General features: G+C 37.1%; 2 protein-coding genes, 1 non-coding gene and 1 pseudogene across 3 annotated transcripts; all 4 read right to left on the minus strand.

The window, feature by feature from the left end:
• Positions 1–28,696: 28,696 nt before the first annotated feature.
• Positions 28,697–165,582, minus strand: PIK3C3 (phosphatidylinositol 3-kinase catalytic subunit type 3). Its single transcript, NM_001287160.1, has 25 exons — positions 165,477–165,582; positions 161,359–161,547; positions 157,644–157,787; positions 150,168–150,297; positions 125,228–125,314; positions 123,212–123,307; positions 120,388–120,459; positions 118,195–118,299; positions 117,432–117,524; positions 108,681–108,866; positions 102,057–102,211; positions 100,337–100,427; positions 94,147–94,214; positions 87,006–87,111; positions 84,380–84,496; positions 79,638–79,769; positions 77,257–77,385; positions 76,519–76,588; positions 74,664–74,728; positions 69,212–69,296; positions 64,314–64,388; positions 51,015–51,183; positions 43,874–43,964; positions 38,307–38,432; positions 28,697–29,044 (listed from the first exon to the last, which is right to left on the minus strand). The coding sequence occupies exons 1-25, from the start codon at positions 165,542–165,544 to the stop codon at positions 29,030–29,032; spliced, it is 2,664 nt and encodes an 887-aa protein (NP_001274089.1). The 5' UTR covers positions 165,545–165,582; the 3' UTR covers positions 28,697–29,029.
• Positions 45,672–45,835, minus strand: LOC119872746. Its single transcript, XR_005362776.1, has one exon. It is a non-coding gene; the product is annotated as a U1 spliceosomal RNA (small nuclear RNA).
• Positions 165,583–245,980: 80,398 nt separating the features above from the next.
• LOC100683727 (ribosome biogenesis protein NSA2 homolog) lies at positions 245,981–246,906 on the minus strand (the record flags this gene model as incomplete). Its single annotated transcript, XM_038541810.1, has 2 exons — positions 245,981–246,179; positions 246,391–246,906. Coding segments are annotated over 2 exons (570 nt in total), but the record flags the coding sequence as incomplete, so codon positions are not given.
• A 21,588-nt stretch (positions 246,907–268,494) lies between these two features.
• Positions 268,495–269,270, minus strand: LOC100683803 (annotated as a pseudogene).
• Between the last annotated feature and the right edge of the window lie 19,088 nt (positions 269,271–288,358).

Raw genomic sequence — 288,358 nt, forward strand, 5'->3', positions numbered from 1 at the left:
CCCAAAATGAGTCTTCCAAATGGGCATCTAAGATAGGCAGGCAAGTGAGAGAACTCAGTGAGACTCTATCTCCACTTAAAAACCAGTTTGGAAAACCCAAACGTGACTGCCTCAACTAGCTATTTCATAACGGAAAAGTAATTCCTTATCTAAATTAAACAAGTGTTCTGTGTGTGGACACTTGTATATTTACCCTGAAATATTCTCGTGTGAGTCTTCCCCATCCCCCCAAAAGAGGAAAGTAAGTGTGAGGTATTTATAATCAGAAATATCAAGTCTCATGTATTCACTCTAAGTCAGGGACATTAGAGGCACATCTCAAATTCTCACAGTCTTCAGGGTCTTTCCATTTTACAGAATGTCATACTGGGGTTCAGAGATGTTCAGTACTTTGTAACGAGCACACAGAGAGCAAGTTGCAGAGCTGGATTAGGAACGGCTTTCTGCCCGACTCCATGTAGGTTCTGTTCTACCAAATTATCCATTGGATTGAGGCAGAAGAGAGGACCATCCTCAAGAGTATGAGTAGGCTTCTCTATCCAAAAACTCTCTCTTCCTCTTCCATCCTATCACCTGAAACTTCATTATTAGAGAAGACAGGCAGTGCTGTGTCATTGGAAAAAGTACTTGTGAGATTCAATGAATTCTCTTATCTTCAGGCTAAGGCTTACTGTGACTTTAAATCTCTTACCTCTCTAAATATCAGTTTTAGCATCTGTGAAATATACATAATAAAATCTGTCCTTCCTATTGAATAGGGCTTCTGTAATTTAGAAAGAAAAAGCAGAATAAGATATATGCAAAAACACTCTTTCAACTAGATTTGCTTTCATTGTTGAAATTCTTAAAGCATTCTGTTTTTTTTATCTTAGATACTTTGGTTCTTCAAGAATGCCCATTTAAAACGCAATAGAAGGAAAGTGTTTTAAATGATAACTAGTGAACATCAGAGCTCAGAAGAGACCTTTCAGAATTAAGACACACTACAGGCCTGTAGGTAGGTGGTAACAAAAGACAAGGCAGTGGGAGAGGGCCTTATGCACTAATTTGCCCTACACCCAGCATTAACCCCAAAAGGTCAAACATCCCAAGTGCACAAAGTACCTAAGACTGACAGTGAGTCAGATCCCCTGAGCTTTTCATCTTCATTTCAAATATTAATTCATTTTCCAAAGAGAAACTGGAACACTAAATCAGCTAAGAGCATCCATCTGATAAAAGATATGCAAATATCTTTATAAATATACAGTATCATCTATAATGTTGACAGGTCAGATAAAGGCACCAACTTTCCCTTAAAACTTTAAATTCCAAATTCGGGATGGAAATATGGAGATTTTATACATACACACACATACACACACAGTCTATTTTATGTGCAGTTCTACAGATGGTTACGAACTGCATATATTATTCATACACTTCCCAATCCCAACCCACCTTCACATACAAACCAGATTCAAAAGTTGGAGGAACCTCCAATGCCAAGACTTGAATTTTTAAAAAACCAACAGATTATCAGAATTGTCAAGAAACGTTCTGGAAATCAGGGAACATATCATTTCTGGATGTGTTCAGTAACAACAACCAAAAACATTTGAACAAAATAAATCTGGTTGAACATTCACCAAGCATAGCCTATTCCTACGGCTGGAACCATGGGTTCCAGCAACCATTCCTCTGTGTCTCCTTGACAAGTAACTGGGCCGTGAAACCCCCCAAAGGCAGTGTGAGGGCCCTCCTGGGGAAGGCAGGGTGACTGCACAGAGGTGGCCCTAGGAAGGGTCTGACAAGTGACTGCCTCACAGCTCTCACTTGGTTCAAGCTGGCCCTGAGCCAGGAGTCCTGGAAGATGACGGATGGTTCCTCACAGTTTCCTAACCAAAGTGTCTGTGAAGAGAGGCCCCAATTTGCAGTTCTTTTGTTCTTGTGTTTTTGTGAGCACCGACCTCCTCCTCCCTCCTCCTTGACTCCTTCCTCCCCTCCTCCCCCTGGCTCTCCTTGTCCACATACTTCTATAATGCTAAGAGAAAATCAGAACAAAAAGAAAGAATAATCAGGGTCGAAAGACCAGAGGGCCCATCTCTGATCTGTCCTGTGTGGTTGACAAGGCCACAGGCTCCAGAATATCTGACAAGACATCGATGAAATCAATGTGGCTAAATTAAAACATGCAGAACATCCTGTGTCTTACATGCAGCTCTGGGGAGAGAGGAGACACAGCCAGCAGGATCCGCAGGTACATGTAATGGTTGAACTGGTCAACACGGCTCCTGAAACTGGCAGACCGGGAGGCCAGGAGGAGCCGATGAGAACCTAAGCGTGCAAATACGCAGAAAGTACAATCAAAGCAGGTGGATGTTGATCACAGTGCTTATTAGTTCAGGTTAGAGAGACCTTTTAGGAAACTGTAAAGAAATGTGTTGATTTTACAAAATCTGGAAAACCCCTAAAGGGCCCCTAAAACAAGGTAGGGCATGTCGAATGGATGAATGGACCCAGGTAGCCCAGTGAATGGTCAACATCCAAGCACATTTACTGAGCTCTCACTACCAGAACTTACCTGTGTTTGGTACGCATGCTTTGCACCTCTCAATAACCTAAGAACACAGAAGATGCTAGCAACTCAATGCCTAAAATGGACAATAACTGCTGACAGGAAGATAGTGACTGACCAGGGGCTAATGAGTTGGTATCTTGATTGTTATTGGGCTTCAGAGTCCCTCCGAAATCTTAGCCGAAGCATTCAGATGCTGTTTGAAGAATAACTGGGATTTAAATGTTTACCTAGGTCACTGAGTGACAAATTAATTATTGTATATATTTAACAAGGCAGTATGTCCTGTCAAGTGTTTTTCCAATCCAGCCACATGCAAAGTTTTAATATCTCACTGTTTGGTTATTCAGCATTTTCTCTTCATGAAGCCTAGCTCAAAGAAATTTCAATAATACTGTTTTTAATTAGCTACTTCCTACCCAGTAAATAAACCTCATGTGCGTAGGTCCTCTCCTCCTAGTTCCACATCTCCTGTTCAAGACTAATCCTCTTGCTTTTCCCACCCCTACCTGCACCCCTCTGCCACAAGCCCACAGAATGAGAGGGAAGAACCAGACGGTTCATCCACATGGCATTGTAATTATGATAATAGCTGATACTTACATGGCAATTACTATGTGCCAGGATCTGTTGTAAGTGCTTTATACACATTAACTCATTTAACCTTCACACAACCTATGATGTAGGAACTATTATTATCCTCATTTTACACAGCAAGAGGGCCTCTAGAGTTGCCCTGCTCACAGAGGGAACCGTAGGCTAAGGAAAAGAGAAGAAACTCTCAGTTCAAGGACATTTACTCAGGACTGAAAGGAAGAAGAGATGCAGACCCTAGCCATATTTTGCACTCAGCTCCTCCAGTGGTTCAGCTTCTCCTATGGTCCAGCTTCTCTTGTAGTCCAGAATCTCCTGTGGTCCAGCTTCTCCTGTGGTCCAGCTTCTCCTGTGGTCCAGCTTCTCCTCTGGTCCAACTTCTCCTCTGGTCCAGCTTCTCCTGTGGTTCAGTTTCTCCTGTGGTCCAGCTTCTCCTGTGGTCCAGCCCTGTAACTAAGTGTTAAAAAGGAGACTACAAGTGAAAACTCTGTGAGTCCCCTGCAGTAAGGAATAGGACACAGTGGACTGGTGGCCAACTCTAGTCTAGGGAATACAGAAGACAAGAGATGGCTGGTGCCCAGCTTTGGAGGGAAAGGAAAAGAGAGTCACTGCTTTGTTGGGCCAAAATTGCCTAAGAGTTTCTCATGGACCAGATGTGATCCAAACAGGAGAGGGACCTGGCCAGCAGCCATGACAAGTCCCACACAAGAAAACTGCCAGGAAGGATGACGGGTTCCAGCAGACAGCGTATCTTTGAAACAAATTGCCAAAAAAAGAAAGGCTGAGAGCGGAGCAGCCAGCTGGAAGAAGTTACTGGCAGTGTGGTCCCTCAAGGAGCCTCTGAGAAGCCCACTAAAGCACACACCTGAGAAAGAGATGCTGACAACACCTCCTGGACCCAAACACTGCAAAGCTAGCTCAGGCCAGTACCACTCAAGGAATAACTTTCCAGGCCCCCTGCTCACCTCCTTCCCCATCTCCCTCCCCTTAGTCAGAACCCTACCTGAGCGATTTGGGATAGCTCAGGAATCGAGAGAAGATGGATGATGATCCCCCTAAGCAGCCCCTTCACTGGAAGAGGGCTCTTGCCTGCATCAGGCTACCATGGGATGCCTATTACAGCCAAGCTAACACAGCCGCAGAACATCTGCATTAGGGAGAAGGGGAGGGAAGGATCTAGAGGGAATGGGGGGATGAAGGAAAGGAGGAGGGGAGAACTATGCTACATCCCACCACCACAGCCAGCACTCTGCCAAGCACCGCGGAAGGAACAAACCCTTCCGAGAAGTGAACTGAGAGAATCAGCGCCTCAGGGCTGCTTCTAGCAAGGGTAAGAGTCCCTAAGGCAACAAGCAGGCTCCTAAAAGCATCATGGGCTGCAAAGGGAAACATCTAAACACAACCAAAACCCTTCCATCAGCCACTCCTGTTGAGGGTTTTCACCCCTTCCCTGAAGCTCTCCTTATAATTTCTTACATATCAACTATGTACCCGCAGAAAGGAAGGTGCAGACAGGCCACTCTGCAGAGTGCAGGTGCAGGTGTCCCCAAAACATCTCCTGGCCAAACTAGAGAGTGTCTCTAGGATTATTACACAGGGAGAGCCAGTTTGGTCCCCACCAAACCAGCAGATTTAAGGTTCTCTGTGACATTCTTACAGTATCATGCTGGGTGTTACAGACTGGTTCCAGTAGGTGCAGGTGCAAACAGCCAGGTGGGAGGGGTCAATCTTGCACCCCGGGAAGTAGACAGGTGAAGCCCTGACTCCACAATTTTGTCTTTGAGATGTGACAGGCAGATAAGAGGTGGAGAAAGGAACAGGTGCTTTTCTACCCCAGCAAGGACTCCAGAAGGCAACCTGACCTAGGTCATGGGAAGCTCCTGATTTACTTCAGAGAGAACAGGAAGTGCTGCTACTGAGCATTAACCGTCCCCTGGCAGCCAGCAAACAACAGCAGCCTGATGGGGCAAGTATTCAGAGCGTGACAACGGATGTCACAGCAAGAGCACTCTTGTCAGCTGTGTGCAGGTCTCCTGTTGTAGAGGAAGAATGAGGGCCAAGGTCTGGGCAGCCAGCAGGGAACCTCATCTGCTCGCTGGGCTGCAATGAGTGGGACCCTGACTACAGGTGTCCCTTGATGGAAACAGCAGCCCTGACAACAATGTCTGAAGAGGGCAAATGAGTAGGACATACACTGTCCCCCAGCCAGGGGTACAAAGATGAGCAGCTGGACTCAAACTGGAGGCATAGAAAATGAAGGGGTGGGAAAGCACCCAGAAGACAGAGGGTGGGGGCTCTGGGGTCCCATCAGAGAGCTGCATTGATTCCAACCTCATTAACTCACTAACTTAGCCTTCTCATGACCATGTTAAGACAAAGAAATGGGATCTCTTCTCACTTAGTAGTCTGATGTCATAAACACTTCACTTAAAACTTCTGAACCTCAAATTTCGTCTTCTCTTCCCCTAAGGAGTACCCACTAGGGGTACTCTTACTGTACCTCTAACCCAGGATTAGAGAGATGACCCCAAAGGAAACCCTCTATGAAACTTGGCCCGTGGAATAATCTGCAGATTTTAGAACAAGGTTCACACAATCACCAGTTCTAAAGGAAATTCGTTCAAAGGCTGTTCCAATGTTTTAAGCTTTTAGTTTTCTTGTTTTTTTTTAATCTTCCCCAGAGAACTTCATTGCCAAGACTTCAATTCTCCCCGTCACTGTTAGCTTGTTCTGATTCAGTCTATAGAAAGTTGTCGCTGCTAATTTGTCTTTTTTGTGTATTTGAACATTCTAAGAAGCAAGCTCAAAATATCTATCTACGGTTTTTTTTTTTCTGTATTCAGCAACATTAAGCAGCTTATTTAGATTCACAAACCTCTGCTAACTCTTGCTTTTTGATTCTTTCCATCAGTCATATTCAAAGAGAAATGCTTCTTCTCCAGTCACCCAACTAATTTTTCACATTCCTGGAGACATGGCAATTGATATCTCTTGTCCTAATGAATCCCTGGCAGTTCCTCCTCCTCTTTCATTGCTGCTTCTGGTTTTCACACTCTCGTTCCAAGTGATTTGTTTCATATTGTCACTGTTTTGAATTTCTCTCAAAGTCAACAGCAAAGGGACAAAGGCAGTGGCCTCCATCCAAGAGGTAACATCCACTTCAGCCTATGAGCTCTTCTTGTAAACTGAATGAAGTCATGGGATCTTCCCTGCCCATGTGTGCTAACCCATCATCAACATATTTGAGGTCCAAAATAACCAGAGATGTTGAAACAGACTTTAAAAGTCATACATATATATGATATATATCTGATATTTATATATATATATATTTTTTTTTTAATTTGGCTTTCCGATATTTTTCCTTTCTAAGCCCAAGGCAGGGCTTTTTTTACTGACATCTCCTTATTTACAATTTCCTTTCAAAACAAAATTCACCTTGCTAAATTCTGATGACACAAAGCAGGTACAACAGAAAAAGCCCTCCTCGTTCCATTCCCTTTCTCCTAAACCCCCAGGACAAGATGCCATCCCCCCATTCCCACAACTCTGCTTGTGCCATTTCCACTTCCATCAAGATGTCCATTTCCCTTCCATTAACCCAGGCCTTCCCACTTGCTGTGTGTTGGTTATGTTCAGGTTTCTTAGATTCTTATATTTTTAATGCTTAAGTTTCTCTTATTATTTTCTTATTAGAAAAATTATGCATGCTTACTACAGAAATATCAGAGAGGAAAAATAATATGAGGAATATTCATGATACTCTCTACCCAGAGTCACCTGCTGGTAATACACTGGTATATATCCTATAAATCTTTATATCTGTCTACATAGATATATAGATATAGATATCGTTATAAACCTTTCAATATGCACATGTTTTATTTTATTCAAAAGTAGGACAATATCATCCATTATGTTTCACAACCTACTTTATTTAACAAATGCATCAGTGGTTGGGCCATTAGTACACCAGATTTCTCCATTACAAATAGCATGAAATAAGAAAGACTCATTTAAAAGCAAAAACAAAGAAAAAAGCTACACAAATCCCAAGCAGAAAGAAATGCTTAAAAAGTTATTAAATTACTCCATGGTGCACCACAGTTACCAATACTAGAAAATCCTTGCTAAAGAGATATTCTTCTTCCCACCCCCAACCAAATCTTCATTTTGGCCACGTTGTTTCCAGCTCTAATTGTTTGGAACCTCAGTGTCCCGGGGACCTTCCCCAGATTTTCCAGCTATTTTGACTCTCCACTTCTACAAATCATGAGTCTTAAGGTTGGTGTGTTGACCTTATCATGTTCTGACTTGCTCCCTAGCTTCATTTTTTACCTGTCCTCAGTTTTCCTTCCCCTATTACCTGTCCTCAGTTTCCCTTCCCCTAGGGGTGCTTTGCATATGGAAAATGCTCAGTTAATGAACATAACTAAGGATCATGTCCAGTATTACCTACTATCCTTGGGATTTATTTTGAAGCTTTTTCTTGACCCAGTTTCAATTCTCCTATTGGGTAAAGGTAATTGTATTAGTCAGGAGTCTTTCATCTAAAGGATAGAAAACCAGGGAATCCCTGGGTGGCGCAGCGGTTTGGCGCCTGCCTTCGGCCCAGGGCGCGATCCTGGAGACCCGGGATCGAATCCCACATCAGGCTCCCGGTGCATGGAGCCTGCTTCTCCCTCTGCCTGTTGTGTCTCTGCCCTCTCTCTCTCTCTCTCTCTGTATGACTATCATAAATAAAAAAAAAAAAATGTTTTAAAAAAAAAAAGGATAGAAAACCAATTCAAATTAGCTTAAGCAAAAAAAAAAAAAAAAGAGTAATTTCTTGCTTCACATAATTGGAAGGAGCAAGAAGACACTGTGGACAGAGATAAGGCCAGGATTCAAATGAGTGCCCCTGCCCCTTCCCTGTCCTCAACGGCCCTTTCTCTCTTCTGTCAAATTTCCTTTATATTAGGGGGTTGGGAGCTAGGGTCGGGGTTGGGGCTACAGACCCACAGGGAGCTCCAGGCTTACGTCATCCCAGCTGGTAACCCCACAGCAAAGACTTCTTAACCGTCTCTCCCAGTGACAGCACCTAAAATCCCATTTGGATATAACACGACACATGAGTACTGTGATTGGGGCAGGCAGGAGTCACACAGCCACCTCTCTTGCTGGGGATGCATAACTGAAAGAACTACACAGAATGATACAAAAATGTAAAGCACTTTTGTATTATTATTTCAAAGAAAAAAACAACTGAAATTTGCGATGGTGTCAAAAGCCCCATTTAGCACCTTCTTCTCCGGCCATTCACATTCCTTCTTATCTAAACTCAGAGACCAGGATCATTTTGTTTTCTAGCCAGGTGAATCCTAGAGTTTTAATTCAATGCCTACCTTTGATAGATGAGAAAATGGGATCTCATCCATCTTCATTGAACCAACCAGCATACGGAAGGTCATACAGGTACTTCACCACAGGAAAGAGGAGCTAGTTTGGGAGCTAGGAAATCAACCTCCAGTCTTAGCCCCGCATGCATTCACCTGTGACTCAGAGCACTTACCTTCTCAGGCCTCAGGTGCTTCCATAAAATAAGGAGTTTAAAATCTGATTTCTAAGCATTTTATGATTTTAGGCATTGCCATTATGAGTTATAAAGATTCATTTTTTTTTGCTGTTTCCAATTATTGCCATCTTATCAAATCTTATAAAAAGAAAATTGTACTTTTTATATATTTCCCAAAACAATGAACATTCTACCCTGCATTCCATGGAAAATGGTGGAAACCTCCATTCACGTGTAAAGTTGAAGATTCATAGTTATAAGCAACATGAGCAAAACTGTTTGCCCTGGTATTTGCATTATTCTCAAGAGCCAAGGTACTTGTGATTTTTAAAAATGTAAAATCCCACAATTGCTATATATAAAAATCTATATGGAAATGCTTTCATAACATGATACATTTCAACGGCAACGTTCATTTTTAGTTCACCGCTAAGTATTCTCAACTAAGCAGAAACATGTAGAAGTGGGAATTCCATGTCGGGTAACTTTAGGAAGACTGTGAGAATGGGGAGGGTGAGCAGGCTGTCCTTTCTATCATCAGATCCCCAACAAAGCACATATGAACTTTTATTCTGAAGTCCAAAGGGAAATTAGGATGTAGGAACAGGAGTACCATGTATGCAAACCACATTTACAGCTCCTTTCTTTTTCACAAGAATGGGTAGGAGCGCGGTTGCAAAATGAGGTCATTAGAGAAGGTGAATAAAGAACAAGTTGGCATTTCCTTGCTAAGCTCAATTCTGTATGTGCCAAGAAAATGCCGTGGCTGAGACCTTAAGCAGAACTGCTTTGTGATTGGGCTGAAATGTTGAAGAGGGCCGACTACCCTAGTTGAACATCTGAACTACCGAGGGTAGTAAAATTAACAATGTTTGAAAAAGAAGAAGGAATGCTTGATCATCAGAGGTAGCCTTCAGATTGTCCCACATGCCACACAGAAAGAACCTGTGTCTCTTCTAAGCAGCCTGCATCCCCCCAGAGGAGAGTTTGGGAATTTGCTCAAGGGCCTTGATTTGGATTCAGGGAACGTAGGCTTCAAGCAACAATCTCCTGACCCCAGAATTCAGAAATCCTTCAATCCTGAAGACTTCAATGACACATATCCTAAAACAAAGCTACCAAGAGTTTTCACTCCAAGACATTCTTGGTTCATTATCTTCCAGGAAAATGTTAAAGTCTGGAAGGCAAAGAAGTCAAACAAATCTAACCAATGATAAGAAAAAGAACTACAAAATTAATACATATAATGAATCTGGGCAGGTGTGGTGATGTCAACACTACAGAAAAATTTAACCTTACCTTCAGTTCCTAATGGTGAGTCATAAAGCATTTGTTGATGTACAACCCACAAACTTAACAAACACAAGAGAATTGTGCATATGATATATATTAAGTCACCATATAGTGTATATTACTACTCTACAGTTTGTTATAGCTGGAGCTCTGTGAGGGCCAGAACTATAGCTTGTGCACCAGACCTTGCAGTGCCAGCACATTCCTGATACAAAGTATGCAAGGACTAAGAATTTGTCAAAGAAATAAATGAATAAATTGGAATAATACAGAACTAAAGAGGATGAAAGAACAACAAAGTGTCCTTTCTTAAATATGGATTAATAAAACTGTCCCACGAAGAAAACCTTCAAGATTTCTCTTTAGACAGATGTCGCAACTTGCTCTCCATTCAAGTCACACTGAGGTGTCACCATAAAGAAGATTTTGAGAGAACGGGCCCACTACAGCCATAAGTAGTTTAGAAGACCACCATTTTCACCCTCCTTTATATGCACACAGACAGTCCATACAATGCCCAGGCCTCTCAACTAAATACATTTTACCTTTTTTCTCAACTCTTTCTCAGCTATACATTCACACTGCCTCATTCTGCATATACCATGTCAACATCAGAAATTCCATTATCTACAAAATTTCAGCTTCAACTGTTCCACTTGGTGACTATCACCACCTACCTTTCTATCTTACCTGATCACTCATGCCCACTACATTTTCAATCTCCTAGAGACCTCCAATGAATGCACTGACTCCACCACTTTCACAATCTACTCCCTCTCCCATTTTCACATCCTTTTTTGAGGAGAATGGGTGACATGCTTCATCAATGCAAGAATTCTCTAAAAAAGCCCTGAATTCTCTTTCTCTGCTGTATTTTCTTCACCTTTCTGGGGCCAAACCCAAGCTCTGGATACCTCCAATAACTTGGCTTTTCCATGCTTGCAACTGAAGATTGTAGGAAAGAGAAATTACCCAACTCTCTTCATTTCATTTCATCATCACAACCTTGAAATGGACCAACAGCACTGTCAATTACTTACTGGGGTAACCAGGTAACCTCCTAGCCAGAGCATCGAACAAGAAAAATAAATTAAAAGTTCTGAAGTAGAAAGAAAGAAGCAAAACTGTCTCTGTTTACAGATGACATGATCTTATATATAAAGAATCCTAAAGTCTCCACCAAAGAACCGTTAGAGCTAATAGGCAAATTCAGTGAAGCTGCAAGATACAAATTCAGCATACAGAAATCAGTTGTATTTCTAAATACTAATAACAAATTATCTGAAAAAGAAATAAAACAATATAATTTACAATAGCATCAAAAACAACAAAATACTTAAAAATAAATTTAACCAAAGAAGTAAAAGATCTGTATACTGAGAACTATAAAACATTCATAAGAAAAATTGAAGAAGGGCACCTGAGGGCTCAGGCAATTAAGCTCAGTCTGCCTTCAGCTCAGGTCATCGTCCCAGGGTCCTGGGATCAAGTCCTGTATTGGGATCCCTGCTCAGTGGGGAATCTGCTTCTCCCTTCTCCCACTGCCACCCACCCCCAACTTGTGCTCTCTCTCTCTCACTCTCTCTCTTAAATAATTCTTTTAAAAGAAAACTTGAAGAAGACACAAATAAATAGACAACCTGTTTTCAAGAATTAGAAGAGTTCATATTTAAACTACCCATGCTATCCAAAGCCATCTACAGATTCAGTGTCATCCCTATCAAAAATCCAACAACATTTTTCTCAGGAATAGAAAAAAAAAATCCTAAAATTCATATCAAGCCACAAAAGATCAATAGCTAAAGAAATCTTGAGGAAGAATGTAACTGGTGGCATCACACTTCCTGACTTCAAACTATAGTACAAAACTATGATAATTAAAATACCATGGTACTGGCATAAAAACACATAAACCAATGGAACAAAATCAGGAGCCCAGAAATAAACCGATGCATATATGCTCAACAAATATTTGACAAGAGAGTCAAGAATACTCAATGGAGAAAAGGCAATCTGTACAGTAAATGATGCTGGGGAAACTGGATATTCGCATGCAAAAGAATGAAACTGGACCCCCATCTGTATCACTCATAAAAATTAGAATGGATTAAAGATTAAATGTAAAACCTGAAGCCATAAAACTCCTAGAAGAAAATATAGGGAAAAAACTCCTTGACATTGGTCTTGGCACTGATTTTTTGGATTGGACCCAAAGTGTAAGCAACACAAGCAAAAATAAATAAGTGGGGCTACATATAATAAACTGAAAACCTTCACAGAAAAAGATATGATCAAAAAATTAAAAAGGCAACCTACAAAGTGGGAGAAATACTTGCAAATCACAATCTGATTAATAAAACTAATTAATGAAATATTTAATGGCTAAATTTATTAATTATGTTAGGTAAATAATACGGATGGAAATTAATTTAATTAAGGCATTAATAGGCAAAACATATTGAGAACTCATATAATAGCAAAACAACAAATACTCTCATTTTACAGAGGAAAAAAGACCTGAACAGACATTTTCCCAAAGATCTCCAGATGGCCAATGGACACATGAAAAGATGCTCAACATCACTCATCATCAGGGAAATGTAAATCAAAGTCACAATGAGATATCTCCTCACAGCTGTTACAAAGGCTGTTATCCAAAAGACAAGAGACAGTCCTGGCAGGGATGTGGAGAAAAGGAAACTCTTGTGCACACAGAAACCCTTGTGCTGAGAATGTAAATTGATGCAGCTACCACGGAAAACAGTAAGGACATTCCTCAAAAAATTAAAACTAGAACTAGAACTAATAACACAATCCAGCAATTCCACTTCTGAGTATATATCCAAATCAAGTGAAATCACTTTCTTTCTTTTTTTTTATTGGAGTTCAATTTGCCAACATATAGCATAAAACCCAGTGCTCATCTCATCAAGTGCCCCCACCAGTGCCTGTCACCCAGTCACCCCCACCCCCTGCCCACCTCCCTTCCCACCGCCCCTTGTTCATTTCCCAGAGTTAGGAGTCTCTCATGTTCTGTCACCCTCTCTGATATTTCCCACTCATTTTCTCTCCTTTCCCCTTTATTCCCTTTCACTATCTTTTATATTCCCCAAATGAATGAGACCATATAATGTTTGTCCTTCTCCGATTGACTTACTTCACTCAGCATAATACCCTCCAGTTCCATCCACGTTGAAGCAAATGGTGGGTATTTGTCGTTTCTAATAGCTGAGTAATATTCCATTGTATACATAGACCACATCTTCTTTATCCATTCATCTTTGGATGGACACCGAGGCTCCTTCCACAGTTTGGCTATTGTGGCCATTGCTGCTATAAATATCGGGGTGCAGGTGTCCCGGCATTTCATTGCATCTGTATCTTTGGGGTAAATCCCCAACAGTGCAATTGCTGGGTCGTAGGGCAGGTCTATTTTTAACTCTTTGAGGAACCTCCACACAGTTTTCCAGAGTGGCTGCACCAGTGCACATTCCCACCAAAGTGCAGGAGGGTTCCCTTTCTCCACATCCTCTCCAACATTTGTTTCCTGCCTTGTTAATTTTCCCCATTCTCACTGGTGTGAGGTGGGATCTCATTGTGGTTTTGATATTTATTTCCCTGATGGCAAGTGATGTGGAGCATTTTCTCATGTGCATGTTGGCCATGTCTATGTCTTCCTCTGTGAGATTTCTCTTCATGTCTTTTGCCCATTGCATGATTGGATTGTTTGTTTCTTTGGTGTTGAGTTTAAGAAGTTCTTTATAGATCTTGGATACCAGACCTTTATCTGATAGGTCATTTGCAAATATCTTCTCCCATTCTGTAGGTTGTCTTTTAGTTTTGTTAACTGTTTCTTTTGCTGTGCAAAAGCTTCTTATCTTGATGAAGTCCCAATAGTTCATCTTTGCTTTTGTTCCTTTTGCCTTCGTGGATGGATCTTGCAAGAAGTTATTGTGGCTGAGTTCAAAAAGGATGTTGCCTGTGTTCTCCTCTAGGATTTTGATGGAATCTTGTCTCACATTTAGATCTTTCATCCATTTTGAGTTTATCTCTGTGTATGGTGAAAGAGAGTGGTCTAGTTTCATTCTTCCGCATGTGGATGTCCAATTTTCCCAGCAACATTTATTGAAGAGACTGTCTTTTTTTCCAGTGGATAGTCTTTCCTGCTATGTCGAATGTTAGTTGACCATAGAGTTGAGGGTCCACTTCTGGATTCTCTATTCTGTTCCATTGATCTTTGTGTCTGTTTTTGTGCCAGTATCACACTGTCTTGATGACCACAGCTTTGTAGTACAACCTGAAATCTGGCATTGTGATGCCCCAGATATGGTTTTCTTTTTTAATATTCCCCTGGCTATTCGGGGTCTTTTCTGATTCCACACAAATCGTTTTTTTTTTTTTATTTTTTTATTTATTTATGATAGTCACAGAGAGAGAAAGAGAGAGAGGCAGAGACATAGGCAGAGGGAGAAGCAGGCTCCATGCACCGGGAGCCCGACGTGGGATTTGATCCCGGGTCTCCAGGATCACGCCCTGGGCCAAAGGCAGGCGCCAAACCGCTGCGCCACCCAGGGATCCCTCCACACAAATCTTAAGATGATTTGTTCCAACTCTCCGAAGAAAGTCCATGGTATTTTGATAGGGATTGCATTAAATGTGTACATTTCCCTGGGTAGCATTGACATTTTCACAATATTAATTCTTCCAATCCACAAGCATGGAATATTTTTCCATCTCTTTGTGTCTTCCTCAATTTCTTTCAGAAATGTTCTATAGTTTTTAGGGTATAGATCCTTTACCTCTTTGGTGAGGTTTATTCCTAGGTATCTTATGCTTTTGGGTGCAATTGTAAATGGGATTGACTCCTTAATTTCTCTTTCTTCAGTCTCATTGTTAGTGTATAGAAATGCCACTGACTTCTGGCATTGATTTTGTATCCTGCCACACTGCCGAATTGCTGTATGAGTTCTAGCAATCTTGGGGTGGAGTCTTTTGGGTTTTCTAGGTAGAGTATCATGTCATCTGCAAAGAGGGAGAGTTTGACTTCTTTGCGAATTTGAATGCCTTTATTTCTTTTTGTTGCCTGATTGCTGAGGCTAGGACTTCCAGTACTATGCTGAATAGCAGTGGTGAGAGTGGACATCCCTGTCTTGTTCCTGATCTTAGGGAAAAGGCTCCCAGTGCTTCCCCATTGAGAATGATATTTGCTGTGGGCTTTAAGTAGATGGCTTTTAAGATGTTGAGGAATGTTCCCTCTATCCCTACACTCTGAAGAGTTTTGATCAGGAATGGATGCTGTATTTTGTCAAATGCTTTCTCTGCATCTATTGAGAGGATCATATGGTTCTTGTTTTTTCTCTTGTTGATATGATCAATCACATTGATTGCTTTATAAGTGTTGAAACAGCCTTGCATCCTGGGGATAAATCCCACTTGGTCATGGTGGATAATCTTCTTAATGTATTGTTGGATCCTATTGGCTAGTATCTTGTTGAGAATTTTTGCATCCATGTTCATCAGGGATATTGGTCTGTAATTCTCCTTTTTGGTGGGGTCTTTGTCTGGCTTTGGAATTAAGGTGATGCTTGCCTCATAAAACGAATTTGGAAGTACTCCATCTCTATCTTTCCGAACAGCTTTAGGAGAATAGGTATGATTTCTTCTTTAAACGTTTGATAGAATTCCCCTGGGAAGCCATCTGGCCCTGGACTTTTGTGTCTTGGGAGGTTTTTGATGACTGCTTCAATTTCCTCCCTGGTTATTGGCCTGTTCAGGTTTTCTATTTCTTCCAGTTCCAGTTTGGTAGTTCATGGTTTTCCAGAAATGTGTCCATTTCTTCTAGATTGCCTAATTTATTGGTGTAAAGCTGCTCATAATAAGTTTTTAAGATCGTTTGTATTTCCTTGGTATTGGTGATGATCTCTCTTTTCTCATTCATGATTTTATTAATTTGAGTCTTTTCTCTCTTCTTTTTAATAAGGCTGGCTAATGGTTTATCTATCTTATTAATTCTTTCAAAGAACCAACTCCTGGTTCTGTTGATCTGTTCCACAGTTCTTCTGGTCTCGATTTCATTGAGTTCTGCTTGAATCTTTATTAACTCTCATCTTCTGCTGGGTGTAGGATCTATTTGCTGTTTTTTCTCCATCCCCTTTAGGTGCAAGGTTAGCTTTTGTATTTGAGTTCTTTCCAGTTTTTGGATGGATTCTTGTATCGCGATGTATTTTCCCCTCAGAACTGCTTTTGCTGTATCCCAAAGATTTTGAACAATTGTATCTTCATTCTCATTAATTTCCATGAATCTTTTTAATTCTTCTCTAATTTCCTGGTTGACTCTTTCATCTTTTAGCAGGATGGTCCTTAACTTCCACCTGTTTGAAATCCTCCCAAACTTCTTCTTGTGATTTAGTTCTAATTTCAAAGCGTTATGGTCTGAGAACATGCAGGGGACGATCCCAATCTTTTGGTATCGGTTAAGACCTGATTTGTGACCCAGTACGTGGTCTATTCTGGAGAAAGTTCCATGTGCACTTGAGAAGATGAAATCACTTTCTTATAGAGAGATCTTTACCCGCATGTTCCCTGCAGCATTATTTACAACATGGGACCAATGTACCATGGATGGATAAATGTATAAAGAAAATGACACACACACACACACACACACACACACACACACTTACACTGGAATATTATTCAGCCGTAAAAAGAATGAAATATTACCATTTGCAACAACATGGATGGACCTTGAAGGGCATCATGCTAAGTGAAATAAGTCAGAAAAAAGACAACTACTGTATGATCTCACTTACATGTGGAATCTAAAAAAACAAAACATAACAAAAAACAACAACAACAAAAAATCCCCAAACTCCTAGAAACAGGGAATAGATGTGTGGTTGCTAGAGGTGAGGGAGCCCATGAAGTTAATCAACAGATACAAACTCCAGGTTATAAGATGACTAAGTTCTAGGAATGCAACATAGTGACTATAGTTAACAATACTGAATACTTGAAAGTTGCTAAGAGAGTAGATGTTACAAGTTCTCAACACACACATACAAACCTGTGATTGTGCAAGGTGATGAATATGTTAAGAAACCTTATTGTAGTATTCATTTCTCAATATAATCTCTCCCATCGAGCCTCCTACTTTCCTCTTAGATTGCTCTCACCTAATAACTTTTCCTATTGCATTATATAGCTGAAAATTCAAATGAAAACTCTCTCATATGTATTAACCTTCTTGTATCTCCCCAGCCCCGGCCACTGCCTCCTGCCCCCTACGGTGAGAAAATCGTTTTCTCTGCCATCTAAAACCAATTTCTCCATTTGCCTGTGGGATGACGTCCCTCTTCACTTTCCCGGGAACTTTACTCTTTCATTTACAGCCTCCTTTTCGCTATCAGCTTTCCTTCCTTGGATTCATCACCATCTTCTTATGGCTCTATTAATCTAGTTCTGTGTGTTTTTCTGAGAAAAATCAGCCCTTTGCCCAATATCCTCTTCCATCTGCCCCCTCACCTACCTGCTCCATCAATACTCCAAAAGAATTGTCTACAATTTTTGCTTTTGGTCCTTCAACTGCCATTCACTCTGCAACCCACTCCAGTGGGCTCTGTCTATGCTGCCCCATACAAACTGATAGTCTTATCAACCTGCCTTCAAGGGAATGATGGTCTAATAGGAGATAAACACAGTGCTTCTTTACCAAGTATGGTGGCCATTTCCTCATATTCAACTTGGTAGCCTCAGTAATATTTCCGTCCACCGCTGCTTTGTTGCTAAGACACTCTTCTAATTGGCCTGTGCCACCCCATACATGTATTTCTCTTCTTCTTGGGCCATTCCATCTCAGCCTCCTTGGCCTCCTCCCCTCTCCAATCTCTGAACATGGAAGTTCCCCACCAGTCAGTCTGTGTACTTTTATTATCTTTTTTCCCCCAACACTTTCTCCCTAGGTAATTTCAACAATTTTTATACCTGTTTTATTGAAATATAACTCACATACCACAATACAGAGTTGTACAATCATGACCACTACCTAACTTTGAAGTATTTTCATCATTCACAAAAGAAATCCCATACCAGCTGGCACTCACTCCCCATTCCCTCCTCCTCCCATCCCTGGGCAACCAGTAATCTGTTTTCTGTTTCTAGATTTGCCTCCTCTGAATATTTCATAGAAATGGAACCATACATACAGTATGTGGTTTTGTGGCTGGCTTCTTTCATCTAGCATGTTCTCAAGGTTTATCCCTGTTGTAGCATGTATCAGAATGTCATTCTTTTTTATGGAGAGATAATTCCCACTGAACTATATACCTCAATGATTTATCCATTCATCAGTTCGTGGGTATTTGAATTGTTTTCACTTTTGGGCTGTCATCCATAATACTGTTATGAACATTTGTGTACAATTTCTGTGTGGACGTATGTTTTCATTTATCTTGGATATATCTAGGAATAGAATTGCTAGGTCATACGGTAACTCTGTGCAACATTTTGAGGAACTGCTAAACTTTTCCAAAGCTGCCTGAACTATTTTACAATCTTACCACCAATGTATGAGGGCTCCAGTCTTTCTACATCCTCATCTACAATTGTTATTGTCTATATGTATTCTTATAGCTATCCTAGCAGCTTTGAAGTGGCATCTCCTCAATGACTAATAATGTTGACCATCTTTTCATGTGCTCATTGGCCATTTTCCTATATTCTTTGGGGGAAATGTCTCTTCAGATCCTTTCCCATTTTTCAATTATTTGCCTTTTTATTGCTCAATTGTTAAGTGTTCTTTGTATTTATTTACACTTTAGATATAAGGCAATCATCAAATATATGATCTGCAAATATTTTCTACCATTAAGTGGATTACATTTTCATTTTTCAGTGGAATATTTATAAGCACAAAAGTTTTTCATTTTTATTTAGTCCAATTTATTTTTTCTTTTGTTGTTTATGGTTTTGGTGTCATAGCTAAAAAGCCATTGCCTAACTCATGGTTACAAAGATCTCCTCCTACATTTTTTTTCTAAGCATTTTAAATAGGTTTAGCTTAGCATTAAGATCTATGATCCATTTTGAGTTAATTTTTGTGTATAATGTAAGGGACAGCTACAACTTCATTGTTTTGCATAGGCTATCTAATTGTCACAGCAGCATCTATTGAAAAGACTATTCTCCTCAGCCCCCATCACCAATTGGATTTTCTTGTCAAAAATCAATTGACCATAAATTAATGATTAATCTCTGTATCTTCAATTATATTCCATTGATCCCTATGTCTATCATTATGCCAATACCATATTGTCTTGATTAGTATAACTTTGTGGTAAGTTTTGAAACCAGGAAGCTTGATTCTTCTAATTTGTTCTTTTTCAAGATTGTTCTGGGCATTTTTGGTCACTTGCACTTCATTAATTCTTATCCTCTAATTACCTCTTACTAACAGAAAGCTCATGAGATTAAATCTCCCAAATCCTTTTCCGCAGCTGTGACTCCTATTGAAACTTGCCTTTAATTGGCAGTCCTAGTTTACTATCTCATAGCTATCTCAAAGTGTCCAAACTAAACTGAAAATTCATCCTCATAACTCCCCCCAAAATCCTATTTCTTCTTCTGTCTCTTATGCTTAATCATGGCAACTGTTCCCACTCCATTGCTCATGCCAGAAACCTGGAGCCAGTCTTTATCCCCAGCCCCTCTTCCCTCCCAGGAACACTATCATTAAGTCCCATCCATTCTTCCTACAAATCAAACTTCAAATTCATTCACTTGTCTCTATATTCACTTTCAAAACCTTAATCCAAACCACAATAATTATCTCCTAGATGACTAATTGCTCTCCCTGATTTTACCCTAAAGGTCCATTTTTTTTTATACCAGAAACAAAGTAATAATTTAATAACTTAAAGCAGATCATTTTGGTCCCCTTCTTAAAAGTGTTAACTTATGGTCTTTACACTTAAAATGAAATCTCAAATCTTCTCCATGGCTTATAATGTACTGAAGGATTTGATTTCACTTGCTTCTCCTGCCCTATCTTTTGAGGTTCTAGACATACCAGCTTTCAGGTTCTTGCACAAAGCAACCTTTTCTCCTGGTTTGAAGTCTTTGCACATGCTGTTCCTTCTGACTATAATGTCCCTCCTGCCCTGTTAATGTCATACTCTTCTATGCATAGCTCCTTTGATCCACCTTTTCTTGGCTTAAGCATCATCTCAGAGAACTCTTCTTTGGTGACTATATCTAAATTAGGCCTCTCTCCTGTATCCTCTTTCACTGCACACAGTGGGTTTTTTCCAAATATGTATTCAATTTTATAGTTATTAATTTAATTAATAAATTAAAATAAGTTATATGCTTGCTTATTGTCTGTCTCTAAGATCCATGCAGGTAGGAACTATGTTCTGTTCAGTGGCCGATCTTCAGTGCTAGGTATACAATAAATACTGGTTAAATCATCACTTAAATATCTCTTTTTTAGCCATTTTGGAAAAATTAATAATAGAGAATAGTTTCATAATGCTTAGTATAGACCAGGCACTGCACACAACCTTTACATAGAATAATTTTATTAACTCTCACATTTAAATCTCACAACTTTATGAGGAAATTCCATTCTATTATTTTAGAGCAAGAGAGGGGTACAAGGAGGAGAAGGGAGAGAATCTTAAGCAGGCTCCACGCTCAGCCTGAAGCCTGATGTGGGGCTTGATCTCACAGACCAAGTCAGATCATGACCTGAGCTGAAGTCAAGAGTTGGATGCTTAACCAACTAAGCCACCCAAGCACCCAACGGTAATTCTATCTCTTTTTTTGTTTGTTTGTTTTTTGTTTTATTTTGTTTTTTAGAAAAGGCAAGAGTGGCACAGAGAAGATAAGCAACTTCCTCAATGTCACCCAAGAAGATAAAAGCAACCCTGGAATTAGAATCCAGGCACTCCTGGCTCTAGCACCTATGTTCATAACCACCATGCTATACTCAAGAAGGCATGAGTCTTCTGGAAAAGGAGGGAGTGGGCTTTTGGTTTGACTTAGGGAAGGAAGTGAGTTAACATCTTCCCCCTGACTGCAGACTTTGGGAGACAGGATAGAACTACCTGCATGACAATCTCAAAAGACTGTGAGGTAGAAGAAAAACACCTTGTGGCAACTCTGAAATTCTAGGTTCTAGGACTCAGGGAGTATTATGGGATGGAAATAGGTGCCTCCCAAGAGCCCCACGATGACAGGGAAGTAGCAAGCACCTCAGAGTAAAATAGGCCTGAGGAAATCTAAAGTATAGGCTGGTGATCTAGGATCACTGCACAACACAGGACAGGTGGCTGAAACTGTAAGCTTTTTCAGGCAAAGTTGTTGGTCTTAGTGAAAAGCAATTAAGCCCAGGAGTATGTGAAATTAAGAGTTGCAGGTGAATCGAAACCACAATTAAGTACTACCTCACACCTGCTGGATGGCTTTTATCAAAAAGACACAAGATAACAAATGTTGGTGAGCATGTGGGAAAAGGGGAACCATGGAATGGGAAGGTAAATTGGTACAGCCATTATGGAAAGTATGACAGTTCCTCAAACACTTAAAAATTGAACTACCATATGATCCAATAATCCCATTTCTGGGTATTTATCCAAAGGAACTGAAATGAATATCTTGAAGGGATATCTGCACATCCATGTTCGTGCAGCCAAGATATAGACAAGATCTGGACACACATTATTCACAACAGCCCAGGTAGGGAAACAACCTAAGTGTCTGACAACTGATGAATAGATAAAGAAAACATGCTGTGTGTGTGTGTGTGTGTGTGTATATATATATATATATATATATATATATATACACACACAATGGAACACTATTCAGCCTTAAAAGGAAGGAAATAGGGATCCCTGGGTGGCACAGCGGTTTGGCGCCTGCCTTTGGCCCACGGCACGATCCTGGAGACCCGGGATCGAATCCCACGTCGGGCTCCCAGTGCATGGAGCCTGCTTCTCCCTCTGCCTGTGTCTCTGCTCCCCCCCACCCCGTCTCTCTCTCTCTGTGTGACTATCATAAATAAATAAAAAAAAAAAAGGAAGGAAATATGGTCATTTACAACAACATGGATCCACCTGGAGGGTATTATGCTAAGATAAGTCAAATGAAGGAGTAATATTATATAATATCATTTTTTGGTGGAATGTATAAAAAGGGGGGGGATTGATAAAAATGGGTTAGAATGGTGATTGCCAGAGGCTTGGGTGTGGGGCATTTGGGAAGATAGTGCTTAAGGGTATAAACTGATAACTGTTAGACAAGTTAAGTTGGGAAGGGAGAGAAAATCTTCACCTGAAGTGAGAAAAGAGTTACAGTAGTCCCCAAATACCAATTTGGATTTCTCCTCTCATTACTTAAGAAGCATAGATTTACAGGGGTGCCTGGGTGGCTCAGTCTGTGAAGCCTCTGACTCCTGGTTGGCTCAGGTCCTGATCTCAAGGTGGTGAGATGGAGCGCCCCCACCAGGCTGTACTCTCAGCGGGGAGTCTGCTTGAGATTCTCTCCCTCTCCCTCTGCCCCTCCTCTCTCTCTCTCTCTCTTTCTCACTCTCAATAAATAAATAAATCTTAAAAAAAAAAAAAAAAGGAAAAAGCAATTTGCAGAACTGGGGCTACCACTACCACGCTCGTTGTATATAAAAGTACTAAAGGGGTTACCTTTTTGAATGGAGCGCGGGGCGCAAAGAGAGGTCATCCTCCTCCCTGGGCCCAAGGAGGTGGTGCTTCCTTGCTCCAGGCCCCCACGGAACTGCCCGGACGTTCGCAGGTGTCCAAACTTCTGCTCCGATTCTCCAGTCTCCAGCATTTTCTGAATTGCAGACTCCAGCTCTCAAAGAGTGTATAGACTTAGGTGAAGCACCATGGTGTCTTTCGGGGTCTAAGTCTTCATAGCAAACGGAATTTGTCGCGGTGCGTGGGGCTGGGCCAATGTGCAGGGACGTGGCGACCGTCCTCAACCGCCCCCCTCGGCGGGGCCTCCCTTAGCAGCCTCCACGCTGGAAAAGCTGGAAGCGCATCGCGCGGGTTTCCGTGACTGTGACTCGGAAAGAGGTGGCGTGGCCAGGCTCGCGCACGCTCGGGCCCCGCAGGCGCAGCGGGGGTGAAGGGAGACCCAGGCGAGGCGGCCAGGGGCGGCGTGGACGCGGCGGCCCGGGGAGGGGCGGGGGCGCAGGTGCGCAGGTGCACAGGTGCACAGGTGCGCAGGCCACCAGGCCTCCGGGGCCTGCCTGCGTCCCCCGCCCCATCTGCCTTCCTGGGAGCCCGCGAGCCTGCGTCTCCTTGCCTCAGACCTTGAGCTGCTTCGGATCTCTTTTCCTGCCACCGGCTTTCCTGAGATACAACGTACAGAACAACATGGTTGTGCAGCCATCACCGAAATCGGGTTGGAAGTTTCTATTGCACGGCCTCTGCCTCAGGGTCCCCGGGTCTGCACCCCCAGGGCCTGGAAACCTCTGATCTGCTTTCTGCCTCTGAAGATTTGCTGTTTCTGGAAATGGGAAACTCATGCCATGTGGTGTTTTGTGGCTGGTTTCTTTCATTTAACGTAACACTTCGGAGGGTCGTCGGGATTGTTGCAGCGTTAAGTGGAGTCTTTGTTGCTTAATAGTATATTCTCTTGTATGATTGTATCACATTCTGTTTAGACATTCACCAGCTGAGGGCATTTGAATGGTTGCACTTTGGGGGTCATGATAGTCATGCTAGGAACATGGTACGAGTCTTTGGGTGCACATGTTCTCAATTCTCCTGTAGGTATCTAAGGGGGATTGCAGTTTTGTAAGCTAAATTTATGTCCAGGTTTTTTTTTTTTTTTAAATGCCAAATACAGATTTCTTTGTATTAGGCTTAAAAGAGATTGTTAGATCAAGAATCCAACTTAATGAAATTAAAGTTAGGGATGGAAGTTCTAATTATTATCCTGAGAATCAACTGAGAATTATTTTACCCACTTTTGAAACACTGAGCTAGATCTAGACAGACACTCTACTAACCACTCAGTATTCAGTACAGTTAACTAAACATGACTTTTCTTTGATGACTGGTAATCTCAGAAGGGATCATGATTATGAGCCTAAGTCATTGTTCAGTGCTGTGTAAAAAGAATGAAGCTGAAGGTGTAGAGGCATTAGGAGAGATTTTTTTTTTTAGTTGACTTTTTACTAAATTCCTGAAACCAATTTGGTTTACTGTTTTTCTTCTAAAAGAGAAAAAAATATATATGAGCAGTACCTAGTTATATAGCACAGAAGGTAAACTTTGATGCTCATAGATTTATTGTTGATGGCCCAAGGAAGTTGAGGTTTGGGAAATGGGGGTTGTACAAAGCTGTATGGAAATGAAAGACTTGGGTGGAAGGAATGACTTAGGTCTGAGTCTCTTGTGGTGACTAACATAAACAGACATAAAGGGCATAATAATAAGACTACGCCTTATTATTGGTTTCAAGGCAGATCATGGTGGTAATGATCTAAAGCTGAGAACTGAACATACAGCTAAACTTAAGTTAAATTCTATGGCTTATTCACTTATGGATTACTCTATTTTGAGCTTATTTATATCCATATCCCCCTGTTCAGACTCCAGAGCTTTAGAATGGTGATACTGGAATGCTAAATTAACTTCTATTTTAGAAAAATCAGATACTTTATTTGGGGAGTTATCTGCTAAAATCAGACCAGGAAAGAACCAAGACTCCTTGGAGAAATGGCTGACTCCAGGGCTGAGGCAGAGAAAGTCGATGATGAGCTTGGAACATCTTGTACAAAAAGTAAAAAGGGGCTCAAAGAATACTAGGGTATGTCAGCAGACACAGGCACCAGCTTGAAGACAAGTCAGTTCTGGGGTAACTTTACCATCAAAATAAATGATAATAGGATGTAGTGTATAATAAAGTAAAAATCCATATTAATATAAGCAAATGAAAAATTATTTGGCTTCCACCATAGTAATAATTGATTCAGGCAAGAATCCTCAATCCATGCTAAAATTGGGGTGTAAAAGTGTGGTAAAGAATAGGATATTTACACAGTTTCAAAGTGTCTCCTCATAAAACTTATGAATTACTTAGTGTAAGTATCAAATATGAATTAACTTCAGAATGGAGAAAGCTGGAAACCAGCTTATTCAAGTAATAAAAGTTAACCACCACCAGGAATAAGACATCTTGTGCCTGCTGGGAAGATGCCTTGAGAACACCACAGCATTATTTAAGTATTCTTACAAAAAATGAATCAACCTTGAGGAAACTTAATACAAACCAAAAGTATCTAACTGCTTTGTACTTTTAAAAATGTCAAGGTCAAAAATGACAGGAGAGGGTGGAGGACTAACTTCAGGTGGAAGATTGCCTTCTGAGGCAGTTCAGCTTCTCTAAGTGCTCACCCAGGTGGGACATGCACTACCCTCTGAGGTTACTCATTCTTTTTTTTTTTTTTTTTTTAAACTATGACTTTAGAGTCCTTTAGTTTTTAGCTAATGTCCTTTTTTCTTTTCCAGGATCCCATCCAGGTAGTATGTATTCTGTATGGTTAATAGATCAAGTTATTCATTTTGGTATTCCAGTATATTTTCTGTATTTAATTATAGATACTCCATGTTGTTTCTGCAATTTTTTTTAAATCCTTCTAAGTCTCAATCTGATTTTTTTTTTTTAATAACAACATTAGGTCTATGTGCAAAGATACAAAGTACATGATTAGCAGGTTAACAGTTACATGGATAAGATTTATTTTAACCTGTATGTTTTTACTGAATGATTTATGTCAACGCAAATATGAATATGTGGTATGATGATACAACTCCAATTCTTACAGATCTGAAGTTTAATTTGCTTTCATAGGGATTTTTAATTTACTTTATTGATTACTGCCCAAACCTTTGGTAATCCTGCTCATGAGAATCAACAAATCAATAAATGCATGAACAAATAAATGCAATTTTGTTTTGGGGGGGAATCCAAGTTTAATGGACCACATACACACACATGCACATTCCTAGAGGACAGGACTATCACGACTGGCTTAGTGAGAAATGATGGCCAGGAAAATCTGATGGCCAAGACTGTGGTCACTGGATCTGAATAGTTCAACTTCAGATCCCAACTCTGCTCTCACTTGCAACCTAACTTTGGGTAGATGGTTCAAATGCCTTAAAATTCTGGAAAATGAGGACACAATTTTACCTCTTAGGACCATTATACAGAATAATGAGATAAAGCATATGAAGTAATTAGCAGGGTCCTAATATATAACAGTAAGCCCTTATAAGTAACGGAGACTGCTGTTATGATAATACATACCCAACTGAGAACTCTATAATACATAGAGCTGGGGATTATCTAACCCTAGTGTATAGAGATTAGCAAAAATCTGGTTGTATTAACACTTTATTTAGGAATATGAATCACACTCTACTTCTTTCCTCACTTTGGCAGCCCTACTCTCAGTGGCTGCCATCAAACATTTTCTCTCCCTCATTCAGAAATCTCACTCTAATACTTGCAGTACATGATCATTGTACCTGCACTTTTTAATGAAGCACTGTGTCCTCACAAACACATTTCTCAAATTCAGAACAAACACTGATAGAATATGAAAGGCAATGGCAATAAAGAAACATACAAATCACACCTGCAAAGAAAGATCTCTGAACAACGAAAACAATGGAGTTTGGGGGACAGAGGAGCAAAGAGGTTGCTCTGAGCAATAGAAATTGAGAATGATAAATCAGTTTTCTTTCTCATGTAGGCTCACCACCTACCGCCAAAACACTCTCAGCAAAACCATGGCTACTGTCTATCTTTGAAGATGCTCTTTCCTCACCCAGCACCCATATTTCTTCTTAGAAAGCTTTGTCTCCCTTATAATTCTTACCAAGTTTCCACTGGATGCAAGGTTATTCATGATTAACTCAACGGTTGTCAATGTTGGCCCTTAGAGAATTTCATATTAGACCAAGATAATTCATAGAGACCTACTATAAACATACTACTATCTATGCAAAGTGTAGTGTTCATAAAGATGAGTAAGATGACAGTTTTTACCTTACACTTAGTTCAAATGGGTCAACAGATTAAGGCCTGAGAGTCAAATCTGGCCAAGCCCATTTGCTTACTGGTCTCTGGCTGCTTTTGTTCCTCGAACAGTAGAGTTGTCATTGTTGTGATGAAGATATATGTTTTCCAAAAAGTTTACATATTCACTATCTTGTCCCTTTACAGAAGAATCTTGCCAAACCTCTGAAATGGGAGCTGAGGTATAACAAAACTGCCCACCTTTACTAAATGTCAATTAAAAAACTATAAATAAAGAATTATAAGAGGGGCACCTGGGTGGCACAGTCAGTTGGGCATTGGTTTTGGCTTAGGTTGTGATCTCAGAGTACTGAAATCGAGCCCCACTTCAGGCTCCATGCTCAGCACAGAGTCTACTTGGGACTCTCTCTCCCTCTGAAAGCTACCTGCTCACACGCATGAGTGCGCTCTTTCTCTCTCAAATAAAAATAAAGAAATCTTTAAAAAATAATTATAAGAGTTCAGAAGGATCATTTCAAGAAAATTTTTTGAAGTCAATAGAAATGGGACTCAAAGAATGAGAATGCAAACAAGTTCAGAACTTCTTGGTAACAGAAAGTAGTATCAACATGTCAAGTACAGAAAAAGCAAGACAGAGGACTGAGCTTCCAGCTCATTTGGGCATCAACTCTCTTATGATTTGCACAAGTCCTTTCATCTTTTCTGGTTTTCAAACAACATGTATGTTTTACACAAACCACACTCCATGTGCGTCTGGGTCATCTCCAAATTAACTGCTTGCTATCCGGCGGATAACACCACTCTACAGGGGCAAACTCACAGATACAAGGATAGGGTGACAAACACTGTAATTAATGGCATTCTCTGAAACTGTGCCACAAATGTAACCTTCTAATCCTTTCTGTCATTTGATATTTAAAATTTATTCAGGACCAAGAGAATGTGATACTGTTTTTCTTCCAAAACAATGGCACATGACAGTGTAACACGTTAATTTGTAAAGATTATTATTGTGTTGCTCTTCTATTTTCGTATGTGCCCTTTTCCCAAAGTTCCATGAAGCAAAAAAGCTAGATGGATGGGCAGGACTTTGTCTTAAAAGACAAAAAATTATTTTGCTTAAATCAGAAAGGATGTATTACATTAACAGATCTGGTAGAGATATTTCAAAAACATTTTGAAAAGTAAGTTTGCATCAAAAATGTATTTATTGCAGAAAGACAATTTATGCTTACATGTATATGTAAAAATATCTGGGGCTAACACTAAAAGCTGCTGTTATTCTGATCTTTCGGCCAGTAATTCAGATTGGTACATTTGCATATCCTGCTTTATTGACTACAAGCTAGGAGAACTGTGGACTAACCACAGTTTTCAAATAAGGTATTCTTTAAAAGTGAGAAAAAATGACTGTGTTATTGAAGACAATTACTGAACTGTAAAAGAATGAGTCACAATTTGAAAAACTTTAAGTATTTATAGCTTAGGCAAAAACAAACATGATTGGGGGAAGAAAGAGAGAGGAGGGGAGGGAGAGACAAAACAAAAAAGCCTTCTTGACTGAGACAATCCAAATTCATAACTACTATACTGATGTGAAGAGATGATAAAAAAATAAAAGGACATTTCAAACTCGACTAAAATGTTTTACTTTTCCAACATAAAATTCTTCCAAAACTCTGATAATATGTACATGATCCTGGAATACATTTTTCACTTCTTAGTTTATTAACAATGTATACATTTGAAAATAAATATTTACAATATTTCAAAACAAACCCTTCAAGACCGTATTTAAGCAATGACATCCAAAGAAAATGAATTCAGGCACCATGTAACATTTATGATATATAGTATCTTGAAGGTTCTCTTGTTACTCTGAAGTCTTCCTTATACAGAGGTTGCTTCTAAAGTAGTTTTCTTACAAAGCCAAACATCCTGATGTGCCCAATCCAGTTTCATTTTCTCCAGTACTACAAAAATTAAAAACAAGCAGAAAGTAATTAACTTCAATTTCACAAGGAAATTTCAACAAACAACAGAGTCCACAGTTTTAAAACATGTTTAGTTGCTGACATGACATTTTGATAGTGAAAAGCTGTAGCTTCATCCAGAGTGTACCCACTTCATTCCAGAACTGGTCTGGAATCAAATCAAAGAAGTCCTGAAAGAACAAGGAAGCCCAGTCAAGAGTTGTGTGTGGGCCAACACATTCACGGTGTTTGATATTAAAATCTCAAGTAGAAATAAAAGAAACCAACACTTTTAGTACCTATTTTGTGCGAGGCACCATCACATTTATCTCAGGTATAGCTTATGAAGAGATCTGTGTCTGCACCTCTTCATCATCTCCCCAAATTAGCACTCAGTGAAACTGAGAGAATGCTACTCAGTACTTCTGAGAACTAGCTAATACGAAAATAATCTGCAACCGTTATTGGCTGTCTTTAAAGATGTACAGATGCCACCTGTCACCACTTTCTCAGTACGGACAACTCTGATTGTTTGGGTGAACATACAATGAGTCATCCATAACTCATGTGCCATCTTGTTCAACAAAATATATGCTGGCAATATCTTAAGAGGAAATAACAATGTTGTAGGTGGGTAAAATAATTTTGTTTCTGTGAAATTCACCTCATTATTATTCTGAGAAAAAAATATGAAGGGGGGAACCTCACTGACAAATATTTGTGGATGTGTGTGTACTTTCATGGATATGGGTAAAAATGTGGAAGATGCTCACTGATTTTAATCTGATACAATTTAAAGTGGCAATTCTAGGAAGAATATGGTAAGATTCAGGTTTAATACTTTTAAGAGGAATGTAATTTCTGATTTAAGCTGTTTAGGGGCCCTAGAGTGGCTCAGCGGTTGAGCGTCTGCCTTTGGCTGAGGTTGTGATCCCAGGGTTCTGGGATCGAGTCCTGTAGCAGGCTCCCTGTGGGGAGCCTGCTCCTCCCTCTGCCTATGTGTCTGCCTCGCTCTCTGTGTCTCATGGAGAAACAAGTAAAATCTTAAAAAAAAAAAAAAAAAAAAAAAAGCTGTTTAAATATTTTCTAGAAGACAATATCAGAGAAAATAAAAATAAACTTCTCAAATGGTCTTCGGCACTTATATAAAATCACATAAATTTATTTGGTGCCTGCTCTGTGGATGGCTCAGGTTCTGTGGGAGTCCCCAAGTTACTCAAGATAAAAAAAAGCCTAAAGACAAAATGCTTATATACAGAGTCCCCATTCACACACACACACACACACACACACACACACACACACACAAACACACCCAAAAGATAGGCAATGGGTAGGGAACTCATTCCAGGCAAAGAGCAAAGGATGAGTAGGTAGGGGGGCTTGTGGGGGAAATACTGGGTTGGAGACATTGCCATGGGGGTAAATCAGCAGATCTACACAGAAGGCTCTTTCTGAAGGTTGGTTGAAGATGATTAAAGTTGAAAGTGTGGATTAGAAAGAAACTGCGGAGGGTCCTCACAGACATGCGAGGAAGTCTAAATATCCTGGAAACGATGAAAACCCACACATGTGGATATATATGTCTGTATGTGTGGGAGAAACACTGCTACTGAACAGACAGACCATCTAAGTACTACAGAGCATCTCTGTCTGTGGGGAAATAAATCAGTAATACTACATAGCAGACTCAGTCCCAAAATGTTCAACTCCACATACAGTTGAGGAATTTATGTAAAACGGCTTGATGTAACAAAGGGGCAGGAAAACAAGAGTATGACAACTGACCTTCCAAAAAGCAGTTAATGAAGCAGAGAGAGAAACACTACTACGAATTACACTCAAGTGTTTGAAACCTTGCCCCGCAGAAGACAAGGAAAATAAATTTCTACAGATGGAAAAATAAACTGCAGGGCATTTTAGCTGAAAATTATGGGGCCTTCTGCTGACATTGCTATCAGTAATTACTCTTAAGACTTTAAAACTTTTGTAATGTCCCAAGTGCCTACATTATATTTTTAAACATCGTGGGTTCTAACAGCTGCTGGTGCAGCAGTGCTGACCGCAGAGCAACCTGAGAACACGTGGGGGTCAATACAATGCAAGACTGCTTTGTGGCCAATGTGCAAAACAAATGCTAGCCCACATTTATCATATTTATCTAGGATTAACTGTTCCCAATGACTCCCTTTTTTAAATCACACTCTATTGGCTGTTTGCACAGCTGATTATGTTTTCTTTTGAGGAGAAGATGAAACATTAAGGAGAGAAAAGTTAAAAGATCATTTACAAGAATTTTTTTTAAAACTCACTACTCACAACAAAATCCATTCATTTCTAATAAATTGAAGCTTAAATGTATATATCAAGAAAAACATGATTTAGAAAATACTGTCTACTTCTACAACCTAGGGTTTGGGTTTAAATCTGGCCTTTTGTTCCCTATTAGCCCTGAGACCATGACTTATTTAATCTCAGACTTGGTTTTCTCTTCTGTAAAACATGCCTGGTGATACACCCATTTCACAGGTGTGAGGATTAAATAAGGTGATGCCAAGAAAGCTCTTTATGTAATTTCTGGCACATCTAAGTGTTCAATAGGCTGTAATTATTACTATTACTATTCTTTCTTTGTTGTTGCCAATTTTTATTCCTCTTAGATCTGAGAATTCAGGTAAATTAGGAAGAGATCTGGGACATAAAATGATACAAAATAGTTTTGTATGATATACTGGTATTATGATACTTATTTAAGCCACTGGCCTGGGAATCATCTAAATCTTTAGAAAATTATTTGCTAAAAAAGAAAAAAAAAAGCTTGGTTTTTGAGAAAAATTTCTCTTTGGCTAAAGAACTGAATATTTTTTTGTTTTGTTCAATTAAATATTTTACATTGCTGTTCTTTACTCCTAATGGTAAAATAAGGACCATAAAAAATAAACTCAGAAATAAGGCTCTATTCTCTTCTCCTAGTGCATTTTTTGCATCTATGTGCTCTCAAAGTAGATCAGAGCAGAGAAGTCACAGTGCAAACATCCCATGCTGGGTTTAGGTGCTAGGGTCAGCACATAATGGTAAAACAGGAACATAAATAAAATTACTCGAGAAAGTCCTCAGAAGGCAACATATTACATATAACCATCTCTCCAAAATCTCAGGACAGGGGTTTTTCCCTTAATACCTAGGCAAAAAAACTTGGTTTTTCTTAGCAGCAGACGGGGCAAATGGATGGCCTGCACCTAGAAGCCCTGCTGTACAAAAGACCCAAGAACCTTCAATACTGGAATCACATTCAGCATGGCATGACGTCATATCATGGAAGACACTGGGATCTGAAGCATCCCTGAAGGAGCTCCTCTCACATTTATTAGGACACAGACTGTTCAGGAAAAGTATCAGAATAACCATATTGTTTTTCTTTCATTGTTTTTTTTTTTTTTCTTTCTTAAATCACCACAAGTATATATAGTTGAGTTCTCTTCAGTTAAAGGCATATAATATACAGCCACACATTCATGTGCCCTTCTGTTTGGACCTGTGCTTTTCCCCCTGCTTGAACACCACAGGGAATAATCAAAGATTCTTGCCAAATGTTAATAGTAATGTGTTCTCAGTATCTTGATCTGGAATGTAGGTAAACTTTCTGAATGCAATCTGTTCTGTTTTACTCCCAGTCAACAAAAAATACATCTCCAACCCTGGTTTATCTGCCAAGATTCAGTTAATTACATTAATACACATTAAGATGAATGGAAACCACACCTCACCCTCTAGCCTTCTATCATCAATCAGTGAGTGAAGAGACTGACAGAAGAAGAAAGCAGAAACAGCAAAGAAATGGGCTACTGTGTGAGAGATTACCATCCAAAGGCCTACTTTTCGAGCAGAGTGACCCAAACTAGGTGACCTCTACCCTTCTGTGCAGACAAGACTAGAAAGCCCTTTAAAGATCATTTCAGTGGAGACAAGAGTTCTGATGATGCAATTTCAAAAACAATGATCTAAATAAATGTTTTTCAGTGGAAAATTTGTATCACTAACAGGTGGGTGTTGCTAGGCAACAAATATTGCAGTGTTTAATCTCTACCCTTCCTAGGGAATGGTATGATGGAAGAAAATAAGCCTTTTCAGCATTGCAACATAATAGTTGTATGTGGCAATTCTGTAGTCTTCTTTTAGACCATAATTTCTTTTATGCTGAAATAACTATAATTTTTGTTAACATGTATCAATCAGTTTACCTCCAGTTTTAGAAAACTGTTTTACAATCCAGTGATTAATAAGAATGCACTAAAACTGGCCTAAATCAATTAGCAGTATATATCCTTATAATAAATGCTATGAGTGACCAAAAAAACAGATGTAGGTCATCTGGAATTGCACCTGCATGTCATTTCTTCAAGTAACACTACTTAGAAAATATACAGCATTTAGAAGTGTGAGTTTCAAAGAGAAAATAAACTCCAGAGATTAGTTAAGAAATAGCTACGCTTCAGGGTACCTGGATGGCTCAGTGGTTAATGACTCAACTCTTGATTTTTGCTCAGGTCATGATTTCAAGGCCCTGGAATCGAGCCCTGCGTTGGGCTCTATGCTTAGCATGGAATCGACGTGTCCCTCTCCCTCTGCCCCTCCCCCTATGCTTGCTTGCTATCTCTAAAATAAAATAATAAAATCTTAAAAGAAATAGCTATTTTCTGTAATTTTGTAATTTGAAAAGACTTATGAGCAGTTAGAACCTTATTTATTATCTCTTGTATGCTTTAATGCCCAAACAAATGCCAATGAAATTGGTTACTTAGGTAATTCTTTGATACTGTCTTAGCTGCACAAGAATATAGGCTCAGGTGATGAGTATAGTCAGAGGTGACATGTTTAAGGAAACCTAAGATAGCATGAGCATTTTCAAGTTCATTTCTTAGGATGTAGAATATGGGATATTCTAAAAAAAAAAAAAAAAGAATATGGGATATTCTGGTAAAGACCTGAATTTGATTAGCTAGGTAACAACTTTTTATGTGGCTCAGCCCTTTCTTTTTTTTTTTTTTTTTTTTTTGGCTCAGCCCTTTCATCTATAAAAGGGGAGAATGTTAAAACTCACTTTTGTGGTTATAGTAAAGATTATATAATGTTAAAAAATAGTGAAGCACTGTATGAAATACAAAGTTCAAGTAAGTAATATTATTGTTGTCCCAAACACTTACCTCTCATTATAAAGTGGGAATGCTGAGATACCTAAAAAATTTTGTCTACATAGATATTCATGCTGTACTAAGCCATCCTAGACTTTTACCTGTCTAGGATGACACTGGTGATCTTTACATTGCTGGGATCATCCAGATATTTACTGTTAATTCATATTCATGTTGCTATGGCCTTGCTTTTAGATAATAATACTATTCTGTTATCAAGTATCTACCTTAGTCCAAGAGAGTTTGTAAAACAAAGGCCAAAGTAACTTAAAATAACTAGGATTTTTACATCTTATCTTCCATTTTACTAAAGAACTAAGAAACAGAAACCTAAGACCTAATATTTCTTTCCAAGAAATATAATCCTATCAGTTCATGCTTATAAAATTATCTTTCTCTATATCTAAATTAAGAGAACACCCACCTCTACTACCAATTTATTGGCCATATTCATATTTTCTCTCTGAATAGAAAAAGTATGTGCATTAACTCTTGATTTTGAACAACTTTTGTAATTTAACCATTGGTGTGTTGAGGGTTTCTTTTAGTCTTTGCAATAGTCAATATAAACTTTATATATGGAAAGCAATTAACCTTTATGTATCTCTAACAATAGATTTAATTTATATTAGTTTTTATCTCAATAGCAATCACTTTACAGATGTGGAAACCGAGTCCCCAGAGACACTGGTAAACGAAGGTCCCTCTGTTACTACTTCCCCCAAATAATAGTGTGGTCCCTTCTTTATCTAGCCTTTTCTCTCCTCTATTTTTAATACAGAGAGAAAGAAAAACGGTGCTTCTAGGGTGCCTGGGTTGCTCGGTCGGTTAAGTGGTTGGTCTGACTTTGTTTCAGCTCAGATCATGGTCTCGAGGTCTTGAGATCAAGCCCCATGTTGGGCTCCCTGCTGAGGAGCAGGGATCTCAAGGAAGGAATCTGCTTGAGATTCTCTCTCTCCCTCTCCCTCCACCAGCCCCATGCACTCTCTCTCTCTGTAAAATAAATATATAAAATCTTAAAAAAAAAAAAAAAAAGAACCATAGTTCCTTCTATTCTTAGATTCAGTGAGCAATGCAAAAAGCATGTTATATAAACTGACTACACAATTTCAAACCAAAGTATACCACTAGTTCAGGGGCACCTGGGTGGCTCAGTCGGTTAAGCATCTGCCTTCAGCTCAGGTCATGATTTCAGGGTTCTGGGATCCAACCCCATGCTGGGTTCCTGGCTCAGTGGCGAGTGTGTTTCGCTTTCTCCCCACCCCACCCCACTCATGCTCTCTCTCTCTCTCACTCATTCTCTCTAGCAATAAAAACTTTAAAACTAAATAAATAAAGTATACCAAAGTTCATTTATACCACAAGTTCATTTACAAAACTTGAAGGCTCCAACTTTAAGTTCGACTGTATTAGATGAGTGGCAGTTAAGTCTTGAAAGATGCCAAATTCAATCCCTCTCTTGCAGAGTATACACTGTCTCCTGTCCCTGAGAAGCAGGGCTGGCTGGCTGACTTGCTCTAAGAGGCCTGCTGCTTTGGCTTTCGCATTCCTTTGGGGCAGCCACTGCCATGTAGGAGAACAGCAGCCCTGACGAGAGAGCTGAACAAAGCTGCATGAATGAACCCACCTGACATAACAGAAAACAAAACAGCCATGTGGCTGGGCTCTCGCTGAAATTCTGACTGGAAAACTGTAAGTAGTAGTAAATCATTGTTTTTTAAGCTAGTGAGTTCAGGGTTGTCATACAACTACAGATAATCTGAAATGAGGTGTAAGGCAGCAGCATTAATTTTAACTGTGGGGTTTCAGCTCTATTACATACGGTGAAAATAAAGGAGAAAAATAAGGAAATTCAAGTATGCAAGAAGGAAAACTCATGAAGGAGAAAAATTTGTAAAGTTGTAGATAAGAATAGAGCAGAATAGGGACGCCTGGGTGGCTCAGCGATTGAGCGTCTACCTTTGGCTCAGGGTGTGATCCTGGGTCTGGGTATCAAGTCCGACATTGGGCTCCCCAAGGGAAGCCTGCTTCTCCCTCTGCCTAGGTCTCTGCCTCTCTCGGTGTCTCGAATGAATGAATGAATGAATGAATAAATAAATAAATAAATCTTTAAAAAAAAAGATAGAGCAGAATGAAATATAAATAACCAACTCGGATGGAAATGCAGACACAGAAGTTAAAAGTTTCTAACTTCAAGCATGTTACAACTATTTGAGATTTAAAATAGAAAAAAAAGTGTATATACAAAAAAGGAGAGAGAAAAATAACTGGATTGTGAGGGCTATGCCAGAGAAAGTTTCAGTAACTCATGACATAGTGATAAGTAAGACACTGGCAAGAGAATGAGTTTCAAAAATACTGGATATGAGAGTTAAAAAATTGGGGTTCAAGTCTTGGTTCTGTCTCTTGTTAGTCACACTAAGTTAACTAAGTTATTGTCCCATTCTGGGCTTCTATCCCCTATTGCTCTAAAATGCCCTCTTATGCTTTATGTAGACTCAGATCTACCATTAGCTAGACAAATCACTTACATACCATCTGAAACACAGTTTTTTCTCTTGAGAAGTGACTGGTTAGGATTAATAACCTATGAGCAGAACTTGAGTTGGCCCTTCTAATAAAATAAGATTCAAATTCGTGTTCTTGGAGAAGAAACTCCTTTATGTTCCTTAGATATTTTTTAAGTAGATAAGGTAGTGTGCCTATAATAGGTGAGTAAGAGATAGAGCCCCACTACCTTCAAGATGTTTGTATTTTAGGAATTATAAGTACCCAAGTATCTGTAACAGAAAGCAAAATAGAAGTGCAACTCGTAATAAAGGTAGAAGTACTGTAAATATCCAGAGGAAAATCAATCAAAGTGGCATTAAGATTAGATCTTAGAGGACAGCTTGGATTTGGTAAGTTTACCAAAGATTCATTGTTAAGAAGATGGATGTTCTATGCTAAAAAAAAAATGGTAGCTGCAATGTAATCACAGTGACAGAAAGGTACAAAATATTCAGAGAAAGAGTATCAGGGAAACACCTTGGAAAGTAGCCTGGCATACAATATTCTGGAAGGCTGTGAGCTACCAAAGATTGGATTTCACTGTTAGGCAATGGGGAAATATTGTACACACTGAAATTAAAAAAAAAAAAAAAGGACAAAATAAAACATTATTTTGTGAAAATATATCTGACTGGGATATTTAGAAGGATAAAAAATGCTTAGAGAAAAAAAATAAAAGAATTGTTAAAGGTTTTAACTATACAATGTATCGTAACGTAAAGAACAAAAAATGGATTAGTAGTCAGAAAATGATAGAAAAGGATAAAGAAATGTTAAACTAAAAAGAATAAAGAAAAAATAGTTAAACAAGGCTTGGGGACAGTGGTACTGGGTGAAGGAGAAGGCAAAGCATACAGGCTTTGAGCTTGAGTGATTAGTAAAATTATTAATATGCAAAGTCAGGAAGGAGTGTGCAAGGAGAAGACTGTGAGTGTGTGGGAGGGAAAGAGGCCTAATTTTTCTGTTTGCTCACCATTTTCATAATCATCATTATGAAATTCATTATTAAACCAGATTTTAAACTGAGGTTTACCATCACAGGCTAGTGTGAAAAGGTTTCCCTCGGGTATTTGCATGCAAGATTCTACTAACAGTAAGTCTACAGATAGACCTTTTCAGTGTGTGGTATGCACCGTTTTTATCAGCTTCTAAACTCTTTCTTAGCACTTCACTATTTGTCAAAACCCAACAAGTATTCAAGTCTCACATGCCAACGGCCCGCATTAGACCCAATATTGTTCTCAAGAAAGATTTATCATCACCACTGACTACAAAGGACAAATATACCTATGTTGATACTCCACAATTTAGTTAACAACTAAGAAAATTTAAGTGGCATATTTTAGAATGAATAATATATGCAACATATTTGCATCAGCTGGCTGATAAAATGGCAAAAAACTCGACAAAGAAAACAGCAGAAAAGACATCATTAGCAGGAGAAAAGCGTGACTCTCTGAGGACTCCAGGGTAGTATGCAGAGAGGCTGAGATAAATTGCACTGCCTTTGGAGCACTTACCTGGGCAAACTTGTGAATCTGCTCTACCACTGCAGCAAAGAGAGCATGAACACTTTCGTCAATCAGACTCTGCATGTAATGCACCGCCTCTTCATCAGACAGGTCTAGTCGGAATTTATCCTGAACCTACAAGGTCACACAGTAGGTTAGTCTTTTGAATGAAAAATTAAAAAAAAAAAAGAACTCACTTTGAAGAGACCGATCAAATTGATAGAGATGTTGTTACAATACATTATGACCTATTTCTATGACAAAGAAGTGATTCATAACTTACAAGAAGTTTTGAATATTATTCTCTTGAATGAAGCTTATTGTTTTTGCTATATGTTCTTTATCACTCTTTTCTTGTTGGTTGTTAGGTGTTTTTTAAGAAAAAATAAACAGGGGCACCTGGGTGGCTCAGTGGTTTGAGTGTCTGCCTTTGGATCAGGTTATGTTCCTGGGGGTCCCAGGATCAAGTCCTGCATCAGGCTCCTCAGAAACAGGAAACTGTTTCTGTCTCTGCCTCTCTCTGAGTGTCTCTCATGAATAAATAAATAAAATCTTTAAAAAAAAGAAAAAAGAAAAAAAGAAATAAACATGATTCTGTTAGATATTGCAAATATAAAAAATTAAAACATAAATTGTTCCTTTTAACTCAAAAGTGCACTTTGGTTTTTTTGCCTTTCTTTTTTTCTAAAGTTTTATTTATTTAAGTAATCTCCATACTCCACATGGGACTTGAACCCAGGACCCTGAGATCAAGAGTCACTCGCTCTTCTGACTGACCCAGCCAGCCACCCCTATTTTTCTGCATTTCGAAGCTAGAACTACTATATAAAATTTATTTTAAAATGTGGCATATTTATTAATAATCTCCTTCACTTTATCCCTGCTATTTATTATTATTAAATGGATATGCCAAGTTGAGATTATAATAATATTCTCCCACATTGTCTCAATGCCTGTAAAGAACAGGAACCATGCCAATAACTGGCAAAATTACATCTTTCAAAATGTCTCCTTTCCTATAGTGATTCCTCATACTTCTGCAAAGAACTACTTCAATTGGTCTGTAATTTTCAGAGGGGAATTTTTCTTTACTTCATATTTAAAGTTACAGTTGATTCCCAATAACAATAAGGTTTAGAAAAATTAGTAGAGATATTCATGAGAATGGTTCCTAAAAACTAAAAGCCAATATTATTGAATGACTACTCTGTGCAAAACACTTTATATGCAGTATTTCACCTGACTCTGAGATTAGCACTGAGGTAAACAGTATCTCTACCTCTACATATAGACACTGAGGCAAAGAGAATTTATGAAGCCAATCAACCCAGAGATCCTTAACTCATGCTTCCAGACAATCTCATGCCACTGCACACAACCTTTATAACTCTACTCCTTTCTCCCCTTGTAAGTGACCCAAATATACTTCTGGGGAAGCAGGCAAGAAAATGTTTCCAATTAAATAAAAAAGTGGTCACATTTAGTATTTCCTTTTAAGCATAGAAAACCAAGAAGGAAGAGTACAACAAGCCATGGCCCTGGATCCGCACTAATCTCTTCACTAGATTGGAGGTATACCCAATGATCCAACAGCTCTGCAGCTTCAGGATGGGGAGGTATAAGAGAGGAGGATATAAAAAGTGAAGGACAGTTCTGTGGAGAGACATCTGAAGGAATATCTTGAATGAACTAGCTCTCTCATTTCTGAATCCCAATTAATGGCAGATCTGTTCCTTGAGTTTAATCCTTTATTTTCTCTGACTTAAAAAGATGTCTGACAGGTTTGGAACTATTTTTAAGGACATCAAAAAACTATAGGGCAGGAGAATAAAAACTTTAGCTAAATTTATCAAAACTTACATGCTTGTATAAGTGTTGAAACACAAAATATATGTATTTGGCATATAAATGTTATTTAACAACTATGAAAAAAAAATCATCCTTAACTGCATATAAATGGCTGATCTGGCATCATATATACTGAGCAGGCTACTTGTTATTGTTCTGTAGGTCCTCAAGCTTCTAATCCTTTTTCTACAAGCTGCATTCTCTCTGCTCTTCAGGTTATAGATGTAAGCTCTAATCACGTGTGCGTGCGTGCACACACACACATTCTCTAATATTCCAATTAGTTCTAAATATTAAGTTTTGTCTTTAATCACATTTCGATGTACACTCTTCTTGCATCCACATTCTCAGGTGTGTAGAACTATTCCCCACACAAAACCCTGTAACACATTTCTAGACTAAACTACACTGTCTTCCTTAAGGAGCACAGTGACTTCATTTATACCTTATCTTTACCCTTTTCTTTCAAAGCTCAAAATACATCATTACAAGACTAATTAATATTCATTAATAAGGAAGACTTCTACTTAAAATAATTTAGTGTTTAGCATCTCTGAAATAAGAGTAACTTTTATTAAAATAATAAAAGCAGACATTCCCTATTAAATATTTTTAATCTAAATTATTAGAGCTTAAAAAAAGTTTTTCCTTGTACTCATTTCCTAAGAATTTAATCACAGAAGTGATTACAACAAAGGAAAATTTTTCACTCATCAGAGTGAAAGGAAGAGTTTTAATGTAAACAGTATTTCCTTGCTGAGTTCATTTGATTATCTGAGCTGCATTAGAATAAAAAAAAAATTCCCTTACTTGAATAAAAACCAAAATTTAAAATAAAGAGTAATTAAAAAGTAAAGTGATAAAAACTGAGCCCTCATCCAAATAACTGCTAAAAGAGAATCAATGCTATAATTGTTTGTAATAAGACACAGGATTACTAGAGAAAAATAAAACCTACATTACCAAAATTCAATTCAATCAGAGTGGATGTTATGGCTTGTATGTTTTAATAAACCCTATAGGCACCAAAGGTAATTTAATTATACAGGTCATTTGAAATAGATCTTCAGACAATTTGTAGCTTCTTATAATATATAGATACATATATTTCATTTTCTTAAAGATTTATTTATTTTTAGAAAGAGAGAGAGCAAGCATGGGGAGGGGCACAGGGAAAGACTCTTAAGTAGACTCCCCACTGAGTGCCGAGCCTGACATGGGCTCGATCTCAAGACCCTGAGATCATGACCTGAACTGAAATCAAGAGTCAGATGCTCAACTGACTGAAGCACACAGGCTTCAGCACACACACACATACACACACACACACACATTTGTATACTAAAAGACAATGCCACTAAGGTAGCTGTAACAAACGGGCACTGTCCTTAAACAATAAAATCAGTGATTTTCTAAAAAAGAAACAGAAACAGAACAAAATATCTAGTAAGAGCAAGAATGACATAATTAGCAGAAGAAACTGGAAGACTCAGTTTAACAAATACCATTAAGAGAACTTTTATAATTAACTTCTGAACAGGAGTGAAATCAGGAAAAAGTGCCTATATGACCAGAGGTAAACAGATTGAAAGTACACAAGTTCTGAATATATCATTACAAAAAAAAAAAAAAAAAAGAAGAAGAAAGAAGAAGAAGAGAAAGAAGAAGAAAAGAAAAGAAAAGAAAAGAAAAGAAAAGAAAAGAAAAGAAAAGAAAAGAAAAGAAAAGAAGGCAACAATGTTTAGTATCTAGTGCACCCATCAATTACATTACAGCCAAGGAAATTTTCATCAATCAATTACATTGTTTGATGAATGAGCTTTAGTCAATAAATTAAAAAATAAATGACAAAAAATAAGTCATGCCAAAAACCAGTGTGGTAACTAGTCTATTTCCTATGGAGAGAAGGGAGTTTACTGAAACAATGCTTGCTGGATAAAATAATAAACGAAGTCTTAATAAGACTAATTTTCTTAAATGGTTAAACAATAAAGTATTTACATTAAAAACCTCTCGTTATTTGTGATAGACTCAAAACTAGGTAGAAGAGATTCTTATTTATGTTTGCAATGGTATGGATATTTGTGCCCCTCTCTTCCTAAAATCTATGTTGAAATACCAATGCCCAGGGAATCCCTGGGTGGCTCAGCGGTTTAGCATCTGCCTTTGGCCCAGGGCGTGATCCTGGAGTCCCGGGATTGAGTCCCGCATTGGGCTCCCTGGATGGGGCCTGCCTCTCCCTCTGCCTTTATCTCTGCCTCTCTCTCTCTGTCTCATGAATAAATACATAAAATCTTAAAAAAAAAAAAAAAAGAAAGAAAGAAATACCAATGCCCAAAAGTGAAAGATACTAGGGTAGTGCCTTTGGGAGGTGCTTAGGTCAGGAGAGTGGAACCCTCATGAATGGCATTAGTGCTCTTATAGAAGAGATCCCACAGAACTCCCTAGCTCTTCCACCAGATGAAGATATAAGAAGTCTTCAACTCAAAGAGGGCACTCACCTGACCAAACTGGCACCCTGATCTTGGACTTCCAGACTCCAAAACTATGAGAAATAAATTTGTTGTTTATAAGACATCCATTCTCTGGTACTTTGTCATAGAAGGCCAAATGAATGAGACAATGTTCAATCCAGAGGAATCTTTCTTTTTGTTTTTTTTTTTTCTTAAAGATTTTATTTATTTGGTCATGAGAATACACAGAGAGGAGAGAGAGAGAGAGGCAGAGACACAGGCAGAGGGAGAAGCAGGCTCCATGCAGGGAGCCCAATGCGGGACTCGATCCTGGGTCTCCAGGATCACACTTTGGACTGAAGGCGGTGCTAAACCGCTGAGCCACCCAGGCTGTCCAAAGGAATCTTTCTAATAATGTTCAGAATCAGTTATGTCAAACCTTGCAGCTTTTGGGTTCCAATTATTATTTTCATCCCTCACAGAGTCTCCATCTCTAAGACGGCTACTGTCCATTAGTAATTATATACTTCCGCAAGGCAAAAAGCTATGCTAGCCTTCAAGTTCAATACTGATAATCACCTTGATATTGAAAATCATCTTATCTTTGGATTTTTTTAAAAAGTGCTTTCTATATACCACCTCCAACTCCCGCCCCTGCCAAATCAGAGAATCAGACCGTAATTCAGACAAAAATCTTCAAATCCGCTACCCTTTCTCCCATCTCTTGTTAGAATTCATGGTATGACAACTCTGAATCACTGTTCACCTACATGAAGACTATCCTTTTTTCTTTTCCTTGCAGGCTGAGTTGAAAGGCAGGTCTCTACTCTGCTGACACAGTAAGAAACCCCTGTAACTAAGGATATGGATGGGAAGGATTAAGAATGGCTCTTTTCTCCCAGTTAGGATTATAATAGTTTGCCTCTGATCTTTAGCATGCATAGCCTGGAAGTGCCAGGAACCAGATATTCTATCAGGAATATTAAAGAAGAGCTAAAAAATCTAGAAAAAAGAGCAAGGGTAATAGTAGTAAGCTTTCTCTCTAGATACAATGACCTAGTCACGTGACTGTGGGTATTATCAGAACTGGCTACAGGGACTGGAGAGGCTATTGCATTCTGAAAGGTGAAAAAATTATACAAAAGGTCTCTTTCTTAATTTATGTTACTTAAGACTCTAAAATCAGGAACATCAAGGGGAAATGGATAATTAAAACCTTAACATCCTTTATATATGAAAAGTAGACTATAATACCTGACAATGTATAAAAATTACCTTTTTCACAGTTTTATCTGGTTCAAGAGCAATATCTGGAATGTTTGCATCCACCATCAGGGAAAATAAATTCAAAATCAGGTTAGAATACCTAAAGGAGAGTGGAAAAGAAAAAAAATAGCAACATGTTAGAATTTTGCAATTCTTTCTCCTGTCAAGAATACTCCTAGAAGTAGTCATACTTGGATCTTTATTATTACTTCTACAAAAAATAGATTGTGCATAGAATGTGCCATTACCAGCTGTCTCAATGAAAAAGTAAGTTTGAATAATGATCTTATTCTGAGGTCTTGATAAAAGGCCCTTTCTAAGTCCCACACTATGGGATAAACTTTTGGAGTAGCCATCCAATGACATTCTTTTCATTCTTACAGTGAGGATAATTTCTCTAGAAGAAATCTAAGGAGAATCCATTTTATACCTAATTAGCATTTACTAAACACTGCTAGATGATGTCCAAGAATCTGCTACCTTAAGACTACCTCAATGTGTCAGAGATAAAGGAATGAAAAAGAGATGCTGTCATCCTACTGATCATTCAGGAACATCCCCTCAGGGATATAAATCACCATTTTAGGAACTATAGCAACTTGTCTGGATATAAGCAATCCTAAATGAAGGAGAAAACAGGTAATACTCTACTATATTAAGGATAGGCTAGATATATAAATAATATCATCTTTGGACTATGCTGGCCCCTATAGGAACTAAAGGTTTATTTTCACCAAACCTCAAACTCTCCTCTTCCTCTCCCTCTAGAAAGAATGGTACTATTCCAAATGTGCATTTTCAGAAGTGGAGCCTTGTGGGGAAAGGTATAAGTATATACTGGGTTTCTGCTCCAGAACACTCTCTCCTTGGGCAGTTATAATTTTTCTGGAGGGCTCCTTTTTAGCACTGCAGTAATAAAAGAAGTTCAAGTTTGACTCTGGGGGATGGATAAGAATAAAGGACGCTTTGGTTTTAGGCAATAAAGGCTTTTTAACTGATCTCAGTAATGTATCAACAAGTACCTTGCATGTTTTCTCTGAAGGTCAGACATTAGGTGATGCAGAATCTTTATTCCAGCCATCTACTTATCCATAATATAAAAAAGCACAACTTGTTACCTAAAAACTGGCTATTATTGAACTATCATGATAATGGAACTTGTAGACAAAAATGACTGTTCATATAAACCTCAAATTACCTATTTTATCATTTTTGAATTTTTATATTGTCCATGAAAATCAAGAGGGACCATAATTGGAAAAAAAAAAAAAAGGGACTACAATGAAAACTTATACCTTGAAGTCATCTAATCAAATTAGGCCCTAACTCACTTATATAGTAACAGCTAATCAGCTGTAACCTAGCTTTAAGTTACTAATTTTCTTGAGAGAATGGATTTTTCAAAAAAGTATCACAGATGTTATTCCATTTCTACTCATATAGTAATTGTATTTATTCAACCAACAAATACTCTATACATTGTTCTAGGCACAAGGACTACAGTGGTGAATTGAGCAAACAGGGTCCCTACATTCATGAAGTGGACATTCTGCAAGGGAATGGGGCAAGGGGATGGGAACTCACAAAATACAATGATAACATAATTTCAAACCTGGCTGACTGATAGAAAGATTTAAGAAAAAGAAAAACAAAAAATAGGGAAATGGGTCAGAGATTGATGGGGTAGGGAAAGGAACCATCAACCATCTTAGGCAGGTCTGATTTTATTCTAACTGTGCTGGGAAGCAGCAATTGAGTTTAAAGTGTGGAGCAACACACTCGGATATACATTTTTGTTTTACCCTTTTCAAGGGAAGTGCGAACACAGTCCCTCGCTAGCACAAATTATGCAGTTGAGTTTTCCACATTTGGGGAAATTGCAGGGTTAGGCACCTTTGGAGTACAATGAAGAAGGCTCACCCTTGGAAAACTACCTTCATGATCACGGTATCTCCCCTACCAGGTGAGTAGGAGATACACACATTTCAAAAGGAATGGAGTCAGGGAAACTATCTGACTGATGTCTAGGTAGGAAAGAAACAATAAAGATGTTCTCAGGCTGTAGTTTAGAGATGGAGGGGCAGACAGTGCTGATGGGTTTCAACGAAGTAGGGGGGAGAAGGCAGAGGAACTGAATGTCAAGGATTGAGCCTAAGCAATGGGAAACTATGGTTGTTCACCACAATAAGAAACAGAATGAGCAAAGAGCAGGACTTGGGACAGGGAAGCAGTAATGTTCTGTTTTAGACACACTGAATTTAAATGCCTACCAGATTCTTAGTCAAGATGTCAAGCAGACAGAGAACTCAGAGGGGATATCTGGGCTGATGGCATCAGTTCAAAACATCAGCATTTGGATCCTAATTAAAGTCACAGGTCTGGATGAAAATGCAGGGGAGGGGAGGGGACAATCCAGAACTAAATGCTTTATACTGACAATGAAACTTCTAGACAGTTCAGTACGTAAAGGTCAGACAGCAGAGTGAAGAAATCAGCAAAGCAGCAAAAGTAGCCAGCAAGGCAAAAAGGAAACAGAGGAGTGGGTTACACCAAATCTTAAGAAAGGTTTTCAGGGACAAAGGAGTGCTCAACTGTGTCAAAGATGCTAGGAATCCATGAGATTTCATATAGGTAACTGTTTATCTTGATAAAATTAGTTTTAATAGCAGAGTAGGGCTGGAAGACTTACTGGAGAAGGTTGAAGGCAGAAGAAGAAGCAAGTTAGTGGAGACAGTGAGAACAGACCTTTTTAAAAGGAGATGGGCTATGAAAGAGAATAAAGAACTAGGGCAAGAATGCAGTATCTTACTAGACTTCTACTTACTAGACTTCTTCCCACTAGAGGTCAGTGGCACTCACCTCATTGTGACAACAAAACTGTCTCTGGACATTGCAAAACGTGCTCTGGGGGAAAGAAGAGTGCAAAATAGCTCCAATGGTGAGAACACCATGGCTGTTGGCTTTACTTCAGTAACATACAGTTGCTGCACTGTACACATGAAATAGGAAGGCACACTGTTCTGATGAGAAATGAAGTAGCAGAAGGTAAGGTTATAGGATTGGATAAAAATGTGTAAGAAAGTTTAGAGAGAAAAGCAATGATAGTTTGAAGCCATAAAATTCAGTGGAGAAAAGAGAAAAGTAGGAATATCACGTAGATTTTATATGGTGGAATGCTGACAAGACTGGATATATCAATGAGGTTACAGACTTCTAAGGAATGAGTATAATGCAAAAATAAGCTGTAAGGATAGAAAACGCTGGTCAGAGAATGAAAAGCCTGAAACTGAGATTTTGGAGGGCTAAATTAATGGTACTGATGAAAGGGAGTGGACAAGGCTGGCTCTACATTGAGAAGGTGGCACTCAGATATCGGTTGTGGTTGGAGCATTCAACACATGAATGCTGAGGGCACAGCAGCAGTTGTGAAGAAGGCAACACAAGTTTTCAAAGAACAGAGCATGATGGTAGCAATGGGGAGGATATCTATTGGTGTGATCCCATGATGTCTGTGCCTCTGCTTCTCTTCTTTAAGCAAGCAAGGAAACGCAATAGGGAGCAACGAGGGCACCAAGCTTTGAGCTATGTAGGATATGGAAACAAAGAAGATCCACTTGAGAGGGCTGTAAGACCATGGTCTTAGCAGAGTACAGCCAGCTGCTAGGTCATTAAAAAAACATGCTCTTTCAATGAACCCTCAATTATTCACACTCTGCTCTGTTGACTAGACACTTTTTCCCAATCTTGCCATAAGGGAATATCAGAATATATCACAGGGTAGATTCCCAGAGTAACACAGGGAGGGAAATGCAAGGCTCAATTTTGAAAGGGCTATTTCAGAGGTTCTCAAAGCTGCCCATTAGATTCACCTGGGAGCTTCTTAAAAATATTAACGCCTGAGCCCAAGCCCAGACCAAGTAAATCTGACTGGCCCCCAAACTATTTTTCTCCCTAAAGTTCCCCCAGGTAATTCTAATGGACAGCCAGGATCTATGTTAAAATGTTTGCCTTCATGGAAGCATATGTGTGCTTCTCTTTTAAAAGGAAAATATTAATGTTTTCTGGAACATCTGTTGTTTTTAATTTAGCCACCCATGCTTCTATTATTGTAGCAAAAGAAAACAAAATGTAAATAAATATAAAATAGGATATTCTATAAGTTTAAACACCCAACTACATTATAGAAAATCTATCACTACATTAACTGTATTAATCTTTTACCTCTGTTGCTATGAACCTGCATTTTTCCATTTAAGATAGGGCATGTGACCCTAACAGAAAGTATATATTAAACAGACTAGTCATTCAATATCCTACCCAAAAAAAATAGATTTAAAGATTACTGGACATCTTTAAAAACATTACCAAAATAAAATAAAAAGTCACGTCTAAATTGTTCAGTGAAAACCTTCAACATTAGAAATAGAAATGCATTTAACTGTATCATGTGAGGTTTCCTACAGTGTTCCAGAGGTCTATTTCCCCTACAGTATATTCACTTTGCATCCAACAAATATCAAAAAAGAATCCTATTTTTTTAAAAAAAGATTTATTTAATAAGTATACTACTTGAAGGAGGGAGAACAGTGAAGCTAATGATGAAAGGAAGTATGATCAATATAACATCATGGCCATTTGGTAATTATGCAAACATTCTCAATGTAAAAACTTTCGAATGCATTCCCAATTTCAGAATTTTTACTGAAAAATTTAGGCCATCTCTGTATCCTAAGTGTCTATTAATGTTTGGCATAGACATGGGTTAAGAGAAAGAGTTATGTTTCCCTTGGACATTTAAAATATTTTAGCATTACTCTTACCATGAGACAGCATTCAAAAACCAAATTTACCAACTAATTACTGGTGTAGTGGATACTGATTCATCATGTATTTTGTTACAAGAAAATCATAACGACACCATAACATGTGTTCTGTCATCTACACAACTGCAATCATTCATTACTTAGTTCAAAAAGGACTGCTGTGTTTACACAGTCCAATGTTAGTGAATGGTTTCTTGCTGCAGAAAACGATCAGCCATTAACAAAAACCATGAAAGAAGGTGGTCTGTCATTACTACAAACCCTAATTTTAAAAAGTGCCAAATAATCTTAGCTCTAAACACAACTTCTAAGTATCAGGTTCATTCTTATGTCATAAAGCCAATTTTTTTTACTAACAAAACCATATTCTAAAATATAACAAAATATAAATATTGGGGGAACCTGGCAAATCAGTTGGTTAAGCATCTCATTCTTAGGTTCCACTCAGGTCACGGTGTCAGGGTCATGAGGCTGAGCCCTGCCATCAGCTCTCTGTGTTCAGCACAGAGTCTGCTTGAGACTCTCTCCCTCTCCATCTGCCCCTCCCCACTATACTCTCTCTCTCTTCAAAATAAATAAGTAAAATCTTTAAAAATATTAAAAATTAAAAAAAGAAATGCTGATCAAAAGATTAGGGTCCAACTTAACTATAGTGAAATTTTAAAAAACAAAAAATAAAGTTTTCATGAAGACTTAACATAAACTTACTTAGATTCATCTTAGTGATTTTTCTTAGTAGTGATAAAAGTTAACTTTGGCTCCACATTAATAACCTGCCTGTTTTCTCATTCTACTGAATTGCTACTAATCCATTATCAATGACAGTTTATAAAGCACATTGTTTTCCTTCTGCTTTCAGTAAGATAGAGCACCTGTGACATTTCTCTAGTTATCATTTCATATCATTCCATCCGCCTCGTCACTGAGATGCCATGGTTCCATCTAGTTTTTGGTAGGCTTTGACTATTTTAAATTAAAAATCCCAGATATTAAAGTGGAACTCTCATCTCATCTCTCTGAAAGTGCTTCTGTATCACCAGACAAATCAAAGAGCACTGATCTTCTCATTATTCTTCTAGCATTATTCTTTTAGCATTTCTGGTCAGTAAAACTGAGTCACTCTGCCACCTAAAGGATAGTGTGGCTATTTGTAAAATGTACGGCATAGTTTGTGACACATGGTACAGACTGAGTTAACAATGAAGGCCTAATGAGTCACTGCAAAGATGAAATCTGATTAACAGAGTACAGCCATTCTCCTAGGACCAGCAGCATCGACATCACCCAGGAACATGGTCTCATCTCAGATACGAAGCAGAAGTTCTGGAGGTTCTCATATAGATACCAAAGGTTCTCATTTAATAAACATACAGAATGTCTATGTTCTAACCACTGTATGAGTAGCCGAGGTTACAAAGACAAGACAGAGCCCACATGCATAGGCAACTTATTATGTGTCGGTTATATTTTCACTGGGAAAAGGTGAAAGAAGGTACGTCTCCTGGGCTAGGGGTTTCTGCAAAGTTAAGCTAGGTCAAATGATCCTGTCATTTTTTACTAACCATCACAACAAACATTATTTTTTTTCCCTGATGATATATGATGTTAAGTCCTAAGTAAACTAGGATGAAGAAAGCGGAAATAGAATGGTATTGGAGAAAGAAGAAGGGATAGAGAAAAATCAACTGTCTTATAGCAGGATAACTGATGAGGTGCTAAAAAGAGACAAAATTATATGTAACATTTATTCTTCCATCATTTAACAAACTTCTCAGAGCTCCTGAAGAGCCACCAAAACTAAGGCTGATAATGTTGCTACAGAATAAAAATGAATGGATTAGTATCACTTTAAACCAGCTAAATGCTTCATTCTTTGATAAAGAAGAAGGAAATGAGCTTGGGAGACGGAAAAGAACTTAATATCGTGATTATAATCCTTCAAGACTGGCTTCAGGGAGATGTGAATGGTTACGAAGCTGCTTAATCTTTTCTCTCTCCCAGCACTGGCAAAGCACACAGAACATATTTTATTAAAATGATTTTAACCCACTGATTTTGAAACCTCCATGTTCACCTAATCTTATATAATGCCAGCTTCCTATTTGGTGGGATTTAGTAATCATATAATTAGTGGGAAAGCAAGAAATTCTTTTTTCTTTTGCTATCAGACTGTTCATCAAAATAAACATTAAATGTGCATTAAGAAATACTGTTCCCTGTGTCATTCTGGAAAAGAGTGATGCTAAAGAATGTATACATTTAAACAACTCTTCTTGCTCTACAAAATGAAATTATCAAAATTCTTTACATCAAGCAAATTAACTTACCTTCGAAGGTGAAGAAAAGCTGTGTAACACTGTTTGCGGAACTCTTGGTACTGCTCACTCTGGGTGCCCCCCATTCCTTCTACCATTTCTTTATTCAGCTTCATTGGAGGAGGAAGAGGCTTTGGATCGCGACCCAAAATATATCCGAAGTCTATGTGGAAAAGTTTGCCTGGATGTTGATGAGAAACTCATTTGTTTCCAGAATTATCTTTAAAAACTAAGACGGGGATAGGTCATATAATTGGCATAAGCAGTCTCCATAAAAAATAGTAATTCATGATGAAGTCTATTAAATTGTTTAATCATCTAACTCAGGCTTGGGAGTGATCTTCAGAGTATACTACAGTTCATTTTAACTTACATTTATTCAGATGAAACTGCAGTTAAAATAATCTCAGAGTAATATTAATTTATATTCCACTTTCAGATCTCCAGAATCAAAGACAGCTGGAGGCTAGATAACTTTTTAAGGTATTAGCAGAAATTAGTATCTTATAGCAAATTTCTCATGCTAAAAGTTTACACAAACTCCATTCAAAAGCAGAAGATCTTGTCTTTTAAGTATTCCTGAGATGAATCCTTTAACTTATCACTATTCCCCTTGCCAAAACAAAATCCCCCAAATTTCAAATTACATTCTTAGCTTCATCTGAACCACTTTCAACTAATCCATGTTACTCAGTAGCTTCAGAGTAGGAAGTCACAATATTTATGTCTGTCGAGAGCTGAAGACAGCTGCAGTGCTATGACAACAAACCCTAGGACAGTTACCTAAACTCATAGACAAGATAGGTAAGAATGTGACTGATCATTCACTTTAGAGAATGATTCACCATTGAATTCATAAAGCATCTTCTGACTTACAAGTAGTATAAAAAAGTCATACATTTTAACAAAAAAAGTAGCCGCCAGGATCCCACAACCCAAGTTCCCCCCAAAGAAGACATTTATGCTCATTTTATGTACTGCTGTATCCCCAGCCTCAGAATAGTTTCTGGCAGTCAGTAAGCACTCACTATCAAATGAAGAAATTAATTCATTTAAAAAGCTATCCAAAAATCTCCCTAGTGCAATCTGCCCACTCTTGTTTGTCTTAGAATATATAACCTGTTTTATGTGAAAACCTATCCTTCACCATTGTATTTGGGAAGCTTAGGTACCCCAACCCATCATCCCCTTCAAGGGCAGCAGCCAAAAACTTTCCTTCTTCAAGTACATGTATTGACTTTGGATATACTTTTGCCATCTTGTAAAATATTTTTATACATCAATTCTATCCACTAACACATTAACTAAAACCTCTACTCTTTCTCTGAGCATTATTACTGTTACTTGTAAATGTTATCCTCCAACATTTAGTCACTGTTGGAAATATAAAACAATGATGGGCACAGAACTGACTCTAGATGTGGCCCTGGAGTCCCAAGTGAACAGTAATGTATGGCGGGCCCTCTGAGTCAGCAGTGTAACTGCTCTTGAGTACAACTGACACCTTGTTTCACTTGATCAGGTATCAGGAAACAGTCTAAATGTCTACTGTTACGGCAATTATTTCCAACTAAGCTATAGAGGAGTGTGTCAAGCAAAATAACTAAAAAACTTCGTTTAAGTCAAGAATAGTTACATCCATAGCCTTGTCCCATTTTAGAAGCTATGTCCCTAAGAGGAAAAAATCATTTTAGTCTGAATGCAAAACCAAATCAAGCTATTTAATATCTAATGACCAGATCTCTTAAAGATACTTACAAATGTTTAACTTCAATACTTCAATCACCATTTTTTAAAAAAATTAAAATGCTGAACTCTGTTCAAAAATAAACATTAATAACTACCATTTTAAAGATGTTTAAAATATACTGAACTGGTATTTACGTCTCTTATATCTGAGATCACAAGTGCGAGGAATTAAAGGGATAAGCAGTCTTATTATTTGCCACTCCTCCCAGGCATTGTTCTTACAATGAAAAACTAAATAATACAGTAAGTTGGAAATCCTATACAACTGTGAAAATGAGAAAGAACTTCAGATTGTCAAGGCCAGATAATTTTAAAAGTCCAAATTTAAGGAAAATTTAAGGCAATAATGATATTAAATTTAAGTAAAATTCAAAGTAGATACTGGTACTGTTTTCAAACAACAGCAAAGAAAACTACACTGAAAATTGTCTGGAGTAGACAGTGGACATTGTACTACATCTATGATATAAAGTTCATATGTAAAGAGAAACAACAGCTTACACATGAATGAGTATCCAAAGGTTTAAACACTATCATCATCTAGTTATAGAATAAGTGGCCATTATCAATGTAACCACTCTACTGAAAACCAGTTTTCCATTTATCCACATCATCTCCTTGTCTTTTTTTTTTTTTAAAGCTTATACCAGGATTAAAATGTTCTGTTCAAATTGGAAAACTGATGGAAGTCTCTAAAGAACTTTTTAAACGAATGTGTATATCAAGTAGAGTAAATGACAGCTGGGGGAGGTGAGGGATAAAGAATTATAATTAGATATAGAGAGCAAGGAACCAGAAGAGAATTGAAAAAGGGCTTTGTCAACCCCCAACCTCAAACCCTCCTCCACCCCAGCCTTGCTCTCAAAATAAAAAGTAACAGCTTAGTGAAATGGTTTCTCTAGCTCACACCAGGGCAACCTACATCAGCATCCATCTGGTAAAGAGTTACTAGTGAGGCTCCTACCCCACCTATTCATATCAAAACACTTCAGCCAAGTGTGTAATGAAACTATTTCTTCATTTAGCTTTCTCCCCCAGGTTAAACTCTTCCTGAACCATTTAGTCTTATAATCAAGAATCTTGCTTTATTTTTGTATAGTACTGAAACCTAGGATAAGGCCTAGCATTCAGAAGCACTTAGTTGGACTATTTTGCACTATTCTGATAACCACTGTTATCTCAAATTCACATTTACAGCTTAGACTTTAAAAACATTAATACAAGAAATTTCCTTCTAGAAAACAGTTCTTATGGGAAGTTGTTTTGTTTTAAAATTTTTGTATGTTTATTTCCATGAAGATCTATAATAAAATTACCAGATGCTGAGTCTGGATCACCTAGATCCTTATTACTTAGTACTACCTTGTGATTTCAGTGTTTTGGACTGGGTTAGTATTAAACAACAAGGCTACTTCAATTACTTCAGGCTAACACTAACAGAAGCACAATTGGTTATACCTTGAAATTACATGACAACATCCTGAACAAATGAAGGTTATAAAGTAGTTCAAGTAGAGAAAAGTAGTTTAAGAATATTCACATGGGATATATTAATTAACAGCACTCTGAACCCATACTATACTATCTATACCATACTCATACTACAAATGACAATTTCGTGTCAATATTATTTCATCTGTCACGTTAATGTTGTTGGATTACATTTTGCTAATCTGTAACATGATTTAATTCATAAACCTGTTTTTACTTTATAGTTATAGAAGAGTAGATGCATAAGAAGTCAACATCAGGTTTTATATTATATATACTTAAGATTATAAAATGTAACGTCAATACAATGGATCTCACTTCTATTTAAAACAATTCTGTGTATTACTCATGATTGAAAAACACCATTTCAGAATTCCAAAATGGGCTTCACAGGTCCCTAGCCACAATAAAATTGATTTTGGGGGGAAATCCATAGACTCCACCAAATTCCCCAGGGAAAGTCCATGATTCCAAAAAAGATGAGAAACAATTTTTAGAATAAGGAGTTTGATAACTGTAGTGCTTACAAGGGAAGCATTGTCTCCTAATTCTTTAAAAGTTCAAGGGAGTATAAAATCACTGAATTTTCCATGAGTTGGTAAAAAGTCCCTAATCAAATTCTGTTAAGGATTTCACTGACTTCAACAATACATGTATTCTCTGTTCAGCTAAGCTAAGCACTTCATTTTGTGCTTTACTCTCACTCTAAGGTCCCACTTGTTAGACGAATACCATTCTACTCTTCAAGAGGAAAAGAGATGAGAAGCTTACAATATTATAGGTAGAGGTAAACTTTCCTTGGTTTTGTTTAATTCTTTAAATAATTTTTTGTTTTGGGGCACCTGGGTGGCTCGGTCAGTTAAGCATCTGACTCTTGGTTTTGGCTCAGGCCATGATCTCAGGGTCATGGGATCCAGCTCCATGTTGGGCTTTGTGCTCAGTGGGGAGTCTGCTTGACAATTCTCTCCCCCTGTCCCTCCCCCAACTCGTACAAGCCCTCTCTCTGTGAAATAAATGAATCTTCAAAACAAAATGTTTTGTTTCATTACCAATATATGTTTCTAATGATACATAGCACTTGAGCAGATAACCTATCTGACCCATCTTTGATTCAAAACTGATTTTTAAAAATAAATCATACTATCCTACTATCAAACTGTATCAGCCATCATACATGCCTTACTTAATGGGCTCCATCCTTTAATAGGAAACTTAGCTCCACTTTTCTCCATTTCACTACACCCATTACTGGAATTCCAATGTCAGCTCTGCATCATTGCTTGCAAATGGAGAGTATATTTCTAACCTTCTTGTAAGAAAACTCTCAAAGAACAGGATTACTCCTTAATTCTAAGGCATAAAAGATTCAATATCTAACAATGAAACCATTATTATGTTTTGCAAGTTCAAAGAGTCATGTATTCTGAAAAGAGGCTATTAATGTTTTAAGAAAATTCATCCGCGTTGATACCAAACGGAATGGTTCTTTAAAAGTTAATGTCTAAAATGAAACTTGTAATGATTTAAAACATGCACTTCATGAAATAAAAAAATGCTTAATCAAGATATTCAGGAGGTATGGGCTTATTCAAATCTATTAACAAATCTATTAACAGTCAAGAGTTAAAGTGTACATAAAACAAACTGAATGCTGGTTGTAATTGCCTTTTGTCCCTGACTTGCAGTACAAAGGGAATAAGAGGTGCTAATTAAATTTTCTTGTCATTTGAGTAAGTGACATTAACTTATCTCTAAAATTGTAGTCCAGAGTGTAGTTCTTGGGTTAAAGAGAATAGACACTGCTGAAGTAAATAGTATTTCATAGTAGAGGTTATTTTTTTTAATTTCCCTTTGTCTATCTAATAATTATATATGACCAACCTCAAAGCTGTACTTACTACATTTTTTTACACCTAAGCTTAATTCTTCTCTTTGACTCTCTTTTCTCCATAATACACTCTATTTTTTGGAAAATCCCACACAATCCAAAATTCAAATATTCTTCCCTGCCACTCTACTCTATTAACTTAAGTTTCCCACTCTTCAGTTTCTTTGCAAACAACCTGACATTTTACTATTTTTCCACAAAATGCCTGTGTTACATAAATGTTGTATTTTTCTTATGTTTTCTTATGTGGATATTGAAGTTGTCTTACCATGAAACCTAGAAACAGAGAAGATGGGGAACAACTACTTATTGATACAATGGAACCTCTATTTTTGGAATTAAAAATACTCCCTAAGATACACTCCCAATGCTCCCAATACTTATTAGTTAGTTAAGCCTTAGAATATACTTGGTTAAAGCTATTTTCACTTATAGCTAAAAGCACAGTAACAAAATGTTTTTCAGTAATAATTTTTGAGTAATGAAGAACAGTAAGACATACCTAATTATAGACTAGTATAGACATTCCAATTATCTGCTAAATATTTCATATAATTTTTTTCACATTCAACTGTTAAGATCTTAGGTTTCTTAAGAATAGGCACAAAAGAAAGCTAACTAATGAAAAGGAGGCAAACCACATTTTAGTATATGCGATTCTATGGTCCATTTCTATTCTAGAAAAACACATTTTTAAATCTTCTATGTTTTCATTTTTCCTACAATCATTAAAGCCAATGTAGGTTTTGTTCCTTTAAGTATTCTTTTCTTCTGGAGAACTATTTTAATGTCTAAAGCAGAACAGAAACCCTTTGAAGATAAACAACAACAAAAAAAATGGCCTTTGATAATGAATTCTCAAACTTTTTGTCTCAGGGACCTTTTATACTCTTAAAAACCAGTAAAGATCCAACATAAGCCTTAGTTGGGCTACCTCTATTGATATTTACTGCATTTAAAATGAAAACTGAGACCTTTTAGAGATATGAATCTAAAAATAATAAATCAACAAAATTAAAACATTTTTTTCCTGATTAATAACTATTTTCTTTTTTTTTTTTAATAACTATTTTCTAATACAAAAAAAAAGAACTGGTGAGATGAGTGGCACTCCTTAGATTTTTCAAATCTCTTTAATGTCTGGCTTAATAGACAGCTGGATTCTCATATTTGCTCTATTTATTATGATATATTGTTTTAAGTAAGAGAATCTTGCCTCCAAATAGATAAGGACTTTTAAGAAGGAAGGACAATTTTAATAATCTTTTCAAGTAATTATGGGTAGTTTTCTTTGCTACAGAAATAAATTCTCAAACCCTATCATATGTACTGAATCAGAAATTGAGCCTGAGGCCCAGCAATCTGTATTAACTTGCTCTCTAGATGATACTGATATAAGCCAAAGCTTGAGGACTTCTCACAGACTTTTTTACTGACAAACAGAACTCTCAACTGCAGTTAGGTCACTGCAGGGGGGGCAGGGCGGGGGGGGGGGGGGGAACGGGGGACGGACACTGGCAAAGTGAATCATCTCAATGAATTAAAACTCATATTCAATACTAATAGTTACAGTTTCCCTGTGTTGTACAACCTCATTACTTTAAAATTTGACACATTTTTTGTTCAAAGGGTCACTATAAAAATGTAGTAATTTTTTACTAATCTAATTTATGGTTGCTAGTCCATGGTGGAACTTGAATGCTTTAAAGTATATCAAAATCTAATTCCTTCCAAAATTATTTATTGCAAAAGAAAACAAATACAGTGTCTACTCAGCTTTAAGAAATAGGTCACCTGATAAGAAAACTTAAAAAAAAAAAAAGTAGTATCCAATCTAGTTTTACTACAATAATTGAATTAAGCTTTGCCATATAAAAGGTGATACAAAAGGACGTAAACTGATTTGTCTCTACAATGTGACCTTAAACTAATCCAACCAACCTATATATTACTTGCAAAGGCACTGTTTATTTCAGCTTCTGAGTATTTTTACCAGAATGTGTGCTTTTTTTCCACTTGTCTGAAACCCATAGAAACCCATACATTCTTCATGACTCAAACTAAGTTACTTTCTCCATGAAGTAAGTAATTTCCAGCTCCTTAGGCACAAAGAGTAGATAGCACTTTATCATTTTTTCATTACTTCTAATGAAAATAAATAATGTTTTTTAAAACAAACTTAAAAAAAAAAAAAAAGAAAACCTGAACCCTTTATAGAAACTATTAACATTTTCTTTATGGTAGGTTTCAGTAAACATAAGAAGACTGACTTTCTGATACTGAATATTCAAGAAACTTTCAAAAGCTCAGATTTTAAATAATGTCTAAAAAAAAAACCTATTCACATGAAGGTAAGTCCTTCTCATTACCTAAGCATCTACAGTAATGATTAATAAAGACTAAAAAAGTATTTATGGATTAAAAGGGGTGGTCTTATGTGCCTGGTTCTCTTTTGCATACATCAATTGAGAAAAACCAATCAAACTGGCAAATAATACTAACATTCACGGTCTATAGGAAAAATAAATTTAGGTAGGAAACATTTTTCTAGAAAAGCTAAAGATGGGTGAAAATAACATGAAAAACTTAGTTCATTTATTCCTTTTAAAAGATTTACTGGGTGCCTAATAATTGCATAAAACTTTTTATGCTCCCTTTTCTCAAGTTCCAGGGAATAAATAAATACAGAAAGTTAATCTATAAGTTATATTTTAGAGTATATTTTACCTACCAAACTAATTAACTTAAATACAGATAGCTTAGGAAGCATCACCATTTGAATAGTAAATAAATTCTATTTTAGATTTTGAACTACTGTGCTTCCCCGAGGAAAAAAGAAACATGTTTCTTTTCAAAATATCAAGTTTAGGGATCCCTGGGTGGCGCAGCGGTTTGGCGCCTGCCTTTGGCCCAGGGCGCGATCCTGGAGACCCAGGATCGAATCCCACATCAGGCTCCCGGTGCATGGAGCCTGCTTCTCCCTCTGCCTATGTCTCTGCCTCTCTCTCTGTATGACTATCATAAATAAAATAAAAATTAAAAAAAATATATCAAGTTTACTTTAAAATACAGTAAGAATAAGATGAAATCAATAATCAAATTGACTGTGTCTCTTTTATAAGCTTTCTTATACTGGGGGATCTGGGGCACTCGGTAGGTTAAGCATCCAACTCTTGATTTCAGCTCAGGTCATGATCTCAGGGTGATGAGATTAAGCCTTACGTCAGGGTTCCACACTAGGCCTGGAGCCTACTTAAGATTCTGTTTCCCTCTCTCTTTCCCTCTGCCTGACCCCACCTCAAAAATAAATTAATTAATAAATTAATTAATAAACCTTCTTATACTACTAAAATAAAGAGCCACTTGAGACAAAAGGGAATTTCTGAAATGTGTTATTTTTTATGTCTAAAACCATGATTTCAAAAAAAACCTACATAAGCCAAAAAAGGAAAGCATTCTTAGTTTCTGGTAGTAAAACAAAACAACCATAACAGTTAGCCAGCCTTAAGGAATGTTTACTATATGCTCAGTACATACAAAAACTCTACCATATTATCTCATTCAACCTTCACACTATCACAAGAGAGGTTCGGTTATTATCTGCACAGTCAGAAAAGAGACTGAGTCACAGATATAAACAACTTACCCAAAATTACCCAATGGTGGAGGGGAAACTTAAACCCAAAAATTTTTACTTTAGAGCCTGAATATTAACTCCTATATGAGGCTGTTCCTCAGAACTAAACAAGGAAGTGAATTTCACATAAAATTAAAGAATGATACAGAAAAGTGCCCAATTATGATAACAATGACTTTCTCAACTTCAAGCTTTCTGACAAAAGGTTCAAACAGTATTTATTACTCTAAAGTGCTATAAGACAGATAAAAAGCCACCACTCGGGGTCCCTGGGTGGTGCAGCAGTTTGGCGCCTGCCTTTGGCCCAGGGCGCGATCCTGGAGACCCGGGATCGAATCCTACGTCGGGCTCCCTGCATGGAGCCTGCTTCTCCCTCTGCCTGTGTCTCTGTCTCTCTCTCTCTGTGACTATCATGAATAAATAAATAAAATCTTTAAAAAAAAAAAAAAGCCACCACTCTTCTAACTACAAAAAATGGACAACTCCATATTTGTAAGAACCATCCTTAGGACCTATACAGAACTTTCCCATTACTAGAGACACCTAGCTTCTTGTTTTCATGTGTGAATGTTTTTAAGTTACTTATAAACTAATATTAAATGTTCACCCTATTGTAAAGTCTGTATATCATAAACAATAGTTTTTCACTTATACTGGTCCTTTTTTTTCCTGAAATTTTAAAAAATAGAAACAAAAACAAAAAACTTCCCCTAGAACTGAGATAAACTCAAATCATGTTCCATTTGAGCCCTTCCACAATTGAATTACCCTGGATAAACTTGTAAAAGTCTCCTCAACAAAATAAAAGTAAGTAAGTAAGTAAGTAAATAAATAAATAAATGCAAACTTCCTCAAAGGACACCAACTCTGAAAAAAAAATTGCATGTTTTCCAATCCCATTCTAGAGCTTAAATTTTTAATGTCTTGCCCAGAAAATGCTATATCACTACATTAATAAGTGAAACACCATTCACTCCAAATCTGCTTCAGGAAAACAATGTTATAAGTGATCACATGGCAATACACTGACAAAGGAATTTCCTGACTTTCACATTTATGGTGGATACACATTGCCCTCTGGTGGACAAGCTGAGGATACTTCCACCAAGCTGAAGTATCTACAGCTCAATAAATACTGGCAAAAGTTTCTGGGAAATCTGGAATCGAGACTTCTATTTTGCACTTTTTCACACTATTGTTGTATACATTTTACAATTCTTTCTATGCAGTGAAACATTTTCCTTCACACACTCCTCAAATTATCAATCTAATTCTTTTGTGTCCCACCTAAATTTATAGGTAGAAGAATGTGTTGTGGGCAAATCCCCAAGAGATCCTCAATAAAATGAAATTTAGGTATCTTCTTCCTCTCTGTTCCATCTCACATACCTAGGAACTGGACATACAGGGAATGAGTGGAACTCTGATTACCATTCTAAACCACTTTCATCCCAAAGCAGAGTCATAAACACTAAATCTACTCAAACTGGCAAAACAGAAGACCAAAGGTATTTTACTTTGAAAAATGGGAGAAATGTTATTTATTATTAAGAAAATTGCTCCACTAAGACTGAGATTGGAATGTTATATAAACCAGTCTAAAATTTTAACATGTTATCGTCTGGGTTGAAGGCATAACAGATCCAAAATATACAACGGAAGGGCTTCATGATATTTGAGGCATTTTTAACTACAAATACTGAAGTGTATTTCCTGCAATGAACCTCATTCAAAAATCACTTTAAATATATAACAGTTGTCTATACTATACAAAGTCTAATTACACTGTACATAATATAACTTAAAACCTCTTTAAATATACTTTCATTTAAAAATAACTATAAACAAAAAATTAAAAAATAAATCATTATAAATTTTTAGAAGTTAAGGAATGCATTATACTTGTTTGTCTTCACATAATTGGTGTTTCCTTACATAATCTAATTTCATTCAAACTGAACTTGAAAATTAAAAACATTTATCCTAGTAAGACTTAAAATTATAACTGTATGACATAAATGGATGAAATAACTAAATAACTAGTTAAGAAAAAATAACTAAAAGGAATGTTTCAAAAGAAAGAGAATATATCTCTCACCTAGCAGTTTTAGATTTTTAAAAAGAATTTTGGAGCACCCTCTAGTGGAAAACTGGTGACAAGACACTTAAAACTTCCTGTTTCTGAAATTTTATATTTCCATTTCCATTTAGCCTGGACCACAGAAGTATATTAAATAGACTCCACTTTCCAAATCTTATTCTTAAAATATCCCTGGTCAACACACACATACACACATACGACAAAGCAATTTTCAAAGTCCAAAAGAAAAAGGTCTGTTACTTATCAATTTCAAAAGGAAAGACAAAATATGTGAAAATCACATTATAAATGTAATGCCACTCTATACAACGAACAATTCCATTGTAATTATAAAATGATTACAACACAAAAACAAATGGAATCACTTTGGTACTTTGATTCTTGTGGTTAAAAATTTAACTGAAGATGAAGAGTTAAGGAAGAATACGGGAAAACTTTTCCCAATTTACATTCTCTCTCCAAACACACTGTAATGTTTTATAAATATCCTTTGCTAAATTGGCAAATTTGGCAAGAAGCTCCATGGCATTCCTTGGTTCTCGTTACCAAAGGGACTGCCTGGCCTTGACACAGACAGACATGTTCCCACATGCAATTTCTACCACAGATAATTTTTCACACTAATTAAAACTGAATATATTAAATTCCAGATGATGTGAATTATTAGGGTTAAGTATATATTAATAATTAGACACATCTGATGTATTGTTACATTTGATGTGTTAAATTCTTGGTATCATAACCTGCAAGAATATTAACAAAACAAAAATGTTCTTACCTGAGAGACCATTTTAAGAGTAATTTCAAATCTATTTTCTGTGGAAGGCTAAAGAAATTTGAATTATTTAGCCCAGAGAAGAAAAGACTACACAGAGAGCAGAAATATTTACTCATTCATTAAGTTAATAGTGATTTACGAATCACTTTAGCTAGGTGTTGTTCAAGGCTCTGGAGGCATGGTAACAACCTGGATGGACAAGGCCTGTGCTCTCATGGAACCTGCATCCCGAATGGGAGGAGGTGATGATGATTAGAAGTCAACAAGCTTCACAGGGACCTAGATTTGTATCTGTTCTGTTCTTTTTAGTATTCCCTAAACCTAGAACAATACCTGACACATAGTAGGTGCTCAATAAATATTTGTTAAATTTTAAATTATCTGAAAAAGAGAGCTTTGGCTAGTAAAGAAAACAAAATAACAGAGTAATGGAGAAGGGTGGTATGGCAAGCATACCATTTCAGACCAGAGTTAGAAAAGGCTATTCTAAGGATATGTCACTTGAATTTAGATTGAATAACAAAGTTGGACATGCAACGATCTGAGATAAGAGCTTTCCAGAGAGAAAAACAAGGACATTTGCCTGAGGCAAGAGTGGTCTGACATTCACACATTCAAACTGGTCAGTGTGGGCAAGCCATAACTTTATCACAGTAAAGAGTTTGGATTTTATTCAAATAGTTGGGCAAAAGATGTTGATGGCTTCAAATGGGGTCAAAGCAGTGGAAATGAAGAGAGTTGAGTAACTTCAGAATCCATTTTGGAGAAGAGTAGACCAGATTCTGCTCATAGATTTGATATGTGAGATGACACCAAAAGTAGAATTAAAACTGACTCCTTGGTGGGGCTCCCTGGGTGGCTCAGTGATTTAGTGCCTGCCTTTGGCCCAGGGCGTGATCCTGGAGTCCTGGGATTGAGTCCAACATCAGGTTCCCTGCATGGAGCCTGCTTCTCCCTCGGCCTGTCTCTGCCTCTCTCTCTCTCTCTCTCTCATGAATAAATAAAATCTTAAAAAAAAAAAAAAAAAAAAGACTCCTGAGCCTGGGGCTTGAACAACTGGATGGATGATGCTGCAATTTACTGAGATGGAAAAAATGAAGTGAGCAGCAGGTATTATTACACAGGTAGTGGAAGAAGGGAACAATTTTTATAACTGGCCACATAATTGGGATACCAAGTAAGTGGTAAGAAATGGACTGAAGTACACAGAGCTGTAAGTTTGGAAGTTGTTTGCTTAGAGATAGTGTTAAAGCCAAGGGGCTCAACAGTTAACAGGAAGAGGGGGATGAGAACGATTATTCCATGAAACTCCAAGGGGAAAAACAAATAAAGACGGGGTTAATGTGAGTTAAGTACGGTTTGGTAAGAGAAAGAACATTCTAATGCTCTAGCTGTACAGTAAGAGACTCGACTCCTTGCATACATTATGGGCTTTACATGAAAGGAGGCATTTTCAGAAGTAAGGACGAGATGACCATCTGTAGTTACTACTAAAGTGATTCTTGTAAGGGATGGGAGTATCCTTCAAAGATACCATATAAAGGGACTTTTAAGACCTATACAATTTATCTTCACTTATGCAACTTGTTTTGTTACTAAACAGATTCCAGAGTAAACATCATTGGCATATAAAATGTATATACCTGCTAATAGCCATTATTTGTTACCTGTTTTTGTTAGCAAAAGGTTATCCAGGTGTCTGTCTCCAACTCCAAGTATGTATGTAATCACACAATATCCAGCTGCAAATAACAGTTCAGAAAAAGTAGTGAAAAACACATGCAAACCATATACAAATGAATATAAAAGAAGTCTGTGTTACTTTAATTTCAATTTGACTACTTTTTGGTTTCTCACTTAAATTCTCAAATGTGTTATCTTCTTTGAGTCAATGAAGAGTTTACCACTTAAAATTCAATATAAATTGCTATTTGCATGAGAAATAATAACCTGTAGAATTTTGTCAAATTATAAAAATCACTTATATCAAAAGTTAATTCAGGCTTCAGAAACCTTAACTATAACATGATTCTCCCACTTCTCATTTCAAATTGGACACTTGTTACAGATGACAGCAAATAAAAAGAAGTATCTACAAAAATACACATAATGAAGCAAACTATCCCACAACCCTATTATCTATAAGATAACAAAAGTAAATGCAGGGTTTAAAAGAAAAATCTTTAGATAGAGAAACAATCATGAAGTACCAGCAGACAGAAAAACAACTGAATTCACGTTGAGTGGTAATAGCACTTAAGAAGTTCACAGCACAATCTTCTAAAGTATTAAGAAAAATTACATGAGCAGGGCTAGGGGCAGAGTCACTGGCTCTAGCTTTATTCTTTTATCTTTCTCTCCTAAAAAGTCTAGAAACCTGCCATGTGTTAAAAATGATCAAACAAAATTTAGCAAATGACACCTTTTTGAAGAGTACTTTTTTCCATTCTATTGCTCCTGTTAGTAACCTGACAAGAAATAATTTGCAAACTTACAATGACTACATCAGTATTTACAAAAACATGTTTATTTCAGTTACGATACAGACGAAAGACTGAACCACCTATTAATGACCACATTAATTTCACTGGGTTAATCTTTAATTATTAATCACAGTAACAACTTATTGAAGGTTACTTAGCTTGGCACATTGCATTCATCATCTCTAACCTTTGTAATAATGCTAGTTAAGTATTATAACTACCCTTCAAATGAAAACACCTCAGGCTCCATAAGTTAACAAGATTGTCCAAGGTCACTGAACTTGGATGTGAAACTAACTATGATCCTAAAGTCCTTGTTCATGCCACTTATGTACTGTATATAGGCCCTGTTCCCCAAAGTGGCTGTTTAGATAGAAGTAACACTCAACAAAATATTTAAGCTCAAATATATTTGTTTAGAAGAACTAATCATATTCTAATTGTAGATAAAATTCTATATTATATATATTTCAAAATATATCCATATATACAGATTATAGGAAAGCATACTATCATTCCAAAAAATGCTTCTACTAACAATTTCACTTAACTGTAACAAATCAGTTACTCTCAAAATACCTGTAGTGTGACAGAACTTGTCATTTACCTATATACTGTCCTATCTGCTTCCTTAAAACAAAACCAGGATGTGGGGAGTGAGACTGTGCCTAGGAAAGAGAAGGTGCTTCCCAGCCTCGTCTGCACTTAGGCTTGGCCAGGGAACTATAGGCAAATGTAGTTTTGTAATCATTTTGAAAGATGGGGCAGACTGAGCTGGGGAGTGAGCCCTTTAGGTTATTTCCCCCAGGCTGGCTAGACTGCAAACATGAGGACTGCAAATTTGAGGACTCCATTGGCAACAGTCATTAACGACCACAGGGAAAAGGCCAAGAGAATCACAAAGATCTTGGCTGGCTCTAACCCCTGTAAGCATTTGAAATGACTGCAGTGGCATTGACACTGAGGAACTAGAGGTCATTGAAATAAATGATGAGCAAATACAGCTTGATGACCAAAACTGGGTATGTTCAATGGTCACTTCAATTGATGTTTTTTGAAGTCAAGCGAGATAGCATATGATCCTCTCTCTTTCACATTTATATAAATGGTGGAGATGTGAATTCAGGGTTAATCCTCAGAAGTTTTTAGGACACAGATAATAGATTTAGAACAGTCTGAGATGGCATAGAGTAGATCAGGGGATTTTTAGAGGAACCAAAGCTATTTGACTTCAGCAGAAATACTATACCTGTCAAAAGGATTCTGTCCATTAGTATTCTGACCCCATGTGAAATATAGAATATCGTCAAATTGGTTTTATAATGCAACTTTGATTTAAAGTAAAATACAGAGAAATATTAGACAACTAAACGACTTTCCCTTTACTTAGTAAAGATATGCGTGTAAGAATAATTAGTGTCCTCACATTTACTTGCATGATATAGACTTGACACCTTGCATAATCTGGAAAAAAATGTCACCATAACTATTATCACTTTCTTCTTACACTCTACCCAAAACTTAAAACTTTACTTTCTAAAACAAAAGTTACACATACATCTATATGATAATGTCCGACAATCAGATTCTAGGGCAAAGTGGCTAGCAGCTTATTAATCACTAACTCCTCTAATGAAAAATTCAATTGGCTTTCAACCTTCAATATAATGCTAGCCATTTTATATATAACCAATATAACAAACTCACTGAAATACAAGTGATTTTGTAACACAGCCTATTATAGACGGAAACAAAGGGCTATTCAAAATAAGATGAAGAGAAGGCCTGCCATCAAATCAATTATCAGGGATTTTATCAGGGAATAAATGTGTAATATTGGGGAACAAGAGAGGAACAAGATCCAATTTGAATTTAAGTGTCCAAGAGGTATAATTTAAATGGCTATTTTTTTACATGAAAAATCCAGTCACATTTTCATTAGGTCTTGGAAAAAAATGGAACATTATATAAAAAGTGATTTTATTAAAATTTTCAAATTGTAGTCAATATTCATAAATGATTTATGTGTGTACATATTTCAACTAGAAAAAGTTAGCATTCCTTTATTAAATAGACTTACAATGTAAAAAAGTTTACAGTAACTAAAAGTTCAGTGAAAGACACAAAATAATTAATTGTTGGAGGGCATTTGAAATATTTCATATAACAAGATATTGTGAACTAGGATAAAGATAAAAACCACAAACATCCTTTAACACCCTTTTTTATTCAAGGTGGGAACTAAAGTCCCTCCCTTTGGATCCAGGCAGGGAGGATCTGCTTTGACCAAAAGAGTATGATAGAAATGACAAATGAACAGCTTTCCAGTCCAGGCCTTCAGAAACCAATAATTTCTATTTCCGTCTCTTAGAATATTGGAACCCAGCTCTGAGATGCCCAAGCCACAGAAAGGCCATATACAGGAGACCTGGTTGACAAGCTTTGTTATAAAAGACAGTATGAGGTGTCATGTGAGCGATCTTAGATGTCCATCTTTAGATGATATGTAATTTTTTCAGAATGTAGAAAACAGTTGAAGGTCTGAAAAAACATGAAAGGAGAAAAAGGGTAAAAGGAAAGAAGAAAAGAATGAAAATAAGGCAGGGAGGAGAGAAAGACAAGAAAAATACAGAGTGTGAGAGCAAGGGGAAGTAAAAGAAAGTACATTTTCTCCGGAATGTTTCAATCAATTTTTTTTTTTTAGTTCTTAAATCTACACTGTATGTGGTCATTTTTATGGATAAACATAGTTACATGTAATACATGTTATATTCTTTCAGTAAAAAATAAGGTAAAAACTCTAAAGGATTTTAATATACACATACATATTTTATTTTCATAATTTTAAAGTTCTCAGGAATATTACATTTTCTTTACACTTTCAGCAAAAAGTGCATCATCAAGTATAAATTTGGTAAGAAACTATGTTGTCTAAAATAATCTGGAATACAACCTCACAGGAACATTGTGAAAAATTTTTTAATGTCATGTATAAGAAGCAGTTTATAAGACATAAAATGATATGAAAGTTTAAATACAATTGTTCTATGTCTATAAAGCCCCTTATTTGCTTCTCCCTAACTTAAGTAATACATACAAATGGGAACAGAAGCATAAAACTTACATAAATAAGAATAACTTATTACATACTATATCCCATCCAGGGCTCAATTCTAGTGTTAACTCCTTTATTAACCCTCCCTTAAACAATATAGTTATTAAAAACAAACAAAGCAAAAACAAAAAACAAAAATAGAACCTCTTAAAATTTAAAAATAATCCTCTAGAATACAAACTTCATGAGGATAGGTAGGCATTAAGTAGTCAAAACATATGAATTCCTATGGCATTCTACCACTCACTTATTTCCAAGAAGGGATCATAAAATAAAATACCATAAGAGGCATCCTCCTAACACAGTTCTTAAGATTTATCTAAAGCATAATTATTGGCAGACTTTTCCCAGAGTCTACTTAATTGTACTTACTCAAACATAAGGAAAATCTAGGGGAAAATTAACAGCTTCCAAGAAGAGATAACTTGTAATTATAACACAGTTAAGTGATTACAAAGATACACTCATTAAAGACTAAATAGAATTTATACCTGTTACCACTCTTATGTCAAAACATTAGTGACTTCTTTTATCAGGATTTTATATCTTTTAATCATCTTCTTATAGAGCATATAAATCTGCTATGATCTGAATATCTGTCCTCCCAAAATTCACATGTTGAAATCCTACCACCCAATGTGATGATATTAGGTGCTTACATCATGAGGGTAGACGCTTCATGAATGGGCTTAGTGCTCTAAAAAATGAGAGTCCATGGAGCTTCCTAGCCCATTTGGACAGATGAAAATACAACAAAAAAAAGGGCCCTTACCTGACCATGTTGGTACCTTATCTTGGACTTGCAGTCTATAAGTCACCCTCTGGTATTTTGTTAGAGCAGCCCAAAAGGACTAAGATAAAATCCTACAATGTGCTAACTGTAAATCTGTATGAATATGGCAACATTGGGATAGCCTATTTCCTTCAGTCCAATGTGTCAGTGGAAAGTACAGCTTGAAAAACTTACCACAGCTTTTAACATATGTGTCCATAACTTCAGCACTGATCCCATTTGGCCCATTCTCACTTGGTGCATATTTTCTAAAGAAGTTCTGAAAAGATATAATTTACATGTTTACAAATTCAATACAATCCTTAAACAAATCAGACATTTTGAAATCATAAGAAATGACCAAGTGTCTAAAGTTTAGTCAATAATTATAAAATGTGGACTTTAAAAAGCATAGTCCGAGAATCAGTCAGTCTTATTACTATGCTTACAGTTAAGATAAAAAAAAAAAAGTATACTACTTTTATACTTTAGGGAAAACATTACATAAAATAAAATAAATTTACTGCTATTTCTCTATGCTCAATCTATCACTTTTTTACCTTTCTTCTGAATGTAAACAATGAGGGATTTGTTTTGGATCATTCTCCTTAAAGTGAACATGATTTATTAAAATTATCTTTTAAGTATAGTTACTGTTACCATTAACAAACCTCCAGTTATAAAACAAATGAGTCAAGGGGATGGAAAGTACAGCACAGGAAATAGAGTCAATAATATTCTTAATAACTTTGTATGGTAACAGACAGTAACTAGATTTATGATGATTATTTTGTAATGTATATAATTGTCAAACACCTCAAAGTAAGTTAATATTGTATGTCAACTATACATCAATAAAAAAAAGCTCAATTAAATTGCATCCAAATTTATAAATTAATTGTAATACAAGTGCTAATAATTCTTAGGGGAAATTAATGGAAAGATAAATATAAGAGAGATGTGAACTGAACAAAAGAATTACAGGGGAAAAATGAGTGCACTAGAGTATCCAAAGAGTCTGGAAACAGTGGGGAAAACAGTGTTTTCTTTTGTTTTTGACTACCAACTGGAACTATTACCTTACATATTAGATTTAGTTAAAGAAAAACAGTATATCTTATTTGAAAATACAAGTTACATGCTGTTAAAAAAAAAAAGTTCATCATGTTTCATCTTTTCTAAACATCCTGTAAGTTTGACAAGGAATCTATGCCTAGAATGTATAAAGAATTCCTATAAATCAATAAAAACCCAAAAGGAAAATGAACAAAAGCTGTAAAGAAGCACATCACAGAAGTAAATAGCCTATACATATATTTTTAAATTCTCAACCTTACGGGTAATTAGGGAAATGCAAACTAAACCACAACAAAATACCAAAATATAAAAAGTCTGATAATACAAAAAAAAATTTTAAAGTCTGACAATACCAAAATTATGCAAAGATGTATAGCGATGAGAAACAGTTTTTTCCAAAAACAATTATTTTGGAAAGCATTTTTTAATTATCTACTGAAGTTGAACATGAGAATAACCTATGACTCAGCAAAACTATTTACAGAGATCATACATGAAAACCAAATATCAGTATACAAACTGCCACTATACTTATTTTACCAAATCATAATTGCACAGAGCAACATAATAATTGACAACTCCATTACACAATTACTTTAGTTAGAAACTATGTTAAAACTCTACATACACTTTACATCATCTTCAGAACAATCCTAGAGGTAGGTATTATTATCCAGATTTTACAGATGCAGAAACTGAGACCTGAAGGGTATGTTAGTGGGTCAAGGCCTCCTACAAGTTTGATGTGTTAGATGGAATTACAGAATCAACATACGGTTGTACCACAGCTGACCCTTATTGAAGCAAAAGTATACACAGGAGGTTCAGCGTAGGAAAAATACACGGGCAAAGTCTGGAGAAACCCATGTGTAAGCCTTCTGGCTCTCTTTTCTAAGAAGATACACTAAGCCTATTTGCTATTTTTCACCAATAATTTAAAATAAAAAAGGCAGTAATGTGGGTGCAATGTTTCTGTCCAGGGAGGCCTTTGTTAGACACTCATCACTCAAAGTTTTACTGGAAGCTGGTCATATAGACGCCCTCTAGCAACTGCCAAAATTCTAGAGGGAAAGCAAGTTGTTTGCTATAAATTACACATCACAAACTATCTAGGCACATTGAACCATCTTTATGTAGGTTAGGGGACAGAGGATCAACACACTGAAGGCCAAGTTCCCAGGTATCAGTCAAAGGCTAACCTAGCAAGCAGGGCTTTCTAAAAGAAAGAGCTTCAAGTCAGCTATGTTAACTCTACCTTGCACAAAGGGTTAATAAGCTATTCAAGGTTTACAGTTGAAAAGCTATTTGAAAAAATTCAACCCCAGGCAGTTCAATGTTCTGAGCACAAGCTATTTTCTTTTCTTTTTCTTTTATTTTGCCATCTCCCTTCCCACCCACCTTCCCTCTGGTAACCATCTGTTTGTTTTCTATAGGTAAAGTCTGTTTTTTTTTTTAATTTGTTTCTTTTCCTTTGTTCACTTGTTTTGTTTCTTAAATTCTACATATGAATGAAATCATATGGTGTTTGTCCTTCTCTGACTGGCTTATTTTACTTATCATTGTATTTCTCTAGATCCATCCATGTTGTTGCAAACGGCAAGATTTCGTTCTTTTTTACAGTTAATTGGTTGAGTAATATTCCATTGCGCATGGTGTGTGTGTGTGTGTGTGTGTGTGTGTGTGTGTATCCCACCTCTTCTTTATCTATTATTCATCTATTGATAGACACTTGGGCTGCTTCCATAATTTAGCTATTGTAAATAATACTCCAATAAACAAAGGGGTGCATATATCCCTTCAATTTAGTGTTTTCGTATTATTTGGTTAAATACACAGTAGTGTAATTATTGGATCATAGGGTAGTTTTAATTTTCTGAGGAACCTCCATACTGTCTTCCACAGTGGCTGCACCAGTTTGCATTCTCACCAACAGTGTTTGAGGGCTCCGTTTTCTCTAATTCCTCGCCAATACTTGAGTCTCTTTATTTTAGACATTTTGACAGGTGTGAAGTGATAACTCACTGTGGTTTGGTTTGCATTTCCCTGATGATGACTGATGTTGAGCATCTTTTCATGTGTCTGTTGGCCATATGGATGTTTTCTTTGGATAAATGTCTGTTCATTCATGTCTTATGCCCATTTTTTAACTGGATTATTTGGTTTTAGGGTGTTGGATTGTATAGTTCTTTATATATTCTGGATACTAACCCTTTATCAGATGTCATTTGCGAACATCATCTCCCATTCAGTACACTGTCTTTTAGTTTTGTTGCTTGTTTCCTTTGCTATGAAGAAGCTTTTTATTTTGATATAGTCCCAATAGTTTATTTTTGCTTTTGTTTCCCTTGTCTCAGGAGACCTCTCTAAAAGGATGTTGCTACAGCTGGTATCAGAGAAATTACTGCCTGTGTTCTATTGTAGGATTTTTATGTTTTTAGGTCTCACATTTAGGTCCTTAATCCATTTTGAGTTTCTTTTTCTGTATGGTGTAAGAAAGTGGTCCACTTTCATTCTTTTGCATGCAGCCGTCCAGTTTCCCCAACTCCATTTGTTGAAAAGACTTTTTCCCATTGCATATTCTTGCCTCTTTTGTCAAAGATTAATTGACCATGTAACTGTGGGTTTATTTATGGGCTTTCTATTCTGTTCCATTGACCTGTGTGTCTATTTTTGTACCAGTACAAAATTGATTATTACATTTGTAATATAGTCTAAGGTCTGGAATTATGATACCTCTAGTTTTGTTTTTCTTCTTCAAGATTGCTTTGGTTATTTGAGGTCTTTTGTGGTTCCATACAAATTTGAGGAGTGTACTTATTCTGTGAAAAATGCTGTTGGTATTTTGATAGGGATTGCACTAAATGTGTTTATTGCTTTGGGTAGTATAGACATTTTAACAATATTTGTTCTTTTAATCCACGAACATGGAGTGTCTTTCCATTTCTTTGTGTCGTCTTCAACTTCTTTCATCAGTGTGTTATAGCTTCCAGAGTACAGGTCTTTCACCTCTCTTATCCCTGGGTTTATTATTTTATTATTTTTGGTGCAATTGTAAATAGGACTGTTTTCCTAACTTCTCTTCCTGCTGCTTCATTATTAGCGTATAGGAATGCAACAGATCTTTACACTGATTTTCTGTCCTATAACTTTACTGAATTCATTTGTCAATTCTAGGAGCTCAGTATCTCTCATTAACATGGATGCAAAAATCCTTAAAAAAATAATAGTAAATTGAATCCAAGAATACATTAGAAAAATCATTCACCACAATCAAGTGTGATTTATTACTGGGATGCAAGGGTGGTTGAATACTTGAAAATCAATGTGATATGTCATATCAATAACAGAAAGGATGAGGATCATTAAGAAATAAAAGATCATTTCAATAGATGCACAAAAAGCATTCGACAAAGTACAACATCCATTCATGATTAAAAACAAAACAAAACAAAACAACCCTCAACAATATAGGTTTAGAAGGAACATACCTCAACATAATAAAGACCATTTGTGACAAACCCACAGCTCACATCATACTCAATGGGGAAAACTGAGAGCCTTTTCCCTAAGGCCAGAAATAAGACCACCCTTATTCAATACAATAGAAGTCCTAGCCACAGCAGTTATACAACAAAAAGAAATAAAAGGCATCTGAATTGGTAAGGAAGAAGTAAAACTTTCACCTATTTGCAGATGACATACTATATGTATATAGAAAACCCTAAGACTCCAGTAAGCCTGAGCTTTTAACCATTGCATGTGACTATTCCCTAAACCAAAAAACAGAATAACCACTTGCTTTCCCAAGAAATCAGAATAATGCTTTTCTGCAAATCTAAACTCCATACTGAATTACTGCAACATGTTAGACTGGGAAAGACAAAAAACACACTGTAGCACATATTCTCTGTCAAGTCCTTCTCTGTATTATCTTTCATCTCAGGTAAACAGGTTTTCTCTGTAAATTATATATATTTTTCTTACATAGGAAAAAAGAAAAATCATATTTAAAAAATAACAAAAGTAAACTATTAAGATGCAATAAGAACTAATCCATGTGTTTAAAGTGTAAAAAATTACAAAGATACACATGGTATAATCCTAGGCATGCTTGCCTTTTCTTATATTAAAGCAGAGTGACAAGTTTGGAGAGGAAGACAGGGGTCTTAAAAACAAAGGTACGTATGAGCAAGAGTATGTAGCACTGTTCTGAATAACAACAAAAATTGGAAATAATCAAATGTTCATTTAGGGTTAAACAAATTACAGAATTTCCATAATTTGGAGTATTATATAACTATAAACTAACAAATTTTTAATTTAATTAATTCCTGCTTCCCTATTATATGCCAGGCACTGTTTCAGGAGTTAAGCATCCGTATGCACTAACATGGAAGAATTTCCAAATGTTAGCACTGTTTACTTTGAAGGAAAGAAAAATAATGTGAGGGAAGAAGGATGGTAAAAAGAGACATTCATTTTTATGTCTATATATACTTTTGATAAAGATTGAAAATTTTACAGTAATATAGTCATAAACTGTATAACTCATTTAAAATTGGTTCTGTACCTGAATGCTTCCCTCTGTATCAAGAACTTCAGCAACAGGAACTGACTGGATAAACTGCATGAAGCCTACACAGAAATATATGCATTGCATTAAGTACAACTATTGGTTAAGCAATAAAAATAATGGTTCTACCAAGAATAACCTTCATTTTCAAATACATACATACATCACATACCTGACCAACTTAAAGAGGTCTGTAAATAATATATTTAGACTGGCATTTAAGTCACAGGAAGTATAAGAAAACTTTTCTTCCAATTAAGCTGATTTATCTGTGTATTTCTCCAGGTCAGTTACTATTACTGTATACAAGGAAGAGAAAGTAATAACTAAGCTTCTTAAATCTGGCACAAAAATTTCTTCTTTCTGTACTTTTATAAGATATATCAATTAAAAATATTCCAAATTTAAAATCACTTTAAGAAATCTGAAATTATGTAATATCAATCACCTGCACCTAAAAGTATATTATGTTCACTGGCTTTTTTTGTCTAATATTCCATCTTCTGCCACTTCCTGGAAATGATAGGAGAAGAAAGTATAAATCCCTCAAACTACCAAAAAGAATGGGAAGAGGACATTATATGGGAGAAGAATGAGAAAAGTCTAGTAAGTCTAGACACAATAGTAGTATAAAACAATAAATCTACGAAAAAATCAAAGTTGAATTAAGGAAACTACTATATACTCCTTTAGAGTAAGAAATGCCTCATTCACTACTGTATCACAAATGGAATATTCTGCATTAATTCATTTAAAAGATACTTATTGTCTTTCTACCATGTAATAAGAATTTTGCCATTTTAAAACAAACAAACAAACAAACAAAACCAGAGCTTTGACCTTGCCTTTATAAACTATACAAGCCTGCAAATCTTCCTGGGATAAATATTACGAAGAAAAGGGTACCAGGAAAGAGAAAAGTGTAAGCAGACCTAAATCACCACAGAGAGGTGTGGAGGAAAGGATGCTAAAGAGAATAACCAAAGCATGCATTAAGACCATAAGGCTGAAAATAACATGGTGTGTCTGAGCAAACAGAAGGTGGCCCATGTGGCCAATGCCTGGGAAGCAAGGGGGACACTGGCAAAAGAGAGTCTTGAGAACAGGCACAGGAATGTGTCACAGCATGTCAGAACTTGTAGAACAAGCTAAGGCTTTTGTGTTTGTCCGAAGAGCACGTAGAAGTGAGTTAATCAATTTATGCAGGATAGTCAAAGAGCGTACGGGCATTTTTAACAAGATCATTCTGAGAGAAAAATGAGAAGAGGAATGACACCACCAAAAACCTTTGAGGGTGACCAGGGAAAGAGCAGGAAACCTAAAACAGATATTTTATTCTTCCCAGGTATCCAAGGGTGAAAAGCTCCAAGAGTAACAAGACTATGGAATTTACAATAGGCATTAGGCAAGTATTCTTAGGGAATCATCTATCAGATTTCCAGCAGTTATTCCACCTTAGAAAAAACTTAGATGCTATCGATCTATACATTAAAAACATGAGTCAATAAGGCAACATCATTTGCTGAGTGGCTTTTTTAAGCAGAGCACAATACAAAGCCACTCTGGGTCATAGTAACTCTCAAATAATGATTCAGGACCCAAATTACTATGTACGAAACTACTGTGAATTGTAACCAGTTTTGAATGCAAATAAATACAGTATAAAGGTGTTGATTTTTCTCACAGACATGCCATTTAATGAGTTCCAGAGGAAGGGAGGGAGAAAATGTGGGAGGCCCAATTGGGCTTCAGTGCTACAAAGGAGTTTGATCTCTATTCTTAACTTTCAGTTAGAGGGGAAGAAGTATAGTCACTGGACACTGAAATAAAGCACAGCATGACATGAACTCACCATGTTTTGTACTGGTGGCTAATACCTTGTAGGGTGTCAACTTCAAATCCAGATTTTCTTTCCGTAGCAGCTTTTGATCAAAAGATAAAATATGTTAACCAAATATAAAGATTGTTCTGAAATAGTTTTGTAGGCAAGTACCCTGATAGCTGAATAGAAGAGATCTAGGGGGTAAATCTAAGTCGAAGTTTAACTAAATTAGTTAATTTTACTTTGATCATCAAAATAAATTAAATTTATTAAGCACTTACTTGATGGTATACCGATTTTTTTTTTATCTTATCCTAAACCACTGTCAATAGTATTCAATAAATAGTAGGGTTCCTCCAACTCATTTGTGCAGTTCTTTCTAGTCACCAAGAATTTTAGAACTCAGAAAAAAAGGAGACGAGGGCAAATATGTTCCTTTCAAAGCCAGGGGCAGGGATACAATTTAAAGAAGAAGATCTAGTTGACTAAGAGGAAGGGAATTACTAAACCTGACATGGAGAGAACGGAACTGAGAAAAAAGTTTTAATAAAAAGAAATGCGTGCAATTTCATTTTGTATTCATACCAAGAGTCACTCTGCAGTGTACAAAAACAACTACACTTGTTCAAGGTCAAGTGGAGACCGCTGAGCTTCCTAGGATTGTACCTGAATGTTAAAAATACTTCTGGGTCCATACACAGCATATACACCAAACCACAATTTTACAAAATTAAAAAATGTTCCCTGCCAACATAAGGTTATAGTCACCTTGTCCATGAGTGAAATGATTTGAAGAATAAGTTGATCTTGGCGTAAATCATCCCCATGCTTAAATATAACTGGGTATTTGCCTCCATCTTCTGTCTTAAAGAATAACTGTGCAGGCATAAGAGCACTCTGGAAATAAAAATATGGTTTTCAAATCTGGATGTAAATGAATGCACAAAGATTTACTATATACAGGAGTAAATGCTGACCTGTACGGTAAACAAATAAGTAAACAGAACCTAAAGAAACAAGATGCACCGGCAGTAAGATGCAATTAGATACCTTGGAGAGAACAAGCTAGCTAGCTAATGGTCAGAAGATTACACGACATGAAGAGCAAGTGCTCTAGAGTCAGTGACAGATATGAATCGAGGCTCCACCAGGTACTAGCTGGGTGATCTCATACATGTTCTTTAACCTGTCTCCTCACCTGTAAAATAAAGATAACTTTTCCTCTGCACAGATGCTAAAGCGATTAGAAACCAGAGAGGATCGGGGCCCCTGGGTGGCTCAGTGGTTGAGCATCTACCTTTGTCTCAGGGCGTGATCCTGGGGTCCTGGGATCAAGTCCCACATCAGGCTCCGCACAGGGAGCCTGCTTCTCCCTCTGCCTGTATCTCTGCCTCTCTCTCTGTGTCTCTTATGAATAAATAAATAAAATCTTTAAAAGAAATAAATAAATAAATAAACAAACAAAAAAAAACCGAAGAGAAACCAGAGAGGATCAAGAGTGCAGTACCATGCCTGTTACAGAGCAGACATGCTATCTATGTTTGCCATCATCACTTTATTACTAAAAACATACTGAAACAAATGAGATAAAACTACAGCATAAAAATGCACCAGACAGGGCAGGCCGGGTTGCTCAGTGGTTTAGCATGGCCTTCAGCCAAGGGCGTGATCCTGGAGTCCCGGGACAAGTCCCGTGTTGGGCTCCCTGCGTGGAGCCTGCTTCTCCCTCTGCCTGTGTCTCTGCCTCTCTCTCTCTCTCTCAATCTGTGTTTCTCTCATGAATATATAAAATTAAAAAAAAAAAAATGCACCAGATAGAAAGTCAACAGCTATGGTCACTAAGTACAGGAATATGGTTAGTTGTGCAACTTTGAGACTCAAATTCCTCTTCTACAAAATGAGAGGAGATCTTAAATATCTGTATCTTTTATTCTGGAGTAATTTTATTTTTGCCTTGAATCCTTCCCTTAACTAGATGAAATCTCTAGTTTAGTTTATATATGTGTCCAAAACAACAAACAATGAAATTAAATTCTCTTTAGGAACAAAATCTCATGAAGATAGAGTAGCACATAGACACCACTACCTGGAGAGACAAGATCAGAAAACTGTTCAGAAAACAAAAACAAAAACAAAACAAAACAAAAAAACCTGTTCTGAGAAAGATGCCTTACTGGTTTTGATCTCTGGAAGAAATCATCTAACACCAAAATTTGGAGAATTTAGACAGGTGATGAGAAATAACAGAAAAAAAACTATCAGAAGGGTAAACAGACATGTATTAGAGCAAATACAGTAAAATGTTAAGAAGAGTCAACAGTAGGTACCCAGTTGTTCACTGTATAATTCTTTAAACTTTGTTATATGCTTGAAAACTCTCCTATAAAATGATGGGGTAAAAGGCATCAAAAATGCCTAAGTGAATATATACTTAGAACTTATAATCTCTTTTGGAGTAAAACTCTGAATTTTAAATTATCCTAAATTTGGAGTATCCTTTTATCACCCCAAGTAAAACTACATTTTGTAAATTACCTGAAACGCGTTTGTGTCCCAAAAATGATTAAGGATTACTATGACAGAGTTATGTAGTAAATGCCCTAGAACTATTAATCCTAAACTCCAACTCAGAATTTTTAAGAATGCTCATACTTTAAGAGTTGGAAGAAAAAGAAACTAAGACTGGGTATCATATCATAGTCTTATGATATTTTAGTGACCATCCACTTTGTGCATTTAAGATAAAATATAATATTGTGCACCAAGACTATAACCACATAACTTATGAACTGAATGGGTAATAGAAGTGTCGCAATTTGAAAGTTTTTTTAAAAAGCTTACCTGGAAAAAAAGTAGGCATGGCTCTAATAAAAAGTTCAAAGAATTAAAGATTAGAAACAACCCAGAGATAAAAAAAAAATATTTGACAAATTTCACATAAAAATACCTACTGGTGACAGATCTTAAATTGTAATCAATCTTAAAAGACACAATGATAAACAAAAGGTAATTTTTTAATCTAACATTTACTAGATCAAACAAAATTATACATATTATCTGCACTGCAATCATTTTTGAAGGGAGTGTCTCTGTTTTTGCTTTACAGAATTAGGTTCCAATCATATGCATTAGAGATCCAACACAATTACCTTAAATAGTGTAGCTGTTTCTGGGATTATTCCTCTAATTTTCACCTGGGGCTCTAAAGGCAATGGAATAAGTTCCACATCTGACAAGTTCATCTTTTCATTGTCTCCAAGCAATGCCTGTAGTCTCTCATTCTAAGAGAACAAATCGGAAAGAACTGACTGGGCTAAAATGTAAAAGTAGTTTATAAAACATACGGTAAGGACATAAAGACTAATTCTATTAACTTTAAAATATTTCCAAAGCACGATAAAAGTATGTGCAAAGTAAAATAAAGGAGATGGTGCACATGTAAGAGACAAGCACTGCAATTCGCCTGACAAGAGTAGTGGCATAGCGTAAAAGGAGCAATCCCTTGATGGTGAAAGCTGTATTTATACACGGTTACAGAACACGTTTCTCTTGCTGTAGTTGACAACAAGGGATACACTCATGCTGGATTTAAAGACTCCATTTCTGTCGTCAAAGGATGTATGAAGCCACAAAGAGAAACCTAATTCATTTGAAACTTAATTTTGTATGATCAAATATTAAGCATGAATTTCAGCATATTTCTCCAGTCCATGTTTTGGGTTTAAAAAGTGAACAATTCACTTGGAGGAACTGAAAGCCTACCTTTTATTGTTCACTTTTCCTAAGGTATTATCATTTATCTTCTGCAGCTCACATGCATACTGCCATTGAGCCAAGAACTCAGAAACAAAAAAAATCAAGTCACAGCAAAACAGCTTTGTCATTTAGCAGCATCTATACTGTTTGGATCAAGCCCTCCCATTCAATTTCAAAAGAACAATCTGCCTGAAAGCTTGGAGAGTCTTGCATTTTTTTTTTTTTAACAGGTGTGCTTATTCTTTAAGGGAGAAAACTTGACCTGCCAATCTTAGCATAAAGCACTTCCACTGTAATGCTTACTAAGAAGATGTAGCATCACAGACAAGAATTCTGGAATTAGTAAGGGGGAAGTTCAGAAAAACAGTGTTTCAAGGACCACTAAGATATAAAGTTAGATTTTTCTTCTACAGTATGATTGCAGTTCTCCCTCTGAATTATATATAGAAAGTGCATGTAAAGGTTAACTGAAAACTGGTATAAACTTCCACATAACCCTCATAAAAATTAGTAAGTCTACTCCCTAACCAAATACAATCAGACATACAAGTATGAAGAAATGTCAATTAACCTGAATTTCAAGTTATCCTATTATAACCAATTTCTAACTGATGTACCAATAAACAATAAAATAACCAGAAAGCAGATAAAAGAGGGGTGAGAAATGCAGCCACTTCTCACCACATCCACTGCTGTAAGCCCTGGGTTCCAAGCTGCTCTCACTTCTCAGCTGGATAACTGCAGTAGCCTCCTGACTGCTCTTCTTCAACTTTGTCTCTTACAATCTTTTACCAAAAAAAAAAAAAAAAAAAAAAAAAAACAACAGAGCACTGCTGCTAAAACCAAAGTCAAGTCGTGTCACTCTCCTGTCCAAAATCCCCAACAACTTTTATGCTAATTCAGGGCTTAAGTCAAAGTCCTTGTAATGACTTGTGAAGATATATTCCATCTGCTTCCCTCTTATCTCTGTCCTTTGTCCTCCCCTCCTATTCCTCCTCTCCTCCACTCTCTGCTCCAAATACACCTGGCTTCCTCCTATTTCACAAATATGTCACCACCATCCCCACATACGTGCTCTCACATCAGGCTTTTGTACTTGCTGTTCCTCCGGCTGGAAAAGTCTTCTCTAGATATTGCCATGGTTTGTTCCATTACCTGCTTCAGGTCTTTGTCCAAATGGTAACTTCCTAGCAATGCCTTCCTGACTATGCTATTGAGAAGTGAAACACTGCCTTACTACTCAAACCCAGCACTTTCTATTTCCTTTTCCTGCTTTATTTTTCTGCATAGCATACATTATCTACTATATATTTCACTTATTTATTCTATTTACTTTCTCCTCCAAAGGTCCATAAGAATAGAATTTTTATATTCACTGCAGTTTCTCCAGAATCCAAAAAAGTATTTGGCATGCAGCAGGCATGCAATACATTTTGATAGAACAAATAAGTGAATGTTATCACGTACAGAATCAAAAAGGAAAAGAGAGTATTTAACAACATTCAAAATGAAAGCTTTGAGAGGCACCTGAGTGGTTCAGGGTTAAGCATATGCCTTTGGCTCAGGTTGTGATCCCAGGGTCCTGGGATCAAGTCCCGTATCGGGCTCCCCATAAGGAGCCTGCTTCTCCCTCTGCCTATGTCCCTGCCTCTCTGTGTCTCTCATGAATAAATAAATATTAAAAAAAAAAAAGGAAAAAAAAGCTTGATTAAATTTTAAGACTTTTTTTTTTTTGAGAGAGTGAGCAAGAGCAAATGCATTGATGAAAATGTATTTTTATTTGAACTCTAATATCTAAACTTGGAGACCTCTTTCAACAGAATTCTTCCTAAACTAGAGGTCAACACAGGAAAACAATATTGCAAAAACCTTATCATTTGTTTTACCAATTTTACTAATAACTCACAGATAATGTTCCTACATATCTAACACTGCTGCATTCACCATGACATATTTCTCTCAAAACTCATTATGGAAATGGAGAGATGGAAAAGTGCTACATATAATTTTAAATTATTAGCAGTAGTTATTTCATTGTTACTAATAATAATACAAATAATGGTAGTAAAGAGCCATCTTGGCATTTCTCTATGGTGACAGGGCTTGTTCTAGTCAAACTACATTAATAAAATTGTTTGTTTTTTAACACATCATAAGAAAATGTCTAAAAAAGATTTTTGGCCAATATTGAGACTATATTCAGGATTGTCTAAACAAAATTCATTTTGGGTAGCTTTAAGTAATGCCTCGATTAGGTACACAGTTATCTTCCAGAATAGCTACAACTTAGCTGGACTCATGTGCATGACAAATAGAAGAACATGTTACACAGAGAAGAAATGGTTTAAATACATGCCCACAATGACAGTTGCAAGCACTGACACTCCTGCAGGTGGGTATGTCATCACACTTCTTCCTCACACAGCCACCTCTGGGGGGGGGGGATGGGCTCCAGAAGGAATAGTAGTAGGGATTCAGTTATTTAACCAGTTTGTGATTTCTCACAGCAATAACCAAAAAAAAAAAAAAAAAAAAGTCATATCAATAAAAATGTGTTTCTCTTCAGCCTATTTTCTCCTTCTTAACCTTGTGAACATTATTCCTTGCACATATATCTACTAGCATTTCTCTATAAACCTGTTCCCTGCCTTTGAACTCCTGACTCCCATTTTCTACCTTTTCCTTTCTCCACTTCCCTCTCACAAGTCTGGAGAACAATAAAATGTGTTCTTTTACAAAGGTCACAAAGAAAGACTGGCCTGTAGATGGATTAGGTAAAGAGAAACTATCAAATGAATCCTTCACATCATTTGGGCTAATGATGAGGGAAAATGACTTGTGAAGAACAGATACTCATCTATTGTCATCAAGTAGAAGCCTTACATGAGAGAAAGATGTATGTACTAGCCATGAGAACAGATGCAAAGCCAATGTGTGCTGTTACTAATAACTAATTTTGTAACCCTGGTCAAGTCACAGAGGACTTTCATTTTCTCAGAGTAATTCCAGTCTCCATGATCTGTAGAGGTCCTTTGCACATCAAACAGATTATATTCTAGGATGCTAATATTCTAAAATGAGACCCAATAGAGCACTGTAAATTAAAAATATGGACTTAAAATGCCTGGGAACAAACCCCAACTGTAATACTTACTAGCTGAGGATGCTGGACAAATTACTTAAACCCTCGAACGCTCACACACTGTTGGTAGGAATGCAAACTGGTGCAGCCACTCTGGAAAAGTGTGGAGTTTCCTCAACAAGTTAAAAACAGAGTTACCCTATGACCCAGCAATTGCACTACTAGGTATTTATCCAAAGGATACAAACAGAGTGATTTGAAGGGACACATGCATCCCAATATTTATTACAGCAATGTCCACAATAGCCAAACTATCCAAAGAGCCCAAGTGTCCACTGATAGATAAATGGATAAAAATTAGGTGGTATATAAATAGAATGGAATATTACCCAGCCATCAAAAAAGAATGAAATCTTGCCATTTGCAACAATGTGGATGGAACTAGAGGGTATTATGCCAAGCGAAGTCAGTCAGTCAATTACCTTATAATTTCACTCATACGTGGAATTTAAGAAACAAAACAGATGAACATGGGAAAAAGAAGGAAAAATAAAATACAGAGGGAGGGAAGCTGTAAGAGATGTGTAACTCTAGGAAAGAAACTGAGGGTCTCTGGAAGAGAGGTAGTTTGGGGGAAGGGGTACATTAGGTGATGGCCATTAAGGAGGACACGTGATGTAATGAGCAGTGGGTATTATATGCAACTGAGGAATCACTAAATTCACCCCTAAAACTAATAATACAGTCTATGTTAACTACAATGAATTTAAATAAATTTTTTAATTACTTAACCTCTCTACTGACACTTTTTTTTTATAAGTGAGGTAATAACAGCATCTAACTTATAGAGCTGTTGTGAGGATGTGTGTGTATGTATATAAATTCATAAAACAGGATCCTGTACATAATCAGTGCTTATAAATCTTCCTATTACTATAATTACCTAAGAATTTCATAAAATATATCAACCTAGAGAGACTGTACCAGAATTCAGTATTTTGTGATACCAAGACTTCAATAGTCATAAACAAAAAGCAAAGCCCATAGGTTTACCTTTTTCTTACGATTTCCACTTTCACGCTGCACTGCCTTCATTAGATGCACCAGCCGATCTACAAATGTCTGCTGTGCAGCCAGCAAAGAACGCATAACTCTGACAGACTTATCACCCTGAAGGGATTCAAAGGGAAAGAAAATTAGTTCTGTGTAGCATAATGATCAGGGTTTCTTTAATAGCATGGGTGATCTTTATTTATTCTTCTAATAGCTACAAACTTCAATACAAAGTGAAATTGAAAAAGATTAATTATCTTGATTCAGAGATAATGAGAAAGCTGCTAGCTTATTTAAACACTGCCAATCCTTCCATAGTTGAAAATTATCTGAGTCTTCAATGAATACTAATCTATCAAAAACAGCACTTTTTTTTTCACATACAACCATGTGATAAAAGAGAGAATTCATTCACCCAAAATGCATTTACTCTTTGACTCAATAAATATCTGGAGGCCTATGATGTCTTCAGAAATGCATTGCATTTCTGCATATGGCAGAAACAGTATCATCTTCAAGGACCTAAAAATCTACTGAAAAAAAGAAAAGAAAAGAAAAGAAAAGCACTCAAATAGCAACATAATGCATGCTTGCTTAGTAAAATATGTCATAAAAATTAAATGCCATAAAGTCTTATGTAGTGAATTCCCAGTTCATAAAATATTATAAAATACATTTTCTCATTTAATCTTCCCATTTACAATGACAAGGGTGGCTAGGCAACTGTTATCATCCTCATTTTGAAGGTGAGGAATTTTAAGCTTGGAGAAAGTGAAATTTCTTCACAGGATGACAAAAGCTTTAAGTGACAGAACTAAGGTTAGCAGAGAAGACCAACTACTTTATCTGCCAATAAGTTAAAGGAGAGAAGCTCTGAGCTCTGAGAACTATAAAAAAGTTTAGTCTCCAAGAGCTCAGTAAGACGAGATTCAAATTTGTAAGAACATAAAACATGAAACTGCAGATAAAAGATGCTATGAAATTAACTATTTCTGTAGCAAATCACAGATGGATGCTGTAAGGGTCCTCACTGCCCCACACACCCTCTGCTGGCTGAACTGTGCCATAGCACTTTAAGAACCACAATACAGCAAAGGATACAGTCAACAAAACTAAACAACAACCTACAGAATGGGAGAAGATATTTGCAAATGACCTATCAGATAAAGGGCTAGTTTCCAAGATCTATAAAGAACTTATTAAACTCAACACCAAAGAAACAAACAATCCAATCATGAAATGGGCAAAAGACATGAACAGAAATCTCACAGAGGAAGACAGACATGGCCATCACGCTCATGAGAAAATGCTCTGCATCACTTGCCATCAGGGAAATACAAATCAAAACCACAATGAGATACCACCTCACACCAGTGAGAATGGGGAAAATTAACAAGGCAGGAAACCACAAATGTTGGAGAGGATGCGGAGAAAAGGGAACCCTCTTACACTGTTGGTGGGAATGTGAACTGGTGCAGCCACTCTGGAAAACTGTGTGGAGGTTCCTCAAACAGTTAAAAATAGACCTGCTCTATGACCCAGCAATTGCACTGCTGGGGATTTACCCCAAAGATACAGATGCAGTGAAACGCTGGGACACCTGCACCCTGATGTTTCTAGCAGCAATGTCCACAATAGCCAAATTGTGGAAGGAGCCTCGGTGTCCATGGAAAGATGAGTGGATAAAGAAGATGTGGTTTATGTATACAATAGAATATTACTCAGCCATTAGAAACGACAAATACCCACCATTTGCTTCAACGTGGATGGAACTGGAGGGTATTATGCTGAGTGAAATAAGTCAATCGGAGAAGGACAAACATTATATGTTCTCATTCATTTGGGGAATATAAATAATAGTGAGAGGGAATATAAGAGAAGGGAGAAGAAATGTGTGGGAAATATCAGAAAGGGAGACAGAACATAAAGACTCCTAACTCTGGGAAACGAACTAGGGGTGGTGGAAGGGGAGGAGAGTGGGGGGTGGGGGTGAATGGGTGACGGGCACTGAGGAGGGCACTTGACGGGATGAGCACTGGGTGTTATTCTGTATGTTGGCAAATTGAACACCAATAAAAAATAAATTTATTATTATTAAAAAAAAAAAGAACCACAATACCAAAGAGGAGAAAATGTTTTTACAAAGATTCTAAAAACTGTTTAAGAAGCAAAAATATGAGTTACGTAGTAAGTACTTGCAATATGAACATGGTCAGATTTCTGTAAATGTATCTAGTCTTGATAAACAAAATTAAAGAAAGGGAAATAAAAGAGCAACATTAAATAAAGTCAATGAACTTCCTATAAAGGGCCAAGGAATAAATACTTTAGGTCTTGCTAGCCATACAGTTTCCATTTCAACTATTCAACTGCTATTGCAGTGCAAAAATGGCCATAAACATATGAAAACAAATGAACATGACCATGTTCCAGAAATATTTGATGTAGGAACACTGAAATTTGACTTTCACATAATTTTCATTTGTCACAAGATACTATTCTTCTATTTTTTTCCATCATTTAAAAACAAAAACTACTCTTAGCTCATGGGACATACCAAAGCAGACAACCAGCCAGATATGGCCCATGCCCAGTGTTTTTCCCAACCCCCACATGAAATGGTTACCTTCAACAATGCTTGGCTGAATCGTCTCATTACATTCAAGTACATCTCATGGGTCTTTGGATCTCTTTGTTGAGTGTCTTGATCTTCACACTCCACTATCACATACCTTAAAAATATGTTAAGTCATTCATAAGGGGCGAAATGAGATTCATTTTGTAAATATCTCTACTTTCTACTTGAACAGTTTGTATTTGCAAAAATAAATAAACAGAAATAATGAAACACATTTTTCATCACTCTTTCAAAAGTAGAAAATTAGGGCACATACACAGCTGTTTATCAAAAGTCAATTAATAATAATAATGCCTTAATTTATATAGTATCCTAGATTTTCTATAAATTTTAGCATCAAAAGAAGCATTTTTCTCCTAATCCTTTCTGAGGTACATATAGCATCACCATCTTCAGAAATCAGCGAAGCTCACTAATCTACCAAGTAACTTACAAACAATATTTTCATAACCTATGTAATCCTTTTGGTAGTAAATATGGCTCTCTTATTCCAAAAATTTCTCTGAAGCTACTTTTCATTAACATACCTCTGCAAAATGAATACAATTTTCTATTTATTTTTCCCACCCAATCTTCTCATTTCTCAAAAGTCCACATATAATCTTCCATTTGTTTATCATAAAATTGTGGTTTTAGAGGATTAAAGAAATTTTAAATAAACCCAAACTGCTTATACAATTACCAAATCTTATAACCAATGATCTAGATTAGATCACAGAGGCCAATGTTTTGTGACTGTTGATGGGAACAAGCCATACTAGACACACATTTTATATCACAATTCAGGACACTGCAGCCGCATGTGTGCACATAGGTACCTCAAAACGAAAAAGTTTCACAAAGCAATATTCTATGTTAATATTTGCTATTCTGTTCTATTTCATTTTTCTTTGAATAACAAATACTAGATTGTGAGCCTTTAGACTGATTTCAGGGAGTCATGACATGTAGTTTGAAAAACACAGATCTATTCTGACCAACTTGCTTGTTTCATCAATAGTCAAACTTAAGAGGAGTTATGTCTTACAAATGCCATTACTATTTGATTGCAGACCTGAAATCAGAGCCCAGGACTTTGGGCTCCTGGGGCAGAACCCTTTCTGTCATACTAAGCTTATACTCTCACACTTTTATCTTTAAAAATCATATAAAACTTTTCAACTTTCTAATCTGATAGTGTTTTTTCAATCTCAAGTCACAGCCACTTATTTTCTTTTATATTATTTCTGGGAAAAAGTATAGTTTGCCAACAGAAGGTGAACTTCCTGAGAGCAGAAAGCTTATCTGTCTTGATTACACTATACCCTCCGCACTTCCAGGCCTGGCTCAAAAAACTCAATAGGTTATTGCTGAATGAATGAATGACTCAAATCTCACAAATCTAACAATTATCTCAATGCTGATAATTCTCCAATATGAACCCAAAACTCTGATTTTGCATTTCTTTAAATGTCCTTTTACATTCATCCACCCTAATTTTTAAGCAGCACATTCCTTTTTAAGACACTGTCATTTTTAACAAACATATGTAAAACTGAATCTATCACACTAAATGAGTTACTTTTCTATTTTTATTGAATCTACCAATATTCCAGTCATTTGGGCTAAAAATTCCATTGTAGCTGGGTTTTCTCAAAAATTAGGCAGGAAACATAAAGTGTTTGAATCGCTTGAATACAAGAAAATAGAAGTGAGCAGTAGCCAGAGCAGAGAACATAAGTGCTACATAAAATCATCATTGGCGGGGATCCCTGGGTGGCTCAGCGGTTTAGCGCCTGCCTTCAGCCCAGGGTGTGATCTTGGAGTCCAGGGATCGAGTCCCACATCAGGTTCCATGCCTAGAGCCTGCTTCTCCCTCTGCCTGTGTCTCTGCCTCTCTCTGTGAGTCTCTCATGAATAAATAAATAAAATCTTCGGAAAAAAATCATTATTGGCACCTTAATTTGTGATCCATGCACATAGAGCCAAACCTAGCTCCCATTTCTCTGCCTCAAACATCTATACTCAATTAGTCACTAGACTTAATTTTTTTTTCCCTATAAAATGCCTCTTAACCATGCTTCTAGCTAGCCCCACCTAGAATCAACCAGCAGATACCTATTACCTGGCTTCTCCAACTCTGAAAAGAAACCCATTATTGCTCAATACAATCATCCTAAATTTTTCTTCTTTAAACTGTCTTCATAATGTGCTACCTCTACTAACAAAAAATCAATGGTTCCCTCTTATCTACCAGTTTAACATAGATCTGGTGGCCCCACCATCTGGTTCAAATGTCCACTATCCCCAATTTATGAATGCACATTGCAGTCAAGTCAGTCCCCTAATCATTCCTCCTATATGCACCCACTTGGTACTTTTGCTCATGCTGCAATAATGTCCAGAAATACTTCCCATCTCCATCTTTCCATATGCTACTCACCCTTCAAGTAAAGAAGACATTGTATCTCTTTCAGGAAGCCTTCATAGACCCTGACAAGTCCCTCCTCCTTGACTTCCTAGAATAGGCCTGGCCTCTGGAACTTGTGCTGTTACAACTGTTTCACATATTTAACTCTTAGTTCCCTTTATTGATTATTAAGAATTTGATGCTACAGGCCACATCTTAAAACTTTTCAGTAGCTCCTAACATATTTATAATAGTCTTATACACAGAAATATTTTAAGGGCTCTAAAAAAGTAAAAGCCTTCCTCTCCTGACTTCCCAGTGCAATGGTTTATCATGATAATAGCAGCTGTTCTAAAGTCTTAGAGCTATATAACCTAGAATTCTCAGAAAAGTGGAATGAAGAACTGAACCATGACGGTATTTCCATCATATCATGTTCCCAACAGGAATTCTAGACCAAAATTCAAGGTATTCTTGAATCTTGAATCAAGAAAGACTTCTAGAGGGACACCTGGGTGGCTCAGCTGGTTAAGCACCCAGCTCTTGATTTCAGCTCAGGTCATAATCTCAGGGTTGTGAAATCAAGCCCTGTATTGGGCTCCACACTGGGCATGGAGCCTGCTTAAGATTCTCATTTCTCTCCCTGCCCTCTCTCTCTAAAAGCAAGCAAGCAAGAAAGCCTTCTAGAGTTACAAGATACATACAACTATTTAAAATAAAATTAAAAATTCAATTTTCAGTCACATACTCTATATTTCAGGTGCTCAACAGCCATATGTGCAGTATTATGGATAGTTTCCATCACTGTAGAAAGCTTCACTGGGTAGCTCTATTCTAGACAAATAAGCTAAGAACAGTTTAAGATAAACTCTTATTTCCTATTTGCAGTATTCCAGAATGTTTGGTCATTTCAGGATATCACATAGAAATGTTAAATAGTGATTCTAAACTATAACATTGATAATATACAATCCTATTCAAATCCTATCCAGACCTTTCCACCCTTTAAATTCCTTGACTATCTCCATTACCTTAGTATATAATTGTCTTTTTCTGGGTCTTTACACAGAAATTCATTTCCAAATGAGTAATACCGTAATACAGATGACCAGAACATATAGGCTCCATCATTTTGTTCAGGTCTCCCTGACCACCAAGTAAACTCCATGGTCACAGCTATTTTCTATAACTGAGCGTCCACACTGATGCTCATGATAAAGGTCAAAAAATCTTCCAAGCCAAAGTTCTGTTGCAAAAAGACAAGTCTAAAACAAAAATGACAGCATCATCTCCAAATATGAAGGGCAAATTCAGATCAAGACTAAAAGATCTAGATCTGAATCATTTCTGAATTCTCAGTTCACAGCGGTAAGTAGATTGTACAAAGCACTCTAAGGTATTCCCTCGAAACCTATCATCTTCAAGTAGAAATGCAGACAAAACTGTCCAGGTACTCATTGTAAGATGACATCAGTGGGTTACCTACTTCCTGGCAATTTCATTTTGTAGGGTAAATAACCTTTATTACCTTGTAAGGTCTTAAAAGTTATAGAAAAACATGTCAAAGCATCCAAAGTTTACTTTCAATTTCAACATTAGCTATAAAAATAAAAAAACAGAACGATTTATAGATCTTGATGCCCAGCACTTTACAGATTGGAGACTATAACTCCCCTCTGTGGCTTAAAAGGTTGACACTATTCATTTTAAAAGGATTGTCTGCACAACGATAAGCCCCTAAGGATTCAGCTATACCAGGAATTCCATTTAAATCGCTGGAAAGGGACAAATGAAAAAGGAAATTCAAAAGGTTTGAAAGGAAATAGCACAATCAATTAAAATTTTTATCTTAATATATTTGCTACAATAAGAGTATGCTTAGAGTGAGAGGCCTTTAAATTGTTATACTTGATTAATATTTTTATACTACCCTGTCCATGTTCAAGGAAGAGAATGATCATTTTAAACCAATTACTGAAATTATTTCCATATTTTCACCCAACAATCAAAAAAGCAGTGCCTACCAATGCCAGAAGCCTACATCAACAGCTTTTTTCTCCCCATGAGTATCTCTGAATACGTAATATGCAGACTGTAAATACAGGAAAAACAACTACTCCTCAGAGAAGGAGCAGACATAGCACATGCTATTGCTTCAATGAATCAGAGATATAGCAAGAAAACACAAATCAAATCTAAGTTTGATGGAATGCTTATAAGACTGGGAGTTGGAGTTGCATTTGTTTATTGTCTATGGAGAAAACAAAGCATTCTTTCTGAATGGAAACTGTTGCCTTGCTGGAAATTGCTCATCTAATAGGTTTCCTACTGCTTAGATGCTTGCAGAATGGTCTGAAAACTCTTCCTACTTGAAATAAGAGAACAAAGGTTCTATCACAACTAATTTCAGATTCTACAATGAAATCTGGTCTATAGTCAAATCTGAAGAGTAATTTTAAAACACCACAAAATCAATATATGCACACATAGCTCTTATAATAGTGACGACTCTAGACTATAAATTCTTAGCCAGAGAAAACTTTTCATGAATATTGCAATAAAAATATCTATAAAAGAATTCTCAGTAAATGATTTAAAAAAATATAAAATCTTAATTTTAAAATACTCAAGCAGCTTATAAGTACTTACCCAAAAACTTGGCAAATTTCTGAGTGCTATGTTTTTTTTAATTTCCTTTTAAATATTTACTTAGATGTTCATGAGGAAATTTTCCGTAACACCAGTGAACAGACATACACTTAAGAATTCAGATTGGAAAATGGAGAACATTAGGAAGCAAGAGATTACATTAAAAAGGAAATAATAGCTATTGGTATTATGAGAATTGCCAAGTAAACTTTTTAAAGTAAAAATGGTGATAAACAACTAGCCAAAACATTCTGTAGGTATTTTTCAAGGACATACTGAAATTTACTGTGAGAGAAATGTAGTTTTATGAATATTATATTAAACTGCTAAAAGAGGTTATTTTTCTTTCCATTATTAGGACCAAAAGGAAAAAAAAATTACAGGTTCTAAAGGGGCAGGGGGGAAAATGACAGATTTAATTACGATTAAAGGGGACCATAAAGGTTGAGACTAAACAATTATTTACTGTATATGTACATAATGGACAGCTCTTTTGGTTTTGAAAGAGCCTTCTGATTTAGTTGCATATTTCTTGGCTACAAGGGCAGTATCCAGAATAAGGTTATGTTTGGAGAGTAGGAGAATAAAATTCAGGCTTAATTTGAACTACAGGACAGTTTTCCAAACTCAGTCTAGAACAAGACAGTATTTTGTTTACTTTCTTCATGGAAAGCAAAATGCCTTATCCTTCAAAAATAATGAGCTTTCAAAATGGTATCTATTCACTTCTACTGTTTAAGTAATAAACCCAATTAATCAAGCAGTATTTTAGATCAGAAATAATTTCCACAGTTAAATATTATCAAGTATGTCAATAAGTTTAAAAATGTTTCTAAATGTACAGAGATTTCAGGTAGTGGTTGCCCAGCTGGCTCGGCCTTTTGTTTGCTAAGGCTCTCTTGTCTTGTGTTTCATCTTAGTGCTTTCTTTTATTGAACCAAAATATTGCTCATTGTGGCTTAAGTTAGTTGTCCTCTATACTTTATTATTCTGTGACAGATAAAGGGAGCCAGGCTTTATATTACTTGTGTCCCAGGAAGTCAGTTAGTTCTTCCATGGCCTTAGTTGCTCTTTCCTTCACCTCATTCAGGAAACCTTTCTCATAGATACACTTCTACTTGCCCCATTTAACTTCTTGGGGAAGAGTGAGAAAAGGTCACTGAAAGCACTCTGTAAATACCAAAGTGCTAAATAAGCCTAGAGGTCCCTCACCTGCATTTGGAGACCCTCCGTAAGGTCTCTGCTGATCTTAGTGTCTCCTGAAGAACAGAGCTCTAAATGCATGTAGACCCCCAAGAATTAGTTGCAGCTCTGCCTCCAGCCTGCAGAGAGCTATCACCACGTTCACCTTCTATGGGGTGTGGCTTCACAAGGGGAGGCATGCAGACTTTGTCTCCCTCTGTGTGGCTCGCCCTTGTTGGGTGGACTGTGCTGAGCCCTCATGTGGAGGGCAAGGGACCCCAGGGAAGGGGGGACCTTACGTAGAGACCAACGTGAGATATCCCATGAAACATGTTTTCCTGATGAATTTCTCCCTGACTGGCCTCTTAAGAAATAAAAAATTAAAAAAATCCCTATTAAAAAAACAAACAAACAAACAAAAACCCTCTGAGGTTAGAAAAAAACCCTCTAACTAATAAGGTTCCACCAAGTTCACCTACATCTTGCTTCTGCCCCAGTTTCCTCATCCACAAGAGAGGTACCTTCAAATTCCAGCTTCCTGTTTTTGCGTGATTACCAATGCCGTGGTTATAATGTGAAAATACACACTCCTGAAGGACTGTGAGGGACCATACTTACACTACTTAAAATAGCATAAAAAGCAAATAAATATCAAACTGCAAAACCTACTACCTTACCCCGTTTTATCTTACGTCCTGAAAAGTCAGTGAAAGGAAGAGAAACAGTAGTGCTAATAAGTACTTCCTTGAACACAGTTGTAAAGAAATACAGCCAGGAAACATAAATACTATATTTAGGCTTTTGATGACTTCTCATATCTTATTTCAAACTGCCTTTACATTTACAGTGTGGGGAAAAAAATAGTCCTAACTTGTAATCAGAAAATAAAAAGAAAGCTATTTCACATACCAATATAAATAATTAGCCAGTGTTGAGTTTTTGCAGGCTCTTGATATCAAGAAGGTGCAGAGATCTTGCTGAAAGAATTAAAAGAAATGTAAATTTATTACCATCTGCTATTAACAAGGGGAAAAGAAGAGAGTCTACATTTGTCTATCAGTTTTCATCTATATATCTCTGTCACAGATCAGATTTTTACATATCCATCTATTCCTCCATCCTTCCATCCAATATTTATTCTAAATCAGGCAATATATGAGAGGCTAATGACACCATGGTTCACAGAGTTACTTGTCCTACTGAAGTTTAACATTTAGTGGAGAAGAGAGACATCAAAGAAACTCAGAAATAATTTAGATCGGGAGGTCACAAAAGGCAGCGACAGGGATGTGATACTAGGCGAGACCAAAATGACACTATGGACAGAGGCCCTAAACTTGACTGTTCAAGAAATTTTAAAAAGGCCCAGTGTAGCTAAAATACGGTGAACATGAAAGTAAAGGAAGCTGAAAAGATAGGCAAAGCCCAATTGTGCAAGACCTTTAAGGTCACACTATTAAGTATAGATTTTGTTTGCAAAGCAGTGGATATTGAACAAAAGATCTTAAGCAGGAAGGTGAGATGATCTGATTTCCATTATATGAAAATGACTCCAGCTGCTCTGAGAAGTAGAAGCCTGAGATCAGTTAGGATGTTATTATAGGAGTCTACAAGAGTGAACTGTGGGAGCAGAGATGGAAAGAAATAGATTTTTAAAGCATTTGGTAAGTATAATTAATAAGACTTGCTGATGGAAAAGGAGGAGGAAGGAAAGAAAGGAATTGACATTAACTCCCAAATTTATGGATTTAGCAAATGAGTTGATTGGCTACATCACAGATGGAAATTCCAACTGAGGAACAACAGGCTGAAGTGTTGTATTCAGGAGAGAGAGTTGTACTTTGAAATATTAACTTGAAATGCCTGTCAGATATACAATGGAGATCAAGTAGGGTTTGGGATATACGAATTTAAAACTCAGATGAGAGAAATGTGCAAGACATATAAATTTGAGTTTATCAGTACAGCCTGGGGCAAGAGTATAAATTGAGAATAGAAGAGAACCTTGAGGAACATTAAGATGTCAGGCAGCAGAGAAAGTGCTGACAAAGGAAACTAAGAAGGAACAGTCAGAGAGGTGGGGGGAAAACATGGGCTGTACAGTATCATTTAAACCCTGAGAAGAATCCTTCAAGAAGGGAGCTATTTGGGGCACCAGGGTGGCTCGATGGTTGAGCGTCTGCCTTTGGCTCAGGTCGTGATCCCTGGGCCCTGGGATGCGTCCTGCATCACACTCCCTGCCAGGAGCCTACTTCTGCCTCTGCCTGTGTCTCTGCCTCTCTCTCTGTGTCTCTCATGAACAAATAAATAAAATCTTAAAAACAAAAAAAAAAGGGAGCCATTTACTTTGCTGAATACTGCAAATAGGAACTGAGAAGTATACATAATCACAAACATTCAAGTTATTTACTACTTTAGCAAAGGAAGTTTTGAATTAACAATGGGAAGCAAAGGCCAGAATGATGTGGATTAAAAACTGGGGAGAAAGAAAAAAGGAAGAAGAGTCAATATTTACAAAAAACTCCTTTTAGAAGGGAAACTCCCTTTAATACTTTTAGAAGCTTGATCTTATTTAAAGGGAAATAAGAAAATAAGGTGTGGTTTCAAAGGACGGTGGCAAGGAAGAGTTTTTGTTTTGTTTCATTTCTGAATTTTTTATTTTTTTATTTTTTGTAGATTTTATTATGGGAGTTCAATTTGCCAACATATAGTATACACCCAGTGCTCATCCCGTCAAGTGCCCCCCTCAGTGCCCATCACCCAGTCACCCCATCCTCCCGCCTACCTCCCCTTCCACTACCTCTTGTTTTTTTTTCCCCAGAGTTAGGAGTCTCTCATGTTCTGTCACCCTTTCTGATATTTCCCACTTATTTTCTCTCCTTTCCCCTATAATCGTTTCTGAATTTTTTAGATGGGAGATACTGACATATTTGAATATTTCTACCAGGAAAAGAAGAGAGCATATCTTTGAATGGAGCTGTATTTTGTCTGTGTAGGAAAACAAGGAAAGCATGAAAAAGGATTACCTCTGTAAATCTGGTGATGGGAAATTGAGACCATTCTTACCCAGAGACTTCTATTTTTTTCCATTAAGTGTGAGGCAGAGCACGAAGAAGAAAGTAGAGAAAGTATGAAATAGGCACTGCAGAGCAGGGAAAGCAACCCACCCAGAAAAATGTAAGATGGCAGATGTTGAGTGTCCATCTGATGTCTGTGATCATGAATTTACAGGGATGCCAACATGCTAGGCCATGTGCTTCTTCAGCAATATTAAGGCTTAGAGCAATTAGGTAATTAATTAGGCTTATCAAGGGTTGAGATTTTACCAAGGGAACTGAAAGTACTAATAAAAGAATGATTAAAATGCTGAGCCATGGGATAAAAGATATATTCAGAGGAAAGCAAATATTGAAGGAGGCTGATGAACAAATAAAGAAGTACAGATCAATGGATTAGAAGTTTCTATGTGGTAGGGGTATTTTGGAAAGTAAGCTAAAGTAATAAAAGGTTATTATCACAAAGCAGATATGCCAGTGCTTTCAGAGGTGGCAAGAACCTTATCTCTAATTTTAGAGCTAAAACCTTAGCACTAGATTTTAAATGTGCAACATTTAAAAGCCCAGTAGGGAAACACCTCAATCAGAAAGTCATAATACCAAATCCATGAATTTAACAGGTAGAATCTAAGCCTAAAGTTTATCTTTGACTTGAGGAGAAGGATATTACATTTTTATATAATTTTATATACACACATATATATAAAAATAAACACACACACAATTTTATATATATATATATATATAGAAAACACAGATTTCATTTGACAGTATACTTTTTTTTTTCATTAAAATACTATTGACAGAGCATAGATTGATTGGAAAGAATTAAATTTAAAAACATTTGTGAGGAGTGCCTGGGTGGCTCAGTCGGTTGAGCATCTGCCTTTATTTAGCTCAGGTCATGATCTCAGGGTCCTGGGATAGAACCTCACCATTGGGCTCCCCACTCAGCAAGGAGTCTGTTTCTTCCTCTACCTTTGTCCTTCCCCCTGGCTCATGCTCTTTCTCTAATAAATAAAATCTTAAAACAAAAAAATAAATAAATAAAAACATGTGAAACAAGAAACCTGTACTATAAATTTTTAAACTCAATTTAGGTAATTAAAAAAATTTTTAAGACTACAAGAAAAAAATGTGCTTTAGGAAAAAAAAGTGATTTCATATTGAAGTTCAGAGATATAAGAAGAAATCGTAAATATATCTAAATAGTTACTGATTGTATACAATGATAGTATTATCTAATTAGGGAGTTAAATAAGAAAGAACTACATCACTGGATAAAAGTGACATACAAGTAAAGAGGCATACTGTTTTGGAGAAGGATAATACTTTTTATGCCAAACTTAAAGGATGGATGTTAAAATATCTAGCCAGCAAAAGAAATGAGAGACAATATAACCTCCAAGCTGAGGACAGAGACAAATGATAGGAAGAGGATCCAGCCAAATATAGGTAAGGGAAAAATATATAAGGATAGAAAGTATCACCACTTAAGATGATGAAATAAATCAAAATATAGCTCTAATCACAATAAAGATGGAGGAAAAGTTCTAGTTAAAAGACAATAGTGTTAAACTGGATTAACAAATGAAATCTAGCTATAGGATATTTTCCAGAGATAAACCTAAATATAAGGCCCCAGAAATACTGAAATGAAAAGGACTCAAAAGTATACCAGTGAATACTAACCAAGACAAAGTACTATTTCAATCAGACAAAACAGACTTTAAAGCAAAATATATCACTCAACATAATGTAGTAGTAATAACAGTGATAAAAGATTCAATTTACTTGAATACACCTAATAAAATAGTTTCAAAATATTTAAAGCAAACATCAACAGAAAAAGAAGGAGAAACTGACAATTACACCATTATGCATAATGGGGGGGGGGGGGGATTTTACCCTAAATCTTAAGATATCAAGCACAGGAAAATATCAGGAAAGGGTTCATTAACACAATGAATGAGCTTGTTCTAGTGACATTCATGTAATGGTATTCCCAACGATTGGGGAATATATCTTCTCTTCAAGAATCCAGAGAATTAATGGAAAATTACCATATTTCAACAATGAGAGTAAGTGTCTATTTTCTAACATTTGGCCACACATACATAGTGCTCTCCTAAAACTCCAAGAACAGGTAAAGGAAAGGGGAAGAAAGCAAGAGATTCCTCAGGTGTCAGAGAGGAAACAAGGATGTTGGTATGTGCAGTGATAAGCAATGAATTTCAGTTTGGCTGGATACCACCTGACATCTCTAAACACTGAATTGTTTACGAGTCTCTTAAAGGTGATGACTGCTTATATAGTATTATTACTCTGCTGGAGGGAACAAGAGGGAGAAAGTACTCAAAAGGAGTCCCAGTGCTTTCTGGGATAGCTTGAATAAGCTAAACCCTTTACAAACTATTCAGCTGAGAAAAAAATGGGTTTAATCATTGAGTAATAACAGGTAGGTCTAACAGTTACAAGAGAAATATGAGAAATATATATAAACTATTTTTATTTTTAGTCTAAAAGTTCTGAGTCATAATGTGTAAAACTATTCTGAATATAACATTCAGAATCCAATCACTTCACACAATCTTCAATGTAAACTACCCTAGTTCAAGCCACCAACAAGTCTAATGCAGATTATTTTCAATAGCTTCCAAGTAAAAGTTATTTGATAACATGGCCTGCTTGATTCCTGCTCTTTTTCTGACTCCTTCTTTTACTATGCTCCCTTCTGCTCACTCCCCAGAGCCAGGATCCTCTGGTGTTCCTCTTACACTTATGCTCTGGTCCTCAAGCCCCTATATTTGCTGTTCCCTCTGCCTGATAAATACTCTCCCCAGACCACTTGTATGGTTACTCCCTCACTATATCACCTTTACAAGATGTCACTTTCCCAGGGAGGCACTCCCTGACCACTTTTCAAAATTGCAACTGTCTAACCTCACCCCAATACCTCCTCTATCATCCTACTCTGATTTATTTTTCTCCTTAGAAAGTAGATATCATTATTTCTTCTACTGTATATAAATATTATTGACTACCATCAGTACAAACACTACAATATAAGCTCCATGAAGACAAAGATTTTGACCTCATCATCCCCAGCACCTTGAATATTTCTGGTATGTGATTAAGAGCTCAAAAAATATGTGTGAAAGAATGAATTACTGAACCAATATATCTGTATCTTAGATTTGAAAAAGCAAAACAATTAAACTGGTGCTAAATGGTTTCTTAAAGGGCTCCCTTAAGGATTCTATGATCCTGTAATTTAAAATTTTTTTTTTTTTTCAATATTTTCTCTTGTATCAAGAGGTAGGCAGATATCAAACTCTGGTTAACAGTTAGTAATAAAAACAGGAGTCATTCAGTCTTCAACACTACTACTAAAATTCGACTAAAGGCAATATATACATATGTTAAAAAAAAAATCAAGTAAACTTCCTAGTATCAAAGTCCATATTATTTGTTTTTAACATCAGAGATGCAAAATGTTCTCAAATTAGAAGTCTTAGGGAGAAATTCAACAACACACTACATCAACTTCTGCAAATATACTTCCAAATGTACTTTCAGAGTAGTCGTAGGCTTTTTGGCCTATTTTACCTCAAAAATCAGTCTATTTATTTAGGAAGATTTCACTTAATTTTTCTGTAAAAGAACAGCTACTTAGTATATAAGTATCAAAGTCATACATTTCTACAATGTAATCACAATACCAACAATTACAGTAATGTTCACAAATATGTTCACAATAAATATTTTGAGTTTCCTTAATAAAATATTTAAGCTCAGTTTATTTTCATATTGCATATTAATCCATTTATATGCCCAAAGCACCAATAAAAATGCCTTGAATTGAAGATTTTCTGGCACTTTTTTGCTGAGAGGAAAAGTCATAAACATGCATCATAAAACAAGTTATTTAATAAAGTTGTAATATTTAGTTTATTAATCAAAATCAATGCTTTAAAGACCAACATAAAATATTTATCTGGAAAGATAGCTCCCGTAGGAAACTTGAAAAGCTTTGTACCTACCTCTAGATTTTCACCATCTGAACTGTCTTTTGTTTTAGATGCAGGAGGAGGGGAAGACACTGGAGGAAGAGGGCTGTTTATAATTTGGGAGCTGAAAAAATAACAGGAGATATCACTGACATGTAAAAATTCTGTAAGAGAAAATACTTCACCTTCTCTTAGACTTTTTTAGCACAGTTTTTTTTTTTTTTAAGCACAGTTTTGTCTGGTTAAAGCACCATTTCTAAATCATGTTCTGTGCAACACTAGAGTCATAGTATGTCCTGAGAAAAGCCTACAGTAAAAAAAAATATGGATAACAGCCTCTTGGGAGATTTTTGTGCAAGCTGATATATTAAAGGTTTTTGATAAATACTATAGTTTTTTTTTTAAGTGTATTTTAATTTAAACGAGCATTTCCCAAACATATCTGAACACAAGACCATCCCATCTCTTTTTTATCTTTTTAAAATCATATAAATTAGTAACCAGCAGACCATAATTTGGGAAATACTGGATTACATTTTACATCTTGTCATAAAATCTTAATAGACTTCTAGTAAAAGATTTTAAGTGAACTAAGGGAGGAGGCAGGTATATAAATAAACATGACTGGAGACTGAAGGCCTTTAATATATGGTGGGAGACAAAGTAAGAGGGTCCTGTCTCTTCTCTTAAAAATAGAAAAATATAAAGCAGCCAGGACAAGAAAAAAAAATATTTTTCCCATTTTTGAGTTCTTCTTCAAATGAAACACAGAAGATAAAGAACACCAGTATCATAATCACAATGAAAAATTTAGAAATACAATCTTGAGTTCATGTGAAAATTGCAATAATTGGACTAATTCAGGAAATCTGAACTCTAGACCTCATCTGTCATTAACAAATCTCATGACCTTCACAAAATAACTGTTTAATGACTGGGTTTCTCACCCAAAGGTTCCTATTCATCTCAACTTTTAAGACTTCATGAAAAGCAAAATGGCAAAGGAAAAACAACATGGGCTTTGGGCTTTGAAGTCAACTCTACCATTTGCAGGATAAAAGCCTCTGGACAATTAACTTCTTGTTCAGTCCATCTCTAAATTAGGGATAGGAACATGTACTTCAGAGGACTATTAAAATGAGTTAAGTCTGTGGACCACCTTGCAGTGTCTGCTACAGAGATGGGAGTTCTTGTTAATATTGTTAACAGCTTTTAATTCAAGTACCATACTTTTGTTGTTGTTGTTATAACTACTAAAGAGGTGAAAAGCGGCCAATAAAACATACCATAAAATATTTGAGTTCACTAACATGCCCCATCTTTCACTTTATTTTTTCATGAACAGCAGTAGTCTCTAATCCTTACTGAGCACTATCCTAAATGCTTTATGTATATTATTAACTCATTTAATCTTCCAACAGCCCTCAAAGATTAGTTACTATTATTATATCCCCATTTTTAAGATGAGAAACTGGGGCCACACAGAGAATATGCACCTTCCACAAGCTTACACAGCTAGTAAGTGGCAGAGCAGAGATTTTCACTCAGGTATTCTGACTCCACAGCTTGCAAAACGCAGCTCTGTAACACAGTAATGTGTGCTCTGTGAGTGCATAAGCTACAATCATTGATACAACTTTAAACTTAGTACAAACTAAGGTTCAGTATATCTGGGGGAAAAGAAAAAGAGAAGAAGTCTGAATGGGGGGAAGACTATTATATTTGAAAATAAGCCCTCCCTGGATAGTCATACCTATCTATTTCTGTAGAATTTATTCCAGAATTTGACACACTCTCTGACACTGAACCCTGACTATCCTTCTTGGTAGGTTCTAATCCATTCTTTATGTCATCAAAATTTTCATATTTGAGAGCTTGGACCAGCTGTAATAGGTACATCAACAAATCCTGGAAAACAAACAAAAAATAAGCTAATATTAGAAAAACAAATGCAATATGATTACAGACATCATTTATTCCTAAATATCAAGTGAACAGTTTAGTTTCATCTACCACTTAGCAGCTGTGTTGCCTTTGACAAGTTACTAAGCTATTTTAGTTCTCGGTGCCTCACTGGGTCCTCATCTGTAAAATGGACATAATCACATATATCTAAAGATGAGTTGTGAGGATTAAATCAGTTAATAGAAGAAAGTCACAGAACAGTGTCTGGCACAGAGTAAATGACCAATAAATGCCTTGTTGAAAGCAGTACCCAAAAAACAAAGCAAAAAACAAAAACAAGGATTAAGATGGTTCACATAAAACTAAAAAATTAAGGAAGGATCCTTTTCTCAGCAATAGATCAGATAATGGCATTTTAGGTCTACGATTTCATAAGAAACTCCAAATTTTCAAGTTCTAAAAGAATTTCTGTTTCATGAGCTTTTCTGCTTAGGATTTTTTCTGAATCTTGAGTTCCTTGAAAGGTCAAGTTTTAGAGAATTTGAATTTGGGTGGCTTCTTAAATGAAAAATCCTATAAAACAGACATTTTAATTGTAACCCTCTTGGTTAAGAGAAAAGCTTACTTTCCTACCAACTAGCAATAATAGCTTAAAGAAAACAAATACCTAAGCCTAAATTTCCCATACTGCTATTGACAACCAAAGGATAATTAGGACTCAGCGTGTCAACAAAGTAGTCTCCTGAGTTTTCCTTTAACATAAAAAGACTCTTTAGGTTTAATGTTAAGGATGGAAATGTTTCCTGTCATACTCTCTATAAATATCATACTCTCTTGGCCCTTCTCAATGGCTGTGAAGAAAACTCCAAAACTCTCCTTTTAAAAAGAATTACAGTCTGAAAAAATTCACAAAACTCAAACACTTCTTAAAAGTATCATTATCTTCAAGGTCCAGCTGACACTCACCCAGTTAGCTCCTCAAAAGTCATAATTAGATGATGGTTGAAACTTGGTGACCGCCACCTCAATCTCAGTCTCCTCTTTATTAGGCCCACAAGCCAAGTGAAATCCCCTACAAAACTTCAGAGCACACAGTTTCCTTCCCTATTTGTAACAACTATAGAATCTGTACTTAATTGCTAAACTATTATCTCCACAATTTACTACAAACATCGTGAAGACAAAGATCACTTCCAACAACCTATTTTCTTTCACTTAATACATACAACTCTATATTTTTTCATAACTTTTTTCTTACATTGACATAGTCAACATTTTTATCATTATTCTAAATACTGACAAAGAATAATACACAAGAATTCACCACTAAATATGATTTTGTTACAAAAAAATTAAATGAAAACTTAAAGGCTTATTCATTCACATTCAAATGTTGATATCAGTGGCCAGAGAAAACAAATGACTGTATCAAAGCACCTCTATAAGTGTTCTGCTTCTAAAAACCATTTTTTTTAATTGGAGCAAGAAACATCTGATTTTCTACTATTCTTTGGAGACTTATGACATCTAATAGCAACAGGCATGCTTTTTCTAAGGAAAAAAAGGTGAATTACATAACAGAAAGTTGATTAATATATTTAAAGAGAAGTATCTTTCTCAGAAGGTAACTAAGTAACTAAGTTTCACTGCTAGCCTTCCTTACTAAGGCATGCTTCAAAAATGCTGTTGAATATATCACCTGTTATGTTTTCCCCATTATAGAAGACTTACCACGTGAAATCAAAAAGGCTGTATTGGTAAATTCCCAGGAAGGAGGAATTCAGAAGAAAACCTTCCTCTTTTTAAGTCACTCATTACTATCTGACTTGTTGGGCGGGTAGTCTATAGTCAAACTGTACTTTCCTTCATTTGTACAAAGTCAGTTTGCTCATTATTTAGCCACATCTTGAAACACATAAAATTCCTCCAAGCATGAAGGACATAAGCATCCGAGTAAAACAAAAGAAAAAAAAAAAAATCAGGTTTTCAACTGAGACAATTCAGTAAAATTTCCCCAAGAGCTATGGAGTATTATCTAGATAGTTATCACCATTCCTCTTAATAACAAGTTAATTCTAATGTTTTAGAGTGCACAGGCCAAGTTCCATGTCAAAAATCACTCAACGACTGCCCATTTCTTATTGAATGAAGAGTAATTCTTCATATAGGCATTTACAGTTAGAAAGACATGGGTTCTGATCTTACTTCCTGAACAGCTAGCTACACTCAACCCACATTCCTGTTAAAGTGAAATACTTTCTATTTTTTCTTACACTTTTCAGTCTCCTTGCCTTTGCTCATACTGGTCTCTCCATTTAAAATGTAAAGTCATGTCCAACTGTGAAAATTTACTCTTCCTTCAACATCTCAAATGTAACTTCCTCCTCAAATTCTATGGGGCATCTCCCCTTTTGAGCCATACAGCAATAAGAAATATGGCTTTTAAAAAAATTCCCATATGGAATATTAGCAAATTCAATTCTGAAAGGTATTCAAAGATTGGGAAGACTTATTTTACAAATGTGTGGCTACATTAGGAAATTCACCAGCACAGATTTCACATATAGCACATATTATATGCTGATGTTTTCCATACAGCACAATGCTATATCCACAAAATATAGCAAAACACACCTAACATTATAACAAGAGAAATCACCAAAGTGATTAGATAAAACATAAATATTAAAACATAGCTTTTTATTTAACTAACTAAAAGAAGTAAGAGATAAAAGGGGTGAGGTAGTTCATAACAGTAACAACTGTCAGGGAATAAATCTATTTTTAAAATGTATAAAATTTTTCTAACAGGAAGACTTCAATGAATACAAAAATCATGTCTCCAGAAGCAAAGGTTTAATATTATAAAGTTGTCAATATTTTCTAACATAATATATAAATTTAATGTAATTCCACTTAAGATTCTGGTGGAGTTTTAAGAAAATGAAAAAGTTATCTTAAAATTCTTAGAAAGAATAAACGTATAAAAATTATACAGAAAATTACAAAAAAGAAAAAAGAGGGGAAGAATTTGTCCAATTATGTTTAATGTTCTTGTGAAGCAACTGTAATTTTTTTAAAGTATGATACAAGTCCCAAAATAAAAAATTCATAGAGCATTATCAGCAAAATGTAAGAGGAATGTATCTCTTGGCCTAACAATTCCAATTTAAGCTACTTACTTAACAATATAGAAATATATATACATAAGTCTGTTCACTAAAATATAGTATAGGAAAAGCTATATAACTATCAAAAGAAGCTGACTGGTTAAATAAATTATAAATTAAACTTGCAGTAAAATACTATGCTGCTGTTTAAAAAAAATAAGGTAGGGATCCCTCAGTGGCTCAGTGGTTTGGCGCCTGCCTTCGCCCAGGGCATGACCCCAGGATACCAGGGTTGGGTCCCGCATCAGGCTCCTTGCGTGGGGTCTGCTTCTCCCTCTACCTGTGTCTCTGCCTCTCTCTCTCTGTGTCTCCCATGAGTAAATAAATAAAATCTTTAAAAAAAATAAATAAGATAAAAATTTGAAAAATTAAGAAATTTTAAAAAATAAGGTAGATCTGCAGGTACCTATATAGTCTAGAAACATAGTGTTTTTTCACAGATTAAAGATGCCCTTCACTTGATGGGATGAGCACTGGGTGTTATACTATATGTTGACAAATTGACTTTAAATTTAAAAATGTAAAAAAATATATAAAAATAAAATAAACATGCCCTTGACATCACTTGCCTTGATATTCATTTGCCTATGTTTCCAGACTTCATGGAAACAAATGTGTTGATAATAAGAAATTGTCCAAGATTATACTGTTCAATTAAGAAGTTTTTAATGATATGATTATTTTAATATAAAATTTACATAATATAAATGTTCAATCTTTCTGCAATCTTTCATAACTATGCCCCACATAATCTTTCCCCATAGCTGGCCTTTCCCAATGGCTGGGGACATAAGCAGCAATTAGCACTACTTTTGAGGATAGGAAACAGAGGTAAGAATAATATATAGTGTTCCCAAAGACATATATATATATCGGTACATAGAGTCAGAGAGAAGAAAAAATTCATCTTAATATATATCTGAAGAATCAGTATTAACTGATTAATTAAAATTAAAAGGCCTTTTTTTAGCTGTGTATATACAATTTATCACTAAACTAAGTTCAGAGAAAGAAAAATCAAGAGATAACCATCATACTATTTATGCTCTCTAGGTATCTAAAACCTCACGGGAAGCCTGGGTGGCTCAGTCAGTTAAGCGTCTGACTCCTGATTTCGGCTCAGATCCTCATCTCAGGGTCATGAGGTTGAGGCCTGCCCCCCTTGACCTGCTCCACTCAGCCAGAACTCTGCTTCTCTCCTTCTCCTTCTGCCCCTCCCACCACTCATGCACCCACACACACTCTAAAATAAATAAATAAATCTTTAAAAAAAAATAAAACCTCAAGGAAACCTACCATATTTTGCAGTTTAAAATGTACACGATGTTTCTACCATTATCCTCTACAGTGTAACAAAAATTGTAAGATGGTCTAGAAATTCATGCAGTACCTGCATGAATATATGACTATCACCAGAGACCATAAATATTCAGCTTTCAATTAAGATTGTGAGGGAACTAAAGTGAGACAATCAAAATGATAACTTAAAAAAGAAAAAAAAAATGATAACTTATAATTTTTCTACTTAAATTCTAAACCCACATCAGGAGGCTGTCTTGAGTACAGCCCAGAGGCCTTTAGCCAAACTCTATGACTCATGTGAAACATGGGGAATTAATGATTTAAGTTAAATTTCTAGTGAATTTTGAAATAAGTATTTCAGTATTTCCACATTTCAATTTTTATTTTATTGCTTTTTTTTTAAAAAGATTTATTTTTTTTATTTATTCATGAGAGACACAGAGAGAGAGAGAGAGAGAGAGAGAGGCAGAGACACAGGCAGAGAGAGAAGCAGGCTTCATGCAGAGCACAACATGGGACTCAATCCCGGGTCTCCAGGATCAGGCCCTGGGCTGAAGGCGGCGCTAAACTGCTGAGCCACCAGGGCTGCCCCACATTTCATTGTCTTTACTGTAATACAATAAAGACAATGAGAAAGAAAGAAAATATACTGAATCAAAATACTTAGGATTGCTTTTTAACAGGAAAGTGAAAAACACCCTATACTAATAAAATCATACAATATCTGAGAGCTGCCTCCAAATAATCTGGTGGAGGGCAGGGAATCCCGAAGAAGAAATAAGTGGTATTACAGATGAAACAAGACCAGCTATGAGCTGCCAACTGCTGAAGATGAGTAAATTATATGTGAGCATTCACTACACTATTTACTGTTTACATTTTACTATAATTAAATACAGACATACATTGACCTTATCGACCTTAGTAAATGCTGTTTTGCCACTACGGATTTAAAATGATTTTTTTTAAAGATCTTCAATATTAGTTGTTCTATGGGATCAACATTCCTCTATATATCAAGGCTTGAGAAGAGTTATCCCATATCCCATAAGCTCTGCAGGCTAGCTATAAACTATTAAGTTATGTTTGGAAAAGACATCCACTCTATAAAAATTAATAAGTAAAAAAAAATTGCTGGATTACTCTATTTTATTAAAAATTACTAAAATTCAAAATCCAGCAATGCTTTGTGTTGACATAGAGTGTTCCTCCTTCCCTGGTGGCTTTAAATGTAATATAAATAGCCAGCACACAGTTTGCAGTATTTGGTTTCCAGAGGATTCAAAACCACCTTCAGAAAATCTACATATACATATAATTGTCAGCAGCTGAAAGTTTAAAGGAGAAGTTTGAAGGAGAATAAGATGACCATGCATCTCTATGCTTTAAAGGCCCCAAGGGCTTTTCAAGGCTGCAATTAAATGTAGCTTGTTGTATACTGACTGATAGAGGGGATCTGAATTATTCCCTAGCTGGTGCTGCATTAAACCATTTTTCATTAGAATTCCTTTTTCCAGACAGAGCAATACAAGCTCTGCTGCCAGGTAAATGTCCTGGGAGAGATTGTCCTATCATGTAACAGATCAGGAAGTAAATTTTCATTTCACAGAAGAGTCCTTGGAGGAATATTTTAATTTTACTTCTGAAAACACACCTAGTATATCCTCTTCCCTTCTAAAAATCTCTCTCCCCATGCCTGCCCACCCCTCACCTCCTTTTGCTCTCTCTCTCTCTCTCTCTCTCTCACACACACACACACACACACACAGGCACACATACAGGGTGGTGGTGGAGTGAGCCTATAATCAGGCTCTAGTATAAAATGTACCCAGTCTGGGGCACCTGGGTGGCTCAGTCAGTTGAGCACCCTACTCTTGATCTCGGCTCGGGTCTTAATCTCAGGGTCATGAGTTCAAGCCCCACACTGGGACTCCCAGCATGGAGCCTACTTAAAAAAAAAAAAAAAAGTACCCAAAGAGGAGTAATGAATAATAATGTACCTCATCATCTGCCTGTCGTAACCGGGCAACGGCATAACGCCTCACTGTTGGATTGGTGTAATGGGAAGATAACAGCTCCAAGGAGTCCTCTACATCCATTGGCTTCCATTTTCCTAGAAGTTCCAAAGCTTGTTTGGCCTCCTGAGGTAGATCCCAATTCACACATTTCAAGAATTTTGTCAAAGCCTAAAATCCGAAAAATTTTAAAATTAGAAACAACAGTATATTACCTGGGGTGAGAGAGGTCAAGGATGACTAGGCCAAGTTTCACTTGGTGCTAATGGCAGAGTCAGTCACAGAGTTGATGACAGACTCCTTCTATAACCACTAAACATAGTTATACATGCGATCCTAGAAAAATACACCAGAACAGAGGAAACACGGAAATGGGTACCCTGTACCTCTACATTTTTCAAGTTAAACCACTTACAAAGCACTATGAATTTTTAAGTTTTCTTTGGCTTTTCATTTTCCTTTTCTATTTTAAAAATAATGCAGGCCTCAAGGCATGGAAATAAAGAGATGAGGCATATTCTCACAAGACGTGTTAAAGATAACCTTCATTTTACAACATAAAATATTGCAGCCAATGAATGAAGAGTCAAGCGAGGGTAGAATCCCCACCACTAACCTCACTCTCAAACACCTCAGGGTCTTTGGGTTTCCTAAATACTCTCACATGAGAGCTCAAACTAAATTAAGTATGTACTGCTCTTACACAGAGAATTAACTATTTAAAAAGACAGACAATCAAACATAAACTCCACAGAAACAAGCATATAGATAAATACAGAAGCAGCAGCAAATATTCTATGATTCAGCTGCCTGTTCATAGTGTCTTTCTGGAACCTCACTTCTTTAGACAGGCAGCTTACCCATCTAAAGTTTTCACAGTATTATTCGGGTAAGTAAATGACCTTGGAGCATATCACTCATGGTTGCATACATTAATAAAAGCTCCTTTAACAAGGTTGTATACTTGTTTTCCAGTAAAAACAAAACAAAACAAAAAACAAAAAAACTATATTGTCACATCTTCCTACTGGGAACACTTTACAGACTGATCTCATTTTCTTCTTTCTCCATGATTTCATCTTTTGAACAAAGATAACTTTAAAAATTTAAATTAAAAAAATGTAAAAAAAATTTTTTTTTAATTTAAATCGCGGGGATCCCTGGGTGGCTCAGCGGTTTAGCGCCTGCCTTCAGCTCAGGGCATGATCCTGGAGTCCTGGGATCGAGTCCCACATCAGGCTCCCTGCATAGAGCTTGCTTCTCCCTCTGCCTGTGCTCTCTGCGCCTCTCTCTCTCTCTCTCTCTCTCTCTCGAATAAATAAATAAATAAAAATCTTTAAAAAAAATTTAAATTGCTACTAAAATCTCTTCATTAGTAAACTAATCAAGTTCTCAAGAAAATGTCCTTTTGGATAACAAAACACAATTTACTGGTTGGTATAACATAAAATGAGCCTTGATGCCCACCTCTTAACTTATTCTTGATTTAACTAAATTAAGCAAAAAAGCACAATAGAGATTATCTGGTCCACTGCTCAAACTGTATATAATCTCAGTGAACATAAGTGCTTGCCCATCACCTCAAAATGGTGGACAAGCTACACCCAAAATCCAGGTCCGCTAATTCTCTCAGTCCATGCATCTTCCACCAGATGGTTCCCCCTTATCATTAAGACACTGCCGTCTCCTAATTAGCTAAACCTATGCCCCTTAGAGCCATTATTCCACCAACACCCATCTCCTAAATCCATTCCCAATTCCAAACCATTATTTTTAGCAATATTTCCTGCATTTCCCCTCAAGTTGATTTTCAATATACTACACATCGAGAGTTTGGCACAGCCTTCTAGCTAAGAGCCTTAATACCAGTTTCTCTTCTAATCACTTCATACAAACTCTCAGAAGCTCAAGTTGGAAGTGATGTTAGAATGAATCTCCACCTGTCAACAGAAATTCATCTTTAACATCCCTGACAAAAAGAGACCTAATATTTAAGTAATTCCTAATATTTAAGTAATTACTTAAATTAATATTTAAGTAATGACTACTTTCCAAAGGTCCCATGGTTTTCATAGACAGTGAAGACATTGTTACTGTTGTGAAACTGTAAGGTACTGAAAGACAAATGTGTTTTCATGCAATTTCTTCCCACTGGTCAGTTTTAATGGAGAGAATGAGAATAAATTTAACCCCACCACATGGACAATTTTTCCAATAGTTGATGATAACCACCATAGTTTTAGAGGGTGGTTTCTCAGTAGATGATAGGATCAAATTTATAAAAATTTCATTCTCCCTCTATGCTTCAACCAAGTTAGCCTATTTTATACATGACTTTGTCTAACTTCTGTCTACAAGCTCTTCACCCAAACAGAAGCATCAACTTCAAAGGCCAGCTTATCAAAGACTCAATTTTTCCAGTAAGTTTTCAGCAACTCAGAGCTTTTCATTTAGTAGTTGCCTTAATTTTACTCTTTCCATTCAAATGATGCTCTTCTAACTGCCAAGTGCTTTTGTGGGCATTCTTATCTCTACAACTGGGAGTCTGCGTTCTGCAAAATTAGCTATCCATTTCTTTTGTATCTCCCCGGTGCCATTTAGCACGGTGCTCCCTTTCTGTGTGACAACACATACCACCCTTTTAACTTATTCCATGAATTTATTTTTCACTTTTAAAATGTATTTCTATGCTGAATGTTGAAGCAAAGCAACACTTCTTAAATAACTACAGTGAAAACTTTTCCATTTCACAGTACATCAGCAGTCTTAATACAAATGTGTGGAAATGTACTTATAAGCAAATCTTACAGCATGCTGGTGTTCTCAATTCAATAACTGAAACAATCTAACTCCCAGATTCTCAGATTTACGGATTTACTAGTAAGATTTATAGACCTTGCTGCTGCCAAGGAACTTAAATACAAAAAAGTTCACAACTTTATAGTGCTAAATGTCACCAACACAAAGAGGTAGTAGAAAGAAGAAGGAAACAAGGAGAAGAGAGACAAGAAAAGTAGAAAGTATAAGAATTTGAACCAATAATAATGTTGATATCTAATTTCTGGCCCTCAGAAGATCTGGCTGTATTGATGTATGTCAAAGTACAGGATTCAAATGATGTAATTTTATCCTTAGAGTGTCCACAGGTAACTGGTGAGTACATGCTTTAGAGCCAGAGTGTTCGGGGGCAAACCCTAAGTCCCAGCTCCATCAATTATTAGCTGAGTCACGAGGGGCACATTATTTAACTTTAAATCACTTATAAGGTTCTGGTATGGGACGCCTGGATGGCTTCAGGAGTCGAGCATCTGCCTTTGGCTCAGGGCGTGATCCCAGGGTCCTGGAATCAAGTCCTGCATTGAGCTCCCTGCATGGAGCCTGCTTCTCCCTCTGCCTATGTCTCTGCCTCTCTCTGTGTGTCAATCATGAATAAATAAACAAAATATTTTTTTAAAAAGGTTGTAGTAATAGTTACTGAATAGTAAATGTTTAGAAGAGTACTTTGTATATAATGAATATAAGCTAATTATTTTATCATGATATTGTTTTTCTATTTCTGATGTTGAGTCCAACATCAAATGTTAACATTACCATATTTATTGCCACATTTTATACTAACAGCAATAATTTATTAACCTTCCTTCTGATCTTAGAACCTCCCCACTATTATCTCCTACTCCTAGAATTATCTCCTACTCTCACCATCACTTCAGAGCTGAAAAAAATATGTTCACCATATATAGCCCTATTTTTAACTTCTACCAAGTTAAGTTATTGGGAGTTTCTCATTTGTTGCTAAAGAGAAATCCATTTTTCTACTCTAGACACTTGACAACACATGTGTGGTTTTCCATACCAAACAATTCCTTAAATCTCTGAGGACACCAACTAGGTGTCTCACAATCTAATTCAATTTTAAACTACCTGGAGTTACTGAAGATTCCATTGGTTAAAAGGTCAGTCTTACAAAACTGCTTCGCATTTCAGATGCCAATTGCAAATTTGGGGTCCCCAGGTTGCCCACACTTCTATTTGACTTGGCTACAAATCAAATGTTACCAACAACACCTTCCTCAGGTTCAGTAATTTGCTATAACAGCTCACAAAACTCAGAGAAATACTTTATTTATTATTGCCAGTTTATTATAGAGCAAACAAAATGAATAACCAAACAAAAAGATACAAGGGGCAAGGTCTGGAAGAGTCCCACGCCAAGGAGCTTCTGTCCCTATAAAAGTCTGGATGTGCCACTCTTCTGTCACATGGATGCATTCGCCAACCCAGAAGTTCTACAAACCCTGTCATTTTGGTTTTTATGGAGGTTTTGTTAAACATAGGTATGATTTATTACATTTCTGGCCGGTGGTGATGAATGCAATTCCTAGTGCCCCTCCCAGAGGTTAAGGGGCAGGGCTGAAAATTCCAACCCTCTAGTCACTTGGTTGGTTCCTCTAGCAACCAGTCCCATCGGCAAGAGTCAATTCATTAGCGTAAACGCAGGTGATGTTGAAAGCGGCTTATTACGAATAACAAAAGACACTCTTCTCATCCCTACCAGTCAGGAGGTTCCCAGGGCTTTAGAAACTGAGCCAGAAACAAAAACTAAATACATATTTCTTACTATATTACAAAATTACATTTGTGCTTCTAATACTTCCAACTCAAAAATATCTCCTCACCCTGCTCCTTCCATTTGCCCTATTTCCTTATTTCAGGCACTCAAGCCTAACTCCTGGGAGATGTCACCAAGTTTTTTTATGCATTCTCCTCTCCTTACCTAGCCCTCCAATATCACTATCAAAATCATACACGAGCCTCCTAATTAGGTCTTTTTTCATTCTCAGATATACTCCAATCCACCTTGGTTTGACTTCCTTAAAACATTACTTCTTAAGACACATTCTGTTTTTAGTGGTTTCGTATCACCAGTGAAATCCAACTCCCAAGTATAGAATTCAAGGCTCGATCTGACTCCATCTTTTCCGTTTCATAACCAATCAGACAAATCTTTGTCTCTGAACCTAACAACACACTGCCTTACTCATGCTTCTTCCCCATGAAAAATGATCATCAAATAAAAAATATCATCGAAGCTTATTCAAACTTAAGACCAATCTTTGCTCTGTGAAACTTCCTCCATATCACAACACACTGACCTTGTTCTACTCTACATTATTATACTAATTACCTAAATGTTTATTGAGAGTAACCTTTAATCAACTACATGCTTATGTTTCTCCATTTTGATTGTATACAAATAGCCTTTCCCTAAAACAGTTTTTAATTTACATGAAGACAGAGAAATGGTATCTGGACACCCAGAGTCTTGAATAATATGAAGGCAAAGAGTGGTAACCAATTCTTGCTGAACTGAATTTATTTCTGCTATGCCTCCATCATCAACTTCTTGACAGGAAGCACATATACGATATTGTCCTAATGTCACTGTCTCAGTAGCTACATCAGAAACAGCCTCACAGAACATTCAGTGCATCACTATTATCTTCACCACATGTGACTCTTCCTACTGCTCTTTTTCCCCCAAAGATAAGGCCTAGAATGACATTAGAAAGTTATTTTCAAATAACATTTTTATAAGAAGCCATTTACCATTTACTGGGTTGGAAAGTTAAAATATTCACGCTTTGAGTTTCATAAAAATAAGTTCCTTCCTACATAGTATGAACCACAAATTTGAAAATTATTCCTAAATTTCACTGGTTTGGCTAGACAAAGTGGTTACTGTGAACTTTTTAGGTGCAACATCAAATCTAGACTAGAGGGTTTTCATCCAAAGTACTTAAGACAGGTCATTTAGAAAAATAGGTGAAAAGACCAAATTTAATTAAAAAGTAAATAAGAAGTATAACTTTGTAAGAACTAATTTCTACCAATTTGTTTTCTGAGTACTGTTTTCTCTCCAAGAAATCTTTTCAGCCTCCGGGCCCAAACACCAAATAACCTAAATCAGTTTCTGAGAAACTGACACTGAAAGAATTCCTCTGTGTAAATAAATGAAGGGACAGGGGTACAAGAATATTTGTTTTCTATAAAACCCATTTAAATTATTACAAAGATACAAATGTTGCTGTGTGAATAATTCCTCTGGTCACTTCAAGGCCAATATATATATATTTGGTTTACTGGAAAGTGCTTCCCAAACATTAAAAAATATCTTTTGCTCTAACTCTAGTGATCATAAGAATCCTACAATATGTCCAGAGAATTGAAGTTTCATCACCCACCTTTCGAAAACTTGAAATCAACTAGGTAAATGAAACTTGTCACACACTTTATATCACTTCAGCATTTTATTTCTTTTGCACATATCTAGAAGTAATTGAATTTCAGTGGGAAGTGACTACTTGTTTAAACAAACAATTTGTCTTGCAAGCCTTTCTATCTAAGGCAGTTCTGCTCTGTAAATCTTTTCTATGCTTCTTGAACCCATACATTCTAACAGGTTTAATTCAATATTTCACTGTGTATTTTAGAAAAAAAACTGTGCTACATTCAAGATGCAATTTCTGTGACAAAGGTTATTCTTCATTTAACAAAGTATCATGTACCAGCTCAATCTTCTTAAAAAAACACAGAAACCGGAGTTTCTACTGATGAATATTTCTTCTTTTGATGTGATGAAGAGAATAACACTCAAAGCTATGGTAAATTTAAAATTCTTCTCTTACCCTTGTTAACAATGTAAAGGAGAGTTAATATGATTCATCTACAAAGAATTTCCCAAGGCATCAATAAAAGATAAAAAAGAAAAGGTAAGAGAGTTAAGATGAGCTGCAACTGAATTTTTATATTTACTTTAGAAAATATAAAAATTTTCTCTTCTATTTCTTTTTATATTTACTTTATTTTCTTTTAAAATGCAACTGTTTCAGAAAAACAAGTAACAAAAGTAGCCAAAGACTATCTCAGGAGTTTGTAAAACATATTCATTAATTCTCATATAATTATATAATAGCTTTCTGACAGATACTAATTTTCCTGACACTTCAGTTTTGTCCCCAACCCATTTCAAAATTCCTGCTGAGGCATGTGTGTGATGTTGCAAATATTTTCTACACAATCCACTTTTCTATGACTTCACTGACCACGTTCCCTTCTAACTCAGAGATGTGAGCACATCAAGAGGTACTTCTATGCTCTTGCAAAGGTTTCCTCACCTTTGCTCTCTAAGTACTAAAAGAGACTTAACCTCACTAAGTACTAAAAGAGACTTAACATTAACAATCATTTAATCAACTCATATTAAATATGAAAAACTAAGATTCACACCGGTGAAGTGATTAACCAGAAGTCAAAAATTTTCTCAGTGGCAAAAGGAAGACTCAGAACCAAGTCTCCAGACCCAAATCCAGTGCTGACGAATTTATCAAAATTCCCTCTCCAGAAACTTCATCAACTCCACTGTTTCATTAAGAAAAACAAATGTCGGGATCCCTGGGTGGCGCAGCGGTTTGGCACCTGCCTTTGGCCCAGGGCGTGATCCTGGAGACCCGGGATAGAATCCCATGTCGGGCTCCCGGTGCGTGGAGCCTGCTTCTCCCTCTGCCTATGTCTCTGCCTCTCTCTCTCTCTCTGTGACTATCATAAATAAATAAATAAAAAAAAAAAAAAGAAAAACAAATGTCTAGGGGCACCTGGGCGGCGCAGTTGGTTAAGCAGCTGACTCTTAATTTCGGCTCAGACCATGATCTCAGGTTGTGAGATCAAGCCCCACATTGGGCTCCATACTCAACACAGAATCTGCTTGAGGTTCTCTCTCTCCCTTTCCCTCAGCCCCTCCTCTCTGCTCACACATGCGTGCTCTCTCTCAAATAAGTAAATAAATCTTGAAAAAAAGAGAGATAAAAAAAGAAAGTAAAGAAAAGCAAATGTCTAGTTCTGACCTTGCCTCTATCCTGCATGCCAAGATGGATGCCACTCCACAAACTCATTAAACATTTCAAATTTCATTTCTCATACTCCCTTTCTAGCCACATCTCCTCCAAAATTCTATAGTCTTTTTTTTTTAAGATTTTATTTATTCATTCATGACAGACACACACACACACACACACACACAGAGAGAGAGAGAGAGAGGCAGAGACACAGGCAGAGGAGGGAGAAGCAGGCTCCATGTAGGGAACCTAATGTGGGACTCGATCCCGGGTCTCCAGGATCGCACCCCGGCCAGAAGGCGGTGCTAAACTGCTGAGCCACCAGGACTGCCCTATAGTCTTTTTAATAACATAAATAATTTGCTAGTCATCCAGGTTCAAAGACGTGAGAACAATGAAGACAGAAGTGAATCAATATTTACTCTGCATCTACTAAGTGCCAGGTATTTGGCCAGGTTATTCATCAGTATTATCTCACCTGTGAATGAAGAACTAGTATCCTTAGAAAACTGAGGAAACCAAGCCTCCAAAGTAATTCTCCTAACCTTACCTAGAAAAAAATAACCAGAAGTGCCAGAAACTGAACCCAAATCTCTCTGCCTTCCCCCATTCAAACTATGCACCTATGTATAATCTGTGCATCTACAAACTGGTACCTGTATCTTTGTGTGTATACCCTTAGTAATATGTAAAAAATGAAGTTTCACACATATTGCCCTATAACATGTTTTTTAATTTGACAGTAACACTCTATTTTTCCATGGCAGTTTACCTTCATCTTATTCATTAGCAACAAAGTTTGCAGATAAATCTCATACAGGAAAATATTCAAGATACTCACTTTCTCTTGATTAGTAAGATAATATCTAAACTTCCAAACAAGATCTTGTTCTTCATATGTAAGTTGCTTGGTTGGTGGATAACTCACAATAATCTACAACAAAGAAAAAAAAGAACTGCTTTTGTCAAATATATTCTTCCTATTTATTTCCATTTCATTTAAAATTTTTCATTTATTTAAATGTTTCTATAATAGAATTATCATAGAAGTAGGGAGAATGTATATGCAGCAGAGTAAAACTTAATTTGGTGGACTTATCAGTCTCAAAAGGATATTACTGGAGTGTAGAGGGAGAAGAGTAGATTTAAAAAGTCACACTCCATATAAAAATCTGTAACTACAGAGTTCATTTCATTCAACCAAAACCAAACTAAATTAAAATAACAAAAGTCCCCTTTCTTTCCAAAAGGAAAAAGAAAATAATAAACATCTCCCCTATCAAGTAAACACACATAATGCATGTGTGCATACCAAGGCTTCTCTCAGACAATACCTTAAAGCCAGTTTCTAAGACTGCTAAACCAAGGGAAGTATATATTTGCAGCTCTGCCTCCAGGGTTAATATATTTTCTCAAAGCCTCAAAATGATTAAACAAACAAACAAACAAAAAAACTACAGGAAAAGCAAAATTGTCAAAATTACATAGATTTCATGGACCTGTGAAAAACATGCATTTGAATCACTCTCAAATGAAGTAGTTATCATATCAGTTGCAACCAAAGTACATATTTCTTTATGTTAATCATTTTTAAATTCTCTTACATTTAGTTGATCTCTTGTGGCAGCGTTAGGTTTGAGATCATGGTCAGAAGGCCCACTTCTTAAACTCCGGGCAAGCTTGTGGTGTTTGCTCTCAACTAAATTCTCCTATAAAATATTTATAAATATTAACCAATAATGTAAACTTCATCAAAAGGAAGTCTCAACAGCCAATTAGAAATGCAAAAGTAAATAGTTGCTTACTTGAGACCATTTTATAATACTTAACATTTTATTCTTATTACAACTTTAGTGCCCTATGTATTTTTTTTTTAATATCACCATTTTCTTCATCTCAGGTTATAATTTCATGGGTCCTGAGATCAAGCCCCACAGCAGGCTCCACCCTCAGTAGGGAGTTTACTTGAAGATTCTCTCCTTCTGCCCCTCCCCCCATTCTCTCTCTAAAATAAATAAATCTTAAAAGAAAAAGAACAGAAATTAAATTGGGGGAAAAAAACCACCATTTTGAGATAGGGAAACTAAATATGCCCTATGCTTCACTACTGCCAAAATATGCACTTACCATTCCAGCTTCTTAAAACATCTCATAATACCCCTCATTCTCCATATATCCCCTACCTATTCAGATAAAACCTTCACTCTAAAATCTTCCCTGACAACCAGGACTAAAGCATTCCCTCTTCCTATGAGCTACTAGTGACCTGTGGATATCATGGTACTATTATCTTAGCAGTTTAACTGCCAGTAGTGACTGAGGACCGGGACGATGACCATAATGCTTGAATATATACATATTTGGTATGAACTACTTTACCTATGGCCAAAATCATTAGTTTTCAACATACTGTCTTTATTTAAAGAGATTTATTTTATTTTCACATGTGTGAACTGTCTTCTTGTGTCTTTTTCCTTTCTATTAATTGGGTTTTTTTGCTCCTTTTGACAAAGTTTTTAAGAATTCTCTATATATTATTCATCCCTTTGTGATGTATGTCAAGAAGAGTTTCTTCCAGTTTGTCCACTGTTTTTTGTGATGGTGTTTTGCCATGCAATATTTTTAATGTAGTCAAATTTATCAATCATTTCCTTTATTGCCTCTGGATTTTGAGTCATTGTTAATAAAAACATATATACAACAACAACAAAAAAAGTTTTTCCTTCCACTGAAAGTAAAGTACTAGTAAGGCTTCGTTTTTTATTACTTAAATCCTTGATTTATTTCGAATATTTCTTTATGGATGACGTGAGGTACGGGTCTGATTTAATTTTACTTTCTCCAAATAGCTACTCAGTTCCCTAGCACTATGTTCCAGTGATGAAATGTCACCTTTATCATATTTAGGATGTTTTTTTATTTTCCCAAAAGATTCCCAAGTGGCCTTTTTTTCCCCCTAATTTTGTATACTCTTTTTCCTCTATCTCTTCCTTTGATGTTGGGCCACTGATCATTACTTCCTGCTTTAATAACCTGTATTTACCTCCATCATCATGCTTTATCTTCTTTTTTTTTTTATGCTTTTATCTTCTAATATGCTACTTTAAATTTACTTGGTCTGCTTAGGAAGTAACTAATCCAATTAGAAATGTAAAAAGTAAGAATAAAATGGTTCAGAGTGATATAATCAGTTGTAAGTATGAGTATCATGTTATCAATTATGCTACTAAAAAGATTTTTTGCCTGAAACGTTCTAAATTTAAAGTCACCTAATTAAAATTCTGTTGTAAAGTTACAATTCTTCATGTTTCATATTCCAAAACTATCATCTCAAAAATTGCATAGATAGGTATCTCAAAACCATTCAAGTCACCAGGATCCAAATTAGATAGTTCTAGTAGCTACAACAATCTTCTAGATTTTTCAACAAAATCAGTCTCCCTAAAATTCTTATCCATTGAACCCAGTGTCACATCCTGCTATATGATGACAATGTTTCAAATACCTGGTTCCCCAAGTTCTCACTTCCAGACTACATTCCCTAATTCTTCCAATAATTTAAATAAATGGTTCCCCAACACTACACTATTCTGACCATATGGCCATATTTTTAGATGTTGATATTGTAAAAGTTCTACTTGAACCTGATTCCAGATAGCTAAAATGGACTTATGAGTCACTTTCAAATAACTAAGTTAGTTACAGATACACTTTTTAAAAAGAAACTCTATGATGTGGATCCAAGTCATAATCACTCTGGAGAAAAGCACTTCATAAAAAATTTGGCAATAACTCACCATAGACATCTGAGGGTCAGGAACTTTTACTATCTCAAAGCTTGTTAAAATTGGAGATGACTCATCACCATCCTGGATTATAGCATAGTAAGTTAAAAAAATAAACAAGAGTTTAACCAGATGATAAGAATACATGATAATATACACTCCAATGTATTCTCCTTCTATCTAATGAACATCATTCCTCCCTTTTAAAAAAGTATCTTCTTTCGGGCAGCCTGGGTGGCGCAGTGGTTTAGTGCCGCTTGCAGCCCGGGGTGTGATCCTTGGAGACCCGGGATCGAGTCCCACATGGGGTTCCCTGCATGGAGCCTGCTTCTCCCTCTGCCTGTGTCTCTGCCTCTCTCTCTCTCTCTCTGTGTCTCTCATGAATAAATAAATAAAATCTTAAAAAAAAAAAAGTATCTTTCAACTGTATTTTAAAATACATATCCATTTTTTAACTGTTGTTGCTAATGACATATTTGGGGAAAAATAAAATCTAACAATAAAAATTTGTTACAGTTTTTGGACATAGGAGGTCTAGAAATTAGTAGATTGCTTTTGTCAGTTATTTTTAACTCTGTTTAAAATGCTAGTAGTCAAAAATAGAATGTCCTTATTTTCAAACTTAGAATAAGAAGCCACAAAGTATAATTAAATTATGACAGAAGGGACATGTTGCATCATTTGCAAAAACTACTAAGCAGATGTTGGTAACTTTTCAAGATATCACAACTGAGTTCCATTCAAAAAAGTTGGATTTTAAGCATGGAGCTAATGTTACTGTTATTTATACACAGCTAGACACTCAGCAGCATTGCTTCTACTCAAAACAATGCAAACTTGCATAAGAATTAATCCATCAATTCTTAATAAAGCTGTCCTATTTTGTTGATATTATCATTTTTGATAAGCATTGGCTTTTATTTTTATCCAAATCAGGCAAGAGAGGTAATTCAACATGATAAATGTCACTGCATACATACTGGAAAAGGCTAAACTAATTAAGGTCAAAATTCATTTCCTCACTACTGTACATCTCACATCAACCTTTTCTGTCAATTTCCAAATGCTAGTATTTCCAATGTTAGACATATGCAACCAAATCAGAATAGACTGAAGAGGGGAAGTACTGGGACTTGACTTTAGTTCAGTAATTGAGTCTTACAGAAAACCACAAATTCCCACAGCCGTTGTTTAACAGGCTGGTTCTCAGTCACAACACCAGAAAACACATTTATCAGCCCAACTGTGACAAGTAATCTTCACTAAGGCTATCTGTCACAAATGACAGGTGACAAGAAAGTCTATTTCCATTAGATTCAATACACTGGCCCAGCAATCTTTACACTAAGTGGAAATATGACAGGGTAGGTAGACAGGCATTAATTTATGAGCAATTTTCAAGAAGCCATAGAAAGGGGTTAAGAACCTTTTCAAAAATACTTGAAATTCTTCTAATTTTTATTCTGTTATTATTTCATCTATTATCAAAGCTGTCTTTCAAAAGATTCTTCACATCTCTTATGTTTGAAAGTACTAATCCCATTAGCATGTTTTTGCAATATAAATCCCATATGGTCAAAAAATAATGCTTTTAGTTACACAGAGTATAAAATGTAAAACATGATTTTATTAAAGTGTATTGGTGACAAAATGATTTCACTCACCTATATTTCCCATTTTTTCAATGTAATTTTTCTAATCAATTAATAAGCAATGTTAAGTCATCTATCCTCTTAACTTCTTTTTACCAAAGACTATCATATTAAAAAAAAAAAAAAAAAGAAACAGGTTAACTTTTCCTAACCTTTTACTAAAGAGAAGGGATAGAAGCTAAAGAGAAAAAAATTATGTGTTAATTTGAGAAGTACCAGAAAAATGATCATAAATTAACTACACAAACCCTAAAACTCCATTATGAAAACTTCTTTTAAATACTTAGTTATTAAAAAAATGTATATTTTAAAAAATCACTGTGACAGCTTTAATAACTAACACCAAGGCATAAATATAATTTAGAAGTGTTGCTTCTAATAAAGATACTGCATATAAGCTTAGCTATATACTAGAAGAAATATTATTCTATTATGCCACATATCAAGTCTGTCCTCACTCAAACTGATTTAAGCACCTAAGTATTTCCACAATAATACCTGGTTTATGTAGTTCTGAACTACTTATGCAATTATTTCTATAGTGCTTAAATTAAGACCCTTCAACAACCATTTAAAGCACAGATATTTTTCAAGTAGCTACATATTAAACACACTACTTTCTTTTGCATAATGAGCAGACCAGACCAGAGCCAATCCATAAGTGCATACTTGTTATCACTCAGCCTATTGATAACATGGTTTTTAAATTCTGCATTTATTATATAAATAAATACATATTTAGGAAGTCTTTCATAAGCATACTTATGTCAGGGTCACACATCATATATACAAACTCAAATAATAAATATACCCTTAACTTTCAACAGCTTATCACTTAAAACCTGATTCCCTTTTTATTTTTCAAATGAATAATAATTGTTAATAAAGCTATTGCTTTAACGTCCTACTTGCCAATTTGCAGAACAATTAATCAAAAAGTTTTTCATCTGTTACATATTTATTGAATTCTGGAACCCAGAACTGCATTACATGAGTGATCGGCTTTTGTAATCTTGTTGTAGCTATATGATCTGATTTGTGTATATACAAACAGCTGCTGCTGACAGCTGTCTGCTGCTATCCTGCAACCAAATAATTCATCTCAGCAGGTACAACAGTAATTTTTTTTTAATGTTTCCCCTCCCCTCTACTTCAGAGACTATAAACAGTTCCAAAGCAAATACCTTTTCATAATAAACAATACCATATTCCTTATCATCACACTTGACACACCGAAACTCAACCATCAAGTACATGAAATTAGAACTTCGTTTCTCACTCTAAAAAAAAGAAAAAAAAAAGATTTTTATGAAAAATAATGATCTTCAACATTCCTTTAAAGGATCAGTATGTATCATTATTTCCAAGTCACTAATACATGATCTATCAACTTAAAATGCAATAAATTTTTATTTCATTATTATAAACACACTATTTTTTATAGTACTACAATTTTTATTACATATAGCACTATTGTTTTATCCAGTAGTGTCTACTATTCACCTATAACTCTCTTCTCAAAGTTAATGACATATCTGATTTATTCTAGTTTGGATTTTATTATATAAATTTTTGAAGATATTTTTTATTCATTTCCATGAAAACTTTTATTTCAAAAATAACGATATCTCCTACTTATAACAACCTTAAGCAAAGAACAGTTTACCCTTAAACCTTATGTCTAATCTAACTATGGAAGTATAAGAAAAACAAAAGTAAAGTATGTAACTAAAGACAGAAGCCATTTGAGTAAACAGATATAACTCTCACAAGTTTTTCACAATTTATAAATGGTCTTAAGATAATTAGCAATCATTTGTAAATTTTTATCGATATACTTTAAATATACTGAGGGACAGTTACTTTTTCTCCAACTTAACAACATGTCCCCTTAAAAAAAAGAAAAGGAAAACACTAGGACAATAATAAAGTGAAAATAAATGAAAGTCTAAAAGGGTGGTAAGTTTTAAAACAGTTTTTAAAACGGCTTTAAATCTTTATGTGTAAAATCATAAAGGTCTAAAGAAGTTACTTAAATTGTTCAGCTTTATGACACATATTATATAGTCTAATTATAGTAATGGCAATGTTCTCCTATCTTTTAAAGAGTGGGGGTGAAAAAGGTGAGCATGGGTAGACAAAGTAAGCCCTACCACTGCCTTTTCTACCAAAGGCTATCTATGTTGAAGAACAGAAAAATATAAGTAAATATTCTGACTTAGCTATTTTAGGAAGGTGACTATTATAAACATTCAAAAAAGTAAACTTGTTTTCAGTTGAAATACATGAGTGTATTATGAATAAATTTAGAAAAAATGCCCAGTTTATTCATACTGAATATAAACATTGTTAAACACAACTAATTTTCTTTTTTTAAAATGAACAATAGAATTTAAGTGTTCATTGTAAAATTAAAAATATCTCTCTTTCAACCCACTATATTCTCTTTCAGAGAATATAAAATAAGTCAGTTATGCCCTGTGGTGATCACAATAAGGTAGGCATCACAAAAACTGACATTTCTCTCTCCTAATGTGATTAAAATAATTGTTCTTTCTATCTTCGTGACAGAATTTTAGGCCACACATCTAGTATTTCAGTGCAAATATAGAAAAAAGAAAAGAAAATCTTGTTCCAGCTTTTGGAAAGAGTTTCATAGAAGCCATCTTTTAATTAAACATATTCTGGATCAAAAAACAAGATCAAGAAACAAAGTTCGTTGAAACCATGCAACTTTACTAAGGGTGCAGAGTCTTACATGTAATATAGCACATAAAACACACATATTTTAATTGGGGAGAGCAAGTACTAACAATGACTTAAGGTAATTGAAGGAAAACAGCAGCATTGTGTTGAAAGAATCCAATACTGAATTGAATCTAAACATAAGCTGCCAAATAGAGAACACACAAGTGAGGCATTCAGCTTAACCAGGCTTTACTTGTATAACACTTATGTATACATAAGTATACTTATGATGTCCACTGCCTACTTCATGGTTCAATATAACATTAAAACATAAGAAAAACAGATATTCCAAGTTTTCCGCTTATTAACACAAAACTCACAACTACAAGTAATCCTCAATGTTCTCACATTTGTGAGATAACCTGGCAATAAGCAATGCTTCTCAAAAAGTCCTGACCTAGATATCTGGAAAAAATATTTTGGGGGGTTAAAAAAAGAGGGATATAACCCACCTCATTTATCATTTCTATTTCTCTAAATGTCAATCTATCCAGCCAATCCACTTTCACCATGTGTCCTTGTCGGTGAGCTTTGGTGAGCTGCAGAATAAATAAAATGAAGAAAATTTTAACATGATTTCGTAGAAAAGAGGATAAAAATTGTAATTATCATCAACATGGTTAATTAGAAGTACCAACTAATGCAATAAGACAATAAAAAGGAAATAAACGGTATACAATGGTGAAGAAAGAAGTAAAACTGTCTTTATTTGCAGATGACACGATCATCTCTGTAGACATAAACAAAGAAAAGTAAAAAAAAAACAAAAACAAAACAAAACAAAAACAAAAAACCTCCAGGGGGGGAAAAAAGCGAACAAACCTCCAGGAACTAGTAAGCATTTAGAGCAAAGTTGTAGGATACAAGGTTAACAAATGAAAGTCAATCTCTTTCCTATATACCAACAATAAACAAGTCAAATTTTAAATTAAAAACACAGTATCATTTACATTACCACCCTAAAAATGAAACTGGTATAAATATAACACCATCTCTATGAAGAAAACTACAAAAATATGTGGAACAAAATCAAAGAACAAAATAAATGGAGAGATATATTCTGTTCACAGATAGACTTGAAATTGTCAAGATGTCAGTACTTCCCAACTTGATCTATAGACTTAGTAAAATCTCAGTCAAAATCTCAGGCAGGTTATACATATCAACAAGCTGATTCTAAAGTCAATATGGAAGGGCAAACGGCCAAGAATTATGAACACAATTTTGAAGAACAACAGTTCTCGAACTGTTGTTAGTATCCAATTTCAAGACTTAATAAAGAGCTACAATAATCAAGATATTTGATTTTGAGAAAAGAAGAAACAAACAGATGAATAGAGCAGAAGAGAGAATCCAGAAATAGACCCCTTAAAGAGTCACCTAATCTTTGGCAAAGAAGCAGAGGCAATATAACAGAACAAAGACTTTCAACAAATGGTTTGGAACAATTGGTGCTCCACATGCAAAAAAAATGCATCTAGACACAGAATTTGAAACACAAAAATGAAGTCAAAATAGATCACCTAGGGATGCCTGGGTGGCTCAGTTAAGCATCTGCCTTCGGCTCAGGGCATGATCCTGGAGTCCCAGGATCGAGTCCCACATTGGGCTCCCTGAATGCAGCCTGCTTCTCCCTCTGCCTAAGTCTCTGCCTCTCTCTCTCTCTCTGTGTGTCTCTCGTGAATAAATAAATAAAATCTTAAAAAAAAAAAATAGATCACCGAAATGCAAAATTATAAAACCCCTAGAAGATAACATAGAATAAAATCTAGATGAACGTGGGTATGGAAATGACTTCTTTTTTTTTTTTTTTTTTTAATTTTTATTTATTTATGATAGTCACAGAGAGAGAGAGAGGCAGAGACATAGGCAGAGGGAGAAGCAGGCTCCATGCACCGGGAGCCCGATGTGGGATTCGATCCCGGGTCTCCAGGATCGCGCCCTGGGCCAAAGGCAGGCGCCAAACCGCTGCGCCACCCAGGGATCCCTGGAAATGACTTCTTAAATGCAACACAAAAGCACAATCCATGAAAGAAAATAACTGACAACCTGGACTTATTAAAATTAAAAACTTCTGCTCTATGAAAGACATCATCAAGAAAATGAGAAGCTACACCACAGAGTAGGAGAAAATATTTGCAAAAGACATGCCTGATAAAGGACAGTCATCCAAAACATACAAAGAACTCTTAAAATATAGTATGAAAATAAGCAACCTGGTTAAGAAAAGTGTGCCAAAGAACCTTAATGGACAGCTCATCAAAGAAGACACATAGATGGCAAATGAACAATATGTCAGGGAAATGCAAATCAAAACAAGATACCACTAAACACCTATTAAAATGGCCACAATCTGTAAACACCTATAACACCAAACGCAGATGAGGATGTGGAGCAACAGGAAGTCTCATTTATGCTGGGAATTCATTGCTACATTGGGGGAAAAAAAATAGTACAGCCACTTTGGAAGACAGTGTGGCAGTTCTTACAAAGTAAATATACTCTTACCATACGATCCAGGAATTGCATTCCTTGGTATTCACCCAAATAAGCTGAAAACATGTCCACACAAAAGCCTGCACATGGATATTTATAGCAGATTTATTCAGAATTGCCAATACTTGAAAGAATGAAGATGTCCTTCACAGGTGAATGGACAAATGTGGTACATTCAGACAATGGAGCATTATTCAGTGCTGAAAAGAAAGGAGCTATCAAACCATAAAAAGATACAGAAGAACCTAAAGTGCATACTACCACGTGAAAGAAGCCAACCTGGAAATACTATATACTGTATGATTCCAACTACATGACATTCTGGAAAAGATAAAACTAAAGAGACAATAATAATATAAACAGTTGCCTGGGGTTAGCAGGGGAAGAAAAATAAATAGGTCGAAGAGAGAACTTTTAGGGCAGTGAAGCTAGCTGTATAATAATATAATGATGGATAAGTACCATTATATGTCTGTCCAAGCCCACAGAAAGTACAACACCAAGAGTGAACCCTGAGGAAAACTAAGAACTATGCGGGATTATGATGTGTCAATGCAGATTCATCAATTATAATAAATGTACCACTATGGTGGGGGGATACTGATAATGGGGGTCACTATGCAGGTATGGGAACAGAGGGCATATAAGAACTCTCTGTATCTTCCTCTTAATATTACTATGAACCTAGAACTGCTCTATAAAAATTAAATCTTTGCAAGTCTAAAAAAGGGGTAGGGTTAATGTCACCTTCTCATTTGAAACATTTTTACATATAACAGAAACCATACACAACTATCAAGATAAGAAATGCACTTGGCTAGACACTAATCATTATATTTTTTAGAAAAAATAGCTTTAAAAATTTTGTTTAAAGGTCCACAATCTGCCATTTAAACATGTTAAAAAATAATGAAGTCTTTCCTAAAAGTATCTCCATGTTCTACATTTCTTATATTTTGATTATAAAGAGAGAAATTTATAGTAAGAACAGTTTCTCAAATGGGAAATAAACTACTTTGTCTATTTCCTTCCCATCTCTCAATCTAAAGAAATTATAAAAACTAAGTTACATACAGTTAGGCATTTCTCTGAGGTCTATAATTTAATATTCCAAGATTTAAGGGCATACATGTGCAAGTGTGTTTTAATTTTAAGAAGCAGTGATTAAAGGATTAACAGTAAAAAAGAACTGGCAGTAAGAAAATAATTTCTGGAGTTGCAGTTGACAGAGCCCTATGAAGATCTTACATATCAATCTACCCTTGGTTTCAGAAATTAAATAATGCATTGATACTTCAAATCCACAGAGAATGAGACAATTTCCAAGGTCCTCAAATTGGAACAAGATTTTATTAGAAAGTGTAATTTAAACAGCAATATTCATGTTTCAAAACCTCTCTTTCTGGGGATCCCTGGGTGGCGCAGCGGTTTAGCGCCTGCCTTTGGCCCAGGGCACGATCCTGGAGACCCAGGATCGAATCCCACGTCGGGCTCCCGGTGCATGGAGCCTGCTTCTCCCTCTACCTGTGTCTCTGCCTCTCTCTCTCTCTCTGTGTGACTATCATAAATAAATAAAAAATTAAAAAAAAACAAAACAAAACAAAACAAAAAAAAAACCTCTCTTTCTTTTTAACAAACTCATAGCATAAAGCAAAACTGGGCAGCAAAGCCCTACAGAATGGTTTGTATTTCGTTTCCATCATATATGTTATGATGGTATTCCTACAAGGACGCCAACACTTCTAACAATTATTAGCTCTCAAGGAACTAAAAACCTTCTTTAATATTCTTTATCTTCTTCAACTAAGGAATTCTCAGCATAACTACGTGGCCATACTATTTCAGAAGTAAAAACAGTAACTTCATACAAAAATTTTGAGGACCATTGTAATATAAAAATATCACCTTAGCTTTCTTCCAAATAACAAATTCCTTTTTACCCGAGGTAATATCTAAATGAAAATGGATAAGGCAATATCAGTGCTTAGCGTAATTCCTCATATAAGACAGGGACTAAGCATTTTGTTGAAGTTTAAGCAAATACACTATGATCGTGGAAAGAGACCAAGAATTAGTCACAAGGAAACCAAAGAACACTAGGCAATGTGACCTAAAGGGAGTACTAGAGTTGGAGCCAGAAGACCTGGGTTCTAAACCTAGCACTCCATTTTCCAACTCTCATTTTTTAATTGAACTATTCTTGATGTACAGCATTACATTAGGTTCAAGTGTACAACATAGTGATTAAACAAGTCTACACATTATGCTATGCTCACCACAGTATGCTATGCTATGCTAACAATTTAAGTCTGTCATGTTTGAACCCATATCTACAAAATAAAAGTATTAACTTCTATTCCTATTCCCAAAATTCAAAGAAGATAACTGATGGAAAATATAACAGTAGTTATTATTTCCCATAGTCCATCAAGATTTTTATTCTTGCTCACTTTGCAACATGTTCCAAACTAGTTTTTGAAATCAATGAAAATATAAAGGGTCCATATTATAGGATTTGCTTTTATGAACAAAAGTTAACACTAAAAATCAGTAATTAGACTTTATATGATTAGACATAATATAGCAAGAAAGAAAAGAAAAATAACACTTATTTCACATGCCAAATTTTTGGTACTTTTTATAACCTAACCACACTATAAAGTAGATAGTTCTGACCCCAATTTGCAGGTGATTATCAACTACTACAAGGAAGTGGCAGAACGAGGATTTAAATCCCAGGTCTATGTGATTCTATAGTCCATGCTCCTTCCACCAGTTTTGCTGCCCTCTTTACTGATGCACTCTTTAGGAAGATATTTAGTTAAACTAATTTCTGTAATGTATTGAACACTAGTTTCCTATGCATGATATAGTATATCAGCGTAGGTGATTCTACGCTGGTTACCTCTGAGGCAAGAATCAGGAATAGCAAATTAAGTTTAGGTGCGGGAGAATGTAGTAGGGCTTTCTTTCCCTTACTATATCATCAGACAGGTCATAAATTTTCTGAGGTCATTTTCACTAGTTCCAGAATTCATGTTTTCTGCTAATACATATTATTTCTTACGTAGCATATAACCAGCTTCTCCATTTGAATACTATAGATGACCATTCTCAACCATACAGATAGCCACCAAAGAATGAGTGGTCAGGATGGCAGTACCATAAATTGGTAAAGTCACAAGTTTAAATTATCCTAGATAAATTCACATTTGTGCATCATTATTCACAATACGGAAAATTTAGACATAAAGAATATAAATGTCCACTGAACTGTATGGTACACATACACTATGGAATACTGTATACCCTGATGCAGAAAAATTATTGCTTCTGTTGAATGCACAAGTGACTACAAAAGGAGAGGTACCACTTATACTATGACTCTTTACAAGTTTATCTCCTGACCAGACTCTGAGATTGAGAGAATTGCTAGATATTTCTCCTTGATTTAGTTTTTATAATTTCTACAGAATTGGAAAGTTGTCACTCAAAATGTCCACTAGCCACCTGCACTATTTATCTATTTACTGTGTTACAAATCACCCCAAAACTGAATACCTTAAAACAATAATCAGTTTATTATTTCTCATGATTCTTGGAGAAGTCAAGAAGCCATCTTCTTGTGGGACATCTAGATTATTTTTTCTATTGGCCTAAGAGTCTCTCGTGAGACTACTGTCATTTTGGTGGCTGGAGCTAGAATGTCCAAGATAGCTTCACTCACATTTACAATAACTTTGTGGGATAAGATGGGCTCAGCTGGTAAACCAGGGTGGTTGGGCCTCTCTATTTATGCATGTATGCTCAGAGTTACTCCCTCTCCAGATGGTCTTTCAGCACAGGAAGTCCAACAGGATACCCAGACTTCTTACATATGGCTCATTGTTCCCAAAAGTGCAAAAACAGAAGCTATCCACTTGTCTTAAGGTTTAGGCCTGGAACAGGCACAGCCTCACTTCAGATGGATTGTATTAATTAAAAAAAAGTGGGATCCCTGGGTGGCGCAGCGGTTTGGCGCCTGCCTTTGGCCCAGGGCGCGATCCTGGAGACCCGGGATCGAATCCCACGTCGGGCTCCCGGTGCATGGAGCCTGCTTCTCCCTCTGCCTGTGTCTCTGCCTCTCTCTCTCTCACTGTGTGCCTATCATAAATAAATAAAAAAAAAAAAAAAAAAAAATTAAAAAAAAGTCACAGAGCCACTACAAACCAGCAATTGCACTCATAACAGACTCTCCTACAAAGATACAAATGTAGTGATCCAAAGGGGCATCTGTACCCCAATATTCATAGCAGCAATGTCCACAATAGCCAAACTATACAAAGAGCCCAGATGAATGGACTCTATCCATCAACAGATAAATGAATAAAGATTTGGTATATATATAATAATGGAATATTATTCAGCCATCAAAAAAATGAAATCTTGGGGCACCTGGGTGACTCAGTGGTTGAGCATCTGCCTTTGGCTCAGGTAGTCATCCTGGGGTCCTGGGATCGAGTCCTGCATTGGACTCCTGCAGGGAACCTGCTTCTCCCTCTGCCTATGTCTTTGTCTCTCTCTCTGTTTCTCTCAAGAATAAAAAAAATAAAATCTTAAAAAAAAAAAAAGGAAAGAAAGAAATCTTGCCACTTGCAACAATGTGGATGGAACTAGAGGGTACTCTGCTAAGCGAAGTCAGTCAGTCAGGGAAAGATAATTATCATTTGATCTCACTCATATGTGGAATTTAAGAAACAAAACAAAGAAGCATAGGGGAAGGGAGGGAAAAATAAAACAGGGAGACAAACCATAAGAGACTCTTAATCATAGGAAACAAATTGAGGGTCACTGGAGGGGAGGGGTGGGAGGATGGGATAATTGGGTTATAGGCATTAGACAAGGCACTTGATGTAATGAGCACTGGTTAATATACAACTGAAGAATCACTGAACTCTACTTCTGAAACTACTAATAATATGCTATACGTTAATCAACTGGATTTAAATTTTTTAAGGTATAAAAAAATAAAATAAAAATAAAGTCACAGAGCTAGAGCATATCCCAAAATGGAATGGAAGAGTGAGTATCAAGAGGCATGTTTCACTGAGGGTCATCTTTGGAGACTAGCTAGTATAGCACTTATTGAAAAGGCCAAACATGTAATACAGTTGACTGCTCAATTGCAAAAGGCCTGTGGGAGAGAATCTGCAGATGGCAGTCAGCTCTTGACTGGACTTCAAGCAATAGGGAGATCTAGAATTAGCTATCACAATTCCTAAATGATTAGCCCTGCCTTCCTCTCCAAAACAATCTCCCACAACTTTCCAACTGGCATTCTATACATAAGGCATTTTACATTGAAGACTCAATACAGATGAAATGATTAAACACTGGATAAAAACTTTTTACTAAAAAACTTGGAAAATGTTACAAAATTATAAAGCACTTATGCACTTTATAAGCAGGTGTCATAATTAGATCATAATCTATGTTACTTCATTTCTTGTAGGTGCTAATAACAATGGAGATGGCCTTGGTGGTTTTCACCAGTCCAAAGCAGCTGCTGGTTGTCTCCAGCCTGGGCACTTCCACAGTAACTAAAAAACAAAAATGAACTTTAACAATGTATATTTCATTTTGGGTCTGAAACGTCAGTGACCTAGATCTTTCAAAAGACAAAATCTGCATTCTGTTAAACAGCAGGATAAAACTAGTACAATCTGTTTCAAATTGCTTGTGAAGAAATAATCCTCACAAGGGTGCCCATCATAGGAAGGAGATAGGTCAAGAAAGCAATAAGAGTGTCAATCTCCCTTTTTAAGGAACACAGGTTTCCACAGAATTCACAAGAAGACACACAGAACTCAGAAGAGAAGTTCACTGTCACAGAAATAATAGAATTATTGAGTTCTAACGTCAAAACTTACAGCAATGGGTCATTAAAGGCCATTTAAATAAAAGAAACTGTTAAGACAGTATGTTCAGGAAACTGCTTGGAGTACCAACCATGTACTGTCAGCCTTAATAGGAAGACAGAAACAAGGTCTCATATTCCTCGGTGTTGAATACAAGTGCTGCACTTAATATAAACTAAGCATAGCTGGGAAAACAAATGTCAAAGCCATCCCTAGGAATATGACTTCCATGATCACCACAACTCACAGTTCATCTCTCCTTACCTGTCTTACTAGATAGATTCATATTCTACTACAAGCTTCTTGAGTGCTAGAGCTATGATGGTTGATGGAATCCAGCACTTACCAATTCAATGAATATATTTGCAAAGGACTTCTCATGTAAAAGGGTGACAGATGGAAAAAAAATGTTTGTACACTTCAGAATTCTACTTCAGAGGTTTGGAGAATGGATGGGAAACATGGTGTCAGGGCAGGACAGGTACATTCAAAAAAATCTGGAGAGAAGAATGATTCAGGTCCTTGGGTCACTTTTCCCTAGTATTTATATATTCTTAGTGTAAGTGTATGTTACTTGATTGCTACTGAAAGCTGCAAACTTTCATTGGGTCCTCTGCACTAGAGGTAAGCACAGAATGTTAAACTACAGAACCAAGTTCCCTGCCCTCACAGAACTTAAGGGTAGGAAGAGATGAGTCTCTTAGATTTATACCCTTATGTGTATCTACAGATTAAAGCAGTAATATGAAAGTACTGAACAGGATGCTATGACAGAAAATAATGGGGGATCTTGAGAAGGCCTCTCAGGCAGGTAATAGTCAAGCAGAGACTAGAAGGATAAAAGAATCAGCCAAACAAACAGAATGATACCACCCAGGCAAAGGAAATAGGTTGTCTGTGGGCACAACAGTAACTTTCATGTGCCTAGGGATTAACAAAAGACCAGATGGTAGTCCTCAGTAAATATTAAATTAAATAAATCAAGTTCTCTTTAAGGTGGAGGGTAGGAGGGAGCCCAGGTGGCTCAGCGGTTTAGCACCTGGAGACCCGAGATCAAGTCCCACATCAGGTTCCCTGTATGGAGCCTGCTTCTCCCTCTGCCTGTGTCGCTGCCTCTTTCTCTCTCTCTCGCCCCCCCCCCCCCCCCCCGGTCTCTCATGAATAAATAAAATCTTAAAAAAAAAAAAAAAAAGGTAGAGGGTAGAAGATCTACATACACATAAGATGCTTACTGAGAATCAGCTTTCTTGAGGCTCATCATCATCTAGATTTTTCCTTAGACACTATACTTAAAGCCTGAAGAAGGAAAGGGAAGAGTAAGGACTGAAAAATAATGTCTTTTTATTTCAAGTCTGCCCAGAAATCTGTAGTGAGACAAATGGGGAGAAGAGGTGTGGAGAGGGAAGAAGACATTCACTGACTCAAAAGGAAACTAGAGAGAAATGATTTCTGCCTTTCAAATTATCCTTGGCTGATTTCTTCTGTATTCATACACCTATCTTTATGAAAGAAATCAATCATCATGTATTTATCAAATAATACCAGACACGTAGCCCCAGTTCACAGATGCTATGCAAGGGGTTACTCTTGTTTATTAAGAGACGATATAATTCCATAAGGAGTTTAGTGACTAGCGGTGAAAACAAGATGAACACATAAGACAATATATAAAAGAACTCAAAGATGCATACCAAATTTTAATCCTGATTTTAAGCACTCACACATACCTTATACCTTATCATTACACCTGCTAACCTGGAAATATAGTATATGAGCGAATCAAATAAGCCATCTAAAAACAACTCAAAACAATACTCCTTTCTTATTTTCAAACCAACAGAAAACTTAGAATGAATAATGGCTTTACAACACCACAGAATGGCAAACATTTTAAATATTCAACCAGAGGACTGCTGAAATTCATCATGGCGCAGCCATTCACACCAGGCAAAGACCTACAGTTTTTACAAATCATATTGTAGAAGTATCTTTTTTTTTTCAAAGACTTTATTTATTTATTCATGAGAGACACAGAAAGAGAAAGGCAGAGACACAGGGAGAGAAGCACGCTCCATGCAGGGAGCCCAATGTGGGACTCAATCCTCAACTCCAGGATCACACCCTGAACTGAAAGCAGACGCTTAACCACTGAGCAACCCAGGCATCCCTCATATTGCAGAAGTATCTTAAATGACCTGGAACAATTCTGAAACACGATTAAGTGTAAAAACAGGATTCAACTAAACACATATACAATATCATCCCAATTTAAGAATACGTATACACTTACGTAACATGTATATTTATTTGATTACTGAAAACATATCAACAAAAACATTAATGATGGCTATTTCTGGGCAAAAGGTTAGAGGAGATTTTTATAGTCTTTGTGTTTTACCAATTTTCTTTTAAATATCTTTTACTTCAAAAAATAATGTTATTTAAAAATTAAAGTGATTTTAAAAACAATTAAGTGTGAGGAAATCTCTGCTGAGAAAGCCACTAAAGATCAGCATTAATCAAGATGATGCTATAATGAAGTTACTTCACCTCATAATAAAAACTAAAAAAAAGACCTGATTAATTTAATTTGAGCATCTAAAATGGAAACCAGGCATTAACATAATTGTTCTCTCTCAAATTATTTCTTCCAAAAGCCTTTCAACAAGGTCTTACTAAAGAACTGTATAAATTAAAAACCACCATTTTTCAATATACAGTTACCAAAAACTCCTATACAGAGAAATTTATAGGCTTTATGTATCAAACCTTACTCATGTCAAGGAGCTTTATGAGGAAATTTACAAGATAAATAAATTTTCCCTCCAAAGAAGTAGCTATATGATACCTGGGCCAGATACACATATGCTTTCTTAGGGAATCGAAGAGGGGAAAAATGACAAGTTGTATTCTTTACCCTGTCACTGGAATATTAAATGAAAAAACTCAGTCCGCTCTGTCACCAGAAAGAAAACTTTCAGATTCACAGAGTCTATGTGAAAGTTCAAAATTTCTCTCTTGAAACATGTAAGAATACTGACCAATAAAAGTGCTTGCTATTACTACATACAAGACTATTTTTCTTCAGCATGATTATATAAGTGGTATTTAATTCAACTACCTCATTATCTTCTTCCTCTTAATTCCCTCAAGTTAAAGGCCAAAGCATAATTCTTTCAACTGTAACACTTCCCTGAACCTAGACTGGAACTGAGCTAAATTAATAAATGTTAGTTGAAGAGAATACATTGTAGGTCAGCTAACGCATTCACAAGATGCACTATGGCTCATAAAATTCTATTATTAAAATGTACAATTCTTCAATAAACATACGACAATGAATCTTACTTGTATCAAATCAAATACAAGCCATACAGGAATTTATAATTCAAGAACAAATATAGCTGTATGTAAGAATTCACTTGGAACTGCTAAAATTAAAAAAGGATTTGTGTGTGTGTGTTAGAGACTTTGTACACGCACTTATGTATTTATTTCTTAGGAAGCATAGGAGTTTCTTCTATCTTGCTGATTAACGAAGTCTTAACTACAAATCTTCAATTTTACTTTGAAACTTAACATGTAAATCTTATTCAGGAAGAGTGGTTTCTGCATCATAAAAGTTTCATTCAGTTAAACTTCTTAGCGATTAATCTAGTCTTAAAAGCATGTTACTTCCTATTTTTCTGGCAGAGACTATAGTTGTAAAGACAGGCAATAGATTTATAGAACATCAATCAATATTATTTTAAGGCTCAATCTTAAAAATGACAAAAACTAATTTAGTCTACTTGCTACCATTGTTTTCAAGACAAATCTAAAAGCTTTGACAGTCTTAGACAACAGTAAGCAAACCAAAGTGATTGATAAAGAAGATTCTACTATGTATCATTAGGAATAAATTTATAAGAGATTCCCAAATCTTTCTTTTATAACAAAAAAGAACTGCAACACGGAATCAAATCAAATAAGCTATGTTTATAAAAATTACACCTATTATTTATATAAGACCTGTAGCTAAGAGGTGTTTTTGATGATGTCAGTGGTGCCACTGAACAAATTTCATACCTCTGAATGATTTCAGCAGCTGTCATCATAATTCTGTTGTTTATTACTGTCATTTACAAAAGATCTGAGGAAGGAAATATACCAAAGTGAGATGCTTCTGCCTATCTCAAATTTTATAGCAGGATTCTGTTCTTTTATTTTTAAAGTAACAAATCTCTCCATTAACACTTCTGATCACTGCTTTCATTCCCCTAAAACGTAGACATTTAAAAAACAGGAGTTTTTGCTGTTGTTGTTGTTGGTTTCTTGTCACTAAAGTACATTAATGACAGACAAAATACATAAATGAGGTTCTCATTTTTTGAGACCATGACATAATTTCTACTGTACTCATTACTATTTGTCTTTCATCGTGATGCTGTTGATGCTAATGTCATTTTTTACGATTCCTATTACAAAAATAGAGTCCGAATGACCACCTTTTTTTTTTCTTTTGAAGATTTTACTTAGGGATCCCTGGGTGGCGCAGCGGTTTAGCGCCTGCCTTTGGCCCAGGGCATGATCCTGGAGACCCGGGATCGAATCCCACGTTGGGCTCCCGGTGCATGGAGCCTGCTTCTCCCTCTGCCTATGTCTCTGCCTCTCTCTCTCTCTCTCTCTGTGTGTGACTATCATAAATAAAATTTTAAAAAAAATTTAAAAAAAAGATTTTACTTATTCATTTGAGAGAGAGAGAGTATGCACACAGGCAGGGGGAGGGGCAGAGGAAGAGGGAGAAGCAGGCTCCCCACTGAGCAGGGAGCCCAATGCTGGGCTAGATGCTGAGCTCCCTGGATCCCAGGACCCTGGGATCGTGACTTGAGCCAAAAGCAGAATGATTAACCAACTGAGCCATCTAGATACCCCCAATTGACCGCTTTTATCAATGAAAAATCACCATAAATACAGAAATAGCTGGTTATGAAATGAGCCACTGTGAGAGCTATAATGAGGAGTTTTGACTGCCAGTCTTTCTATCTAGTCATAATGTATCTCATTACAATTTAAATCTTCCACCAGTTTTGGTAGTTCTATTAATTTTAAAAACATAAAATAAAAGATAATGCCTTCATTTTTTGAAACATCTCCTTGGATAATTCCATATGTCTCATATGTCTAAAACCTAATCAGAAAATATCATTATGCAAAGTACACATTTAAGTCATCAATTTGGGGGTGCAAGGGTGGCTCAGATGGTTAAGTGTCTGCCTTTGGCTCAGGTCATGATCTCTTGGTCCTGAGATGGAGCCCCACATCAAGCTCCCAACTCGGGGCAGTCTGCTTCTCCCTCTCCCTCTGCCTCTGCCCCTGCTTGTGCTCTCTCAAATGAATAAACAAAAAAACTTTAAAAACAATCTTTTAAAAAGTCATCAATTTGGTAACCTGTCCTAGAATTTGTAACCAAAAATGATGTCCAACTTATAACAAAACTCATTTCTTAAATTATATTTCTAAAAACCAAAACATTTGCCAATCTTAGTTTTCCAATATATGTTCTCTAGATCCATCTAACATCAAGAGCAAATAAGCAAATAACATTGGGTTTAAGCTCCAATTTCGATAATATGGAAGACTAAGATAAAGTAAAAATCCTCACACGACAAACACCTAAAACATATGAAGTAATAGTAAAATAGGTATAACAACTTAGAAAGTCTCACACCAGATAAGTTTCCAATCTACAATTACAATCCAATGAAAGCTAAAGTCAATAGTCATAACAAACAAATGGAATACATCTCATATGGATATCTCATTATCCATATGAGATAATACTGGAAATAAAATAACTATTTCAAAATAAAACAATAACATAAAAACATTAAATACAAATCAAGGAATCAAAACACAAAAGAACAAGACATTATCTATGACTAGAGATATATGTACACCTTAATATTGGGTACAGTAATTCTTCCCATTGTATTCCCCTTTTTCAAACTCAAGTAGTTTTACAATATGGATCAACAAAACTGCTGAGATCAATATGACCATGATATTAAAATTAGAGAAGTAAAGTCAAAGAAAGGAAAGTAATAGGACATTCTTATTTATAAATATATACAAAATTTAAGCAGAAAATTAGCAAACTGAATCAAACAATTAAAAAACAAAATAGGGAAACCTGGGTGGATCAGTGGTTGAGAGTCTGCCTTTGGCTCAGGGCATGATCCCAGAGTTCTGGGATCTAGTTCTGCACTGGGCTTCCTGCATGGAGCCTGCTTTTCCCTCTGCCTGTGTCTCTGCCTCTCTCTGTGTGTCTCTCATGAATAAATTAATAACATCTTTAAAAAAAATAATAACGTATGGGGGCGCCTGGGTGGCTCAGTCAAGTTGAGCATCTGAATCTTGATTTTGATTCAGGTTATGATCTCAGGGCTATGAGATCAAGCCCCATATCAGGCTCCACTCACAGTGGACTCTGCTTGTCCTTCTCTCTCTACTCCTCCCCCTGCTTGAGTGTGTACTCTCTCTTACTCTCTCTCAAATAAATAAATATTTAAATAGAACATATCATAATGCAACAAGATTTATTCGAAGAACGTGAGGACAATTTAAGACAGAATACCTATTAATGTAATCCTTTACATAATTAGGTGTATCAGGGGTCGCCAAATGAGTACACAAACTCACAGGACTCCGAGGCAGCTGTAATCACAGCTAAGATTTATAATAGCAACACAATAAGAATATACAGTTAGATGGTTCAGTAAGGGAAAAAAGACAGAGGGTCTGGAAAAATCCATACATAGGCTTCTATACTTTTCCCCCTCCACCCAAAAAAGAAACATACTTGAGTATGCTTTTTTCTCTAGGAAGAAAAATGCAGCCTAAGAAGGCCCATTTGAGATTAGAGGTTTTTATCAGGGGCTGGTCACACTCTGTTCCCTGAATTCTCTGCTCTCAACTACCTAAGTTCTAGACTCCCAGGAAGAAAGCAGGTATTTGCTATCAATCACAATGTATAATAGCCTAGGCACCATCAAACATCTATACCAGACAGCCTAGCGATTTAGCACTGCCTTCAGCCCAGGGTGTGATCCTGGAGACCCGGGATCGAGTCCCACATCAGGCTCCCCACACGGAGCCTGCTTCGCCCTCTGCCTGTCTCTGCCCCTCTTTCTGTCTCTAATAAATAAAATCTTAAAAAAAAAAAAAAATGTTGCTGATACTCTGAAAGGTGGAAAGATCTGACGCCCATCTCACTGCTAGACTTCCCATTATAAAAAAAAAAAAAGATCTATATCAAAGATCTATATCAAGTTCTCAAACATCAACTGAGGGCCATCCCTGCAAGCAGGACCTCCTAGAGATGGCAGCCTCAGGCCTGTTAAGTTAACTGTTTTAAAGAAAGAAAAAAAGAATCTCCAAAATATTTTGGTAATTTTCAATCCTCGTGCATCATATAAAGTTTTAGTAATATAAAAGAGGACTTTCTTGACCATACACACACACACACACACACACAGAAGTACAAGCCAACATCTTATTAAATGGTTAAATGTAAAAAATATTTTCTTTAAAGTCAGGAACACACAAGGATGCCTCCACTACTGTTTCTGTTAGACACTACATCAGAGTTTCATGTCTCAGCCACAGAAGAAAAACATAAATGAAAGAAATAAAAATTATTTTCAGGTCATTATCACATAGAAAAGTCAAAAGAATCATTAGATAAACTATTTGAAACAATGAATTCAGACAGAAATGTTGCTGAATGTAAGATTAATAAACAGAAATCAATATTATTCCAAAATTCCTATTTTTTTTTACCAATCTAAAAATACAATCTTTAGAAGACATACAATACCAACAAAAACTACTTGAGATTTAGAAATAAATGCAACAGAAAATGTATAGATGCTAATCTTTGAAATCCAACAATTTCACTCCTAGATTTCTACACTAAAGAAATCACTTGTGGATATACGGTGCAATATGAAACAGTGTAATACGAAATGGCATTCACTTCAGCCCTGTAAATAACAGAAAAAGCTGAAATTGTTGGGAGAATAAATAAATTTACTCACCAATGGAATACTATAGAATAGTTAAATGAAAGCAATCAAGCTACATATATTGACATGGATAACTATCAAGAATAGCATTAAGTTTAAAAGAGTAGGGCAGCCCCGGTGGCGCAGCGGTTTAGCGCCGCCTGCAGCCTGGGGTGTGATCCTGGAGACCCGGGATGGAGTCCCACGTCAGGCTCCCTGCATGGAGCCTGCTTCTCCCTCTGCCTGTGTCTCTGCCTCTCTCTCTCTCTCTCTCTCTCTGAATAAATAAATAAATCTTTAAAAAAAATTAAAAAATAAAAGTAAATTACAAAACAAAAAAATGAGGGAAGTTTTAACAAATATCTGTGATTTTTTAAAATCTTTTTTAAAACAGTAAGAAACAAGGCAAAATGTTAAATGTCCAATCTTGACAATGAATACATGGATGTCTATTACATTATTTTATGTTTTTTGTTTAAATTTATAACATAAATTAAAAAACTTAACTGTACACATACATAATTTTAAAATCCAGGCATTCAGGGAGCCTGGGTGGTTTAGACAGTTGTGGGTCTGCCTTGGGCTCAGGTCATGATCCCAAGATCCTGGGTTCAAGCCCTGCATCGGGGTGCCCTGCATCGGGCTCCCTCTGCCACTCCCTCTGCTTGTACTCTCTCCCTCTATCAAATAAATAAAACATTAAATTAAATTAGATACAAAAATAATAATTTAACTCGCAAGGACTGGGAAAACTGAATGAACCTATAGTCTGTGAGTGCCTTCTTAACTACCTTGTCTCACCAATCTTGGGGTTCAATTACCACTTAACTGATTTGGTTAACTCCTTTAGGCTGAAGAACACTTTGATGAAGAAGATAAAACTCAACTAATTCAATTAGGTTGTCTCACATAGACCTATTTCTCCAATGTTCTTCTAGTGCCTTCAAAACAAAATAAAATTTATATTTAAAATACAAATATTTTGTGATCCTTAGGGATTTTTCTTCTAAATGTCAGACAATTCTTGTCATAAATACTTATGTCCACCCCAAATAATCTCTTGAGAATCACTGTTTCTCTTGGGCTGTCTTCCGTTTTAGATTCTCAAATCAGGGACGCCTGGGTGGCTCAGCAGTTGAGAGTCTGCCTTTGACTTGGGGCGTGATCCCAGTTCATGGATGGAGTCCACATCAGGCTCCTTGTGAGGAGCCTGCTTCTCCCTCTGCCTGTGTCTCTACCTCTCTCTTTGTCTCTCATGAATAAATAAACAAAATCTTTTAAAAGGTAAATTCTCAAATCAATGGAATGTCTTGTTGATTCCACTCTTGTTGAAACTGTTTTCTTAGAGTCCAAGACTAACCCCAAACTTGATCAATTACTGCATTCCCTGGCTACAACTGGAATCCTAATGTATAATGTGACACCCTTCACATGCCTTAAATCTTAAAAAAGTCAAATACTTATCTTTGGAAAAATTTACATGAAGAATTTAAAGACCTGAATTTAGGTCCTGGTTCAACTGACTGAACATGACACCTTAAATAAATCACTTAACTTCTCTAAGTTTCCATCTTTTCAAGAGTTTAAAATAATGTATGTGTTACAAGTCTAATCATTACACTCATTAGAATCAAATGAAAGTACATAAGATAAAGTAACAACAGCTAACATTTGTTAGTGCTCAGTGATGCCTCACAATATGAAATCCTTTAAGTAGTTTATCTCATTTATATGTAGTCTTCACAATAATGCAAAAAAGTAGATGCTAACTATTATTACTATCATACAGATGATGGCTTAGGAAGAGTGAAGTAGCTAACCTAAGATCACAATTAAACAAATGACAACTGAAATCTGAATGAAAAACTATGTTCAAAGTTATGATTTTAAACACTTCTCTATTTTAGTTCTTAATCTATACGAAAAGCCTTTTAGATATTAAAACACCTTATCATGCAAGATGATTATGATTATTAGTTATTATTCATAATGGCACTAATAATGACACCATTTACCTAGTAATACCCTTTTGTCTCCAACATACAGAAGTGTGCCTTCATTAGAGCTGGTGATGATGGTGGTGACAAAGAGGAATATTACTGTAATAACTGTACAGTGACAGATGGTAATGACACTTATCATGGTGAGCATTTCATAAAATATATAAATGTCAAATCACCACGTTGTACACCTGAAATCAATATAACATTGCATATCAACCAAAATATTTACTTATGTTCCCAAATTTTATTTTGCGAAGTAAAATCATTTTTTAAATGCTACTGTCAAATGAGACATTTTAATACTCAAAAGCACAAGAATCTTAGACTAAAGTCCCTTTAACATTGAATAAATTTTTAAGAAAACGTTAACAAAAGAGGACTTTTCCACATATTTAAAATCAAAATCTCAGTAAGCTACTCTAATTAATGTCTTTAGACTAGTACCCACTCAATGTAATGTATTCAATGTAAAATACTTTTTTTCAAGGGCAAATGTTTCAGCAGGTCAAAGAGTACTATAAAGTAATTTAAAATTAATAGCCTCAATCCCACTTCACAAAATTTCGTCACCAAAAAATTTCTTGTTACCTTAATCTCAATTTTAAACGATTATTTTGTCAATGTTTATTCAAAAGATATAGTATAGAAAGCATATTCAAGTAATGCTCTAAAAAGACAATGTCAAGAGAGAAAGTCCTTTGCAGATTTCCCCAAATTGAAATATCTCACAGCATTTTCTAGTTCCTTCAGGCTAGCTCCTTCGTGGCTCGCTAAGAAATCAACAATCTCCTGAAGACTAATTTAATTTTCAAGGTACCTTAAGAAACAGTGTTCTGGTAGCAGACACAAATAACACAGTTACCCAAAACATAATAATATGGTCACTAACCCATTACAAATTAGTAAATTGGCACTCTAGACCAGTGCTATCCAACAGACCGTTTGGTAATAATGGAAATACTCCATATCTGCACTGGCCAATAGCTGCTAGTCACATGTGGCAATTGAGCATTTGAAATGTGATTATGATAACAGAGCAACTGAATTTTTAATCTTATTTAACTTTAATTAACTTAAATTGCCACATGCGAATTACAGCTATTATTTTAGACACTACAGCTCTAGATTATAAATAACCCTTCAAACTGATTGGCGTTGAGCCTGTTCTCAAGATACTAATTATTCCCGGATGAACTAAAAACATCCAGTTTCTATTGCTATAAACCTGAAGTCTGGATCCTGGACCCTGGACTTAGAATGAACCCGTGCAGACAATATGAGGGTCAGCCTGAAACATCATCTCATCTTACCATAACTTCACTGTCGCAGTGTTCTCCTATACACTCAACTTTCCCCAACATATCTGTGTCACACAGACCACAAAGCATTTTTCATCTAGTCGTTACTTTCTCTTTGCTTCCTCTTAATCAAATTGACAGAAACTAAAGCACATTCCAAAGGCATCAAGCAGAGCTGCTAAAATGAAAAGGAGACAGCGGAGAAGCATGCTTTTGCACTAACCTTTCATGTCTAAAGACATGGATTCAAATATAAATCAAACACTGAAGCTTGGTAGTCACATCCAAAACCCCAGGTGGATATGCATCCTAGTCATAAAATTCTTACAATATGACAAGCTGAAAAACGGAGCAGATGGGAACAATGGGTAAATTTGCTCAAGTAAGGCCCACAATCATTAAAAGGCTAGGTCATGGACAATGAAAGTAGAGTGTATGTTGCAGAGGTCTGGCCTTTGATTATTTTCACAAATCAATTCAAACAGAAAGATGCTACATTTGTAAATATTAATTAGCAAAATTTAGAGCTGGGGAAAAAAGATAATGAGGAAAAACTGGAAGGGGGGTGAGTACATTTTATTGCATTCATTTATTCCCATTCCCTACTAAGTCTAAGAAATCCAACTTACAAAAAATAAAAACCAAACTGAAGGCTCGCATTTGTTTCCTTTTTTCACACTTGTTTCCTCAAAGGAAAACTAGGCATGTTCACAGAATGATGTAAAGTAATCAAAGAGGTTAATTCCACTAAAATTCTTCTGAAAGGGTTTGACTTTGAAAAATACCCAACCTAGAAATCGGGCTTTTAAACTTCAGTTATTCATACTGCAGTCATAATTCAACTTTCATAGCTGAGCAAGCAATAAGTCAGAATAAGAACAGTTAGTCCAGCTTGAGTTTGAGGTTCTTTGCTTAATAATTATCTAATGCCATCTTTCCACAAGCCATTTAAATAGTTCATCTTCATTTCACAGTCCTTTTGTCCCATTATCCCCAGGCAGCCAAGACTAAAGCACTTCTATAACTGAATAAACTTTCTTACATGACAGTTTGAAAACTGTCACTGTGCTATTTATTTTGGCTCATGGGTACAACGCACAGTAAATATGCTTCGCTATTATTAAGATTTATGTACACCTATCTACTCGAGTCCAACTGCCTTCTCAACAATTAGAAACAATCATAGTAAATTCACTGGCTTGAAAATCAAAGTACAAAAAATAAACCATTCAGTTCTAACCACATCAGCCTCTTCTGTTGAAGACTCATTTATTTTCTTAAAATGGCAGTGTGAGAAATAAGAGTATTACATCTAAAATCTGTTCCCTTTGTATAAAAATGGAAACACAGAATATACTTTCCCAGTTTTTAAAAAATGTACCAAAGACAATTTCAAAGTGTTTTGAGGAAGAGGATGACAACCTAATTGAACAAACTTTTTAATGTGGAACCAGAAAAATGAGAGAGAGAGGAGGAGGAGAGGAAAAGAGAGCTACTGTGGTGCAATTTTTTTTTTTTTTTTTTTTTTTTTACTGTGGCGCAATTTTAACAACAAACAAATATGAAAGTATAGTGTTAAGTTCAGACATAACAAGTATCAAAGTGCACTTTCTCTGATACAAGGCAAGGGAAACATACTCAGAAAGCCAGTCTGAAAACCTGAACTAAAGAAGCAGGTACTAATCAAACAACAAAAACCAAATCAAAGAGCAGAGCCACATCACTCTCATTAGGCAGTCCTGAATACTCTAGGCATACAGACCGCAGAAAGAAAGGAATGAGATGAACACAGCACATTCACAGCTGCAAACAGATCACATGTTTATTCTCTACTAAGATGATAACTATAAAATCCAGGTAGATAAATAATCCTGATTATTTGCTATTTTAATACTTTTTAAAAAAATATTTACTTATTTGAGAGAGAGAGAGAGTGCACACCAGTGGGGGGGGGTAGAACAGAGGGAGAGAGAGAATCTTCAGGCAGTCTTGCCACTGAGCACAGAGCCCAACACAGGGCTCGAACCCAGGACCCCACAATCATGAACTGAACCGAAATCAAGAGCAGGAGGCCTAATCGACTGAGCCACCCCAATGCCCCACTATTTCAGTACTTTGAAAATAACAGGATATGAATGGTGACACAGGACCTCAGCAATTATCCATTCTAAACTTCTGACTTCACAAGCTCAGAAACTATTTTCTGTGAGTCAGTGGGATGGCCAAGTCTCTGACTCATACTACAGTGCTCTTCCCACTGAAAAGTGTTTCCAGGTGCCCAAGCTTCCAATTTCATCAAACCTAAGACATCATTTTTAAAAGCATTCTTCCTCCACAGCAGCAGGGATACAATGGGTTGTGAAACTTCAAACAATATGACCAATTGCTACACAGAAAAGAATGAAGCACATCAATTCAAAGTGCCCAGAAAGAGAGCTGACATAAAAGGGGGAGCAGTTCCTTCAACAATGTTACAAACATGATGTATTTTTCCATGTAAGAAAGTAATTAGTTTTGGGTTTTTGGTTTTTTTTTTTTCTTTTTTAAAATTTTGGGATCCCTGGGTGGCTCAGCGGTTAAGCACCTGCCTTCAGCCCAGGGCATGATCCTGGAGACCCGGGATCAAATCCCACATCAGGCTCCCTGCAAGGAGCCTGCTTCTCCCTCTACCTGTGTCTCTGCCTCTCTGTGTCTCTCATGAATAAATAAATAAAATCTTTATTTTTTATTTTTATTTTTTTAAAGATTTTATTTATTTATTCATGGAGAGAGAGAGAGAGAGAGAGGCAGAGACATAGGCAGAAGGAGAAGCAGGCTCCATGCAGAGAGCCCGACGTGGGACTTGATCCTGGGACTCTAGGATCACGCCCTGGGCCGAAGGCAGGCGCTAAACCGCTGAGCCACCCAGGGATCCCTGTAATTACTGGTTTTAATGGTTTCTCTTTAGTCTCTGGGAGACATGAGGTTAACACCAAAGCAAGATGTCGCAGCATGGCAAGCTCTGAGGTAAAAAGTACAATTCTAATAGGAGCAAAGAACTTTGAAAAGAGTTGATCTCCAATTAGCCTCAGAAAAGCTGTAAGAAAAAAAAAAAAAAAAAAAAGCTGTAAGATGCTCATTCTCATTACTTTGTATTCTCATTTTAAAGATTTATAAATTAATGAACAGGCTTATTTGAAAACTGTTAGCTACTCTGGAGAATACAGACAACATATAAATTTTAACACCACTTAAAAAAATTGGTACCCAACTTGCATACTCTTCAATTTATATAAAGAATTGAGATTGTGGAGACGCCTGGGTGGCTCAGCATTTGAGTGTCTGCCTTCAGCCCAGGGATCTAAAATACTACAAAAAAAAGAATTGAGACTGCGGATGATTCTTACCAATTAACAAACATGTTAAGAAAGCTTCTTCCCAACACCCCATTTAGCTCTGCATATGCTTAGACATCATTTCTAGGGCTCCAAATGTGTACTAATAACCAAAAGAATAAATATGAATCCAAAAAACCCTAAAAGGGGTTATTGTTTTGATCATAAAGTTGATCATCATCAAGTCGTATCTTTTTTCCTACCATAAAATTCAAAGATAAAAATGAGAAATGCAAAAAAAAAAAAAAAAAAGAGAGAGAGAGAGAAATGCATAACAGCATGCTACCTTAAAAATCCAGAAGTCCATTTCAAACAAATTCTAATTCTGTACATACTGATGTCTGAAAAACAGCATAGTCAGTTGTTATAAAAACGTTTCCATCAAAAATAAATGGGGAAAAAATTAGGAATATATGAAGGAAGCATAAATAATGTTTAAAAGAGAACCAAAGTAGATGTACTGTATAATTAACTATACAGCTTATTTCTTGCTTCTGCCTATTATCCTTCAAATCTGGAATTCTATCCATAATATGAATCATAGCGCTATCTGAAAAAAAAAAATTAAGAGCTTTACTTTTTCAATAGACGCTACACTATTCCTCCATTTGAGATTTAACCTTTTGTGACCCACGGGCTATAAATGAGCAGCTTCTGGTAAGATTTCTAGAACTTGTAAAAGTCACAGAGTAGCATAAAGTTCATCACTAAGATAAACCCTTAGAAAATACACACATGAAAAGCTTGAGAACTTTCCTATATTCCATGTAAGAATGTAAACAAAATCTCAGAATGAGTAGCGTATTGAAAATTAAACTATGATACCATTTTTCCATAAAAAAGCAATACAAAAAGATACAGAATAAACGAGGCAACAAGAATTTTATGTTGAAGAACAAGCCAAGCCAATTCAAGTACTTATTCTTTATAATTAACATTTCTTCCATATATAGGTTGATGCAGTAAGGTATAAAATGCTTGGCATCAAAACTTTCTCCAGACATTAAAAAATCATTCATATAAATAAATTGCAAAGAAAATTTACATGTAAGAATTAAAAGAGAGTGTTTTAGAAGAATTGTAAAAGGATCTTTAAACAGTATCTAACATAGTGCTTTGTGACAAATACTCACAAAATAAGTTGTATCGTTGTGATTTAAGCCCAGAATTGAACCTGTTTTTTTTTTCTAGATGAAAACAATACATTAAGACAATTTTCTTTTTTTTTTATTATTTTATTTATTTATTTGACAGAAAGAGAGAGAGCACAAGCAAGGGGAACAGCAGGCAGAGGGGGAAAGAAAGGGAGAAGTAGGGTCCTGCCTAGCAGGGAGCCCCATACAAGCCTCATACAGGACCCTGGAATCATGACCTGAACCGAAGGCAGATGCTTAATGGACTGAGCCACCCAAGTGCCCCTAAAACAATAAAAAGGTAACAATTCAATCTGCTTACAAAAAAAGAGGTAAGGGAAGTGTGAGAATAATTTAGACCAGCTAATAACATAAGGAATCTTTACTTCCAAGCAACATTAAGAATCTCTAGCATGTAATATTTGCATCTTTAAGACTATGTCAACAAAAAAGGTAGATGGTCATCTTGAAAATATCACCAAAAGCTCTATATTTTCAAATCTGACAGAATTACAAAAGGCCATATATTGAATAATTCCATTTGTATGAAATTCCATTGTGTCCACTTGGGAATAATTCCATTTGTATGAAATGTCCACAATAGGAAAATCCAGAGATAGAAAGAAAATTAATAGTTGCCAGGAGCTAGAGAGCACAGGGAATGAGGACTACCAGTAACAGGTGAGTATATAGTGACATTTTTTTTTTTTTTTTTTTTTATTCATGATAGTCACACAGAGAGAGAGAGAGAGAGGCAAAGACACAGGCGGAGGGAGAAGCAGGCTCCATGCACCGGGAGCCCGACGTGGGATTCGATCCTAGGTCTCCAGGATCACGCCCTGGGCCAAAGGCAGGCGCCAAACTGCTGCGCCACCCAGGGATCCCTATAGTGACATTTTTGATAAAAATGTTCAAAAATTAAAGAGTGGCATGAATATACAATTTAACTTTCAGTAAATTCACTAAAAAAATCACTTTACCCACTTTCCAAGAGTGCATCTTATGGTATATGAATTATTATTCCAATAAAATTATTATTAAAAAATTAAATTTAAATCAAAAAATAATCTGACTGAAACCATAATGTCAATTTATACTACAACAGACATCACTCAGAGCTTTCCACCTGTTCCAATAGTTTTTTACCTTGGCAAGGCGGCTCATCTGATCTTCTGAAAGAGTACTGCTTGTTCTGCCAGGAGTTTTTGTGGGTTCTGATCCATCTGCTTCTACATTAGGCCAGACTTTCAAGTCGTGCATCCCTTGGCGAAACATGCTAGGTGAAAAGAGAATGTTCAGGGTAGATGTAAATTAATGCAGTTCTTTATAGGACATTTAGGTTCCCAAACACAGAGAATTCCACATAGGAAAATGCATGACTCTCTTGCCAAGCTTGAAGCCTCCAGTGGGTTGTAAAGCAATTATCTAAGCAACTAAAATCCATGTAACAGTTTTTTTTACATGTCATTCTTTACTCCTCCTCTACACAGAACTATTACAGAAATTCTAAAGGCAGAGTAGAAACAGAAAGCTCAGTAATGGACCACACATACTTCATCACTTCAGTGGAGACCTTAGAAATAATAGAGACCAAATTCCTACCCAATGAAAGAATGTCACATTTACAATGACTGAAACCAAAATTTAAATAATTATGTAACTCTCCACTGTAAGTCACAATTCAGCATAGTAGTCTGTAAAGTCAAAATGCTGAGATCTGAATCCCAGCTAGGCCATCATCCATTAACCATGTGACCTTGGGTAAATTACCTAACCTGTATGCCTCAGTTTTCTCATCTATAAAATAAGATTATAAAGAGTAACTGCATCTCACAGAGTTGTTAAAAAAATTACACAGACTTGCAGAAGTAAAAAGTACTTGGAACAATACCTGCAACATAGTAAGTATTCAATAAATGTTAGCTACTGTTATCCTTTCACCACTGTAGGCTGATTTCTCTCCTCTCTTCTTTAGCACAAGAGATATGTCTAACACAGAATATGATTACAGATTCACGTAAGAAAAAGTTCCGATGTCTACAAATCAGAGACTTAACATATGGTCAAAAATCAGTCTGGGCATGGAGATCTTGCTTTAAAGTGAAAAACTGTATGACTGTTGACTGTCAAATTTCCTTCAAAAAGCTACCAAGAAGATCTAAGTAAAGGTTGAGCAAACTCGTAAAGGAGCCTTAGACAACTTTTTAGATATGCTACTGCTAAGTGTCTGAGTGTTGTTGTTTTTTTTTTTACTCAGAAAGATGTTCTTCTGAGATCAGAGATGTTCTTCTGTTCTTCTATTACTGTTCTTTTTTTTTTAAACAAGACCTTTCAAATATAAATTCTATTCAAAGAGCATCCTCCCAAAGCTCAAAAAGCAAGCTACTAATTGCAATGGTAAGAATAAGACGGGAAGTGTGTGTAGATGAGTAGGCAAGTCCAGAGCATTTTGCACACTCTCATATTTAATAAATTTTTAAATAAGGTACATGTTTGATACAATATGGTTTTTAACTGTAAAAAATTTACATAAAATTTTAAACCATTACTATCATGTTCTGACTAATGGAAAATTTCTTCACAGATTTTCCTAATAGAGGATTTTCACTGATTATGTAATGTATATAAGCAATGATGCCATAAACAATTAGAATGGGAAGGATAAGTGATCGCTACAAGCTTATGAGCACAATAAGGTTAAGGTATAACCATACTTTTATAAGGTCTCTAAGGCTGGCAATAAACAGGTAGTATTTAGCAACCATATCTGCAAAAGCTTACCTTAGAGGCCCAATAAAAAATTACTCCGACTGGCTGGGGAAAATCAAAGCTCTCAATATTTATTTATCATATTAAAGATAAAAATGTTACATTACAAAAAAACACACGCAAGCCTTTTATAAAGTTCACTTTCTTTCAACTCAGGTACAGATTCAACATCAAGTACATCTGTTTAATCTCTAGAAAACTGGGTACAGTGAAGCAGTAGTGCCACTTTAGAGGAATATCCTTAAACGTACCTTGAGAAGCAGAAGGCCTGCCTTCTTTCTTTCTACCTCTGCATCCTCCAGTGAATACTGTGACTGGCTGAATGTAACTAAATCAAAAATAAGTACATTTGGCGAGAAGTCAGTTTACTAAATGATTTAGGTGCCTTGGGATGGATCTGGAAAGAAGATTTAAAGATACAGGATGTGGAGGGTAGGGGTGATGCCGAGTGACTCAAATGATCAAGTGAACATATTACTTTCTTTTGACACTAATGGAACCTTTGCAGAGAGTTACACAGCCTCCAAGTGGCGAGCCAGAAGATGCTCAGAGCATTGTGTCCACTTGGGAAATTAAGCCAAACAGGCAAGACAAAAGAAACAGCATAGCAGGATCTCCTTCAGACTCCAGCAGAGGCCCCAGCAACAGCTGCTGCCAGTGCTCCTACTCCCAGTGCCAAGCTACTACAGCAGCCACTGCCCTGACTTCCAAATTCACACTTGGAAAAACATCTGCAAGAAAAGTCTGCAGCTTGCCCATGGTTCTTTGCCAATTCAACCTAATAACCAATCCATCCTTACGCTACTTAGAAATCTCACAGCTAAACTTTCAAAATGAAGACAATTAGTTATTCTAGCTGTATCTTAAGAGATCGGTCTTTCAATTATTAATTATATAATACTCCAAGAAGTACTGCTTCACATGGACTCAAGTATACAAAACAGACATTCGCAACTACAAGAGTTGTAATACTGTAAGACAACTATTTCACACTCTAAGGACCACTTTTTAAAAACTCTTAAGTCCACACCGCTACTATTTAGGGAAAAAGGTGGGGGAGCAGCTGGGGTTACATCACTGTTCAAGAAACATCTGAAGAAACCACAGTCTTAAGCATGGATATCCCTAGGTCACAAAAACTGTGGAGGCATGTAATATGATTTTTAATGGTCAGTGGAAGAAAATTTGCACAGGCTCCCTGCTAAGGACAGCCTGAAGACAGCCTGAAGACTGATGTTTCTCTCTCCCCCTGAATATCAGCAGCAGCATGTGGAGAAGCAGCTGTGAGCCAGCGGTACAAGTGGGACATCCTGAATGGCTGCATGCAGAGCAGCAGTACCAAAAGCTGCACACAAAGTCCAGTACCATGCTGGGGAATTTTGGGGCTTGTATCCACCACGACTCACTTCACCCTCAAGGAAAGGACTCCCGATACACAAAGAAAAAGGAGTTATTTTAATGTCATAAAGTTTTGTATGCTTTTTTCTGAGGTGAAGGTCAGTATAAAGGGACCAGGGTCAGCCCAGAGGGACCAGGAACAAGGGATCCAGCTTTTCTGTATACCTACCCCACTGTTCAAAGTATTCAGAAACCTCTATTAAACCTGATGTTATCATCTGGCTAACTGACATACAACCACGTAAAATTTGGACTAACAAAGAAAATATTGATGTAAAACCTTATCTTTTACCTTCAATTAAGCGATGGTGAGCTGCATATCTGACGAGGCACAAAAAGAACAATTCTAACTAAAGGACTTTCAAATACATTTTCTATCATTTATATTTCACTGCAGTTTTTTTTTCCTTCAATTTCTAAAACCTAATAACATAGTTATTCTTGTATTTATTTTTATCATCACCCATCAATATTAAATAATACTTGTTTTTCATGTATATTAGGGATACTAAGTTTTTGTTTTAAACTAAATTTAAGTTAAAAAAAGAAGTGAGCTGGTTCAAATAAAAAATCAAGTACATAAGAGTGCACCTAGTATGGAGATAAGGCAGGAAGTCTGAAAGCAGTAGGTCAACAATTCCTATTTGAGAAACCCTGCTCTAAGCAAGAGAATGTCAGAGAATCAGAACTGCTCTCCAACATGTTTCTTTTTTTTAAGATTTATTCATAAGAGACACAGAGAGAGAGAGAGAAAGAGAGAGAGAGGCAGAGACATAGGCAAAGGGAGAAGCAGGCTCCCCATAAGGAGCCTGATGTGGGACTCGATCCCAGACCCCAGGATCACACCCTGAGCCAAAAGCAGATGCTCAACTGCTTAGCCACCTACGCATCCCTTCAACATGTTTCATTTGCATCCAACATCTCATGTGCTCAGGACATGGAAGGACAGCAAGACCTATTGTCCAGTTAAGAGAAACAGATGACTCTCCAAACTTCAAAGTCTTAATTTACTTAATAGTAAAAAAAAAAATGAATTGAAATTTAACTTCTGCTTACTGCTACTACCTTCACTGGAAATACCTGGGGTTTAATTACTTTATAAAGTAGAACAAATACTACTGACTTCTCTTTCAGGCACATTTCCAGCATGGTTTGGATGGAAAGTAAAGTATTTTGTCTTTTACTGGGATTCATACAGAAATACAAATTAACAAGCAACAGGATGAAGTCAAGGAAGAAACTTTGAAAACAACTGCAAGCCTAAGTCCTAGAAGTAGACTACTATGAAAAGGCTAATGCAGTATTTTTGAAAACTGTGATCCATAGGTCTGGAGAATCACTCAGGATGCTTACTAAAAAATCACTTGGGCCCCATCACACTCCTACCAAATTAATGAGAACACAGGAAGATGCTTGTCTAGTGAGCTTACCAGGTGCTTCTTGTTCATAGGGTGAATACTACTGACTTCGTATACTTTTCAAAACCTTGCCAAAAGTCAAGTCAAACTGAGTCATATATATTAATCTGAGAAAGAGTTTGTCTGGCTTTAGGCAGTTCATTTCACTGCACTTTGGTGGAAATGTCAGCTGTCTCACACTTACCATCTAGTCAGTGTCTCCTGAAACTATACCCTAAGGTCATCTAAAATGCATAGGTGTACTAAAAGAGGTACTTTTGAGAGACCCTTCAGCTGATTATTCCAGAAGGTAAATCATTTATAATGAGGCCAAAAGAAAAAACCAAGAGGTCTGATTGTCCTCAAGAACACCTAACCACTAACTATATAGTAAGACTAATAAACTCTTCCCATTTTTCTTCTGTGTAGCTAACAAACCCCACTCTCATAAAGTAAAAAGGAATAAACATTCTGGAAAAGGAACAATACTGACTTAATATGTCTATTCTACTATAACATGCTATTTTACCCAAATTATATCTAATGTGTCAGACTATGTCTAAATTTGCTCTTACATGTATTTCAATAATAAATACCTAATAGTTACATTAAAATACCCTCATTAATAGTTACATTAAACTAAAATACCTTGATATTACTAAGCAACCAAGCTATTCTAAATGAAATTACATCTAGGTTTTATTCATGAGTTGAAGCCTTTCTGACACACACTATTCCTGAATGGAAAAATTCAACAGTATAAAGGTATCAATTCTCTCCTGAATTAACATACATAATTCTATATGATTTCCTAACAAAATAACAATGAGAATTTTTATTTGAGGAAATAATAAAATTTATCTAACAAAATAGAATATCGAGAAAAATTATAAAGGAAGGCAAATAAGAAAGATCATCTCTATCTAGTTTTAAAACATTTTATAATAGTATTCAAAACTAACAGAACAGCTCAGAAAAAAATGATAGCTAATATTTACTGAATGCTCATTAACTATGTGTTTATCATCATAAATCATTCTGTGAGATAAATATTATTGTTATATCATTTTACAGATGAGGAAACTGAGGCCTAAGGAGACTAAATAACTTGCCTAATGGTACACAGATATTAAATGAGTCAGCATGTGAACACATATAACCTAGTTCTACATCTTGTGTCCCTAACCACCACCATATCACGTACTACACTGTTTCTCTTAGACTTCAATATATGATGAACTGAATATATAAGAGTATTATTTCAAAATATTTGGAAACAATGGCTAATTTAATAGTGTTAAGACAAATCACTCACCATTTGTTCGTATTTTTTTTTAAGTTGATTCCCAATTCTCCTTTCATAGAAGTGATTTTAAAGATTGATTGATTGATTGATTGATTGATTGATTTTAGAGTGAGCAAGCAAAAGCATAAGCCGGAGGGGCAGAGGGAGAGAGAATCTCAAGCAGACTCTGCACTGAGCTCAATACCCAGATGCCCCTCACAAAAGTGATTCTAGATGAATCAAGTGCTTAAATGTAAAGGATTAAAATCATAAGAAGAAATGTTTTTAAAAACGAAAAAAGAAAAGGGCTTATTAAAACATTAAATTCACAGACCATAAAAATAAGAGCTAATCAATTCAACATAATTTAAGATGCATGAATAGGAAGCAAAGATATAAATATATACTAATATTTAAAAAGTCAAACAGGAAAAACAGTACTTGTAAGATATAACATGCAAAAGGCTAATTTCATTAATCTACAAAGACCCCCATACATTAATAAGAAAAATGATAGCACACATAAAAAAAAAAAAACAGAATTTTATGGCATGTGAATTGTATTTCAATTTTTGAAAGAAATGTACAAAGGACATTAAAAAGCAATTCACAGAACATATACACAAATGGTAAATGAACATATCAGAACAAGATCAACTTCATTTACATTTAATGATGTAAAAATTAATTCAGGCAAAAACATTTTCCAACTTTAAAATGGACAAAAATTAATAAATTTGATAATACCTAGATTACATTCTCTACCATTACACACTGCAAAGAACTAGGGCCTCTTTTAGAGATTTGAATTCTGGGGTGGAAAATTGCCAAACGAGCCTGAAATAGTTCGTCTACCAAAAAGCAAAGTGGCTACTAATGACAACTGGAATACTGTCAAAAAAAAAAATACATGGGATCAACTTGAAGGGACTCTTACTGAACAAAAATGGGAGTTTTTGAGCATTCCATAAAGACAGCAATTAATTGAAACATTTCAAAAATATTTAAGACTAAAAGTTCCTGACAAAACCTACAAGAAAAAGAAAAAAAAAAAATCCATCATCAAATATGCAAGTTACCAAGACACCAACTCATTCTTAACATTGGTAAAGGAGGAAAAAACTGAACATTCCTCTACCTTTCCTATATGAACTGTATACCAAGGTAACACAATACCTGATGAAAGACCATGTTCTTCTGAGGAAAACTCCTATTAATAAACATAGGAAAGAATAATAAAATATCACCAATTCTCTAAAGGTATTGATCCTTCTGTTCCAGGTGAAAAAGAGAAAAAATACCCTGCAAGATCATGCTTTTGTTTCTTTCAAAATTAGCCTCTATTATCTGTAAATTTTTAAAAACTGAGTTGACAACTTTTCTATTATAATCATTATCGTTATTAACAAATTTGTGCTTTTTAACCCCACTATTGTCCTCTCACTATTTGGAGAAAGCAAAAAAATTCTATTAACAATGAATTTACAGTATACACCAAATAGCCTCTTTTTCTAGCAAGATTCTAATTTCTAATGACTATTTTCAAATAGAAATCACATTACCAATCACTAACAGTAAGTTTCTTAATTAATCTATCTGCATATCCTGTAGGAAATACATGTCAAATTCAGTCTCAAGAATGAAGGAATCATATGTACCAAACAGGTGTTCACTACCTACGACATAGAGAACCAGACTGTATATAAACTACTAAAACTCTCCCAAAAAGAAAAGCTGTCCCAACACTCCTATAGAGAAAATGAGAATGCTTACCCATATTTTCCAAAGAGTGAAACCGTTGTTCCTCCCACAGGCACTGCCTTCCCTGGTCCATACACGTCCCATATAGTGAGGGCCACCTGGGCATTCCTGGGCAGGTCAGGGTACTTTACAGGCAGTTTCAGCCATTCATTCCAGCTATGGAAATAAAGTCAACATAAACATAACACTAAAGAAACAGAATGTGTGTGTACGCACGTGTTGTGTGTGTGTGTGTGTGTGTGTGCGCGCTTAAACTCCTTTTTAAATCAACAAACCATAGAAGATATGTGCAAAGAAAATGTTCCAAAAGATTAGGTTAATACTATAAAAAATGTGGCACTTACTTCAATTCTGATGTAGGCAACTTCAAGTTTAAATACAGAACACATGAAAAAAATTAACACTGGTAAATTCTTTAATCAAGAAATTCAGACAGTATCACTAAGACACAAGGAATGTAATAACGGCTAATAGAAATCTGGGAAAACACAAACCTATCAGAACCAAACTTGTTTTGAACCAAACTGTGATTATCTATAAGCATTCTCCAAAATACAGTTTTATATTATGAAGAGAAAAAAACTCAGAATGACTCAAAATTCTGCTAGGGATAATATCATTCTATAACATACAACATTACCTCAACAAAGTAGAAAACAACCACCAAAACCTTTTAAAAGAGGTCAAAGTAGTCTATACACTACCTTCACAACATGAGGATGTTAGCAGACTGCCTTGAACAGACATGTAACAATTTTTAACATGAGACTGTTCTGTTCTTCGAGTTATTTCATTAATACTGATAATGCTTAACTATCAGTTTTTTATGCTTCTAAAGCATAGCTGTGTATATGATTTCACTAAGGAATGTTCATTCTTAATCATTTAGTCATGACAACACAGCTCTTTTAAATTCTCTATTCATCTCTGCAAATTTTCTTCTGCATTCAAACTTCGTACTGAATCTATTTGATAATTTCAACTCCCTTAAACAACAGATGGGCTTTTAAAATCCCAAAAGAGAACTATGCACACAATACACAAAGCAATACCCAGAAGACGCACAGAATTGCTTCTCTGTGTTTACTCAAAATTATTCTGTTTACTCAAAATTATTACTATCAAAGGGGCAAATCCCAGTCTAGGTCAAATACATCTGCATTGGTAAGAAGTTGAACAGTATTTTCATAAAATTAAAGGACAAATTATTTACACTCACCATATAAATTCAAGGACCTATAGGAAAATTAGACACAACTACCAATAAACGTGAATCGAAGTCATTAAATCCTTTTCTTCTATGAATTTTTTTTAAAGATTTTATTTATTTATTCATGCGAGACACAGAGAGAGAGAGAGAGGCAGAGACATAGGCCGAGGGAGAAGCAGGCTCCGTGCAGGGAGCCTGATGCGGAACTCGATCCCAGGACTCCAGGATCACACCCTGGGCAAAGGCGGAGCTAAACCGCTGAGCCAAGGAGGGATCCCCCTCTTCTATGAAATTCTTAAAAAAAAAAAAAAATTGTATGTTCAAAAGAGCCATTATCCACTACAGATAAGCTTGAGAAAATAAATGAATTTATTTAATTATTATCCATACAGTGGGCCAGATTAAAAAGGTAAATACTAAGCAGCAGCATCTTGTGACAAGGAAAAAACCAGGTATCATTTAACACAAGCTAAAGTTAGAAAAATCAGCAACAATATCCAAAATGAACTATGAAAAGTCTTACCTCTATGAAAATTCTTACCTCTATATTCTGCCCTCTGATTAGAAGACAATGCTTATAAACAAGAAATCATCTGCCTCAAATCTTTTGCCATCCAAAACCATGCTCCTACACCTTTTTAAAATCAAAGCAACTACACTTTAACTTGTTTTATACCAGACTTTTGTAGAAGAGTTCTTTTGAAGAAAATGAATCTGTAGCTACAAAATAGTTTCAAAACTACCCTAGAGATTCTAGAGATTATGTAAAGATCCAATCAGACACCAGAAAGCTGTGACTTCTGAACACCATTTTGTTCTGTCCCTCCCCGTGCATCATCCCTTCCACTCTGTCCTCAATAAGCTTAAGACTAAATCCACCTGGCCCCAGTGGCTCAGTTGGTTAAGCATCTGCCTTCAGCTCAGGTCATAATCCCAATGGTCTTAGGACAGAGCCCCAAATTGGGCTCCCTTCTGCTTCTCCCTCTCTCTTTGCCCTCCTCCCCCCATAACTGGAAATTTGCTTTTTCTCTAGTTTTCTTTATTGCCAAGGCATAGAACAAAACCACTATGCAATTTCCCTTACCAAGAAAAGTGGAAATCACCATAAATGTTGACTATCTAGACCTAAATTTGTAGTTTTAGGTCTTTTTTTTTTTTTTTTTTTTTTGAAGTCACAAGCCACTTCAAAAAAATCTAATAAAAACTTTGAGTTGTCCCTGTAAAAATGCACAAGATACAAAATTCTGTATACAATTTCAGGTTTCTACTGAAATTTCCTGATTCTACTTTAAAAACCTGATACAATTAAGGAATCCTGGTGCATTGTTTTAGATTTATTATGGAAAAATAGTTTTCTTTAAAAAAGTAATATATAGAAATACAGTTAAAATGATATAATATTTGGAATCTGCTTCAAAATAACTGTGGGTATGGATGAAATATGATTGGCTTTTAGTTAGTAATTATCGAAGCTAGGAACAGGGCCTCGAAAGTTCATTATATTATTCTCTCTACATTTACAAGATTCGAAATTTTCCAAAATATTAAGTATATACCTATACATACTTGGGTGTGTTAGTATGTGTTTATAGCTATCTACAATAAGACTATTAAAGAAATTACATCACTAAAATAGTAGTTGGTTTTGAATTAGCCATATCACTAGAGCTCAGGCTTCTGCTCTCTGAAAAACCCTTTTCAGACGACTAGACCACACTTGGTAAACACAGGGCTGTACCCTCAACACACAACCTGGTAGGCTATTTGGTCACATCTTATCTTCATTAACACTGTGGGCATGAGTTCCTTCCTTAAGAGGCACACGACCTGCATTGAGCCTCCAGGGTGCTGAATAACACTCACTGAAGGAACAATGAAACTGTACCACATAATCTATCAAATAAGACAAGACTTTAAAATCAGAACCCACAAGAGTGTTCTGAAAAAACAGGAACTTCATGTTCATTATATTTATCTTGCATCTCAACAATGGTTTGCTAATATACCATGCTCAATAAGCCACAAACTTTAAAAAAAAAAGTTAGTTTCATATTTAAAATAATAATAAAAATCTGATCAGAACAGATGACAACATATATATTTATCTGTGTCTGAGAGATCTCATCAAATCTGAGCACCAAACATCAAATTGGACGACACTTCAGATTATCCAGGGCATGTGTTCTGGGCATAGAGTGGTAGAAAATGTAAAGACATTATGTGTTATTTTTGGTTTCGGTCAGTTTGTGAATCAGTCAAATTCTTATAAAAAGATGTCAATATACTGAATACAAACATAAATTCACTTCTACTTAAATTGCACTTATAATATTAATATATATAATACTGTTTTCCGCCTGAGTAGGTTACTGCTTGAAACTCTTGGATCAATGCTTATAAGTAGTAAATATAATTTTTAAAAATTTCCTCTGTAGTCCCTATCAAATCACACTTGCAACGCCTTTAAAGAAATGGGAGAACCATCTGGAACCCATTCCATGCAAGACAACAACTTACTTCCATCTTGTACTAAATGCTTTGTAGGATGTTCTCACTGGCAAGGCCAGAGGCTTCCCTTCTGCAAAAACTTGACAAGTAACATAAAGGTCAGAGCATGTCTCTTGATACAGTCCTGAAAACTTCAACATTGGGTCTTCTAGAACGGCTTTATAACTCTTCTGTTCTCTCTTCCCTTCCAAACTTCCTCTGGAAGTATAAGAACAATAATATTTAGACATATTTTTTAGGCACATACACAACAAATACTAAGAATAGTTTATGGTTGTATCACAGTAACCTTCTGCTACCTCAACATTCTCTTGTATATAAAATTAAAGTCACTTTTACATCTAATAAAGGTCTCTTAAAATCCCAACATACCTAATATCATTCCAATCTTCACTAACATATTTCTCTATTTTAGGCTTTTACTTAATTTTAAATCCTGTCACCAACCCTTGATCTATCTTCTAGACATCATCAGTTTTCCAGGCCTTAGTTTCCCTTTATTAATTTCAAGCTGAGCACTTATTCATGTATTCATTCAACAAACATTCACTGTACTGGGCACAGAGGTTCAAAAATGAAGGATGAGAGAAACAATACAGTGTTACAAAAAAATGTTAAATCTGTGCTTCCATTTACTTTTAACTGAATATTCTTTTATTACTTTTTCAAATTTTGGGGATCCCTAGGTGGCGCAGCGGTTTGGCGCCTGCCTTCGGCCTAGGGCGCGATCCTGGAGACCCGGGATCGAATCCCACATCGGGCTCCCAGTGCATGGAGCCTGCTTCTCCCTCTGCCTGTGTCTCTGCCTCTCTCTCTCTCTCTCTCTCTGTGACTATCATAAATAAATTAAAAAAAAAAAAAAATTAAAAAAAAAAAAATTTTGTTACTATGTAGATATACTATCTGATCAGTTCTTTAACTTAAAAAATACAATGTTGTAAATCATAAAAGATATGTGCAAAACATTAAAAAATAGTAACAACGTTGCTTGGACATCAAGATTATGTCAAATATTGTGCCAGGCATTTTACATACTCTTTATTACTTTTCACCGTTTTCTCACTTTATAAGAAATGAACCAGAGACTCAACAATCAAGCTTATTATTCAAGACAACAAAGTAAGTAACAGAACCGAGAATAAAAACCAGGGCAAGGACCCTGGGTGGCTCAGTGGTTTAGCGCCACCTTCAGCCCAGGGCCTGATCTTGGAGACCCGGGATCGAGTACCACGTCGGGGCTCCCTGTGTGGGGCCTGCTTCTCCCTCTGTGTCTCTGCCTCTCTCTCTCTCTGCCCTACCCCCACCTCACCCCCCCCCCCCAGTCTCTCATGAATAAAAAAAAAAAAAAAAAAAAAAAAAACAGGGCAAAAGAGGCCAAAGTGGGGAGCCTGGGTGGTTCAGTTGGTTAGATGTCTGCCTTCAGCTCAGGACCTGATCCCAGGGTCCTACGATCGAGCCCCATGTCCGGCTCTCTGTTCAGGGAGAGTCTGTTTCTCCCTCTCTCTCTGCCCCTCTTCCTGCTTATGCATGCACATGCTCTCACTCTCTCAAATAAATAAACTAATAAAATCTATTTTAAAAAAAAAAAAAAAGAAGAGGCTAAAGCCAATGTCCTTCCTACTACATACAGAAAAACATACTAAAAAGTCTCAGAAGCACATAAACTTGCTTGGGAACAAGAGCTTAGTATTCCAGATAGATGCCTGAAATGGGCCCAATAATCCCAATAATATATGGGAGATGAGAGCCAAAAAGGTAGGGAGTCATCCCAGAGGAAAAGAACACCATATACAAATGCAAGAAGCAAGAAGGTAGGTCTGGGAAACTATAAGTTGTTTGGTATAGCTAAAGCATAAAGTGCATGGGGTGAAGAAGCCAGAGAATGCAAAGTAGGTAGAAAATGAAACCAGGCAGCTACCGTATTCAGCATAGTGCCTGACACAAAGCAAACACTCAAAAATCTGTTAAATAAATTATCTGAAGTGAGAGTAATATAATCAGATTTGTTTTTGAAGGAGTATAAGAACATAATGGAAAGGAGAGGCTAAAAGCAAGTTCAGTCTACATTAAAAAGGATAAAGGTAGACTATGGCTAGGGTTGAGGGCAAAAAGGGGGCATGAATCAAAGATACGATGAAGGTAGATACAAGACCATTTGTGAATGATTAAACAGAAAAGGTAAGAGAGGCGTGTGTGCAGAATTCAAAGTTTCCTGTCTTAACCAACTTGATGAATGATGCAAAAAATCAGCGAAATCAGAAGCCAAGTCAATAATGTGCCAGTCTCAGACAAGCTGCTTTTTTTTTTAATGATTTTATTTATCCATTCATGAGAGAGAGAGAGAAAGAGAAAGAGAGAGAGAGAGAGAGAGGCAGAGACACAGTACAGAGAGAAGCAGGCTCCATGCAGGGAGCCTGACGTGGGACTCGATCCCGGGTCTCCAGGATCATGCCCTGGGCTGGAGGCAGGTGCTAAACTGCTGGGCCACCCGGGCTGCCCAGACAAGCTGCTTTTAAAGTGCTTTGGCACATCCAAAATGACCGTTTTGTGAGCACTTTGATATCCGATTACAGTACTAAGAAAAGAGACATCAAAGTACAACTGGTTATTAAAAATGTTGTAATGAACTAAAAGCCTGGGGAGAATAAATTGAATATTCTCTCATTATACTATTCTAAATTGATACTTCCTGCCCCACCCCCAACCTCGCAACGATCAACAATGGGAGTCTCAGAAGCTAAAAGATGGTTAGTACTGAATTTTGTCAAATTCTAATTTATGCTTCTATCTTTTCCTCAAAATACCCAATATGTGGTGTCTGTTAATGACAGACCAGTGTTTTTTACTTTTCTTCTTTCCTTCTAAGGTTTGAAAGTCTCACCAAAAAAAAAAAAAAAAATCATTCATATATTCAAGAAACACTGAGAGGAATGAGCCTGAAAGAAAACCGCGTAGCAAATGACAGCAATACGGTCCTGTATAGGCATCCAGCGCCACGTGCTCCAGAAATTCCCTGAAATGGGTGAGCAAATCATCATTTTACAAAAGGTTTGTTTGTTGAAATATTAGTTTTACTACCACCACAAAATGGAGAGTAAAATATTAAAGAGTCTGAAGACAGTAACTCCTGAAGATCAAAAACAATCCTTCAAAGGTGCATTTGACAACTGAGAAAATGTATTCACTGCATGTACGAGGCCCTTTGTCAGAGGCACATTAGGCGACTAGCGACTGAACATACTGTAAACGACGATATGATTCGTAATTTGTGATCGCTTTCACGTGTGAAAATATTTCTGTGAGGCTGACTTAAAATGGACATGATTTCCAGTGCAGTCCTACCCATCCCCGATATCGGTTCCATCAATCTCATCTCAAGCCAGCCTTTGCTGCTTACTGTAGAAAGTGAGTACCCGGTAAACTCTCTGTTCTCCAGTAAACAGAGGGATAATTTATTTGTCGATGTAATGATTCGTGTTGTTACTTGGCTGTCATGCCCCCTGGCCTTCACTTCCACTGTGATGCTCCAAGAGTTTTCTGCAAGGCCCTTTTCTCGCATCTTCCGGCCCCCCTGCCACTGGCACCCTCATCTTTGACGGACTCCCAACTTCCCAGGCTGAACAATGGCAGGCGGTCCGAAGACTCAACCGCAGCCCTGCCACCTCCCGTGCTTCCAACGCTTACCCAGGTGCTCATCTGATTCTCAACTACAAGATTTGCCTGTGTGTGTGTGTCTCTCTCTCTCTTTCTCCATAGTTTCTGTAGCCTCCATTCCACCGGCCAGCCCCGTTCTAAAGATCTTCCAACTCTTACCGGAGGGAGGACGACTTTACCGAGCCTAGATTTCTTCCTCTGTAAAATGCAAAAACCCTCAAATGGCTGCCCTCGACAGAAAAATGCTTCCTCAAGAAAGTAAAACACGGTAGGACCTGAGGGCATATTCCTCCCGCCACCCTTCTCCCAGAGGCCTAGCCCCCTCCCTCGCCCTCACAAGGCGCCGCCCCGCCGCCCCGCCGCCCCCAGGACTGCCCGCAGGCTGATAACCATCTTCTCCCCACCAGCCCACAGGGCCCAGCCTCAGCGTCCGCAAGCCTCGGCAACCCCAGTCACTGTCCCGACTCTCTTACATCTTAAGCTGCACGTTGATGTCCAGGTCACAACTGTAGATATAGTGAAACTTCTCCGCTTCCCCCATGGCGCCCCCCGCAAAGGCAGCACCGACGGCGAGAAGCGAGGCGCTGGAAAGACGCCGGGAGCGATCAGGCTGCGCTCCACAACACGGCCGCTTCCGGTTCCGCCTCCCACACCGGGCGCCACCAATCCCTGCCCGGAGCGCGACCCATCGCAGCGGAAATCCCCGCCCAACTTTCCCTCCTGCGCATGTGCAAAAGGAGCCCAACGGCTTGCTTAAGGGTGGAATTCCGGAAGTACAGTGTATCTGGTTACATTCCAGACTTCCTGTGTTTTTCTTGTCTTAACAGAACTTTTTTTTTTTTTTTTTTTTAGAAAAGCTGTCGTGTGAGCTTGAGCTGTTCCTAAAATCAAAAGGAAATTCAACTCAAAAAGAACGTTAACAGACTTCACTGGTTGCAGTCTAAACAGAGAGCGATTACCCAAGAATTAGAATTTTGCCAAGTTTTATTTCCAGTGGCCTTTCTGAAGATTGCAGATCTATTTATTATTTATTTGTTTGTTTGTTTGTTTGTTTGTTTGTTTATTTATTTATTTATTTATTTATTATTTTAAGATTGCAGATTTAATCACTAATTTGCTATCTCAAGCAAAGATTTCCTCTTTGTGCTTCAAAGAGTGGAGAAAGGACCAGGCAAAGGACAAAGAAACCTGGTTTCCAGTTTGGCCCCACCGATGTTTTTGCTACTATGGGCAAAGTATTTGGTACATGTTTACCTCTGGTAATACTCAGACCCAGTGTAGCTTTCAAGACAACCCTAGTTAGAACCCAGAAACATCCAGTAACGATCAAGAACTGTTTTCTGAATCGTCTGATATTTTTATAATATTTAATATTATCTAAACTTGTAATCTTTGTTTCCAACTAGACTCAAAACACTGGAAGGCAAGAATAGTGTGCCACTTATTTCTGTATCTGCCCCCATTAGTGTTCAATACGTTGTTGAGTTTAATAATTCCTGTTTTTATTATTGGTGAGATTGAATAAAATTCTCCATTTTGTGTGTTTATTTTTAAGTGCCATATTTTGACATCATAGCTAGAGTTTGTATAAATTAGAGCAATGGGGGGGGGGGAATGTTTTAAAGAAAGATTAGAAGGAGTGTAACTGTTTAAGCTGTAAAGGCAAAACATGGCCTAAGTAAGTTCTCAAAAATATTTGTGAAAGCAAGACTATGGAAAAAACATGATAGTTGTTATCCTACAACTTAAAGTTCCCACAAAAAAAGAAAACAAAGTATACATTCTTAAATATAATACCAATGGTTGGAACTTACAGGAAATGTAATATCAGCAAAATTAAACTTTCCAGTCATCAGAACTAACAGTAAAACAAATAGTTACAAGGTTCCTTGTCTGTGGGATAATTCCAGCAATGAGTGTGAAGTTTGATGTAAAACAGGTTTATCAAAATTGAATAAAATAATGAGTTTGTGAAGGAAAGATTCTCGGATCCCAGTGCTGCCTTAAATTACTTTTATTATAATATTATTTAATGCATAGAATGTATATCCATAAATATACATACATATATGTAATTTATAATTCTAACAATTTTTTTAAATAGATTTTTTTTTTAATTTATGATAGTCACACAGAGAGAGAGAGAGAGAGAGAGAGGCAGAGACATAGGCAGAGGGAGAAGCAGGCTCTATGCACCAGGAGCCTGACGTGGAATTCGATCCCTGGTCTCTAGGATCACACCCTGGGCCAAAGGCAGGCACTTAACTGCTGCGCCACCCAGGGATCCCACAAATTTTTTTTTTAATTTACAAATTAAATACTAGGAGCAGCCCCGGTGGCTTAGCCATTTAGTGACGCCTTCAGCCCAGGGCCTGATCTGGAGACCTGGGATCGAGTCCCACATCAGGCTCCCTGCGTGGGGCCTGCTTCTCCCTCTGCTTCTCTCTCTCTCTCTCTCTCTCTGAATAAATAAATAAAATCTTTAAAAAAATTAAATACCAAAAACTTCAAATTAGCAACCTTAATATAATACATAGTCTTTTTGCTGAATCTATTACCCACAACATACATGGACTCCTCTTACAGGACTGGTTCTTTGAAATTCAGCATGTCTGTACTGCTGTATATATACAACACAGCAATACAATGTTCTTACCTCCCTTTTTATTCAAATTCCCATGAAACTTCATAAGCATAAGAACCATAATGGAATTTGGCCTTTCCTTGGCCCCCCAAAGCATTTTTTTGGTCTTAAGTCTATCGTAGGTATATCTTAAAGTAATACTAACTGATCCCAACCCAGTTACAAACACAACACAAACAAAGGCATAAAAATGAAGTGTCAGTTCTTGTTCTAAGGTATTCATCTATAGAATCCAGGATAGACCTATATTAACTTTTTAAAAATAATCATCAAGAAAAAATGCATCAAAATTTATTATAGGAAATTTTAGAGACTGTAATTGTTAACAACATTAATGAAACAACAATAACAACAACAAAGGAGAAGGAGGAGGATTTTGGTAGGTCATGGAAGCATGATAAAAGTCACAGAAACCAAAACTGTCAGTGTCTTTTCCAGACCAACCTTGAATCAGGAAGATGTTGGTTCATAGATCTGCATATCACAGTCCAGTTGGCAAGGCCATATTCATACAGGAAATGGAAGCCTTAGGCATCAAACTCTGAAAGGAAAAGCATGATTTATTTTTCCCATGTGATCTTCCACAACTCGTAAATATAACACTTATATTATGGAACACAATTTGTATTTCAAGAATCCACCATTCTATAGATCACTGCCTACTGCCTGTCTGTAGGGAAATATTTTTTATGCATAGGTATTTTTCTTTGTATGGTTGGCTACTTCATGGTTACTTGAGCCTATATTTAATTTACCTCTGCAGTTACAGTTTGGATTTTGCATTTCTTTTGCTATCCTTTTTGATCTCATGTTTAATTATTCAAACAACAGATTTTAATAACTCTTAATTCCTTCAAGTTGACCAGGACTTAGGTATGTTTCTGTCAGTTCCTGTCACCATATTTCTTCCCTTTTGCTTGTAATAAAAAATTGGACTTGTAGCTTAAAAAAAAAAAGGAACCATATGTTATTAAACTTTTATCAAGAAAGAAATGACTATGATATGAGATTAAAATCACTTCGTTATTACCTTTTCCCCAGTTTAAAAAAAAAAGTGCCATTAACTCCAGGTGTTTTAGAACCTAATTACATGATAGAGCAAATAGTGTCAGGAAACTTGAAAACTCCTACCTCATAAGCCAAGACTCTTGGCCTGTTAGCAAGTTACAGTGTGAGAAACGATGGGCTTGAGAAAGTCGGCTAGTGATCCTGAGCAGGAACTAAGGCCTAAGTAGTTCTATTCAAGAAGGTAATTTCTATCAGATACTAAAGGGGAAAAAAACAAACAAACATGAGGTATTCTGGGAAATAATAAACACATATCTTGCATGTGTGCTCCTTTGTAATATTTCTATTTTTTTTTTGTAATATTTCTATTATGTAATAGAAAAAGCTCCTCTTTCTGTGTTACAATTGAGAAAAGAAAACTTGTAGTGAATGATATCCCTGTGAAGAATCTCAGCTATAAAAGAGGAATAATGTCCTATCTCTCCTAGAAACTATGATTAGATCAAGCCCAAGGAACATTGTTGTGGGGGGAACTCTGTGTCTCTTCACCTCTCTCACTCAATCTAAGAGTGATCTCTTATGCAGATCTTGGAAAGAGAACTGAAAAACAGTGTGAGAAAATCTGATTGATTGTTATTTATAGTCTTTTGAGTCAAGATCTTAAAAGATTTTGGGGACACCTGAGTGGCTCAGTTGGTTGAAATCTGACTCTTGGTTTTGGCTTGGGTGGAGATCTCGGGGTTGTGGAGTCAAGCCCCCATGTTGGGCTCTGCACTGGATGCAGAGTCTGCTTGAGATTCTCTCTCTCCCTTTCCCTCGTACTCATTCATGTGGTTCCCAACCCCTTCAAATAAATAAAATATATAGAAAACAAGAATTTTTTAATTTAATTCCCATCAACTCTGGGCTTTTACAAAATCATGGTGGATACTGGAAGCATGGATCCCACCCTTGCCAAAGGAGCTTCTGTCAGGTCTTTGCACTGCAAGCCTAAACTGGTGTCCTCAGAGAGAAATCCCCTGATCTCCTCTTCCTCAGAAAACAGTGATTAAGTTATCTCACTCAAAAATCTATCCCTCTTTGTATTCATCTTTCACAGCATTTTCAAGAGTTTCTATCATACTAATTTGGTTAATGGCTGTCTTCGAAGCCCCACTAGGCTACAAGCTCTGCAAGGGAAGAGTTGTACATATATTTTATTTAGCACTGCATCCTACTTCAGTTCATGACACAGGGAAGATATTGTATAAGCAAAGTAGGGGAGAAATTAGCACTAGAAAACCTGCTATATGTCAGATAATAGGTTAGGCTACTTCATGTATATTATTTTATTTAATTAGTTCAACATATTAGCAAAGTAGGTAGGTATTGTTATCCTATTTTACAGAAAAGTAGGTAGATTAAGTGATTTGTATATAATTAATAATACATTGCAGAGCTAGGTATATCTGGCTCCAAAAGGCATGATATTTTTACCAAACTATAAGAAAATATTCCAGAACTATTCCTGAGCTTACTTTGCAACAAAAAATAAATTATTGATGGCTGTATCTTTAGCATCCTCAATATTAGTTATTTAGCACTGCCATTGATCCTCCTGCCTCTCTGTAGATTATATTCTAAGGTAAACATGTTGATTTATTACAGTTTAACTCCATGGAAGGAGGAGATTTTGGTCCACTTAGCATCTTTGCAAGTCATCCTTTTATGTAATAAATATTTACTGAGTGCTTAAAATGTGCCACAAACCACACCAAGCATTATATTAGACATTGGCTTCTCAAGTTTCACCAAGGAGAAAATGTCATTCCCCATCTGCATGTGATGCCACCACTGGCATCCCTCAGTGTCTGTTCCCTATGTCATCATGCAGCCTGTCCTGTAAGATCACAGGGCACAAAGAGCTTTATTTCATTTGTTCTGTGGATATTGTGGGATGACAATGACTTTAGATTTCTTGAGAATTCACTGTTGTTAGGAAACTCATTGCAATGAGTACATTCTCGGCCCACGTTATGTTTGATCTGCAATTCTGGTCTGTGTTCATTCTTAATTTGTGCTTCTATAAGTTCCACAGGGCAGAGATACTGCTGTTATTTTTGGCACTTCTTATTGCCTTGCCTGTGTGCATTTGTGTTTGTGCATGAATATTTAATCACAGAAAGGTTGCTGACCCAACACTCAGGCTTGCTTCTCTGAGACAGAAGGAAGAGGAGTAATCAGGGTCTGAGTCCATAGACGATAATTAGTGACACAAGTAATTTCTCCTGATCTCTTGAGTCATTTTAAGTCACTTTGCCACCTACCCAGATGCTGTAAATGCACAGGGAACGAGTAACAGAGATTCTAAAAAAAGGGAAGACCCTCACTGTGTTGTAGGAATTTATCTTCTAATAAGAAACAAAACAAAAAGCTTATGTAAACACTAAAAGAAATCCTGGAATGAAAAAGAAAGGGGGAAAGAAGGAGATTCGTCCACTTGAGAGTCTGCTTGGATTTGAGCCATGCATTAGTGTAAGAGCTCCAAAAGTTAATACTCTTTCCAGAATGAGAGGGATACTTGTCAGGCTCGAGGGGGATTTGATAAGGGAACAGACATAAGACTCAAAGGAGAGAATGTGAGAAATAAAACACTGGGACTCCCATCTTCTCAGAGAAACCAAGTCTAACAAAGATGCATGGATAAAACTGTCTCTTTTTCCGTCTTAAAAACTGTAGAGGAGGTCATGGATAGGATGTGACACCCGTTTGACCCTGAAGCCGGCTCCAGGCAGTCACAAGCTCGGCACCCCCTCCCCTGTCTTGTACTGTACATTGTGCCCACCATTCCCATAGTGGGAACCGTTTTAAGGATTTGGCCTTGTTGAGCAACTTGGTGTTGAGACCCTCTGGACGGCACATGTAACTAAGCCCTGTAAAGCCCTCCAGGCTCTCTGGTTTAGGGCAGGGGAAAGAAGTTTCAGATTTCCCCTGGAAACTCCCCAGTCTGGGAACCAACAAAGACAAAACAACACAAAAGCGCTGCTCAGTACAGGGGCTCTTCCCAGCATTTAAAAAAAAAAAACAGAGGCTTTCCCAACCTCATAGACTATTTAGAACTGGAAGTAAGTTTTAGTTGTTCTGTGAAACGGTAATTTTCTGTTTGTCTCTCAATGTTTGCTTAAAGACATCAGTTTTGAATAATATCTTTTCTATTATTCTATATTCAGAGTTTACCTTTATATTCACCCAGTAGGGGTGGTGCACTGATTCTTGTTATTCACAGTAACTATATTCTGTGAGGTCACAGGGCACTGAATTAGTGAATATTGAAATACTGCTCTTAGGGGAAATACAGGGTTATGTTCCTCCAGGCCTCTGATCATAACATTTTCATCAAACGATGAGTATTTAACCTCGCTTAATGTATGCTTCTGCTTAAACACACCTTACTTTATATATATATATACACATATATATATGTATATATATATATGTGTATATATAGTTGATTTGTTAACACTGAACTCATGGCCAAAGCACTCTAACTCACACCTAACGGAAGCTTACCTACCACATGTGTTTTCTCTATGAGACACATCACATTCTTCTTGTGTTAGAAACACCAGAGGGCACTTCAGCACTGACTTGGGGGCCATTTTAAACAGTGTAATCACCACTGCAGAAAACAAACAAACAAACCACAACATGGCCCTAAATGACTGCAGAAAGACTGTTTGTTTACATTATGAGAAGTGAAACAAAAAAAGAGCATTGCCTTGTTTGATCTCAGCTGGGAATGTATATATTGGGTGACTCAGACTTTTCGCTGCTCTGTGCCTTTCTGTAATGGCTGCGAATATTGATTTTCAGGTTCCAGATAATCTTAATGAGCAAGCAAATTCGTAAATATGGAATCTGTGAATAATAAGAATTGACTACATTTGTTCCCTAAATATAATGAAAGGCCTCCCTAGACCAGTGTGCAAATGATGCACCAGGGAGTCTTACTAAAATGGGGATTCTGATTCTGTGAATGTGGGCTGTGGGGCCTGAGAGTCTTCATTTCTAATGAGTTACCCTAAACTAAGACTGTATTGAGTAGTATTAATCTGTACCACCCATTCCTCTTCATTTAGAGACACAGAAATTGAGTCCTGTAGGGATTAAAGCAAATTGCTGAGGTCAAGATAATTACAGAGTTAGAACTAGAGTACAGCATGTCAGAAGACTCCTCAGAGAAGATTGACCTCTGGTGATCCTAACAGGCACAAAATTAAATTTATGTTTAGGGCTTCCTAGGAAGCGATGATTTACTTTGGTGGCTCTCTGCTTCTCCTCTTCTGCATTCTTTTCCCAAATCTTTTTGCATTTCTTGAAGGCCAACTCTATCCTATGGAGGGTCTTCTTGATAATCTTAAGGAGAACAAAAGTTTTGGGGCACCTGAGTGGCTCAATTGGTTAAGCATCTGCTTTTGGTCATGACCCAGGACTCTGGGATGGAGCCCTCCCTGCTCCCGTCATGCTCCCTGCTCAGTGGAGAGTCTGCTTCACACTCTCCCTTTGCCCCTCCCACTACTCATGTTCTCTCTTGCTCACTCACTATTTCTCTCTCAAATAAATAATCTTAAAAAAAAACAAAAAACTTTCTAATAGGATTTCTATAAACCTAGAGAAGGGTCCTTCCATTTTTTAACACCATGCTTACATTTTATTATATATCAGTTTTTCCTTCCCCTGCTCAAAACCCCTCAATGGCTGGCTCATCATTTTAATGGAATAAAAATCAAGTCTACCTGGGCCTGCTTTATCTTCTACATTCTTACTTCAGCCTCCTTTTTGTTTTTTTGTTTTTTGTTTTTTTTTTTAAATTTTATTTATTTATGATAGTCACACAGAGAGAGAGAGAGAGAGAGGCAGAGACACAGGCAGAGGGAGAAGCAGGCTCCATGCACCGGGAGCCTGACGTGGGATTCGATCCCGGGTTTCCAGGATCGCGCCCTGGGCCAAAGGCAGGCGCCAAACCGCTGCGCCACCCAGGGATCCCCAGCCTCCTTTTTGTATGTTGTTTTCCACAGCATCTAAAGGTGGAGTCTCTCTTAGACTCTATCCAACTGCAGGCTTTGCACAACCCATTTGCCCACATATTGTTTGGTTATACTATGTCTTCTCCAAAAAAAAGATTCTTTCTTTCTTCATTGTGCCATTTACTTCAAGAACATTTAGCCTCCTTGATCTTCAGACACAACTTTTTCAAACTTCCAGACATCTTTGAAATGCCCATAGTTATTGGTAAGGATAGGTAGGTACACTTGTTATCCTGTGTAAGTATCCTGGAGCCAAAATTATTTTATCATTGTATTTTACACAGTACAATAGCAGGAACATTTATTATTGCACCTGCTATTCATTCATTCTTTCAGCAAATATTTATTGAGCATCTATTGAGCATAGACATTGGAGAGGAAATAAACATAGCAGGTATAGCCTCTGTTCTCTCTGAGTTACAGTGTTGTGGGGAAAGCAAAAACTAAATAAGTACCATAATCCTTATTATTCACAGGGTTCCTATTTACAAACCTACCTATGGTCACTAAAATTCGTCTTTAATATTTAGAGTGTTTTTGTGGTCATTCACAGACGTGTGGAGCAGAAAAAAAAATTGAGCTGTCTAATGTGTACATTCCCAGTTGAGATAAAGCAAGGCAGTGCTCTGCTTTCTTGTTTCAGCTCTTATCTTGTAAAATATTATTCCTTTTCAGTTCACTTAGTGCCATGTTGTTTTGCATGTTTGTACTTCTTATCAGTGACTTCATCGTTTAAAATGGCCCTCATAGGGACACCTGGGTGGCTCAGTGGTTGAGCATTTGCCTTTGGCCCAGGGCGTGATCCTGGAGTCCTGGGATCGAGTCCCGCATCAGGCTTCCTGCATGGAGCCTGCTTCTCCCTCTGCCGCTCTCTGTGTCTTTCATGAATAATAATAATAAAAAAAAATGGCCCTCATATGTAGTGCTGAAGTGAGGCCTATAGTGTACGTCTTCAAACAGAAACATACATAAAACAAGATTATGTATTGATTGATGAAAGTGTTGTGACCAGAGATACACAGGCACTGAACTCTACATTTCTCCCAGGACCAAGAGTTCAGTATTCACTAATTCAGCGTTCATGGCTACCTTACAGAACATAGCTACTGCAAATAACCAAATTTGACTGTAATTAGTTATGAAAAGTATAAAAAGTGATAAAATGTTCCATGGGAACACATCAGAATGCTTCTTTACATTTTGAGGGTGCAGGTAAGACAAGAAAGAGTTTGTAGAGGAAGAAAGGAAGAAGCAGAGATCTGAGGGATGAGTAGGAGTTGGCCAGGTGACTCGGGAGAAGCATATATGGGAAGAAAGGAAGAAAAGTGTTCCAGGCAGAGGAAATAGCCTGGGTTTCTTGGGGGATGAATTGAAAGCAGCACAGAACACAGTGGGAAGGGAGTATACTACTTTGCCAGGGCACCCATAACAAAGTACCATAAACTGAATGACAAAGATATCAGAAATTTATTGTCTCATACTTCCAGAGGGCTAGAAGTCTAAGATCAAGGCATCGGCAAGATTGATTTTTTTCTGCAGGCAATAAGAGATAATCTGGTTCAAGTCTCTCTTCTGGCTTCTGGTGGTTTGCTAGTCTTTTGTGTTCTTTCATTTGTAGAAGCCTCTCTGCCTTCACCATCACATGGCTTTCTTCCCAAATGCATGTAGGTGTTCCAATTTTCCTTTTTTATAGGGACCCCACTCATATTGATATGAGCTCATCTTAACTAATTTACATCTGCAATGAATCTATTTCCAAATAAAGTCACATTTACTAACAGAGGAATTTTAAGAGGATATAATTCAACACATAACAAAAAGGAAAATCAATGAAAGAGAGTGAGTGGTAGGAGGAACCAGGGCCTGGAAGAGAACATTATACATTGGAAACATTTGGAAAAAACTTTTTGCCTTGATTTGCATACTCACATCAATAGCTATCAAGAATAGTCTTTGTGGCAAGATTGAGAATGGCAATGGTGAACTTTATTTGAGCCCAGTGTTCCTGGAAAATAGAGATGGTTAAAAACAAAACAAAACAAAACAAAACAAAACAAAACAAAAAGACCTATTCTTTGTGATCAAGGAAAATGGTTTACTCCAAAGAACCACCCTTCTTCCTATGAATTAGATAAAATTTACTAATGGACCTCTTTTTATTTATTATAGGACCAGACACAGACCCTCCAAATTTCCATTCTTTGTCTCATAAATGCTTAACTGAATTGTCTGTTGTCCAAAAATTAGCTACACACACAGAGAAATATTTCCTGTTTAAGTGACTGAGAATCCCTCTGATTATAGATACAATCCCCACTGTAAAACCATCCCACTTATAACTTGTTTCCTTCACCCTATGAAGTCTAAGATGAAACCATCCTGCTAAGACTCTGATCTACCTATCTGGGGTGTTCTCCCTATGGTAATAGCCTGAATAAAAGTAATATCCTTCCTTGTTTGGTTTTTGTCTTTGACAACGACCAATCTCAGGTTCCAAGTGCCTCCAAAGAGCCCTGAAATTGGAATGAAATCCAGAATTTAATAGACAACTTGTAGGTTCACTGAAATTATTATTTTCTCTTCAACCTGAGGTCTAATGTCAAGTCTATTTGCCATCCCTTTTCCCATTCCACAGCTGGAGTCTCCTCCTGCAGTTTTTGCATCTATTGTTTGAACACATTGCTGTGAGACCCTCTATGAGAGAGCTGACTTTTCTCTACACAGTAATCTCTTAACAAAAGTTTAAAAAGCTTCTTATTGGATTCAATTACTTATAATTAAATTAAAACAATTAAAATTTGTATGAAGAAAGAGAAGGAAAAATTCTGAAGGTAAAACTATCTAATATGCTATTTTGTCTTTACTGATACTTAAAGCATGAGGTTATTTAGTACCACTCGAACATTTGATGATATGCATTTTAGTGCTCACATTCCCAGCTGATTTGAGGATTATTTTCCGTGAAAGACACAGACACTATGGATTCCCCTTTCCTGTAGAAGGCACTCTGTTAAAACACAAGCTTTTCTTACACTGATGTTAAAAGTTCTGTTGTGACTTAGAATCTTTCAGGGGTTTGTCATTTTTTATTGTGATTAACCTCACAAGTCATCTTCATCATAAAGGAAAAAAGATCTCACCCTTTAACATTTCATTCAAACTAGATGATTTGCACATTATATGAATGAGGTGACCAGCATGATGAAAGAGCATAATGTATTTACAGGTCAGTGTTACCAAACAGAAAATGTAAGCTTTATTTCTACCTGTGTGGAAAACCTAGAATGTGTAAGGTAGATGCTATTGCCTATTGGTATACTTTTTTAATTAGTATGCTTTTTGTTTGCTATTTTTTCATGTGTTTTGTTTGTTTCTTCACCCCACACTGACCAACCTGGAATATGACCTTTATTATCTTATACTTACCAAAGGCCCCAGAACAGAGCCAGTCAGATATTGGCATTCCAAAGGAAAAAAAAAAAACTATTGATGTTAAATTGATTATCTTTTGAGTAATTCCTTCTAGGTAAGTGACGGTGAGCATTTGCAAATCCCTGTCCTATTAATACTCTAAGCTTTTAAATACTGAGACAAATAGTAGACAAAATAACCTTGGGGCATCCCAGTGGAAGAAATTTAGGTAAAACTTTCCATAAAATTGAACCAGGATGTTCAGTTTTGCTCAAGTTCCCGGAGAAGTGTAGTGATTAAAACAAAGGAGACTCTCCATTTCTGTTTTCTTTTATGAAAGAAGGAAGGAATGGTGAGGCTCCATTGTGCAAGTTCTTAGGTTGTTAAGTGAGTAAATGCAGATGTGGAGAAAAGGGGGAGCAAGCAAAACAACAACACACAGTGCTGATCTCTGTCTCTCCCGGTTTTATGCCTATGGAGACTGGCAGGGCCCCTGACGTGATGTGAATCTTAGAGCGAATTCATAAACTCTCTCTGGTCTTTTCCTTCCTTCCTCACACCCCATCAATCAGAGATTATATCTGCACAGAGGTAGTCTCCATCATTATGAAGCTGGGCTGTTTCCTGATGTAAATCTGTATTTTTAACAAAGAGAGAAAAAGGGAAGTAGAGAAAGATGCCTGGGGCAGGGTCATTCTCTGACCCCAGGCAATCGCCCTTCCCCACAGAGCAGTCCCAGGACCCAGCCCAGGCTAAAACAAACACATCTGCCCCGTCAGCTGCTACCTTGCCTCCTGCCTTTTGAAGAAGAGGCTTTCTCCTGCGCTTGCCTAATGAGCGCGGCCTGCCACTCTCAGGCTGGTTTTTACAGCGTGAAGAGCCCTCTGCACACACATGGAGCCCTTCTCTCTCTTCTTTTGCACTTCAAGAACTTAGCAAGCTTCAGGGGAAATAAGGATTCAGGATTTTTTTCTTCCTCCATTGTGATGAGCATTTGCTTTCCCTACAGGACAGGACGCACAGGATGCTCTGAAGCACCTTGAAACTCAGTGCCGGCTTTCAGGACAGGGGCACTCAGAGGCTGATGGCGTGTGGTCTACAGAATGAGGCCTGGGGCACTAGGAGATATTTCCAGCACCCGGACATGAGCATCCCCACCTGCCATCCCACCTTTGGCTCACCCAGCCCTGCTATGTAAATGAGAGAGGCTGAGGCTACAAAGAGGGAGAGAAGGATTGCTGGAAGACCCAGAATGGTTGGCAGTATTGTCCTCAGCCTCAATTGCTATTCGCAGTTTTCACCAAGCCTGCCAAGGCCCTCTGCTTGCTGATTCAATCCCTCCCCAAGCCCTGTCCTTGGCTCTGTCCCTTTCCTTAGTCTTCACCCTCACATACCCACCAAAATACCCATATACTATCTCCAGTCCGGTGGGAAGGCTGATCTAGAAGTACAGCCTCTCGCCTTACTGCCTCAGTGTATACTTAGGTCAACTCTGGATATTGGAATTTGGATGGAGAGGAAAGTGGTGTAGACTGGAGCTCAGATCCTCAGTTTAGAAGGACAGAACCCTGGTCCTTAGATGGATTAGCAGGAGAGTAGAAATGACAGACCTTGAGAGCAGAAACTTGGAAAAAGCTAGGGGTTTAAATCAGGGCTAAGTTATGACTTATCTGGACCCTAGGCATATTAGCCCCTTCCTTCATAAAAAAATACTAAAGGGTATATTTTATAATCGCTTTAGTAAAAGATGAATGCAATTAGGGTTAGATTATATTCATTTTCTTCTTCTAATTTTAAATGAAATTGAAATATTTTCCTAGACCCCTAAAAGTAGCACAGGGTCTGTGTCTACTGTGCCCAGTAAGCCTGATGGATAAGTTAAACTTAGTGTGAAAGAGGATGAAGGGGAAATGGCTGGAAGCAGCAGTGTGGATAAGGTGAGTATCTAACCTACCTTCTGACCCTAAGGAGGTACTGCAGAAGAGGGAAAAGAAACAGCAGCCTCCATTTGAAAAGGGATCTGGGGTCCTCAAGAGACACACATTTGGCATAGGCATAGAGTTGAGGAATTTTTCAGAAATGGAGCTGAGGCCACACTCTGATTGTAAAAGATTGTTCCAGAAGGTCCAGGGAAAGGATTCGGAGAGAAAAGATGGAATTGAGTCAGATTAGGGGTGGTATGGCCAAATAGGAGTGAGAATTCAGGTGATGATGGACTGCCTGGACTGCTGGTGGAAGAGGACCAATATGAATGCAAGGCCTGATGTGCTCAGAGTGGTCCTGAGTGGTTCAGAAGGTGGATGGACAGTCTGTCCATGAGAGCTCTGCTTGGGGATTCGGCTTCCTGACATGCTTATGTTAACCTCAGAGTGATAGTGCCTTCTGCTATGATCACCTGCAGAATGACCGACAGGGTACAGACTGCATTCAAAGCACTTTTTATGCTTTATCTCCTTTAATCCTCACAACAACCCATTTTATGGAGGAGACAACAGAGAAATAGAGAGGTAGATTCTTGCCTAGGGACACTCCTCAGTAATGATTCTCTGTGCCGTGTGTGTATACGCATGTGTGTGCGTGCTTTGTGCATATGCATGTATGTCAGAGGTATATATAATTACAAAAGGGTGTGTGTGTACAGAAGTACGTATGTATATGCAGAAGTGCACATGTATACACATACACATATATATACTGATGCATATATCACATGTTCCTGCTGTAGTTTTAAGTGTAAATTGAAAAGTGAGGCCCCCTAAGTAGTATTTTATGGTCCATTAATGTATAGGGTAATGCTGTTATTCTTCAGGCTGTATGTCTTTTATGTATCTGTGCCTCCCACAATGTGATTGCCTTAGATTCTCTCTTCCTGGAAGGCAGGAACCATTTCTGTGGCAATCTCAGTATATGTAAGTGCTAAATAGTGTTTTGATGGTAGTGAAAAGATAGATTTTTCAGTTTCTTATATTAAAATATTGCTGTTTATAGTCACAGTTATCACAGTGAGGCGAGAGAAAGGGAGCTTCCCATATTCATCTAACAAATGAGTGAGGCATTACTGCTTGTCAGAAGCCTAACTCCTAGGGCTAGACTTGCCCCCACTAGATGGTAACCCTGGACAATTTCCTCCATTCCTTTAAATCTGTTTATTATCCATATAAGATTATTTAGTGTAATTCCTGAGAGTCAGTACTTGCTCAATAAATATTAATTATTGTCAAATGCCTACTACCAGCTAGGTACTTTGTAAGTTTTTAGGGATTCAGGGGTACTTTCAAGGAATTCGTAATCAAGACTTTAACACTAAAACATTACCCCTCGCCTTACACACACACACACACACACACACACACACACTTTATGCAAGTGTGTGTCTCTCTGTAACAGAGATAGGCATAATGGACTTTGAAATTAGAGCAAAAGTAACTAAATACCAAAAGGAACCAGAGAAGTCAGGATGAGGTGGTGAGCATGTGGTTCATCTGTGTGTTGGGTCAGGGGCAGTTACTCTGAGGACATCTGCTTTTTTTTTTTTTTTTTTTTTTTTGTTAAAGATTTTATTTATTTATTCATGATAGTCACAGAGAGAGAGAGAGGCAGAGACACAGGCAGAGGGAGAAGCAGGCTCCATGCACCGGGAGCCCGATGTGGGATTCGATCCCGGGTCTCCAGGATCATGCCCTGGGCCAAAGGCAGGCGCCAAACCGCTGCGCCACCCAGGGATCCCAACATCTGCTTTTTTTTAACGTGAGCCGCTTAAGGTTCCCTGTTCAGTCCCAAACCGACAAGGAAGACTTAATTGAGTAAAAGTGGTGTCTGCCATTTATATTCTTCTCTGGATGAGCAAAGCAGCATGCAGGGGGAAGCAATAGCCCAGAAGCTTGAAGTTTTTGTCCTGTCCCTGTGTCTGTCCAAGTTCTCTGCACCCCTTCCTTCCATCAGCACTCATCCTGAGTGGATGACGGGCTCCTGGGTCACAAGGCATGCAGGTGAACACAAAGTTTTCTCTTTGTGGCTCCCTTTTTTCTTTCAAGATTTTATTTATTTATTCATGAGAGAGACACACACACACAGAGAGAGAGAGAGAGGCAGAGACACAGGCAGGAGAAGCAGGCTCCATGCTGAGCTACCCAGGGATCCCTTAGCTTCTTTCTTTCTTTTCTTTTTCTTTTTTCTTTCCTTTTCTTTTCTTTTCTTTTTTCTTTCTTTTCTTTTCTTTTCTTTTCTTTTCTTTCTTTTCTTTTCTTTTTTCTTTTCTTTTCTTTCTTTCTTTTCTTTTCTTTTCTTTTCTTTCTTTCTTTCTTTCTTTCTTTTTTTGTTTTTTAAATTTTTATGTATTTATGATAGTCACATCAGAGAGAGAGAGAGAGGCAGAGACACAGGCAGAGGGAGAAGCAGGCTCCATGCACCGGGAGCCCGACGTGGGATTCAATTCCAGGTCTCCAGGATCGCACCCTGGGCCAAAGGCAGGCGCTAAACCGCTGCGCCACCCAGGGATCCCTCTTTCTTTCTTTCTTTCTTTCTTTCTTTCTTTCTTTCTTTCTTTCTTTCTTTCTTTCTTTCCTTCTTTCTTTCCTTCTTTCTTCTCCTTCTTCTTCTCCTTCTTCTTCTCCTTCTTCTTCTCCTTCTTCTCTCCTTCTTCTCTCCTTCTTCTTCTCCTTCTTCTTCTCCTTCTTCTTCTTCTTCTTCTTCTTCTTCTTCTTCTTCTTCTTCTTCTTCTTCTTCTTCTTCTTCTGTCACTTTATTTTTTCTAAGTGAGTGGCAAGAATCCCAAACTTACTGTTTCTCAGATTCAACAGGAAAGAGCCCTGCACTGCTGATAATGTTTGGAGTTTTCTCTCTCTGGAATTATAGGCCTTTTCACAATGCTGATGCACGGTTTTTAGCTATGTTAGTTCTGTAATGTTAGTTCTGAATGTTTTCATAATATTCCCCTGATAGTTAGAAGCAAGGAAAGATTTATTTTAAAGGGAAAAAAAGAGATCATTATTTCAGCCCCAGAGTCACAAGTTAAGAAAGGAAACTTGGAATGTATAAATGCAATACTCCCAGCTCAAACTCCAAACCACCTCGGGTTTTGCCCAGCTCCGTTTATTTATCATGTCAATTACAGAAGCGATCCATTGCTACAAAGAACCAGATTGTGTCTATTTTCTAAAGAAGAAAAAGCAATTTAAGGCAATTTAATCTTTAAACTCTTTTATGTGAATATTTTTTCTCCTGTTGAGTGTTTCAGGAAATGAAGGACTTTACCTATAACCAGCTTCCTTTCATCTGCAAATTATCTGAACTCAATTTGTTTTTCATCTTTGGTGATATTCCTTGTATCCTTTTCTACTGAAGGTTAATTATGTGCTTTATAATGATAAACAGATATTACTTATTTTAAAATTTGTATGATTCTGTTAAGCCAAAGGTCTCTAAAATTCCCACTGATTTACATACCTGCGGTTATTCTCAAACTGTGTGTTTAACAATGTTTTTCCTAAACAACATTCAAGAAAAATTAATATATTTTTCTCATAATACCATAAAGACCTAAAAAGCACGTTGTGTTCAGGTATATTTTAAAGATACGTTTAGTATTTCAAAGTAGAATGCAATCTTCACACTTCACTGGGAAAATCAGTGTCATGTAAGAACCACTCATCGCTAACTCAGTATAATTAAGGAGACCATTGAAAATATCACAAACTCTATTAAAGCATCTAATAACAAAAATGTAAATACATATTAGAAACATGGAGCTCTCATTTTCCATAGACATATCCGCATATTGTGTACATTTTTAAAAATTGAAGTACAGTTGATATACAATGTTACATTAGTTTCAAGTGTACAACATAGTGATTCAACATCTCTATACCTTATATCATGCTCACCACAAGGATAACTGCAATCTGTCACCATACAATACTATCACAGTACCGTAGACCATATTCCCCATGCTGTAACTTTCATCCCTGTGACTTGTTCATTGCATAACGAGAAGCTTGTACCTTCCACTGTTCTTCACCCATTTAGCCCATCCTTCTACTCCCCACCTCTGGCACCTGCCAGTTTGTTCTCTGTATTTAAGAGTCTGTTTCTGCTTTTTTGTCTGTTCTTGTTTTGTTTTTGAGATACTACATATAAATGAAATCATATGGTATCTATCCTTTCTCTGTCTGACTTATTTCACTTAGGAGAATACCCTCTAGGCCCATCCATGTTGTTGCAAACGGCAAGGTGTCATCCTTTTGTAAGACTAATATTCCATTTTCCTTATCCATTAAGCTATTGATGGACACTTAGATTGCTTTCTTATCTTGGTTATTTTAAGTAATGTTGCAATAAACATAGGGGTGCATATGTCCTTTTGAATCAGTGTATTCGTATCCAGTAGTGGGATTACTGGATCATATGGTAGTTCTATTTTTCATGTTTTGAGAAACCTCCATACTATTTTTCACAGTGGCTGCACCACTTTGCATTACTGACAGTGTACAAGAGTTCCTGTTTTTCTCTGTGTCCTAACCACTTGTTATTTCTTTTTGATATTAACCATTCAGACTGGGGTAAGGTGACTGTTTTACTGTTTTTTTTTTATTTGCATTTCCCTGATGATTAGTGATGTTGAGCATCTTTTTTTCTTTTTAAGATTCTATTATATATTTAAAAAAAGATTTTATTTATTTATTTTTGAGAGAGAGAACATGAGCAGGAGTGGGGGGTGCAGAGGGAAAGAGAGAAGCAGACTCCCCATTGAGCAGAGAGCCCCACACAGGGCTCAATCCCAGGATCAATCATGACCTGAGCCCAAGGTAGACACTTAACTGACTGAGTCATCCAGGCATTCATGTTGAGCATCTTTTCATGTGTCTGTTGGCCATCTGAATGTCTTCTTTGGAAAAATGTCTATTCAGATCCTCTATTCATTTTTTAAAATCAGATATTTTGTGTGTGTGTGTGTTGAGTACTGTGTATATTTTTATACCATATTGAAAAGTCCAAAACTAGGATCTTAACTATTTCTCCACCTTTACTGAATAGACCAAAATACTATTATTAATCTTATGGGATGGATTTGCTCTTCAAAATAAAGATTGAAGACAACAAATCTGTCCTAAGGAAATAATCACAATTCTATAAAGATGAACATTTATTTAAAAAATTATACTTTGCAGCTCAATTTATAGCAGCAAAAAATAAACAATCTAAATATTCAACAAAAGAGGATTATCCAAAGAAATCCAGACTGATCTCTAAGATGGGAAACTCCATTGCCATTAAAATACCTTTCCCAATAATTTTAGTATCATAAGAAAATGGTCAAGAAAGTGTTAGATAAAAAAAAAAAAAAAGGAGGATTTAAAGTTGTATGTACCATATGAATCCAATTAATGCATCTAAATAGATACATACACAAAAAGACTGGAAAGAAACACTCCAAAATATTAAGTTAGTAAGATTAAAGGTATTTTTAGTTTCTCCTTTAAACTTCTTATATTTTGAGGTTTTCCATAATAAGCATGTGCTACTTTTCTAATAAAAACAAAAATGAGCTTTACAAAAGTTAAAGTAAAAAGACCTAAAAATCAGATTTGAAGATAAGCTCAGGCTTAGATTAAAAATGAAGTATGTAGGGCAGCCCAGGTGGCTCAGTGGTTTAGCACGACCTTTAGCCCAGGGCATGATCCTGGAGACTTGGGATTGAGTCCCGCGTGGGGCTACCTGCATGGAGCCTGTTTCTCCCTCTGCCTTTCTCTCTCTCTCTCATTGTCACTCATGAATAAATAAATAAAAATCTTTTAAAAAATGAAGTATTTATTCTTTAAAATCTTGAAATATACACAAATAGAGTGTTTTTATGTTAATTTGTCTAATTGAGTAAAATGTCTCTTTTTTGTGTTAGAGTGAAAATAAAGCGTGGTTATATTAAATCATATGAAAATGGATGACAGGAACTCCTGGATGGCTCAGCGGTTGAGCATCTGCCTTCCGCTCAGGGCCTGATCCTGGAGTTCTGGGATTGAGTCCCACCTGAGGCTCCCTGCAGGGAGCCTGCTTCTCCCTCTGCCTGTGTCTCTGCCTCTCTCTGTGTCTTTCATGAATAAATAAGTAAAATCTAAAAAAAAAAAAAAGAAAGAAAGAAAGAAAATAGATGACAGCTGGACCTTCTCTTCAAATCACATGGCAATGGCTACAATTTTTAGAATATACGATATTCATTCATTCATTTCTCCAAAGTATTTTTGCCTAGAGAGATTTCTGGTTGGGTTGACTCTTGCCTGAGATTCTAGGGAATATCTCAATTGTCTGAATCAAAGTATCATACCCCAAACTTCTGGTTCTGACCAAATTAAAGGTCAACCAAAAAACCCTGAACATAAGAGAACAAATAAACTTTAAAAAAACTCTGAAAGGTGGAAAGAAATGGACTGCTTAGGAACCTAAGGGCTTGGGCAGTTACAGGTCTGTGGGTCCCGTAGGTGTTCTGATTGCCTCTCATATATTCCCAGATTGGGACTAACTGGTAGAACCTTCCAACTTGGAATTACCAATAGGCACAGACCAAAAAGCTCCAAGAAAGGCTTTTCTTTTAGCCAAAGAATACGGGAAAATGTGACCCAACAGGAAAACTAGCACACACTCCTGCTGTGGTTTCAATAAAGCTGAATGGGGAATGCTCTTCCATTCCTTCCTTCTCCCGTAAAGCAGGTTCCCTCTGACAGGGCAGTTGGCAGCAGGGTCCTCTATGGAGCTGAGCCTCCACTCTCAGCAGACAGCAACACAACTTAAAGAGATGGTGCAAGGTAGGCAGGTGCAGGGGACTTCTGGGGGTTAGGGTGGTTCAGTGCCAGTGTATTTCAATCCTCTTCAGTCCAGCTCCTGTCAATGAGATTTACTGGTGAGCTGAACCACCACACCCACATGGTTGTCATGAGGCTGAATGAGGCAGTGCAAAGCAACGAGCTAGTCTACACTCCAGTCACCCTTCACCTCCCCTCGACATCCCATCCCATCTCTTGTCTCAAAAGCAAGACCAGGTAGGGAGACAGTCTCCATCCACACATGGAATCTAACAAGTCAGAGTGAGCTGCTAGGAAGCAGGGCTAGTTAGCATGCTCTCTCCTCTTTTGATATCAGTGGAAGGTCCAGCTTGGAGCTGAGTTTATACTCCCATGAGAGGCAATGTTGGGATGCTAATGTTGCCAGCCAGGCCAAAGTGGGAGATGAACTTCTACTCCATACATCTACAAAGAGGTAATAGGAATAAGGCTCCACTTTTGCAGGGTGGTGTAGGAAGTAGGGCATAGGGAAGCAGAAAACAACGCCTACCTGGCCCTCTCACTACACTTTAACAGGCATACTGACTGCTAAAAGAAGATTAAATAGGATCCAGAGTGTCCTAGTATAATATCGAAAATATCCAGGATACATTCAAAAATTACTCATCATATCAAGAACCAGGAAAATCATAAGTGAGAAAAGACAACATGTGCCAACACCAAGATGAATGATATATTGCAATTATCTGACAAAGATTTTAAAGCAGCCATCACTGTATGGTTCAACAAACAATTATACATTCTATTGAAATAAATGAAAAAAGAATAAAATCTTTGTATAAAAATAGAAGTCATTAAAAAAAAAAGAAAACACACCAGATAGAGATTAGTAGAACTGGAAAAAACTTGCTTGATGGGCTCAGTAGTAGAGCAGAAATGACAGAGATGGTCAGTGAACTTGAATAAAGATCAATAGAATTTACATTATCTGATCAATAAAGACAAAATGGACAAAAAAAAAAATGAACAGTGTCTCAGGGACTTGAGCTAACATTTGTGTCATTAAAGTCCCCCAAACAGGGGAGAAAATGGAACTTGAAACTTATTCAAAGAAAAATTAGCTGAAATGTTCCCAAATGTGGTGAAAGACATAATGCTTTAAAGAGCTGTGTGAATATCAAATACAAGAAATCCAAAGAATCGTACCCCTTCTGATTATACATATTAGCTAAGAAGGGCAAAAACATTTGGGCTACAGAGAAAGGGCACATCATATTGCTTAATGAGTCCTCCTATTCCTTTTGAAAAAACAAAACAAAACAAAAACAAAGAAACAACACTCCCTAGGTCAGGTGGAACTTTATAAAGATCTCATTACTCATTTACATCTTACTTTTCAAATTTTTGCTTTTCTTCCTCCCTTCATTCCTTTCTTTTGGATGTTAGTTTTATAAGGAAATAGTTTGTGTGTTCTTTGTCCAAAATATGTATTGAACATCTACTATATTCTGTTTTATTCTGATTCCAGACACTGTTAAAGATCCAGGAAACACAAAAGGGAAAAAGGCAAAGTATCTTCACCCTAGGGTTTAAGAGTTTGATGCAGGACACCGACATTGGTATGACCATGTGATAAGAGATGCCAGTAGAAGTTGTGCCAATTGGAGTCATCCTTACACTAATGTAGGTTTGGTTTTTATAGAATAACATATATTTATTTGAAAACATGAGTGCTAAACCTATTATCAAGTGATGGCAGCAAAGACTACCTAGATCACATGTGCCTTTCTATTTGTTGGCGGGTAGTAATACACACTACTGGGAACAGGAAACATAGATCAGTAAATAATTAAGGGTTGGCTTTATGAAAAGATAAACTTCCCACAAGGTGGCTTTGTGCAGAGCTGCTAGTATTCAGCATCCCAGAACAGCTGTACCCGAATTCAGAGTCTGGTGTCTATGCTCAGACTATGTTCCCATCCTCCACAGTGCAAAGCACCACAGGAAGGGAGTAGCAGCAGAAGGCAAGATCCTTTTCTTGGAGCCCAATCTCATGGTGGGATCAGTGCTACTCAGCTAATTACATTGCTTCACAAGATGGCATGAGAGCAGGGAAGACATACATGTGCCAACCTCCTGTCTTTGGTGTCCAGCCTGGACAGAATGATGCTTTCTAGTGTTGCTCAAAATCCTGTTTGTTAATTATGTTTAAAAATCAATACCTGTGTGAGGCGAGAAAGACTCAGATTGTTTAAATCCTTTGTTCAAGGACTCCAATCCAAGAGAGGCGGAATTATGATTTCAGAGCAGGTATTCTAACAATCAGGCCCTTTCTACCTCATCAAACTATCATTTCTTGTAGGATTGAATCAGAAGGGGATATAAATTCTGAATGAAAAAATATATGAGAAAATATATTATTCATAGCTTGAAAAGTTAAACAGAAAACTCTTCTGACTTAAATGTTTAAAGATAGGGGAGATTCCCATTATTGACCAGATAGAAGGCATCAATGTTTCATTTACTAATGTTATGAGGTCTGTGTGTATTTATCTTTAAAATTTGAGGAACTTGCTTGATTGGATCCATTAAAAAATACTTTTTTCATGTTACATATGCCTCAAACTGAATAAGAAAGAGGTTGTTCACACAGTATTCAGGTTCTATAATTTCAAACAAGAAGCGATCATTATTGTTGATATAATTGAATTTTCCTGCATTTTTATTTTAAGATGACAATTAATTTTACTAGGTTACATGCTTCTTTATCTATTGTGTCTCTGATCTATGTTGATCTTGATCTAGTCTGCTTTCATCACATTATTTGCCTTTTCATTGTTACATAGTATATCATATGTTAATTCACCTACATTCTGCAGTAAGCAAGTAGGCAGCAAGGCCAACCCATTAGGCCATGACCCTTCTGGAGACTCTTGATTCATAGAATGAGCTCCCAGCATCCCTGTATGTATGTATGATTGTATGTATGATACAATCCTCCTTTCTGGCTATAGCTGATTGGGTCAGTGGGGGACATCTGATTTATACAGCACCCAAAGGTCATCTTTCCTGGGATGTGACGTTGCAACGTAGAAATGACCAGTCTGTGTCTGAAACTACAACATGTAAATAGAAGATGAGAAAGTGAGTCTGCAGAGAGTGAGTGAGGAGAATGAAAAAGACATGCCAAAGGAATTAGAGGTGAGATGGTCAGAGAAAGTACTCCAACCAGCTTTCCCTGATCTCATTCTCAACCTTTTCTGTCCTTGGAAGTATTTGTCCATTTGAGTTACTTTAAACTCCTCCATATCATTTTAGTACTTTCCTCTACTTGTCTGAGGCTAGCTCAAATAGTTTGTTTATTGCGGTTGAAGCACTTTACATAATGCATTGGGTTCAAAGACTATGAGATCTGGTCTCATACACTATAGCTAACCATACTGTGTAATGTGTTCTTTTCTTTTTTTTTTTTTTAACATTTTATTTATTTATTCATGAGAGATACACAGAGAGAGGCAGAGACATAGGCAGAGGGAGAAGTAGGCTCTATGTGGGGACTCAATCCCAGGACCCCAGGAACATGACCTGAGCCAAAGGTGGATGCTCAACCACTGAGCCACCTGGGTACCTCCCTGTCTAATGTTTTTTAATGCTTTCTATACATTTGTCCACTTACACTCAATTGGACCTCACACCTCTGCTTTAGGTCAAATTGCATATCCTAGCCTAGAATGCTTTTTTTCTTTCCAAATAACAACCATTCTTGAAAAAGCTCAAGCTGAACAACTTTTTACATAGATTTGCTCCATGAAAGACTATATTACTCAGGATTGGGAGATTATATAGTGGCGATGAATATTGGACTTAGAATATCAGTCATTTAACAAACTTCATTTCTTATTCATGCTACATTTCTAATAAAGATCATCACAGATTTTTCTTTCACACAATCACTTAGAGATCAATACCTGAAAAAAATAGCTGTACCATCTGGAACACACAGTAACCTTAATTATTGAAATTAGATTTGTTCCTTCCAAATAATTTCTGGGATATAATATCCCATTTATTTAGAAATAAGATTTCAGATACATTCAACCCTGTAGCATATCTGTGGACGAATAGATAAGTGAACAGGGACTCTGAGATTCCAAAATATCTCTTGTAATATTTTAGAATTCAACAATCTGATTATTTTCTAACCATGCAAATGCAAAGGCTATTAAAGTTTTGTTTGTAATTATGTAACACTAAGAGTTGGGAAGACAAAAGAAGGAAAACAGGTGGCAGCCAGTTTGGGAGAAATTTTTTTCTGCAGATATTTTTCTCTTTCCGCTAGGAAAGAAAACAGAAGCCAAACCTATGTCAATACTCAGGGTTCAATGATGAAAAATGGTACATCATAAAAAATAATCCTATTTGGTCAACATGTAGCCAGAGGAATGTGTTATTTAAGTTGTATCTTTAAGTAAGATTAAGAAGCTAATACTATGATAATTAATTCCTATTCTTCTGCTTATATCTTAGAAGGAAATAAGTTACTAAAAGATCCCTGCTCTTGCTTCCTTCAGGCCCCTTAATCTTCTAAAATTCCCCCATATTCTCCTATCTTACCATCTTTTTAATTTTTTTTATTTTAAATATTTATTTATTTATTATTTATGATAGACATAGAGAGAGAGAGAGAGAGAGAGAGAGAGAGAGAGAGACAGGAGGAGGGAGAAGCAGGCTCCATGCCAGGAGCCTGACGCGGGACTCAATCCCAGGACTCCAGGATCGCGCCCTGGGCCAAAGGCAGGCGCTAAACCACTGAGCCACCCAGGGATTCCCCCTATCTTACCATCTTTAGGGAGAGGAAATTAATGAGAATGGAAAGAAGGTGGGAGAAGGGATCCTAGTGACAAAATGGGGCTGCTGGGAGTAACATTATATCTATTTTACAGGGTGAAGTCCTGGTACCCATCCCAACTCCCCTGGATCTCTTTGGGCCTCAAAAAAGATGGTGATCCATCCATTCTTTCACAGTCTACCATAGGCCATCAGTGCTTAAAGGAAGAATGGCTGGACTCAAGAGCTTCAATTCTGTCAGTCAAGCGGGGATGCGATTGAATTACGGGAGTAAAGAACAATTATCCTTCATTTTTCATTCTCTCTTTATGTAAAGGTCCCTTTTTTCCCCCCCTCTAAAAGTGACTGATGTTAAAGACTTTGTTTGAAACATGAAGGAGGGCTTGGGAGAAATGAAATAATTCCTCTCTAAACCTTCATGGAAGGCGTTCTGGGAGGAGAGCAGAAGTGACTGTTGACAGTCTGGCAGGATAGGATACTCAAAACCAGCACAGAACATGACAGTGCATAATAGTATATTATAGGGAGTGGACATTCATAATGCTTACTCCACCACATGAGGAAAAAGTGAGTATAGTCACTAGTCTCTGTTTCAGAAGTCAGGGAAACAAAGCACTTTTGAGATATTTCCATCAAGCGTGATTTAGTAAAACACAATATGGGACTTGGCTGTAGGTAAGTTTCAGTTATTTTGTAATATTTACCTATATGGAACAATTTTTTCTTAATGATGACAGGTGAATATAGTATCATTGAATTTTGATTTCCACAAAGGGTTTTCCTCAAATCTGATGAGAAAGAGAATATATTTTGTATTTAGAAATAAAACCTAAGAGAGAAACAGAAGGAAAATCAATATTTGGTAACAGGTGTCTTAGGTTCATTATTGAGTAAAACTGAAAGAAATCTCATAAAATTCTCTGAGCCAAACTCATGTCTTCAGATTTAAAAAATTTCTAAAAACATCACGATAGTTTATAACGCATTTTCTTCTAGGACCCCTCCTCAATAATGCGCACATAGTTTCTGAGAGCTTTCTAAAGAATTCTAATAATTTTTATAATTATGATAAGATATTCTTTGAAAATCTAACTCCAAATTTTTCCCCTTAAATTTAATAACAGCTTTATTGAGATATAAATTACATACTATGACATTATCCTTTTAGAGTGTACTATTCAGTGGGTTTCAGGGTATTCTGAGTTCTGCATCCACCACCACTAATTTTAATACATTTTTATCACCTCAAAAAGAAACCCTGAACCCATCAGCAGTCACTTCCTACTTTCCCTTCCCTTATCCTTTGGCAATCATTAATCTACTCTCTGTTTCTATGAGTTTGCCTATTCTGGGCATTTCACATGAATGGAATTATACAATATGTGACCTTTTCAGTTTGGCTCCTCTCACCCAACATGTTTTCAAAGTTTATCCATGTTGTAGTACATGTCATTACTTTAATCCTTTTTAGGGCCAAATGATATTCCACCGTATGGCTATACCACACATGTTTATCCATTCATTAGTTGATAGTCATTTGGATTATTTCTACTCTTGGGCTATTATGGCTAATACTGCTATGAACATTTGTATACAAGCTTTTGTATGGACATATCCTTTCAGTTCTTTCGAGTATAAGTCTAGGAGTGGAATTGCTAGGTAATATGGGTAATTCTAACTTAAATTCTTTCTTTTTAAAACATTTATTTATTTATTTATTTATTTATTTATTTATTTGAGAAAGAGAGAGAGAGCATGCATACAAGCATGAGAGTGAGAGGAGCAGAGGGAGAGAATCTTCAAGCAGACTCCCTGCTGAGCATGGAGCCCAAGGCAGGGCTTGATCCCAAGACCCATAAGATCTTGACCTGAGGCAAAACCAAGTCAGATGCTCAACTGATTGAGCCACTTAAGTGGCTCCCCCCAATCTTTAACTCTTTGGAGAATGTCCAAACTATTTTCCAAAGTGGTTGCACCCGTTTACATCCCCAGTAGCAAAACATGAGGGTTTCACTTTCTCCACATTCTTACCAACACTTGATATTATCTTTTTGATTATAGACATCCTAGTGGGTGTGAAGGGGTATCTCATTGTGGTTTTACTTGAATTTCTCTAGTGGTATCAAATATATTTTCTTGTGTTTATTGCTCCTTTGAGTATTATTTGTATATTTGTATGTCTATTCAAATCCCTTGGTTATTTAAAAATAGGATCTTTCTATTGTTGATTTGTAAGAATTCTTGATATATTCTTGATATGAGAATTATTATACATTTAATTTGAAGATTATTTTTCTCCCACTCCGTGAGTTTCTTTTTACTTCTTGATGGTATCCTTTGAAACACAAAAGTTATTAATTTTGATGAATCTAATTTACCTATTTTTCTTTTGTCTCTTGTGCTTTTACTGTCATATCTAGAAAAACATTGCCTAATCCAAAGTCATACAGATTCCTATTTTTTCTAAGAATTTTATAGTTTTTAGTGTCAATGAAATATTTTGAACTAATTTTGTGTATGGTGTGATGTCCACTTCATTCTTTTGCATGTAAATATCTAATTGTTTTAATACAATTTGTTGAAAAGACTATTCTTGCCTCTTTGAATGGTCTTGGCACCCTTGTTGAAAACTGATGGACTTCTGTTGGTTTACTTCTGTTCTCTCAATTCTATTCCATTAATCTATATGTTTAGGATATGCCTTATGCCAGTACCACCATGTTTTGATTTACTGTAGTTTTCTAGTATTTTTTCTTAAGTTTAACACAAATTCCTCTTCCTATGCCAGAGAAAACAACTTGACTGGACCACTCCATCATTATAGTTCCTTCTTTTCACAGCTATGATATATCTCAGCTGGAAGAGAACATGGTAATTAGCTGGACCAGTCACTTCATTTTATAAATGACAACTCTAAGCCCCCAAAGGTTTGTCTACAGGATGTGATTATGTGCACCTTTCTACATACATTGTACCAAGTTTAAGAAATTTCATCTATTTGTTCAGACTGTTTTTTTAAGATTTTATTTATATATTTTAGAGAGAGAGAAAGTGTGCAAATGGGAGGAGGTACAGAGGGACAAACAGACTCCAAGCTGAGCATGGAGCCTGATACAGGGACTGATCTCACAACCCTGAGATTGTGACCTGAGCTGAAATCAAGAGTCAGATGCTTAGCCAAATGCACCACCCAGGCACCCCTTGCTTCAGATTTTTAAAAAAGAAATAAAACACCACAGACTCTCTACTCCTGCCTGATTCTTTTTTTTTTTTTTTAAAGATTTTATTTATTCATTCATGACAGACACACACAGAGAAAGAGGCAGAGACACAGGCAGAGGGAGAAGCAGGCTCCATACAGGGAGCCCAACATGGGACTCTATCTCAGGTCTCCAGGATCACATCCCAGGCTGAAGGTGGCGTTAAACCACTGAACCACCCGGGCTGCCCTCTTGCCTGATTCTATTCTTCCCACTCTCATCCGTGGAAAAACCTCCACCCTGAATCTAGTGTGTATCATTTCATGTTTTTATACTTTTCCAGGACCAATGCAAGGTAGTATAATATTTTTTAATTATCTAGAACTTTCTTTTCTCATTTTAGCATTGTTCTGTTAGGTTTATCCAGGTTGGTAGATGCAACTTTGATTCAGTCATCTTAAATGGTCTCTCATATTCCATTTAACAAAGATCTTCTATATATCCACTGTTCTGTTGAGAGACATTTATATTTTCTTCCCTTTTTTCACTACTGTAAGTAATACTTATGCATCTCGCTTTACATTCAGATATGAGTGTCTCCAGTGGAGAAATACCACTGGAGAGCAGCAGAGGACCTGCAGCTTTTTAACTAGATATTGCAAATTGCTTTCCCAAGTGCATCTCATAGCTCCTACTTCTCACATCCTCACTTGTATTTGATATTGTCACACTTTTTAATTTTTGCCAATCTGATGTGTGCATAATAGTATCACATTATTTAATTTGCATTTCCCTGATCACTAGTAAAATTGAACTTTCTTTTTATATGTTTATTGGCCACTTGTTTTTCCCCTTCTATTACATGCTTAAAAAATACATTTCAGAACCCTGTTTTTTTTCCCCTCCAGTATGAAATTGCTGCTTTGTATTTAGCCTGTAGTTACATACGACTCCCCAAAGCCTAGTCTACTGTTACTGCTACTGCTGCCTTACTTCTGCTGCTGCTGCTGCTGCTGCCACCACTAATACCTCACTGCTGCTCTTTACTGTGTGGCTAGTCTGAGCCTGGATTATTTACTATTCTAATTCTCACATGACACTTGCAGATAATTATTGTAATTTCCATTTTGAAGATAAGAAAACTGGGTTTAGAGAGGCTAAGTAATGTATATATAGTTATATAGCTAAGAAGTGATTGGGTTTTATCCACATTCAAATTTGTTTTCTTAAAAAGCCCCTTTTGCCCCCAAAGATTTTTCTTTCAATCTAGTTCTTTTTTATTTTCTCTAAATATGTCTCCTTATCCCATTGATTTTTGTACTACTTAAAGGCAATTTGCCAAATTTATCAGGAATGCTTCTGTCTTCCAACACTTACTTGGTGACATATTGAAATTTTGTAACTACAGTGTTGATTTAAAGGATTAGTCATTGTTTTCAACAAATAGATTGGATAGAATGGATGCTAAAGATATGTCATTTGGGCCACCATTTGAAATTGCCAGTTGAAAATTCAATCATTTCTAACTAATTCTAAAAAATATGTATCTATGTGATCTGTGCTTTATCATAGGAGGAAAGGAAACTAGTCTAAAATGTTATGTTCTTCTGGAGAACATGTTGATGCTTGCATATTTTATGCACCAAATAAGTGCTACTTGATTGATGACTTGCTCTGCTATTTCAGGTGCAGATGGCAATCTGGCCTAATCTGTCTTTATTCATTCATTCTTTTCAACAAATACATATCTAGTTCCAATTATGGGGTGGGTACCATGCTTGGCTGTGGGGATAATAATCCTCTATCTAATACTATAGAGTGTCTCCTATTCGTAAGGCATGGGCATAAGTGCTTTATATGCTGCTCATCTCATTTAATTTTCCCCAGACACTTACAGGACTATTGACCCAGTTTTACAAATGAAAAAAACTGAGGCTTAAGAAATTAATCGACTGGGGATCCCTGAGTGGCTCAGCAGTTAGAGCCTGCCTTCTGCCTAGGGCATGATCCTGGAGTCCCGGGATCGAGTCCCGTATCGGGCTCCTTGCATGGAGCCTGGTTCTCCCTCTGTCTCTGCCTCTCTCTCTCTCTCTCTCTCTTTCTCTGTGACTCTCATGTATAAATAAATAAAATCTTAAAAAAAAAAGAAAAGAAATTAAGCAACTTGCCCAATGTCACCAAACTTGTAAGTGGTGAACCTTTGATCGATACACATATTACTTAGTTGACTTATACATTAGGCAATTCCCAATCAGGGAAAATCCCTGTTTGCTGACCTATTTCAGAGTCTTGAGAGAAAGGGATGAGAAAAGTAAGTATTGGCAGAGAGGAAGATAGAAGGCAAATGCTAAGGTATAACTTGAAGCATCTGAGTGTGGGCTCCTGGGAAGGTACCAAACATCAGGAGGATGCTGGGACTTGGCTTTCACGGAAGTAAAAGGTAAGCATCAGTAGTTTATTTAAAATTTTGCATGTGATGAGAGCTGTTGTTACTTTTAGTTGTTGGAGATCGGTGAAGTAGAGAACAAAGGACTGTCTCCTGCAATAAAAATGAGTAATGTATATATCCCTTTTTAATTATTTGTTTATTTTTTCTATTAATTAACCAGAGACTTTGTTTACAATAACTGATTTCTCACAAAGAGCAGCACAGTGGTCCAGAAACAATTACTTTCAGACTCACTTGTTGGAAGCCATCCTCTGACCTACATTGCTTTGCAATGTGTTCTGAATGTGGTACAAATGGATTTAATCATTATTAGCATCACTATTTTTATTAAAGGTGAAATATGACAAAGAAGATTCATGCTTGTCAACAAGGCTACTTAGCACTTCATGGTTTTCTTTTTCAAATGTGCTTTTGCAAATATTAAACAGACAAATGATTTTACTGTGATGTGAATAGAAGCCACACAGCTGTAACTCCACGGACTCTGTGAATATGTTCCCTGCAATGTCAATTAATTTTGCTTCCTGAAGCATATTCTTTCATGTATAGTTTCATCCATGCTGTGTGTTCTGCCTAGAATGATTAGAGGTCTGCTAAAGTGGATAAAAATAACAAATTAAAAACAGAAAAAAACAACAAAACATAATAGCTTTTCAGGAGTGAGGCCAGAACTCAGAGACTGTTTTCTTTCCATTTTCTATGTTTTAATTTATAGTGTAAATTAATCGCCTTTCTCCCACCCCTTGATAAGAATGGTCTTTTGCACTCTATTAACCCCAGGTTCTAGAGAGAGGCAATTTCCTAACAGGTGAATTAACACTAGATAACATTACCTCAAATGCCAAGTCATTTAATGTGTAATTGAAAAAAAAAAAATTTTAGGAGGAAGTAAAGCAGTGTCTTAACTTTAAAAAAAAAAAAAGCGTTATAAAGAGTCTTTACAAACTAACTATGGACTCCCTACCTCCCATGAGTGATTTGCCTATTAACAAAGCACAAGAACAACTCCCACTACCAGTACACGAAGAATACCCCCAATTTCCAATTACTTTTGCCGCTGACAGTTCACTGGACTGTTAAGATGCATTCGGCACCATTGTGTGGATGTGGTGAAGCCAGGCAGCCGTGTGCGCCTCTCTTTTTGATTATGCAGTAATTAGACTGTTCCACTAATGGAAGGAGGGAAAAAAGTTTCTAGAGAAAATGACATCTAGTGAAGCTCGCTTTGAAAAAAATCACAGGCACAAAAGAATAAAGAGTAACCTTTTTGTCATGAACACTGTGAAAGGTTTTATGCGTTAACTAAGCTGCATTAAAAATGAAAAGTTGGAATCTCAAATTAGCTCAGACATAATTGTATGTTTGCTTGCAAATAATAAAGCAAATAGGTGATTCAGACAAGCTCATTAGTCAATAATAAGGCTTTTCAGAGATGTACACAAGAGACTTTCTGGACGCAGACAAGCATCTCTAAGAATTCCAGATTCTGTGTCTCTGCTCCATGAATTCATTGAAGATCCCCTGACAGTGCTCGGAGAGTGGGAGCTTGCCCTTCTGTCCTTGAACTGGCTTCACCTGAGAGCTCAGCTCTTCCTGTAGGTTATTAATGTATTAGTCATCCTATAAAATTCCCTTGATTTATTTTTCTAGTGGAGAATTTAATTCCTTCTCCTCTTAAAATTAAAAACTCAATTCAGTCCCTGCTCTTTCAGTCTGGACCCAACACCCACAGCCGTCTTTTCCCTTTTCTCCTTTTCTTCCCACTTTTTTTTTTCTCAACCAACTTTGTATTTTTAGTATTTTGTGCGAATGTGACATTTCCCTTTTTACCTATAGAAGTTCCCCATTCTCTCTCCCCAGTGTGAATTGAAAACGGCAATTCTTTATTCAGTGCACTGCAAATGACTGGCAATCTCTTACAGGTACGAATATAACCAAATGTCTCCCTTTTTGGTCTTATAAATTCTTAGAGGCTTGGATGCCCTTTGCAGTTTCTTCTCTCTCTCTCTCTCTCTCTCTCTCTCTCTTTTTGCTAACAGACATAGTAAAAAGAGTTTGGAGATGGAAAATGCTGAAATTATCAGTTAAATGCATTGCTCTGATGAAAGAGAATTTTTATTTATATGGGTTTTCATGTATTACTGGTTTATACCTGATTAAATATCTGTATAACAGTTCTCTGGTTCTGTTTCCCTTTTATATGGCAATTAACAAACATTATATTTTTAGCAGATTGCCATGGTGACCATATTTTTTTAAACAAAGATTCAAGATTCAGAATTTGACAAAAGACTTTTGTGCCAATTCTGCCATTGAGAAACACATTGTTAGATTTAGATTGTGAGATTGTGACAGACTTGAATCCTAGGATCTTTCCTTGGTTATGGGATGACAAGGCATTTAAAATGAGAATCTATGAAGGTTTTCAGCATATGGCTTGATATGGACAAAATAGAAGGGTATTACGTACAATTTATAACATACTAGTTATATCATTGTTTTTTTCCTCTCTCAGGAGAGCATATTTGAAAGAAAATGTGTGAAAGTGACATTGTTCATGGTAGAGCCTCAAAGGTACTCTGTTTTGTTAAAAATCACATTTTAAAGTATTTTCCCTATTAATATCTCATTACTTACATCATACACAGAGATCGATTTTGAAGCACTCCACAGCTGTTAGGAACAAATGAGTATGTCATGACACCTTGTTTGAGAACTGGTAATTTAAGTTATGGTTCCCTGTGTCAAGGAACATAATGTAGTTTGAAATTATTTCTGATTCTCTACCTATTATTGTCAATGGAGAAAGGGGAAAAAAATAAAAGGAAGAGATGATGATTTAAAAGGGCCCATTTCAAAGATGAGATTTTTCATTTTGGCAGTCTTGACTACCTCTCCCATCAACATTATTATTGTCATTAACATCATTAGTATGATCACCGCCTTCATCAGACTCTGCAAATCTGGAACTAACAAAAAAAGGACACCATGTGTCTCTGCTCTTGAGGGCCTCTGTTGTTGCCTGACATTAAAAATCAAAATCAAAAACAAAACACCCAAAATTTAAAAATAAAAACAAAGAAACTCTTTCAATGAGTACTTGGAAAATGTATTTTCAAATTAGTTAAATTACCTTAAATGTTCTCAGACTTCTCTAGTATGTATTTTATACTGCATACTTCATTCATTAGGACATATATAAACTGAAGTCAGAAAAGCAGAATTTCATCACCACCAACAAAAAATAGAACTGCTTCTCTTTATGAAATATTGGTATGTCTTAAATTTTTATAAGTAGAAGAGCATTTTAATTGAAACATGCTTTTACATGAACTGGACTACTCATTTTTAAATTAACCTTGCAGCAAGTTATCTATTAAATAGGACACATTTTTTGGCAATAGAAATAATTGCTTCCCCATCTTTTTAATATGTGTTTTAGAATTTTTTATCCATATTTCATACATTGGACATTTGAATTGGAAGTTAATGAAAATATGATATGGAATGTACAGAATATAGTTAAAATTGTGCTATGAAGATATTATACATTACTTTTGGCAATATAAATCGTACAAATTTGTAGAAAAACACAATTTACCAAACCAACACAACAAGAAACAGAAAAAGTGCTATACTATTATATAAATTAAGGTTGAAATTAAAAACCTTCGCACAAAGAAATCCCTAGATTTTGCTGATTTCACTGAATTTGTTCCAGATGCTGAAAAAATAATATCAATTTAACAAAATCTTTTCCAGTGAGTGGAAAAGGGAGAAAATACCTTCAACTCTATTTATGAAGTCAGCATAATCCTGATGCTCAATCTGAAAAGAATGATACCATCATAATAATTATAGACCAATTCATCTCATAAATAAAAATGTAGGGATCCCTGGGTGGCGCAGCGGTTTGGCGCCTGCCTTTGGCCCAGGGCGCGATCTTGGAGATCCGGGATCGAATCCCACGTCGGGCTCTCAGTGCATGGAGCCTGCTTCTCCCTCTGCCTATGTCTCTGCCTCTCTCTCTCTCTCTCTCTCTCTCTGTGACTATCATAAATAAATAAAAATTAAAAAAAAATGTAAGAAGGCTAATCAGAATATTAGCAAATTTTTTTATTTTACATTTTTATTTTATTTAAAATCAATTAATTACCATATAATGTATTATTGGTTTCAGAGGTAGAAGTTAGTGAATCATCAGTCTTATATAATACCCAGGGCTCATTACATCACATGCCCTCATTAATGCCTATCACTCATTTACCTCAACCCCAACCCCCTTCCCTCCAGCGACCCTCAGTTTGTTTCCTATAAAGAGTCCCTTAAGGTTTGTCTCCCTCTCTGATTTTGTCTTGTTTCATTTTTTCCTCTCTTCCCCTATATCCTGTTTTGTTTCTTAAATTCCACATGATCAAGATCATATGATAATCATTTTTCTTTGATTGACTTATTTCACTTAGCATAATATCCTCTAGTTCCATCCACATCATTGCAAATGGCAAGATTTCATTTTTTGATGGCTGAGTAATATTCCATTATATATAATATATATATATATATATATTTCATATCTTCTTTATCCATTCATTTGTTGATGGACATCTGGGCTCTTTCCATAGTTTGTCTATTGTGGACATTGCTGTTATAAACAGCAGATGCCCCTTCAGATCCTTACATCTGTATCTTTGGGGTAAATACCCAGTAGTGCAATTGCTGGTTTGTAGGGTAGCTCTATTTTCAACTTTTTGAAGAACCTCCATACTGTTTTCCAGAGTGGCTGCACCAGTTTTCATTCCCACCAATAGTGTAAGAGGGTTCGCCTTTCTCCACATCCTCACCGACATCTGTTGCCCCCTGACTTGTTAATTTTAGCCATTCTTACTGGTGTTAGGTGGTATCTCAGTGTGGTTTTGATTTGTATTTCCCTGATGCTGAGTGATATTGAACATTTTTTCATGTACCTGTTGGCCATTTGTATGTCTTCTTTGGAGAAATGTCTATTCATTTATGCCTTTAGGATATCGAAGTATGTTCTCTCTATCCCTACATGGTGGAGAAATTTATCAAGAAAGGATGCTGTATTTTGTCAAATGCTTTTTCTGCACAAATTCAGAGGATCATAGTGTTCTTGTCCTTTCTTTTATTAATGTGGTGTAACACGATTTATTTGTGGCTGTTGAACCACCCTTGCAGCCCAGGAATAAATCCTGTGTGATCATGGTGAGTAAACCTTTTAATGTACTGCTGGATCCTGGATAATTAGCTATTATCTTGGTGAGAATTTTTGCATCCATATTCATCAGAGATATTGGTGTGAAATTCTCCTTTTTTACTGGGGTCTTTGCCTGGTTTTGGGTTCAACATAATGCTGGCCACATTGAATGACTTTGGAAGTTTTCATTCCATTTCTAATTTTTGGAAGTGTTTCAGTGGAATAGGTGTTAATTCTTTCTTAAAATTTGGTAGAATTCCCCTAGGCAGCCATTGAGCCCTGGACTCTTGTTTGTTGGGATAATTTGATTACTAGAATTTACTAGCTTTAGGATGGAATGTTCTGAATATATCTGTGAAATCCATCTAGTCCAGTGTGTCACTCAAAGTCTGTTTCCTTGTTGATCTTCTGCTTAAATGATCTGTCCATTGCAGTAAGTGGTATGTTAAAGTCTCCTACTATTATTATATTATTATTGATGTGTTTCTTTAATTTTGTTATTAATTGGCTTATATAACTGGCTGCTCCCATGTTAGAGGCATAAATATTTACAATTGTTAGATCTTGTTGGATAGATACTTTAATTATGATATAATGTCCTTCATCTCTTATTACAGTCTTTGGCTTAACATCTAATTTGTCTGATATAAGGATTTCCACCCCAGCTTTCTTTTGATGTACATTAGCATGATAAATGGTTTTCCACCCCCTTACTTTAAATCTGTCTCTAGGTCTAAAATGAATCTCTTGTGGACAGCATATTGATGTGTCTTGCTTTTTTATCCAATCTGATACCCTGTGTTTTTTGAGTGGGGCATTTAGTCCATTTACATTCAGAGTAACTATTGAAATATATGAATTTAGTGCCATTGTATCACCTGTAAAGTCACTCTTTCTGTATATCGACTCTGTTCCTTTCTGGTCTATGTTACTTTTGGGCTCTTTCTTAGCTTAAAGGATCCCTCTTCATAGTTCTTATAGGGCTGCTTTGGTGATCACAAATTCTTTTAATTTCTGTTTGTCCTGGAAGCTTTTTATCTTTCCTTCTATTTTGAATAACATCCTAACTGGATAAAGTATTCTTGGCTTCATATTTTTCTCATTTAGCACCCTGAATATATCATGCCAGTCTTTTCTGGCCTGCCAGGTCTCTGGGGATAGGTCTGCTGCCAGTCTAATGTTTCCACCCTTTTAGGTTATGGACCTCTTGTCCAGAGCTGCTTTCAAGATTTTCTCTTTGTCTCTTGAGATTTGTAAGTTTCACTATTATATGTTGGAGTACTGACCTATTTTTATTGACTTTAAGGAAGGATTCTCTGTGCATCCTGAACTTGGATGCCTGTTTCCCAGATTAGGGAAGTTATCCAGTGTAATTTGCTCCAATATGCCTTCTTTTTTTTTAAGATTTTATTTATTTATTCATGAGAGACACACACACACAGAGGCACACACACACAGGCAGAGGGAAAAGCAAGCTTCATGAAAGGAGCCTGATGTGGGACTCGATCCTGAGACTCCAGGATCATGACCTGAGCCAAAGGCAGATGCTCAACCACTGAGCCACCCAGGTGTCCCTCCAATATACCTTCTGCACCTCTCTATCCTTCCTCTTCTTCTGAGATCCCAATTATTCTAATATTGTTTTGCTTTATGGTATCATTTATCTCTCAAATTCTCCCTTCATGATCCAGTAGTTGTTTATCTCTCTTTTTTCTCAGCTTCTTTATTCTCCATCATTCTGTCTTCTATATCACTAATTCCCTCTTCTGCCTCATTTCCTAGTAGTTAGAGCCTCCATTTTTTATTGCATCTCATTAATAGCCTTTTTTATTTAAACTTGTTTAGATTTTAGTTCTTTTATTTCTCCAGAAAGGAATTCTCTAGTGTCTTTTATGCTTTCTTCAGGTCCAGTTAGTATCTTTTAATCATTATTTTGAACTCTAGTTCTGACATCTTACTTATATCCATACTGATTAGGTTGCTGGCAGTCAGTATGACCTTTTAATCTTTTTTTTTTTTTTTTGAGGTGAGTTTTTCCATATTGTCATTCTGTGCAGAGAGAAATAGATGAAGGAGAGAACAAAATACTAAAATGGTAACAATGACCCCAGTGAAATATACACTAAACAAATCAGAAGATACTCAAAAGCAAAAAAAGAAAGAATTTAAAAAAATAAGAGAATATAATCATGTGAACAGAATAGAGCAATACACTGGATCCTATGTGTATTTTTGGTATATTTGTTAGAAAACTAGATCCAAAAATTATATCAAATGAAAAACATATATGTACAAAAAATTTAAATACATTGAAAGGATAGAATGTAACTGTAAAATTGAAAATTAAAAAATAAAAATTAAAATAAAGAAGGAATATAGACAGGCAAGTGAATGGAACAGAGCAATACACTATATCCTGAGTGTATTTTGTTAGGTTTGTGAGAAGAAACTACATCTCAAAATTGTAAAGAAAGAATATATATATATGTACAAAAATAAAATTAAATACATTGAATAGATAGAATATAACTATAAAGATGAAAATTAAAAAAAGACTAACAAAACTAAAAATTAAACAAAAAGAAGAAAAAGAAAAAAGTGAGTATTATCAGATAGGTGATAGATTCTGGATGTATTTTGGTTTGGTAGAAGAAAGAAAAACTTATGTTATACAAAAATAAAATTAAATACAATGAAAGAATAGAATATAACTGTAAAAATGAAAATTAAAAAAGATTAAAAAAAAGCATTGATGAAACAAGAAATTGGTTGAAAAACAAAAGAGAAAAATAAATAAAAATTGAAAGACTAAAGAATCATGGGGGAAAAAAAACCATGAATTCCCCTAGCACTGGAGTTATGTAGTTCTCAATGATCAATGAGGCTTACTTTATCATTACTAGATTGAGTTTGGCTGGATGTTCTTGCTGACCTTTTGGGGGGAGGGGCCGATTGCACTGATTCTCAGGTGTCTTTGCCCCAGGCCTAATTGCATGGCCCTTGCCAGGGCACCAACCAGGCTAACTAATCTGCTCCAGATGGCTCTACATCACTTTTGTTCCCTGAAGGCTTTCCACATAGCTTTAATGGATGAGAATGAAAATGGTGGCCTCTTTGGGGCCCCACTCTTCTGTGTGCCTCAGGGTCTGCCTGGCTGCCTGGTCTCCATGTGAACCCTGTGCTCACTCGGCCTGTGACAGACTGTTTCTATCTCAGGTACATGACCCTGACTGGAGTCTCCAAATCCCACAGCCTCCTACAGCATGGTCTTGTGCTGTTCCTCCCCAGGGAGGAAGGGGGGCAGGTCTCATGATTGTAGCCGGCTTCACCCCTCTGATGCCTGGGAGCTCAGCCTAAATACACCCCCAGTCTTCCTGTGACCTCAGGGATCCTGAGATCACACTGTCCCACCTAGGATTCTGTTCCTACTTCACTGCCTGAGCATCTTTCAGACAGGGATGTCCCTCAACCAGAACAGACTTCTAAAAGTTCTGATCTTGAGCTCTGTGGCTCTATCACTTCCCGGTAGCCGTCGCTGAAGGCTCCCTCCCACCATGGTTTATCTTCCCATGTATTGCCTCAGATTCACTTCACACCTCTTACCTTGCAGAAAGTGGTCGCTTTTCTATTTGTAGAGTTGCAGCTATTCTTTTCTTAGATGGCCAGTTGAGTTCCTGGTGTTCAGAATGATTTAATAGCTATCTAGCTGAGTTCTTGGGCCCAGATGAAACTAAGGTCTCTTACTCCTCTGCCATCTTGGGCTCTCTCTTAACATTGTGGGGTTCTTTTACTTTCTCACTAAGCACTATCTATTAAAGACCCATTCATTTTGCTGTGAATCCCCATTGGATTTAAAAGTTAGGAAGGAAGGAGCTGGCAAGCAAGCAGCCTTCACTCTACTACAGAGTAAGAGAAATGTGGGAACTGGAATATGGAAGCAGGTATGGATTAGAATCCCAGATTGATCCATAAAACATACAAAAGTGTCATTATAGAATATCATTAAATACACAAATATGAAGTACATGGTAATATTTGGTAAAATTTCAGAGGGGGAATCTGTAAGGGATGGAGAAGTATAAGAAATCAAGAAATGGAAGTACCCAAGATTTGAAAATGCAGCAGGGAAAGAGATTCAGGTATTGCAAATGGGGTGAGGGGAGAGGAGTGACAGAAGAGCAATGTAAGTGAAGGGATGAACTTGGAGGCTGCAGGATAGAGAGAAGTGAGAAATTAAATTGATTGATTTAAATTAAATTAAATTAAATTGATGCATTATAGATTTATAGCAAGATTGGAAAATTGGTTATTCTATGGACTTGCTGTGCCTTTTATGGGTTGCCTCTGTCCTTGCTAGTATAGACAGGTTCCCTTATATGGTTGGGGAAGATAGTGAGAATAGCCCCAGCCCACATCCTCCATACAAATGGTGATCTAAGGAGAGGATGTTTTCTTATCAAGAGTCTATTCATATCTAAATTCATGAATATATAACTCCTAGTTCTTGGATGTCTATTTTTTGGACCCATTGTTGAAAGGCATGAGAATGGAATACCACAATTGATCAGGCCTTTACCACATGCCCAAGTCTGAGATAAGAAGCAAGCAGGTCCCTATGATGGACAGTCCCACAGGAGACATGTAGATGGAGAATGGGCACAGTTCCTCCAAGGAAAGAAGGAATCAGGCAGACAAGAGCAACAGATGTAAAGTTTCCCACATGATCCTTGCAACAGTTCCAAGAGGCAGCAGGTAGGACAGGAGTTCCCATTATCACTACTAGATGGAGACAAAATGGCTGACCCAAAGTCAAATAGTTTGTAAGTAGTTGAGCAAGAACTTGAGTAAAATTCACTGAAGATTTTAGAGTAGGGAAGTGAAATGATCAAAGTGATATTTAAGAAAGACTAACAGTATAGAGAAAAGCCCCAAAAGTTAACATTTTATTTTTGAACATTATTTCCTTCCATTCTTTAAGTTTGCTTTTTTCCTATAACTTGGAACCTATGAATCCTATAATAATAGTTCTTTGAGGATAAAATTCAGAAATCAATGCCAAAACCTTTTCATTTTAGAAAAATGTATCTAGGTCTTAATCATGTGGGTGTGCATACGCACACACACACCCTCTGTTTCACACAGACACAGTCCTGTTATGTTTATTGAGAGTCTATTTTGTACCAGGTACCTCTTACATGTCTTACCCATATTATCTCACTTAACCCTAACACAATTACCTTAGAATGCTGGCCTTACTGTTATTCACATTTTACAGAGTCGCATAGAGGTTAAATGATTTGCCCAAGTTCATATAGGTAGATGGTAAAGCCAAAATTCATACATAGCCTGATTGCCAAAACAAATATTCTTATCCACCAACCCATACAGCTAACTAATGTATGCCTATGTAGAAAACATCATATATATGTTTTACTCTATAGGCATATTTTACATTATTTGTAATTTCTAATGCCAAACAATCAGTAATTAGCATAAACCACACGTTTATTCCTTCGGAACTCAAAAAATTCCTTGATTTAGTTTTATTCATTAGCATAAATGGACATATAAGTCTGGACCGATGTAAGTTTAATTGCCAAGAGATGACCAATTTCTATTCTTCCTAAATACATGAAGCCCAAATTAGTCATGAGGGAAAATTTCAGATGTCAAATAGTCACAAGTACACTGCCCTATATATCATTCTGTGACTATATCTGTTATACAAAAACCTCTGCCAAGACCAAAATCTTACTAAATGTACTTTTCATATTTCATCCTGAATATACTTATTCTTGAGTTATACTATAAAAAAACAGCACTTAGAAGCTGGAAAATAACATTTTGATGGTAGCTGAAATTTGGGGAAAAAAATATCATGGATCCTGTCAATATTCAGCTGACAGAGGCTACTCCTGCGTGTTTCAGGGGAAGATTTTCAATCTGTCTGCAACTAGCTGCCAAAACTTTTAGATGAATAGGGAGGAATACAGTCAATCACCCAGATGTTCCACCTGCAGGAGGCCATGCACCCAGCTATTTAGAAACAATCAGGTGCCTGGAACATGAAGACAACACATCTGGAGGGTGTGTGTGTATATGTGTGTGTGTGTGTGTGTCTGTGTGGTTGTATGAACTTTTTGAGGAGATATATTGATGTCATGTAGAATCAATTGTTAACCCCTCTTGCACCCAATTTTGAGATAGAGCATTTAAGATATAGTTTAGAGGAATGTTTAAGTATAGTACATGTTACATGTTGGTCTTATTGACAAGATATGAATAATTCTATCTCAGCATATGTCTGAATGCTGATTACTTAATGCCTAACCCTATTTGGATATTGCATATAGAATACTTCATCTGAGTAATGGTTAATTAAACAGTATAACCACCTCTAGTTTTTCTTGGCTTCCCCCATCTCCATCTAACTTCCAACACTTCATCAAGTTTATGTAGTCCTGAATGAACTCAAATGAATGACAAATACAGGAAAACATGCTCAACCTCTTTACTAACACAGGAAATGTGAATTTAAATAACAAGATACATTGTAGGAATTTCAAACAGGGCAGGATATGTTCAGAATGTTTTTCTTCTTTCTTCTCCAGAAGAAGAAGAGAAGAGCCAGTGAGAGGACACAGGGCTGAGGCATTACAGATGAAGTAGCCAGTTGAAAAAAAAAAAAATCCCTGATGTGGCTTAAAAGAAATTGAAAGAGCAAGGCTAACACTCATTTTTTGAAGTTGTTTGCAATTCTATAATTTGACCTTCCCTCTCTCCCAAACCATTGATAACATCTGACTGGATTTTTAGAGGGAACTGAGGAAGGGGCTTAGCTTCATACGTGGGTTGATATGGTGTAGAAAGCAGTGTGTACCTGTCAAGGTGAGAAGTTAAGACCTCCAAGCAAGAGGTCATCATTAAGACATCCCATCCAACCCATGTTCATAACAATTTGGAGAAAATCTGGTAATGGCTTTTGATTTCCACAGGACATTGAATAGAGTTTGAGCCAATCAAGTAAGTTCTAGATATAGATTCTAAAGAGGGAAGCCATAAGCTGACAGCTAGGCTACTTTGTAGGTCTGGAGCTCTATTCTCTTCTTGTTAAAATAATAAATGATTTTTCTCCTTTAAGAAATAGATTTAATGCAACAGCTGAGCACTGTGATAAATTGTCTGAAACTAGTGTGGACCATCTGGCTGTCATGAATAGTCTTAAATAAATCGAACCCAAAGTAAGAAATCTAAGGAGACAGTAGATTCCATCTTAAGAGAATGTACAAGTTTTGAAAAACATGCTCTGGTTTTCAAAGGCTTGTTCATGACAATGTGGAACATTGGCTAGTCATAGTTGACAATGATACCATGGCTAGTTCTAGATAGTTGAAGCAGAAATAGGATTATAAAAGAACTCAAAAATCTCAGAATACCAGAGAGACTCTCCAGATGACTAATTATTCTGTCCCTATAAATTTGTACCCAGAGACTCAGTGTTTATTTGGCATTAATGAAAACTTAGTGATATTAGAACCACTGTCTCCTGATGATTTCTTTTTCTTATAGGCCCAAATTTAAAAGCATCCGTTTATTTATTTATTCATCCATGCTCAAGCATTTAGTGAATATTCCCTTTATGTCAGACACTGTAGCACAGTACCAATAATACACAGATCAATAAAATGTGGTCCCTATTCTTAGGAGCACAGAGTCTTTTTTTTCTAAGATTTTATTTATTTATTTATGAGAGAGAGAGAGAAGGAGAGAGATCACAAGCAGGGGTAAAGGGCAGAGGGAGAAGCAGGCTTCCCACTGAGTAGGGAGCCTGATGCAGGACCTGGTCCCAGGACCCTGGGATCATGACTTGAGCTAAAGGCATATGCTTAACCAACTGAGCCACCTAGATGCCCAGAGCACAGAGGCTAATGAAAGGATATCAGGTAATTTTAATGGAATTACAAGGCATGAAGCCTAGATAAGGTTTCAGTAGGAGCAGTAGAGAGAGTTAGTGACTGGCTGGGGAAGATGGAAAGGACTTCAAAGAGGTTGCACAATAAAGCACAATATGACCAGAATCAAGGACTTCAGATTTCTCCTAGGAAATAAAATATGTTTCTTGAACTGAAATGAAGCATAGGCATACAGAAAGCTTAATTTTATTAGTGGCCATTATATTTCTCCCCATTACTCTAACCACAGAAAAACAGTCAATTTGGATGAAGACACATACCTTAAAATCCTATCTACCATCAATAAGTTGCAATTATACTAGTTAATGTAAGCTCAGCTGTTGTAACGGATAGACCCTAAATTCAATGGCTTCAGGAACATTTTATTTCTTGCTTATGTAATTCCAGTGCAGGTATTCTAAGGTCAGAAGAAAGCTCTTCTCTGCACAGAGATTCAGGGAACCAGGCTCCTCCTGCTTATAGCTCTGTCATACCCAAAGACTGTTTGGCAACAGTATAGTTAAGTACAGTCAACAGTTAAGGTGAATCATCATGTTTAGGTTTAAGAGTAGAAAGGAAAGAGGATGCAGTAGGTACGATGCTGCCTTAAAGTCCCCTAAGGTAGTATAAACTCTGTTTACTCACACTGAGTTGGCTGGGAATCCGTCTCAGAAATGCATCTAACTACACAAGGGGCTGAGAAATGAAATCCAGTCATGCCCTCAGGAAGGAGAGACTAGGTTTTGGTGACCTGCAAGTATTCTCTGCCACAGATGTAAAATTAAAGTTGATAAAAATTTAAATACTCTGGATCATTCTAAATTGGTATAAACCAATAAGATATTTTTTTAGTATAGTATATAAGTTCCTTCATTTAACCTAAAAAAATTGCACAAGTGCAGAATAGGAAAGCCAAATTAACAATATTCATATAGGAAAACGTTGGAGATGTTTCTTGAACACTGATTCAATATAAGCCCGTGGTTTGATGTGGTTCCTGAAAAACAAGCAAACACAACTGCAAATAAAAAAAAGAGAATACAATTGTAGGTTGCATCAAAACAAGTACAGAGGAAAGATATGAATTCTAATCCAGAAAGATTTAATTCAGCATCTTTTAATAGCATTCTGGTGCTATTTTTAAGAGGCACAGATAGTAAACAGAAAGAGTCTAGGATGATAAGGTGACATGGATCTAAAAACTATGTTATTTGAGGATGAGTAGTGAAAAAGTCAGGTTCTGCCCTAGAGAAGAAATGAAGGAAGGGTGTGGGTACAAGTAGGGAAGAGTATGGATTAAAGTAGTCTTTTAAATTCAACAAATTTAAAGATTTTGAAGATATAATGCTTGGAGATTAGCCTGTGGAAGAGCAAGTAGATTCATTCTCTCTGCATCATGAAACCAAGGAAGCAATCTTTGGGCTTAACATGATAAAGATCTGAGTAGTAATTGAAGCTATCTAAAAATGGTAGAATGGGCTGCTTAGAGAACTGTAGAGACTCGTGTCACTAGAAGCATTTGATCAGAAGCTGAATGACCTTGTGTCAAGCCTGCTAAAGAGAAAATTTTCTCACAGAGTGGACTACATGATGTCTAAAATATTTTCTAGTTCTATGATTCCCTAAATTTGGCATTATTACTATGACTCTTCTGGATGATTCAAGCCAAAATAAAATTCCTGTTGAGACACATGAGTGAAGGCTACCACTGTTAACTTGGCCAAGAAGCACAGACAATGTGGCCAACATTATAGACACTCTTTTTCCCATTTGAAAAACACTTTTGAAATCATGTAACTAGCAGCTTTTTTCATGAGACACCATTTTGCTTGAAATCAAACACTGACAGACAAATTATGGTTATTCAGACTTGAGAATTTGGCAGACATTTTTTGAAAATGAACAATGTGAATCTGTCACTTCAAGAAAACAATGAAAAATATTGATTGCCAATGAAAACAGTTCAGCTTTTAAGCAATAATTGGCAGTATGGACCTCTTGTATTTGCTACGTGACCATGATAGCTTCCCAATACTCAAGGAATTTTCTGATGAAGTCAGTGGTGATATTATTAAAGAATGTGGGGATTTTATATAATGAAATTGTTATTGCATAATGAACTATGTCAACATTTGGATGATCTATATAACTCAGTTAGCCAGTATTTTCCAAATGATGAATACATAATGTTAGAAAATCATGCATGGATAAAAGATCCACTCAGAGTATAAAATAAAGCAATAGATTTTTTTATGTAACAGAGTACAAATATCATTGATAAGGTTTTGGATTTCATGTTGTAACTAATTTTAAAAAAATGACCACTTGCTGAGTTTTGGTTTAGTATCAAAGAAGAGTACCAAAATGATCTGAAATTGCTAATAAAATACTCCTCCCCTTTTCAACTACATACCTATTTGAGGCCAGATTTCCTTCATCTCCTATAACCAAGATCACAGATTGCAGTATCAATGCAGAAACAGATATAAGAATCTAGCTGTCTTCTATTAGGGCAGACCTAAAAAAACTGTAAAAAATGAAAAGCAATGCCACCTATCTCCCTGAATTATCTTGCTTTGGAAAATAGTTATTTTTCATGCAAATATATTACTTATATAAACAGGTAATGGGTTTATTATTGTTATTATAAGTGAATTAATAAATGTTTTAAAAATATTTTAATTTCTAAAACAATAAATAATAATTTTTCCTTTGTATTATCTCATCTAATACTTTAAATAATCACAGACCTACATATTATTATCATATTTTACTTTTGGTGAAAGGAAGAAAATAGAGGGCCAGAGAGCATATGGGACATGCTCAATGTCATATAGTAAATTAAAATTTCAATTCATATTCTTTTTTTTTTTTTCAATTCATATTCTTTAGCTCTAGATAGATTTTACAATTTCTTTTAAGAAAAGCCTGAATCGGGATCCCTGGGTGGTGCAGCAGTTTAGCGCCTGCCTTTGGCCCAGGGCGCGATCCTGGAGACCCGGGATCAAATCCCACGTCGGGCTCCCGGTGGATGGAGCCTGCTTCTCCCTCTGCCTAAGTCTCTGCCTCTCTCTCTCTCTCTCTGTGACTATCATAAATAAATAAAAATTAAAAAAAGAAAAAAAGAAAAGCCTGAATCAATGTGATGTAATGAACAGTGGGTATTATATAAGACTGATGAGTCACTGACCTCTACCTGTGAAACCAATAATATTGTATATTAATTAATTGAATTTAAAGAAAAAAAATTTTAAACATAGTAAAAAAAGAAAAAAAAAAGAAAAAAAAAAAAAAAAAGAAAAGCCCAAATCAATCCAGAGAAGGAAAAGAGGACAGTGGCTGAAGAGGCACCAGGGACAGCTGAACTAAACAGAAAATTTGAGGAAATCATTACACTGAATTTGCAACACTCAAGAGGTGTAATTAGAAAACAGTTTGATTTATTTCTCCATCATCCCTTCAAACATGTGCTGCAGGACTAATATTTGCCTTACCTTTTGAATGAAAACCAAGGCATGGTCCAAGACTCCTGGTAAATCTGAAGCTATAAAAGTGGTTCCAACCCAGGATTATTATGTCCAGTGTGACAATAAAAAGGTAGAACCTCACTTGAAATGACAGCTTCTCTGCTTCTCTAACTCAAGATTAGGTCTTGTGAAGAGGGAAGGATCTTTCTCCCTCACTTAGTACTCCTGCTCTCTGTTCATCTTTCTTAATATGAATTATCTTGGTGGGTTGAAGGTTGAGGAGGAGACAAAGGAGAGTCAGTGGCAGCAGGAAAATTCTTACTTGATTGGTGGGATCACTGTGATCTGGGTTTCCCGTACCAAAGACTGATTCTTTGTCTCATAAGGGTTGTATCTGTGTCTCTTTAGAACCCTGCCTCCTCCCCTCTCCCAAACTAAGCATCTCTAATCATCAGGTCCCTCACAATGGGTAATTTTACTTCTTTTCCAACTGGTCACTTGACTTCCATGCATCCCATGGTACACATTCTGCTTCCTTTTGCTTGAGTCCTCGTCATGGCCCTCTAGATGGGGATCTAAGACAACCTTGTATCATCTCTCTAAAACTCTTGGTTCACATCTATTCCTTAGGAAGCCTTGCACTTGCGACCCATCATTGGTGGGAGTGCAGTGATTTCACAAACTACAGTGTTCTATCCAGCTGTCCTTACTTTATATTTATCTGGATTGAGTCAGGCAGCAATTCATGGCATTCTCCATATTTTAGGAAACACATTTCAAGCTCTTTAAGAAGGCTCACTGAATTACCTCTTTGTAGACTTAGTTTAGGGCAGGCACTTGTTACCCTTTATTTTGGTGTGTGTATGTAGGAGGGAGTGTTAGTTATATTCAAAGCACAGCACCCTACTTGATCCCTAATTCTTGATGAGAGCGGGGATTTAGGAACTGTAAACCCAGTTTCAGATAATCCCTTTAAAGTTCTACAGAGGGGCTTTCATGTCTCTGTGAAATATAAATCTATGGGGACCTTGAGATAGGCTGATTGCTAAAATGGCCCTTTTTCTTCATTTCTTTGGTATTTATATCCTGTGCAAAGTGACTTTTTAATTTATCCTATCAGGAGGCAGAGTCTATTTTTCTTTTCTTTTCTTTTCTTTTCTTTTCTTTTCTTTTCTTTTCTTTTCTTTTCTTTTCTTTTCTTTCTTTTCTTTCTTTCTTTCTTTCTTTCTTTCTTTCTTTCTTTCTTTCTTTTCTTTTTCTTTCTTTCTTTCTCTTCTTCTTTCAGATTTATTTACTTATTTTAAAGAGAGAGAGAGACAGAGTACCTGAGTGAGGGGAGGGGCAGAGGGAAATGGAGAGAATCTCAAGCAGACTTCTGGTTGAGTGGCTGAGTGGGGAGACCAAGGTGGGCCTCAACCCCACCACTGAGACCATAACCTGAGCTGAAATCAAGAGTTGGACACTCAGCTGACTGAGCCACTCAGGTGCCCCAGGAAGTGGAGTGTATTTCTTTGTAATTTGTATTGATATTGTGATTTTCTTTGGTCAACTGATTGTAGTGGAAGTGTCAGAATGCTAGTTCCAAGTCTGGGCCTCAAGAAGTCGTGAATGGTTCTGCTCTCTCTGGGTACCTTGTTCCATCCACCCTGTGAGCAAATGCACCCAGCCTACTGGAGTATGAGACAACACAGGGAGAATAGTCCAGTTATCACAGCTGTGACCATCTTAACTAATTAAAGAGGAAATTATTTTCCTATACTCTTCTCACAACATTTCTAACATCAAACGTATGGGATTTTTTTTCTCTAATTGATTCCTCAAATCTCTGGATACCAACTGCATGTCCTACAATTTAATTATGACATGAGGTACCTAGAATTAGTTCAGATCCCACAGGTTAATGGTTTAGTCCCACAAGACTGCTCTCTACTTCAAACATCAGTTGCAAGTCCCATGACAGTTGTCATCTGTACCTCTGACCAACCGGCTGTAAATTGGTGGTTCCCACAATCCTATTCTTGGGTTTGATAATTTACTTTAAGGGCCCATAGAATGCAGAGAAACACTTACTTACATTTACTGGTTATTATAAAGGGCACAGATGAACAGTCATGTGAAGAGATACATACATACATACTCTGGGTTATGGTCCTGAGCACAGAACCCTTTGTACCTATGGAGTTGAGGTATGCCACTCTGCCAGTACGTGGATGTATTCACCAACCCAGAAGCTCTCCAAACCTAGTAGTTCAGGGATTTTTATGGAGGCTTCATCACATAGGCATGAATGATTATTAATTCAATCTCCAGGCTAATCATGGTTTTGTCTTCCTGGTGACTAGCCCTCATCCTGAAGCTATCCAGAAGCCCACCAAGAGTTGTCTCCTGTAAATAAAAGACTCTCCTATCACCCAGGAAATTCCAATGGGTTTAGGAATTCTGTATCAGAACCAAGACAAAGACCAAATATTAGAACAAAAGATGCTCCTAGGACTCCTTTCACTCACTTAATTCCAAGGGTTTTAGGAGCCCTGTGTCAGGAGCTAGAAACAATAACCAAATATGTATTTCTTATAATGTCAAATAAACATACATGTAAAAGAGCTGGACCAAGAATAGTAGAGCTGCCCCCATGGCCCACCACGAGCACAGGTACATGAATAAGCTTAGTTGAGACTGCAAAATCCCCAGCTAACTCACAGAGTTGTGAACAATAATTAATGTCTAGTTTAAAGCTGCGGAGGTTTGGGGTTATTTGGTATGCAGCAATAACTGATACAGATTTCAGTGAGAAACAAGACTAAAAAAAAGCTCCATTTTGGTATCTATTACAATAATATATAACTTGAAGAACAAATAGGATTAGGTAAACAGGGAGAGGAGGGAAAGAATATCACTAGGGAGAAGGGGCAATAGTAAGAAAATGAGAGGCTAAAATACATATTCATTCAGGAGTCAATGGGTAGGCTAACGTGGAGATCAAACTTTATACTACGGTGAAGAGGAGAAAGAGGCTAGAAAAGTGAGTTTGAATCAGACTTCAGAGATTTTGATTTTGGGGTGGTAGCTTCTGTTGTTATCCTTTCTGCAATGGGGAGCCAATGAAGGTGTTGACTGTTGTTGGATCCATCCCCATTTTTTGCTGTTCTCTTTCATTCTAGCCACCGTTCATTCCTGATGCATTTGCTAAAGCAGAGTACAGTGTCAACAGAAGCACCTCAGTTTTATTCCGCAGAGTACTGACTGGTGATAAAAGGAGACATTCTCAATGTGTTTCCTTGTGAATAAACCCCAGCCTACATTTTCATGGCTCAAAGCACTTTTTGATAGAAAATGAGCCAAGATGCTTCTATCACAACCAAAGAGAAACAGATGGAAGAAATAATTCCTTTAAGAAAGAAGGCAAATACAGAAAACTCATCCTGTTTAAGTAAAAAAGAAAAAAAAAAAAAACACTTGGTTATTCATGAAAGGCTTTAAGTCTTTCTTTTCTAAGGAGCCATGTTAATTTACTGATAACCACTAGATGGCACTTGTGTACAGCATTTGAAATTGATTCCAGTCAAAACAAGAGTACCTCTGGGGCTGTCAGTATCGAATTAGGTTTTGCTCTTAAAGCAGCCCACTTCCTCCCCTCCTCCCCCCTGCAACCCTGAGTCAAGAGGGGTGCAGAAGAAAGGGCCTAAATCTCTTCTGCGCTTTTCTGACTTATAAAGAAAAATGAACATGGCAGAAGTGTTCCTGATTAGATTGGGAGAAAAAGGATGATGCATTCTTGCTGGATGAATCAGGAAGATGATGCTCTGTCATTCTTTAGATATAGACCTGAAATACTAACTTTAAATTTATGGTTGCTGGTAGAAGCCATGGTTCACTGTTTATCCAGTTGGTGCATTTGGGTGAAGCATGAATAGTGTGTCTTCCAATTGGTTACTTTATCACATTGATGATTTCAGAAAATATAATAACTCTTACCCTTTTGGGTGAAAAACATGGATCTCACAAATCTTATCAGATCACCATAGTTTGATTCATCTTTATGAGAGCTGGCTGCCTGGTTGTTCACTGCTGCCTCCAACTCATCTGGACATTTTCAGATGATGCAAAGGGTGATAGCAAATGTGAACATCATCCACAACTGTATCAAGGCCAGTGTAGGACACCTCTTCACACAAAAAAAGAAAGGAAAGCACAGAGGCAGGCAAGCAAAGCCCCCGATAAAGCAAGACATCCCAGTGAAGGGCCAGAGGAATTGACAATCTTGCCTGAACTGTGCCCCTCATTTCTCTGGGCCTGGAGCTATATCAATATTTAAAACCATCTAGTAAACAGGACTTCTTTTTTGGAACATACGAGCTGGCAATCTGCCTGTTAGAGCTCTGCTGGCCCCATTCACTTGTCACCACTGTGCTGATGCTGATCCCTTCTGGGTCTCATCTAATAGGGCCTTTCAGTAGCCTCCGCTTCCTACTGTTTAGCCTACACTGCTGTCAGTGCATGTTTTGAAGCATCCCCAGATATGATACAAAAGAGATATCTGTTCTAAGGAAGATTAGGGAGGGGTCAGGGTGTCCCAATAAGGCAAGAAGAAAACAGCAGATTGGTCGTTTGAGTAAAGGGAAATCATAAACAGAAATGTATGTGCTGGGGAAGTGCAGCACCAGAGACAGGAGTCCTCTTTAATGTCTGCAGTTCTGTGCTTTTGACCTCTAGGATGGCATCTCTCGGTCCTCATTTGGGTTAGCTGTAGCTTTTATGTTCTTTTATTCTCTTGGAAAGAGGATTGATTAACTCAAATTGAAAACTGCCATTTTAACAGGAGACAAGGATTTAATGAAACAATGGAATCAGATTCCAATGGTAGAAATGCAGCAAGCAACATTAGAAATACCTCCTTCCTGCTGATGAAGCCACCATTAAGGCTTATTACTTTTTGTGGGTTTTTTTTTTTTTTTTTTGACAAAACTATCCCTGACTACATATATTAATGCATGCCTGGAAACCTACTTAGCTTCTTGGTTTTGACAGCACCAAATATGCTCTATTTGATTAGGAAATAAATAGGGGCTAAATTATTGGTGAAGTGCCAGAGTTGTAATTTGGGGAGGGACATATATAGGAATGTGAAAAAGCAAATACAAAGAAAATTATGCATGAGAAGCTCAAGGATCATGTGAAGGTAGAGACAACAAAGGACCTTGGGGCCTGGCTATGAAAGGTGCAAAAACTCAGTGAAGCAAAGAGATAGGGCTCATGGAAGGTTAAGGCAAGAAGTCATTGGTCGCCAAGGCATTCAGCTCCCAGAGCTGACAAAGTCCAAGTTAAGACAGCCTCAGTGATGGCAGGCACTGTCAGGCATGATGAACTGTCCCAAGAACAGAGGCTTGTTTGCTCACTGCTCTGTTAGTCTTTCTTATTTTCATGGTGCCCTGAACCTGTAGGCATTAATCATGGTCAGAAGAAAGTTTGAAGATTTGGGTGATGCATACTACTATTGTCGGGGGCAAACAAAGAGATGACCAGAAAATTCCTAAGTAGAGTGAAGTGGATTTTTATCATCCAAAGGCCGTGTTCAAGGGCCAATGGCTTCTTGTGCTGGATATATATATTTTTTAATCTGCTCAGCATACCTTTCCTCTTTCTTCTAGTATAAATATGTCCCTTCTTTTGCACACCTGACCATGAGGTACATTTGACTCTGCCAAACACAGTATCTCAATCTTCTGGTTAAGCGTGTTATTGAACCTCATTAATCATAGTATCTGATATGTAACTGGCTTGTGATCCAAAACTGACTGACCAGACTTCTTCCCTGTGATTTTGTATGTGAAAAAAATGCTATCTTTGTCTCTTGAGTAGCAAAGCTGGGATGATGTAACTGGAACTTTTGGTGGCCTTAGTTCATCTTTCCCTGAATATAGGGAGCAGGACTGTCTGAAGTCACAAAGAATGAGACTAACGTGGAGAGAGAGGTGGAGGTGTGAACTGAGCAAAGGGAGAGATGATAAAATAGCTGTATCTAACATCCTCCCAGTTAAGTGACCCAATGCAGTTCCTTTTCAGCTTAAACTATTTGAGCTGGGTATCTGTTTTGGCTGCCATGAGAATCTTGACTAATATGTTCTCCCAACTAATCCAATTAAGTCTTCTAAGATGGCATGTATGTTGCTACTAGGAATTTTGAAATTAAATTATTTTTTATCTCTGGCTCAGCTGCCATCTGATTCTAAGAAAGACAATAAGCAATATCTTTAGAAGAAAATATAACTATAATTCAAATTTTGTTCATCTTGACTCATGATCATTTTATGACCTGAAGAGCAAGTATTTAGCTATCCTCACAAGGGGTGTTATTTAGGACAGAACAAATAACATTTGCAACAATTTACCACATTTTTATAGGTGAACTTAGAGTGAATGTATTTTTCATCAACTCCTAGGCTTAAAAAGAAAATACTGAGATGACTGGCAGTGCGCTGAGCTGACCAACATTTTTCCTTTATGTCTTCTCTTAACAAGGGCCAAAAGTAGAATACAAGAAAGATTTGTTGAGGTTCTGAGGCAGTTTAAGCCTAATAACAACAAGATTAGAGGAAGGAAATGCACACATCAGCAGGAACTAGAATGTAACCTATTGCTTTGGTCCCATAGGCTATTACCCTTACCCTCCACCCCTCCACAGTAGAAATGCAGGGACCTCAGTCCAACTCCCGTATTTTGTAGAAGAGAAGACCTAAGAGATTAATGGAATCATCTAGCCAATGTCACAAAGCATGTTCATGAAGAATCAAGACTCTTCCATTCTCTTCATATACTAAATTGCACGTAAATACTTGCTTTAAGAGAAACTATTTCATTATCACTTATGGTTATTTTTGAGTTTTTGAAATCTGTGCCAATATTTTTGTTGTTTGCATGTCTTGGAATAGCTGTCCTATCGCAGTCTGGTTCAACACACAAGCAGTGAGCACCTTTTTTGTGCCAGACACTCTCAACACTGGTGCTGTGTGACAGAAACAGAGTGTAAGCCACATATGAGATTTTACATTTTCTAGTAGCCACCTTAAAAAGATGGAACAGTAGAAATTAGTTTAATAATGTATCCTATTTAACCCAATATATCCAAACTATTATCATTTCAACATGTAGCTGATGTCAAAAATTGTTAATGGGATATTTTAAATTATTTTCTTTGTACTATGTCATCTAAATCTGTATACATTTTACACTTACAGTATACCTCAGTTTTGACTAGCCATATCTCAAGTGCTTAATTGCCACTGGCTACCATACTGGGCAGTGTAGATGAAGAGTCTCAGAAGAGACTCATAGTATAGCTAAATCTTACTGCTTTCTCAAGGTCTAAATCAAGCTTCATTGTCCCACTGTAATTTTTCCTTTCTTTTGTAGAGCAAAAGAATTTCCTAGTATTTTAACTTAGCTAGTATTTCTGTAATTGTGAAAATTCCCTGTTGCCATGAGTACCAACAAAGAGTGAGGCATCATGTTAGATCTTAGGAAGGTCTCTCATTATTCCTTGAGTTGTTGGAACACTTTGCTGGTATTTCTTGGTGTGCTAATATAATGTTATATTTCATCCTATGTGTTTCCTTCACTAATGCACTTTACTAGAGTGGAAGGCAACCTGCCTGCAGGAGCTATCTCTTACTTACACCTGTGTATTCCATCCTATCTCATCTGTGGTAGACCATTAATACAAGGGTGTTGAATTGTAGGGGCACTTGGCGGGCTCAGTTGGAAGAGCATGGGATTCTTGATCTTGGGGTTATGAGTTTGTGCCCCACATTGGATGTAGTGATTACTAAAAAAAGGGGAGGTGTTGAATTGTATAGATGGGTTAGAATCAAACCGTGTATATTATGTCTTCCCACTCTTGAGGGAAGAGTCCATATCTTAGTTTTCTCTGTGTACACTCAGAAACTCATAAAAAATATTTGTACCAAAACTATACTTGCTAAGTATTTACTGATTGATTTTTTAAAGACTTATTTATTTATATGAGAGAGAGAAGGGGGGGGGTAGACGTGGAGTGAGAGGGAAAAAGAGTCCCAAGCAGACTATATGCTGAGCACAAGCCTGATGTGTGGCTCGATCTCATGACCCTGAGATCAGGACCTGAACTTAAATGAAGAGACAGATGCTCAACTCACTGCACATCCAGGTACCTCTATTGATTTCCACCTAGGGTAAAGGCAGGTGTTTTCCTATCCTGAAGCATGGTATAGGTGAAAGGAGATGAAGGCCCAATTCTCAGTAGATGTTTGCCAAATAGGCCTAGTTACCAAACACCCTATGTATCTGCCTAAGATGATTAATTTCCTAGAAAACTTTTTTTAAAGCCAGAATTTATTTCTATTTATTCATTCGTTTATTTTCTAAAATGTTCAAGAGGCTGTAAAAGGCCCAAAGCTGTCTGGATATAAGATTATACTGAGGTGGTGTCTGTTGTTTCCTCTGTTGCTGAGTTTTAAAACTTTTTTGTCTTATAAAATTAGATTTGTATGGCATACAGACTTAGTGATAAGAATATGGGCTTCAAGTTGAGGAAGAACTGGATTCTAATATTGGCTTTGTGGCCTTCAATTTATGTAGCTTGGTTTAGTTATTTCATTTTTTTAAATCTCTTATTTCACATCTGTAAAATGGGATTCATAGTATTTATGTTAGTTGTTCTAATGATGACATGATCTCATGGTTTCAATCAATGCTATGTTTTTTTACTTATTTGTTGCCAGAAGAAACACAATTAGTAAATGATAAGCTGGGGTTACAAAGTCAGTCTAAGCTCTGATGGTATATTATTTCTTGTGACTTCCTATGTGGCCTCAGGCAATAGTGCAGCTACAAGATTAATGACCATTAAACTGGAGGTGAGTCTTTTGGAGCAGGTCTCAGGGCTCTGTCCAGGACTTAATCCAATGACTTATTGAAGACCTGGATAAGGATAGTGAGAGAATGCTGATAAAATTTGTAAGTGACACAAAGCTAGGCTGAATATCTAATATGTCAGAGGTCAGAATCAAGGCTCAAAGAGGTCTTTAGATGCTGGTGTAATGGCCTAAACCCAATAAGACAAAATTTACAGGGAATAATGTGAGGTCTTGCACTTCAGTCTGAAAACTCAATTGGGGGAGATCTAGCTTAATAATAGATCTGTGAAAAAATCTCAGGGGGTTCTTAGCTGACTGTAAACTTGTATGAATGTATGAATCCATTGTAACAGGATTGTTCAAAAAGAGAAATCAGTCTTAGGTTGCATTTCTGGATGTTTAGCATCCAAGATGGGAGTAGTGATCACTCTGGTTCTCTATTCTTGCTGGACAATCCCCAGAGTTTTACATTCTATTTTGGGTGCCACAATTGAAGAAGAAAGGAGATAAATGGGGTATGTCCCTCATAAGACAAAAGCATTTGGAACTATTTGTTCTTTCCCATACTCATTCAGTATATCTTTACCGAGTGCCTACTGTGTTCTACTGTGGTTTTTTTTTTTTTTTGTAGTTTTATGGTTTTATTAACACAAATATGACACGCACATAAGCTATCTATTCATTTTCTTCGCTATGCAGTCTGGCATTGGGATTGGTGACTGATGGCCAGCTGGGCTGCCCTTTCCACAATGGCTTTGTGGTTCTTGCAGGATACATTGTGAGCAATCTCTGCACAATAAGATTTGTTGCACATCAGCAGCACTTCAAGCTCCTTGATGTTGTGGACTAGGAACTTCTGGAAGCCACTGGGCAGCATGTGCAGCATGGCACTTCCCTTGGCTCTGGGGATACAAGAGTAAACAAGGCAGAGAAGTAACCCCTGGGGGAGCTCAGGAAATTTAGTCTGTAAAAGGGAAAATTTAGCAAATATGTGCCATCTATTTCCCAATATTTAATGGGCATAGCATCCTTCTGGATGATCACAGAGCTCATACTAATGTATGTATGTGAAAATATAGTAGTGTCTGGGCCATGACTCCACCAACTAAAAGCATTTGCTAATGAAATGGGTTGCTTTGCAACTGAGGTATATTGCTTTAAGCTGATTGAGCTCTTATAGGCCATAAGAGGGAGTCAAATATAGTAAAAATCTGTGACAATGAGCCCCATGCTAATAGGGATTTTAATATAATGTACTTGAAAATTGGCGTCGTTGTCCATTTTCTTCTTCTAGAGAGGTTGGCTATATTTTTTATCTTCTTAAGGGTTAAGGGAATGGAGGGATCATTGGGATGTGAAAAAGGGAGGAAGTTTAAGTAGGGAAATAGCAGGCAATTCCATCTAGGGAAGCAGGCCTGTGTTCTATCCTAATCTCTTCTGACCAGGCCTACAGAACAGGTGTCATTTCATTAAATGATTCCTGTAACTGCTACATCTTAGAATCTTAGAAGTCCCAAAGCTCTGACTGGTCCTCATCAATATTAATCTGGAATAGATAACTACCATCAGGTGGCACCAAACCATAACTGGGATCTGGGTAGATCTAAATTATACCACCAAATAAAATGCCACATTTGTCATTTCATTAACTTCATAATAATCAACCTAAAAATTTTATGTGATTAAAAATTTTGAGTCCACTTTTCAAATGATGGAGGGATTTGTATCAAAAGCACTGCTGGACCACATCACCAACAAACTTCCATCCAGCCCTCTATTTATCTAACTGTCCTAATTTTGTAGTGACCCACTCATCATTCGGGGCCCAGTTCTAATGTTATGTTGTAATGTCTAGTCTGATTCCTCCAGTCAGAAATGATTTTTCTTTATTTGTATTTCTTTTGAATTCTTTCATGTTTACCCTCAAACAGTTATTAAATTGCATTACAATTCTCCAGCCCCAATACATTCATCAGTAAATATTTGCCAAGCACCTGCTCTTGCCTAAGCACAAGGAGAAGAAATTGCTCCTGATTTTAAAGGGCTTTCAGGACTTTTTGGCAGATCAGAACAGCATGGGCCCTTAGATAGCATTGCTGGGCCAAACTCCATGGTATGGCACTGAGATTGTGCATTGCTCAGAGATGGGAGAGGTGTGGGGACAGAGGAGACAGGAAGGCCCCCAGGGGTGCCAGACAGGACTCATCACTGCTCAGATTACTGTGCTTGGGGATGCCCAAATCTTTCATAGCATTATTCCATCCCATGACTTGATTTCTCCAAGGTTAACAATGGACCAAAGTCATGTCAGATGAGAATATATGTATTTCAACATTTCAGGCTATGAGGTCAAGTTTTCAGGGCAATGCCACAAAGTCATCATATGTTCTATCTTAGCTACTATAGTTCCATTCCAAACCAAAACTCAAGTATTATCTTGATAGTTAGAGAAAAGAGCCAGAAAATCACTGTCAACATAGCTGCCCCTAAACAAAGAATTCGAAACAGGATCATTTTGCCCACACGTTTTGCCCTTTAAAAACAATTTCAAGGCTTTGGCTTTGTCTTTTTATATTAATTTATTAACTGTGTATGTCTAAGACATTTTATCCCTCTGAGTTTCAGAGTCATCACATGTAAATTATTATCCTACCTTTCAGGGTTATCAAGAATGTCAAATGTAATGCTTAATGTAAAATTACAGAATAAATCCTCTTCTATGGGTATTTGCTATGCCAGGCAATTACTGCCTCAGTTGCCCATTTTCTCAGTGCTTATTTCCTTGCTTTTGGCCTGCCATTGACTTTGCTTGATGAAGTTTAATTGCTGTTTTCCACAATCAATTGCTGTTGCAAATCTCTCCAAACACCTCATTTCTTTTTTCCATCAATAAATAAGGGATTAAAATTATTTCATTGAGTGCAGAGCAGTGTATTGGTCTTTGGGAGGGTTTTAGATGATCTAAAGAAGACTCGGTCCTTGCCCTCCAGAAGTCAATAGTCTTAAGGATGTATTAACCAAGACACAAAATTTTCTATAAATACATATATTAAGCTCTGTGTTCTGTCCACCTAAAATTTATTCTAGCAAGGCATAAAAGAAGAGGCTGTGGGAGCCTCCAGCTCTTCTCAGAGTTAAGGAGTTAGGAACATTTTCCAAATACTCTGATTCTTTTCAAGAACACCTTTAGATCTATTATCTATGAATTCATATCAACTGCTTTTGAGCTATTTTTAAATTTATAGCTGGTGTTACAACTTGTGAGATACCATGACAATTGTGAAAATGTATTATTTATTATGTTTTACTATACTATGTGCTTCACAGGCGTTGTCTGGTTTCATCCTTATAGCAACCTTGAGAGGGGTGATACTCTGATAACCCCCATTTTACAGATGATCACATTGAGACTTTATGGAAGGTTATTTGCCTTAGGACATAGAGTAAAAGTGAAAGAGCTGGAATTCTGCAGAATTTGCATGACAGTTTTGCTAAACTGCTTTAATAACAACTTTATTCATTTTAAAATTGCTCTTTCAATTTTTAAATGTCTCTCCACTCTGCCTAACCCAATTCTGACATTGTGCAATGTCATAAACCCTCTCTCTTCCATCCTTCCAAACCTTCCATGAGAAAAGAGTTGTAGTGCAATGGAACCACATTGAGTTAAGGATTAGAAGGCCCTCTAATTTTGGCTCTACTAACATTTATCTAGATAAATACGAGAAACTCACAACTCCTCTGACTTTACTTCTGCCTCTGAGAAATAGAGATGAATAATGTCTTCTGGGTGGAGAACAAATCTTTACAGTGTTGGCTGTAAAAAGCACTAACAACATACATGAAACTATGTGGTAAACTGTAATAGACAAAAGTAATATATAATTAAAAGCACAATTGATTTCAACTCTATATTGTCAGTTCTTGCATTTCTTTTGGATCTTTATAGTTTGATATTATAGAGGAACTCTTCATTTTCTTAAATATCTTCAATGTCTTTTCTGGATCTTTCAGAACATGAAGAACTTCAGAGGTACATGTATTAAGGAAAAGATACTGTTTTTTCATTTACTATCTTAAAAATGTGCTTTTTTTCATTCCTCAAGAAGATTCTGAGATGGGCTGAATAAGTGCTAAGACACAGAAGGGTGATATTTCCATAGTAGTGAAAGATGGGAGTCATTTGGGTTGCCTTATAAATGGCTGTTGAGGGTCTCATAGGCAGTGCTGGAAGCAAGAATCAACTGGCTGTTTGTGAGATACAGGTCAGTGATGACCCAATAAAATCATCTCCTTTCCTGCGTACAATTATTGTGCTCTCCAGAAAGAATTCCAAAGGGTATTAGGATTGGACAATAAGGGCTCCTGTTGCTGCTTAGACCTTCAGGGATACTTTTGTATGAGGAATAAATGGATATTCCAGAAACAGAAGCATTCATAGTCTAGCCCTAGTGCTGAAATTCTTAAGCAAGCAGTGTGTAAATGGCAATTTCTATATAAGGAGATGAAGGTTCACTGATTTTGTCTGGGCCAGGATGATGATTCATTTGGATGACAAAGAATGGTTTTAACACTGTATCATTTTAAACTTGTGTATATTGTTGTCTCCACAAGAATCTAAGTCCTGCATCCATTCTTTGCTAGCTATGCATAGTACCTATGAAATAAGGAGTGAAGAGAGGGAAGGATGTGGGAGTGAGAGGTAGGAGGGGTTTTACAACCTTTTTGTTGACAGGGATTCTAAATCAGAGATTTTATGATGGCATTTTCCATGAGTTTATGATGTCTGGGAAACTGACTTAACATTTTGAGTTCTCTGTTCAGTAGGAAAAACAGACTCAGATCATGGGATAGTATGTTACTATGTCATGCACCCCCACTGCCATGGGTACATACTTTTTACTACCTACAGCATCATCTTGGAGAGTGCTGGAAACATTGTTTATGAGAATGAATTGCTGTGAGTGAAAATTATAAAGTAGAAAGTTATTGTATTAGAGTATAATATCAATGTATCATAAAGCATAAGTTTCCCTACTTACTGTAAGCTGCTGAAGATTATGACAGGGGAGGGCATTAACAAAAATGTTAAGAGTAAGTTGAGGGTTGATGTGATAACCCAGAGAAAACTCATCCATAACATGAAGAACCATTTACCAAGGCAGAGGGTCATGTTTTGAATATAGGTGGGGAGGCTGACTGTTGAAGAGGAAACACCCCTACTCTCTGCTGCTCTCAGATGGGGGATACAACCTGACCCAAGGTTCCATGTTTCAGGTAATTACTTATTATAATATACCCAATGGAAAAGACAAGAATATAAAAAAACAACAAACTTCTCAAAGATGGAGAAGCATCCATGTCAAAATTCTGAGAGGAATTGCTATGTGAGCAACTGCCCAAGGGCACAGTGGCCTTTCCTGTCACCCAGGGCGGTAAGAGAGTGCCTTATTTTATCAGCAGAAGAGAGCCAAGAGCTAGTGAAGGAACTATATACATCAACAAACCATTCTTCTTTATGTGGCCTTGTCTTGCCTTTTCTCTTTTTCTTTTTTTTTTTTTTTCTGTCTGTTCTTTCTCTCTCTCTCTCTCATGTTAATTTTTTTTTTTTTTTTTTTTTTCTGGGTGGAGAACAAACCTTTATAAAGTTAAGGAATACAGCTTTGAAATTCAAATCCAAGATAAGGGGTCTGTTCCAAGTCCTGTGCTATGGGAATACCCAGGAGGTAGCTTGGAAAGTTGGGATGGAGACAGGGGATTCTCTCAGAGTAGATGATACTTGAGGGGGGGTCCAAAAAGATGAGCTCTGTGTTTAGTGACATCATATTAACAGCTTAAAATTAACCATGATAGGTATATTTTCACCATGGAAATCAGCAGACAGTACAGATCAGGGCTTGATTTATTGTTTTGTTGATTGTCTAGACTCCAAAAGTGATGGAAATGATGCTAATTATACAGATTAAACCTAAAACCAATAGTTGTTACATTGTAAATATGATAACATTTGAGGAAATGTTCTTCTAGTATTCAAAGATTTTATTTTATTTGTTTTTACAAGATATTGAGCATGAGCATGAGCACGACCAAGAGAGAGGGGTAGAGGGAGAAGCAGACTCTGTACTGAGCAGGGAGCCCAATATAGGACTCAATCTGGGACTTGATCCCAGGACCCCAGGACCATAATCGAAGCCAAAGGCAGACACTTAACTAAGTCACTCAGGCACCCCTGTTCTTCTAGTATTTAATACTATTGTTAAGCAAAGAAGTCTCTCATGTCACTGACCAGTGAGTGAAGTTCCAACATCTTCATTGTTTCAGTTTCATCTTACTCATTGACATTTAATTAATTTTTTCCCTAGAAAACCAAAAGGTTAACCTATATCAGAACTTTGCTGCTCTCAGGCTATCATTCACCAGGAAAGACACTCTCAGAGGACACAGAGGTTGGGGGCATGAGGAATGTTGATGAGTTAGTTTTATACATTCAGGCATAGAAAGTAGGCAGTTAGAAATGTGACCCTTGAACACATGGCATGATAAGTTTAATAAGGGAGATAGAAAATGCTGGCGGTGGTGGTGGGGGTCAATGTAAAAAACAATCATTGTTAACTGAAGCAAGTAGGGCAAAGTTTATGGACATTTTCATTGAGGCACACAAAAAAGAATGGCCTTTTGATGGAGATGATAGGAAATCTTCAGATTGAAAGAGCAGCAATAGCAAAAGCATTTGGTTAGGAATATAGGATGATTTTAGGACACAGTTAAAGGTCAAATTGGCCCGGAAATTAGGGTAGATATAATAGGTAAATTGTGGGAGATCTTATTAGAAAGGTAGACTAGGGTAATAATAGGGCATTGATCCGCAATATAAGGAGCCTACTGAAGAAATATTAGATGAGATAAATCACAAGTAAGGTATTTTTCTGTGAAATGAAATATGGACAGTTTCAGAGAATCTTGAATATTTACAATTTTAGAGCTGGAAGAAATATTCATTCAATCCTATTCCCTAATTTTTTTATATGAAAAATAAAAATATACATAGATTTTTAAAGTCAGATTCAAATTCAGAACCTCAGCCCTCTGGTATAGCATACCACAGTGCCCCCAAGTGAGTTTTGCAGGTTTATAAACTCTGTTTGCCTTTGTGTTATTTGTTTACATGGAATGCCTACAATCTTACTGGCATCCAGCACCCTGCTTGGCATAGCAGGGGCTCCATAAATATATTAGCTGAATAATTGCATGAATATCATGGAAATGAGTGAAGATATATTTATATACATTGGAGAGCTAGGGAAACCATCACCAAAAAAATAAAAAGAACTTTTGGAGAACTGATAAAGGTAAATCAAAAGGTTATTCCTCTAGTCTGGTAACTGGTAAAAAGTGAAAGAAGCACAAGAAAAAAAAATTAAAGAAGGAAGAAATGATCTTGCTAGCATTAAAAATAGTGGTTTGGACACCAGAAAGAAGCCATCAAAATAAATAATACATACATACATATAAGCATACATACATATAAACATACAGACATACATGGCCTGATACAAATTTACTGTTGTCTAGGTAAGATTGCTCTGTTGAGTGAGCCTGTGAGGAGTCAGAGAATGTTCAAGAAAGCCTTGAGGGGTGGGAGTTTATTCAAAACTGTCATGGTGGCATGTCCTGACTCCTCATAATAGAGGCTGTCAAATCCCATATATATAAGACTCAGGAGACTGACTCTATGCCAACCAGAAGCCACTTCATCAATTTGTTCAAGATGAGCACAGAAACGGTAATTTAGTGTCAAATACTCTATAAAAGGCTTTCCAAATTGAGATTACAGTTTGCCTGTAGATTACTAGAAAGGATTTAGTGGAATAACTTGATTTGTAATTAGACAGTAATAGAAGCAAAGATGGAACCTCTCAGAGTATAAATATATATATATGTGTGTATATATATATATACATTAACATATAAATATATATACATTTTCTCAATGGGATTTTCCAGATTGCTGACACAGGCATATGAATAGGGGGACAGAACTCCTCTTGAGAGATTTTTCCATGAGTCATAATATAATATGTATTTCAATATATTTTGTTTAAATTTCATTAAATAAACTTTCTAACCTATAGCAAGGTGGCCTTCCACATTATGTTATTTCATTACCCGTTTCCTAATACATTTTAAAATATCTGCTTACAGGGGGATCCCTGGGTGGCTCAGCGGTTTAGTGCCTGCCTTTGGCCCAGGGCGCGATCCTGGAGTCCCGGGATCAAGTCCCGCATCGGGCTCCCGGCATGGAGCCTGCTTCTCCCTCCTCCTGTGTCTCTGTCTCTCTCTCTCTCTCTCTCTATGTCTATCATAAATAAATAAATAAATCTTTAAAAAAAATATCTACTTACAGTATGTTAGATGTTGTGTTTAGGTGCTGGGGAACTGAAGATGAACATTATGATGTTGGCTGAAACTAATTTTTTGTTTTTGTTTCTCTTGTTTGCTGAGTTGAGTAGTAGAAGGCAGGGTTTTAGAATCAGTACAGGGTTTTATTTATTTATTCATTCATTCATTCATTCATGAGAGACACACAGAGAGAGAGGCAGAGACACAGGCAGAGGGAGAAGCAGGCTCTATGCAGGGACCCCGATGTGAGACTCAATCCCGGGTCTCAGGATCAGGCCCTGAGCTGAAGGCGGCACTAAACCACTGATCCACCTGGGCTGCCCTAGTACAGGGTTTTAGAATCAGGTATGGTATGGCCTTGGGAAAGTCATTTCATTTATCTGTCACTACTCTGTCTCCTTCTTCCCCTGCCTCTAACAATGTGACCTATTTCCTGGTGGTAAGGATGCTCCATCTCCATGCCTTTGCACCTACTGTTTTTCTCCCTTCCACAAGCACAAACCATGTCCTCCAAAACTAGGCTCCATGCCACTCGATTTCCTGATTTTCCTGTAGGGAACAATTTCTTCCTTCTCCCTGATTTTCCACAACAAAGTACATGAAAGTCTTTTAGGGCACTTATGTGTTGGTTTATGGAATTGGATTAGTTTGTTTACTTGTAAGCTGATCTTCCAGATAGTCATATTCAGCTGAGGGGTCTGATGTTGAGAGGTGGTGCTTGAGGTATGTCAATGAATTAATATTTCTCAGAATAATATTATATTAACCTGTTCATTTTTTAATCCCTGTTTTTACTTCTTCACATTTCTAGGCACTTCTCTGGTTTTATATTTCAAGATAGGACAGATAGACAAATAATCGGACAGACAAATAATAATGAAAGCAATCAACAGTTTCTGAGCACTTAGCATGAATAGTCAGGCACTGTCTAAATGCTTTTCTTTTATCTCATTTAATCCTCAAGATAAATTTGTGAGGTAGGTGCTATTATTGTCTTCAGTTTTACACCTGACATTACTGATTCAAGTAATAAGGATCCAAGTCTCCTTCTGCTTCTGCCACTTTTGACACATTGATTTTGAGAATAAAACAAACTTCTTACCATCCCCTCCTCCTCAATTTCCTATCCTTATAATTACATAGCACATGTGACCTGTCTCCCTAGTTGGTTCTCTGGTCAATAGTTCTTGCTTCAAGTGCTTTGTGAAATGTCTTGATCTTTTGTCTTTGTATGCATTTTATAATCCTAAATCCAGTGATTAGTATCATTGTTGCTTTCTCTGGTTTGTGAGCCAATCAATCATTAAGTATTTATTGGATTTGTACATACCTTTTGACCTTGGTCTCTGCTGGAGATATTTTAGGTTTTGTTTTGTATTTGTTTGTTTGAGGGAAGAAGTTACTTTTAATTTCCAAGTGGTCATAGGGAGTTGTGTTAGTCAGGATTCTGTAGAAAAATAGAACCAGTAGAATGTGTGTGTGTGTGCATGTGTGCGCACACTTGTGCATGTATGAAGATATTTAATATAAGGAATTGGTTCCTGCAATTATAGAGGTTGGCAAGTCCCAAGATTTGCAAAGTGGGCCCTCAAGTTGGAGACCCAGGAGAGACAGTGTTCCAGTTCAAGTCTGAAGGCCATCTGCTTTAGATCCAGGAAGAGCCAATGTTGTAGATGAAGTTCAAAGGCAGTCTGCTGGTGAATTCTTTCTTACTCAAGGGAGGCTGGTCTTTTTGTTCTATTCAGGCATTCAACTGATGGATGAAGCCCATTCATATCATGGATGGCAATCTGCCTTATTTGAAGTCCACTGATTTAAAAGCAAATCTCATCCAAAGGCACCCTCACAGAAATAGCCAGAATAATGTTTGACCAAATGTCTGGGCACCCTGTGGCTCAGCCAAGTTGACACATTAAATTAACCATCATGGGAGTGCTCTGAATCATTTGAACTAAAGTTTGTAGAATGTTGAGGGCTCCTAGCAGAAAGAAATGAGGGAGACTGATCCAGTAGTTTCACAGGGCATGTTGACTATGGTAGCTCCATATGGCCTCTATCTTTCTGGGGGGAGTCAGAAATAGAAAATATCAGGTATAAAAAGCAGAGTTAACTCAAATTCAATTCAAGCTGATGTCAGTACACAAAAAAGATCATTTAATATCAGTTGAAAAATGACATTACTTCATTGTGTACTTATTTGTTATCCACCTCCTCTACTGTGCATATTAAATTTTCTTTGTATGAATATTACAGTATCATCGGTGACTAGTACACAGTAATACTCAGTAATTTTTATTGCTGTTGGAAGATGGGGGTATGGTGGAAAGTAAGGGCTTCTTAGTAGCAGCAGATTGCAGTTTCTGGCTCAAGGCTGTAGTTCAAAGAGGACTGTCCAAGTTAGCACAAGGGAACTGACTGAGCCACCCAGGCACCATAGGGGGAAGACATAGGGTAAAGTTCTGGGAGAAAGGGCCAGGCAGAAAGGAGTACAGACACTCATGACCCCAGTTGGCCACTTGGGAGTTTATAGCAAGGCTTCATTCTTAGCATAGGTATAAGCAAGAAACCAGGCTAGAAGGCCAATCAGATGGATAAATAATTGATTTTATATAGTGAGTGTTTACTAAGAGAAACTATAATGTGATACAATAGGCATTGCTAGTTTCTTAACAAAAAGAACCCCAGACCTACAGCAGCATTCTATGTCCTGACTTATTCATTAGACACGTTTGCCTATTGGGCACTATACAACTTCTCAAACTTTGGAATTAGACTAGACACCTCCACTCTTACTTCTTCTTCCACATTTATTTCCATGTTGCCTTTCTTATCACAGTAATAACTGAAAACAGCATCACAATGATGTCATTGAATAAATGTGTGATTTAATGTTGAAATTGCGGTGTCTGATTGGAGTATTGCTGCTTCCCACAAAAATAAAAAAAAATGTGGGGTGCCTGGGTGGCTCAGTCAGTTAAGCATCTGCCTTTGGCTCAGGTCATGATCCCAGGATCTTGGGATCCAGACTCTTGTCAGGCTCCCGGCTCCCTGCTGAGCAGGGAATCTACTTCTTCCTCTTCTCTGCCCTTCCCTCCCACTTGTGCTCTCTTGCTCTCTCTCTCTTTTTCTCTCTTGCTCATTGTCTCTCTCTCAAATAAATAAAACCTTAAAAAAAAGTATCAGAACATTCTTTTGAGTTTTTAATGGAGTACATTTCAAGAATTGTGAAAAGAAGGATTTCCAACAGGGCATTCCATTCACATGACAAGTCTATGTTGTGAAGAAACCACTGGCCTGTGGATTGGTCAGAATCAAAAGTGGAATTCGGGAGACGAGTTTAGAACCTCTTGGAATAGAAGAGGTAAAATGATGGAGGCTTAGTCTAGCATTGTGTTACTAGAAATGAAGAAGTATATGTGAATATTATTTAAAAGCCATCAAAACACCAGGCTTGGAACTAAAGTAAAGGCAGGGAAAATAAAGCATTTGGATCTAGGATTATTTATTTGGGATATAAAGTTTTTTTTTTTTTTTTAATTTTATTTATTTATGATAGTCACAGAGAGAGAGAGAGAGAGAGAGGGAGGCAGAGACACAGGCAGAGGGAGAAGCAGGCTCCATGCACCGGGAGCCTGACGTGGGATTCGATCCTGGGTCTCCAGGATCGCACCCTGGGCCAAAGGCAGGCGCCAAACCGCTGCGCCACCCAGGGATCCCTTGGGATATAAAGTTTTTGAAATACATTCTGTTGTAACAAACTCTGTCTGACCCAGGTGTAGTGATATACTCTTTAGCTGTCTCATGTTTCAGACAAATAATTTGCTAATCTTTTGTGCATAAAAATTGTCTGTAACTCTTGGTTTCCCAAGACCCCTGCAGTGGGATAAGTCAGGATTCATGGGTTATGTAGTGAGGCCTCTGGGTAGTCTCCAGCCCCATGGTGGCTACATGTGTGATACCCTCTGCCAGAGGAATGGACTATATTTTCCACTTGCCTTTCTTCCTAGCATCACTAAGAATTCAATTAAGGTTGTAGAACAGGCCAGGGAGTCTCAGTCTGTAGGGTCTTTCATCCTGACTACCTGGGCTCAATTTTCCAAACAAATCTGTGTTGGTCTTCTCCTTTATTTCCTTGCTGAGCTAGAGCTCTTGCCAAAATGTCTCAGCTTCAGTAACAGGGCTGTAGGTCACTCTTACTGTGACAGTTCTTTCAGCTTGTGGTGGATAATGAGGGTTCTAATTCCAGCTCTTTAGATCCCTGAAAGTTGGTTTTGATCTTCAAGGTTATTGCTCCCTCTCTCAAGGCACATAGGAAGGAGATTCTTCACTCTAAGAATTCTGTTTATGACTGGGACCCAGGCAGGGCCATGATCTAGAATATCTTCCCTTGGGCCACATGGCTACTTTCCTGGGCATTCATGCCTGTGATTGGGGACCTTCACATCCTTCTCTTTTGTGTAAATGTCTTAGTCCTGTGGTCTAGTGACCTAATTATAAGATCCCAAGTCTTTATGGCTTTCTGCAGAGGGTCTGAGAGGCTATCTCAGTGTCTCATAAACCCTAGGAGGAGGGTAGGGATTATACTGCTTTACCATATCCTTCCTAAAAGTTTAAGGAAAGTGCAAATTTATCTCACCTCTCCCAGAAGACAGATTTTCCAAGCCCTGTGCCAAATATACCTCCTGGTGCTTCTATTTCCTTCTTTATTCATGCTTAGGGACTTATTTTCTTTGGATATTTGTGGCTAGAAGTTGGAACATCACAAACATAGCGATCTAAATGGAATGAAACATTCAGGGACTGATAATAACTATCTCCAAACACCAAATCACCCTTAATGAGAAAAGTTCCTAAATCTATCCTAAATCCATAGTGCTAACATGAGCTGGACCTGTACCCCTATATATGGGGTTATGTATACAAACATAACAAACAGATCCCAACATGTGTATATAACAATTTCCCTGCAAATGCACGTCCATGTGCAACCTTTTAACTGTGATACTTTTTCTTTCTTCATTCAACATCAGAGTTAGGATGGCAGTCTCACCATGTAGTGTCCTTTGCAAGAGTCTGCTTGTGGTCAAACACAGCTCTTTTGAGAGATCCTTGGCTCTGAAGCATAAGGAATCTGAAATGGTATTTGCAAGATGGAAGCAATCAACAGATCAGCATTTGTGAGGTGCAGGAAAGATGACTTCAAGCTGCAAAGCTGGGCCCTGACAGACGGATTTAGCACCATTAGCAGTGGCTTGTTGAAAAACAAAAATGACTTCAAAACTCTTCCCTCTGAACCAGAATGTTACATTCATCTCTTCGTTAAAACATCCGTTATTTGCTGACTTGTTTTCTGTCGCGCCCCCCCACCCCCCAGCCTCTCACTCTTTTGTGTTGGAGCTAATGTTCCCAGCGTCTACACTGCGTAGGCCCTGATTATTTGTGAGACAGAGTGAGTTAATGCAGATTTGCAAGCTGTTCCCATTTGTTAAATGTCAGAAAAACACATGCAAGTCACTGGCTTTAGCACTTAGCTGCCAGCTGGCTCTTCTGGAGGCAGGGGACAAATGACAGTCTATCACACAGCATGCTTTCAAAGAAAGAGGGGACCTATTCCAGAACCGCAGCACTGGAGCGGCTTTTAACAACATAAGCAAAATAAGAAGCCAACATCAGTTTTTTCCTCCCTTATTTCTCCCCCTGTTGTTGAATGAATGGCAGCACAACATTTGGGAGCTTTTTAAAGCCTTGGGAATATCGATTCCACTGCCCACCATCTGAGAGAGTGATGGGATAATGGGAGCTTGCCAGAAGTGCCGCACACTCTCTGGTGAGTGACGGCAGAGATACTCTTCATGCCTTGAGGGAGAGAGTGCACCCCTCCTCACTCTGTGGTTGTAGCTTCCACCTTCCTACTGCCAACCTCTCTGTAGGTGTCTGGATTAAAGTTGAATTTCTGCCCCTGTCTTCCTATCGGCATCATGCTGCATTCCTTGTCTGATCTTAGCCTCTGTCAGTCAGAGCCCCCCATCCCACTCCTTAAGAAGGTAAAAGTTATAGGGTGGGAGTAATGCAGGATTTTTAAAAAATTCATTCACTCATCTATCCATCAGTATTTTTTTGTTTTTTTTTTATATCCATCAGGTATTTACTGAGTAGCTAGTATATGTCAGGTATTGTGGAGGATGAACATAAGTAGGAGATTCTTGTATACAAGAATCTAGTAGGGTTGTTGGTGATTAAAAAAAAAAAACACCCCAGAAAGTACAAATGGGTGCAAGTGACTGCAGAGGAGGATGAAATCATAATTCTCTGGTATCAAAGGAAGAATTCATGAAATGAACGGTAATGGACTGGACTGGGAAAGATATGAAAGATTCTAACACCCTGAAGGAAACAAAGGGTGCCTGAGCTGGGGATGATGCTAGAAGGAGGAATGAGCCTATAAAGGTGGGTATTTGTGTTGGCTGTGAATATATCAGTCTGTTTAAGGTAGAAGGTTGGTGGAGAGTATGGTAGAAGAAAAATAAAAAGCCAAATTGAAACCAGGCTAAGGAATATGGACTTTTGATGGAAGGTTTTGTGTCTGAGAGTGTGCCATTTTATGGTGGTGTTTCCGTTGATTTTTACCTACTTGACCCATGTGAAATCAAACTCTGATATATCTCATTGATTTATGCACAAAACCAAATTAGGTTTTCTCCATGGTAAGCCCTAAAGGACATGTGATAGAGAACAATTCCATGATTTGGTTAGAACACTTTTTGGGGGCATTGAACAATGTCCTTGATAGAAATCTGATTTCACCCAAAGCTATCATCACCCTTATTCTAGTAGGACTGCTTATCATCCAAAAGGTTGTCAGTGTTTTGTTAATTCTTTGTTGCTGTTTCCAGATCATAACTCTTAAACTATCATGGAAAAGAATGCAGCTGGGTGGCTACCCTTTACTATCTCTTTTCATTTGGGACTTTGATTCCTGCCTAAACTTATTTGCTCTTCTCTCTAAAGCCCTAATTGATTTTAATATCTATGTAGACAGCCTAGGCAAGAGGTGGCAAAAACTTGTCTGTTTCTACTTTTATTCATTCAGCAGTTATTACTTATTGTTTATGGCACCCTTTTCTATTAAGCCTTAGTGAACCCCTAGAATCCTTATCAACACAGCACTTCATGAGACAAAACATATTTGACCTTCTTACTTCAGCCTTAATACTTAAAATAATATTTATCCTTCTACCTCAGGCTAATAATTCCAAGAGATCATACCTTGGGTTTTACTTCTTTTAAGCAACTAAAATCTTAAGCTGGCTCAATGGTCTCTGACTCTTCTTCCATCCTTCCTGATGTGTGGATTTCCAATTCTCTCCTTTTTTTTTTTTTTTTTTTCCCTAGGCTGCTACCTGGCATGATTTCATCTCCTTCCCTGGCCAACCTACCTCTATGGTGCGGGTTGGCATCTCTACAAAGGTAAGGCCGAGTCTTGTCATTCCTGAAGCTCTAATGTCCTAAAGGGTCATTTCATCATGTCCCTAAAATTCCCAGCTTCTAGTATGTCCCTGTCACATCAGGTGACCTTCCCTTTTACTTTCTGAGAAATGTCTATGTTTACCCAGGCTCCCCACCTGGGGAGGAAGGAACAAGTGAATCCCACCAGTGCTGCTCATGATGCATCCCACACTTCTCACCTCAGATCTTGTCATTTTTCTGCCTCTCTTTTTTTCATTTCTAACCTTTCTCTCTTTATTGGTTCTTTTTCTTTATCCTATAAATATGCTAAAGCCTCTTCTATCTTAAAAAAAAAAATCCTCAAAACAGTCTCTGTATTCCACACTCCTCTCTAGAAACCATTTCCCTCTCTTCTCTGGATGAGTGTCAAGCTTCTTGACCTCACATTTCAGGCTTCATACCACTGCCCTCTGATTTCTATCACTGCACTTCTCTTCAGTATTTCTGGCAGAGAGCATGAAGGAACGTCTGAGACTCAGTCTGTAAGTCTTTTCTGGCCCTTCCTACATGACCTCTCAGGAATGTTTAACCTTATTGAATATGCCTGAGGACAAATGCCAAGATTTCATCTATTTCCTTATAATGCTGATGATTATGGGCTGGGGCTGTTATGGTAACAGGAGTGACTTGCAAAAGCTGCCTGAGTGTGAAGATTGGCTTAGTTCATATAGCTTTTTGAAAAGTGTACTCTTTGGACTGGACTTGAGATGTGATCTTATTTACTTCCTTGATGTTTGTGTACATCACATAGGTGTTCAGTAAATATAGGTTCAATAAATGAATGAGGTCAGCAGAGAATCTACATAATGGATAAACTCCTCAGACTTATTCTGCCTTGATGATCTTCACTCTAGTGGTTTTCAGAGGCTACCAATACTGAATGTTGGCTGATGGGTGTGGAGTCTGGCATGACTAGAAAAGAAGAGCATGGGACTCAGATTGGTGGTACCTGACACTGAAATTGACTCTTGGAGGACAAATAAAAGTAAGTCAGGCAAAAAAGGTTATAAGGGCAATCCACAGAGGTAAAGTATGATGTGTAGAAGGCATGTTTTATGTGACATCACTGTTTCCTTAATTCCCTTCTTACTTCATCCTTCTCAATATCTGCAGGTTCCTCTTCTACCTGCTTTTTGAATTTTATAATAATGAAAATAGCAACATTGATGGAATACTTATTCTATAATTTGCATGCATTATATCATTTAATCATCAAATCATTAATCTGTTGAACAAATATTGACCATCCAGCATATATCTGACATTGCCTTTGGTTCTACAATGCAAAAATGGAAAGACATAGACTAGACCATTCACCAAGTTCATCGTCTAAAACTCAGGCACATATACATATGCACAATGTGATGCAGCTAATATGATACCTAGAACATAGTAGGTACTCAATCAATGTTTGTTAACTAAATTATTAATAGAACTCAAATATTTAGAAATTGTCAAACTGGCTTCCATTTTATTCTTTTCAAAGCTTATTTTAAAACATAGTTTTTTTTTACATTATGAATTATTTTCCATATTTATTAAGAATATTCTTATTTTAGTACTTTACCTCCCACTTCTTGTCCTTAAATAGCTTCCATTTCACCCCAATTTATTCTTTTTGGACCCTTGAAACTGGCTTATACTTTTCAGCCTTTTCATATACCACCTAATGTGCAATACTTATTTTTTCCTTTCTATTTCCCAAATTCTTACAAACATGGCTTCCATTTTTCATCCCAATCCCTGCTCCCATGGCAGATTCATTTCTCTCTGGATATTAGATATGTATAAATATGAACTCTAAATGAATAAATGAAGATGAAACTTGAGGAAAGAGTTTTTGCCTAAGCTCTTTTTCTTAGTCAGACATGGCTGAACCTTTACTTGCTCCAGCCAGCATTCTGACAGTGGTGCAAATGATTCTATCTTTTCTATCAATTGCTGTCCAACATACAAAAAATATACCACCTCTTTGAGTAAGCCCATTCTAATGAAAGACACACGTTATTTAATCGCCCATACAGAACTAAAAGGAGCACAGAGTCTTACCAGAAGTCATTGGGAAAAAGGAGATCAGAACAAGGCAGTATAAATGGCCTTGGTAATCTCAGATTGCAGACATTCTATCTCTATCTCTTCTCTACCTCAACCTACACCTATATCCACATCTGTATCTATTTATATATACTTATATATCTAAATCCATATCCACATATATCTAACTATATATTCCTTTTAATGTGGCTTGTTTTTATAAATTACTCTGTATGTCTCACCTTGACTCCTAAAGAATCAAGAGGGCTTGATAATTCTTTTGACATATGGCATATGTTTTCTATGCTTTCTATAAGTACAAAATAACTTTTCAAATGCAACTGAAGAAAACATTCTAAGGTTTTCTCTTCTGTATCATGCACGCAACAGCACACTAGGCCAAGAAAAAGTTACGGTAAGGAATATAAGAAATAGACAAACAAAAGCTCAGAATGGTGTGAGGGAGAAGAAAGAGTATCTAATTGAATTATTTTCCAGAGATAAGAGATCAGGAGAGGAGAAAAATTGCAATCTATACATACAGTCAATTCTATTGGTCTTTCTAAAAGGATAATGTCATCATGACAAATGCTGGATAGATGGTCCTAGTGCTCAAGTCTGGAGATGATTCAGAGTACATGGGCAATGCTGGTAGCCACTGGGCTGCTTTCTCTGTGCTTGTAAACAGGGTACTCTTTAGGGGAACATAATCTGTGGAGCAGCTCTTATGAGGGAAGCTAATGTGTGATGGTATTTAATAATGATGACAAGGATGTTTGGTCAGCATTTTATTCTTTTCAAAGCTTATTTTAAAAGTTTTCTTTTTTTTTACATTACAAATTATATTCTGTATTTATTAAGAATGTTCTTATTTTTGTACTTTACCTTCTACTTCTTATCCTATCAATAGCTTCCATTTCACCCCAAACTATTCTTTTTTGACCCTTGGAACTGGCTTATACTTTCAGCCTTTTTATATACCATCTTATGTGCAATGCCTCTTTTCTCCTTTCTATCTTCCCAAATTCTTACAAGTGTGGCTCAAGCTCTATCTTCTCTGGAAAGTCTTACTTTGACCTTCTACCCTGAGCTCCCATAGCTCTTGTTATCTGTATATCTCACTTGGCAGGTGTCTCTACATATTAGTTAGCTTTCTTTCAGTTATAAGTGATAGAAACCCAACTCAAACTATCTTAACTTAAAAAAAGAGATCTGTTTTTGGGAGGTCACAGAACAGATAAATTAAAAATGTGGATGTAGCTTTAGGAGCAGCTGAATTTAGAGATTCAATGACATCTCCAGGACTCCTGCAGTCTCTACTTCTCTCATCCTGGCTTCTTTCTCAGACAGGCTCTCTCTATGTGTTGGGTAAATTGCCATTGGCAGCCCGTGGACCTCATTCTCCAAGTTTAGGAAGTGTAAGACTTCCTGGTGGTAGAGGAGGATTTTCTTAAAAGGACCTCTTGCATAAAATTCCTGGAAAGGACCCTAATTTACAAACTTAGATCACAGATCATTTCTACATTAATTGCTGTGGCTGCTGGTATGAGTTATTGTGGGGTCAGTTCTATCTGAACCACAGTGAGAATGTTCCTTATTGGAAAAGAAAAATGAAGGGAGGCAAACCCAAAGGACATCCCCAGCATCTAGTAGGATAATGTTTTCATATATTTAATGGTTTTCTCTTTACCAAAGAACGTAAAACTTCAAGGCTTGAGACTATGCCTCAGTCATTTGTTTCCCTAATTATTCTTTACCTATACATAGTGTTAAAAATATATTAAAATGATTTTGAAGTAATCATGTTATATGTCTACAGCTGGTTATTTTAATTGGTTATAGTGTGGTTTTAAAGAGACCAAATCATGGAGCATTGCCCACACAAAGGCTAGTTTCCTGTATGTTTATTTCTGGGGCACAGAATACTCCTAAGACTTCAGAAAGCTGTCTTACAAATACAGCCATTGGATTGGGGTGGGGGTGGGGTGCAGATGAGAGCCTGGAAATGGATCACTGCAAATCTAATCCCTTTGTTGGAAAAGCAATTCCGTGTGCACATTCTGATGGTGTATTATCTTCACAAGAGAAAAACATGATTAATAGTAGAACATAATATATGACGCTAGGGTGGCTGGAAAAAAAAAGCCAATTTTCGTTCGGCACTTGGACCCCCTTGGAAGTAAGTTGTATTGTAAATTCAAAAGAGTCTTGTATAAATCTGGTAAAATTTCTATTGGAATAGATGACCTATTTAGTCTATTACATCTCTAGTTTCTACAATTCTGAGATTCCTTGGGGCGTGTGCAGAATGGAGCAATCGAAGAACAGCAAATTTCACAGTATGGTCCACCATCTGTATAGGAACAGCAAGAAAACTGATGGGATTTCTCTCCCTGGCAGATATTTATTTCTCAAGTGCCTTTAAAACAGGAGGTCTGCAAAATTCTTCATGAGCGGTTAAAACATGAAGATTGATTTACAAATGTATATTTACTAGGAAGAAATATTTCACAATGTGCCTGAAATTTCCATTAAAAAATCTAACCAAATATTTCTAGCTTCTCCCCAGACTGCTTAGCTCCCACAACTTTAATAAATCAAGGAACATTTGTAAGTGCTAAATGTTAAATGGTTATTCACAGTTAATTTTTAATCAACTAACAACAGTTATGTGTTAATTGAATGCCATTAACAAACCATAACTTGATGCATTAGCTCTTTTGTTATGCAAAGAAACTTTTCCCTACAGTTTTTATATATTGTCTGACTTCCTTCTAAATAGAACATCAATATCTACAGACTGTGAATTTAGAAAATGTGTTTCTTGACAGGTGCGTATAAGTGTATGTGTCCCTGTACCCATTTAAAACAAATCAGAATGTGCTGAAGTACTGAAAATGAAAGAGAAATCCAAATTTAGTCCCATGAAAGGAACTAGATAAGTAACAGCCAAAGTAGAAGCCAATTTGACATTTTGGAATTTTAATCTAAACTCATTGTTTTTATTTTGAGTATCTGAGTAAGTTGTTTAATATTTCTTTGGCTGCTGCTTGCTTTCTTTCTTTCTTTCTTTCTTTCTTTCTATTTTGCTTCTATTTTTAAGACTTACTTTTGGAAACATAGATTGATTTTGATAGGGGATATTTCCTCATCAGAGATTAAAACAGAAAATTAACACATCCTTACAACTAAAAGGACTAATACATTGCCTTTATTGTCTTTTTTTTTAAACATTTATTATTATTATTTATTTAGGATAGTCATACAGAGAGAGAGAGAGAGAAGCAGAGACACAGGCAGAGGGAGAAGCAGGCTCCATGCAGGGAGCCTGATGTGGGATTCGATCCCGGGTCTCCAGGATCGCGCCCTGGGCCAAAGGCAGGCGCCAAACTGCTGCGCCACCCAGGGATCCCTGCCTTTATTGTCTTCGTCTATTTCTGAAAATGTAGCATAGCTTTGTGATCAAAAGACGGTATAGCCTGGTCACAGATGGCAATCTATCATGACTCCAGTGGAATAGGCTGGAATCATACCAGGGCCATAAGAACAAGGTCCAGTGGGAGATGAAGAAACAGTAGCTGCAAGGTTAGCCCAGTTCTCATGCATCTTGTCTAAAGAGCTATGTTACAAATATAGCCATGGTCAACTCAAGCCAAAACACACCATTGAAAGGTACTAAATAGTGAAGCCTTTTCTTTTCCTATGTTTATTTTTTCTACTCACACCTATGCTCTATTGTCCCATCAGATTTACTTATAAAACACAAAGTTCAAAGATAAGATTATTAAGAATAATAACAAGGGCATTAAACTACTTGTGATACTTGTAAGGCCTTTCTAAATGTGGGAACTTGTGTGATTGCCTGCAAAGCATGACTACAACCCTGGCCTCTCATGGGTTCTAAAGATGTATTGGAAGTCTGCAGATAATGGTATTTCTTAAGAAGAGTTGGGATGGGGCCCGTTAAGGGAACAAGAGGCATTTACATTGAAACTGAACATATTGTTAGCTTGATCCTTTGGAATATCCTTATAATAAATTTAAAATCTGCACAGTTATTACCAGTCAATGTTATTTAATTGACCAGCCTTAAGATTCTCTTTATAGCTGCATTTGAGGTCTTTGAAGCACATGTAAAGGAGAATAAAATGCACTGCACTTTGTATTTATGTTATAATTAGGAAATACATTAATTGTATTGACGTATAAAGGAGTTCTAATCCATCAGAAGTATATAAAAATATTTCTTGGTTGTTCTTTCTGAAAGCATTTGCTGTATTGTGTCTATCTAAATACTTCTTGAAGGGTCAGGGTGACCTCCCACCCCTACTAAATACTGTGCAACTAACTTTCACACTGCTTGGAAAGTGTGCACACTGAGCCAGAAGCCAGATGCCCCTCATAAATGTACTAGCTCTTAATTTCCAATTTTAGGTAAATATTTATTTTTCTGGACTATAAGGTCTTTTCAGAACAGAATAATTTAATTATGTGTCCTGCCCTAGTGCTAAGCAGCTTCCACCAAGCATGCTGGGGGCACTTCCATAATAATGATGATAATGAATATTTATATAGCTTTGTCTAGGATACTCTTAAACCCAGGTGGCTTGGCGGTTTAGCGCCACCTTCAGCCCAGGGCCTGATCCTGGAGACCCGGGATCAAGTCCCACATCAGGCTCCCTGCCTGGAGCCTGCTTCTCCCTCTGCATGTGTCTCTATGCTTCTCTCTCTCTCTCTCTCTCTCTCTCACTGCATGTGTTTCTCATGAATACATAAATAAAACCTTAAAAAAAAAAAAAACAAACCTTATCTAATTTGGTTCTCATAACCCTTTCAACCCAGTAGTAAAAATTACCCCATTTTATAGATGGGGAAATAAGCTAAGGGAGGTTACAAGATTTGCCCAAGTCACTCACATGTTAAATGATGAAATCAGTTCCTGGAGTTGGGTCTAATTCTCTCTACAACTTTAGAGAATTAGGCTGGGGATTCAAAGGCCCTACAAAGTTTCCTCTTATTTCTTGATGCCTAAAAAGTGGAAAAAGGACAAAATCTCCAAGGCCATGTAAGACCCACCTCCTAAGTTCTCACTTGTTTTCTTCATCTCCATCAAGACTGCTCACAGTCCTGCAAACATACATTGTGTATCTGCTTCTGTGGCCTCCTTTAATGCATCATCCCTCATCTGCAACTACTAGGTCTACCTTCCCTTCAAGTGAAGGTTCAGATTTAGTGACACATTTACAATGAAGACTGTCTCCAGTAGAATTAATGTCCCTCTTCTCACTCCAAACACATACCTAGGGCTTAGAGATTCTGCTTAGACTAACTGCCTGGACCTTATCTCCCATCCTAATAGCAAGGCCATGTTGTGAACCAAGGCCATGTTCTCTTAAGTCTTGTGTACCAAGACTTCCCTTATACCCAACTTGCTGCTTTGGGTTTATCAGGGTTCAATGAATGTTGGTTGGTTGCACTTCTAAAGCACAGCCATTGTGTTTCTTCAGTTAAGAATTCTGTCAATCTTGTCTCTATCCATTTGCTGTCTCTTTAAGGAAAGAAACATATGGGGTGTCTGGGTGGCTCAGTTAAGCTGCAGACCTTGATTTTTGCCTAAGGTCATATTTTGGGGCCATGATATGGATCCCTGCATAGCCTGCATAAGGCTCTGTGCTTAGTGGGTAGTCTGCTTGAGATTCTCTCTCTCCCTCTCCCTCTAATCTCCCTCCCCTCCAATAAATAATCTTTTTTTTAAAGACCACTTATTTTAATAAATGTCTATTTCACCTTTTTTACAGTAGAATAAATGTCTTGATGACTGTAGATACATAAGGCTGTTTGGTAGCATTCAGAACCACCACAACAATGGTGGTCTTCCTGACGGGTGTGTAGTCTTCAGTAATTACAAGGGATTGCTTGTCTGAAACTGCTGTTAAACCAGCAGGACTGCTTTTATGCACCCATCATTTTCAGGATTGTTGGTAACCCGGGCATATTTTCCCCAAATAACTTTGCCTCCTTGTGTCACAAGGCCCAACTCACTCACGTTCACTTCAATGACAGTACCTTTGGTAATAACACCCAAAGTTGTATATAGTGGGGATGAGGGATTCTTTTTTACACCGAGTATTGGCAAGCAAAAGGTGGCTTTCAATTCAGGATGTGTTACATGGGCCTTTTTGAAACGTAAGCCCATTGGCCTAATGAATCTTTCCTGTTTAGGTGGTTTTCTTGTAAAGCTGTCTCCAACAAAGCAGACTTTAGTGACCATCCTCTTCCATGCTTTCTTTTTTTCTCTTTCCTGTTCGAATGACTTTTATTTTTTTATTTTATTTATTTTTAATTTTTATTTATTTATGATAGTCACACAGAGAGAGAGAGAGAGGCGGAGACACAGGCAGAGGGAGAAGCAGGCTCCATGCACCGGGAGCCCGACGTGGGATTCGATCCTGGGTCTCCAGGATCGCGCCCTGGGCCAAAGGCAGGCACTAAACCGCTGCGCCACCCAGGGATCCCTCGAATGACTTTTAATACTTCTGTTTCTCCCTGAGCACGAACTTTGGGTAAAGGAACTTCCCACTTACCCGCTTTCTCTTTTCGCTTTTGTGTAATCATACTGGAAAGTACTTTAGCTCGGGACTGCCCCTCCCTGTCCAGTAGATATGCAGGTACTGCTCTCTGTGGAGTCTTTTCATCATTCTTTGGTTTGGTGTTTCTCTTTTCATGCATCTTGATAGTCTTTTTCATTTGTATTTTCTCAGCATGCCGTGGTTTATGGTAGAGCTTAGCTTTCAGACCAATCATCTTTTTTGCTTTTTTTGAACATTCATGAGCCTCTTGACCTTCTTTCTTTCTCTTTTTCTCATGGTAATCCAAACTATAGCCATAGCGCTTCCGGTGTAACTCAATATATTCATTTTGTGGCCTGGTGACGGCCGCTGGGCCGACGCGTACAGCCGCCGGGGGGCCAAGAGGCTCTCTAGCTTCAGGCTCCCGGCCCGCGAGCTCGCTCCACGCCAGCTGCGACCAATAATCTTTTTTTTTTTTTTAAAGTAAAAAACACATACCTTAAGTTCTCTTCTGCATTTCTCAGCAGAATTTAACACAGAATAGGTGTACAATTAATACTTGCTGAATGAGTTATTAAGTTTATGTTAGCCTATGCTTTTCTTGGGGATCATCTGAAGTCAACCATAGTTCAAATTATGAAGTAAGGTAGCTCATTTCTGGTTTCCTTCTTTATTTTTTTCCTCTCAGTAATTCAGCTACTTGCTCTCCTCAAGTTGTAATCTGGCTTTATTAGGACTTACCTTTACGTTACCTTTATATTCACCTTCCCCAGGCAGCACCCATGGCTTCAGCCTCTATTCTTCCAAGCATGGATCGTATGTACCATTTCTTCAGGGTCCTTCTATGCCCATGCATTAATGACTGCTGCCTGATTCATGTGTAAGCCTTCCTACAAATAGCGTTAGTTTTCTGAAGACAAAATGCTTTACATTTTAGTGGTTTTGGAATAATGTTCTAATGGTGAGAACTTTAGACATCATGATAGGCAAATGATAGAGAGGTTTCAATGCACAAAAGTACTTTAGTTCTCATAAATTGCATATCACAGATATTTGCCAAAGTATAAATATGACACAGCCATCATTCCTGCCTTTTAAAGAAAAATAGGAGGATGTAGAAGGAGAGATTCCCTGTAGCCAAGTTTACCATGGGAAATGGGGTTTTTATATCCAGTTGAAATCCTTTATGGAGACAGACTGCTTCTTTTTCTAAGTTGGCTGGAATGTGGGAGAGTGTTTCCCAGGAGGCAGTAAAAGAGGGAGTAGGAAGAGATATGCCTCCGAGACTAGGGTCTAGCTGTGACTCTGGATCACTATTTTGCCCAAATTCTCTCAGTTGTACTGTTTAAGGTTCTAACAGTCCCTGTCATTAACATTTTACCTAATCCGTGCAACAAAATCTTGCTTTGGCTTTGTCCCAGGAAGGGGTTGGATTGCTGATCTTTAAGACCTCCTCCAGCAATAAACTTATATATTTTTTGAAGACAAATATTAATTGCCCTTTCATTTTCTCTGGCTTTATCATTTGGGGATTAATTCTAGGGATTAAAAAAATTGTTTCTTTGTTTAAAATATTTATGAAAATATTTCTAATTGAGTACTTTTCAAGCCATTAATTACTAAACTAAAGATGAAATATTTAGGCCTCTCAAACTCGAAATGTCTCTTTAAATTGCTTTTTCCTCTTGCACAGCTAGATCCACATCTGTAAATGTCTGACTCGTGCTGCCAGCCAATCTTGCCTACAGCTACTTGATTCTGGGAGAGCCTTCCATAAAACTGATTATAGCATTTCCCTGCCACACAGTGAAAAAACAATGTAGTGTGATATGATAAAGTAAGGATTGAATATGGGGAATATGAAAGTGTCTGTCATTAGATTGGAAGGGGCAACAAGAATGGCTTTCTTCTTTCTCTGGGGTGAGGTAGGGAGGAGAATTGCATAGATATTCATTGAGATAAACTCCCTGGTCCTTCCTGAGAAATCATTTTGTTATCAGAGCTTTGCCCCCTCTCAGCTGTCAGTGAATATTGTCAGCTTTCTAGAGGTGTGTGTGTGGGGGTGGGGGGTGGTGGTGATAGAGAACAGAAAAAATGAAAGAGGATTAGTGTTTGCTAACTATTAATTTACTGATTATTTTTATATATGTTAATTGAGAACCTGCCTAGAGTCTTGATAAGCGTCTGGCATCTAGTAGGTGCTCGATTAAATTATTGGATGAATAAAAACATGTTTTTAATTCAGTGAAACAAAATTTAAGATAAATGAATATTTTATTTGGGGGTGAAATAACAATGCATTGACTGGGATTGAGGTTCTGTGAATGGAAGGAGCAGGGGCCAGGTCATTTTCCTCAGGGAGATTATAATCTCATTAAATAAAGAGGTTTGTATAAGGTCTAATAACAGGTTGAGAGAGTAATTAAAATGACAATAAAAAACCTGTTTTAAGACAATGAATTCTACATGTTGACTGGTGGGTGTGGCAGTAAAGTGGGAATTCTGAGTAGAGAGCTGTTCCTGGAAGGGCCGGGATAGGTGAATGCAGGACTAGACACAAAGGTGGATATATTTAAATAAAAACATGTATTTTGTAGCTACTTTAGACCAGGCACTCTGTTAGGTCCTGGGCATATAACAATGAGATTTAGGTCATAGGAAAACTCAAAATTTAAATTAATGGTTCTGAAACTTTCAGTGACTTAAAATTCAGTGGGGATACCTGTGAAAATGCAGGTTTCCATAACCCATCCCAAAAGAAGTCTATATAGTGAATTCAGAGTGGGGCTTTAGAAGCTGCATTCTGATGATACCTTAAGATGACTGGGTACAGACTGTCTGGGGACTATGTTTTGGGAAACACTGATATAGGGCATTACTCAAGGCATGGTCCCCAGACCAGCAGCAACACCTGATGATGTGTTAGAAATGCAAATCCTGAGGATTCACCTTAGACCAACTGAGCCAGAATCTATGAGATGGGCTCAGCAATTTGTGATCTGATGTTTATTGAAGTGTGGGAACTAGGTCTAAGGGCTGTAGTAGGACTGGAGATAAATTCTGCCTCCTTCCTAAATGCTCTGGCCACATCAGTGAATAATGTTTATCCCTCAAATACATGTTTGTATTATTCAGGTCAATCCAAAAGCACATCGTGGTGTCAAAAATCCAAGTCTGCATGAGATTAAAACTAGCTTAGATTAAAAAAATAAGCTTAACTGGAAAGAACTTCATAACACCAAGTATGTGTTCATTTGTTGGTAAAAAGCAGATCAGATGTTAATTAAAGCACAGGAGAGCTCAGCCAGCAAGGACAGTCATTTTTTCTTGAACTGCCTTCCACATTTGTATATTTCCCTATGTGGGTATGTTTTTCCTCTCACCCCTACTGTCAGAGGGACAGTGTGATAGACGGTGAGTATGAGACTTGAGAGAGAATGCCTGAAGTACATGGCCTTTACTAGCTCTGCCACCTTTTGCAACTAATCAAATGTTTCTCTGCCCCACTTTTCTCTTTAATGTATAAATAATGTGTGCCTTATCTACCTCGCAGGGTGGTTGTAAAGATGATAATAGGAATAGCTAACATTTACTGAGGGCTTACTCTGTGCCAGACACTGTGCTATAAGTGCTTTACATGAATTATCTCTTTTAATCTTCCCAAGAACCCTATTATCATTGCTGTACAAATGAGGAAATTGAGGCTTGGCAAGATTAAGCAAATTGCCTGAGGTCACACAGCTGGAAAGTGGTAAAGCTGGGATTTAAATTTAGACTGTGGCTCAGAGCTCAAGCATGTAACAGCCATACTGGACTATAATGTTCCAAATGAGATAACATATAAACTGTAAAGTGTAGTTCACATAGAGGAAAAGGAAAGTGTCCATGTACTTTACTCTGCTTATTCACAATATCATCCAAAATATTGTGCACATAATAGGATCTCAATAAAAACCAGTTGATAGATGACAATTTTGTGTTTTTTACCTTTTATTTTTCTAACCAGAAGGTATTATCTGATTATGTTCTCAATGTTATGTAACAGGCTATAATTGGGAATGAAATAAGAAGCTTAGAACAGTAACATAGGCATGGAGGATGTTCTCTGAAGTTTCTGCCCAGCTATAGGGTTTTACCATCTTGCACATATGTCTGGGGCAGATTGGGATATATGTGGTATGGTTCTACCTCTTTAACATATTAGAGATCTGTGGGTTAATCTTTAACATCTAGGCTTTTATACCTATTGAATAATCATCAGTAAATCTGTTAAGCAACACTGATTGTTTCCATATACCCAGAACTGTGCTAAGCCCCATGGGATGTGAAAGAAGTTTATGTCTCGGAACTATGGAACTATCCTAGGACTTTATAACCTATTGCACAGATGGGGTAGAGGATAAGGCATGCAAAATGGAACTATAATGAATAATGCAGTCTATAATGGTATCTTATAATAACAGAATAAACAGGGAAATATAGTTACAATTATTTTCAGAGGCAGTGAAAATAATTCTAAAAAACAATCTATTTAGTAGGAGCTTAATGTTTGTTGAATAAATAAATAGGTGGACAGCTAAGAATTAGACTTGAACTCTAGTTATGCTTATTGTTATTTGTAAGATTTAGAAGTTACTTCCTCCTTTGAGGCCTCAGTTTTCTCATTTGCAAAATAAAGTGTATGATGATAATTAATACACAGCAGTACTTTGTAACGAGAATAAAATACAATATTAAATTGTTTGCAATTTTAAATGTTTACATAAATATTTGAAAATATTTTAGATCACTGTTTTAAAATGTGCTACATATGCAATAATGATAAAATATAAAAATAAAAGAAGTAGAGCTCTGTGATAGATTCAATGTGCTTCTTGACTGAGAATGGACTTGAAGAAGTAGCAATGGTTCCTTGCGCAGAGCCTGACTTCTGCTTCCTCGCTGCCTAAGGGAACCAAGGCTCACGTCTATGTCTATATCAGAATTTAGGTACCATTTCAATATAATCTCAGAGTCAGGAGTCCAGTATCTTTTGTCCAGGAACTGTTTTTAAAGAGTCATCTTTTAATGCAAAGCAGACAGAAACCATAACCATCTAACCATCTAAAACTCTTTGTTTTAACTTTAGGAATTTAATATATATATATATATTTTTCCCTTTCTATAAATAATTATACAAGTGGTTTATGAATTTTAATTCTTTTCAAAGAGAAAAATTAGAATAGTAAGAGAAAGCTTCTTTGTCCACCATTTTCAATTCTGGTCCTTTTTCCTCCTTACCACGTGGAACCACTATTGTGAATTTGATTGGTATATCCTCGGTTCATTTTAAAAAGAACTTGTTTGTATGTCTTTAACATCCACATAAATAGCAAATAGTACATACTGTCCCCCCCGCCCCCGACACTTTTTTTTTAACTCTCTGATTTGTTTTTCATTTCTAGTCAGTGGAAATAAAAATTGTTAGCTAATTTTCCTTAACTAGATAATTACTTATTAAAAATACATTTTAAAACCCTGTCTGATTTCTATCCTGCCACCTCCGTCACCACCCCCCCCCCTCCCCAACAGGCTCACTTCATTTAAGAAAAGAACACTTTTAGCAGAGCTCCAGGACGTACTGCATCCTATTTCCAATAGGACAGGCAGAGCCTGACCAAAAAGGTGAAGAACTACTAAGGATGATTTGTAATCAATATCATGAAACAGAATTCAAACAATGGACTGCTTCTGAGAGCCACTGTTCAGTTGACCTGAAAATAATCTCTCTGCCACTCCAAGCCCGTACTCTGTTCTCTGCCCATTCGTCCCCTCCCCAGAGACTTGTGTGCTGAATCCAAATGAATTGAGTTTGAGCTCTAACTGCCCTCTCAAGAGTATTATTATTTTCCCCCCTTTAAACTTAAGGGTGCTAATTAATGTTGGAAAAGTTATATGCCAAGTTTGCTTTGCCTGTGGTTTCCTTAGATTAAAGGCTACTGGCAACTCCAGCTCTGTCAGAAGGGCCGGTGCTGTATTCTTATCCCCTGAAGGAGGCTTCAGCTCTGCTGACTCAAGAAGACTTCAGCTTTTGATTTGGAGTTATTGGATATTGACCCATCACTCACAGCAGAGTTATGGGCTTGCCGCCCTGGATCCAGGGAACTGGGCTTTCTGGCTTTGCCTACAGCATCCTCCACCCCTCCCTTTTCAGCTTCTGTTGAACCTAAGCCTGCAAATGTCAATTTCATTTTGTAAAGGCCAGGCAGTTGTCAGTTCTTCCAGGGGATTCGGGGAGAAGGAGCTCAGGATGATGCCCTCAGCAACATTTTACAGTATTTTACAGCAGCTTCCAACTACTGCCTCTCTTTCCTTCCTTCCCGGCCCTAGCCTCACCCAACCCACCACCATATTCCCTCACTTGGAGACCATCAGCTTTTCATTTGGCCTGACTGCAGATATAACCAGTTTCAAACTGCTCTAATGTCTGGCAGATCTGTTGTCATACAATTTTAGCACAAAGCAAATTTTAATACAAAGAAAGCTAAGTTGTTTAGAAACAACTTCCTCCTTGTAAGAGACTGCTCTTGATTTAAAAGGAAAAAAAAAAAAAGATCTTAGTTGACCAAACAATGAGATTCACCAAGAATGGCAATTCTGATCATCTCAAATGAAAGAAAATTCTTTTAAGTTAAATTTTAGCTTCACAACTAATCCACAGTTATTTCTCTTCAATTCTGATCCTGGTAAGATCCCAGTTCAAGATGAGATTCCTACATGTCTATGCCTATCAAACAACTGGATTTGAGGACATGCCAGCATGAATTAGTGAAAGCTAAGCAGTCTCTTAGCAGAAAACTCATGTTAAGGGATGAAGAAACTAGGCATTAAAACCTTGACAAAGCCTTGTATTTGGAATGATGCTTGGGGTCAAAAATAAAAGACAGAAAGAGTGGGTCCATCTGAATCCCTGTAACACAGATCATATGAAACCCCACTAACAGACTTTGGCACAAGAATGGAATAGAAGTCTAGAAGCCTTCTTTCTCTTTCTAGACCCCTTCTCTCTATCAACCCCTCACCCCAAGTATTTTGGTTCCTTAAATAATCCATGTGCCAGTAAAGGTACCTGATAGGAAGTGCAGGCAATAGAAGGGCAGCCATAGAGACAATGACCTCTGAACAGTGGCTATAGAGACAATGACCTCTGAACAGTGGTCCAGCCTTGTGGAAGGTACTTTTTAGACTTGTCCACAATGTACACCAAAGGTGGGCACTATAGCAAGGAGTAATGGAACCCAGCCAAAGCTGCCTCAGTGCCTACTAGTTATAGTGAGACTCAGCAGCTACACCTTCCAGTGGGGAATAGGGTGGCATCACAGAAGCAGTAGCATTGCCCAGTGTAAGCAGATGCCAGAGTGAACCAAGTATCAAACACCATGTGCCATTGTCTTCTATAGCATGCACAGCCATGGGCTATGCCACTGGCATGGGCTGGTGGTATTCTTTATGCTATGAAGGGCTCAGTGGAAGATATCACCTAACAGGGCTAGAACAGGAGAAGAGGCCAGTGCTGAAGGCCACCCTCCCATGTGAAGTGGACCCTTTTGGAGTATCGAGCTTCCAGTGTCCTCCTATTCCCCAAATTTTGGTCAACAATGACTCACTTCTCTCCCCTTTATATAACTGTTGTTTAAATTGGGAGTGATCACCTGACCTAGGTCAAACTAATTAGTCCTCATTATCTGTGAATTTGCAATTGGGCTCCAAGGAGTGATTATTTTTTCCTGGTAGCTAGATTTGTGTATTTCACTCTCCCAGGCTGTCAGGTCTCAGATGGACTGAGGAAACAAAGAATGAGGAACTGCAAAGAAACCAATGAGGAAGATGCATGGATGGAGAGAAGCCCAGCACAATTCAAGCCTTGGGTTCTGTGAGACATTTCTTTGTTCTCCTAGCATATTCTTCTAATTTTTCTTTCACAAGGTAGATTGAGATGGTTTTTGTTATTGTAACAAACAAAATGGTTTTGTTATTTGTAAACAGAAGAGTCTTAAATCCTGGAGGATTTGAGGTCAAGTAGTGAGGAGTCCTGAAAATGGAGAAGGATCCCTGGACATCAGTGAGAAAGGGCTCAGGAAACCAGAACAAAGCAGAATCTCCCAAAACCTTAGCTAGGACATTGGGAATTTATGCCTGGGAAGACTAGCAGTAAGGGTAGGGTGTGCAACTGGAAGTGCTTGGTTAGCTTGGTGCAGATGGCCCTAGGAACTGGGGAGGAGAGGCGAAGTATATGGGAAGGAATGGTGGAGAGAGTCAAAAGGCCAGCAGTGGGAGTGAGGAGAAAGGCCAAGACTGACTGGCACACCATGAACAGTTGAAATCTGACACTTAGTGAATGTCTATTATATGCTTCACGTATTTACATACAAGGCTTTTCACCTAATTGTGATGCAATAAAATTTCCAAGTCCTTATTCATTTTCTGTAAAGACCAAGCCACCAGGAATCTTTTGTCCCAGCTCTGAGAACAAATGTATTCTCAAAACACAAGATTATGTCAGCTTTTCTACCATTAGAGCATTGTGGCCTATATCTATAAGTGATTAAAAGGCATCATTTTAATTTTAGATAGGTCTAGTTGATTGTGGGCATATTTAAAATATTTTTAAAGCATACAATTTTAGAATTTAAAGATAATAAGAGTAAGCATGAGCATAATAGTAACACCTTATTTCTTCGCAACACTTCTTTTTTTTACATTGTAGAAATTTCTGTTTTAATGAATATTTCATTTAATCCTTATAATAATCCTGCAGGGAAGGCAGGATAGAGGTTTTTCTCTTCCTCATTTTGAAGATGAACTCACAGAGAATTTGAATGACTTGTTAGAAGTCACTTAGCAAGTTAGTGTTAGAGGCAGACTAGATTGCAGTCCCCTGAGAGAAGGGAGACGTGATCCAACTTCTGTCCTCTACGGACCACACATCTACATGTGACTTTACTTGTTCCCTGCAACAATGCTGCAAGGCAAGATTTATTATTCCTTTTTACAGGTGAGGAAACTGTCAATGAGATATAGCAATTTATGATTATCCAACTACTTAGGGTGCAAAGGTGAGTTAAACTTAGATTGATCTTTCTAGCTTGAAAGCTACCCTCTTTTTCCTGTCCTCTTGGTTTTCGGCTGTCCCAAAAGCTGAATGAGGAAACACTCATGTATTACAGCTCTAACACTATAGGGGATTCCCTTGAAGGGTCTGGGATGCTGGTGAAGCAGAACTGGAATTCAGTGGAGCAGAGCTATCTATAAAAAAATACCAATAGGTTTAAGTTTGTAAGGGAAGCTGGCAGGAGCAGGGATGTAAAGTATGGTTTGTGAGCAAATTTAGGAGCTGAGGGGATGCGGGGACACCCCTGAGATGGTGACCTCAGACCATGCCTGGATGGGGACAGAAGGGTTGTTAGCACTAAGCACTTACCCAGTTGTACAATTCGGAGCCTGGAAAAGTTCCCTACTGATCTAGGATCGGCTTAAGCCCCGAAGCATGAAATGTGAATACCTTTTGCTCAGCATCCATTAAATAAATGTTATTCTTCTTCCTGGCAGAAAACACAAATTTCTCTGTTCAGAGCCATGGTGTAGCAGGAGGAACAGAATTTACAATATCCCTCTTTACGATAATGGCTCTCACCTTCCAAGGAAATGAGCTTGGAGGAAAGGAGCACCATTGAGTGCCCAGTGACAAGTTGGCTGGGCTTGCTGCTGCTGCTAATTATCTGGCAGGGAGGAAAGGCTGTGTCCCTGGAATACGGAGAAGGGTCTGTGAACTTTGGAGAATGGGCAAGATACTTTGGTGTCTGTGTCATGCAAACTGGAGAATGGCCCCCACCGTGTTGTGTCTGACCTTTACCTCTGTTTCACTACTGAGCAGACATTTTTGCCAATTATGATCCCAAACACACTGAAAAGTACCCTTGGCCACTGACAGTTTGCAGGGGAGAAGCAATGCCTCTAGAATAATACCATGCCCAGGACAAAGAGGAAGGGTAAACAAAGCATCACTTTGTGTTGCAAATAGATGGCTTTGTTAAGTACTGGAGAAATCCCCTTGGTGTCCACCTTATACGGCTCTGATAAAAATGCATTTGCAATATGCTCAGTGTCAAGAAATCACATCTTACTGGGCCAGGGAGGTTAAGAGCATCTCCCCATCTACAGAATAAAAATCATTAAAAGAGTCTTTCCAGCAGGAGAAGGCCCAGTTTGCTGCTTTCTCTACACCCTCCCCTTTTTTCTTTTCAACTTAATGTACCGCAGAAATAGAGACATGATCAAAACAGCATAGTCCACATTTCTATTAAAAATAATAAGCTTGATAACAATGGGAAAAAATAATGGTAAACAGCATTAGAAAACACAGCAGAGGCAGAAGTTAACTTAACAGAACATACTTGACCGGCAGGTAACACATTAAAATGCTATTTCAGCAGACAGAATTGATAGCAGACTTGCTGAAAGAAAATCCACTCGGAAATGTCGACAAATACAATTGTAATCCCCCTTTTTCCTGCCACATGCTGCAGATGAGTGAAACCCCGGGGGGAACTTCTTATTATAGCAAATAGGTGTGAGTCCAGAGGAAAAATTAAGTCAAGTAGACAATTTACAAATTTCCTTTCAAACATGAAGGGGAACTGAAAAACAGGTTATTTATTTATTTTTTTAAAATCCCAAGCCTGGTGTTTGGTACCTGTTAATATGGCTGATTGAGAATAGAGGTAGAGGAAGGGGTCATTACCAACTCAGGAGTCATCTCCCAGAAATAAAGCTAGAGTGAAATAACCTTTGTTAGATAAGTGATATTAGAAAATCTAATGTTGGGAAGAGACATTTTTCCTGCTGCCTGGTGGGTATTGACAGACTGGCTGCTTGGGTTTAGTTAAGGTACCTCTGATGGGAATCAGAGGGGCAAAGCACAGAGTCTCTGGACAGTTAATACAGGATTGTCTAAGGATCTGGGTAGAGTCCTGGTATTCATATGGGCTTCTGTTGATCTTGCATAGCAGGTATCTTTGCTTATCCAAGGAGAGGCACCTTCAACCCTTAGTAAATTCTCTGAGTCAATGGAATATCACAGATGTGATGGAGTCCAAGCCCCAAAATGGGCCAGCTAGAATATGGAGATAGGAAAGAAGTAGAAGAGAAAGGTATAATACATACATACTTTTAGCTTGTTTCTGAGAAATAAGGATGAACATGGACCCAAAGTGAAATGAATTTGAATCACAACAGGCTGTGATGTGAGTCAGTGAAGAAGTCTGGGGCTTGAACTTCTAGTCCCGTTCTTTGATATTTCTAGGCTCTCTCTCTTAAATGTTAACTTTCTTTGTGATGTAGATAATTCCTTTATAACTAGGGTGAACATATATTACTGTATGCCCTGGTTTATATCTAATGTGACTATCAATAATCCCCCTTTATTCTCATTTTGGATGGAAAATTATATGATCACTCTACTTATAAGCTCTCTGCTGCTTATTTACCATATTTGAAAATAAAGATATTATTCTAGGAAATTCTACCCTCACACATACACAAGCATTTCTTTGGTTTCACTATGTTAACTATCCTCTCAATCAGTTAGTATAATTGATAATGGCCAACAAGTAAGCTACACTGGATTAGGATATTGCCTCTATGAAGGGTATTTGCCTTTTAGTGGGGACTTTTGAAAACAAAGGTTTTGTAACTCAAAATACTGAATCTTTAATGGTGAAATTTTGGCTACCTTAGCTCACCTCAGCTGTTTTGTCCTCAAGAATCACAAAGCACTGAGTGGGTGACCTTCAGTGAATAGTCCAGGAGATCTAAAAATCAGTTCTGGAAAGGCTGTATCCAAATAACCTGGTAAATTAAAACAAAAACATGTTCTTGGACCCTAATGCTCAAGATTTTAGTGAGGCCCCCAATTTAGATCTTTTAAAAGCTCCCTGAGTATTTCATATACACAGCTGGCTTTTGGGTCATAGGTCTGTCTTCATTTTGCAGACTGAAGGATTGAGATCCAGAAGCCAGAGCAAAAACAATAGCAATTGGTTTAGTTTCTTTCAATTATCAAGTTAATCAGTGAGCAGTATTTCATTTAATCCTTATGAAGTTTGAAATATTAGCACCATTTTATAAGGGACAAAATAAAAGAATGTGCTCAAAGTCATATAACTAGTTATTGGCAGAATCAGAATTAGTGTTTGTGTCTCTCAATTCCCATTCTGGGTCTACTTCTGTTACCCCATAACAACTTAGGTTGTTTGGGAAAAGCTTGCCTTTCCTTAACTAAAGTGCTAGCTCACTTTCTTTCCTTGTTTTCCAGAGAGATACACATTTAGGAGGTGGTTGTTTTCTCCCTGATTTTTTTTTTTTTTTGGATGAGCATTTAATTCTGCTCCCCTCTTCCTGTGTGTGTGTAGTGGGATGCCTGGCAGAGATGGCAGGAGATGTTTTCATGTGCAGTCAAGGGCGTAGATGCATTGACTGCCAGCCTCAGGCAGAGACACAGACTTGTCTCCCACCAGCAGAGCGATGATGCGTTTCCCCAAAATGTTCCAAAAATGGCCTGGAATGTGACTAGACAAGGTCCATGCGGCCCCATGAATGACTTCACACTGCACCAGCTAGAAAACAAACACAACAGTAATTCTTGGATTAGCATGAAAACACTTTCAAAGGGGGCTCAAAGACAGCCTTTTGTCCCTTTCCTATAAGAGAAGATATCAGGTGTGACAAATGGCCTGTTGGATGGCTTTCTGTGCCAGCAGAGGTCATCTTGGAAGGGCACTACAGACACAGTTAGTTTGATAGAGAAGAAACGGACTCAAAGATCAAAGACAAAGAACATTTCAGAAGAGACAGGGTGGTGTCTGCAGAAGACAATTTAAATTAAAATAGGAAAAGGAGATAGCATGACTCACATTTTATTTTATTTTTTTATAAACCCACTGTCTTTTGCATTGAGACACGGTTCATATAGTGCCAACAACATGGGAGTTTGTAGTCAGAAGACAGGTATTCTAACCTTAGTCTAGATAGCCAAGATAATCTGAAGTTTTGGGCTTTAGTTTTTGCATCTATATAAAAAGGTTAATATTATCTACTTTGCCTGGTTGCTGTGTGGATGAAATGAGGTAGGAAATCAGGAGGACTGCTGACGAGAACAGTGCTGGGACATGGATGACTTAGGGCTGGGATCCTTGTTTTGCAGGGACTATGTAATATGGGCCAAGTTATTTTGTCTGAATGGCTCTCAAATTTTTAAAGGTTTTTCAGTGTGTCTTTGGAACCAGAGATTAGCATAATAATTCTTAAGCAAAATCCCAACATATAAAACAGACATGGAGCTGGCCCATTTGAAGCACTGGAAGGTTGGGAGAGATGTCTAGTCTTCTCCACACCCCCATCTCCTTCTCCTATTTCTTCCTGTGACAATGCCGGAAATGGCTCTTCCATTCCCCTGCTCTGGGAATTGGCTGCTGCTTGCTTCTGCTGCCTTTCTGGATCTTCCCAGCATGAATCGGGAAATAATTCAAAACCTCTCACTAAATCTTCTGAAACTTCAGTAGAGTGGCCAAATTTCCTCATCATTGATGATTGTAAAAACAAATGGAAAAAGCAGATCCAGGTAAATGAATATCTTGATGAGAGTTAAACGCCTCTGACTGACTTAGTTCTGCTTCTCAGAGCATGGGATTTAAAAGGCATCTCCAGATTCACAGACACAAGATCATTGTTATTGTTCAAAATGCTTACTTATTTTTAGTAGAAAGAGGAATAAGAGCTCATGTAAATATCATAGCTAGGGGATCACTTTGAATGTCAGGTGACCTAAAGTGGCTCTGTAAATGACGAATCCCAAACTAAGGTCAATAGTGCTATGTAAAAAATAAATGCAATTTTTAGCCTTTCATTTTCATAGTATGGCCTATCACATGTTGCCTTTCTGTCAATTCACATTGATATGTGCATGCATATGCATTTGTTTGCATGCACACATATGCGCATGCACACATATCACCACAGCAAACTCTCTAGCAGGATCAGAAGCGCCAAGACAGATTTCATAAAATTTGAATGAACCCGTCAAAAGTTCTTACAATGTCAATGCTACTTCAAAAGCATTTTCTTTGTGTCTGCTTTAGGATCTATCTATGTCTTTATGGAGATTAGATAAAACTTCAAAGCTTTGAAGACAGAGAAGGAGAATTATTTATTTGGAGCCATTACAAGAAAAATAAAGGACCCCTACTCTTTGCATCATATTAAATAAATGTGTCTTAATCCTGTCATGAGTCCTGGTTCTACCATTCTTTTACCATTACTGGGTAGTTACTTTGAATCAGTGACTCAGTAATTCTCATCTATAAAATGGGGATAAATAATGCCTTGTGAGGATCAAATGAGACAATATATGTTAGGTTTTTTTTTTTTTTAAATTGAAGTGTAGTTGGCATACAATATTAGTTTTAGGTGTACAACACAGTGATTCAATTTTTATATACATTAGGAAGTGATCACTATGATAAATCCAGCTGCCATATACCACCATACAAAGTTGTTATAAGAGGGCAGCCTGGGTGGTTCAGCGGTTTAGCGCCACCTTCAGCCCAGGGCGTGATCCTGGAGACCTGGGATCGAGTCCCACGTCGGGCTCCCTGCATGGAGCCTGCTTCTCCCTCTGCCTGTGTCTCTGCCTCTCTCTCTCTCTGTGTCTCTCAAGAATGGATAAATAAAATCTTAAAACAAAACAACACAACGTTGTTATATAAGAGTTGTTATAAGAGTATCAACTATATTCCCCATGCTGTACATTGCAACTGGTATTTTTTTTATTTTATAACTGGGAGTTTGTACCTTTCAATCCCTTTTCCCACTTTACCCATGCCCTCATCTCCCTCCCTTCTCACCATCAGATTGTTTTCCATTATCTATGAATCTGTTTTTTTGTTATGTTTGTTCATTTGTTTTGCTTTTTAGATTTTACATATAAATGAAATCATGTGTTTGTCTTTTTCTGTTAGGTTATGAAAGATATAAAAATGCTAGTCAAATATAATCTTTAGGTTAAAAAATATAAAATATTATTGTTGTTATTACTTGGGTAATATTTTTTAAAAATAAAGATATAAAGGGAGACCTATTCCTCCTTCTGGTAATAACTTCAGCAGCATAAACTCATAACTAGTAATAAATGGAGTCATTGATTTTCAGCACATGTGGGATTTCATTTAAGATTAGAGTATTTACCCGAAGTGGCTTGGAATGTAAGCACAATGTTCTGTTGTTTGGTAGAGTTCTCTGAGAACTCTCTTGTTAATGCCTGGTTGGATCCAGGGGACTCTGAGCTAGTCAACTGGAGTTATATTCTGTAGCAGTTGCCTTGTGATATCTGGTGGGAAGTGTGGGGCCTCTCTAGTTGTGAGCTCTCACAAGCCTCTTGGGCTATATAATAATAGAAACTTCTCAGCACCAGCTTCAAACAAAAGAAAGGTGTATACTTGGGGTTCTGATTCCTAGTTCCAATCCTACCTTCATTGTGCTTGCCTTCCTGATGCTCCTATTTCTCTTCACTGGGAAAAAAGCAATTTGATAAATTCACTTACTGTGTAGGGTTTGCAGCTAAATGTGAATCTAAAAGGAGGATGCAGGGGCATCTGGGTGGCTCAGTGGTTGAGCGTTTACCTTCAGCTCAGGTCATGATCCTGGAGTTCTGGGATCGAGTCCCACCATAGGCTTCTCACAGGGAGCCTGCCTCTCCCTCCTATGTCTCTGCTCCTCTCTCTGTATCTCTCATGAATAAATAAATAAAACCTATTTAAAAAAAAGGAGGGGGATTCATGGGACTGACAGTGAGACCAAATCCAGCTGAACCACATGGCTAATAGGAGACACAGCAATGACTCAAAGGGAATTGAGGTGGTACCATTCCGGAAGCAGAATGGCTGCTGAGCAGTCTCACAAAACCAAATACTGTCTCTGGTTTGTTTGGATACAAGAACTCCTAATTTTTATTTTTATTTTTATTTTTGGCTTTCTGGTGCCATTGTGAGCTGGTCTGAGAAGCAGCATTACTGTCAGAGTATTTCAGAGTCAGGAGACAGGGGCTCTGGTTCTCACAGGTCACTGATGAGCCAAATGACCTTGGACAGTGTCATTTTACCTCTCTGGCTCTGGCTTTCCCTTTTTGTTAAATGAGCTTGGAATTAGAGATGTTTCAAGGTGCCTTCCAGCTCTAAATACTGTAATTACTTTATTTTCTATCTACTGAGTTCCGTAGATGGTGTGCAGCTTAATTGTGATATGTTGGTTACTACTCAAAATAATGGGAAGAGGAAAAGTGCTGCAATGGAAGGTGACCACTGTGTGTGTCCTTCATCTGTTTCTTTTCACCCCCAACACGGGAGTGCAGGAGTGATGTATTTGGTGTGTTGCACAGATGAATATCTAGTATCTGATTCTTGATCGTTTTAAGTGATGTTCATATCAGGAGCACTAAGGGGAGCGTAGGATATAACTGGGAGAGAAACGTTATTGCTCTGGGATCTATCTTCTCTCTTTTAATTGAGTGAAAACAACTCCACTCCAGAAATGTAAATTGAGGGAGTTGACTATTTTCCTTCTTAAATGGCTTTGGTGGCAGCTTCAACCAGAGGATGGAAGGGTTGACCTCTGAGCATCCTGTCTTAGTCCCTCCATTCTCCAAAATGCTGGCCCTGAAGGAAGAGTGTCACACATCCTCTCACATGTCCTGTCTCACACTGAGTAATGTTGCCCCTCTGCCCCCAGCGGAGCGTTTTAATGATAACGGCTGTCTTCAGGGACAGATCGTGACTTGTCTTTTAAAGGAAGATGAAATCTATTAAGACAGTGAGGACAAAAAGGAAAAGTGATGTCCCTGAGAGGAGAGCTCTAAAGGAGAGCATGGTTAGTTCTTTTCTTGCTCCCTCCCTCCATCTCTTTTGTTAGAGTGTACCCTTCAACTGTTCTGTTTTGTGTCTGGATTATTGTGGTTGTTGGTGTATAAAATTGCTGCTGGTGTGTATAATTTATAAGCTCTAAAAAATGATAAATAGTCTCAAGTAAGAAGAGTGATTTGTGTTAAAGTCCTCAGGGTACTTTTGTAAAGGAATTTAATTTCTTGGGGGAAATTGTCTATAACTTCGTGCGGAATGTTAGTTAACTGGTTCATAGCTGGGATTTATTTTCTGTCATCTTTTTTCTTTTTTTTTTTTTCCTTCTCATTATTGGTTTGGATAGGTTTACCTGGGCAAATGAGATTATATAGCAAAGTCTTGATGAACTGGGAAGCTTAGGGAAATACAGAGGGTAGTTCATTTATTTTCTTGGGTTATTTTTTTTTTTCAAACTTATTGTTAAAATCCTGAGATTTTGTGCTGTGGTCCAGTGCTTCTCAACCAGGGACAATTCTGCCATCCAGAGATACTTGGTACTATCTGGAGACATTTTTGGATTTCACAACGAGGGGGTTAAGAGTGACATCTAGTAGGTAGAGGTCATGGATGCTGCTATACATCCTCTGATACACAGAATAGCCCTCTGCCCCAGCCCCAACAAAGAATTATTAGGCCCACAATGCTAATAGTGTCAAGGTTAGAAATTCTAAGGTTGTCAATAGGCTCTAGGGAACATAATTCAGTATTCTTTTACCAAGAAATTTCTACAGAATCTCACTATTCTTTTTCTCAACTGTAATTCTCATCACCAAGGATGGAGATAGGTAACAAGAAGATGCTGGATCTGGGCTAAATGTAATGAGTCCCACAGTATATAGAGTCCAGTTGCTTTTTCTTTTTTTCTTTTTTTAAGTAGAAAAAAAAAAAAAAAAAAGCCTAACATGGAGCCCAACATGGGGCCCGACATGGGGCTTGAACTTACAACCTGAGATCAAGACCTGAGCTGAGATCAAGAGTCAGATGCTTAGCTGACTGAGCCACCCAGGCACCATCTCTTTTTCTTTTTTTTAAAGAAATATGTGATCACATATAGTATACTATTAGTGTTTTGAATTTCCTTAATATTTAAGTTCAATTGCTTGATTGCAATAAAAAAAAACTGGCTAATTTATGTAACTAGTGAAATGGATTTCAGTTACTTATTGCTATGATAGACTTCTGGCAAATACTTCTCAACAAAAAATGGCCAAGCACTGAGACCTGTGGCCTTATCTATGTACTGTATATGTACAAATATGATGATTCAGATCAAAGGTTGGGCAAGAGTTATTTAGTAGTGGGGGTAGGACCTCAGGTAGAAAGATCACAAGGTCAAATATCCTTTGTACTTTGCCCAGCATTAAGCCTGGTGGTTATTGTTGAGATTCATGGATTGACTTAAAAAGCAATATGCATTATCTATATATTAGTTTTAAACTATGCAAATATGAAGAGTATTAAACTACTTAGGCTGATATTGAAGATTCTCTACCATCTGATCTGTTTACTTTTTTTTTTTAAAAAAAGATTTCATTTATTTATTCATGAGACACACACACACACACACACACACACACACACACACACAGAGGCAGAGACAGGCAGAGGGAGAAGCAGGCTCCATGCACTGAGCCTGATGTGGGACTCAATCCTGGGACTCCAGGATCACGCCCTGCCCGAAGGCAGGCACTAAACCACTCAGCCACCCAGGGATCCCTGTTTACTTCTTATTAACTTCCTTCTTAAGTCTCCTGCTCTAGTCATATTTTTTTACCCAATGCCTCATGAACCCAACTTGCATATCCACAGATGGTCATGTACCCACACTGTTGCTTATACAATTCCTTCTCCTACTGGCCATTAACATTTCATCTATCCTTCAAGAGTGAGATAAAATTCTATCTCCTTTGCAAACCAATCAGCCAATAATACTATTCCCTCCTTCCTCCCCTCCTTCCTTCCATGAAAATATTGTAATAGTTATTTAGTATTGGTGGTTGGTGATTGTTTTGTTTTGCATTTTCTTGTATTGAAAAAAAAAGTGTACAATGAGTTAGGGGACCCCTAGTTCCAAACTCACACTTACAAAACTTGTTGTCTAACCCAGAACAAATCACTTAACCTCTATGACACTCAAGTTTTTCTACTTATAAAATAGAATAATATTTATTCTACTTCTCTTGCAAGGTAGTTTTGGATCAAATGAGACACAACACAAAAAGCCCTTTGAAAAATATAAAGAACTACATGAATGTAAGACATATTATTGTCCTCCATACACAAAACCACAAAGAATATCACAAAGTGCTAATACTATATATTCTGCAAAGCACTTAGCTGTAGTCTGCACTTAATAAATGAGAGCTCACACAAGCGAATTGTTCCACAGTTAAGACAGACTGGCAGAAATAGCAGTTAGAGACGGGAGGCTGGTTAAGAGGTTACTACCTGTATTGATAGAGAAGCTATTAAAAGCAAAATGTGATTTTTAACATCTCCAGGACTATGATAGAAATGAATAAAATTTTGTGTGCTTTATCATTTGTGACCCAGAAAAGAGAACCCTGAAGGCATGAAAAGTCTTAAAATAAATTATTTGTGTGCAAAAGGAGGCAACATATTCCACCGCTTTGACAATTTCAGTTTCTCCATTAAGGATACAAATAGGAGATGAGGTCATTTAAGCAAAATGTTCCCTGATTTGCTAAAGCCTTTCCTGACTACAAATTAATAAACCTGAATTCATTTTTGTGGCTCACAACTATCTCAGTGTCCAAACTTTCCTTCTTGACTGGTGGAGGAAGGTAGAAATTGCCTGGATGGGTCTGGAGTGTGGTTTGGGAAGTGGTCAGAGCTGGCCTTTAGGTGCTCATCATGCCAGTGGAAGATCCAAGGTGGCAAGTACAGTGACAGGACTGGGGAACAGAAATAGGTGATGGCTCATAATTAGTGGGTGGTAGTGAGCTACCTAGAGGTTTGGCACTTTAACTAGTAGACATTCCCTGAGGCATAGTAGGGAGCACTTTTATAAATCACCCATAGCTCACCCTTTCCCAATTTTTGGGAAAGAGCTCTTAAGGATTTCCAGTTGTAAGGACATTGAACAATAGATTAATCTATTGCCTTAGAACCAAATGTGGTTATGTTTTGGTTCAGTTAGTATGAAAGAGACAGGATAATGAGTGTGAAGAGTTTAGACCCTAAGCTAGACTGCTTCTTTTTTTTTAAATTTTTTTTAATTAAAAAAAATTTTTTTTGCAGTTTTATACCTTTATTTGACAATCAGCGATAAGCTAGACTGCTTCTGTTCAATTCCTGTCTCTGCCATGGATTAACTACTTGATGTGCCTTTGAACAAATTATTCACCCTCTCTAGGCCTCTGTCTTCTCATCTGTAAAACACAAATAATAATTCCAGAGCACCTGGGTGGTTCAGTCAGTCAGTTAAGCGCCTAACTCTTGGTTTCAGCTCAGGTCATGATCTTGGGATCCTGGGATCAAGGCCTGCTTCTGGCTCCATGCTCAGCGGGGAATCTGCTTCTTACTTTCCCCCTGCCCCTCCCCTACTCATATGCATGCTCTCTTTCTCTCTGTGTGTCTCTTCTCTTTTTAAAATAAATAAATAAATCTTTTAAAAAAAGAAATAATAATTCCTACTTCACGGGGTAGTTGTAAAGACTAAAGGAAATAATAAATGCAGTCAGTGCACGTTGCACAATGCATGGCAAAAAGAGAGTCCTCAGGAATTATTAACCGTTGTTATTGAATGGTTAATAGATTATAATAATAGAATGATAGAAGCAGGCAAAGTCTCTGCTTGTATTCCTTGCCTCCCCAGCTAAGTCTTGCTGTTTAAAGAAATACACTGTAGAGGTTTCTTTTCTAGTTTTATTGAGATAAAACTGACATATAATATTGTGCAAGTTTAAGGTGTACAATGTAATGATGTGATACATGTATATATCGTGAGATGTTTACCAAAATAAGGTTAACATCCTTTATTTTGCATAATTACCATTTTGTTGTTACAGTGAGAACACTAAAGCTCTACTCTCATAGTGACTTTTAAGTGTATAGCATAGTATTTTTAACTATAGTCATCATGCTGTAAGGGGTTTTGAGAACTAGTCCCTTGCTACTCAAAGCATGCTCCACAGACTAGCACCATTGGCACCTCCCGGGAGCTTATTAGAAATGCAGCATTTTAAGTCTCCCCAGCCAGACCTACTGAAATCAGAATCTGCATTTTAACAAGGGACCTGGTGATTCCTGTGCTGATTAAAGTTTATAAAGTACCACCCTAGAGCAATGACACAAACGGTGTTTTTTGGAAGAAAGAGAGACCAGAGGGAAGAGAGGGAGGGAGGGAAAAAGGAAGGAAGTAAGGAAAAGAAAGGGAAAAAGAAAGAAGAGAAAATAAAAGCAAAGAAAAGAAAAAAGAAAAGAAAAGAAAAAAGAAAGAAGTCATATACTAGTGAGCAGTTTGAGACTGCTGATTGGTCCTAATACACTGGAACAAACACCATTAAAGGTTAGGATGAGAGGTAAACAAGCAGTCACAACTGCAGTATATTTACAATAAGAATTGGTTAAAGTTGGTATGATATACTGAGACCTAAAGAGGATACGGCATGGTAGAAAATTTTTTTGAAGTCCACTTTCTTTCTTTTATTTTTAAGATTTTATTTATTTGTTCATGAGACACACACACACACACACACACAGAGGCAGAGACACAGGCAGAGGCAAAAGCAGACTCCATGCAGGGAGCCCGATGTGGGACTCGATCCCGGGACTCCAGGATCACGCCCTGAGCACTGCCAAGTCACCCAGGCATCCCTCCACTTTCTTTAATATACAAAAAAAAAAAAAAAAAAAAAGAGAAAGAACAAAAAGTAAATGAAACATTTCCACATTTGGTTACACTGCTCTCTAGCTTTTTATATTAACTTTACTATTCAAACAATGGACAGTAGATAAAACAAAACAAAAAAAAAACAAATACTTCTACCATATTTATTCTATATTGTATATAGCTGTGCTCAGAGAGACAATTTCTTTTATTTCTCTACTGCTCAGGAATTCAGTTTTATATAAAATTGAACTTGCCTCAAAAGCTCAGGGAGACTAGAAATTACGGGTGCTTATCCTGTGGTATCATTATGCAATTCAAAGAATGGTGCAGCTACCAGCTTGTAATTTTAGAGACCACAAACAAGGCATCTTCCTGAAGTTGAACCAAAAACAACTTGTGTTCCTTAGGTTGTGTAATATCTGCAGAAATCCATGGATATCGAGGGAAATTCAAAATTTGGTATCTGTTAGTTACCAATGCAGCTATCAATGACCTGGATAGCCCAGTATCCCTGTTAAGCTTTTAATCTTTTAATGTCTTCTGGGTTAAGTTCACTTAACTTGGTAACTTAGTTGTTCCCAGCTATAGCAATAACTCATGGGCCAGTCAGTACTCATGCACAATCAGAACCCCTTCTATGATCCTGCTTTTTCCAATTTTATCAAATTCCTCATTCATGCAATGAAATCTAGTTGCAACAGAGTTGTCCTTGTAGAGGAACTTTTTTATACCAAAAGTATTATTACTAAGAGGGTACAGGTTGACGGTGCACTCTAGGGTGAGGGGCTTGGTTGGCTCAATATACTTGTTGCCAAAGTGGTTGACACCCCCACACCCTCTGCCCTTTCCTCTCCACTTGGGGACAGCCAGTCTGCAATTGCATAGCATCATGAACATGCTGGTAATCTCAGGCATTGGTGATGAGCTGAAAGGGGGAGACCAGAAACTTTCCCTGTGCTGGAAGTGGTATTCTGCGTTCTGCTCAGCAGTAGCCATCACTCTTAATATGGGAACATCAATTGTGTTTGATTATAGTAGATGCTCATCAAATATTTATTGATTTATTGATGGACCTTTGCCTGACCTAGTAATAGAGTGGTTAAAATGTTGAATTAAATAGCTACTAAGTCGGCATGAGCAATACATTATTTTCTGCTCTTCTGAAAATACTTTTTTCCTGATAATCCTTTTTTTCAGAGAAATAGTGAAATCTCCATACAGTGGTATATGCTCTTTCCTCCTGTTGGCACTTAATGACTTTCATTTGTATTTTTTTTAAAATTATTTTATGGGGTATATATATCTTGTGTCTCCAACTAGATAGCAAACTCTTAGATGGTAGGAAAGTTATATTTTTGGTGGTTCCTCTAACATCTAGCATAATATTATAAATGTATATTATTAAGTTCAAATATTTATAGAACTGAATGAATATACATCTAAAAGAAAATAATTTTACATTGGAATGGCTAATGATAGGAATTCCTCTTGACAGCAATAAAGATTTCAGTTTATTGAATATTTCCTGTGTGTTAGGTATTGCTAAGTGCTTTACTTATGAGGTCTCATAATTTTCTTAATGATATTATGAAATAGCTGCCTTCATTCCCTACTTTACAGAGTGGAGCTCAGAAGAGTCATGTGACTGTCTCAGGGTCACACTGTCAGGCATGTCAGACGTGAGATTCAAAGACATCTGGCAACTATGCTATTCTTCTTCTCACATAAGAAGTGGGTGGGATTCTAAGTTCACATTCTCTATTTTCCAATGCGGGTAATTCATAGGAAAGACACCAGTAGCATTAGACCCCAGCTGAAAAGATCAAAGAAAACCAGAACTCTCCTGGGAGATCCTTTGAAGAAATTTTATTTTCCTCAGTTTTTTCAATTTGGGTTACATATGATTTTCCCTATGGGCTTTGGGTGTCTTTATAAAACCTTTGAGGCCAAGACACAGCTTCCAAATGACATTGCACTAATGGTATAACAAAGTGGACATATTTTACATTAGCTAGTGAGATCAGGTCAAGGCCCATGCTTTGAACTCTACTTTTTCTAAAATACTTCCCTGACTCTGCCTGCTTTGATCTCTTACTTTCTTTCTAGTATGTTTGGTATTTATTACATATTTGACATAGACATACACTAGCCTCATATGGCTAGTTACCTAGAGAACCCATATGTCAGGTTTGGTCTCCTTTCTCCTTAAATCTAGGTTGGCCTATATTCCTGTTCCATGCCCTGCATAAAATACATTGCTTTCCCCAAGATTTTCAAGAGTTCAAAATAGGTTATGTTGTAGGTTTCGGTGTCTGGCTCTAGATTCTTGCCTTCTCCGAATTCTAGATTTTCCATCTTGTGTTTTCTCCCTGTTTATTTCCATTGTGGCCTCTATCCAAGCATGGATCTTAGTCCATTTTTCTCATTTCCACAAAGATACCATTTTTTTTGTGTGTGTTTTGCAATTTGCAGACTCTACTGAAAGTTTAGGGAGAAGAGGGGAGTCTATACTCTAGCAAAGCAAAATCTCAGAATCAAATATTAGGCTATTTTTAATCAAAAGTCCTTCTCCCACTTCTGTAAGTTGCTGGGCTATTCTCTCTTCTCCTTTCTTCTACTCCTATCCCAACAAAATCCAGTATTTCCCCTCATTTTATTATGCAAAAAAATTCAGCTCTTGTCTGTCCCTATTTCTAAATTCAGGTCTTGGTCCTTTTCTGCAAAGCCAAATAGTCTCCATAGAACTCCTTATTTATCAAGTTCTTTTTTTTTTTTTTTTAAAGATTTTATTTACTTATTCATGAGACACACACACACACACACACACACACACACACACACACACACAGGCAGAGGGAGAAGCGGGCTCCATGCAAGGAGCCCGATGTGGGACTCGATCCAGGGCCTCCAGGATCACGCCCTGGGCCAGCAGCATCAAACTGCTGAGCCACCAGGACTGCCCTTAATTATCAAGTTCTTTTGGAGAAAGGAGGGACTTCTATTTTCAGTTACTTATTATTATTTTCTTAGTTACTTATTAATACTATTATACATTTCACTCCCTATTTACAGGCAAATTTCCTTAAGCATTAGGACTACATTTTTCTTCTTTTCTACTCCTATAGAAAATTTCAAAGTTAGTTCGTTCATACTTGTTTAGCTGAATAGACAGACAAGAAAGACAAACAGGTATAGACATAAAGTTGGGGAAGGAAACAGAAAGAGAAACAAGATGGTCTCATCACTTTACCTGTTACTTGACTGAGCCTAGGGGTCCTATCCAATAGTGTCCTTCATATTTGGGTGAGGGATGATAGAGAGTAGCTTAATTCCTTTTCTGCCTCAAAATGCTTCTTGCTGTCTATCTCTCTTGTTGGATTCCTGTCTTTTCAGGTTAGTTTCTGTCATCTTTCCTGCTAAATGCTTTGCCCTTTCAATATGAATTTCTCTTCTTCTATGGGAAAGTGGAAATCTGAAGATCCAGAGTGGGAGGCCACAGAGTTATCTGAACCAAAGTGGACCAGAAGTAAGTTTTGAAGTCAGTGTATGCAACTGAGAATCCTGAAACAAAATAAACAAGGAAATACAAAGGGGTGATGCATGTGGAAGGGAGAGGCAGACATTATGGGCTCCAAGAAAGTTTTAGAACTACTATTGTTTTTCATAGGTTTGTTTTGCTTTGTTTTGGTTATGAGCAGGACAAAGGGCATTTATGTTCTAGCTGAAAGGGCACAGGGTAGGACAGATACTATTCACCCCTTTTTCTGAAGAATATAGATAAAAAATGTTTATTAAAAGCAAATTATGTCCTAGAAGTTATATCAGATTTTTGCTCTTTCTAAATTTTTAACACAAAAATATGCATACTTTTGTAAAAACTCTAAGCAGATCGTATAGATTATATGTTTATGTACAGCAGAAATGTGAAGTACAAAGTTCTTCATCTCAGTACCCTTCTATCACAATCAGTTTCCCCTATGTAGAGCCTCCACTGTGAACAATGTCACTATTGCTAAGACTCAGAATATTCCATTTGTTTGATGTTGGAAGGGACAATTTTTTTTTTCTGATCACTAGAGGGGACTTGTCTTTTGTTCTCTCATGAAATAATCTTCTCAAAGTTTCCTTTACTCATGACCTATGTTTTCAGATGACAAACATACTCAGATTCACATTTTTGAGCAGTCCTCAATATATGAAAATTGTGCATGGTCTTCCATGCTATTTTGTTTGTTGTGAAATTGCAGGTTATATATGGGTGGGACCAGGCTATTTCATACTGTACTGTTCACAAAGGGAAATATTAGGGTCATGGGAAGTTGTTCTACAGGCCAGGCAAGCCATAGCATATAAGCAGTACTCTACTGATACCTTATTATGAACTACTGACAGAGAATAAAATAAGTGATTCTTTTAATGAAGATGAAATGCATGGTTCATTGAAGAAAGCAGAAATGTCACTTGCTACTTTCAAAATTGGACCATTTGGTTGAACATTTGTGTTGCTTTATTTGCTGCTTATCAAAAGATTTAGATAGGTCTTACAAAGTTCTTACTGAATTTGCGAGTATAACCAGAGAAAAAGAAAGTTAAAACAAATAAAGAAAAAATAAAGTGAAACTTACTAGACAAATTTATATCCAGGAGTCTGTTATTTCAAGAATGGTCAAGCAGGACACATAGTTGGTGGGGGAACCAAGTAAACCTGGACTAAGAGACAAAGAAGAGCTGATTGTGTAGAACCCCAGGCCAAACACCTGTTATTCAGTCTCTACAATCTTCACATACTACTCCCTGGTATTCTTCATGTGGTTTGTCAAGGCCTAATGGCAAAGCTTTGGATTTTAGTATTTCTTGTATGCAATCAAGAAACTATGAATAAAATAATTTCACTTTCCACCCATTCTTTCTAGAGACCAAAGAAATGGGCTTGTATCACATGAGTGAATTAGGTTTACTAGGTGCTAAGCTTCTTTAGATAAGGGCTTGCACTTTATTTGTTTTTTAAAAGTCCCCTCACACTTAGCACAGTGAGGGGCACCCAAGAGACAATAACATATATTTTGTGTTTGTTTTCATTTGTTGTTGTTAAGCGTAAAGGGAATTGACTGACCATTTGATTAAGGATTCAGAGCTACTGAAAAGTAGGCAGACTCATATTAATCTGATATTGTTTAGATGGGTGCTATATGACATCTGTGGAAAGAGCCAAATGATCATTCAAACTCTTGTCTCATCTAAAGAGTTTTGTAGTCAATCTAAGTACTTATGATAAACTGTGTAATAGGAGGAAACAATCATAAAATGACCCTTTTCCAATTGCTTCAGAGACAAGCAAATTAACACTTTGTCACAGACCCATTTATTTTAATTGTTCTCTCCTAGGTAATATCAAAAAGTCAACATGAGTAGAGGAAACAGAACAAAACAAAACAAAACAAAACAATTTGTTCCTCATTAAATGTTAGAAAAGCCCAAGATAAACCTATTTAAAATTGATCTGATAAGCCCTGAGAACCGTGATGCACTGATGTGTTTTCCTCAGCTAATGGTCTTCAGCTAATATTTATCCATTGCTTTGAGTAACCATTAATCTCCTGTGTTGAGAAACTCCACAAATGCAATTTCTAGGGCATTTAACCTTTCCACGTTTGCTGTCTCTTGAGTTTGGGTGACTCGCTTGTGGTGTATACTCAATTTCATTTAGTTTTCTTGGGTCCCAATTGCCAAGATAATAGCACCAACTCCATTTAAAATTAGTCTTTCTCCTTCCACAATAACACAGTGATATGTTCCTGAGGTGTAATGAAGTTAAATTCATTTTGCCTTCCCATACTTACATTCTTATCCATTACTACTTTCTCTTCCCTGCAATGCACTCCCTGCTATTTTTCTCCTCTGTAATTTGACATCAGGAATGACCACATAGGAAACAGCTGAGCAGTGTAAATGCCTTTCTAATGATCTCAAAGCTTCACCACAAGCTTAATAATATTAATGTCCTCAGTTCAATCTTTAGTGATCTTATTTTTTGTTTGTTGCTGTTAAAAAATTTCCATAAACTTAAATATGCAGCCAACTTAAGTTCACTTTTTAACCTAAGGATGTCGGATCCACCCGTTCCCTCCTCCCTCATCTCTTTCCTCTCTCAAGTTACCTTAGTCTGGGCCTGACAAGTAAAGCTTTTGAAAAAAATGACCACAGTTCTGAACAAAGCCTGTTGTTGCAGGTAATTGTTGAAATATCAAGGGTATTGCGTCCTCCATTACTTAAGCTCTCATTTGTGGTTTTCATGGTTTTGAGGAATGTTTATAGCTGACAGTCCTTTCTTTACAGCTCTATCCTTCAAGCTCTGGCTGATACTGCTAAGAATGACCGCTTGAGTGACTGATAAAATGTCAAGATGCCATTATTTCCAAGAGAGTGTTTGGGAGCAATAAGATCTGTTTCAATTTATCTCATCCACCTGAATTTAAGTCTTAGGTTTAACTTCGTTGGCTGCTACAACCAAATTGTCTCTGGGTTTTTGAGAGAACAGCCATCATGGAATGCAGAGAGGGTTATAATGATGGTCACGCCATGACATTTGTGTTGTATTTCACTGTGCACATTGGTGCAATATTTTGGACTTAATTAATACTCTCCAGGAACCTCAGTTTATGGATGGCAATAACCATATTTTAGATCATGCGAAATACTGCAACAAAAATTCAATTCATAAGGCAGATGGCAAAGCCTAGTTTGAAGAACAACAAAACAGGAAGATTTACAGTGAGTTTCAGAACTCTTCAACTGGAATCCAGCCGCTGCCAAAGCTCTGTTATTTCACTGGAGGGTAACAATCTGTGAGGGTCATTAGTGTCCTCATAAAAACTGAGATTAAACAGTAGTCAAATGAAATGAATAAATAGTTGAGGCTTTTTCTGTGCAATAGAAGTGGAGTTGTTTAAAAAGCAAGGTTTCCAAATGTCCAAAAAAATCATTCTTGTAGTCATTTGTTTTCAACCTGGAATTTACTAAAGTAATAATTTTTAATGGAATGAGAAGGATCTTGTTATATTCTCAAGTATACAGAATACAAGAAAACATTTCATTAGCAGGCATCTTTTCTGTCTCTCTCTTTCAGAGCTAAGGACTCAATGTGGAAACAGTTATGATGTAAAAGAAAGGCTAATGAACAGGATGCCAATAGCCCCACTGCCTTGGTGTTTCTGATTTTGGCACTGTCACAAGCACCATATAAAATAAAGTATGGTTCACATAGGTTTTAATCAGATGAAGCACAAAGTTCATAAACAGTTTAGATGTCTTTTAACTTTTCTGAAACTGGTGGGGAAGGCTACTGTGGTGGAGATCTGACCACACACAGACTCAGCAAGCACTGTGGCTCTGCCTAAGGACTAAAGAAAATGGTACAGTGAAATAAATCTTTAAGAATTATAGTAAATGAAAGCCACGCAACATCATAGGATTTTAATTATTTCAGAATAGACTTCTGTGACTGTTTTGTGTGTGTGCACGTGCATGAATGGAATTTGCAGCAATTATTCACATTAATATTTTTTCTATTCTAAAAATTACAATTCTGTTTAGTTATTATAAAATTTAGCAGATGAGGAGGGGAAAGGAGGATAGAGCAATGATTTAAATTTCTATTTTCTACGGCCAGAGATTTTGGAAGGATCTGAAGAGTAGAGGCATTAAGTAGTTATACAAAGGACAGCTAGACATTTCTTAGGCAACCACCATTTGTGTTTCATCAACTCTATTATGGACCATACCACTTCTAACCACTACCCCTGCCCAACTAGCCAGACAATACAAGTATCTTATGGAGAGTCACACACTCAGATGTTACTCCTATAAATCTTCTGCTTCAATGTGTGTACCCTAGACCCGAGCTCTCCCTTGATGTGTACCTTGGCAACACTGAAGTACTGTGAACAGGTTATAGGTGTGCCAAGATACTGATTCCACAGCCTTCTTGGTAGCCAAGCAGGCCTGAGGTGCCGCCGTATGGTTGCCTTTAGCTATGATTAGCCTTTATAGATAATGCCGTTGTTTCGTAAAAATGTGTTCACTTTCTATGTGGTCATCATATTCACATAGTTGTGAAGTGCTGCTCTAGACCTCAATTTCCTATGAAATGAGGGGGATTGGACAATTCTATTCCCATGGTCCATTCCATCCCTATAATTCTGCAAGCATATATCAGCCTGCAGTTAAAATACCCAGAACTCCTTGTTCCTTTAGCCCTAGTTCCTTCAGCCACAGAGGCTCATAAAAATTGAATTAAAAAACATGGAAAAATGTAGTAGAGTATATTTCATGTACTAGAAATCTACTACCTGATTTTTATTGGACTCTGTGCACAAGAGGCAAACCTTGTTTTTGTGGTAACAAAGGAGCCCAAGGAACTATAACATGATCTATTATTTAAAAATACTGTTATATTAAAGGACCTGTGACGTATCTTTGTGATCCATCCAGTCCTTTGCCTCTTCTATCTGATTTGTTGTTTTTGGCCATCCCCAGTGGTTAGCTAGATGAGCTCCCAAATTCTATGCAGAGAAGGACCTGGAAAGAGAAAGATAATTATTTGCTCTGCGGGTGAGTGTACGAGGAAAAAGAGGAAGAGGATGGAACTGGCTGACACTGAGATGTTCAATAGCAGTCTCTTTCTAAGAAATCAAACTTAATCATTTGTTGGAAATGATGCAACATTTTCTTCTAGATTTAGGGTAGTGGAGAAAATCTTTTTTGTCTTCATTTTACTTTAGTTGCATTTCAGAATTCCATGTCAGGTTTGCAATCATCTTCTGACATCTTCAAGATCCTGCTTATTCCCTTGGAGAGACATCGTTCTTTATAGATCTCATAGACAAAGACAAAGTAAAATGGTATCATTTTCACTCTACAAAACTTCACTTTAGCACACAATTACTTTTGAAGCCTTCCCTGGCTGATTAAAGTTGGTAATTCATTCCCTAATATATAGCTCCAGCATTTTTCAATTACTCTATGTTCCTTAGTATATCTTTTTCTTTCTTTCTTTTTTTTAGTATATCTTCTTCTAAGGTAAATGAAATAATACTTATGAAAGGGCTTTGCAAACCATATGACACGTTACAGACCTAAGACTTTACTATAACTATCATTTAGTTAATTAGAATATAAATACAATAAAATACTATCTTAATTTGTTCAATATTTTTTTTCATTTTGCCATCATGCCTATTTCCTTTACATGTTATTTTGTAAGTATTTCTTAAAACCTAAAAAAAAGATTTTATTTATTTACTCAAGAGAGAAAGGGAGAGCAGCAGCAGGGGAAGGAGCAGAGGGACAAGCAGACTCCTTTCTGAGCATGGAGCCCAACATGGGGCTTGATCCCAGGATCCTGAGATCATGACCTGAGACTTGTAAATCAAGAGTCCGCTGCTTATGCCGGCTGAGCTATCCAGGTGGTACCCCATTATTTTGTAATTATTTCCTGTGTCTTTATTTATAAGTACAGTAAAGGCAAGGGCAAGCTCAAGACCCTTATAAACTGCCTGGTCTTGTATTTCTGACTATGTTCTGTGTTCTCACTGTATGCACAGAAGATAAGGAAGTCTGTTCACTGCCTTTCTAACCCACAATGATACATTTAACTGAGAAGACAAGATCAACATATATGAAACTATCTTAGAAAAACATACTATCTTAGAAAAACATGAGAGATAACTGATAAAGTTCTAAAGTACCTTGAACATTTGGTATCATGGAAACTTGAGAAGGCATGATGATATGCAGATAGCTGTTAACTTGGTGGATGGATCAGGGGAGACCCTTCTGAAGTTGGTGCTGAGCTAGGCTTTAGCAGAGGAATAGGATTCATATTTACAGATGGGGGAAGCATGCATGAGGAAATTCTTTTCTTCAAATACCATGACACATCATTGCTACCCAAATGCCCATTCTTTACATAAGCACCATGTCTTCCCAAATTGCTACACATTCATAATTTTTTTTTGTAAAGAATATTGGTAACAGTAGTAGGGTATATATACATGAATATACTACTGCCACCAGAATATGAATTAAGCATCAGTTAAAATCAACGAATAATTTCAAGCACTCTCTCTCTCTCTCTCTATATATATATATATATATGCCAACACTACATGTTATAGGAAATATAAACTTATAAACATAACAATGGAATATTAATCACTTTTTTAAAGATTATTTATTTATTTATTCATGAGAGACACACACACAGAGAGAGAGGCAGAGACATATGAAGAGGGAGAAGCAGGCTCCATGCAGGGAGCCTGATGTGGGACTCCATCCTGGGACTCTGGGATCACACCCTGAGCTGAAGGCAAATGCTAAACTGCTGAGCCACCCAGGCATCCTTTGATCACTTTATTAAAAAGCTAATATTTTGGGAGGTTGGAAATATTATTTTAATATAATGGAGAAAGTGAGGAATCAGTTAACCTGAATTTTATCTCAAAATTTTCCCTAATTCATTGTTAGAACATGGGGAAAAGCTCTTATCTTTCTCAGGTTTTAGTTTTCCCTCTTACAAGTACAGGAGTTGGGTTATATTAGTTTTCCTTCCCATCATCATGGCCTCCTGCCAGTTTCTTACCATTTCTGGGAGGGACTATTCCCACGGATGCCTAATTGAACTCCCGGTTCTCTGGACTTGCTCTCCTCTTCTCTATTTTCCATATATATGTGAAGAAAATAAATGATAGCTCCAATATGACCATGGAATTCTCCTTACCACTCTTAAGGCTCTACTTAGGGTCTCTGTAGGGCAAAATCCCAGTTCTTTAACATGGCACAGGAGATTCCCTATAATTAATCCTACTTCTTCAGTCTTCTAGCCCTCTAAAATTTCTGGTTTACATCTGGGTAATACTAAAATATTACCCAGTAATACCTGTAGTTTCCCAGAAGTGCCATTTTGCCCCTTAATTCTGGGAAATCTGTTTGTGCATGTGACCCCTCTTACAGGGAACATCCTTCCTTTTCTCTCCATGCTGGGCTCGCTTATTTCCTAACTCCTTCCCTTCCTAGTGTTTCCATGAAGCTCCACAATCACTGAGCCTCCATCTTGTTTATATCTGTCATCCCCTTTGGTCAGTCACTGCTTTCAGGTTGGACGCTGTATTGTATTCACTTTTTCTTGGCACATAGGAAGCACTCAATAAATATTTTGGAATGTGTGAATCCATGAATGAAGAGTGTGTGCATTCTATTTCCTATGACAGTGGAAGCTCACAGAATACAGATGAGGAAAAATTAAGAGACTAGAATGAAGAGTGGTTAGTGTTGGCTAGAGGGATTGAGTTAGTTAACTTTTGATGAGTGAGTGAGATTTTAAAAGGCAAAAATAGGGAGATAGAAAATTCTTTTTTTTTAAGAATAGAAAATTCTAGGCAGTTGAAACATAAATAGGATATTTCTGTTAGCAGGACTACTTACAGAATTTGACTTATTCTGAATTATTCCCAGACTTAGTGGTTTAAAAAATAATTTATTGTTTTCTGTCATGGTTCTGTGGGTTAACCAGGCTTCCTAAGAAGTTTTTGCTCGGGTGTCTAAGGCAGTTGTCTTCAGAGATTAGCTGGGACCAGATCATCTGAAGGCTCAAGTGAACTGGAGGTCCAAATGGATGGCATTTCACTCCCATGTCTGGAGCCTCGATACCCTTCAAGTGCCTATCTATCAAAGTAGCATAGACTTACACAGGCTATAAAACACCAGAGTTGGAAGATGCCAGACCAGCTAAGGATTATGCCAGGACGGGTCATGAAATCACTTTGCCCTATTTGCTCAATCCACATTAACATAGGGTCCATCAGGATTCAAGGGAGTAGAGAAATAGGCTCTATCTCTCATTGGGGAGGGCAAGATCATGCTGTAGAATACATAAGATAGGAGATATTGCTATAGCCCTCTTGGAAAATACACTCTACTGGAGGCTTTTTTCTGAGAATAGTATGGTCACAGAAAGGGGAATATGACCTCTTAGACATAAGGAAAGTTAGCCTGAGCCCAGAGAGCTCTGCATGCACAATCTTATTAAAGTTTTAATAAAAGGTGTGCTGTTCAATCAGTAGGCAGTTTATAGTGTTTTTCATGCTGCTGGAGTAGTTGTTCTCTCTCAACCCTCTTGAAACTTTTTTGTTTTAACATGTGGTTGTTCTACATTGATCTATTTTGCTGAAATTGTGTATCTTATGACAGGATATCAAGATGTCTCTTTATTTTTTATTTTTAACACATTCATTCATCTTGAGACAAAATGTAAGCTGAGCAAACTTATCACATAGGAATATCTTCTGTATATTTGATAGATTTCAGTTAAATTTAGTACACATGTAGGGGTCGTAGAAATAACAGATTGCATTGGGGGATGGCTACAGTTCACTGAACTGCTAGGGTAGCCATCTCTGAATACCTTCCAAAAAATTGCTTGCAGTAATTGATGCCCTGGGAGAAGCTAATGTATTGGCAGAGGGAATAGAAATTTAAGAAAACTATGTAGTGATTTGGTCGATGACATAGCCAGACTATATAAATTTAGACACAACTGTCATTTTAGTGAAAACAGGTTTTGGGTTATTTTTTTCCCCTGCCAAAGTTCCTAAATAATTATATCTCTACTTCAGGATACTCAGGTACAGTTTCTGGGTCCAAGAAATCTTAGGAAGATTTTCAAAAAGCCAGAGCACTGTAAGTAACAGCCCATCTGTCCCCTAATTTTAGAGTATTTTTTTTTAAAAGAGAGATCTCTTTCATTTTTATGCCCACCTTTAAACTGTAATGCAAATGATTCAGCAGGCTACCCTGGTAGATGATAAACAAATATTACCTGCTAATTTCCGGTTCTATTACCTAACATATCTACACAAGTAATGGCAGTACCACAGAAAATGCTATCACTATGTTGAATTTTAGTACCATGTCAATGAGCACACTGAGAGACTTCCTAGGAAATAGTCCTGTGAAAATCATTAATGCTTTCATAATGTGAATGTATTTTCTTTTAAAAACAATGTTCACTGCATGAGAGTGTTTTCCTGTGAGGACCCTGTTCTTAGTATCAGAAGAATCAATTTCTTCTGTGCACCTGGCTTGGGTTTTATCTTCCAAACAGTAAGTGATGTGACTACTAGCTTCCCTTTTTTATTGTAGTTCTCTTGGAAGCTTGGAGACAAATTTGTATTCCATTTCTAGTAAGTGCACTGTATTATACACTATGTACACTTTTTAAAATTTATTTAAGATTTTAAAAAATTTATTTATTCATGAGAGACAGACAGAGAGAGAGAGAGAGGCAGAGACACAGGCAGAGGGAGAAATTGGCTCCATGCAGAGAGCTCGATGCAGAACTCGATCCTAGGACTCCAGGATTATGCCCTGGGCCGAAGGCAGGCACCCAACTGCTGAGCCACCCCGGCTTCCCTACACCTTTTTAAAAAAGATTTTATTTATTTGAGAGAGTTGAGTAGGGATTCTGATGTGGGGCTTGGTCCCAGGACCCCAAGATTGTGATCTGAGCCAAAGGCAGACACTTAACTGCTTGAGCTACTCAGGCAACCCATACTATGTTCACTTTTGAATTCTACTTTAAATCCTTCCAGGGACAACCAGGTACAAAACAAATAATCATATAGTTAATTTATCTCAAGTTGATTGATCTAGGATTCATTTGCCGTAACAGTTGCTTAACCCTACATGTGAACATCAACCTCACAGAGTTCTTAGAAATTAGAAGGTTGCAATCCCCTCTTTGATTTATGCAAGTTCATTCACCTTTCAAGTAAAGCAAAATAGAACTGTTTGGTTAGTCTTCATCCTAAATATGTATGGTGATGATGATGGTTTAGGAAATAGTTAATTGTTTGAAAAATTTTGTGGGAATGTAGTTAGAATTCCTGGCTTCTCTACATGGGGACTTTACTTCCAAATTGACTTCAGCTGGTAAATATTATAGAAAGGTGAATTCTAGCAGGAGCTCTGAATTACTTTTTTGTTCATTTGACAGAATGTCTACACTAACCCCACATTTTTTATGGATTGTCTCACATATCTCCCCTACTGAGGCTGTCGGAAATCTGTGATATATGAGACCAAGAATGGTGTCCTCTGCTAAATATGTGCCAGGTAAAGGGGTGAGTTTTGATGGCATATATATTTAATTTTTGCCCCATTGACTGATACGAGGAAAAAGTCTAGATTAAAGAGAATAGACCCTCTGAATAAAATACCCAAACTTGGATACCAAAACATAGTACTCATTCCAGAGTGTTCATGTCTTTAGTTATAAAATGTATAAAGTATTCTCGTTGTTTAGCCCATGGTTTTACGCACATTGTAAAAACAACAAATAACAATTTATGATGGAAATAAACCACGTTTGTGGTTCACTACCACCCAAACAGCGATGACACTGACTCTCAATCTCTTTGACTTTGGATTTGAAACACAGTGACAAATGCTACCCAGCTGTCTGTCAGAAATAAATTTCTGGATTAAATCAACAGGGCTTCAACTCAATCTGGATAAAATTGTGGCAATGTTGACAGCATAAGGGCATGACTCTGAGGAACTCATCTGAAATGCATTCTTATCAGAGACTCCTGTAGTAACATCTCAGAGAACCAAGAAAATGCAAGTAAGTCTGGGTTAGTTTTCTGGATAAGCAAGTGAATATGCCTCCCCTCCCCATCTTAAACCTGTGTTCCATTATAGGGAACATGCATTGTTTCTCTGTGGAAATCCTTTGTGTGCAGGACATAAGAACTTTGAATCAATTAATTACTCAAACAATGACTAAACTGTAAGTGCCTTTGAAGACATAATAAACATCTCAGTGGCAGATACAAACTTGGATATGATGCTATTCTCCCCATTGACCTGTTTAACATCTACTTGAGAAGATGCACTATGGGCATAAGATATAAGCAAATTAAAAGAGTATTGGGAGGAGGTCTCATGGAAGTTTAAAAACAGGAGAGGAAAAACCTGGTAAGGCTTTTGTGTTATGCCTCACAGAAGAAAAAGTGGATTTTTCTACATCCTTGCCATCTCGCCTTTGGTTCACTGATGCCAAAGCACTACTTGCCTCTGAACTTTTTGTAAAATAAGCACTAAATAGTTCCCTGAAAACCTGAGCCACTTTTAGTTGGGTATTCTGTTATTTGCAGATGAAAGTATCCTGCCTTGAAAACCAGCTATTCTAGACTTAATCTCATGAGAGTTCTGATGTATTCTGGCTTGTGTAGAATCATCTAAAACATTCCTTTGGGATGTTGCCATTTTTTAAATACTTTGTTCTTTGACCCAGTTAGAACATATATTTACTAATTCATAAAATACACTTTTATTGAATTATCTTCTGTGAGATAGGCTCCATGCTGGGCACTGGAAATTTAAAGATTAATGAGATGTCCTTCCCTTCACAGAGCTCACAAGCTACTGGGTGGAGGGTGGGGTGAGAGGAGACACAGAAAAAACTAATTTTAATGAATTGTGCTAAGTTCTGATATAAATATAAGGTGCTCTGAGGAATGAAAGTGAAAGATGTGGAATGGTAGGGTAATAGTGGGAATGGCTTCCCAAGAAAAGTTTCCCCAACATATCTTAGGAAGTCTTTTTAATGATAGGAATTGTAGACACCATGGCAGAATGGAGCCATGATTTGACAGCATCCTTTTCTCTGGTCTATAAATAATGCTTTGTGCAGGGCATATGGAAACATTCTTTCAACAAAGAGAGAAAGAACTCTCAGAAATGAGGAGAGCCCTGAATATAAAGTTATGAGCTATAGGAATTTGATCCCCTCTCTGTCATTCATCACCATAAGGTTGATGGTCACTTCTGTTCTTAGGATCTTCTTCCTTTGCTTCTAAAGGGAAAATCATTAGGCCAGCCCTCAGGTGGAGGTATGAGGCTGGCCTGAAGAAGAGAAGGAGATACCAAAAAGGGTGTTCCTAGTGACAGAAAGAAGTTCAACTGGGAACAAGTATGAGCAGGAAAATTGCAAGGAGAAGAAATAAGCCAACTAAAATAATAGGAAAGGCCAACAGAGTTTACCACATGCCAGGTATTTACATAGACTCTTTACTCATATTAACAAATTTTGTCTTCACAATAACTTTTTGTGGTAGTTGCTGTGCATATCTCAGATGGGAAACTGTGACCCAGGGATATTAAATATCTTACCCCAAGTCACACAGCAAGTATTGTAACTTAAGCATATGGGCTGCATTATAACCTAAGTATTTGTAGCACTCTTTTGCACGATGAGCCCTGGTTGATTAATACCATGATGGAAGTGAGACTGTGAATGAGAAAGAACATAAATCTCCATTGTGTAATTAAGGATAGTAGAGTGAGATAGACACTGTTATGATGTTCTTGAGTATTTAGCTTCTTTTGTAATCCGTAAGCAATCTGAAGATCAGGGTAAAGTAACTACATAGAACTGTAACACGTTTAGGCTGATGAAAATAATTTGGCTACAAGAAGAAAGTAATGACTGCATCTTGGATCTCATTCTACTGAATCTTCTAAGGGTAGGGGTAGATTGAAGGAAGTCTAAGACTTATTTCTTAGACTACCTTCTAAGGGTAGTCCAGGTGAAGGAAGATGATAACCTGAATTAAGGTATCAGCAGTGGAGATAGAGAGAAGTAGATGGGTTTGAGTTACAGAGGAAGGAAAAGCACCAAGATTTGGTGACTGGTGAGGTAGGAGGAGGGTAAAGGGAGAAAAAGAAGAAAGAATTAGAGATGACTAGCAGGTTTCTACTCCAGGTAAAAGGATAGAAGGTCTTACCTTACACAGAGATAAAGAACACAGGAGAGGTACATGTCTGGGGGAAGTGGAATAATGAGTTCATTTTTTGACATGTTGAAATTGAAGTACTTGTAAGATGTTCAAGTGGAGGTGTTCACTATATGATTCTGAAACTCAGGAGAAAGACAGGGCTGGAGATTGTGAAAATCATCAGCACACAGGACCTTCTGGAGTTACAGAATAGATGAATTTTCCCAGGAAGATAAAGTAAAATGAAAAGGAAAATGAAAACAGAATACAAATATTTAAGATGCAGTAAAAGAATGTAAGTCCTTGAAGAAATGGCTGGAGAGGGAGAAGAAAAACCAAAGAATGAGGTTTCAAAGAAGCCAAGGAAAATGAGCAGAAGTGTTTCAGTGGAGGGGTGAGAACAATGTTTGCCACTGCAGACAGGCCACATACTACCTACTGAGTAAGATGTCCACTGGATTTAGCCACCCAGAGACCACTGCTGACCTTTGGGCAAGTAGGTTCACTGGAGCAATGGGGTAAGGAGAGGCTGGAAGTTGAGAGGAAGTGAAGATAATGGTTGTAGAGAATACTTCAAAAAGTACTAAGTGGTGAAGTAAGAGAGAGGGAGATACCTAGATGGAACAGACTTGGGTATATTTAATGCTGGTTAAAAGAGCCAGTAGCAAGGGAATTTTCAAAGAGAACAAAAAGGAATATTCTGAATAATGAGAAAAGTTGTGAAATAAACAACATTGACAAGGAAAAAACAAGTTATTTTTATATATGCCTCTTACCTAGACACCAACAGGGACTTCTGTCCAGGACTGCTTCCCTGGATGCCCCAGAAGGACTTGTAGGAATGGTACATCAGCATGCTTTAGGGAACATAGTTTCTCTCTTTAAAGAAGATCAGAGAACCAATATGCTGCCCCCTTCCCACCCCAACATATTCATGGTCTTCTATGTGGGGATGGAGGGGGTTGGGAGAAACCTTCCAGCACATTCTACAAAGATGAGCACAGGTAAGAAAGAAATAATGAGCAGGGGTGCCTGGGTGGGTAGGTCAGTTAAGTGTCTGACTTCATCTCAGGCCATGATCTCAGGGTCTTGGGATTGAGCCATGTTGGGCTCTCTGAGCAGTGGGGAGTCTTCTTCTCCGTCTCCTTCTGCCCCTCCCTCCCACTCCTGCTTTCTCTCTCAAATAAATAAAAATCTTTAAAAAATAATTCAATATGAGCAAAGCTGGTTTATTAGCAATGCTGACTAAAACAATAAGCAGGGAGAGTGGATGTGTAAAACTATCAAGTTTAATGAGTCTGGTCAGGCAAACCTTAGGTCTCTGAGGTAAAGTATAAATCGTGTTTCTTTGGCAACAAGAGGATAGTTCAGTGTGCTGTGTATTTAAAGATGGCATGGGGTGGGGGGATAAACAAAGGATAAAGAAAAAAAATTCCACAGGCCCTGGGATGGGACACCAACCCAGGTTGGTGGAGTGGCAGTTGCAGTATCTCTATTTTTAGAGCAGTTGTAGTATCTCTGTTTTTAAGAGAAGAGGGTTAATCTACTCCTTTTCTCTCATTTATTCATTCAAGCTAACACTCAATTTGGTACCTGTCTGCACTATTTTGGGTTCTGAGGACTCAAAAATTAATAAAGCCCCCTTTCTATTTTCATGGGGTCACAGTTTCTGGGGAAAGTCAGACATAAAGATAGTCCTTGTGCACTGTGGTAACTGCTGTCTGTAAAAAAAGATACGCAGAAGGAACCATGGGTGCCTAATCCTTCCTGGGCTAAGGAAAAACTTCAACTGGAGGCAAAAGATCTTCTCTTATTTTGAAACTATAGAAATAAATGAGACTATATCAGTCATGCTTTTTCATAAAGACATTTTTCCTATACTTAAAAATAATTATATATCTTTTATCTCAATTATGAACTCCTTACCCCATTTATACTTGCTAAGCATGTTGGCAGGAATATGTTTATCAAAGGACCACAGAAATCCATAGCTGGAGGAGACCTGAGCAGTCATTCTAACCATTGTACATTAATTGAAGAGTCTGTCATTATTCAAACTGTTATCATCCATATAAATCACCCATTACCAAACTACTCTAAAATGGTTATTTCGGTTACTGTGTAGTATCTACTTATACACATATGTATTTATATGGTTACTGACATAAAAATACAATAAAATATTTTTCTACTACTATTTAAAATTGAATTAGATTTTTTTCCATATTATTATGGTTTGTATGATTTTGACTAGAATGGCTACATGGTAGTCTATTGCCTTGATCTACCTTAAGTTACGAAATAATTCCTTTAATTTTGGACAGGTACAACCACTCTACTTTATGGATAAAGCAACCAAGGCTAGTTAAGATATTTCATATTTTGGGTCTCCTGTGACTACTTTCTTTACACCATATCATCACTTTCATATGGAAGATGAGAGTTTTATTTGACTCAAAATTATTGGCAAAAAATCCTGTGAGGTTGGTTTCCTTAATGCTGGTACACCATTTGGTATTTGTAAAAGATCAAATCATGATGAAAAGCAGGTATCTGCTGAAAATAGAGGATACTGGTCAATAGACAAAGGAATATAGGGCACTTTTTCCCTCTGATCTAATGGTAGCTTTTTTTTTTTTCTTCTTTTTTTTGACCATGTTGGACAGATTCCATAGAGATCCTATATTCTCATATATGCATGTTAATGGATATGAGCTTGACTTATGCCTCAAGTAGTTAAAGCAGTAGCAGGTTTCTAAAGAGCTGGATATTGGCAGAGGTGGAAACTAGTAGAATAGGTCACCCATGGGAAGCTGTTTTAGGAGGGCATTTCTTGAAGGAAGAGAACACTACCACGGAGGATAGGAGGGTGTTAGAAATTTAGGTATTGTGAAAAAAAAAAAAAGAAATTAGGTATTGTGGGGTGCCTGGGTGGCTCAGTTAGTTAAGCGTGTGCCTTCAGCTCAGGTCATGATCCCAGGGTCCTGGAATGGAGTCTCACATTGGGCGCCTTAATCTATGGAGCTCCTGCTTCTCCCTTTCCCTCTGCCTGCCACTCCCCCTGCTTGTGCTCTCATTTCCTGCTGTGTCAAAGAAATAAAGGAAAAAAAAAAAAGAAATTTAGGTATGGAGTTACTTATGGGAGGTAGGGGAGGCACCATTAAGTCTCCCTTTCGAGTACTAGAATGTTGGTACTAGAAGGGACATTAGAGACCATTTTCAATTTATCAAATGCATAATTTGATGACA

Source organism: Canis lupus, chromosome 7, assembly GCF_011100685.1.
Source record: "Canis lupus familiaris isolate Mischka breed German Shepherd chromosome 7, alternate assembly UU_Cfam_GSD_1.0, whole genome shotgun sequence".
Lineage (NCBI taxonomy): Eukaryota > Metazoa > Chordata > Mammalia > Carnivora > Canidae > Canis > Canis lupus.

What these genes read in the sequence shown, in the direction of transcription:
- PIK3C3 (NM_001287160.1), bottom strand. Translation starts at nt 165,544, where the DNA reads ATGGGGGAAGCGGAGAAGTTTCACTATATCTACAGTTGTGACCTGGAC. An exon ending in GTATTGTTTATTATGAAAAG is followed by an intron (nt 120,460 to 123,211) that starts GTATTTGCTTTG and finishes GCTATAATCCAG; the next exon opens with GATGGTGATGAGTCATCTCC. An exon ending in TCATTTCACTCATGGACAAG is followed by an intron (nt 76,589 to 77,256) that starts GTGACTATAACC and finishes TTTGATCAAAAG; the next exon opens with CTGCTACGGAAAGAAAATCT.